General features: G+C 44.0%; 1 protein-coding gene and 1 non-coding gene across 3 annotated transcripts; both read left to right on the top strand.

The window, feature by feature from the left end:
* Nucleotides 1–86,977: 86,977 nt before the first annotated feature.
* SPRED2 (sprouty related EVH1 domain containing 2) lies at nucleotides 86,978–209,940 on the top strand. 2 transcript variants are annotated; one of them, XM_033400390.2, is made up of 6 exons: nucleotides 86,978–87,657; nucleotides 175,082–175,259; nucleotides 182,910–183,078; nucleotides 185,480–185,544; nucleotides 204,071–204,220; nucleotides 206,660–209,940. In XM_033400390.2, the coding sequence occupies exons 1-6, from the start codon at nucleotides 87,632–87,634 to the stop codon at nucleotides 207,323–207,325; spliced, it is 1,254 nt and encodes a 417-aa protein (XP_033256281.1). In that variant the 5' UTR covers nucleotides 86,978–87,631; the 3' UTR covers nucleotides 207,326–209,940. The 2 variants fall into 2 exon arrangements, with proteins under 2 accessions (XP_033256281.1, XP_004277048.1); XM_004277000.3 differs by lacking the exon at nucleotides 86,978–87,657 and adding an exon at nucleotides 153,584–153,768.
* On the top strand, nucleotides 194,607–194,679 carry TRNAG-GCC (transfer RNA glycine (anticodon GCC)). Its single transcript has one exon. It is a non-coding gene; the product is annotated as a tRNA-Gly (tRNA).
* Nucleotides 209,941–264,175: the final 54,235 nt, after the last annotated feature.

Here is a 264,175-nt window from a genome sequence, read left to right on the forward strand (position 1 = left end):
TTCACTGAGCAGCTACCGTGTGCAGGGCACTGTGCTGCTATTGCAACCTCATAGTACCTGTCTTGTTCACCTTTATATTTGTAGTGCCTGGCTCATACTGATCACTAAATTAGAGTTGAATAAATGAATGATGTATAAGCAAAGTTAAGTGTTCAACCCTCAAGTACTGTGGCTTGGAAGTGAAAAACCTACTGGCACACAGTAGGTACTCAATAGATATCCATCTCCTTAGCATCTGCGCTTAACAAATTCTATAACAACAACCGCTAGTGCCACAGTCACAAGTGCTTTAGACACGTGTTCTTCAAAGTCCTATGTGAATCTGAATCAGTTGGGCTTTGTATTAAAATGCAGACTTTGATTCCAGGGGTCTGGGATGAGGCCCCAGACTCAGCCTCTCTAGCAAGCTCCCAGGGATTCCGATTCTACTGGTCCAAGTAGCAAGGTTACTTAAATAGGGGTTCATAAATAGGGGTTATTGGTCCAGGGAGTGAGACCATATGTAAAAAAGTATAGATAATACAGATACAATAGGGGAATAACGGGGTTTTGTCCAAAGCCTGGAGTTCAGAGCAGTGCAAATGATGCCACTCAGAGAATTGAGTCAGGGATTGAGTCACGGGAAACGCGGCAACTTTGGGGTTGAAACTGGAAAGATAAATATCGCATTCACCAATTCTAAAACCGCATTTTTTCACATCGTAACATCGCTAAATCAGTATGTGTCATACTTCCGCTGGTGGCCAGGTAGGTGGGTAATCATATCACAGTTTCACTTCCTGACACCATCAGGCACAATTAGGAAAGCGTCGGCATCAAAACTTGCAGATGAGGTGTCAGTAGCTTGGGAGAAAATTCCAGAGACAGGAGTGGGGCCCTCTTAAGACATGTGACATCTCGAAGGCACCTGATGGCAGAGAGGATGTTGCTGTGTGGAAAACCAGAATTAAAAAGTGATCAGAGGGGCTTCCCTGGTGGCGCAGTGGTTGAGAGTCCGCCTGCCGATGCAGGGGACACGGGTTCGTGCCCCGGTCCGGGAAGATCCCACGTGCCGCGGAGCGGCTGGGCCCGTGAGGCATGGCCGCTGGGCCTGCGCGTCCGGAGCCTGTGCTCCGCAACGGGAGAGGCCACAACAGTGAGAGGCCCGCGTATCGCAAAAAAAAAAAAAAAAAGTGATCAGAGATTAAAAGATTCCGCAATTAGATAGTGGCGATGGTGGCACAGGCTTGTGAGTAAATTAAAAACCACTGAAGCGTTCACTTGAAAAGGGGTGAATTTTACAGTGTGTTAATTATAGCTCGATTTTTTTTTAAGTGGGGAAAAAGTTTGCAAAGACTGGAAATATTCTGGAGATGGATAGCGCTGATGGTTACACACCAATACGAATGTACTTAATGTCACTGAATTGCACACTTATAAATGGTTTAAATGGTAAATTTTATGTTATATATATTACCACAATAAATTAAAAAGTGGAGGAAAAAAATCCCATTGTATGGGCTTCCCTGGTGGCGCAGTGGTTGAGAGTCCGCCTGCCGATGCAGGGGGACACGGGTTCGTGCCCCGGTCCAGAAGGATCCCACATGCCGCGGAGCGGCTGGGCCCGTGAGCCATGGCCGCTGAGGCTGCGCGTCTGGAGCCTGTGCTCCGCAGTGGGAGAGGCCAAAGTGGTGAGAGGCCCATGTACCGCAAAAAAAAAAAAAAAAATCCCACTGTAAGCCTCTTCCCCATCTACACACAAAACCATGTAATGACTCAACCTTCAATCAAAAGTTCTGTGCACACAGTCTGTGTGTGAAGATCCTTTTCATTACAGGTGATTTAAGATTGAAAGGGGAAAGTTGTAAAATTAATAAAATATAAGATAATCATTACTAACCTCCCAAGATAGCAACTGGAGGGGTAGAGGTGGATGCCAATTTTCTGTTGTGGTGAAACTCTAAAATTCTGGGTTGACCACAGTTGCATGGACCAATAGAACCCCTACCTGATACAGCGCCCCGAACTGGTGCTGGAGGCAGAGCATCCGGCCCTCAGAAGACTCCTCTTACCTCATCCCGAATGACCACAGCAGGGCTGCACACCAGAGCCTAAAGGCCGGGAGGACAGGGCAGTAAGTGTGACAGGGACAAAAAGCAGCCTTGCTGGGGCTTCCCTGGTGGCTCAGTGGTTAAGAATCCACCAGCCAATGCAGGAGACATGGGTTTGAGCCCTGGTCTGGGAAGATCCCACATGCCGCGGAGCAACTAAGCCCGTGCACCACAACTACTGAGCCTGCACTCTAGAGCCTGTGAGCCACAAGTACTGAGCCCACGTGCTACAACTACTGAAGCCCTCGCGCCTACAGCCCGTGCTGTGTAACAAGAGAAGGAACTGCAATGAGAATCCCGCGCACCACAATGAAGAGTAGCCCCCGCTCTCTGCCTGTGCAGAGAGAGCCTGTGCGCAACAAAGACCCAACGCAGCCAAAAGTAAGTAAGTAAGTAAATAAATAAATAAATAAAAATATATATATATATATATATATATATATATATATATATATATATAAATCAGGCTTGCAAAGGACTTGTCCCAGGTCTTCCTTCCAGAAGCAGAGGACCGACTCCCCATCTTTCCCTCTTCAAAGGGTCCTCACAGCCTGCCTCTGGAATGTCCTTACAGCCAAGTGGAGACGGGCTTCCCCTTCCCAGCATTAAAACAGCAGAGTTCCCTGGTTCCAGCTTGTACATCTACCCACGGTGAGCTCCCTACCAAACTAAGAGCTAAGGTGAGAATGCACGATGCTTGCCAAGGAGACCGAATCACTCAGCTCCCCAAAACACCTGAAGATAAAAGCTTTTTTAATAAGTAACTTAACTTAGATGAGAGCTATCTGTTTGAAGTTATCTGTGGGTGATAAATCTTCTCTGGGGACTTTATATAGCTTGATGCTTTAAAACATGCTAAATAGTAGGAAGGAGTGTTGCCAGGCCCTAGGGTCCACAAACAGCAGGTTAGCCCCTGCTTCGTAAGCTGCAAAAAGTTAATCTCCCAGGCATCAACCATGGGCTGAACGGCTAGCACCTCTCCAAGGAAAATCTTTCCAGGGAAGCTGCCGCAGAAATTCCTCTCAGTTGCGTAGATGACCAAGCTCAGGGCCTCCTGACTAGGTGGCATTTATAATTTTCATTTCTTATGTCCACTTATCTGGCTATACTTTGTTTGTTGATGCTGGACTGAGGTAGCCAGGCCTGTCAATTTGCCTGTTCTAACCATCATCCCCTTCTCAGAGGGTCGGTGTGATGCTCACTCCCCAAAATATGAGATTTTGACACAAAACCCCCAGAGAGTCACTGTTTCAAGTTTTATGGTTTTTCTTGTTGAATTTTTATCTCAGTTTAGGCTCATCATTCTCGTTTAGTAATTTTCAATATCTACTATATCAGCCCTCCCTCCCAGCTTTGTGTCATCCACATAATTGATCAACATACCTCTCCATCCACGTCACCAATAAAAATGTTGACTGTCGTGGTTAACAAAGAAAAAGAAAGTTATAAAGAAGAGGCAGACTGAATGCAAACAAGTTTTAGGAATACTTCAATCAATTTATTACACCTATACGATTCTTATGAATGTATGAGTTATATATGATTTTTAAAAGGATGTCTAAGACAGTTCTTCTAATAAGCATTAAAAAATCCTAAGTGGGGCTTCCCTGGTGGTGCAGTGGTTGGGAATCCGCCTGCCGATGCAGGGGACATGGGTTCGTGCCCCGGTCCGGGAAGATCCCACATGCCGCGGAGTGGCTGGGCCCGTGAGCCATGGCCGCTGAGCCTGCGCATCCGGAGCCTGTGCTCCGCAACGGGAGAGGCCACAACAGTGAGAGGCCCGCGTACCGCAAAAAAAAAAAAGCCTAAGTGATTTAAAAAAATGAGATCACTTAATTAGCATCTTTTTTTTCTTTTTATTGGTACAAAATAGTGGAGTGTCTTGTATTCAATTATGTCTTAGATTCAGTGAAATTCAGTAGGAGTTTGCCAGGCAGGATCACTGGGGAGAAGCACTAGAAGTAGAGAAGGAAGAAGTGCAAAGGCGTGGACCTAAAAGAATGACCTATCCAGGGAGCTGCAAGCTGATGCAGAGGCAACATGGTGGGAAGAGGTAGATGAGAGTGGAAATATAGGAGAGAATTTTAAAAGGCAGTAGATCCCATACCATGACATGCGGACTTTATTCAGTAATGAAAAGGGAATTGGAAATTTTTGTGTAGGAGAGTAATGAGTTAAAATAGATATTTTCAAAAGATCACTAGGCTTCTGTGTGGGCAATGCTCAAATCTGCATGTAGACTATTACAGTGGTCCAGGACCTGGACTCCAGATGGAATGTGACTGGGATCCAAGTCCAGGCAGTGACAATGGAGACAGCAGCTCATTAGAATTGCCAGGAATAGGTGGTCAGTTAAAAGTAGGAAGTGAGAGCCAGACAGTCCTAGATGACCGAAGGTTTCCACTTAAAGGTTAGAAACTGGATGCAGCCTTTAGCCAAGAGGGCATCCTGATCGGAAGTCAGTGAAGTCTCCCTCTTGAAACTAGACTTGGTCCTCTCTTGTCCTAAGACTTGAGAACCCACATTTACTTGGGGCCTGGGGGCATCTGTGCGCTGATCACACCAGGTTGGGGTCACGATTAAAGACCTCAGTCAACTCTCTGAAGCTTCATTAACACTCTAGAAATTGTCCCAGTGGAAGGAGGGGTGTGAGCACCTTGTTTTTGCCCCTTAAACACAGCGTGCTGGGCTTCTTAGAAATCTGTATTAAGGGTTGACTGACAGGTTGGGATTTGAGTCAAATATTTTAATGATCACTTGTTGCCTTTTTGCCATTCAGCCCTAAAGATTCTTTTCAGGTCAAATTTCCACCACTTCAAGATGAGCACCATCTTTCTTCAGGTCCAAAAGCAGCGCTCAGACTCACTGTGCTGACTCCGGAAGATGGACTGCAAGAGAGCAAAGGGTGTGGCCGCTTGCTGACACCCCCATTCCATCTTCCAGAAGAAGGCTCCTCTCACTCCCAAACCAAGCAATGGTGAGTTTAGAAGGTTCGAGAGGGTTAGAGACAGAATGGCAGAGTCTGGATTTTGGAGTCTAAGAGACGAAGTCTCTGTTCTGCCATTTAACACCTGTGTGCCCTTGGGCCATCAATTTAATCTCTGAGCTTCAGTTTGTTCGTAAAATGAGGATAGGAATAATACGCATCCTACAAGGGTTCTTGTGAAGACTAAATAAGATCACGCACAGAAACTGCTTAGCACAGTGCCTGACAAGTTATAAACACAAAACAATGCGTAGTAAGATTACCGTATCATTGAAAGTGGGCAGAGTTTGACAAGTTTCCCCATCTCTCCAACATCAAGTGCACCAGAAAGATATGAATTAAGCAGTGTTTTTTCAAACATTGGAGACAATCCCCCTACTTTTCTTTTGCAACCCTGATCACACAAACAGATATAGGACTGAAATAAAACAAGTTTTACCAAACAATAATTACCTTTACTCCGTGCAACATGGCATGTACTCTGAGACTTTCACTTCTTCATTAGTCTATTTTGTTTCATTTATTTACTTGTGAAAGTTTTCAAACCTACAGAAAGTTGAAAACACTCTTCACGTTAAGCAGGGTTTCTTAACCTCAGCAAAAATGACAGCTGGGGTCAGATAATTCTTTGGGGTAGGGGGCTGTTCTGTGCATTGTAGGATGTTTAGCAACATCCCTGGCCTCTAAACACTAGATACCATTAGCATCCCCTACACACACTCCCAGTTGTAACAACCAGAATTGTCTCCAGACATTGCCAAATGTCCCTTGGGGGGCAAAATCACTCCCATTGAGAACCAATGGCCCAGACCTACCAACAGTTACCATTTTGCCATATTACATTATCTTCCTCTCAATACACGTTCATGCACACAAACACATATTTTTTGGTTGAACTCTTTGAAAGTAAATTACAGACATCATGACACTTAACACCTAAATAGTCAAGCATGCATCTCCTAAGAGTTAAGGCATGCCCTCACACATCCACAATCCCATACGGCACCTAAAAAAGTAACGTTAACTCAATAATATCTTTTCTTTTCTCCTTCTTCTTCTATGTTGTTTGTAATCCACTAGATTGATTCCACGCTCCACTGATGGGTCATGACCTACAGTCTGAAGATTAAAGAAGAAGGATTAGAGAAGTAAATATATCTCCTCCCAAAGATCTTTAAAAACAAAAGCCCATCCTTGCCAGCAGGAGAGGCACCCCTTTAGTCACAGAGCCAAGCACGTATTTACAGGGGTTTTACCAACACACTGCTGCTTTTCCTTCCCTGGCTGCTTCCACCTCACAGAGCACACCCCCCATGGTGGCACTGGGAGCAGAGACCCAGCCAGCCCCACCCTGCAGGGGACCCAGGAGCTCTCCCAGGCGCCGGCGGTGTGTGCCTTGGGCTGTCGGCCCAGTGTTCGTAGGGCCTGCCAAGCTGGGCACACAGCAGCCTGACCACATCACAGGCCCCGGGCTCCGGCTTAGCCTCAGGCAGGCTGCCTCCCGCCCCCTCCCTGTTTGCTAAGCTCCTTTCCTTTACCTGCACTGGCTCCAGGAAAGTGGTTACAAGTTGGTCCAGAAACGGCCAACTGGCAAGGGCTGAGACACATGAAAGTGTAAGTCACTGGTCCTCTTTGATTCCCCTGACCTTATAAATCTGGGCTTTGAATCTAGCATCAGGATCCAAAGAGCTGCAAAACTTAAAAACTAACACTACCAAATGCAGACGGAGAACTCGCCACAAGAGGCCTCTGCATAATTCCCCAGGAGGTCTGGAAAGATCAGTGAGGGTCAGGAGTGAAGGAAGGCTTCTCACACAGGCCCCGGGTAGCACCTTCCACTATCCTGGCCAGGAGCCCCTTTGTGTTTGCTCTTGCTTGTATTTTTTAATAAAGACTTGAAACCTGTGGGGGCCAGACTTCCTTGAAAGTCAGGAGTTTCTCCTTCTTGAAGATTAGAAGTGGGGATATTAGATCAGCTCTGGCATTGGAGGAGAAAGAAGAATTGACTGCAGCCTGAAAAGTCAGGGAGGTGCCTTTACAGGAACTGACTGTTAAGTCTTAAAGGCAGTTGCTATGACAATAACCCATCACCCTTAATAAGACTCCAGAATATGGGTTATACATCCCCAAGCCAGGAGGGAAGTACTACTGGATGGGGAAAAAGATACACATGGGGAAGTTCAATGATGGGACCACAAAGAAATGAATTAACCCAGAAACGAAGGCATGCCACCTCTGTGGCATCCCCTATGCTGCTCCAGTGAATCAGTACAAAAGTAAAGAAGACATTTCCAAAGCTGGGAACACAGCAAAGACAGTGATCAGAAGCAGCTATGGGTGGGAGCGCCACAAATACTTACTAATTGCAAACTGCTTTCACTGACTCTGATGCCCACAGTGTCTTCTGGGAGGCTATCACAATCCAAAATTCTCTTTTTTTTCTTTTCTTTTTTTTTTTTTTGCGATACCCGGGCCTCTCACTGTTGTGGCCTCTCCCGTTGCAGAGCACAGGCTCCGGACGCGCAGGCTCAGCGGCCATGGCTCACGGGCCCAGCCGCTCCGCGGCATGTGGGATCCTCCCGGACTGGGGCATGAACCCATGTCCCCTGCATCGGCAGGCGGAATCTTAACCACTGCGCCACCAGGGAAGCCCCAAAATTATCTCATTTTTTAGTTAGCTTTCTGTCTGTCTTCCCCACTAGATTATAGGGATGTGAGAGCCTTGTCTATTTCAGTCACCATCCTATCCTCATTTCTGAGAATGATGCCCAGACATAATAACCAGTGCTCAAAAGATATTTGGTGAGTGAGTGAGTGAACACGGGCTCTCCTCAACTATAGCAAGTCAAGTACAATTTGCCCCATTTAACAGAGGAAGAAAGTAAAGCACAGAAATGTCGAGTTCACCCAGCTAATCAGTCTGGGCCATAAAACCAGAACTTCTGATTCCAATTCCCACACTGCCTAAAACCAATAGGGACATAAAAATCATGTTTATCACTTGCTCCTCTCATCCCCTCGGGTCCTACAGTTTGGCAGCACGCTGAGGACAGTCCCAGGGACGATGCTTTCATCAGCTTGAGTCTAAAATCCACAGGACACTTTCTCGAACTGTGGGGAAATTTCCTGAAGATGCCCATCCAGAAGCCAACGTCCAGGTTGGCAACAAACTTTTACATTCAGAATAGTGGGGCTGCCTGGTGCTGGAGGAGATTAATTAGATAGGTACATAATTTTAAGAGGCCCAGAGGGATAAAGTGACTCAAACAAGGTTACAAGCAAGTTGGCCAGGGTGAACCACCTGGATGTGGCAGAAGGAATATGTGCTTCTTTACTTTTGTACCAAAAAAAAACCAGGAAGGAAGGAAGGAGGGAAAGAAGGTAGGGAGGGAGAGAGGGAGGGAGGAAGGAGAGAAAGGATGGACCCCAAACAGAAGAAAAAACTATCCTGTGGTGTTTCAGGTATTTCAGATTAGTATAAGAGAAGAAGCACTTAGGGACATTTAGGGACATGGGGACCTTCCCAGAGCTTCTCTCACTGTTGGCCCAAGTGATCATTCCCCTACCTTCCCCCATCAGCTATGACTTCTTGTCAATGAATCCCACTCCATCACTCTTAAAAGCACTAAGGACTGTGCCGATTTATCATCACAGAACCCAAGTCTCAAATAGCACGAGGATGTTGTATGAGAGCAAGTGAAAACCAGAACTTAAGTCTGTTCCTTCCCTCAAAATCCCTAAATTTTGGCCAACACACACACGTGCACAAACGCACACTCTGCTCCCCCAGCTCTATTCCTACCACCACCACCAGCAACTCCCACAGCCCAGCCTAGAGCGTCACCTGCAGATGGGGCTCCCTGGGGATTAAACACAACCCAAGCTGAGTGGTTGAACCTTGCGTGGCTCTGGACACCCCCATCAGACAGAGAGGTGAAGAGGGCATCCTCTGTTGATGCCTTCTGTCCCAAACAATATTCTAATATTGTAATATTCTGTTACAAACAATATTTAATCTTCCCAACAATTCTGTAAAAATATCCTTTTAACAGATGATGAAATTAAGTCTCAGAAAGACAAAGTACTTTATTGAGAACGCAGCTAAAAATCTGATTGCTCTTTTCATTAAACCAAACTCCCAACTCATCATTCTCATTTATTTCAAACTGGAAATACATAGCTTTCCAGTTTGTATTTCTCCAAAATAAAACTATTTACTTTAGACTAGAAAGTGAAAACTTTTTACAGAACTAATCACAGGTAATATTAAAATTGCAAATTAGGGTAAAAAGCTAAGGGCAAATGCTAAAATTTTTATCTCAATGTAAAGGAGACTCAGACAAAAGACTGAGTACTTCAGCATACCCTCAGAAGAGCCAGAATGTTATTCTTCATCAAATCTGGCACTGTCCCTGGCCCTCAGCAGAGAAAGAGCAGGCCAGTGTAGAATTAGGTCCTTCAAAGTTTACAACTACAGCCTCCCCACACTGGGCTGTGAGTCCACTGGGGCAAAGAATGGCAGAAGGAATATGTGCTTTGCAAAGACTGACCCTTTTCATTACAAACTAGAGAGGATTAGGATTGTCCTCTGTATGAAAAGCATTCTTACCTTCTAATATGCTATTCTGAGTGGAAAAAGAACGAAGGCACAGGGTAAGGACCAGCGTGCTAGAGTTGGATACAACTCAGGGAACATGCATGGGGTGGACTTGACCATCAAATGTTTCACTCATTAGGAGTAAAAAGTTACTAACCCATCCCTTTGCTATACACCTGAAACTAACACAATATTGTAAATCAACTATAGCTCAATTAAAAAAAAAGTTACTGGCCATTGGTCCAAGCGCTCCCTAGTACATAAGAAGAAGATTTTTCATCTATTAAAGAGACTTACTGAGGGGTCAGCTGGGCTGAAAGATGGTCTCATCCTACTGAAATGCACCCAAACCTAAGGCAGACACCAGAATGCAAATATATAGTTATTACACATGGGCCCAGATCACCCACGTCAGCATGATCTTCATTATTCACTCTCTGTGCTATTTGGGAAGCCAAATCCTAACCTGCAGCTACTTTTTTAATTTGCCGTGAGCCATCCACGTCACAAAGACCAGAAACACTGCAAATCTCTATGATCAGCACCTTCTTTGTAGGAGATCCAGGTGTGAAACCAAATTGCAGGAGAAGATGACTTGGTGAACAAGCATCAGAGCAAAGGTGATGTGATGAATCAAAAGTTTAATGGCTCAGCCCGAGAAAAGCCTGATGTGGTTTGCTCGCTCACTCAGCACCGTCTTGCCATGGAGACTGGCAGTCCCCTTCCCTTCCATTACTGCAGTGTTGTGAGGCCAGAAATACTCTAAGAGAGCTTAGCCAGATTCCTCTCCCCTGTGCAAAGCAAGGATGACACCACTGGCATTTCTCTTCCATAGCTGACCAGCCCTGCTTTGAGGACTACCCTTTCTTGAGATGCATCAGTTCATTTGATCAGGCTATAGGCAAGTCCTATAGTTCTAGTAGCTTGTTTATCTTGCTCTCATCCAACATCCGTGGCTCCCACAGGGAGAGTTTAACTTCCTAAATTCAGGGTTCAGTTTAGCCCCCCCAAGTACTGATAAGAGTATTCTCACAAAGGATAAGAATCTGAAGCAACTTTTGAAAAATGTCTCTGTGGCTTGATCTGTCCAAATAATCAAAGCAAAAGTTCTGTAATTTACCCCCTTGACTAGGAAGTTTCAGTGCTGTATTAATTAAGATACAAGTTTGGCGGCTTCAAAAGAGACTGAAAACAATCATAGTTTAAACAAAACAGAATGTAATTTCCCTTTTACGTAACAGTCTGAATGTAAACAGTCTAGGGCTAGCAACACAGCACCAAGGTTTGGGACCCAGGCTCCTTTTAGTGGGTTGCTCTCCATCCAGAGACATACTCTTTATCTCCAAGTCTAGGATGTCTCATGGTAATGTCCATGCTTCTATCACTAGTGGCAGGATAGAGGCTGGGGAAGTTCAAGGTAAGCTCCCTCCCTTTAAAGGCATGACCAGGAAGGTGGACACATCACTTCTGCTCACCCCGTGCAGAGAACCTAGTCTGCCTCCCAGCCGCAGGACAAATGGTCCTGTAGTAGTCTTTAGCGGGGCAGCATTACACTCTGCTGAGAATTCTATTTCTATGTAAAAATGAGAGGATAGATGTTATCTCTGCCCAGCTACCATCATTCCTCTTTCCTTTTGAAGTCAGATTATTCCACAGCTCTTTAATGAGAACAGTTGTAGACTTGTGTATAAAATTAGATTAGAAATATGCTGACTTATTGAGAGTATATATGTCACATGGATTCAAACATATTAACAAATCAAAACGTAACATTTGCATGATATCATTCTAAAGTTCAAGATTAGCAGTATTCCTCAGTTAATACATAGATGTGGGGAGCAAGTCTGCTTGAGAAATAACTTTATGTGGGAAAAAAGCTGTAAATAGGGTTGAAAAAGGAGTTTGAGTTTCCACTGGGGAGGGCCAAATGGAGAGACTAAGAAGAGAATGCTTTTTCTCTCTTTTTGCTGGGTTTTAATTTTTATTTACATGTTCAGGTTGATAGAACTTAATTGTGTTTCTCTATAAATAACTAAGGGGTACATAGCATTGGGTTTTCTTAGACAAAATCTTCAGATAGTTTTGAGGGCTGGTTTTATGCTCAACTGTCATGGACCAAAGCCTATATCCTGATTGCCCACTAACAAGGCAACTTTATTATACTTCCCTCCAATTTCCCCTATTATCAATGAAATACGCTGTCCTGTTTTTAGCTGAAAGGAAAATCTCTGAGCTCTTGAAAAGTAAAAGAAATGAAAATGAGATATATTTATGTATGGTTGCACCCATAACCATAGGGTTGGTGGGTATAAATGTTACAATATTTTATTGTTCATTTTCTGATCCACCATATGAAACATTTTTTAAAAACTTTTAAGCACTTCTCCCCATCTCCATGGACTACATAATCATGCTAACCATTGTTTCCAATGGACAAGAGGATTTTTTTAAACAGCATCCAGATAGAAGAGAGGGGTTTAATTAACACATTGTTGACTTTTCTTGGAGAAGAGGGGGCATTTATAGTGCCTACTTTAATATAAGCTCCAGCTCCTTATTCTTGCCTAGAACACCTCACTTAATAATTAGCTCAACTCTCTCTGTGGCTTCATACATGAATGCGCCACCTTTCGAAGTACATGAAACAGGGGTAGTAAAGTGTCTATGCAGTTTGAGGAAATTCAACTCCCCAATTTTATTCCCTGGGTCCAACTGGATTCCAGTAGCCTGAGATGTTCTTTCAACAAGAAATACTTGTCCCTCCCCCATGTAAAATCCATCCAATAAAAATGTTTAACCAAAGAACAGAGAAAACTGCTGCAGAAGGAAGGAAGGAAGGAAGGGAGGGAGGGAGGGAAGGAGGGAGGGAGGAGGGGGGAGGGAGGGAGGGGGGAAGGGGGAGAGAGAAAATAAATGAGGTTTCCCATAAAAATCCAGATTGAAGGCACTCCATGGGAGTACAAATGTTACCCTCCCTCTCATAGTAGCTTCTGAAAATATGCTCCTCTCTTACAAATGGAAACTGTGTAGCCTTTCTTTCAAAAATTACCCCTCCATGAAATAGCACATGTGCCTGAAGTTGATCAACAAAAAAGATCATTTCTGGTTGGTCAGCCCATGTTTGAAGAAGCTGCAGACTGGAAAGACCCTGGAGGCTAAGGGGGGAACTTCTGTCTCCAAGGAAAAATGGAATTCAAGCCAACGATTCTTGGCCCCATTTTAATAGCACATAGAAGCCTCAGAGTGTTGGGAGGGAAAAGAAAACAAACAGCTGAAAAATCAACTCTTTCTCCCTCCTTAGACTTTTTTAAGTTAAAAAAGAGAAACAAATTCTCCAATGTTTTACAAAGTCTTTAGGTCTCCAAATACACCAATTAATAATTTTATAAGCAAATCAACTTGCTCGTCATAGAGTAATATATTCTTAAACTAATAATGACATTTTGGGAGCTGTAAAGATATATTTTTTTATGTTGTACACATTCAGATTTTCCCAAATTTTGCACATCTAGCAATACTGCACATTGTTTCTAGTTATGCAATATTCATTCAGTAAAAATGTATTATTACATCTGAATCATAAATCAACTATACTTCAATTTAAAAATGTATTATTGAGCTTCTCCTATGTGCCAGGCACCATGCTAGAGTCTGAGGATAAAACAGTAATTAAATAAAGACACAGCCTCTACCCTCATAATGCTTGCAGTCAAACAGAAGAGATGGGCTTTAAGTAATAATTATACAAAGAATTCACTTTTTCTCCCATTGATCTTAAACCCCAAATCAATTTCAATCTACCTTCATGCAAACATGTCAGTGCCATGTAATGCTTTTATTATGGAAGCGGTGCCTCACATAGGCATGCAGACAGGGGAAGGTGTCATGAGTGTGCTCTAGCAGAAGCGGTCAATGTTGCTCTTATTTCCCCTCTCCCTTCATTCCGAGGCAACTGGCCAACTCCCAGCTGCAACCTGCATCTCTTTGCCTCAGGGCTTCTTCTGTCTGCTGGAGACTGCTCTACCAGTTCCTTAACACCCACCACCAGCAGCAGCCCTCAACTAACTACTGACAGGAGTTGGTGTATAAATACCCCAGCTCCCTCACCTCTTGAATAGCATATGTAGGAGGTGTGTTTTCTACACTGGCCTCTAAAGTCCCTGAATGCAATTTAGCTCCATTACACATTCTGCTAACTTGCTTGATAAAGTGCCCTCTCTTGGCTGCCTTCCCTTCCCATTTTACTTCCTCACCTTCCTATAGTTGTTTCCTAGAATCATCTCCTAAATAATTTACTTGCACTCAGATCCTTCCTTCAGGGTCTGACTCAAAGCCATTTCATAGAGTCTGCCCGATGTGTGCTCCATTATTAAACCAATCATCATTTAACAGCACCTACTGAGCCCCAATTATTTTTTTTCTTATTTAATTTATTAATTTTCTATCTCTTTAAAGGAAGAAATATAGGAGAGTCTCCCATGTAGAGTGAGTTTTTTAAGTTCTCAAGGGCACTAAAGTACATAGCCTTCTTCCTCTGAGCCACCATATTATAAAATTTGCTGTCACAGCCAAACAAAATCTCTTCTCTTTCCACTTACACCTATTTTCTGTTGTTTTGTACCCTGTTGACAGAGGCAGGGTCCCCCATATAAGGGAGAGAAGGATGGGAAAGGGGTGAAATAGGCCTTTGGGGTATCCCTTCCACAATAGAAAGAGGAAACTAAGTTCAAAAATACCATTTTAGGGCTTCCCTGGCAGCGCAGTGGTTGAGAGTCTGCCTGCCGATGCAGGGGATGCGGGTTCGTGCCCTGGTCCGGGAAGATCCCACATGCCGCGGAGCGGCTGGGCCCGTGAGCCATGGCCGCTGAGCCTGAGCATCCGGAGCCTGTGCTCTGCAACAGGAGAGGCCACACAGTTAGAGGCCTGCGTACCACAAAAAAAAAAAAAAACATTTTAGAAGGATACAGGAGCATACTACTTTTCATGAAGACCATGTGGAATCAGTGTTATTCATTCCTCTTTGGAACTCACAAGATCTAAGCACACTTCTGTTGTTTGCCTCTACAAAGGGGCATCTATCAAGAAGTCATCAAAGCTCTCAGTTGTTTAATTTAGGACGTTTAATTTAGCAAGGGTCAGAAACAATTCAATCAATTTAAGTCAAAGAGGGGGACGTGGGAAGGATGCAGGGGAATCTCACAGGACAACAAACCTGTGGAAGAACAGGGATACGGTTGGGACTTGGGGATGATAGAAACCAGCACCTTGGCTCCCTTGCGATGGATTCTGCTCCCTTTCCCTGCTCTCTGTAAACTGACTTTATGCTTCTCTCTCATTAAAGACTGGTTTTCTCCACATCAGGGCTCTCGGTTTTAGGCAACAAATGTCGTAAGGAGAAAGGGACTTTTGAAAGGGCATTGGTTGTTCTCAGGTTGATATTCATCCGTGTGCACCTGCAGTCCTACTGGCCGCTCACAGCGACTTGCATTCTGACTGGTCACATCATCCGTTCAGGTGAGTCAGTGCCCCGCTGTACCACTTGTTAGGTATGTTGCAAACCACTCCAGCTAAACTCACAAAATCACTGTGAGGGTGGAGAAACGGGCTTTACGCTGAGCTTCCTAGAGCAACGCCCCTAACCCAGCTAAAGAACTGACCTGATAAGGAAGCCACCTCCAACTCCAGAGCCTCACTGCCTCTCTTACCCTCCCAGCCCCGCCCATGCTAGTAAGATGGCAGCCACCCAGCCAAGCTGATTCCTCAATACATTTATCAAAACTCATCAAATTCTGCCCTTCAGAAATAGAGACACAGATGTAGAGAACAGACGCACAGACGCCAAGGGTGGAAAGCGTGGGGGGTGTGTGTGTGATGAATTGGGAGATTGGGATTGACATGTATACACTGATATGTGTAAAATGGATGACTAATAACCTGCTATATAAAAAAATAAACAAAATTTTAAAAAATTTTTTAAAAATTGTGCCCTTGACACTGGTGAATTTTGTGTTATGTAAACTCTACCTCAATAAAACTGACAAAAATAAAGAAAAACAAGGAAACAAAAGAATCCTGCTCACTTTTTCCTGCCCTTTCTGAAACCCTCCTGTTCCTGCCTGTGCCTTGTATGAAGTGTGGGGTATCCTTTTTTGAGTTGTGGTTTTTTTCTTCCAACTGTTGTTCCGATTGTTAATTTTTCCAGCTAAAACTGCAAATTCTCTGAAGGGAGGGAGTTATTGAAAACTGACCTACGGCCGTTTGGTTCTTCTTGGTGAAAACAGTAGCCACTGAAGAAGTTGGAGGTGGGTGAGGATTAGCTACTTCCCCACACCCTCCCAGCCCTGTTACATTGATGGGAAACCTCAAGCCAAATGCTGCCACATATGCAAACGTTTACTAAAAAACAGCTTATTAACAAGCAAACACAAAGCTGTTTATAAAGGCTGTTCTATAAGCCCCATGCAGTGTAAGCTCTCTACCCTTTGAAGTGCTTTGACCACCACCTCACATGAAAGATTTATCTGAGACTCAGGACAACATTCCAGAAACAAGATTCTGTCCACACAGGTAGCATTCTCCTAAACCAGTGCCTGGATATGGGATCATTTAGGGATCCAGTGTCTGTTGCCTGCCCTAAGAGTGCAGGCTACAGGTCTTGCTAGATTCTTCTACCCTGTTTATCCAAGTGGCTTTGAAACATTTCAGCCCATCCGCACATCTCGAATATATTCAGTTTCATCAAACTGGGAGACCACTTTCATTATGCAAGCACTAACTACTATTTTCACCAATAAAACCCCTTTCTGACGTTCACTATGCTTACTAGCGAAGCATAAGGTATTGATCAAGATTGAATAGCGTTAGTGCTTGTAGCAGCTGCCTGAACTTCCTGAACAGAATGAAGCTGGTCCTGGACCGTGTGTTCTTGCTTAGAGCTGCTACCCGTGGAGATGGAGCTTAAACCAAATAGCACAAACTCAAGTTCCTCTGTCTATGCTGAACTTTTTGAAAGTAAATTATAGACATCTTTCCGAAAACATCCTGTCTTCTTTTAAACTCTTCATAAAATTTTTGACTTCTAATATATGTTTAGTAACTCGTAATAAGTATAAGCCAAACAAATTAAGAATGGAGGGTTTTTAAGATGGAAGGAAGGAAGGAAGGAAGAGAGGGAGGGAGGGAGGGAGGGAGGGAGGAAGGAAGGGTAGAGGGAGAGAGGAAGGAAAAAAGAATGGAGGAAGGCTTCTAGCCTCCAGACCCTCCTTGTCGTTGAAGGTGTAGACACTCAGCCCTGGGCTATGCCTCAGCTCCCAGTGCTGCTGAGGCTTTGGTGACTGGCGGGGTTTTTTTAAAACACATCTAAAAATAAGGAAATGATGTGGTCTGTGAAAAGGCTAAGTCACCCTGTATAAATAAAACTGGGAAATTTCTGGGGTGAAAAATAATTCCCAAAGGTTAATCAGCAGCCTAAAATTAGTCAGATTAGCCCACAGAAGCAAGGCTTCTCTAGGTCGCTGAGTTTGCCGGATCAAGGAAGCTCCAATGCCCCGCCCACTGCCCCGCAGTCACCCTTTAAGGCCTTTCTTCGACAAGACCATTCCTAGTGGTCATGGCGTTGGAGCCACTCAGGGCCAAGCTCAAAGGCAGGAAGGAGAAGTGATTGGACAGGGAGCCAGGCAAATACCACCCTCCACCTGCCATTCTAAACATATCCAGAGTGTCTTTATGGCAGCATGGCACAGCTTTGGAATCCAAATCCTTGTCTGCCACTCCCTACGTCTACTGTTTTGGGCAAATTACTCAGTCTCTATGAACCTCAGATTCCTGTGTGAAAACAAAAGCAACAATAAAGAATAAGCAAACAGGGCTTCCCTGGTGACGCAGTGGTTAAGAGTCTGCCTGCCGATGCAGGGGACACGGGTTCGTGCCCCGGTCCGGGAAGATCCCACATGCCGCGGAGCGACTGGGCCCGTGAGCCATGGCCGCTGAGCCTGCGCGTCCGGAGCCTGTGCTTTGCAACGGGAGAGGCCACAACAGTGAGAGGCCCGTGTACCGCAAAAAAAAAAAAAGAAAAAAAAAAGAAAAGAAAAATACCGTGGACTCTGAATCATAATGCCTGATTTAAATTGTGACTCTGTGACTTATTAGTTGTGGGAACTTGGGTAGTTATTAAATATTTCTGTTTCAGTTTTCTTACTAATACATGGGATAATAATATCAACTTCATAAGGCTATTGTGAGGATTGTATATAAGTGAATATACATAAAACACTTATAACAGTGCCTGGCACCCTGGCACATTAAAAATACTATATTGGTGTTAGCTATCATAATCATAATCATAATAATGGCAACTGTTACTATTAATGTTGTTACTTTCATGTCACAGATTTATAGGATTTGGTGGCATATAGGCAATGAATTTGAGTAAAATTAAGAATTGTTCTGGTTAGTCTTCACAAAGGAAGGAGACTTAAATTTCATTCAGCCCAACCTAAGGCCCAGATAGCCTTATTGTCTTTTTTGCTAGACTGATTAGACTGGTAGAGCAGGGTCATGCTATAGAAGTATTTAGGATATGTCTTAATACAACACAGAATTTCGTCAAGACCCTGATGATGTCTATATAGGTAAGATTAAGAATTCTGGGTCAAGTTAGGCAAGCATATTGACTAACAAAGCCCCCACAAGAAGGTGAGATTTGAGCATGATTTGGAGGAGTAGTAAGCATTAGTCTTGAAAGTGTCAATAGGAAGAGTATCCTGGGGACAGGGAACAGCCCGTGAAAAGGTCCTGCCAGGCATTTTGGAGGAACGGCTGGATTAGAGTGAGGGAGGGTGATTACCGTGGGAGATGCAGACAGCGAGGCAAATGGGACCAGCTCATGTGGGAGCCCATATGCGCCAGGGTGAAGACTTCAATTTTTACCCTGTGTGAGATGGGGACCCAAAGCAGAGTTTGGGGCAAAGGAGCGACATCTGACTTTGGGTTTGAAAGATCAGCCCAGTTCCTCTATTCCAAGTAGACTGTCGGTGCACACAAGGGTAGAGCAGGGAGACAAGTCAGGAAGCTGGTTCATATCCAGGTGAGAGATGATGCTCCTCTGAGCATGTTGGCTTCACGTACTCAGACCAGTTTTCCCCCGATGACAGCTTCAAGTCATATCCTCACAGTTTACCGCCAGAGAGCAAAGGCCTCCTTCCCTTTAATTCTCCTTAATTCCCTTAAAAACACATAAGCAAAGCCCAGAGAAAGGCATACACCACTCTACACTCCACTTGCCATTCTTCCCCAGGCCCAGCACACACTTGGCACTCACTGAATGCATTCTGGAAAATAAATGAGTGGCACATAAACGTGCAAATCTGCTACTTGACTGATTTTGTGAGATGGGTCGTAAGGCACCGTTTGCACCCTCTTGCCTTGGCTACTTTATGACCAATGGTCGTATGTGCAAAGTGACCAGATGACTTTCATAAGGATGGCCAATGGCTATGAGAAGCATGTGGTCATACCCAAAGGACTGAATTCCAGCTTCGTTAACATCTCCTCTCACTGAGTTATTCTTTCCTAGACAAGTTTGAATCTTAGGCAATGTTATGACACCAACGAAAGTAGGAAGCCACGGTCAAATATCTTATCAACATCATTACTCAAAATAATAAGTGCAAAACCATCAAGTAAAGCATAGCAGAGAACAAGAGGGACATGGAGAAACGTGGAGCATTTAAATCAGACCTTGAAAACCAGCAGCCTAAGAATCTGACCTGACAACATGTATGGTTTGGCCTGCACAATAGTGACCCATGACTTGATTTTAATTTTTTAAATTAGTGGCTGATATGTAAAAGTTGAGATATTTCATATGAACTCAGATCTCCAATTTTTCATTAAAATGTTATACTGTGTGGCAATGTCGAGTCACATTTCCTTCGAGGCCCTGGCTTCCCTTTAGCAGGAGTTCCATCGCTCTCAGCACATGTTCTGCTTCTGAAATGTACAGTATCTCTCTAGTCCCTATTTTAAAAAATTGAACTTGCAATTTCCAATTTTAAGTGTATCTTCTGAGACACCATACAAAGCAAAATCCAGAATAGTGTTCTAGAACTAACATGGTAAAAAATCTCAAACCACGGAAATGCAAAACTTATGAGTAAGAACAGAGAAGTTTTCAATTTTAGAGCAAGGATGAAATAGCTAATGTGTTAATTTTGGCACATCTTTCACAAGTGGAACCTTCAGCCATGCTAAATCACAGAGATAAATTTAGAATCATTCAAAGCCAATAGGATTATTAGTTCCTACATAAGAAAAGCAGGACTAATAACCTCCTGCCTATGTAGAAATCGGTTCTCTGGCCTATGTCTGCTATTCTAAACTGTAGTTGCAAAATTCCTACTGTGGATACATCATAACTAGGAACTGGAGGTGGCCCAATCTATGAACCAAAAATTGGAAGAGATCACGCTAATTTGTGAAACCCCATACTGAACCGAAACCAAACATTATTTTTTCTAAATTGTGGACTCACCCAAAAAGATTTCTATGAAAACCAATAAAATCTTATTAAACTCATATGAACTATAATTGAACAAATGTTTTCTAAAACGACTGAACCAGAACTTTAGAATATTATCTAAACCAAACCAGCATTTTTTCTGTTTGCGTCTCTTCTGATAACTATCTTTAAAGGCCTTCATATTTTTTTCTGGTTATTGTGCATATCAAAAGCACAGGAAACATATTTCAATCAACTATTAACTCTTTTCAATTCTGACAGGCACTGCTAGTTGCCAACCAAATATCCATTCCATCCTACTTCTGTAACAAAACCTTGATTTAGTCAAGAAGACAATATTCCAACTTCCTTTTCCTAGCTTCCCTTGGAACTAAGTGTGGCCACCTGTCTAAGTTTCAAACTATGAGATTTAAGCAGAAGTTGAGTGGAACTTCCAGGAAACTTTTTTGCCATGGACCAATTCTATATTCTTCCATCTTGAAATTCAAGTGTATGGCAAGAGCTCTAGTACCTTAAGACAAATTTTAGGATGGGAGCTATGCACTAAGGATGACAAAACAGAAATCAGGAGATAGAGTTATCGTTGACATCCTAAAGGTGCATCCCAGCTCCAGATTTCTTTCACATGAGAGGTCCATAAACTTTTATTGAGTATGAGTCATTGTTTTGAGGATTTTCTGTTATACGTAGCTAGCTAAACCTTATCCTAACTTATAAAGAAATTATGCTAACATTACAGAAAACAGCTCAGAACATCATTTTATTCAACAAACATTCACTGAATATCTACTCTGCATCAAGCATTTCATTAAGGATACTGATTTATTTCCTGCTGTCATGGAACACAGAAGAAAGAAAACTTGGCTAGGCAACTACATCCCAGACCTAGCCCTACCATTGACTAATGAAGTCTTTGAACTTGGAGAAGCCACTTCACTTCTCTGAGCACCAGGCCCTTCGTATGTAATATGATGAGGCTGACTGTCTTTTCTAAGGTCATTTCCAACTCTTCCATCACATGATTCAGTGGATGTCCATAGAAAACTGATTTTTTTCCTCACCATCCATAGAGCCCTACCCCACCCTTAGTCCCCAGAGGCCAGTAATATGGTCCTAACTGACCCTCTCCAACCCCAGTTGATAAGACCAAATATAGACAATCAGATTATCCCTTCTTGGACTCTGAAAACCAGCAGCCTGTGTGAGCCAATGTTTGGGGAGTAGAGACACATGAGAAGTAGGGAAAGTTGCCTGCATAATGGAGCAAGAATACACAAAGGAGGAAAATCTAACGGTACCAAACTGGCAGCCCAATGGGGCGGAGATAGTCCGTAGTTGGATTTTCATTTGAACCACAACATTTAAAAATTTTGGATCATTTGTCAAGATTTTTAAAAGAAGAAATTTTGCATAAAGTTTTAAATTTCCAGCATCTCTGAATTGGTGAAAGATCTGACGACACTAGACTTTCTTTTTTGCATAGCCATGGGAGACTGGAGCAGGGTTGTCTAAACAAGATGAGTTATGTCAGTGCCCACCCCTCCCCATTATCTAGCACCAGTGCTCTGTATTCATTTCCCCTCCCTATAGGGCTCTTGTTGGTATTTGAGTTTGAGGCCCTACCCCAGGCAGTGTAGACACATGAGAAAATGACAGGCTCAGCCATGATCGTCTAATTTCAGTGTCCCCTGTATAGTCCCAGCTCTGCTTTAGTAACTATCCTAGAATAGTTGTTAGATTCCAGAGTCAGTGGTGAGGAAAGCCAAGAAACAGCACGACTGACATCTTAGAACACCCAAAGGCTCAAGAATTGTCAGAATCAGGTACCTCTAGAAGTGGAAGGTTAAGGTAAGACTAATAAGAATACAGATTAAAAGCAGTTGAAGGAGACTTCCACTTAGGCCAAGATGGAGCAGCAGGGACCAGTTTTACTCCCTAACCAGACACAATTTATAAAATAGACAAAATATATGAAACAATTGTTCTCAAGACATTGGCTATTAGGCAACAAAGTACAGCCATCCCTGAGAGACAGAAAATAAACATGAGCTCCATGATTGCCCCAGCTTACTATCTTGAGATAGTTTTTATTTCCACCCACAAATTTGCCAGAACACACATTATTCTTTCATGCACACAGATCATTTACCAAAATAGTCCCTATTCCGGGCCATAAAACAAGTCTCAATAAATTTAAAAGGACTCAAGTCATACAAAGTATGTTCTGAGACCAAAAGGAAATTGCAACAGAAATCAATAAGGAAAATATATCTCAAAACTCCCAAATGTTTGAAAACAAAATAACACACTTCTTAACTCATGAGTCAAGGAAGAAATCAAAAGAGTAATTAGAAAGTATTTGAACTGAAAGAAAATGAAAACACAATATATCAAAATTTGTGGGTACAGCTAAAGCAGAACTTAGGGGGAAATCTATAGCACTAAACACTTAAGTTAGGAAAAATAAAAAAGAAGAAAGTCTCAAATCAATGACCTCAGCTTCCTTCCAACTTAAGAAACCAGAAAAAGAAGAGCAAATGAAACCGAAAGTAAAGATAAAAGGAAATAAAACTAATAATATCAAAAACTTAAGGAAATAATACTAATTCTATACAGACTCTTCCAGAAAATTAAAGAGGAGGTAAGGAGTCCTATGAGGGCAGTATTCAATGATACCAAACCAGACAAAGGCATTGCATGAAAAGAAAACTACACATCAATACTCCTCATGAACATAAATGCAAATTTCTGTTTTTTAAATTGAGGTATAACTGACATACAATATTATATTAGTTTCAGGTGTAAACATAGTGATTAGACATCTGTAGATGTAAATTTCTTAAAACAAATAACCAAGTAGGTATTATCCCAGGATTATAAGGCTGATTTAACATTTGAAAATCAATAAATTTAATTCACTATGTCAACAAATTAAAAAAGAAAAACTATGTGACATCTCAATAGATACAAAAAAGCATTTAAAAAATCTAACTTTCCTGATAAAAACCTTCAACAAAGTAAGAACATTTGGGAACTTCTGTAACCTGATAAAGAATATCTAGGAAAACCTACAGCCAACATCATACTTAGTGGTGACAGATTGATTGCTTTCCCCCTAACATCAGAATGAGGAAAGGATGTCTGCTCTCATCACATATATCCAATATTGAACTGAAGGCTCTAGCCACTGCAATAGGCAAGACAAAGAAACAAAGGCATCCAGGTTGGAAAAGAAGAAGTAAAAGTGTCTTTATTCAGAGATGATGTGATTATCTATGTAGAAAATCCTATGCAACCTACAAAAGAAACTAGTAGAATTAATAAATGAGTTTTGTAAAGTTTCAGTATATAAGAGTAATAATATAAAACAATCAAAGTACGTTACTATATACCAGCAACAAATTATAGGAAATAGAATTTAAAATATTCAATATCACTTAAAAATATGAAATACTTAAGGATAAATCTGACAAAAGATATGTAAATCTTGTATAATGAAAACTAAAAAACATTGCAGAGAGAAATAAACAATATTTAAATATATATATAATAAAAGTACTGTTTCTTGGGTTGGAATGCTCAATGTTGCTAAAATGTAAACTTTCCACAATTCTATCTATAGATACAATACAACTTCAGCCAAAATCCCAGTGAGCTTTTTACATTATACATTATATTGTTAATTTTCACATTGACAAGCTGATTCTAGAATCCATTTGGAAATGAAAAGGACCTAAAATAGTCAATTCAACTTTGAAAAAGAAGAATAAAAGTAGAGGACTTACACTACCCAACTTCAAGACTTATTATAAAGCTACAATAATCAAGACAATGTGGTACTGAATTCAAGATAAACAAATAGAATAACGGGTTAGAATGGAGAATACAGAAATAAATCCTTGCAAAAGTGCAAAGGCAATTTGATGGGAAAGCATAGTCTTTTTGACAAATGGTGCTGCAATGATTAGATATCCATATACAAAAACAGAAGTTTGATCCATACCTCACACCATATTTGAAAAATTAACTCAAAATGGATCACAGACCTAAATTTAAAACCTAAAAGTATAAAACTTCTAGAAGAAAACAGGAGAAGGTCTTTGTGACCTCAGTTTAAGCAAAGATTTCTTAGGTACAACATCAAAAGATCAATGAATAAAAGAAAAAAATAGATAAATTGGATTTCATCAAAATTAAGAACATTTGTGGACTTCCCTGGTGGCGCAGTGGTTGAGAGTCTGCCTGCCGATGCAGGGGACACGGGTTCGTGCCCCGGTCCAGGAAGATCCCATATGCCGCGGAGCGGCTGGGCCCGTGAGCCATGGCCGCTGAGCCTGAGCATCCGGAGCCTGTGCTCCGCAACGGGAGAGGCCACAACAGTGAGAGGCCCACGTACCGCAAAAAAAAAAAGAAAAACATTGTTAAGAGAATGAAAAGACAAGTTACAGACTGGGAATATATATATATATATATGCAAGTCACATATTTGATAAAGGATTTGCATCCAAACTACATAAAGAAATCTTAAATGGGCAAGAGATTTGAACAGACAGTTCACCCAAGAGGACATACACATGGCAAATAAGCATATGCAAAGGTGCTCAGCATCATTAGCCATTCAGAAATGCAAATTAAAACCAGAGTGAGGAAGCACTCGGACAGAGGTGTGATCACTGGTAGTATTGTTATTAAAGCATTTGAAAGACCTCGTTGTCCTTCTGTGAAATGCAGGTTTACTCCAAGGCGGGAGGCTGTCTCTGAACGGTGGTTCAAGGACAACCCCCCGAGACTTCCGGGAAGATGGCGGAAGAGTAAGACACGGAGATCACCTTCCTCCCGACAGATACACCAGAAATACATCTACGCGTGGAACAACTCCTACAGAACACCTACTGAACGCTGGCAGAAAACCTCAGACCTCCCAAAAGGCAAGAAACCCCCCACGTACCTGGTTAGGGCAAAAGAAAAAAAATAAACAGAGACAAAAGGATAGGGACGGGTCCTGCACCAGCGGGAGAGAGCTGTGAAGGAGAAAAGTGTCCACACACTAGGAAGCCCCTTCGCGGGCGGAGACTGCGGGTGGCGGAGGGGGGGAGCCTCGGAGGCAGAAACTGCGGGTGGCGGAGTGGGGGAGCTTGGGAGCCGCGGAGGAGAGCACAGCAACAGGGGTGCGGAAGACAAAGCGGAGAGATTCCAGCGCAGAGAATCAGGGCCGACCGGCACTCACCAGCCGAGAGGCTTGTCTGCTCACCTGCCGGGGCGGGCGCGGCTTGGAGCTGAGGCTCCGGCTTCTGTCGGAGCGCCGGGAGAGGACTGGGGTTGGCGGCGTGAACACAGACTGCAGGGCGTTGGTGTACCGCGGCTGGCCGGGGGGGAGTCCGGGGAGAGGTCGGGACCTGCCGGAGAAGCAGGAGACTTTTTCTTCCCTCTTTGTTTCCTGGTGCGCGAGGACAGGGGATTAGGAACGCTGCTTGGGAGAGCTCCGGAGGCGGGCGCGAGCCGCGGCTGAGGGTGCGGAGCCCAGAGACGGACGTGGGCCGCTAGGGCCGCTGCTGCCGCCATCGGGAGGCCTGTGTGCGAGCACAGGTCACTGTCCACACCCCCTTCCGGGGAGCCTGTGCAGCCCGCCACTGCCGGGGTCCGGGATCCAGGGACAACTCCCCCGGGAGAACGCACGGCGCGCTTCAGGCTAGCAACGTCACGCGGGCCTCTGCCGCCGCAGGCCCGCCCCACACTCAGTGACCCTCCCTACCCGCCGGCCTGAGTGAGCCAGAGCCTCCAAATCAGCGGCTCCTTTAACCCCGTCCTGTCTGAGCAAAGAACAGACGCCCTCCGGCGACCTACACGCACAGGCGGGGCCAAATCCAAAGCTGAGCCCCTGGGAGCTGTGAGAACAAAGAAGAGAAAGGGAAATCTCTCCCAGTAGCCTCAGAAGCAGCGGATTAAAGCTCCACAATCAACTTGATGTACCCTGCATCTGTGGAATACATGAATAGACAACGAATCATCCCAAATTAAGGAGCCCTGTGGATGAAAGGCTCTTGGTGCTGCAGCCAGGAGTCAGTGCTGTGCCTCTGAGGTGGGAGAGCCAACTTCAGGACACTGGTCCACAAGAGGCCTCCCAGCTGCACATAATAGCAAACAGCGAAAATCTCCCAGAGATCTCCATCTCAACGCCAGCACCCAGCTTCACTCAACGACCAGCAAGCTACAGTGCTGGACATCCTATGCCAAACAACTAGCAAGACAGGAACACAGCCCCACCCATTAGCAGATAGGCTGCCCAAAATCATAATAAGTCTACAGACACCCCAAAACACACCACCAGACGTGGACCTGCCCACCAGAAAGACAAGATCCAGCCTCATCCACCAGAACACAGGCACTAGTACCCTCCACCAGGAAGCCTACACAACCCACTGAACCAACCTTAGCCACTGGCGACAGACACCAAAAACAACAGGAACTACGAACCTTCTGCCTGCAAAAAGGAGACCCCAAACACAGTAAGATAAGCAAAATGAAAAGACAGAAAAACACACAGCAGATGAAGGAGCAAGATAAAAACCCACCAGACCTAACAAATAAAGAGGAAATAGGCAGTCTACCTGAAAAAGAATTCAGAATAATGATAGTAAAGATGATCCAAAATCTTGGAAATAGAATAGACAAAATGCAAGAATCAGTTAACAAAGCCCTAGAAGAACTAAAGATGAAACAAACAATGATGAACAACACAATAAATGAAATGAAAAATACTCTAGATGGGATCAATAGCAGAATAACTGAGGCAGAAGAACGGATAAGTGACCTGGAAGATAAAATAGTGGAAATAACTACTGCAGAGCAGAATAAAGAAAAAAGAATGAAAAGAACTGAGGACAGTCTCAGAGACCTCTGGGACAACATTAAACGCACCAACATTCGAATTATAGGGGTTCCAGAAGAAGAAGAGAAAAAGGGACTGAGAAAATATTTGAAGAGATTATAGTTGAAAACTTCCCTAATATGGGAAAAGAAATAGTTAATCAAGTCCAGGAAGCACAGAGAGTCCCATACAGGATAAATCCAAGGAGAAATACGCCAAGACACATATTAATCAAACTGTCAAAAATTAAATACAAAGAAAACATATTAAAAGCAGCAAGGGAAAAACAACAAATAACACACAAGGGAATCCCCATAAGGTTAACAGCTGATCTTTCAGCAGAAACTCTGCAAGGCAGAAGGGAGTGGCAGGACATATTGAAAGTGTTGAAGGAGAAAAACCTGCAACCAAGCTTACTCTACCCAGCAAGGATCTCATTCAGATTTGATGGAGAAATTAAAACCTTTACAGACAAGCAAAAGCTGAGAGAGTTCAGCACCACCAAACCAGCTCTACAACAACTGCTAAAGGAACTTCTCTAGGCAAGAAACACAAAAGAAGGAAAAGACCTACAATAACAAACCCAAAACAATTAAGAAAATGGGAATGGGAACACACATATCGATAATTACCTTAAATGTAAATGGACTAAATGCTCCCACCAAAAGACACAGATTGACTGAATGGATACAAAAACAAGACCCATATATTTGCTGTCTACAAGAGACCCACTTCAGACCTAGAGACACATACAGACTGAAAGTAAGGGGATGGAAAAAGGTATTTCATGCAAATGGAAACCAAAAGAAAGCTGGAGTAGCAATTCTTATATCAGACAAAATAGACTTTAAAACAAAGACTATTAGAAGAGACAAAGAAGGACACTACATAATGATCAAGGGATCGATCCAAGAAGAAGATATAACAATTGTAAATATTTATGCACCCAACATAGGAGCACCTCAATATATAAGGCAAATACTGACAGCCATAAAAGGGGAAATCGACAGTAACACATTCATAGTAGGGGACTTTAACACCCCACTTTCACCAATGGACAGATCATCCAAAATGAAAATAAATAAGGAAACACAAGCTTTAAATGATACATTAAACGAGATGGAGTTAATTGATATTTATAGGACATTCCATCCAAAAAAAACAGAATACACATTTTTCTCAAGTGCTCATGGAACATTCTCCAGGATAGATCATATCTTGGGTCACAAATCAAGCCTTGATAAATTTAAGAAAATTGAAATTGTATCAAGTATCTTTTCCGACCACAATGCTATGAGACTCGATATCAATTACAGGAAAAGATCTGTAAAAAATACAAACACATGGAGGCTAAACAATACACTACGTAATAACGAAGTGATCACTGAAGAAATCAAAGAGGAAATCAAAAAATACCTAGAAACAAATGACAATGGAGACACGACGACTCAAAATCTATGGGATGCAGCAAAAGCACTTCTAAGAGGGAAGTTTATAGCAATACAATCCTACCTTAAGAAACAGGAAACATCTCGAATAAACAACCTAACCTTGCACCTAAAGCAATTAGAGAAAGAAGAACAAAAAAACCCCAAAGTTAGCAGAAGGAAAGAAATCATAAAGATCAGATCAGAAATAAATGAAATAGAAATGAAGGAAACGATAGCAAAGATCAATAAAACTAAAAGCTGGTTCTTTGAAAGGATAAACAAAATTGATAAACTATTAGCCAGACTCATCAAGAAAAAAAGGGAGAAGACTCAAATCAATAGAATTAGAAATGAAAAAGGAGAAGTAACAACTGACACTGCAGAAATACAAAAGATCATGAGAGATTACTACAAGCAACTCTATGCCAATAAAATGGACAACCTGGAAGAAATGGACAAATTCTGAGAAAGGCACAACCTGCCAAGACTGAATCAGGAAGAAGTAGAAAATATGAACAGACCAATCACAAGCACTGAAATTGAAACTGTGATTAAAAATCTTCCAACAAGCAAAAGCCCAGGACCAGATGGCTTCACAGGCGAATTCTATCAAACATTTAGAGAAGAGCTATCACCTATCCTTCTCAAACTCTTCCAAAATATAGCAGAGGCAGGAACACTCCCAAACTCATTCTACGAGGCCACCATCACCCTGATACCAAAACAAGACAAGGATGTCACAAATAAAGAAAACTACAGGCCAATATCACTGATGAACATAGATGCAAAAATCCTCAACAAAATACTAGCAAACAGAATCCAACAGCACATTAAATGGATCATACACCATGATCAAGTGGGGTTTATTCCAGGAATGCAAGGATTCTTCAATATACGCAAATCAATCAACGTGATACACCATATTAACAAATTGAAGGAGAAAAACCATATGATCATCTCAATAAATGCAGAGAAAGCTTTTTACAAAATTCAACACCCATTTATGATAAAAACCCTGCAGAAAGTAGGCAGAGAGGGAACTTTCCTCAACATAATAAAGGCCACATATGACAAACCCACAGCCAACATCGTCCTCAATGGTGAAAAACTGAAAGCATTTCCACTGAGATCAGCAACAAGACAAGGTTGCCCACTCTCACCACTCTTATTCAACATAGTTTTGGAAGTTTTAGCCACAGCAATCAGAGAAGAAAAGGAAATAAAAGGAATCCAAATCTGAAAAGAAGAAGTAAAGCTGTCACTGTTTGCAGATGACATGATACTATACATAGAGAATCCTAAAGATGCTACCAGAAAACTACTAGAGGTAATCAATGAATTTGGTAAAGTGGCAGGATACAAAATTAATGCAGAGAAATCTCTTGCATTCCTATACACTAAGGATGAAAAATCTGAAAGTGAAATCAAGAAAACACTCCCATTTACCATTGCAACAAAAAGAATAAAATATCTAGGAATAAACCTACCTAAGGAGAAAAAAGACCTGTATGCAGAAAATTATAAGACACTGATGAAAGAAATTAAAGATGATACAAATAGATGAAGAGATATACCATGTTCTTGGATTGGAAGAATCAACATTGTGAAAATGACTCTACTACCCAAAGCAATCTACAGATTCAATGCAATCCCTATCAAACTACCACTGGCATTTTTCACAGAACTAGAACAAAAAATTTCACAATTTGTATGGAAACACAAAAGACCCCGAATAGCCAAAGCACTCTTGAGAACGAAAAACAGAGCTGGAGGAATCAGGCTTCCTGACTTCAGACTATACTACAAAGCTACAGTAATCAAGACAGTATGGTACTGGCACAAAAACAGAAATATAGATCAATGGAACAGGATAGAAAGCCCAGAGATAAACCCACGCACATATGGTCACCTTATCTTTGATAAAGGAGGCAGGAATGTACAGTGGAGAAAGGACAGCCTCTTCAATAAGTGGTGCTGGGAAAACTGGACAGGTACATGTAAAAGTATGAGATTAGATCACTCCCTAACACCATACACAAAAATAAGCTCAAAATGGATTAAAGACCTAAATGTAAGGCCAGAAACTATCAAACTCTTAGAGGAAAACATAGGCAGGACACTCTATGACATAAATCACAGCAAGGTCCTTTTTGACCCACCTCCTAGAGAAATGGCAATAAAAACAAAAGTAAACAAATGGGACCTAATGAAACTTAAAAGCTTTTGCGTAGCAAAGGAAACCATAAGACCAAAAGACAACCCTCAGAATGGGAGAAAATATTTGCAAATGAAGCAACTGACAAAGGATTAATCTCCAAAATTTATAAGCAGCTCATGCAGCTTAATAACAAAAAAACAAACAACCCAATCCAAAAATAGGCAGAAGACCTAAATAGACATTTCTCCAAAGAAGATATACAGACTGCCAACAAACACATGAAAGAATGCTCAACATCACTAATCATTAGAGAAATGCAAATCAAAACTGCAATGAGATATCATCTCACACCAGTCAGAATGGCCATCATCAAAAAATCTAGAAACAATAAATGCTGGAGAGGGTGTGGAGAAAAGGGAACCCTCTTACACTGTCGGTGGGAATGTAAATTGATACAGCCACTGTGGAGAACAGTATGGAGGTTCCTTAAAAAACTACAAATAGAACTACCATATGACCAGCAATCCCACTACTGGGCATATACCCTGAGAAAACCATAATTCTAAAAGAGTCATGTACCAAAATGTTCATTGCAGCTCTATTTACAATAGCCCAGAGATGGAAACAACCTAAGCGCCCATCATCGGATGAATGGATAAAGAAGATGTGGCACATATATACAATGGAATATTACTCAGCCATAAAAAGAAACGAAATTGAGCTATTTGTAATGAGGTGGATAGACCTAGAGTCTGTCATACAGAGTGAAGTAAGTCAGAAAGAGAGAGACAAATACCGTATGCTAACACATATATATGGAATTTAAGAAAAAAAAATGTCATGAAAAACCTAGGGGTGAAACAGGAATAAAGACACAGACTTACTAGAGAATGGACTTGAGGCTATGGGGAGGGGGAAGGGTAAACGGTGACAAAGCGAGAGAGAGGCATGGACATATATACACTACCAAACGTAAGGTAGATAGCTAGTGGGAAGCAGCCGCATAGCACAGGGAGATCAGCTCGGTGCTTTGTGACCGCCTGGAGGGGTGGGATAGGGAGGGTGGGAGGGAGGGAGATGCAAGCGGGAAGAGATATGGGAACATATGTATATATATAACTGATTCATTTTGTTGTGAAGCTGAAACTAACATACCATTGTAAAGCAATTATACTCCAATAAAGATGTTAAAATGAAAAAAAAAAAAAAAAGGACAACCCCCCCACCCCATTCACAGTATGAGGTGGCTAAAAAAAAATAAAAATAAAAAATAAAAATAAATAAATAAAACCAGAGTGAGATACCAGTACAAACTTACTACAATGTCTAAAATTTAAATGACCAAATCATGTATTGACAAGGATGTTGAGCGACTGGAATTTTCTCATCCATTGCTGGTGGGAATGTAACAGATACAGCCACTTTGGGAAACACTCCTAGGTGTCAACCCAAGAAAAATGAAAAACTATGTATACACAGCAACTTGCCTATGAATGTTCATAACAACTTTATTTGTAATAACCAAAACCTAGAAACAATCCAAATGTCCATCAACAAGTGAATGAATTGTGACCTATTGATACAATGAGATACCAGTTAGGAATAAAAGAAATGAACTATAGATACCCTCAACGACATGGATGAATCTCAGAATAATTATACTGAGTGGAAAAAAAAAGCCAGAACCCTTCCCCAGAAAGAGCACATAATGTATGATTACATTGATATAAAATTTTAGAAAATGCAAACTGATCTATAGTGACAGACAGCAAATCAGTAGTTGCCTAGGGATAGAGAGGAAACTGTGGTGGTAGTTAACATGCTCATTATCTTGACTGTGGTGATGATTTCACAGGTGTGTACATTCCTAGGTATATACATATTTATTAAATTGTACATTGTAGGGAATCCCTGACGGTCCAGTGGTTAGGACTCCTTTCTTTCACCGCAGAGGGTGCAGGTTCAATTCCTGGTCAGGAAACTATGATCCCACTGAGCCACGCAGTGAGGCCAGAATCAAAAACAAAAGCAAAAACAAACAAACGAAAACCCAAATTGTACATTATAAATAAGTGCTATTTATGTTACATCTATTATACCTCAATAAAGCTGTTTAAAAATATATATAATAGTTTGATCCTTAGGTTCCTTCCCCAACTCTGTACAGCTGGGCAACTGCTCTTCCATAATCCTGCCATTAGACTCGGGTTATTTTCTGGAGGAAGATAACAGAGGGTTTGTGGACTGGAGGACAGCAGGCACAGTTGATTGCAAGGGAATTAGGACAAAAACATGAAATTCTACATACTGAATACTGAGACTCACAGCCCTCTAGCCCCACTTGGCTCCTGGAACCCTGGCAGTCGGGCCTATCTCCTCCAGGCAGAAGACTGGAAAACTCTTCTCTGGGCAATCTTATTGGCCCAAGAAGAAAGATTTAAACATTCTGACACTGGGGATTCCCTAAAGAAACAGCATAGCCAGATAACCCTACTGTGAAGTCCGCAATCAACAAGTCCCACTCACGAGATAAGAGCTGCTAACTGGCTTTATAATATCCCACTCTTTAACATTAGCAGACAACTCAGATTAGAATTTAACTAGTATGAGAACATAAAGGGATAGAAAAGGTGCTTGAAAAGGGAGCTGGGGAGTATTATTGGGAAAATAGCGAAACGATCATGTTCTTTAGGGAGAACTCGTTAGAAAATGTCCCAAATTTAAATTGCTCAAGAAGTAGCAATATAAGCCTATTATTAGGCTATGCAAAGATAAATATTAAAAGAACCAGCTGAAAAAATTGGAAGTGGTTGCCTCTTGGGAAGAGAAAATGGAGAGGGATGAGAAAATTGCAGTAGCAACAAGTCTAGGAGAATCTGGTGAGTCTTTAAATTATGTGCCCCTGTAACTTTTATAAAAATTGGGTGATGTGGGGGGGAGTGAAAGAAATTCAGTTAAAGCTGAGTAAAGCTCTTGGAAAGTCAATGGATAGGATGGCCACATGTCCCTGTTTGCCAAAGACATGCAAGGTTTTCAGCTATTAAGAGGATAATCTCTTACCCTCCAAATATCTCAGTGTCTCTAATTTGATAATGGACGTGTTGGGCTGACACCTCCTGAACCCACTGATAGACATTAGCATCACCTTAACACGAGACAGGGTGGCTTCCTCCTGTGATGCCACAGGAAGTGCACAGCACCACCTGTGAAATATCCTTGCCTCCCCCCCTAGAAAAGAAAAAGAACTCGAATCTAATCAAGTCTCAGATTTCTCAAAATTCACATTTGGGGACACATAATTCTTTCCTGTGTGTATAGGATGCTTAGCAGTTTCCCTAGCCTCTACCCACTCGATGCAAATAGCACTACCACAGAGTTGTGACAATCAGTATGTCTCTACACACTACCAAATGGGGGTGGGAGGGTGCAGCGATCTCCCCCAGGTGAGAACCACTGACCTACATCTAAGCACCAACTTCCAGGAAATGGGATGGAGAAATATGTTAAAGGGCACCAGCAGGATACAATCCAGATGCAGAATGTGGAAAATTCGAAAGGAGAGATGACCCAGTTTTTTCAACAAACATAAGGCCTGGGGAAAGTATGGAAGGGGAGACTGTTACAGTTCAAAAGCCCTTTTTAAAAAAATCAACAAATGCAATGTGTCGACCCTGTTTGGATCCTGATTTAAACAAGCTGCAAATAGACCTTTATGACACAATTGGAGAATACTGAATTCGGGCTACACATTATGACGCTGAGATGTTCATTTTGCGGGTGTGATAATGGTACTGTGGTTATGTTATTTTTTAAAAGCTTTCTGTTACAGATACACACGGCTGTATTAATGGATCAAATGACATGATGTCTGGTTGCAAAGGGGGATGTAATGGATCAGATCAAACAAGAACATCAGACCATGAATGGTTACTGCAACTCACTGATGGGTACCTGGGCATTCATTATACTTGCCTTTCTACTTTTGTGTGTGTTTGAAACTTTCCATAATAAAAACATAAATGGGGCTTCCCTGGTGGCGCAGTGGTTGGGAGTCCGCCTGCCGATGCAGAGGACTCGGGTTCGTGCCCCGGTCCGGGAGGATCCCACGTGCCGCGGAGTGGCTGAGCCCGTGAGCCATGGCCGCTGAGCCTGTGCGTCCAGAGGCTGTGCTCCACAATGGGAGGGGCCACAGCGGTGAGAGGCCCGTGTACCGCAAAAAAAAAAAAAAAATAAAATAAATGAAAGAAAGAAAGTCCAAGAAATTAATAAAGCATGGCTTACTATAAGCACATGGACTGGGAGTCCAGAGCTTGGGGGTTTTTTTTGTTTTTTTTTTTCTGCGGTACACGGGCCTCTCACTGTTGTGGCCTCTCCCGTTGCGGAGCACAGGCTCCGGACGCGCAGGCTCAGCGGCCATGGCTCACGGGCCCAGCCGCTCCACGGCATGTGGGATCTTCCCGGACCGGGCCACGAACCCGTGTCCCCTGCATCGGCAGGCGGACTCTCAACCACTGCGCCACCAGGGAAGCCCCCAGAGCTTGGGGTTTTATTTCTGCTCCTCCACTAACCAATCTGGTCATTTTAGCAGGGGAGTCACTTCTCTGGCCTGTAGAATCAGGGTCTTGAGTTATAATACATTTGTGAGGTTTTCAATGATTCCACAACACGCCTTGAAAAGTGAGTTGAACAGTGTCCCCGAGGACCAGCAATTTCAAAAGTCTGAATTTGCGGTGGAGACGCTGGTGGTGTTCCGGCCCAGGGCTCCCAGATTCCCTCCATGGCCCCTCAGGTAGTTTAGAAGTAGCAAGATCAGCTGTGCTAGAACATTCTGAATTAGAAAGTGCCTGCTGAAAAAAGCTTGCGTCAAATCCCTCTTTTTTTTTTTTTTTTTTTTTTTTTTCAAATCCCTCTTTGAGCGGGCTGTGGCTGCCGTTTGAGTAACTTGTCAGGAAAGTGTGAATTACAAGTCAGTATTACAAAAGTGTTTATTTTCAGCCTTTCCAAAAAACAGTGAGAAAGAGAGAAGCATGCATAATAAAGCAGCCGGGCATCTGAGGCGAAAGTTTGCTTTTTCTTATCCTCTCCCTCCCAACCTCACCTCTCACCAGAGTCTACAGGTATCCCTTTCCTGTGATCCTGAATGCAGCGAACAGGAAGAGGGCAAGTGGAGAGAGGCAGGGAGGAAGGAGGTACCACCACTCACCGCCCGGGGCGGCGGGGGGCGGGGGTTGCAAAGCAACAACTCATGTCCTGTTTTCCCATCCCCCTGCCGAGCCCTCCTGCCACGAACGCAATGATTAATGTAGGACTGACTGCCAAACGCCACAAAGGAAACCCTTAGAGAGAGCTCCCTGAATTCAACACTCCTGAATACAGCATCCAAAACATCTCTACCCTTGCTTTGAAGAAGGCAGAAAACATGCCTTGCCACCATAGGTAGAGCATCGCCCACGATGAAAGAAAGGGGGGAACTCACACCGGTTTCCTCCCCTGCACCCCTTCCCTGGGCCCCAACTGAAACCTCAGCTCCTTTCCCTCAGAAGGGCCCGCCAACAGTTTTCGGCCTCCAGAGTGACCTTCCACCAACGCAAACCTGCCCAAGCCACTCATGCTCCTCTTTAAGATGTTTTCACGTAGCTCATCTCTGTGGGCTTAAAATCCAGACCTCCAGTAGAGGCAGTGAGTGCTAGTGATTTAAAAGCTCCCTCAGGGGCTTCCCTGGTGGCGCAGTGGTTGAGAGTCCCCCTGCCGATGCAGGGGACACGGGTTCGTGGCCCGGTCCGGGAAGATCCCACATGCCGCGGAGCGACTGGGCCCGTGAGTCATGGCCGCTGAGCCTGCGCGTCCGGAGCCTGTGCTCCGCAACGGGAGAGGCCACAGCAGTGAGAGGCGCACGTACCGCAAAAATAATAATAATAATAAATAAAATAAAATAAAAGCTCCCTCAAATCGAAGGAGCCACAGGACTTCCCTGGATAAATCAGAATGAGCTTCTTTATAATATTCATATGCCAGGCCCAGGTGCAGAGCAAAGGAATCTCGCCCAGATAATGCGGCTCTTGGCTTTAAGTCTGGACTTAATGGCCTCTCCCACTCTGTACGTTTCCAGTCTCCCCAGATGTCTTTGGTTACCACATGGCAGCCTCCCTGCCCGGCAGAGAGTGCTGTGGGAAGGGCAGCCCCAGAGAGTGGGGGATGCAGGGGATGGAGCGGCTTCAGGAGGGATAGAGGGTTTATTCCAAAAGCCTTGTCCACCTGTATCATCAATCAAAGAAGCCCAGAGGCAGAGGCAAACGAGGACCCTGAAGGGTAGAGAGAGCCCCAGGGAGCCAGCAGAAGATGAACCAGATCCATTCTGGAGATGAAGCATGAGCACCTGAGGGAGCTTCACAAACACATGTTTAATTACACCAGTAGTACAGGAATAAATTCTCCTGAGAAAATACTTAAGCTATTTCAGATTAAGCTACTGCATTGGTTAGGATGTATTTAATTGTATCAGAATGCCTGCCTAACAGTGATTTAAGCAATAAAGACATTTAAATATCTCAGGTCACAAGAAGTTTGAAGAAGAATATCTGCTTTGGAACAGTGAGATGTCAGCATGCTGGACTGAACTCTACCATTCTCCTGGCCTCTCCCTCATGGTCATAAGATGGTTGCCATAGCTCCGTGCATCACAATTTCAAACAACATCACCCTAAGACAGAAAGGAGGTGCAGAGGCAGAGCTCTTCATCCACTATACTCTCCTTGTTATTAGAGCAAGAAAAATACTTCTAGAAGAAAACAGTGGACTAGGTCGCATGGTTACTCCTAAAAAGCATCACAGGCAAAGACAACCAGTCTAAGCGTACTTGGCTTAGATCAGCCATGCCTGGACCTACCTTCCCTGAGTACAGTGCTGCCCTTTGATACTTGAACAAAATTTGAATTGTTAGTATGAAAGAATGGAAGAGGGTGGGAAATGGCTGCTGTTAGGCAACCGCCGGTGTCTACCACAGCTAAAGTCCCCTTTGACTCTCACCCCCTTTGACTGCCTCCTCCCACCTCCCCAAAGCAAACCACTATTATCATTCCAGACCTTACACACATGTACATATACACATACACCACACACCATAATAGACAGTAGACTTGGAGCATTTAACAGACTTACAGCAGCATGTGTGTGTGCGTGCGCGTGTGTGTACAAACATGCCATCCTACTCTAGGCATCTTTCTGCCATCTGCTTCATCATTCAACAATACGTCTCAGTGATCCATCCACGCCAATACTTATTAATCTCTTCCGTCCTTGCAACCGCTACATTGTGTTCCCTAGAGTGGACGTGTCACCGTTCACTTAGATACTTCCCTGTTGAGAGTCTCCTGGTTATTTTTAGAGCAGCTTCTACTTGCTTCTGTGCATACAGGCACTGGGTGTTCTCTATGTGGCCCTCCAGCTCCTTTCTCTGCTCTGTGTTCAAATTGCTGACTGCTATAAATACATGAGCTGGCTCTCTGGCATCTGGTTGGGGGAAACCTATGTGAGTGGCCCGAAATCAGAGGGTGCAAAAGAGAGGAGTGGGGTGTTTATTCCCCTCGGTCACTTCCTGCCAAGCTGCAGGTTGGCGGGGGCTATGTTCCTCTACCCAAGGCCACAGCTCCTGTCAAGGGACATGTCCTACAGCTAAAGTTCTCAGGGGTCCCGGTGTCCGCTCTTGTCCCCTTGCTGCTTCCGGCCCCAGGTGGTAGCATTTCTCCCTTCTGTGAACCATCCCTCTCTGGGGGCTGTCTGTTTCCTGGATTCTGACTGACAGAGATCATTACATTCACTAAAAAGAGCAAAAACAATGAAGACCAGAACCTTTCAATACAAGGTCCATTTGTCCCCCAGTCTGCCTCACTGTTTCTCCCAGCATCTCCCCTTTCCAGCTCCTGCTTTCATCTCCTCTCCGTCACTGGGTCCTTGTGTAAGCAGCAGCCCAGATGACCCCCAGCCCTAGATCCGCCTGGCCCCTGGATGCCACTCTCTTAGCACACTGGCTCCGCATCCTGACTGACCTGTCCTTCCTTGTGTGGGAACCCACGGAGATCTTTAATTGGTTGTTGCCAAATGAGAGAAAATACTCTCGGTTCTCACAGTGCAGGACCAGGAAAATGCATGCGATGCCCAAGGGTGGGAACATCCCCTCCCCCTGCTGCCCCTTCCCCCACGCACGCCCCAGCCAGCCCCAGGGCCATGACAAGAAACCAAAGGCTCCCTCTCAGGGCTCTGGGCTCTCCAGTACTTCACCTCTTGCCTCCTCTTTTTTTTTTTTTTTTTTTTTTTGCAGTGCGCGGGTCTCTCACTGTTGTGGCCTCTCCCGTTGCAGAGCACAGGCTCCGGACGCGCAGGCTCAGCGGCTATGGCTCACGGGCCCAGTTGCTCTGCGGCATGTGGGATCTTCCTGGACTGGGGCACGAACCCGCGTCCCCTGCATCGGCAGGCGGACTCTCACCCACTGCGCCACCAGGGAAGCCCGCCTCTTTCTTTCTTTTTTTTTTTTTTCCCCCACATCTTTATTGGAGTATAATTGCTTTACAATGGTGTGTTAGTTTCTGCTTTATAACAAAGTGAATCAGTTATACATATACATATGTTCCCATATCTCTTCCCTCTTGCGTCTCCCTCCCTCCCACCCTCCCTTAAACGCAACACCAAGTTCTCTACTTCAAACCCTAAGATGAATTTAACAACCAGTTAACAAGTTTCAACACAGCAGTTAAGAATATGGGCTGTGAAGGTAGATAAATCAATGTTCAAATTCCAACTCCACCACTCAACAGCTGAGAGGCCGCATGACAGTTCTTTAACTGCTCTGTGCCTCTGTTTTCTCACTGTAAAATTGAAATAACCATATTACTTACTTCATAGGGTTGTTTTAAAGATCACATACGATCTATCTAAAAATATATCTGAAAGACCTCAACACAGAGCCTAGTCCAGAGAGAGCCCTCCATGCATGGTAATAGATATGACAACACTATATATGTTTGCTGTAGGAGGAAAAATAAGCCATGGCCCTACCTTCAAGGAGCCTGCGATCTACTTGGGAAGACACAAAGAACATTCTCGTAATCATGAACAACACAGATGACCCTCTGTTCAAATGGCAAATTATCCGGTATAAGTTCCAGTGCAACAGTAGTCGGGTGATCCTTTCACATATCTGACTTTTCATATTGCCTGACAGATTCCTGAGGTTAAATGCCAAGCATTATTGTCCTTGGTATGCCCAGTGGTCGCACACAGTAGGCATTCAAACACAATTTGTCTAAATACCCAAGGAATACTTGGATGGCAGGTCAGAACAAGCACTTCTTTCTTTCTAAAGCGCTTTGAAAGTGAAGCATCATTTAATTCTCATAAACAACTTTGTGAGATTGTTACTATTATGATCACCTGCATTTTCCAAAATAAGGAAAGGAGGGCTGAAAAAAAGCTTAGCATATTGTTCAAGTCACAAAGTGAGTTTATGCTGGAGCTGGTCTGGGACCCAAGGCCTTTGACCATAAACGTAGATCCTCTTCCTATAAGGACCACAGAAGTCCGTCATCTGAAGAGCTCTATCTTCTGTCAAGTGTCTTTTTCTGGCCTCTAGTGTGCTCTCTTTTTTAAACTTTCTCTTTGTTCTCTCTAGCTGAGACAGCTGTCTCCAGTTTTTTCTTTTAGCTAAAGGGAATCCAATTCATTAGGATTTATTTTCAGGGAGGCAGAGTCTCCTACTTATCCAAGCTTCTATCAGACATATAAATGTATAATATGTCATTAAACTCTGAAATATATGACACAGTCATAACCACACACAAGCTATTAAAAAGTTCGTTACCTCCAGTGGGAGATATTCACCACGCTTACTGCTCTCTCTCCTTTGCAAGGCCAGAGAGAGTAAGCTCTCTGGTTAGGGGAAATCTTTTAGTTTGCCTAGGAATCCTCCTCAAAGCAGTTGTATTACTGATAAATTCTAGTTTATTTGCAATGCATTGAAAGGCAATGTTTAAAAAAAAAAAAAGAAACTTTTTCATCACAAAGAGCACTGCCTGCTCTTTGAGAAAAAAAATCAAACAACACTGAAACGTGTAAAGTAAGAAGTGAAAATTCTCAAGAGAACGGGAACATAAGCCACGGACTGAGAGAAAATATTTGCAAAAGCCCTCTAACAGAGGGCTGAAATCCAAAATATACGAAGAACTCTTACAACTCAACAATAAAAAATGAGCAACCTGATTAAACACTAGGCCAAAGACCTGAACAGACACCTCACGAAAGATTTATAGATGGAAAATAAGCATATGAAAGGATGCTCAATATCATATGTCATTAGAGAATTGCAGATCAAAACAGCAATGAGATATCACTACGTACCTATTAGAATGGCCAAGTCCAAAATGCTAACAGCATCCAGGGATCTGAAGTAACTGTCATTCATTGCTGGTGGGAATGCAAGATGGTACAGCCACTTCAGAAGACAGTTTAGCAGTTTCTCACAAAGTTATAGTCTTACCGTACAATCCTGCAGTTTCGCGTTCCTTGGTATTTATCCAGATGAGTTGAAAACTTATGTCCACACAAAACCCTGTACACAGATGTTTATAGCAGTTTTATTCATAACTGCCACAATTGAAAGAACCAAGATGCGCTTCAGCAGGTGAATGGATAAACTGTGGTACATCCAGACGATGGAATATTACTCAGTAATAAAAGGAAATGAGCCATCAAGCCATGAAAAGACATGGAGGAATTTAAATGCAAATTGCTAAGTGAAAGAAGCCAATCGAAAAGGCTACATACTATGATTCCAACGATATGATATTCTGGAAAAGGCAAAACTATGGAGGGAGTAAAAAGATCAGTGGTTGCCAGGGGTTGTGGAGAGGGAAGGATGAGTAGAGAGAGCACAGAGGATTTTCAGGGCCGTGAAGATACTCTGTGTGATACTGTAATGCTGGATATATGTCATTATACACTTGTCAAAACCCATAGAATGTGCAACATTAAGAGTGAACCCTAATGTCAGCTATGGACTCTGGGTGATAATCACGTGTCAGTGTAGGTTCATTGGCTGTAATGAACATACCCCTCTGGTGGGAGATGTTGATGGTGAGAGTGGCTGGAGGTATGGGGGAGGGGACGTACAGGCAATATCTGCATCTTCCCCTCAGTTTTGCTATTAATTTAAAACTGCTCTAAAAAAGTATTTTTTAAAGTGGAAGTTATTTTCCCTGTGCCTCCCATGACCAATCGAATTGTTATTAAGTGTTTAGTGTATTTACTTTCAGTCTTTTTTCTCACACACACATAATGTGTGTGGATATGTAAATTTTTTTAAAGGTCAGCAAAAGCTGTGTACATGTACAAGATGATAGCAGTGTCTCCTTATAATAGTGGAAATACTTAAAAGTATACAGTTGTTCAAATAAGGAATACAGTCGTCCCTCTAGTATCCACAGGAGAGTGGTTACAGGACCCCCCCACCCCAAGACACCAAACTCCATGGATACTCAAGAGACCTATATAAAACGGCACAGTATTTGCATATAACCTACTCATATCCTCCTGTATACTTTAAATCATCCCTAAATTACTTATACTACTTAATACAATGCAAATGCTATATACATAGTCGTAAATGCAGGGTAAATCTATGTAAATAGGGGCAACGTGTGTGGCAAATTCAAGTTTTGCTTTTTGGAACTTTCTGGAATTTTTTAAAAAATATTTTTGGCCCATAGTTGGTTGAATCCATGGATGCAAAACCTGCAGATATGAAGGGCCGACTGTAGCTGAGTAAACTATGATATATGGCTAACTAAGCACTGTATAGTGGACACTTCGGAGACTCCAAGTTAGTTATAGTCAGATAGAACTGGATTTAAACCCCCATCTTGCTATTTAAACACATACTGAGCAATCTCCAAACCCTTAATTTTTCATCTGTACCATAAAAACCCAGAGGGTTGTTGTATAGATTAAATTAAAAGTGAGACTGCGTATGAGGTCCTCAGTAAAGTGCCTGGCACCTCGGTGATCCGTCAGTCATGGTCCCTCCTCCAGGGTAAGACCCTTGTCTCAGTGATCATTGCTCTCCCCAGCAGCTTAACTCCACGCCTGGCACAAAGTAAGCAGTAAACTAAACGCTGGCTGGGACTTCACTGGTGGTCCAGTGGTTAAGACTTCGAGCTTCCACTGAAGGGAGCATGGGTTCCATCCCTGGTCGGGGAACCAAGATCCTGCATACCGCACGGCGTGGCCAAAAGAAAGAAAAAGAAAAAAATAAAGAAAAAAATAATAAATGCTGGCTGAGATGGACTGGAGTGGACTATTGTAACTTTTTAAAATCAGTATTTAGAGACAAGGTGTGGGGCTTGGGATTTCAAGGAAGACAATATTTAATAGAATGAGAGGCCGACACGAAGTTAGACGGTCCGGGGAAGTCGAGGTCAGGGAAGCGCTGCCCTGCACTATGTGGAGGGACCACCGCAGGTGACCTCAGGTCCTGCAGCACCTAAAGGGTGACTCCCAAGGGGCTGCCAGGAGCTCCCGGCCAGACCTCCCACCTGCCCCAGCAATGAGGTTTTCTCTGTGCAGCTCTGACACGGCTCTCAGTTGACTCATTGAGAGAGAGCCCAAGCCTGGGCAAAGAAATGCAGAAACGTAAGTTCTCACAGGGGAAAAGGGGGACTCTCATGGCTCAATCCGTGGAATACTGCAGGAGCATTTTTCAAAACTAAAACAACTTTAGTTTTATATCACGAAGATGTGCTCATTGCAGAGGAGAAATCATCCATAATCTCACCTGCCAGAGAAAACCCCTGTTATAACCATGGTCTTAGTTTCTCATGGATCTTTTCCTATACCTGCATGCGTGTATCATACATGTATGATATGTAAAATATTACATGTGTGTATGCGTTTTTCGTATATGATGTCCTTTTATCATATCAATAAACAATCATCCATGACATCATTTTTAATGGCAGAATAGAATTCCAATGTCTGGCTAAACCATACTTTAACCAATCATCGATTGTCAGACGTTCGGGTCATTTCCAAAATCTTGCTATTCTAAACAGTGCTGCCAGGAACTTAGAGCCATGCTGTGAACTTCTGATCCTCTTTCACAGAGTGTGAGAGAGAACAACGGGCTACTTGCTAAACTGACCTCAACCCCAGAGCATCACCCCTCTCCCTACCCCCGGTGATACCCAGTCCTCTGGAGTCTGGCTGACCAAGGTCCACAGTCAGGACCTTGGATTCTAGAGGATTTGTCCTCCTCCCAGAAGGAGTGTCTGAGCCTTTTTGAACCCACGTAATTTGATGCAAGGGCCCTGAAATCAGGCCAGCTCTCGGCAAAATTGGGAAGGAGGTGAAGGTAGTCTTGGCTTCCTCTCAACTCCCTTCCCTAGTGCTGTCCAGTCCTCCCAGGAGGCAGCTGCCCAGTGCCCCACACCCCGGGCCCCGTCTCAGCATCTGACACCCTAACTTCTGCAGCTGCGACAGTAGTCAGGCTATAAAGAGCCATACCTTCCAGTAATGTATAACCCTCAAAAGGTTCCCTTTAACATCTTGAGTCAACCAACACGGTCTGAACTAAACACTGCCCGGGGGCACAGGTGGGTAAGACATTATCACTGCCCTGAGCTGGCTTATACCCTGTAGTAGTTTCCTAAGGCTGCCATAGCAAAGTGCCACAAACCGGGCACTGTGGTGAGTACAAATTTAGGGAGTGTGTGATCTATGGGGGTTGGGGGGGGACGACAAAGATAAGGCACGAGTACCTGAAAAGATAAATTACAAGACCAGAGTTGTCATCGGGCAGAAGTGATGCATCACAAAGTGAGTTGATCAGAAAAGTGCTGTTTTGGGAGGAGAAGGTGACCTTTGGGAACTGGAGTGGACAGACCTCAGACAACTGGAGGAAGTGGGGCTAAAAGGATGGGGACAACTTGGTGGCCAGAAGCAGGGACAGGGAGGGAGAATGAAAGGGGACAGACGGGTGAGTAAAACCACAGAGCAAAGGAATCTAGACGATTCTTTCCATTATTCTGCCCTGACCCTTCCTCAAGTCAAAGCTACTTGGGAAGGAAAAGGAGATGTTTGCCAAGAGCCAAACCAAGGTTGAAGAGACAATCCCAGAGGATATTAGACACGTGGTAATTCGAAACTGCTTTTCAAGCCAAGACATGCATAAAGGAATACAGATCACATATTAAAGAGGTCACCTTTCCTTCAGGTCTGAGGGATGATTGAGGAAGATGACGCATGTGCCCACCACAGCTGCCAGCTCCGAACACTTGGCACCGGAGGATGCTGCATGACCACCAGTTCTCACTGCTGTGCTTGGATCACACAGCCTGGAACCCAGGAGTCACCAACTTTGGGCGTTGAAGATATTTCCCTGAAGCCTTGGCAACAGAGACCTCATTTACGGTTCCTGTGCTGGGGGAGGATTTCTCCTTTGCCTGCCCTCACCTTCTCCCCAGTGAGGGAGTGGGCAGGCCAGATTGACACACTGGACGGAAAGGGAGGTTCTGTGAAGAGGCTGGGCACGAAAAGCACTGAAGGCTCTCGAACATGGTCAGAACTCATTCAAAAGACCTCACCTTGGCGGCTGTGCGCAGAGCTAAGAGCTCCCACTATCCTTCAGTCATCTCCGGATAAACATACAGTCTAAGTAAAAACAATGTCTGCTATGTAAACACAGCTTCAAGACCTACCCCCAGGTCCCAGCCAGATGGCTGTCTTCAGGCCTCTCCCAAACAGAAATTCCACAGCCACCTTTCTTGCCAGCTCTCTGGGTAAACTAGAGCTTTACAGCCAGGGTGATAGGAAGGCAAAGGCTGGATCCCAGTCCCAGGAAGTTCCAAACAGCTTTGCCATTTACTCAGCAAGAGCCGGAGGTTCAACCAACCCCCTTAGGCAGCCTACGGGTCTATGCGGGGATCGTGTCCTGGATTTCCCCACACTCTGCCAAAGGCCAGGCGAGGGTGGGAGGTATTGATGTCCATGGGGCAACCGTTGCCCACTAGGGCGTGGGAGCAGAAGGACACATGCTTCTCCCACCCCCTCTTCCCCCACCCCCGGATGTTCCTGTGCTGCATTTCACAAAGCTTCTCAGGAAGCAGCCAATTCAATAACTCATCCCTTTGTTGGCTCTCCCGCCTTCTCTGTTTCACTCTCCAATAGACAGCTCACATATAAACATTCCTATCAAGCTCTGCTTTTGGAAGAACCCAGGCTAAGACACTCAGCAACCTCAAAAGATATCACCTGACTCCTGAAAACAGCTCCACAGGGCACAGCTGTGAGGGTTTCCTCCATCCTTGCTTACGTTTGTCTCGAATGTGAACGTTTCTGTTGTAACCAGTCAGGCAATAACTCTGAGACAGGTTCTCAGCACATTCGGCCCAAAGAAGGAGGAGAAAATGATTCCCCTACCTACATGGGGAGGCATGGCAAGTGAATTCTTTTCACCAAGTCCTGTTTCATTTTGTCAATTCACTAGAACCCATCTTGTGGGAGGGCCACTACTGACTCACCATGTAAAAATGGGAAGAACAGTTTCATTAGAAGTGGGAAGTTTCACACACTTCTTAAATACACACATCAGGACGCAAAGTGGGGGGACATGGTTTGCCTGATGTCTAAGTGTCCTCAACTCAATAGAGAGATTTTAACCAAATATAACAAGGAGGCTTCCATTTGAGAATCTAGCTCCCTCTTCCAAAGCAGATGATGGGAGAGAATAAGGAAGGGGGCTGGAGAAGTGGGGTAGAATAGAAGTGAGTTAAAATAAACCTGAGAGGAAAGAGCAGAATTCTCAAGAGGAGAAAACCTCATCCACACTTTCTGTTTAATGCCTGGGTCTGACCATAATGGCTTTCAAAGCAATAAAGGAAACAACTAGAAATGTATTATGTCGTGGGGAGAAAAGGTTGAGTTTTGTCTGGGGTGTGAGAACTAAGATTACAAATAGTGAAGAAAACAAAAAAGAGTGGTGTTTAGTTTTTCACACTTGTCACAGATCAAAAATCACATTTTAATCTTAAAACTTTGTTGTGATTATAACATTATCATTTTTTTCTATATTAAAAAGAGTAGGGCTTCCCTGGTGGTGCAGTGGTTGAGAGTCTGCCTGCCGATGCAGGGGACACGGGTTCGTGCCCTGGGAAGATCCCACATGCCACGGAGCGGCTGGGCCCGTGAGCCATGGACGCTGAGCCTGCACGTCCGGAGCCTGTGCTCCGCAACAGGAGAGGCCACAGCAGTGAGAGGCCTGCGTACCGCAAAAAAAAAAAAGGGTAAAGACTAGAACAAAACAATTGTTTCTGAGGTTTTTGGAAGTGTGTGGATCAAAAGAAAATCTTTTTTCCCTGCCTTCACCCCTGCAACAGGGGCTGTAACATCTCCAGGGTCCTGGATATTCAGTCTCATAGCATCTTGGAGTCTGGCTAAAACCGTGGGCTATGCAAATCTCACTCCTAGGTATTTAGCCAAATGAAATGTGTAAATACCTAGGAGTTTTTCCATTCACACGAAAACCTGTACACAAATGTTGATGCATCTTTATTTATAACCCCCCAAACTGGGCACCATCCAAGTATCCTTCAACTAATGAATGGAAACCAACTGTGGTACATCCATACACTGTAACAGTACTCAACAAAAAAAAAAAGAAAAAAGGAACAAACAACAGATGTATGTAGCAGCAGCAGAAGGAGTCTCACGTGCACTTTGCTAAGTGAAAGGAGCCAGTCTCAAAGGGCTGTATGGTTCCATTTATTCTGGAAAAGGCAAAATAGACAGAAAACAGATTCCTGGATGCCCAGGGCTGCTGGTGAATGGATTGACTACAAAGGGGTACCAGGGGATTTTTGAGGGTGATGGAACTGCTCTATACATTGATTGTGGTAGTGGTTTTACAACTGTATGCATTTGTCAAAGCTCATAGAATTGTATACCACTAAAAAGGGTCAATTTTACTGAATGTAAATTATACCCCAACTTAAACAAAGGCATGAACTGTGGAGTCCCCAGCCTGGGAAAAACCTCAGCTCCACCACTTCCTTTTGTGTGACCTTGGACAAGTTACTTAGGCTTTCTGGTTCTCGGTTTCCTCATCTGTACACAAGGGTTCAATAGCTCCTGCTTCATGGGTTTGTTACAAGGATTCAGTGAATAAACACAGTGCCTGACACCCACTCAGCATCAGATCTCCGAATGACCATACAGCCAAGAGTCACAGCGTGAAGTCCCTCCCCACTGGGTCCTGATAGCTCTCAGACCTGTACTCTTCCACCCCAGGCCTCCCGCCACCTGCCCTCTGCCCAGCCTGGATTCCTGGGGAGATATTGACGCCATCCTTTGAGAACTCTGGGAAGCAATCTGGGTTGCATTAGAACTTGGTATTACTGAAACCTGGCTTTGAGTTCCAACCAACTGCCCAGGTGGGGCATCCATTACAGTAGGTAACAAGATGAATCCCCTCTAAAGAGGTTTTCATTGATTAGGATTGATTAGGATGAATCATTCATTAGGATGAAGTTCAGGGCTTGGACTGCACTGTGGGCAGGATTTGAGTGCTCATTCGTTCACTAACAGAGGCAATCACGCAACAAGTTTGCATCCAGCAGCTCTTCTGTGCTAGGGTCTGTGCCGGGGGTGCTGGGTTGCAAGGGAGGGTCACACCACTCCTTCCCAGCGTCCGCCCCTGTGTGTGCACAGGGTCAGCTACAAACACCTCACTCCCTGGGGTCCTGGCTTTCTCAACTGCCATTGTTGAGGCCAAACCCATTCCGGAACCTAATGGTGCTGGTGAAGAGGATGGGGTTGCTGACCTAAAGAAGAGAAGGAAGTTAAAGGAATGTTTTTAATGGTAGTGGCTAATTTACAAGTTTCCTTTTCTTTTACTACTTTGAAAATACTTGTGATGGACTAGAGAGATACACAGCCCCTCAGATGGGGTAGAGAATTGAGGGGCGAGCACAAGAGGGCTTCAATTGATATTTATAATGCTTATTCCTTAAAATTTTTTTAAATGTCAATAGCCCTAAATGGTAAGTCAGGATGTTAGGAGTTCATACTTATGAATTACAATATACTCTGCACTTCTTCATATGTTTGAAATATTTCTTGTTAATATTTTTAAAGACATACTTCCCTCTTTTTTAGGTAACTGAAACTGTGGTGTGGGGCATTTTTTTTTTTTTATCATAGAAAGGGTATTTCTGTGTTTACCTGAGTAATCAATCCTTCCTTGGAAATAATACCCTGATGCTGATTCTTTGTCTCTCTGTCTCTCTCTGTCTTTCTCCTCTCTGCCTCTCCATCTCTTTCTGTCTCTCTCCCCTCAGAATGTTCTACGGGATGCTGCCTATACAGGTTGGATGAACAAATTGATGACTTAAATCCTGACAGCCGGAAGTATTGGTACTTCAATGCCTTTAAATGCTTCCTACCGGCAGGTCAGCTGTACCTTCACACTCCCGGGGCCCGTGGCCACAGCATACTGCAGATGGGGCAGCTTTGAGCTCTCTTTGCTCAAGGACAGGCTCAGGAGAGAAAAGGACTGCATTTCAAAGGAAGGGGCAAGGGAAAGCGTGGATCAGCCTCGCCTCAAAGGCTAAAAATAAGCTGGCTTTGTAGACCTCCAACTAGTTGGCAGGAAAGGGGGAGGGGGGAAGACAGGGTAGGATCTTTGCATCCTGTTAAGCTTGTGCTGGTCAGAAAGAGTTAAACTGGGAGTCTCCATCCTAGGCTTTCTCCCAAATCAACTTCTTATAACTAGAGCTCATCACTCATCTCTTGGATAATAAATGTGATTAGTAGAAACCAGGTGGTGTTCTGTCCATCTGTCCCACTGTTAAGAGGAAAGCCCAGTGGGCTGGAGATGCAAGGCAGCCTCCCTGTATCCTCAGTGCACCTGAGCCTGGGCACCTGCCATCTCCGGGCACAGTCTCATCCTTGTAAGGGGTTTGGGGGCTGATGAAAAAACAACCCCTTCTTTCCCTAGAGGGTTTCATAACAAAGGAGATAATGGGCAGGAACTGCTTCCAGGCTCCTTGAGGAAATCCAGGTCACGTTCCCGGCTTCTTGCGGTCAGATGCAAGCTGCCCCTTTAGCCAAGTATGGATTTTTCTCTTCACTGGGTTTCCTTTACTCCTGGACTGTAAACTCTCTCAGTGAGACAAGGACTCCTTACTGTACGGGATGCTTCTCCTCCCCCACCCATATCTGGGTGTTTGTAAACCTGTCCAATATTCTTTCCAAAGCGATGACTTCCTTTGCAAACAACGGTTAGAGGCATCCAGGAAGCCCAGTAGCTGGCCGGCACTGGGGAATGTCAAAGATACAGGCTTGACAGAGATTCTGTGCTTGACAAAACTTTAGTCAGGGGCTTCCCTGGTGGCTCAGTGGTTAAGAATCCGCCTGCTAATGCAGGGGACATGGGTTCCAACCCTGGTCTGGGAAGATCCCACATGCCGTGGAGCAGCTAAGCCCATGTGCCACAACTACTGAGCCTGTGCTCTAGAGCCCGCGAGCCACAACTACTGAGCCCATGTGCCACAACTACTGAAGCCCACGCGCCTAGAGCCCGTGCTCCGCAACAAGAGAAGCCACCGCAATGAGAAGTCTGCGCACTGCAAGGAAGAGTAGCCCCTGCTCACTGCAACAGGAGAAACCCCGCATACAGCAACAAAGACCCAACACAGCCAAAAAAAAAAAAAAAAAAAACTTTAGTCAGGATCCTGATCTGTGCACTTCCTTGTAAAGTCCAGTTTGGGCAAGAACCCTGCTAAGTCAGTTTAACCAGAACCCCCCCACCCTCGATATCTGATCAGTTTCATCATCTTCCACCATCCCCAAGTGATGTCTGGTCACCCTGGTCTGTCTTCAGCAAGAATCCTGTGAGGTCAATTTAGCCAGAATCCCCCTTACCCTTGATGTTTCCTCTTGGTAATATTTCATCCCTGACCTCCATCCTCCTTGGCTATAAATTCCCATTTGCCCATGCTGTGTTCTGAGTTGAGCCCAATCTCTCTCCGCCACTATAAAGCCCAGTTGCAGTGGTCCCTATAGCTATTGTGATGGTCCTGAATAAAGCCTGCCTCACCGTCTTAACAAGCATCACTGAGTATTTTTTTTCTTTAACAATCTCCTCCTAGATCCCTGAGCATCTTTCCCAGGAATGGTAAGCAAGGAATGAGGTTCTGCTCCTTTGGAGACACCAAGTAAACAAACTACCTCCCTACAAACTAGTTCTTCTTCAGTGAGATGACCTGTGTGTCGAACCCCACACCATGACTCACTCTAGCAATTCATTCTTCAACATAGGAATCTCGCTCAGCAAGGCTCAAAGCTGCCATATAGCCAATTTCCCTTTTCTCTGGTGAAAACGCCCCCCACACTGGTTTTAAAGGTACATCAAGAACCCCAGCCCCTTCAACCCAAGTGTTAATGCTAAATGTTTACCAGGACCTCATATGTTACAGAAACATGTCAACCTTTACATGGGGATAGCACTGAATATAGACGATTCTGTGCAGCGTCTGAATGAGGTAAAAAGGCCCTGGTTGCCTGGATGTGAACCCGAAAAACTGGCAGGTTCCTCCCCCTAAATTTCTAAATGTACTTCTTTGAATTACTTCTAAGAAAGAATATGAACAGCTAACATCTTTTGAGGCTTTACTCTCTGCCAGGCCCTGTGCTCAGCCTTTAAAGAGATCATTTCATTTAATCCCTCCATGTACAGGCGTGGCTGGGGACTAAAGCTGTAATAGGGTCATGAAACGTTCCACAGCCCCTCAAGCTTCACCAGTAGGAGGTGGAGCTGGGATTCAAGCACCCATCTCTCTAGCTTTGAGTCCAGGTCTCTCAACCACAATTTCCAGAAAGGCACTTGTTGAGATGCAGGCGGTCCAGTGTGTCAAGTGCACAAGAATAGACATTGGAAGACGTGTGCTTGAACCTCTAGGTCGCCTCCGAACTTTTTGTAGGATTGTGAGGAATAGTACAACCTCTCTGGGCCTCAGAGATGAAAAAAAGGAAATAATGGTATTAGGCCAGCCTCCTTCACAAGAGTGGTGGATGGGATGGGTTTTACTGCTAATCTCTAAAGGAAGACAGAAAGGAGATAGGGAAACACAGGAGGAAGTTATCAAGGTTCCTCAGGCTTGCGATGGAAGCTTCGTAGAAAGTATCCCAGAAAGCATCCCGCGTCCCCACTGGGCTCCCTTTCTGGATGGTATCTGGAAGACAGACCCTCCCCGCAGCCTTCCTCGGGTTCAGTAGACACAAAGGGAGTTTGGGGGAAAACAACAAACTTGAAATGGGCAACTTTAGGTGTCCGGGTCTCAGAGGTTTCATTTACATATCAAGGGAAGTCACAATGGGCCCCCTTTCTGGGTTCTGGAAGCATTAAAGAGGAAAGGACTTTTTAAGGCCTGGCAACATAGTCATTTTCATTGAAATAGTACAAACAGATAAACGTCTGAGGCAGATCCTGAAGAGGCCCGATAACTGGCATCACGTTTCTTTGATATTTGATCTATATCTTTTATTTATTTATTGGCTGTGTTGGGTCTTCGTTGCTGAGTACCAGCTTTCTCTAGTTGTGGCGAGCGGGGGCTACTCTTTGTTGCGGTGCGTGGGCTTCTCAATGCGGTGGCTTCTCTTGTTGCGGAGCACGGGCTCTAGGCGCGCGGGCTTCATTAGTTGTGGCCCACGGGCTCAGTGGTTGCGGCTCGTGGGCTTTAGCACACAGGCTCAGTAGTTGTGGCATACAGGCTTAGTTGCTCCGCGGCATGTGGGATCTACCTGGACCAGGGCTCGAACCCGTTTTCCCTACATAGGCAGGCGGATTCTTAACCACTGCGCCACCAGGGAAGTCTATATTTGATCTATATCTTTTTAAATATATGCAATGTTTTCGTTCTAGTCCCCTGCATGCCCATTTATTTTAATAAAAATATACTTTTAATTACTTAGTCAAATTACTTATCTTTCCCCCCTAAAACCTTGAGTAATAAATTAGAGTTAATTATTGAGCACAGTGCTAGAAAATTTTCAGACATCATCTCATTTAAGCCTGACAGTAACCCTAATGGGGAGGTGCTATTACCCCTCCCGCTGCACAGATGGGGAAACGGTTCTCCATTTCACTGCTGCCAGCACCATGCAGAGATGTTTAGCCTGTGGTTTCTCTCTCCTTGGTGTTAGGGATGAGTGCCCTCCCCTCTTTAAGGTCATATGAAAGAGTCTTTATAATTGTCATCTTCGAAGTATAAAAGGATATATAGGAAATATTATGGTAATCATAATTTCCTCAAACTATCCACTTCTCTAAGACTAAGAAGCCCCTCCCACTCCTTCAAAAGACCTGAAACAGAAAATTCCCTCTTGTATTGCATTATTTCAGATAAAGATTCAGTTTAATGTGGTGATTAAGCTGCTTGGACTTAAAGCATGGGCTTAGGAGTTACAAATCCCCACCAAGCCACTTCCCCCTTGTGTGCTCTTGGGCTAATCATTTACTCTCAGCTTCAGTTACTCACCCATAAATTGGGGATAATAATAGGACCCACCCATGGGTTGTTGGGAGGATTCAATGAGCTAATGCACATACAGCGTGTCACAAAGTAAGTGATCGATAAATGTGAAATGTGTTTCTTATTACAGAGATTTTGGATGGAGATTGCTTTCAGCAATGCCTATTAGTCAACAATGCCTGAAACCACACTTCCAAGATTGGGAAATATACTGCCATTGATTTCAAATTCATCCTCAGATATCAGACTGGATCTGCTGACATTCGGCTGTGAAAATGAGATTCCTGAAGCGGCGTCTCGAATTATGAGCGTGGGAGTGGCTGTGAGGGTAAAGTCTACTGACTCCTGCCACCCAACTGAATTGCTTTAGAAATCTGAAAGCCATTTACAGGGAAGGACGAATCCATAAGGGGATCAGTTAGCTAGCATGGGGTGATCCCTCTGAGACCATGTCAGCACTTGCAGATATAATGAGATCACAGCTGCCTTGCCTCAGGGGGCGGCCCTAATCGCCCTCAGCTCAGGCTGAGCTGATGGTGTCTGCCCCCAGCTGCCCTCCAGCCCGTATTCTCATCTCTCTGGTGCACTGAGAACTCACAGAGACAGGGCCAGGCAGGCTTCAGATCTGCATACCCACCCTTGGCACACGGTACCTGTCATGTAAATCCTTTCAGAATGAATTCATGGGAGGCTGTCAAATTCTCTCCACTCTTCTCTAGGGTATATCTGTGTAACCAGGGCCAGTGCTATGGCCTGTACCTATGGGTCAAAACAAGAGCCTTACAGCCCTTGCAATCTTCTTTTCCCAGACCTGGTACATATGGCTGCCCTTCAGCTAAGTGTAACCTCAGAAAGAGTCAGGTCATTCAGGCACAATCTTTATATTCTTTATATTTTAATTGCATAAGTATCTTAGTCTCCTGGGTATCATCTTTCCCAAAGATTTCTGAAGCTGGACTACTTAGGCCAATGAAAGAGCTAATCTGTTTTACGTTAATTCCATTAGCTTTCTTGACCTAGTTTCTGAATTAGGAGAAAGATGGGGAAGGGGGCACCCTTCCACAGTCTTCTAAACCCCACCTAAGGAGAGGACTTGGGAGCTTTGGCTACTCTCCCACTCTGTCATTTGAGTGTGTGCTTGTCTCCCAACCCTGATCCTATATACGAAGATAGGAGAGAAGTAACATACTGGACAAACTTAATAAGAGCTTCCCTCCATGGACTTCATGGAGCCTGAATCCCCCACCCATAAAGAGATTAGTCTAGTGTCCTAACAAGGACCCTGGATTTATCATCATTGGCTCTGCCTCTTGCTGGCTGTGACATTTTGGATAATCATTTAACTTCCCTAGACTTCAATTCTTCATTTATAAAAGCAGGAGCAGCCTACGATATTTTTTTTTTTTTTTTTTTGCGGTACGCGGGCCTCTCACTGCTGTGGCCTCTCCCGTTGCAGAGCACAGGCTCCGGACGCACAGGCTCAGCGGCCATGGCTCACGGGCCCAGCCGCTCCGCGGCATGTGGGATCCTCCCAGACCGGGGCACGAACCCGTGTCCCCTGCATCGGCAAGCGGACTCCCAACCACTGCGCCACCAGGGAAGCCCCAGCCTACGATATTTTTAATGTTCTCTGTAGTACTAAAGACTAGATAGCCCTCTACAAATTCGAGGAATGATTAGTCTCCCTGGAAAATGCCTTCTTTCCCCGCAACATGAGCTGGTGGAAGGTTCTGAGAACAAAGGCCCCTAGGGAAAGAGAGAAGTTGCCAGCAAGTCACACTCAGAACAAAAAAAAAGAGAGGCTGCAGAACTCCCCAGGTTATCTCCCCAAACGTTTGTGGAGACATGAGAATCTCTCTCTGGAAGTTGCCTTTCCCATGGGAATGAATAGAAGCAGCGATTGTCCTGAAGACACATCAGTGGAAATCTTTGCCTTGAACCAGAAGCTCCTAATATATTAACTGAGGTAGGGACTGGCCCTTTTAGAGGGCAGAATACATCAAGACTTGCCTAAAGAACTAACCTGTGCTCTATAGTCCAAGGCTATTTTGGGTCTTAGAAACTATAAGTGCAATTAAAAAAAAAATCAGTGCTCTCATCAACGGAAAGTCATTCCAGTTACTCAAAACTTCTCTCCACATATGTAGCCATGGACGCTCCTGGAGTCTGGCTACAGCGTTCGAGCCTTGTGCAGACACCAAACTACTCAGCCAGCAGACAAAACATAGGGAGCTCCAATCATCCAATCAAGAGACCATGAAAATATGGGCCATAACTCTCTGGCTCTGCCACTGCTCACCAAAGACAAAGTCTGGCCACCTTCCGACCTTGCTGACGGTAGCTTCAGGGAGTTGGGATGGCCCAGGGTCCTCTTCCCCTCCTCTTTCTCTTAGTTGTACCCTAAGATTGTGGTGCACAAATAGAGAACTTTTGTTTTCTTACAAGAAAGGTATCTGTTTTCCCCAAAGTTACCTGAGAAGTTTTTACCAGTTTAGCACCTCAGCCTCAGCTTTAATCCTGAAAACTTTCCATCTCCGGACTCTCTATGCCTTTGGCCACAAGCAGGCTCTCGAGGTCGCCCCTGTAAGCCCTGCCCCAGCCCTCTGGAGCTGTGAGAGTCAGAGGACAGAAGAGCAGGGTCTGCCCCGAACCCAAGCTCACCATGGGCCTGTCCTGTGGCCGGGGCATCTTGCAGTGACCTGGCGGGGCATGAGGAGGAGGTTGTGTTCTCCTCAGGAGTTGACGGTAGGATGCTCCAGGTCCCTCAGGCTCCATCCTGGCACCACTGGGTCTGAGAGGATCGATAGCTCAGCACCAATTTCAGTAGACCAATAGGGAAGCTCTGCTGTAGACCCTCTGCCCTCTAACCCATGGTTTCCTCATCTGCAAAATGGGAGAGTAACAGCAACCACACTGAGTGGTTGACCCCATGAGATTATTATGGAGGCAAAGTGCCCAGTACAGTGCCTGACACACAGCAGGCATTCACCACTCCTGGTGCTTTTTCCTTGCCTCCACCTCCATGCTGAAGTCCCCTGCTGAGGCTGGTAAAACCATCTGATTTTCCAACTCTTGAGTGGTATGATCTATCAGTAGCCTTGCAGAAAACTAGGATGAAGAGTACCTTTCAGCGTTGCTTCCTTTGTTTTTTTTTTTTTTTTGCCAGTGTTGGGTCTTCGTTGCTGTGCGTGGGCTTTCCCTAGTTGCAGCGAGTGGAGGCTACTCTTTGTTTCACCGCATGGGCCTCTCATTGTGGTGGCTTCTCTTGTTGCGGAGCACGGGCTCTAGGCACGTGGGCTTCAGTAGTTGCAGCACACGGGCTCAGTAGTTGCGGCGCTTGGGCTCTAGGGCGCTTGGGCTCTAGGGCGCCCGGGCTTCAGTAGTTGTGGTGCATGGGCTTAGTTGCTCTGCAGAACGTGGGATCTTCCCAGACCAGGGATCGAGCCCATGTCCCCTGCATTGGCAGGTGGATTCTTAACCACTGCACCACCAGGGAAGTCCCTCAGCATTTCTTCTATTAAGAAAAAAAATTATCCACTAACACAATACAGTAAGTCCCCTACATATGAACCTTCAAGTTGCAAACTTTCAAAGATGCAAACGTGCATTCACATGTCCAATCACGTAAGTTAGTTTGCGTGTTTGGTGTACATTGTCACGTGCGTGCATCCTCTACAAGTAGTTGCGCTTTTGTGTATTTTACTGTACAGTAGTGTATAGAGTACAGTAGTACGGTATCTTTATTTCATGCCCAGGATGTCCAGAAACAAGTGTAAAAGCAGCAGTGATGTAGCTGGTACTGCTAAGAAGTGTCAGGCTGCCTGGGACAACTTCAGTCTTCTAGCTAAGAAGACTCTGGTCTCGGGTGGGAAGGGTGCAAAATAGGTGAAGGGGATTAGGAGGTATAAACCTCCAGTTATAAAATAAAAAGTCACGGGAGTGTAATATACAGCATAAGAAATATGGTCGATAATATTGTAATAACTTTGTATGGTGACAGTTACTAGACTTATCATTGTGGTCATTCCATAATGTATGCACACATAATATCACTATGCAGTACACCTGAAACTACAATAATATTTTATGTCAACTATATCTCAATAAAATAAAAAATAGGGAATTCCCTAGTGGTCCAGTGGTTAGGACTCCACACTTCCACTGCAGGGGGCACAGGTTGGATCCCTGGTCGAACTAAGATCCCACATGCTGTGCAGCCAAATAAATAAATAAATATAGAGAAAAAAATAACTTAAAAAACCGAACTCATAGAAACAAATAAACAAAAACCTCAAAGAAAACAAAAACAAAAAAAGAAGACTGGTCTCCACCGGCTGACACTTTTTTAAAAATACGTTTATTTGTTTATTTTTGGCTGCACTGGGTCTTTGCTGCTGCGCGTGGGCTTTCTCTAGTCGTGGTCTCCGTTGCGGTGTGTGGGCTTCTCATTGCGGTGGCTTCTCTTGTTTCCGAGCACGGCCTCTAGGGCGCTGGCTTCAGTAGTTGTGGTGCACGGGCTTAGTTGCTCCGTGGCACATGGAATCTTCCTGGACCAGGGCTCGAACCCACGTTCCCTGCATTGGCAGGCGGATTCTTAAGCACTGCGCCACCAAGGAAGCCCCCAGCTGACACTTTTTTTAAGTGTCTTAAAGATCCCAGGCCCACCTGTCTGTCCTGCTCTGTCTCCCCCAGGTTACTGGTTATGGCTCATTTCCCACAACTCTCAAAGTGCCTCATGACGGTGGCCTTGTATCTCCGGAGGCAAGGGGCGGTAAGCCAAGGTAGATGAGGCCTGATCCAGGAGACACCCGCCATCCTTCTCAGACCTACCTTCCTGGCTCCCACACCTTCATAACACTGAGGTCAATGCCTTCCAAGTTCTGGGGCCTAAGAACTGAGTTCCTCGTCAGGGCACTGGTACTGATGTGAGAGATGACTGATTAAGTGATTAACCGGGATGGTAGAAATACAAACCTGAGGCTAGTTATACATCTGCTAGTTTTTCATGTGGTTATATGCCAAACGCTTTCAAAAAGTCTGGCCCATTCATGATCCATTTAGAAACTGCTACACAGACAATAAAAGCTGGATTTGAGTCTTAACAATAAAGTTAATTTTTTCAATACTTACACTCCGTTTGAAACATATGTTTGAAGAGGAATCATGTCAATAAAATAATCACTCCCTTAATGCTATGAAAGTTTTGTGTTCATTGTACTTCAGATCATTGCCACCTAACGCAATAGCACCATTGGTGTTCCTTTTAGCTGACTTTATTGTTTTGGAACCATTGAAAAGCATTTTAAAGCTTTTGATTATTTTTTTTAAGCACTGACTAGGCCAAGCTGGTCATGTGGAAATGTGCTCTATTTGGTGAGAAAGGGGAGGGGGAGAGGGCTGGAGGGAGAGAGCTCCTGAGCAAGCTGGGAATTGCCAGGCACTACAGCCTGGTACATCCTCCTTGGGCTGCCATAAGGAGGGACTGAGAAATAACTGGCAAAGCTCTGTAGGTTGAGGAATGTCTGTACGAAGCATGCATGATATATATATATAAAGAGAGAGAAAGGAGGAAACAGTAGAGATACCGATGTAGGTAGTCCAGATTGGTATAGAGATACGGGTACATATGAGTATTTGTAGAAAAATATTAGAGTGCTTCATAGTTTTCCAAATGCTTTTACACAGCATTCCAGGAATAACACTTAGTGAGCTTCTACTATGAGCGAGGTGTTAGGTCTACAAGGGGGACTCAGAGAAAGGCCCTCAAGCAGCTCACATTCTAGTTATTAACATGTAACATCACCTATATCTGTCCTATGAAATCCAAATGAAATGTTCACTGCTGTCAATATGATAACATAGATATCATCTGTTTATTTAAATTTGGAGATCCACTTGAGAGGATATTTTATTCATCCCTAGTTAATGGAGTGACAACAGGGTGAGCAAATGGAGACGGGAAGGAGGTAGATTTGCAAGGTCATTTGGTCAAGACATTGCCCTAGAAAAATGCCCTGGCATCTTAAGGGATCCCAGCACATCCTTTCTTGGTGAGTCAGAAATTGGTTTTGACTGGCACTGTCCACAAGTTTGTGTTCCGGCATGGTGGTGCCCACACCTTTACCCCTGCATAGTCTAACACCCCAGAGAGAAGTAGATGAATGCCATTCTCCTGACCAACCGAACCAGTTAGGAGCCATGTTAGGAAAAAAGTTTAAACACAACAACAACAAAAAACACTTCATGATGAGACCTGAAAATAGAGCTTTTATCCTTGACAGCTATCCAGAGTAAGTGAGTTCCATGGCTGGAAGCCATCACGCCATCTGTCTGATAAGTCATTCAGAAAAGTTCCCCGTCTTCAGGTCTTTAAAGATGAATGCCTCTAAGCCCGAATGACCTCAGCTGTGTGCAGAAGCCTGAAGCGCCTCACTTCTCTTCCCAGCCCTGATGCCTCTTCTGAAGTCATCCAAGGAATCATCCAATCATCCACTCAATTTCCTTATCTGGAAAAAGGATAAGCCATTCCAGTGCCTTTTGTTCCCACTTATCTCCCCAGGGAATTTGTGGTATCTGTGTACCTAGGAATCCTATCTAAAGTGTCCAATGTTACGGAGACCAGCAAAATGCCTGGGTGACTGACTTTGGATTGATTGATGTTTCAAGAATTTGAATAACTGGAGGATGTGGAAGTGGACGTCAGGTCTGGCCCTGTCTTTTGTGTTTCTGAAAACCTGGTGATATAAACAAGAGAGAAAATCGTGACTCTATTCTTTCTAAAAGACACTCTTCTGACGCATCACTACTATCTTCTGGGTCCTGGACCCATACACGGCATATTCTTGCTCACTTTTATATGGAAAAACATTTCTTTCCTTTGCTCTACCCACCGTGCCCAAGAAGAGAGACATGAGGTCGCCACTGAAACCAGTGCTGCTTGGAAGCCACCATATTGTAAACCAAGGCTTCCAAGTTCTGAAGTCACAGGGTGTGTCAAGAGGCACCCGCCCACGCCTTCTTTACCACTTCAATGGAAAGAGAGCTTAGCCAGGATTAGAGGATTTAAAGCAGCCAAAGAGAGTTAAAGCCAAAGAAGGACAGACTGGCATTGTCTTAGTGGTCTGCTTTCAGGCTCTATCTATTTATACTTCCTGTTTGATCAAACAATACTCAGGTTGACAGTGATTCGGACTTTATCTGGCATCCAAGTTACCTGGAGAGCTTATTAAAATTCGGATTACTGGGCCCACTCCAGTAATTTTGGATTCAGAAGGACAGAGGGGCCTCAAAATTTGCCTATTTCCTACAGATTTGAAGGAGATGCTAGTACTGCTGGTCCAGGGAATCACACTTGGAGAACCACTGGGTCGAAAGGTACTTTCTTTTCTTTTTTTTTTAAATAAATTTATATGTTATTTTTGGCTGTGTTGGGTCTTTGTTGCTGCACACGGGCTTTCTCTAGTTGCGGCAAGTGGGGGCTACTCTTCGTTGCGGCGTGCGGGCTTCAGTAGTTGTGACGCTCGGGCTTCAGTAGTTGTGGCTCGCGGGCTCTAGAGCACAGGCTCAGTAGTTGTGGCGCACGGGCCTAGCTGCTCTGCGGCCTGTGGGATCTTCCTGGACCAGGGCTCGAACCCCTGTCCCCTGCATTGGCAGGCGGATTCTTAACCACTGCGCCACCAGGGAAGCCCAAAAGGTACTTTCTTCCAGGTGAAAAATCTTATGTTCTGTGTCTAATTAGTGTGACCAGGTGTCCTGGTCTTGTTGGGATTGAAAGGTTTCCGTGAATGCAGGACTTTTCAGTGCTAAAAGTGGGATGGTCCTGAGCAAATGAGGATGGTTGATCACCCTAAAAATAGAAGAGATGGTGACAACCTAATCTTTTCAAAGTTTCGGTTAATTCAGCAGGCTAACTAGTTAGTTAAGAATTTACTCAGTCCCAGAGGCCACATCTGGGAGTATGAGACAAATTAAAGAGAATAATTGTAGTTCTTTCCTCAAAGAATTTCCAAGTAACACATTTTTATTGACTGCTTACTTATATGCTAGGTATTTGGCAGGGAGGGTACGTTGGTGAATAAGACAGACATGGGACCTGCCCTCATGGACCTGACTATCTAATGGGGAAGACAGAGAACCTGGGTGAACAAAGGTGAAATGGAAATAATTCTCCTCTTGAAGTGGAGTTATGAGGCTTAATTGAGTTAATGTCTGGAGCTACAAGAGGGAGCAGTATGTGACAATTCTTATAATCACATGACCGGAATCTTCTGAAAAGTCCTGATTTATGAGATCACGTTTCCCAGTTTTTGCACGAGGGAAAAAAAAGGCCATGAAGATAGAAGTCAGAAACTCAGGCGTAGTTCTGGCTGGGCTATTCACTTCTGTCTGACCTTGAAAGAGACTTTGATGTCTTTGTTCCTCAATTTCCACACAACGTAAGAATCAGATGAAATATTATTATGGAAACACTTTCAATATCAACAAACTGATTTACTTGGAAGGCAAGTTATTTGGAAAGGTATCACACAAATTCCCTACTGTAGCCAAAGTATTCAAATCAGAATAATTTCTGTGACCTGTGGTTCTTTTATGGAAACATTTTTTAAAAATATAGAGAGCCTAGGTGAGTATAAGGTTTTCACTTTAAAGGAAGGAGCTTCCATGATTTAGGATGAGAGTTTTCTGAGGACATATGGAAAATTTTTCAAAGACTTGGAAATTTGCATTACTCTATTTGAATTCAAATTTCTAAAGCCAGAGATTCTAACATATACCTAAGTAGCTTTAGGAAAAAAAATACACATCTATTGTTGTCTCTATTTTTTCATCTCAAAAAAAGTCTTTTTTGTAAAGTTGAAAGCTATTTAAATCTATATTTCTAAGGCTTCCTTTTTTCTTCACTGGGTGTATGTATGTACAGGTATCCTAGGGGCTTAAGATGTATATCTGAGTCATGTCATCCCCTGCTGTCAACAATTTAGTAGTTTCCCAGGCCCTTAGATTAAGGCTTAAATAACCCTAGGCTAATGATTGTCAACCCTGGCTGCTTTACCTGAAGGAACCTAAAAAGAAAAAAAGAAAGAAAGAAAAACCTGTATCTAATCCCTCCCCCAGCTGAATCAGAATCTTTGTGGGTAGAGCCTAGGTACTACATTTTGTAAAAGCCATGTGATCTGGCACTCATTACCTCTCCAGTGGCCTCTGCCACTGCCCTCACCTCCCTGGCTCTGCTCAGCCTCCCTGGCCGAGTCCTTGATACTAGACATAGTCCAGGGCATTTGCACATGCTGCTTCCCCCCTCTTGGCTTAAGCATTCCTTCCCTGACCTCCCAGAACTATACCAAATTGCTCCAATGCACATTCTCCTAGCACCAGGCCCTGGCCTCCTTAGCCCACCTCACGGCTGCATTGTACACTTACTTATGAGATCCTTGGTTTCACGTCCACCTCCGCACTAGGCTATGAGTTCCTTGAGATCAGAGGCTGGTTGGTTACTGCTCAGTGTGTCTTTCCCAGTTCCAGTGAAGGGCTTGACAATAAGAGGTGCTCAGTACTTATATCAAATGTAGAAAATGAATGACAGCATGGAAGATAATCCAGTATTTTGTCACAGGTTTTAAGAGATGAAAACATACACATTTTTTTTTTTTTTTCTGCTATACGCGCGCCTCTCACCGTTGTGGCCTCTCCCGTTGCGGAGCACAGGCTCCAGATGCGCAGGCTCAGCGGCCATGGCTCACGGGCCCAGCCGCTCAGTGGCATGAGGGATCCTCCCGGACCGGGGCACGAACCCGTGTCCCCTGCATCGGCAGGCGGACTCTCAACCACTGCGCCACCAGGGAAGCCCCATACACATTTTTTAAAGTCATGTGTAAATCTAAGGAAGTATTGTCATAAAACATTGAACCTCATTTAACCTTAGCTATAACTTCCCCAGCCTAGATTCAAAGATAAGCATCATTTGGAAAATAAAATTACAGAACTAATATAACGAGCCATATCCTGTTGAGAGTTATTTGGGGAGGTGCCTAGAAAAGGAGGGTTGTCTGTTGCCTTTTCAACGCCACGATGGGGATCCACAGTTTGAGGCCTCCCTTCCAGAGAGATATTTTCTGAAAGAAGAGTTAGGCCCCGTGGTAACTGCATGCAAAGCCTGGCTCTGCTTTCATCCTGCTTCCACTGGGGCCTCCCTGTTAGTCGGTCAGTTAGTTCATAAATAATATCTGCTCCTAAATCCAGAAATGCAAATCGACCGGACTTCGGTTCACATATTTGTAGCTCGAAACATCAGAGAGCTTGAGTCTGCCATAGCCACTCCTGTAAGCGTCTGAAAAAAGCCACAGCTGGTCATCTTGAACAACTAAACTGAAATGCGCAGTAGGTAAAGTTAAGCCACAAAACAGAGAACTGGGTTCAGATCCTGCTTCTACCCCTAATTACCAGTGAGAGACCTTATGCAAGTTACTTAGCCTTTCTGCACCTATCTGTCCTTGTCCCTAAAAGGGCTTAATATTAATAGAACCACATCTCATCGGATGGTTTGTAGTTAAATGAATTAATACGCATGACATTCTTAGAATAGTACCTGGCACATAGCTCCTAGGAGCTCAAACTACCTCTGAGAATTCATGCTTGCCTTGAAAATGGGAATGTGAAGCGTGTATATATGTCTGCATCTAGTAGATCCAAAAATCACCTGCCGATATTGTCAGAATGATGGGAAAACCTAAAAGTCAACTCAGCTTAGAGAGACCATGCCCACACGAACACCCATACCCTACGTCTTGGGTCCCAGAAGGAGATACAGGGAACAGATCACATGCCCCAGGTAGCCACTGGTCCAAGGAGGATGAGAGACACATGAAACACAGTTGAATCCAACCTGGTGCTTGGATCCCAGAGCCAACAGCCAGCCTAGCTTAGTCAAGCCAACCTGTAGACCTATGAGCATGAGAATAAAGGATTGTTGTTTTAAGCAACTGAGCTTCAGGATAATTAGTTAGACAGCATAACTGTGGCAGTAGCAAGCTGACAACACCACTTTATGTCATAGGAATCCAACTCTAGAAAAGGGGGAGGAAGGTAGAGGCTGCCCCTTATGAGTTACATAAGAAGTGGGTGTCTGTTTTATCTGGTAAACTATATTGATTCAGTCATTCATTTATTCCCTCATTCAAAAGATATCTAATGAGCCACCTACTACGTTTTAGATACTGGGGACAAAACCGTGAATAAAACAGATGGAAATCCCTGCTCCATGGAGCGTATATTCCAGTATGTGAGATGCATTTGCTACAGGCTTCCGTGAGCAGAGGAAATGGTTTTAGAGCATCTCCACTTCGGCGCAGCCAACTCATTTACATTTGTTCAGCTATTACAACACAGGCTTTTAGCCATTCATGCAACCCAACTTAGTTCCCTTCTCTACTTCTCTTTTTAAAGGAATGACTTGCCCTGAGTTCCTACTACTTGACAAGCACTAAAGCTACATTATTTTTAATCGTGACAAAATATCTAGCGCACGGTTAACAGTACAGGTTTCCCCCACTATCCGAAAAGAGAGTGTTCCTATGAAACTTTTCATATGCCGACACGGCGGAAAGCAAAGAAGCAATTACCTTACGACACATCTTGCTAATGGATGCTCACAGACACAGTTAAAAACTATGGCAGCTGGATGTTGAGATGCTGAGTGTAGTTCCCAGGGAAGGAGCTCGGTTGTTTCCCTGTTGCTGCTTGGGGTGCACCGCCTCCAGGATGGCTCATGCAAAACCAATGCTGAAGGCCTTTTTTCACTTTCCGACTTCTTTTTGAAAAGTGAAAATCCTCTTCGGATGTCTTGCAGTTATAGAAAACAGGTACTAATGCAGGTCTTTCGTAAAAGCGAAGGGGCACAAAGCAAACTTTCAAAAAGTACGGGATACATGTATTCTCATTACCTACCTTAGGAAACAGGTGAGAAAGGTGAAGTAATTTGTCCATAGTCACACAGCTGGGAAAGACCTTGGATTTGAACCAGTTATGTATAGCTACAAAGCCCTGTTTTGATGACGCCTATTGCCTCTCATAAACCTGGCATTGCCCTGGAAGGTTTTAGATTAAAAGAAAATATTCTCTAATGTCTGATAACTTCAAGGTGTAATGAAAATGGTGGTTTCTGGAGATGCCTCTGTAACTTCATCTTCTCCTTCTAAATAAATTAGTTTCTTTTTTTCTGATTCATATTTCATGAGCACATGTGCTTTAAGCCAACTAGAAATTCTTCAAATTGCTACATATCTCAGAACATATAATCCTAGTTAGACCTTCAAATTTCTGGTCCAAAATCTAATCCCAAAACTTACTCCAAAAAAAAAAAAAAAGCAACAGAAAACAACTGTTTGCCCTGGAATAATAATCTTAGAAGTCAATATAAATAATCAAATATTAAAGGTGATGGCTCTACTGACCAAACTTGAACATTAAAAAACAGTGATAATAGAGGACTATAACATTGAACAAAACAAAAAAAGGAATCTAGAATTCAGAGTTAAACATTTTAAAAGGTGGGATGGGATGCTATTTTTCAACAAATAAATGATAGATAATAAATGTAGAAGGAAGGATGTAATCAGAAAATTACCATTTTGCAACCACTGATGTAATAATAAATGCTTTGAGCAAAATCACCAATAGTTGCTAAATCATTGGGTAAAAGATTTTGGGGGAACAGGATATTTCCTGCTCTCAAAGTATTACCTCTCTTTTATTCCTCATTAATGACAAAGGGTAAAAAGTACCTTTACAATAGAGAAATCTGATGGACACCACCTGAACCAAGCAGTCAAAATTAGCATCACAAATAATGGGTAAATTGATGCATACCTCCTGATGACTTGCAGAGGGAAATCCCCAAAATGTCTCATGTTATATCCTTGCCAAAAAATGTTTATCCAGAGTGCCTGATCACAAGGAAACAATCTGGCAAGTCCAGGTTGGAGCCATTCAACAGGACAACTGGTCTGGACTCTTTCAAAATGTCAATGTTGTGAAAGACAAACAAGAACAACAGGTGAGGAGACTGTACTAAATGAAAGAAAACCAAAGAGACATGACAACCAAATGCAAAACAATGCAACACTTGATCCTTGACTGGATTGGGGGGTGGAGTGGGGAGGACTTTAAAAGACATTCCTGGAACAATTGGAAAACTTTGGACTGTATTTCAGATAATACTCTTTCACTAATGTTAGATTTTGTGGATGTGATATTGGGATTGAGTTGTATAGGAAAATGTCTTTTCCCTTAGGAAATGCATGATGAAGTATTTGGGGTGAAGTATCAAGTTGTCTGCAATTTAATTTCCAAAGGTTCACCATGTATGTGTGTGTGTAGATAGTGAAGGGGTTCAGAGCAAGTCTCCCCAAAATGTACCACTTCGGCATGTGAATTATTTTGAGTTAACTTGAAGCTCAATTAACTTGAGCTTCAAGTTAATGTGCCCAAAGGAAGCCCAAAAGACTCAGGAAGAACTTTTTACCTACCCCTTAACTACTTAAAAGAATTTAGTTAGGGGCCTGGCTCTGAGAGAGAGCTATTACCAGAGATAACTTTCATCTGAATGACCTATCTGTTTGGCAGGGCAGCCACCTAATTACCAAACATCTGCTCTTCTTATTGTCTTGTGACTTACCCTCACCTTTGAAGCCCCATTCCTTAGCTCAGGATGGCATATAAGCCTCACTGTCTCCCTTGCCCTTGGGTCTCAGATTCTTATGGGGGCCTCGTATGTATGTCATTCAATTTGTTTTCCTCCAGTTAATCTTTCTTATGTTAATTTGATTATTAGACCAGCCAAAGCACCAAGAAGAGTAGAGGAAAAATTTTTCCTCCCCAACATTGGATGATAGATAGATAGATAGATAGAGAGATAGATAAGGAATAGATAATCTCAAGCATGAAAGGAAAAAAGAGAAGGATAGAAAAAGAAAGCAAATGTTAACAACTGTTAATCTAGGTGAAGAATCTAGCAATTTCATTGCTCTTTCTTTCAACTTTAAGTTTTTAAAAATTCAGAATAGAAATTGGGGGAAGAAAAATAAAGGTGTTGGAATAAAAGGTGTCTTCATTCCTCACCTTGCTGGCATTTGAAAAAACGCCAAGATCTGAAGCAGATCATCCTGGAAGATGTGGTCCTGCCTGAATCCCTGGGTCAGGTCAACTGTCCTCACTGCAAACCCACACTGAGTGTCTGACACTTTTATTCGGCACCCTCAGGAGCTGACCATAGGGTGATGGCTCCCCTGCTCCTTCCTTGAGTCTGGGACATTGTGATGACTGTTTGGAGCTGGCTTTGATAGACAAGAGGATATTCAGGCATTGCTGGGAAAGACCGTGAAGGGTGAGTCAGGAAAAGAAGATGAGGGGGCAGAGAGACGGGATGTTCGCAGCCAGGAAGCAACTCAGGGAATGTGTGGGAAATGTGGAGGAGGGGAGTCTGGGAAAGGGTAAAGGAGCAGGGGCTTATCTAAAAACGCTTTAATACAAACGCAACATCAGAAGGCTTATTTGGTCTCGTTTATTTACCTACCACAGGTTCCCACTGAGGAGTAGGCAGGCACCAGTTACCTGCATCTCCTCATCCTGCCAGCGCGCATAATTCCTTCCACATTCTTTCACCCAAGCCCTCCTTGCCTTGCAAACAGCTGGTCTTCTTCAAGTTAATGTGCCCAAAGGAAGGAACAAAAAACTTTAGAGCTGGAATATGTGTGGAGGCAGATTGTAGGAGGGCAAGGGTGAAAACAGGAAGACCATGTTGGAATTTTTTACAGTCACCCCAGTGACGGATGATGGTGGCCTGGACCAGACGGTTACAGAGGAGGTGGTCTGAGGCAGTCGAATTCTGGATGCGTTTGCAGGCAGAAGTCAAGAGTGCTACCTTGCTGCCTGGCCTACAAACATCACTGGCCCCTCTAATGTTCCTATAGCATTCCCCATCTCTGTGGTTTATATTCTTCTTTAACAGGAGGGCTTGGTTCTCAGAGCCACAAGGCAAGTTGGAGTGTGGACCGAGGAAGGCAAATCCATCCTTGATCCTGGAAATAGGATTCAAAGGGCATGACCTTCTGATACAGATTGGTCAGCAACATCAGAGGAAGTCGGGTCCAGCTCAGTGCTCCACATTTTCCAGGAAGCCTTACTTTGCAATGTGATGCCTGCCTCCTATGAACCCAAAGGCAATCTCATCTATAGCAATAATATCCTACCTGACATGAGTATAGCACTTTACCCATGTTTTACACCATTTGGAGAGGTCTTTCCTAATGCCTAGACTAGATTATAATCCCTGTTCTGTTTTCCCCTGGTATCTTGTTCTTTCCCTATTATAATTCTCACTATATTTTATTGTAGATTTTTGTTTAATTATCTGCCTTTCTCACTAGATTGCAAACCTTTATGAGGAAAAGACAATGTTATACCTCTGGTGCCTAACACAGCACCTCGTTCATGAAAGGAATTTAGTACATCCCTACAACTGAATGAATAATCAGTCACCCTTTTAATTTTCAAAACAACTCTTCCAGGATGGGTGTTATTGTCTCCACTTCATTGATGAGGGGAAGGATCCGTTGGGAGATCGTTGTAACAAATCTAGTTAGTGGAAGAACTAACTGGTAGTGGTACCCAGGTCCCAGCTCTCTCCTTTATGCCCTACTTGGAACCTAGAAGAAACATCCATTCATTTAATCAGTCAACACACAATTTTTGATTATTCCCCACACATCAGGCTTTACTTAGGGAACATACACTCATTGGGGGACATACTAAAAGGAGTAAGATTTGTGTTCAGATGCTGGAAACCAGAAGCAGGGAAACGAACATGCAAATACGTAATCGCATTATAGGGTGGTGACTACCATGGGAGCTCCTAAGAGGAATGTCTAAATCTGCCTGGGTGAGGGAAGGCTTAAATGGGTCCATTTGATCTGGGTTTTGAAAAAAAAAAAGTACTTTTCTAGGAACAGAGCAGGAAAGGTTATTAAAGGACAAGGCTCATGGCTGGCACCTCCAAAGCTGAGTAACCTCGTTTCCGGCTCTGTTACTGACTCTCACGTCCCACCCAAATCCCAGAAGCTGGCTTCAGGAAATGGAGGAATCGGTCCCAGGACCAGAGGCTTGCTTACCTCAAAAACAGTCAACGCAACAGGAGACCCACAGTGCGGAGCCAGGTTGCGTTGTACACATCCCTAGAGCTCACCTACCTGAGCCACCATATACAGATTAAAATATCTATATGAATGGCATTCATTGGATTCAGGCAATGCTCAACTCTCACCATCGCACATGTGGCTCCCACATCTCATTTCAATCAATATATAAAATCTATTTTTGCTAGAGATAAGATAACGATGTAGGTCATCTGACATGGAATAAAGTGAGGTACAACTTGCTGCGAGTAATCGAGCATTGGAACAAGGGAAGACCACTGGTTTATTGGAACCGAGGAAAAGTTGCCTCCTAAGAATATAACAAACCAGCCAGGGCAGTCAACAGTCCTTCTGAGATGTGGTGCTGGAGGGCAGCCAAGAGAGGAAAGCTAATCTGTGAGCATTGTCATACTGTACTAGGAATTGGGGAGGGGGGGACGCTATTACCATAAGCAGTTAACTGACAGGAATTTTTTAAATAGGAAAGCACAGTGATCATATTTACATTTTAGAAAGATAACAGACAGCAGTATGTTAGGGGAGCAAAGGACAGAGGCAGTGAGATTGTTTAGATTAATGAAGAAATACCAGTGAGAGATGATGAGGTGTCTATCCAGGTAATGAGAATTAAGAGGAGGAAATGGATTCAGAAGCTATTTAGGAAATAGAGTCATCAAGACCTGATGACTAATTGCATGTCAGGGGTGAGAAAATAGGAGGAGAGGATGACTCCTAAGTTTCTGACTTGGGAAAGTATTTGGATGGTGGTTGGAAGAAGAGAAAGAGAGAGAGGCATAGAGAAAGAGAATCCTTAGTGTGTGTGTGTGTGTGTGTGTGTGTGTCTGAAAATAGAATTCAGATTTCTAACTGTTGAAGTGACTGTGGGCCATAGGCATAGGTTTCCAGTAGGTAGCTGGATATGTGGTCTGCAATTTAGGAGAAAATACCTAGCAATTAGAAAATAGTAACTTGAGAGTGATCAGAGTTTAAATGGTAAGTAGGAGTGGATGAGGTAACCCAAGGAGACCACAGAGAGAGAGAAGGCTGAGGACCCAAACTTAGCGAACATCAACATTTATGGGGCAGTTAGAAGCAATTGCCCATGAAAAAGGCTGCTTTAAACTTTAAACACCACTGGGAGCCTTAGATGTTCTAGTTGGAATTGCATTTGGCTGCACGTAATAGAAACCTGACTTTCTCATCTAGAAGGCAGTCCAGGCAGGGCTTAATGAAGACTCAGGCTCCTTCCAGATCCTTTTGTCCTCATGGTCCTAAAATGGCTGCTCCACCTCAAGCATTAAGCCTGTGTTCCAAGCAGAAAGAAGGGGAAGGGCAAAGGGCAAGAGTCATTTGCCAAGCCTCCCCCTTTTTCTCAGAAAGATAATTCTTTTCTGAAAAGCCTCACCCATTAGGCTAAAAACTACAACCCATTGGCCAGGATTGGGGATACGAATATCTCACCCCATGGGTGCCTGGGGGAGATGAGGTGTTTTTGTTTTTTTAACTTTTTGTTTGGAAATAATGTCAAACTGATAGAAAATTTGCAAAAATAGTACAAAGGACTCCTGTATACCCTTCACCCCAAATTTCCAAATATTAACATTCACCACATTTACTTTATCATTTTCTCTGCCTCATGCATATTTACTCCTACATACTTCAGGATATGCTTCCTTAAAGTAAGGGTCTTCTCTCACATAACCATAATACAATGATCAAAATCGGAATATTAACATTGATACAATGCTATTATTTAATCTACAGCTTTTGCCAATTGTCCCCCTCATGTGCTTTATCACAAAGAAAAATATATTTTCTAGTCCAGGAACCAACCCAGAATCACACATTGCATTTTGTTGTCATGTTGCTTTAGTTTACTTTCAACTAGAAAGTTCCTAAAGCTCTCTTTATCTTTCATGTCATTGACATTTTTGAAGACCACAGGCCAGTTACTTGTACAACATCCCTAATTTGGGACTGTCTGATGTTTTTTCATGATTCCGGTTACATATTTGTGACCAGAATCCTACAGAAGTGATGTGGTGTCCTTCTCGGGGCATCATATCAGGGGGCACATAATCTTTATTAACTGTGATCACTTGGTTAAGGTGGTAGGGTGGTATTGGTCCGATTTCCCTACTACAAAGTTACTATTTTCCCCTTTGAAATTAAATTAGTAAGAATGTGGGGGAGATGCTTGGTGACTATATCACCGTCATGTTTCTCATCAAATTTTCACCTGTTAATTTTAGCATTCACTGATGCTCTTACCTGAAAGAATAATAAGGTGATTGCAAAATAGTGATTTTCTAATTCTGTCATTCATTCTATAGTTTATTGTTTTTCTTTTTACCCTATAGAAGAACTTTTCTTCTTCCTCCATCTATTTTTCAGTCTGAACTCATGGATTCCCAGTCTATTCAATGAGTTAAAATCAACAACCCTCTTTACTTTTTTTTTTTTTTTTTTTTTTTTTTGCGGTACGCGGGCCTCTCACTGCTGTGGCCTCTCCCGTTGCGGAGCACAGGCTCCGGACGCGCACGCTCAGCGGCCATGGCTCACGGGCCCAGCCGCTCCGCGGCATGTGGGATCCTCCCGGACCGGGGCACGAACCTGCATCGCCTGCATCAGCAGGCGGACTCTCAACCACTGCGCCACCAGGGAAGCCCCGAGAGGATTGTTTTTAAAAGGGCAATTAACACCTTGATAAAATCAGGCTTCTGTTCGTAAAGAGCAAGAGGAGAGATGGAGATTGTGTGGGCAACCAGTTGTGTCTACCACACCTAGCCCCTCACCATCCAAGAGCTGGTGGATTGAATCCAGGCGGCCAACCTGGATTCTAACAAAACAACTTTGTTCTTGCTTTGTTCTAACAAAACAACTTTGTGCCCACATTCCAAAAAAGAGCCTCGAGGCCATGTAATTCCATCCATGCATTTCCTCACTGTCATCCTTTACCACCATCCAAAATGAGTACTCCTAGGGCCAGGGCCCTGTGTTGCACAACTCCAGGGTTGCCATACATATTGTAGACCATGAATGACCTACCAGAGCAGGGGCCGGCAAAGTTTTTCTGTAAAGGGCCAGATAGTAAATACTTTCAGCTTGTGTGTGCCGTTCAGTCTTTGCTGCAACTACCCAACTCTGCCACTGAAGTGTGAAGGCAGCCACAGAAAAAATAGGTAAATGAATCGGCATGGCTGTGATCCAATAAAACTTTGTTTATAAATACTGACATTGGATTTCATATCAGTTTCATGCATTATTGGTAAGTGCAATTTTTAAAATGTAGAAGCCAGTTTTAGCTCGTGGGCTTTACAAAAATAGGCAGCTGGTTAGGTATGACCATAGTTGTCCTCTCCCTGCCCTGCTCAGCCCAGAGTTGTCATATGCAGTGGCCCTGCCTCCAGCTGGGTCTCTTCTCCCTTACCCTAATCTCCAATCTGCCATCCCGCTCTGGGCTTTCTTTCCACCTTCTGCCCTCTCCTTTCTCAGGCCTTTTCCTCTATGCCCCAGAACCTCCATTCAATTGTAAATAAACTTCTTTTCACCTTTAACCTTTTAGCTCCTTCCTTGACTCAACAGCAAAGTGAATGTATTCCCTAAGGAACTTTCTTCCTTTGTTGAATTCTGGAAAAGATACTACTCATTTTCCCACGCCCATGGGCATGGGAAGTGGTGTTGGCACTCTCCGTATTCCTCAGTCCGACTTCTAAACCTTTATTCTTCCACCCTCTGGCAAAACTCCCTCCTCCTTTGAAGCTCTTATCATCCGACTCTTTGAACAATAGCTAACACACAGAGAGTGAGATCCTCACAACCTCTAGGAGATAGGTACCATTATTATCCCCTGAAGTCACACAGCAGGGCCAGGATTCTAATCCCAGCAGGCAGTGCTTACTACCAAGATGTTACATTGCCTTTTTTCTATGGTCATGTACCATGTGGGTAACCATCCTGCATCCTCGCCTCACTATCCATTATCAGTTTGGCACATGGGCAGAAATAGATGCACACAACTTGAGTCATTTGAAGAGGATTTAATAGAGGAACTATTTATAAAAGTGCAGGCCAGGGCTTCCCTGGTGGTGCAGTGGTTGAGAGTCCGCCTACCGATGCAGGGGACACGGGTTCGTGCCCCGGTCCGGGAAGATCCCACATGCTGCAGAGCGGCTAGGCCCGTGAGCCATGGCCGCTGAGCGTGCGCGTCCGGAGCCTGTGCTCCGCAACGGGAGAGGCCACAGCAGTGAGAGGCCCGCGTACTGCAAAAAAAAAAAAAGAGTGTAGGTCAGTCTTCCTCAACCTTTTTTCATTATCATCCACCCTAAAGAGAAAAATTAAATCAATTTACTAATAACTTTACTAATTAAATTAACTTAATTAATAAAACATCCAGTTCACCCCAACCCAATCCATTCTTCCGACTACAGAGGAAGTCTTCTTTCTAACTGGACTCTGTGGGTGCCTCTGGGACAGGGAACTGAAAGGCTGGAGTTGGGCAAGAGGAAGACCTTTTCAGCTTTTGTTTGCTGTACAATATTCATGTATCATCTAATTTTAAAATAAAATGTAATTTAAAAAATGGATCTAAAATGCAAATACGGTCATTCCTTCCCAGGCTCAAAACACTTCTGTAGCCCATCTGCCTCCAAGTTAAAATCCAAATTCGTTCACACAAGGGCCCTCAGCATACTTCTTTAGCCACATCTGCACCACTTTCCACCTTAAACCCTGTGTCCAGACATGTGAGTTACTGAAAAGTAAATGCGTTCCCTAAGCAAATTTCTTCCTTGGCTGTCAGTTTGCTCATAATGCCATTCGGTATCAGGCATTTTTGTGTACTTGCAGTTTCTACGTCCTAGCATGCCAAGCCTCTCCATTCCCTCTTCACTTCTTCCTGGTGAATTCTTCTTCACTCTTCAAGGTCCAGCTAAAATAACTGCTCTGCTCTCCCGTGGGAACAGCCGCCGACCTTCTCCTCCATGCCACGGCTCTGCAGCCGGTGATTAAGAGCACAGGCTCTGACGTCAGACTTGTGTGGGTTCAGATCCTGGATTTGTCACATACCAGTTGGTGACTTTGGGCAAGTTAGTTAACCTCAGTGCTTCAGTGTCCTTATTTGTAAAATGGAGATTAAAATATGTAGTTCCTCTCTTAGAAGGAGAGTGTTCATTCACCAAATATTTCCTATCTATGATACATCAAAACAGAAAGAAGTTCCTGCCACAGCAGAACTTACATTAGATTTTAGAGCAGGGGTTGGCAAACTATAGCCCTTGTGCCACATTGAGCCACCTGTTTTGTAAACAAAATTTTATGGGAGCATAGCCACACCCATTCATTTCTGTATTGTCTGTGGTCACTTCCATGCCATAGTGGTTGAGATCTGTGGTTGTGACATAGATCACAGGGCCTGCAGAGCCAAAACTATTTACCTTTAAGAAAATATTTATCGTTTAGAAAAAGGTTTTAGCCCCCGCTCTGGTGAGATTGAGTTCATATATGTAAAGTGTTTAAAATTTAAAAACATTGCCTGGCCCTTGGAAAGCTCTCAGTAGATGCCAGCATTATTAACATTATTGCATACTCTTATAATAACACTTAACACAGGTACTCAGTAAAAATTTTTTGCAGAATAAATGAATAAACAGAGAGGTAAAGAGGAACAAGAAGCTGGGGTTGTGGAAGCTGCTGGAGGAGGATTTTCAAGAAGGTGGAAGTGGTCAGCAGGGTTAGGTGACAAATCAATATTGAAGGAAGATTGTCAGATTTAGCAATCAGATAAAATGACCTAAACTCGGAGCAGCTTATGTGAAGTGGTGAGGACAAAAGCTAGGCTATGGTAGGTTTAGGAGGCAGCGGAAATGAGGAAGAACAAATAGGAAAGTAGAGATTATACAGCTATGGGACAGCAAGTACTGAGATAAAAATGAACACATTTAGTCAGAAATGACTAAACCTGAATTTTTAAAAATCTGCTAACCAAAAATATCAGGTTTGATATACTGGGGTATCTGATGGCTTTTCTGCTCAACTCTAAGCTGTCTGGTGTTGGGTAAAACATCAATGGTTAAAATTCGAGTCCAGAACTAGAAGACAGACTTCAGGCAGAATCTTCAAGTCTGGACCATTAAAAGATTTATGATGATGTTGGTGATAATAAAGTAATGTTGTTTCTTTTTTCTCTTTTAAACACAACTCATTATTATTATTATTATTGTTTTATTTATTATTTTTTTGGCTGCATTGCGTCTTTGTTGCTGTGTGCATGCTTTCTCTAGCTGCGGCGAGCAGGCGGGGGCTACTCTTTGTTGCAGGACGCGGGCTTCTCATTGCTGTGGCTTCTCTTGTTGCAAAGCACGGGCTCTTTGCACGCGGGCTTCAGTGGTTGTAGCACGCAAGCTCAGTAGTTGCAGCACACAGGCCCTAGAGCGTGTGGGTTTCAGTAGTTGCGGTGTGTGGGCTCAGTAGTTGTGGTGCCCAGGCTGTTTCTCTGCATCATGTGAGATATTCCCAGACCAGGGATCAAACCCGTGTCCCCTGCATTGGCAGGCAGATTCTTAACCACTGTGTCACCAGGGAAGTCCAATGTTTGTTTCTTTTGTGATGTTAATCATTGTGTCATCTTAACCGGTGTAAAATGAGAATTTCAATGCAAACAGCGATATAAATTTGCCTACAGAATATTTATTGTAATCGCAAAACAAAAACAGTACAGGCATTTTTGTTCATTCTATAAACATGTACTGAGTACTTTGCATGCACTATGCATTCTGATAGATATAGATATGTGTTTAGAACTTAGTTAATTTGGTCATTGCTTTCCCTATCCCCTCCAGGAGTTTATGATTTAGTTGGTGAAAAAGGCTAGTCCAAATAGGTTCAATATTTGTTATAAATGCTAATGTACTAGTTTAGATGGGTTACAGCAGGGGCTCGAAAGAATAAAATAATTTATATGAAGCTATTTTGCCAGCTGTCAACTATTTGCCAACTATTTTTACATCTATACATATGTACATTAAGACTAAAGAGAATGATATCAACTCATAGCTGCTTTCTGGAAAACGTGTATGAGACATTTAGGATTCTGAACACATGAATATTATTACTGAGGTCTTTTTAAAGAGTCTACAAAAGAGTATGTTTAGTATGATCTTATTTTTATTAAAATATACACTATATTTTAATAAAATATACACTATACATAGAGGAAAAGTCTATAAAGATACACATTCAGAATATTATCAGGGGTTATACCTGGGAGGTGGGATTACTGGGATATTATTTTCCTTGCTATACTTTTTTGCATTTTAAATTTGTTTTTTTTTTGTTTTTTTTCTGGCCACGCTGCCCAGCATGTGGGATCCTAGTTCCCTGACCAGGGATCAAACCCATGCCACGCCCCCCACCCTCCCACCCCCCCACACACAGTGGAAGCGCGGAGTCTCAACCACTGGACCAACAGGGCAGTCCCAGGGCTTACTCTTATAATCACAAATAACAATGGAACAAAACCATTGAATTTTAACCACATGTTACGAGCATACAACCTGTGTGCTTATAAGCTAGAGGTTTTTATGTTTTTTAGATTGTCAATGTTTGGTTGTTACATGAATAGCAACAAAAATTTCTTAGCCTACAAATGTTAGCAGATGATGCTAAAAGAGATGTGTCTGGAAGTTAACTCTGTTGGTTAGTCCTCTTCTGCAAGTGGCAAACCAACCAGACACCTGCTGTTGAAACACTGGGATTTGCTTAAAACAGGGACTTCTGTGCATACAACGAATGAATACAGTGTGAATCACTTAGTTTGACCGCAAGTAACAAGACACTGGTAAAAAGTGGCTTAAACAATAAAGACGTACTATTTCGCATCACCTAAAGTCCAGAGGTAGGTGGGTTCCAAGTCTGGTCAACTCAGTAGCTCAGAAATTCCAGGATTCTCAGTCAGCTCTCCTTTGATTTTCTTGGCATTCTCCCCCTGGAAGTGCTGAACACCACTGTCTCAAACAAGAACTTCTGAGGGCAGGCCCATATCTCTCTTTTGTTCAGGGATTCAAATTTTTTCCAGTATTTCCCTAGCAGACATCTCCTTGCATTTTATTGGTCACCCTGTGACAGTTCAGTGTAAGGAAAAACAAGGAAAAAAACAATGCTCAGTCAAAAGAAAAAACCGTGACCACCCGTAACCCAAGAACTAGAGAAAGGGATTACCGTTATTGCCCTAGACCAGCAGTGTGCAGTAGAATTTAACGGGAGCCATAATGCAAGAAAAAACGTATAGCTCCCTGGGAGTTCCCTGATGGCCTAGTGGCTAGCATTCCAGGCTTTCACCTTTCACTGCCACGGCCTGGGTTCAATACCTGGTCAGGGAACTAAGATCCCACAAGGCCCACGGCGTGGCCTACGTGTGTGTGTGTGTGTGTGTGTGTGTGTGTGTGTGTGTGTGTATATATATTTATATTTATATTTTTATATATATATAGCCGCCTGAGTAGTCTTTGGAAAGCCAAAAGCAAGTCTTCATTTTCTCCTTCATGAACGAGCTTCAACATCGATAAGCAACAGTGCGTCCTATCACCGTAACTAGAAATAAGCCCCAAGGGTGCATCTGGTATTATTCCAACAAAGGCTCGTTAGTTATGGAATTTGGACTTCGAGTTCCTGAGATACGGTTCTGGATGTGACCCTGACTATCTGTGTCATCTTAACAGAGTCACTTGGCTCATCTGGTCCCCAGTTTCCTCATCTTAAAACAGGTGGTCCTTTAATGTCCTTTGAACTCTAGTACTCCATGATTTTATATTACTGTTCAACTGGGGACCTTCCCAGCCCATATCTGAAATTAGAAGGCTGGGCCAGCAACACACAAGAAGTCATCAGAAGGGCACTTTCTCTGATGCCATGGAGCAAAAGGCACTTTTAGAGGGAAAGAAAGAAGGCAAACCATGGTGACTTGTCATTCATTTACTCAGTAAGTATTACAGGGCACCCACTATGTGTCAGAGTGACTCTCTATTCAGTAAGAGAGACAAAGACGTGGTCTCTGCTCTCAGTGAGCTTGGGAGGAAATATAGATAGGCAGATATCAAATTACAAAAGGTGTCAAGAGCGTTAGGATAGAAGAAGAGGGTACACATGGGAGGCGCACCTAGCCCAACTAAGGGGAGGGGAGAGAAGCCTCCCTGGAGCAAAGCAAGTGATACCCAACTGAGGCCTGGAAGAAGAGTACTTGGTTGACTCTCCTGGCATCATGGGAAATTGCCTGGCCTACTGGGCATCTCATCCTACATTTTATCTTCTTCTCTTCTCTGACTTACTGTTTTTCTGGTCCTTTCTTCAATGCCTTTGCCCAGCTGTCTGTATATCTGGGATCTGGTGAGAGAACCACAGGGAAACTCTTGCAGCAAACCGAAAGTTTCTATTTCAGATCTTTCCACCACCATCATTTCCATAATCACCATAATCACCTCCACCACTATCACCACACCATCACTTCCACCCCATCATCGCTATTACCTTCACCACTACCACTCAACATCTCCACCATCATTTCCCCCATCAAAAGTACCACCTCTGCTACCATCAAAAAAGTACACAAGTGAGCCTTGCTTTAATTCCAAAATGATATATAAAATCTGAGTTAATACAGTGAACAAATTAAGGGACGATTATTTGCTTTTCCAAATTATTCAGTCTATAGCAATCTTAAATAGTTAAGTTTTCCTAGTGTTTTTTATATGTGCTTTGTTTTTTTCAGGCTCAGCGGCCATGGCTCACGGGCCCAGCCGCTCTGCGGCATGTGGGATCTTCCTGGATCGGGGCACGAACCCGCGTCCCCTGCATCGGCAGGCGGACTCTCAACCACTGCGCCACCGGGGAAGCCCTGTGCTTTGTTTTTTTTTAACAAATATTTCAATTGCCTAGATCTCTTTAGGAATATACCTATTTTAAGAAGTAAGGCACACCAGAGACAGCATTTTCATGCTAAGAAAGAAGGGAAAGCATAATAAGTTTGAAATGTCTCTTTCTTCATTCACTAAATTATTGAGAAGAGTTTTATAGCACGAACAAATCTATTCAACATTAAGCAGTTTTAGTTACTTTGGCCGTAAGTCAGTGACTGTAAAGGCAGAAGTTAATTCTATCAATAGTACTCCTATACATAAATAGTATACCTATATATAAATATAGAATACTTATATTAAAATATATGACATACGTATATGCTTAGAGTATATTTTCTAATATATTTATCATATATTTGTATAAATAAATACATAGCACTTATATATGTGATCAATGTATATTATTACAAATATCCTTCTCTAATTGTGAAATTTGAAGTAGACTATAAAAATGCCTACAAATTCCTCCCATCCTTGTATGCACATCCCCTGCCATGTGACTCTGCTCCTCTTTCGGTCAAGAAGGAAAGTCTAATTCCCTGCTTCTTGACTTTTGACTCTGGGTTGGCTATGTGACTTCTCTGGCTAATGAGATAGTATAAACAAATGTGATGCAAGCAGAGGCTTGAAAAATGCATGTACTTTGGGGTTTGCCCTCTTGCTGATCTGGGAACCCTGCCACCACTGCCATGTGATCTAATCTGGGCAGGTCTACTGGAAGATAACAGATCACATGGAGCAGAGATGAGCTAGTCCAGCTCAGGCCAGACCAGTCAGCCTGCCAATCACCAGATACATAAGAGACCATCCTAGATCATCTAGCCCCAGCTGAGCTGGCCGAGGCCAGAACAGTCACCTGGTCTAAAGGCCACACACTCATGAGAGATAATAAAATGTTTATTGTTTTAAGCCACAAAATTTTGTGTTTTCTTTTGTTTGTTTGTTTTTTGGCCACATAGCATGTGGGATCTTAGTTCCTCAACCAAGGATCAGACCTGAGCCCCCTGCAGTTGAAGCACAGAGTCTTTACCACTAGACCACCAGGGAAGTCCCTTGTGGTGTTTGTTATACAGCAAAAGCTAACTGATACAGGGACCATATCTTATTGAGTTTTGTTTTCCTCTTTTCCTTTTATGCATTCCAAAAAGCTTGGGTAAAACGTTTGGTTGCCACAAACATATGATGTTTAATTTTCTTCCAATTCTAAAAGTTCATATTCTTATATTATTAAGCATCCTTTCTCAGTTATGAGCTTTACAGAAGAAAGAGGCTGGGGAATAAAGGTAGTAAAAATGAGGCATGATATTAAGAGTGAGAAGGGAGCTGGAGATGTGAAATAAGGTGGTGACAATGGAATGCTAAGGCCAAAAAGAGAGGTTGGTACAACTCATAAAATGTTGACTAACTTCCTGGGAGAAATTTGTTCTATTAAATCAGAATCTCTATGAAATTCCCTGGCACTGACCCCAGATGTCCCTATGTTAAATTGCAAACATCAAACATACATTCTAAAATTCCCTTATGTTCCATTCCTTAGTTCCTCTCAATCTTTTTCACTATCCTAAATATGGCTTTCTATTTTGGTAGTTAGAATTTTTTTGGCTATAAGTGACAGAAGCCCAACTTGATCTAAAAAGGCCAGATCATGCTCAAGCTTCAGGCAAGGTTGAATCCAGTTGCTCAACTGATGTCCTCAGGGAACTGTCCCTCCATCTCCATCTCTAGGTTCTGCTTTCCTATGTTCTGGCCTCCCTGTATCCCTCAATCCCTGACCTATTTTGTGGGTCTCAGAGTTGAGTGGTAGCAACTGTCTATTTGTGATCAAGCCCTCCTCCTGTTACCCTGATCATGTCAGAGGCACTGAGATCCATCCAATTTCCCAAGTCAAAAACTTGGAAGTTATCCCAGACCTCTCCATTAGTCTCCATATCTAATAGATCATAAAGCCAAGTCATTTCCACCCCATCTGTGTCTTTGGAATTAGTTTTCCCTCTCCATGGCCAATGCCACTGTGCTTCGTCATGCATTGTTATTTCTGTTGTGGAAGAAGAAAATTTCTCCCTAACCAGTCTTTGCTTTGCTTCCTGCAAACCATCCTCCATGCCTGGAGTAATCTATTAATAATGTAAATCTGAGTCTAGCATTCCCTGCTTAAAATGGGTATGTAACTCATATAAGCTGCTCCATAAATTTAGGGTACAAACATGATCCCATCTGGGGAGTTTTCCAGTGGATCACTTGAACCTCACCTGCCCTGTTGGCAGAGATCTTAGGTTGAGTTCCCCAGAAAGAGAGCCTGAGCTGGGGATAAGCGTTGTTATTTTAGAGGCCTCATTGCTTCCCTGCCACTGGGCTATGACTAAGCCCATTCTAAACCACCCTGTTTGGCCTAATTTATAATAGAGTCTTGGGGTAGGAGATCGAAGATTGGTGTCTTTCCTCCCAGGAGACCAGAGGCTCCTCATTTAAAATGCTGTGTACCTAGTGCCAAGCTCTGCCTACCTGGGGTCTCAGAGTGGGACCATGATCCAGTCATAAAGGATTCTTTTATGTCTGAGGTCAAAAACTCAAATGCCTACAGGAGCCAGAAGCCGGACAGACTCGGCAGCAACCACTCTGCTGCAATCAACTGTTACCAAGCAAGAATCTGGCACTCAGCATCCCCACGTCTTTGGAGTTTTTTCAGGAGGAGCTAAAAATCTTGATTTTTATGTGAAATATTCTGATTTCCAACTGTTAGCTTGATTTCTTTAAAAAAGCAGGCAAAACAAAATTTATCTGGGGCCTTATCTGACCCAGGGGCTATCAGTTTGCAAACCCCCAAACAATGGATGCCCACTTACCTTAAATTTGCATAACTATAGGGGCCCCTGCAAAGAGCTGGGACTGGACATAGCTCAGCTGTGAACCTGCTGCAAAAGGTTCCAAGACTTCAAGAGAGTCTAACCTCCTTTAGCATGGTCTCTGCTGCCTCCCTGACCTGCCCTTCTCCTCGCCTCTCTGTTACCCTGGCTCTCCACACTGTCACACCTTAGGGCCTTTGGGTCAGTTATATACGCCCTCTCACCTTCCTTCAAGATCTGGCTCAAACACCCCTTCCTCTGGGCAGCCTTCCTTTCCCTGACCTCTGCTTTTTCTCCTGCTTACCGCATGTTTTAGAGCAGTTATGCCATTGTCCTAATGCTTTCTTCACGGGACTGTTTGCCCCACCTGACTGAAACCCTAGAGGGCAGGAGGTTCATTGACCACTGTATCCCCATAGCCTCACAAAGCACCTGGCACTTTAAATGCAGGTTGGAGGAAAGGGCCTCCAGTTTGAAAAATAATGACCAGACCACTGCCTTTCACATGCCAGAAATACATCTATGAAGAACCAGTCATTTTATTTTGAGAAAATAAGTTGAAACTTGGTGTTTAAGAGAAGGGGTAAAAAACACCTCTGCATCCTGTCATCTTTAAAATGACTCCATATTTGTGAAATACAGTTGGAAAGAATAAGTGTTTATACTTCCTCATCTTTGGACATAGCTGAAGCTTCTAAGAAGAGTTCTAGAACAAGACAATGGCTAAACACCCGTTGCACTGCTTTTCTCCCAGACCTCAAATGTTCCCAGGGCTTTTACAGCCGGGGATGTTTGCTGCCTCGGAGGAGAAAGGGAACCAGCTCCTCCGAATGAAACAGCACTTCTACAGAGGCGAGGCCTTCTGAGGGAGAGCGAGCAGCCACAGCCGAAAGGACCCTTTGCATAATCTACTCATAAATTGAGGCTGCAGGGGCAAACCCTAAGCGGTTACGTTTTCTCAACGAGAAGGTTGCCCAATCCTGTCAATCATCTCTTGCTCTCTCTCTCTCCCGGATGCGAGCGCGCGCGCGCGCACACACACACACACACACACACACACGAGGTTCGGTGGACCGCTGCCTTGACCCTTGACTTTGAGCCTCTCTCCTACTTGAAGTAGGGATTTCAGGAAGCAGCGAGGTTTCATTCATAATACATGAACTCAAGGGAGGAGGGAGGCAGGGACAAGAGCCTTTCATCTCTGCTATTTAAAATCCCAGCCTTACAGCTGAAAGGGAAAATGACCCGGGAGCCAACGCCATCGGCGATGAAGTATTCACGATAACAGGACGCAGAAGCGCGTCAGCGGCGTGCCCGCCGGCTATATATACCGCGCCGATTATGCAATCGGGCTCCAGCCATTCATGCCGGGACTGGGGCGCCGCGCGCCAAGGGTGGGGGTGGGGCATCATTCCCGGGTGCCGGGTCAGTTTCTAAGTTTGCATCATCCCCTTCATTACGAGAGAGCTTGGGTTTCCATTCCGGCCGGCGGGTCTGGGGGGAGGCAGCCAGGCTGCAAAGTCGCTTGGCACACCCTGGCACACACGACTGCTTATTTAAACAGAATAATAAAAGCACCCGGGCGCGGCCAAACTGAGCGCAGGGCTGGGCTCCCGGCAGGCCGGAAGGAACTGATAAAGCGGGAGCTAATGCTACCCGCTCCCTCCCGGGTCGGAAGTGTCTTCCGAGCGCCGGTCATTGAGAAATACCTAAGGGGCAGAATGGGGGTGAGGTGAGGACAGGCGGAACGCAGCTGCGCCCGCCTCGCGGGGCGGGGAGCGGGGGGCGCCGCGGCGGTAGGGGGGCTCCTGCGGGCCGCGGCCGGGCAGCACAAACCTTAGGGCACAGTGGAGTCCTCCCCCAATCACCCCCTATCCCACGCCCCCACACACCCGGGAGGAGAAGGGAACTGATTATCACCAGCCCACCCCGGGGAGATCTACACTCCTCGCCCTACCGGACCCCGACGGGCGAGAAGTGGGAGGACGCAGAGCGGGGGCGAAGGACAAGAAAGAGCAGATTGCTGAAAAGGAGAAAATGTCCGCTTCTCCCCGCGCCCTTGCGGGGCGGGAGGGGGCGGGGGCCGCGGCCGGCTTCCGACTTAAAGGAGACCTGCGGGTCTACTGAGCATGCCCGTCCGGCGGTCGCCGAGGGTCGCTCCGGTTCCGGGCTCCAGGCTTTCCAGGCGGCTGGCGAGGAGGATTCGGGAGGGGGTGCTCCCGGGCCCCGGACTCCGGTTGAGAGGCGGGTAGGTGGGGGTCCTGCTGGGGGCTCCGCTAGGTTAGCGTGAAGTTGTGAGCAGATCAATATTACTTTTGACGCTGTACGAGACACCTTTGGTTTGCTTTCCCTGCCCCTTGTTTCGCTGGTTGTGTGGGAGAGACCGGGATGCGGGTATTTAGCTCTTTCAGCAATGTCATTAAAGCCCTGAATCCGTGATACCCCCTATTCTGGAAACAATCCAGTAGACTTTGATAACACCCTGATAGATCAAAAAACATTTAAGTTATTCGCCCACTACCGCCATTTATTTTTGGAGTTGCCGGAGTCACAGTTAGCAATTGATGGGGGGGAACAAGAGGTGACCTGCTAGGAACATTTTCATCAAAAGGCCCCTTTTGGGTAATGAAGAAGGCAGAAGAGAATTGCAAGGTTTTCTTTAGAGGAACACAGAGGACCAGGAGCGGTGGGGGGAGCATTTGGTAATCCACAGGCTAGAAGGAAGAAATGGTTGCCATTAATCTCCTATTTGCAGAGTGCGTAACACAGCAGTGCCTTCACTTTATAGCCATTTAATCCTCCCAACGACTCTATGTTGTGGGAGTTATCCTGACACTACAGACACCGAACCCGAGGCTCAGAGAACTTAAGGACCTGCTGGAGTCTGGCAGCAGGACAACCAATTTGGGACCTGGTTACTCCTGGACCTTGGAATGTTTTGTTCCTCCGGCTGCCTGCTCCCTGGGTTGGGCCAGTCATTCACTGCTATTAGCAGGGAGCTGGATGAATGAGTTGTGATAACACAGAATCAGCTTGCCTACCTGCAGAAATTAATAATCACCTCGCCTGCCACCTTGCCATTTGAGTACTCTGAAACTGGAGGGTGGCGCCGAAGAGATGCCCATTGGGTGGATAATTTTGACATGGACAAATGTCCATGTTCCTGGAAGTTCAGGAATGAATGAGTGGGAACTCTTTCAAACATTGTTGAGAAAAGCAACAATGGGCAAAGGTGAGAACTGGGTAGATGCCTTAGCCTTATGGGGATTTGGACAACAACGAGGTCTTGCTTTGTTCAGTGCTTTCTCATAGACCCTCAACGGCCTCAAAAACAGAAGGACAAGCGTGGCCTTGTTATCTTTGTTTTATAAAGAAACTGAAGAATTGCTAAAAGCCTCACTCAGGGTCTCAGGACTGCTAGGAGAAAACCAGAACCCAGGTGTTCCTCCCCTGTCTAGTGCCCTTTTCACCACCACACAGCAGCACTCAGCATCAAGGGTGGGTGGAACCCAATCCACGTCCACCAAGATCATGGTTATCGTAAACACGAAGGCTAGGGTAAACCACTAGCTTTTCCTTGACTCAAGGTGAAATTCTGTCTTCGGAGTACTTGTGGCTGTCCAAATGCATACATGTACACTTTAGGTATACTACATTTGAGGCATATAATCTTCTCTTAATTTGTTCAGTGGTTGCTATTAAGTTAAAAATCTCTGTGTAGTGTCTTGGCAGATTCAGGAGGATAGAAAAGTACTGCACTGGGAGATCAGGAAGGGGCAGAGACTGCATCTCTTGCTCCCTAGCAAGACCCCAGAAGGAAATATCCAATAGCTATGGAATTTGTGGGACCCACTGCAGAGTAAAAACGTGAAGCCCCTTGTTCAAACACCATAAAGAATTTCAAGACTGCAACAGCAGAGCATCAAGCCAAGCAAAGATCCTGTTACAGTTGTTTAGGTTGCCTGCCCATTGCCTAGACAGTGCTGTTTTAGAAAGTGCAGGCCCATCCAGGCCCAGGGTCCCAGGCCAAGGCAGGAAAAATAATTTAAAAACAAAGGGGAGGTGGAGGGGGAACAGGGCTCGAGGAGCTCTCCATCTCCCCATCTCACTGTGCCAAAGCCCAGGCAGCTGGCAACCTCTGGGCCAGGAATTGTGGCGTTCAAGGGCCTGGGACAAGGGCCATCCTCCACCAACTTGAGAGAGATTTACTGAATAATTTAAAAAACATATTTGGGTTTACCTTTTAACCTGGGAAAGTCTTTCATTTCTACTGGAATGCAAACGTTTCTGGGTTGTGTTGGATTTCTTTTTTTCAATGTACAAATTCCTTAAAATTGCCCATTCCCCTACTAAGAAAAAAAAAGATCATAAGATTCACGTGAAACTGAAAAGCCTCTGACGTTCAGAATCTTGGCAAAGGCACCTGTGCCGCCCCCCACTCTCCCGCTCCAAGGTCGGGGATAGTTGATCTTCTGATCGCGAGCACCCCTCCGGCCCTCCTCTGAGCTCCTCGTCTCCGCCCCCCCCGCCCCCCTAGTCCTCCGATTTTTAATCCAGGGGTTTCGAAGGAGGGAGGGAACCAACCGGGAGCCAGATGTGTGCGAGTCTGCGGCTGCCGCCTCCTCCCTCCTCTCGGGCATCTTAAAACCCGGAGCGCTAACGAAGGAGGATCCGGAGTTAGACGCGGCGCAAGTAACTCCGCTCCGGGGCTCCTCCGGGAGTGGAAGCCAGGAGGGAGGGTGGGGGGTGGGGGGGAAAGGAAGCCGGGCATGCTCAGTAGACGGAACAAAGTTTTTTTTTTTTCTCCTTTTTTTTTTTTTTTTTTTCGGTCGCAAGTAGGAAGCTTTTTGCACTCCACCACCTCTGGCCGCTGGGAAGACGTCATCGCTTCCGCCCTACTTCCTCCTCCTGTTGGCGGCGGTGAGAATCCAATATGGAGTAAATCGGCGGAGTCAAGAGATGGGGCTCGTACCGGGCGCCCTGCACCGCCTTCCAGGCGCACCTCCCCCGACCGCCGAGCGCTCCCCGGAACCGTGATTGGCCCGGTTCTCCGGGGGCAACCCCGGACCAAGCCCCCACCCGCGGCCCGCCCTCTCCTCCTGCTCTCAGCGGTCCCCGCCGCTCCACGGCGCTCTTGTTTTTCTCCTCCTCTCCCATCGCTGTCCCCTGCCCAAATCTCTCCTCTCCGCCCGCCCCCGAGCCCCCGGAGCCCCCCGCCCGCCTCGCCCCTCGGCGCTGCGGCGCTCACTCCCCCCCGAAGCTTGCCTGTGCACCCCTTCCCCCAGACCTCACCCCGCGCTCCGGTCGCCCTGCTTCCCCTTCTGCCTTCTGCGGCGTCCCCTTCATCTCTAGCAGCTCCCCCCAAACAAATCAGGCGATCTCCGGAGATGTGAAGAAGGGGGGTGAGCAGACAGGAAGATGAAGGGAGCAAAGCTGCCCGCCGCGGGACAGGCGTCTAGGTGAACAGGAAAATGACCGAAGAAACACACCCGGACGAGTAAGTTTGGCCGCGGGGTGGGACGAGGGTGCCCCGCAGGGGCAGCGTGGGGGCCGGGGCTGAGAACGCGGGCGGGGACTCTGGTTGGGTGAACTTGGCGTGGGGTGCAGCGACTCGCTGGCCTGTGGGCTTTGGGACGCGAAATTTCCTGCTTGTTGAAGTGAGGAGGGGGCGAAAACTGCTGCGGGCCAGCGGGGGCGCGCCTTGGGTCGGCGGGCTGGTGGCCGCTGCGGGGACCAAGGGCGCGCGGGTGACCTCGGGGCGGTCCCCATTCCCTGTCCGGGGACTCACAAACACTCCTCCCGCCGAGATCCTCGGCGGCGGGAGCGGAAGACCTGACACCCCCGCTCCGGCTTCCCGGGGTCGGTGGGTTTTTACACGGTGACTTTGTGGCTCTCCCAACCGCCGCTAGCGCCGCGGTCCCTTCGGGAGCCCACTGGGGCCGAGGCTCCGCCATGTCGTTTTCCTGAATCGCTCTCATTTGCATACCACATTTTCATTCATAAAAAACACGGCGGAGCACAGGGAGGACTGGGCGCGGGCTGCGCGGGGGTCTGCGTGCGCCCGGGTCCCCGCGCGGGCCGGCGTGCTGGAGCCGCCCAGGGGTCCCGCGGCGCGTGTGAGTGTGTGTGCACGCGCCGGCGGGCCCAGCACAGGCGTCCCGCGGGGTCTGGGCTGCTCGCTGGGCGGATCAGAGGTCGTGCGGCGGGGGCGGGCGGAAGCGTGCGGGGCAGCGCGCTGCGGACACGTGTGTGTATGTATCTGTGTGTGTGTTTATCTGTGCGTGTGCGCGTGCACACGTGTACGTGCCCAGCCCGCGGGCCCGAGGGGAACAATGCTCGGGGCGCTTCTCTGGAGGGTCTCTGTGTAAAGCCTCCCGCGGGACCCGTGTCTTTCTCCAGCCCCGGGCCAAGGGTGCAGCTCCCTCCGGCTCCACGGTCGCCGAGTCCCGGTTTGGCTTTCTCCCACCCGCGCCCGAGGCGTTTCCGATCGCGGATGCAATAGAATCAGGGCCGCCCGGCCCCGTGCCTGAGGTCGTCGGCTTCGGGTCCGAGCGGTCACCGCACCGCGGCGGCCGTCTCTGCTCAGTGGCTGTGCCCGCCGCCAGCCACTTTTTTTTTTTTTTGTGAATAAGACGGTCTCCTTTATTGTCACATGATATCCCTCCCCTCCTCCCCTGCACATTCATAAATCCGGAGCCTGCCTCGGCTCCTTTCATTCAGAGCTGCCATTAGCCAAGGTAGCGGCGGCGCCGGCTGGGGCTCTTTGGCCGGGGCGCAGAGAGCGGGTCTGTAGCCGCCGGGACTTGCCTGGAGGGAGGCCCCGTGCGTGTGTGCAGGGGCGTGGGGGCTGTGGGTAGCCCCCGCCCGAGGCCCCGGGTCTTTTGCCCCCGCGAGCATTGAGACCCGGGGCAGAGAGGGGAAGTGACTCAGGGCTGGCCGGCGTTGAGGGCTATGCAGCAGGTGACAGAATGCTGTGCTCTAAGAATCTACTCATTTTTTTTTTTTTAAAATGCCCCTTTATCCTTTGGCGTCTGCTGTCACCAGGCTGGGCGGGAGGGGGTGTTGGGAGGGTTGGTGTTTGGGAAAGGGAATTTCCTTTCTGTGGGTCCCTAGGGAGCTTTGACTGCAGTAACTCCTGGTCTGCCGGACACGCGTCCGTAGCTGGAGAGGATCCCGCCTGGTGTGCGTGTCCGCTGCCCCACCACATCTACTGGTCTTTCTATTTTAGACCTTTTGCTTTGCCTTCATAGACTGTATCTTGAAATCGTAAAATGTTGCCCTTCTAGGGCTGAAATATGGGGCAGGGGGAGGAATATGCTGCTGCGCCTTGCCCCTTTTTGGACCTAATAAACAGGTATTTTTATGGGTCCTTGTTTGGCCCTGCACACACAGTTAGCGGTAGCAGCAGGGAGGGACGGTTGCCATGCTCTGGGCTTGTTGGAGATTGGTTCATCGCCCTAGATTGGGTTCCTTGGCTCCATCCCTCGGGGATACTGGCCTGGCCGCTCCCTTTTCAGGGCAGCAGGTCGGCTGTACATCCTACCCCATCTGGTATCCAAAGCAAAGGGATTTCATGTGGAATCACCAGCAAGAAATAAATCTCTCTCTTCCAGGCTTTCTGAGCAGTTCAGCATGGAACCGGCTGCCCCCACTGCTGTCAGAAGCCCAGTTGAGACCATGGATATTTGAGGACAGGTTCTGGTTTCAGTTAGAGAATCAGAAAGCTGTGGCACCTTAGCGCACTGCAGAAGTGGCCTTCTCGGGATTTCTTTTAATGTAATGACCTTGTCATGAGACAAGAAATGCCTGGTAAGAAAACGGGCTGTTCGGGCTGTAAACTGCCATTTGTGGACTCTGTCCATTATATTGGTTAATGTTCTTATGTAATGATCCCTCTGAAAAAAATTCCTTTTAAATGCTGGTGCCAGGAAGAAGGTTTCTCTCTGAGTTACAGAGCTAGCTGTGATTGCTTTTTTTTTGTTTTTGTTACCACTTTCTGGAAGCTCAGCTAAAATTTTTGCTTGATTATGGTAGCCATATTAGCTTAGGTTTTCGCTAGATTTGTTTACTGCTCCTCTATATTCATTACAGTCTCCTATTTTCTAATGGTTTTATGTTTGAGGTCCCTCAGATAATCTTTCAGAAGTAGACAAGGTGTGTTACTTATAAGGAAGTGACATCAAACTGGAGACTTGAGAGATATATTTGTGCATTAGGTGAAATAGATTTTCCTGATAGTCCACATATATTTAAGGGTTTTATTACACAATACAGGTGTTTAAATACGTTACATTTAGCATCAGAATACAATAACTCAGTCTTGCAACTGGTAAAATCATGCTTAATTTTTTTAAAATAATAAGTTTTGTCTTCTAATGTTCTTTTCCGTGTCAGTTTAAAACTCCTCCCTAGGGAATTCCCTGGCAGTCCAGTTTTTAGAACTCTGTACTTTCACTGCTGTGGGCCGGGTTCAGTCTCTGGTCGGGGAACTAAGATCCTGCTAGCCGTGCAGTGTGGCCAAAAAAGAAAAGAAAAGAGAAAAATAAAAGTGTTCTCTAATAAATACATGCTCATAAATTCAGGAATGCTCTTTTCGCTGATGGTCCTAAACAACAGCTTCCATATAGATCCTTTTTTGATCCCACTCCAGATAGAAATGCATGTTAAGATTTACAACTCCACAGATCTGCTTTTTAATAATTGAAAAATTAACGAGCATCAATAAATTATTGAAAGTGGTCTTTTGTATACAGGGAGTGGAAAATGTTTTTTAAATCATATGTATTCCGTCTGTATTCTTAAATCATTTGATCACGGTTATAAATGATTTGGAAATTTGCAGACAAAATGAAGAAACCCTTCTCAAGCAGGAGACACCTGGCTACCATTCAGCTATTTTGTTCATGAACTCTTCTCTGCAACACACATCTTGCTGAGAATGGATTTGTAGCTCTGCCCTCGCACATATTTTCCCTAATGTTGGAAGATTTCCCATTTTTTTTAAAAAAAGGCTCTAATATTTTTGCTGAACTATTTCAAAGAAATTAGACATTAGAACTCTCATATCCAATTACTTGAGCTTACTTTTCAAAAGACGAGCATACTATCCCGTGAAACCACAATACCATGATCACACTTTACAAAATTAGGAATGATTCCCTGTTGTCTTTAACTCTCAGTCTCAACTGACTGAAAAATGTCTTTCTAACTGGTTATTTCAGCCAAGGGCTGAAGATCCCGCTTTAAATGCATTTGTAACATATTCTTATGGCTCAAGGCTTAGCCATTTGGTCACTTTCTGATCTAAGGCAAGTTACTTATGTATCTCACTTTGCTTTTATCTGAGTGAGTAAAATGGGAATAAATATTACTGATGTCGTGGAGTTGCCGTGGGAATTAAATGAGCCAGCCTGTGTAAAGCTTGCAGCCCACACTAGGAATAACAGGTGTCTGGTGTCGGCTCTGTGCTGGGCACTGAGATAGGTTTCTTACAGGCTCACTTTCAAATAACCGTGTGAAGGAGGTGTTACCCCATTTAACTGATGAGGAAGCTGAAGAGAGCAAATAACTTTTATAGCGCTTTACTCATTTAGTCTTCTCAACAATTCTATGCAGTAGATGGTTTTATTACCTCCATTTATAGGTGCGGAAATCAAGGCCCAGAGAGGTTAAATAACCCCAGCAGCCTGGCTCAGGAAGGACTGTGTTTTTAAAGCACCATGAGGTACTGTCTCAGAAGGGGAGAGGGTGGTCAGCCTTAGTCATTCTGACTTCAGAGCTCACACTGTTTCTGACAGTCACGCTGTCCCTAATTCTTCTGAATTGATGACAGTCTGTCATTGCCATAATTTCTTTCATTTCCCTTATCTTCCCTGAAAATGCTATGAAGCACATACTGAATTAAAGTGAATTTAAATAAACTTGGGCTTGAGCATTCTGTGATACACCTTAAAATAATGGGAGGAGTGTGAATTCAGAGTTGATTATTACTGGAATGTTCGCTCTACAGTCATTGAAATAAGAGTTGTGGTAATTAGACCCATTACAAGTATTGATCTGTTCTCTATGCATTAGCCTTAAAAAAAAGGGGTGTGTTTCTACTCTACCTGAATAGAATCCTTAAATGTTGAAAACAGAGTTGACTATGCAGAATTGGAATCTTGGTCTCTTCCTTAGAAAATCTTGAAAGCAAAACAAAACAAAAACCTTGGAAAGACCTTAACAAGCTTATAAGCCAGGACATTGTCACTGTATAAAGACTTTGTCATTGTATAAAGTGCCTACTGTAAGGCTGTATGTCTTGTTAGGTGGTGGGCCTGGACTAACCTCCATCTGCTGGATTTATTTCCACAGGGATCTTAACAAATGCTACCTTTTTTCCAGTCCCTTTAACCAAAAACATGTATAAAAAGTGGATCAGTATCAGTACCGATACTATTCTGCTCAACAGTCTCCTTGCTTGTGCTGTTTATTCCGGAGGCATCTTGCTTCCTTTCCTTCTCCAACAAGTGAAATTCTGCTCATTCCCCCCCGCCAGCCAGCTCTGAGTCATTCCTCTTATGAGGTCCTCCTAGACTTTCCCCACCCCAACTCCCTAAGTCAAAACCGTGGGCTCTTTATAGCATTTTCCTCCCACACTGTATGACAGTTATCACCATTTAGAGTTGGACTTAACACCCAGCTAAATTCTGTCCCAGAACATGAGCTTTTGGGATTTAGGGTTACCTCTTAACTGCCTAGTTTTCTAACTGTTGTCCCAATACCATTGGGCACATTGTGGTTGCTTTTAATAAAGATCTATTAAATTAAAAAATGGATTTGATTATTTTAAAATGCTGTTTTGCCCCTGCTGACTAACGCAATAATTATAGTTGTCCTATTTGGTTAACTTAGGTTGTGTGTAAACCTCCTTCTCAGAAACTCCGTGTTCACCTGAAACATGTCTTGTGGCAATTGGGTGCAGAACTATCTGGTGGTGGTGATCTGTGATTGACAACTCAAAACCATTTTGATTCCAATCAGTGTTGTGAGAACTGGGAAGTAGAACGTCTTAAACACAATAAGCCAGGGCCTGTGTTTCTGCCTCTGCAGGAGAATCTCGGCAGAGATCACAGTATTAAGTTTGCAGTAGCTATAGGGTTCTGATGGAGTCTTAACACTTGAAGTTGGAGACAGCTGTGCTGATGAACTCCACTATTGGCAGAGTTCCTATATTATGGGGATGAACACAAATACACAATCTAACAGCAAAATCCTCAGAAACGGAACAAGATGATAACAGAGGCAGAGCAGGAAGTTTTTGTGTTCGGTTTTGGCTTGTTTTCTCTTAAGTAAATTGGGCTGATTTTTTTTTTTTTTTTTCAAAGACCCAGTCACATTGATAAACTCATTAACTATTCTTGTAAATGTTTCTTTTTGATCAATATTTAAGGCTAGAACACTGATGATTTTTTAAGGCATTGTCTAGGGCTTTTAGTCACTGGAGTCGAAGGAATGTTTTGCACTGGTGCACACCGTGCTCTGTGAAATGCGTTTTCTGTGTGCTTGCCCTAGTAGGCATAGAAGATTGTTACCACAGCTTGGTGTCCCCTGTCAGGGAAAGGAAGTCAGGCCTGGATCTTAGTAAAATATTTGATACTAACTGGCATAGGAGTTGACTAAATTAAGAACCAACAGTTTTGTAACTACTCATTTCTCAGGTAATCTTTGTCAACAATATGTTCACAGGGGGCACATGATAGCAAATCCTGTTTATGTTATTTATGCTACTTTCAAAGGGTAGTTGAAAATTTACTTGAAAACAAAATTTCTATGTTGACTTGCACTAAGGAGAAATGGATTTTGACTTCACCCTGGCATTTAGCAGTTGTGAGTGAAGAGATTGAAACAACACGGGCAGCTTCAAAATGTAGGGCTTTGGCCCCTCCTCTTTGTACTGAAATAACGACTTTTCAGATCTCGTTTCCATTCTTAGATTTATCCCCTGTGGTCATTCATAAACGCTTAAAACTTAATTAGGCTAAGTTTTTTAACTTTTTAAAAATTATTTTTGGCTGCGTTGGGTCTTCGTTGCTGCACGCGGGCTTTCTCTAGCTGCGGCGAGCGGGGGCCACTCTTCATTGTGGTGCGTGGGCTTCTCATTGTGGTGGCTTCTCTTGTTGCGGAGAACGGGCTCTAGTCGCGTGGGCTTCAGTAGTTGTGGCTCGCGGGCTTCAGTAGTTGTGGCTCGTGGGCTCTAGAGTGCGGGCTTCAGTACTTGTGGCTCACGAGCTTAGTTGCTCCGTGGCATGTGGGATCTTCCCGGACCAGGGCTCGAACCCGTGTCCCCTGCATTGGCAGGCAGATTCTTAACCAGTACGCCACCAGGGAAGCCGCTCAGGCTAAGTTTTTTAAATTGTCTTTCCTAGTTCATCTTTGTGTTTCATTTTCATTGTTTATTCCTCTTATTTCTTTTTCTCATTGCTTTGGCTCTGCCTTCCTTATTGATTTTTCAGATAAGCACTGTTTGTTTTGTAATATTTGCATCCCACCCTAACTGAGAATGCACCCAGAAGCTTGGCCCGCCTGCCCTTCCCGGTGTGGGAATAATAGCTTATTGACCTGTATACCACATAGCCTGGCAGAGTGCTGAGCCCATAGTAGGCTTTCTGCAAACATTCATTGATTGGTTAACATAAATGTTCATTAATTGAAAAATAGTTTTACCTTATCTAAAAAATTAAATGACAGTTCACATTGTACCCACATCCAAAAAGACTTTGAGTTTTATTGTTTGTTTGTTTTTGTTTTTTTCAGAACTACTGCGAGGGGCAGATTGTCATGATGGTAGTGGAAGAAACATGGGCTTTGGGGTCACACTCTGCCTCTTCCCGCTACAGACTCTTTAACAGTCAGTGTACTTATCTATAGTAGCATATAGTTGACTCTCTTGCCATCCCTGTCTGTGGTCTAGAAATCATATTACCAATAGCGTTCAAATTGTCTCTAAAACAAGAGTCAATAGGCTTGGCGGAAATGAGTGAGGCTGAGAGTTCTCTTAGGAGTAAGCTGGCTTATGGCTTGTTTTGTCTACTTGCGTGCCATGTTGGTGTTCGCATTTTATATTTCCAGCCAAGGAATAAAGTGGATGCTGGACCAGAGGTTTAATTTAATCGTCAGCATCCCAATAATTTTACTCATTTTTACAGACCTTTGGAAGCTGGATAAGTGTGACTATAGTCTTAACATAGTCATTACATTTCTCTCCTTTGCTTAATAGTTTAAATCATATCTGGGATTTTTCTCACGCTCCAAATTCCAAAACAAGCCTGCTGTGCCAGGATGGTGTGCCCTGGCTCAGTGTTACTTTTCTGGCCCTGAAGGCTTAATGGTGGCCTTCTCACTAATCTGTGGGTGAACAGGTTTCAGATGAGGAGTTTGCTGTCTGCAAACCAGCTTTGAGGCCCCTACCATCCGTTCTTAGATGTCTTTTATGCTAAGGAAAATGAGTAGATTTGCCAGATTCCAGGTGTCCATTTGGAGTCTAGTATTCTCTGAATCTAAAGAACTTGACTTTAGAGCATACTTGGATCCTAATTGCAAAACCATGTATAAATTATTTATTGGCTAAAATAAATAGCAGTGGGGGTGAGGCTGGAGGAAAGGGAGAGACTAGCTGTGGAGTGCCATTCACTTACTGCACCCAGTGTTCCAGACACCTTACCTGTCAGGCAGGAGCTGAGCTGTGACTCGGAAGCACCCTCTGCCCTTGGGGAGCTTACATTCTAGCGTGCTAGACACTTCCATGTGCCTTAGGGGTGTGAGGCCAGTGTGGTCTGGATCATGGACTGACCGGCTGCCAGAGGTGTTTCCTCTCTTCTTCCTCTTCCTCTGCAGGGTTCCCCCCCTCGAGCTGCGAGCATTGGGATTCCCAGATTTGGGGTGGAGGGAAGTCTTCCTCCAGAGCATTAGAGGAGCTACATGCCCTTCCTAGAATCCCCTGACAAGTTCTTCGAGTCATTTTTAGGGGGAGTGTGTGTGCGCTTGTGTGTTGCGTGTACATAAACTCACGCACTCATACGTGGATGGACTGTGCCCAAGAGCCAGAAGGGTCCACAGCTGCAGGCAAAGAAAAGATTCAGCCAGGTTAAGCATCTTGTCTGAGGTCACAGAGCAGGATTTGTTATTTTTACCCACAGTCTTTGACTTCAGATCCCGTGTCTGTAGAACAACATGACGTGTCATGACTTCACAGAGCCTCAGTTTTTGCAAAGAAACTATCGCGTGTACAGCTTGATTGACATTACCGTTGAGCGAATGAAGTTAGAACTCGTTTAGAATCCTGGAAATGCCTCGGAACTATGAGATGACATTTCTTCCTTGCATTCCTGTTCAGCTCTGTGGAGTAGGGGACCAGTGCCCACTGAGGTGGCCTTTTCTGTACTGATACAAAGAGCAGTTCCACAGAGACCTCTTTTGGAAAGAGAACCGGCCACCTTGCCCTTGATGGAGTGTGTGTGAGCAGGACGGCAAACCAAGCACGCTATACTCCTGGACCTGCTTTTTAGCCTAGCTGTTTTGAGAGGAGGATTAAACTTAAATGTGCATAGGAATCACCTGGGAATCTTCTAAAATGAGGATTCTGATTCAGTAAGGCCAGAGACTCTGCATTTTAAACAAACTTCCTGATGCTGCTGGTACTACAGATCCAGGGACCTTTGAGTAGCAAGAGCCTGTCTGTGGCTGTGATGATGGTGAGCTCCCGGCTGCCAGGTTTGTGTCTTCAAAGGTGACCTCACATACTTGGCATTTGGAAGCTATTGAAGAGGCTCATTGGACAAGAAGGTGGTGCTTCCAGGCGGAGAGATATCATCAAGGGCCTGCCCTTCCCCATTCTTGGCAGGACCTCCGGCTTTGAGGTATAGCTTGATTTTAGATGTGAAGGGGCTGGAAGAAGTTTTTCTTCTTCTTATGGCTTAAAAAACGTTCTTGGTGCATGCCAGGCGGCCCAAGAGATCCATCACTAAAAGAGAAATAGGAAGTCCCAGCTCTTTGTGTGTAATGTCTGTCAGCTGGCATTCTGCACCTTCCAGACAAATCAGTCTCCTATGGAAAGCCAGCTGCCCTGGGAAGCAGGCACACTCAGCCCTAGAAGAAATCACAGGAAGTAATTAAACTGAGAAGGTCAGAGAAAGAGGAAGTGGTTGTGTTGTTTCTGAAGCGAATAGCATTGTTGTTCCTGGGGATCAAGATGATGATGTTTAAGTCTTCTGGAATGTGACTGCTTGGGGACTTGATTGTATTTAAATTGTAGCCCTTTTAGTTTATTCTTTTAGACAGCAATCTAGTTAGGAAATGAATTGCTTTTAGGTCTTATCAGGAATCCCCACGTGCTTAAGCAGAAGTCTTAGGCAGGGAGTTGCTTATAGCTTGGCAAATTGCACTTAAATGAAATGAATGTCAAGACTATTAAAGGTTAATTTTAGGTGTCTGGAGTTCTCCCTAATTCTCCTGATTAAATACTTTAACATAATAGTTTCCTTAATTGGAATAATGATAGAATATTAGCATGCATATTAAACCATTTACCCAAATTTGAATAGGGTTAAAATGCAAATGATCAATCACTTGTCAGCACTTACTCTTTAGAGATAATTCCTGGGGAGAGATGGGAAAGAGACCGGAATATGAATCGGAAAGTGGCTTTCTACCTGAGGCAGCATTGCTGGGAAAGCCAAGAATAGACCAGAGGACTGAAGTAAGACCCTTTGTTTCCCCCCAAAAGAGGTACTAAAGATACCAACGCCTGTGATAAGTAATAACTCCAACAAGAAGGTAGATGGAGTGAGAAATCTGAAATGAGCTGATTGTGGACCCTCGTTGGTCTATCATATTTTTCTTTCAGAGGAAGAGGTCCCTCCCCAGCATTTAGGTACCCCCCCCCCGAAGTTTTGAACTGATGCCACCACCCAGGAGTTGCCCAACAAGTGACTGGGGACCCATAAGCACTTCAAGTGTTGTTTGTGAAGCGAATATGTACATAACATCCGCCATGTACATGTATTACTTTCAATGTATGTAGCTACATTTATAGAATAATCAAATACAACGTCAATAAAATACTACTGTACTGAGTTCACGGTGAATGTTTGTGATATTTTTCTCAATTCACAGTTATTTAAAAATACAGCTCTAATCCCTGGGGAGGAGGGCCGAGCCCTGAATTTTCAACCTTTGAATACTTACTCTTAGAAAGTTGGGAATCGCTGCTGTGACCCTCATTCTGGATGTAAGAACACGAGTGTGTTCATTCTGTAGGGGATGCGTATGCAAAGGGTGTGTTTACGCTCTGGGCCGTTTGGGGATTGGTTGGAAGGTCTGAAGGAAAGCAGAGGGCATTGGTTAGAGGTGGATGGGAGGAGTTGAAAATGAGTCAGGACATCCCCCCACAGAGACTTGGCACAAAGTTGGGTCTCCTCCTAAGAAGGGGTTCCTGGGGGAGTGTATCATCTGTCGTCCAGCTCTTCTCCCTTTCCCCTCCTGCATTTGCTGAACACCTGTGCTGGGCAGCACACAACTCTGTTGTGGAAAAGAGGATATACTCAACACTAGAAGCTCTTGAATGGATACCAAGTAGCAGAGAACATGGTACCAGGTTGCCATGTACAGTAAGTTCTGGGAGTCAGGAAACTTAAGTTCCCATCACTTCTTTGCCACTAAGCTGCCCTGTGACCTTCGGCAAGATGCCGAGCTGCTTCTCTGGACTTGGCTTTCTCATCTCTAAAATAAAGGGATTGGATAGTAACAGAATGTTGAAGAACTCTTGTAGCTCCAAGTATTGTAAGTAGAGTTCTTGTTTTAAGAAAACTTTTGTTCTTATTTATAAGTATAATATTCTTTTTAAAAATAGAGAGAAATACAAAGAAGAAATTCAAGTACTTCTTGCTGCAGTAGCCAGGGGAGAGTTCACTTTCGACCAGGTGGGACTTGAGTTTTAGAGAACTCAGATAAGGATGGTGGTGGTGATGGTGTGGGAGAGTGGTGGGTCAGGCAGGTTGGAGAGGAGGCATCTTATGTCCAAAGGTTTCTTCCGCAGACGAGGAAACTCCACCTCTGGGTTTGTGCTTGGGGAGCTCAGAGAAAGAGCTGGTCCAGTCGGGCGAGGCTAAATTTGAGTGGTTATCGCATGCCAGGCTAACAAAATACGTATTTGAGCTTTTGTTTCTTAGGTGGAATGGAGCTGTATAAAGTTTTGAAGCAAAGAAATGATAAAATGATATGTTGGTAAATTCCAACTAGTTGCAGGCTAGGCTGGAGTTAGGGAGGCCACTAAGAACCTGTATCTGGGCAGGGCTTTCCTTCTGGCTCTAATGAAATGCAGTCGGCCCTGCTGTGGGAACCTTTGTTCCAAAGAGGTTGTCCTTACGATTATTGGAAGATGGGGGGGGGGGTTCTGAAATTCAAAACAAAATTAACCAGCTTACTTTGTAGATCAAACTTACAGGCTAGTAATAAACCAGGTGAGGGGTTTTGTTTTTTGTTTGCTTTTAGCATTGTTACTTCTGCAGGAACACAGCACCACTCAATTGAAATTGCCCTTGTGAAGTGGAGAATACATTGCCCTTTCTCGATGAAGTAAAATGGTTGCAACTTGACCATAAAATTATACAACTGGAGAGTATCTTAGGACAATGCCAGCTCCCTTCTTTTACGGAAAAATTGCAATCCAGAGAGGTCGAGGGACGAACCCAGGGTCACACAGCTAGTTGGTGGCTTGCTATATATAAGCAAGCAGATGTCATCTGGCCTTGGTTCCAGTCCTATTTTGGGTGCTGTGTTAAACATTCATGACAATTGTTACCCTGAGCTGTTGAACCCTCCAGAGACAGGAAAAAGATGGTGGAAACCTGTTCAATTTAGATAAACGTAGCCCGTGTTGATGAGGAACCATCAACATTGAACAGAGTGTCAGCCTCGGTCAGCCCCTGCACAAGTTGAGAATAGGTGAGCTGCCACACGCTGTTCCTGCGTGGCTCACCTTCGGGTGGCAGGTAGGGGTCCCCAGGGGTGGCTTCCTCATGTGTGTTTCAGGAACAGGAGGGTAGGGAGTGGAAGCAGAGAAGGGCTACCCTCAGCTCCCCATTCTGGGGGAGAAAAGATGAGCCCTTAGATGAGAAGTTGAAATACATGTGACCAAGGTTTTTGCACCTGGGCGCTAGCAAAAAAGTCTATGAAACGTTACCTACGCTTGTCTTTCTTCCCCAGCTCCAGTGCCTTCTCTTCTCTTCATGTGTTTGCTTTTGATGTTAACTGCCAAGGCGGTGTGGTCATAGACAGCAGGAAGTAATATTTGATATGCAGGTTTTGGGGGGTGGGGGAGGTGGGAGGTCGGTGGGAGGTCGGTGGATGCCAGCATGGGAAGGGTGGCGGTTTTGGCGCACTAGTGTGAGAACTCCGAACATTTCTAAGCCAACAGGTGCTGTTACAGCAAAGAGAGGGAGGGAAGAGTTGACCAGCTGGTCATATAATGAATATTTTTTATGGTATCATTTTACTTTCATTTTTGAAAGGCCGCTGCCCCACAGGTTAACTCCAGATAAAGTTGGGATTATCCCGTGTACCAGACCACATAGCTACTAAGTGTGGTGGCTGTGTAGAAACCTAGGCTTGAGGAAGAATAAAAACAATCCCTAAACCAAGACACATTATCCCCAAGAGCCCACAGTCCAGCAGACAGGCTGGGAAGGCACACCTCACCTTCCTTCTCTTGGGGTTCTATACCCCCCCCTTTTAATCTCCATCAGCTGGGCATCCTTCTTACTCATAGAGCAAAGGATCCCTTATGAGCCTAAAGACTGCACTGTGGGGTTTCAGGTTCCACGTCCCAGTGCTTCTGGATCATCCAGATGGTCAAGGTGGTTTGGTTCTAAATGGTTTACCTGCAGATCCCTCCTTTCACATTCCTCGTGTTCCGCATCTAGCAGTACAACAGTGACAAGGAGAATAGACAGCTGTGGTCCAGTGCCCACCCGTGGCATGCAGCCTGAACTAGAACTCCTCCCCTGACTGTCCTAATAAGGGCAGTTTATCAGTATATCAAGAGGCCCCAGGTGGAGCATATCCGGGTTGGTTTGCCATGCTTTCCTAGGACACAACACCTGTCCATCATTCCACTCTAACCTTTCTCCTCTCTAGACCAATTGAATTAGAATTTCACCCTCACACCCTGTGTCAGTATTTCGAAAAATCTAGGAGATTCTACCTATCTTGGACTAATCAGGGTTTCGAAGAGGGGAAAACCATCAAACCTAGAGGGTTGTGACCAACCAAGATAGCACCACCCAAGGAGCATTACTCACTGTTTTTAAAGACCCCCCTGGGTTATGGGTGTTAACTAGACTTTATTGTGGTGGTCATTGTGCAGTATATACAAATAGCGAATCATGTTGTACACCTGAAACTAATGTTATATGTCAGTTGTAGCCCAAACAACAAAAAAATTCCCCTATCACTGCCCCTTAATTTATCCTGAGTCATCTGTCATACAGGAGGGGATTCAAAAGGTCACACACATCCATATTAGGGAAGGGGACTTGCTCTTTCCCTTCCTGCTTTTTCTTTGTTGTTCCATCTCATTAAAGTTAGTAACAAATAATTTCTTAGGAAGATACCAAATTGATGTTACATGTAAAGTGAGATCATAAGACACAATACAAAATAAACTCTAATTGTTGATCCAAGAGGCCTTCTATTTAATAAAGAAACATTCTAAAGCACACCAAAAAATCACCTACAGCTGTCCAAAATACGACTTTTTTCTCCTCTGCATTGGTTCGTTTTTTTTAAATTTAATTTAATTTTTTTATACAGCAGGTTCTTATTCGTTATCCATTTTATACACATCAGTGTATACATGTCAATCCCAATCTCCCAAATCATCACACCACCACCTCCAACCCCCGCTGCTTTCCCCCCTTGGTATCCATACATCTGTTCTCTACATCTGTGTCTCAATTTCTGTCCTTCAAACCAGTTCATCTGTACCATTTTTCTAGGTTTCACATATATGTGTTAATATATGATATTTGTTTTTCTCTTTCTGACTTCACTCTGTATGACAGTCTCTAGATTCATCCACGTCTCTACAAAAGACCCAGTTTCATTCCTTGTTATGGCTGAGTAATATTCCATTGTATATATGTACCACATCTTCTTTATCCATTCATCTGTCAATGGGCATTTAGGTTGCTTCCATGACCTGGCTATTGTAAATAGTGCTGCAATGAACATTGGGGTGCATGTGTCTTTTTGAAGGATGGTTTTCTCTGGGTATATGCCCAGTAGAGGGATTGCTGGGTCATATGGTAATTCTATTTTTCATTTTTTAAGGAACCTCCATACTGTTCTCCATAGTGGCTGTATCAATGTACATTCCCACCAACAGTGCAAGAGGGTTCCCTTTTCTCCACACCCTCTCCAGCATTTGTTGTCTGTAGATTTTCTGATGATGCCCATTCTAACTGGTGTGAGGAGATACCTCATTGTAGTTTTGATTTGCATTTCTCTACTAATTAGTGATGTTGAGCAGCTTTTCATGTGCTTCTTGGCCATCTGTATGTCTTCTTTGGAGAAATGTGTATTTAGCTCTACTGCCCATTTTTGGATTGGGTTGTTTGTTTTTTTAATATTGAGCTGCATGAGCTGTTTATATATTTTGGAGATTAATCCTTTGTCTGTTGATTCATTTGCAAATATTTTCTCCCATTCTTAGGGTTATCTTTCCGTCTTGTTTGTAGTTTCCTTTGCTTTGCAAAAGTTTTTACGTTTCAGTAGGTCCCATTTGTTTATTTTTGTTTTTATTTCCATTACTCTAAGAGGTGAATCAAAAAAGATCTTGCTGTGATTTATGTCAGAGTGTTCTTCCTATGTTTTCCTCTAAGAGTTTTATAGTGTCTGGTCTTACATTTAGGTTTTAATCCATTTTGAGTTTATTTTTGTGTATGGTGCTAGGGAGTGTTCTAATTTCATTCTTTTACATGTAGTTGTCCAGTTTTCCCAACACCACTTATTGAAGACACTGTCTTTTCTCCATTGTATATCCTTGCCTCTTTTGTCATAGATTAGTTGACCATAGGTGTGTGGGTTTATCTCTGGGCTTTCTATCCTGTTCCATTGATCTATATCTCTTTTTTTGCCAGTACCATATTGTCTTGATTACTGTAGCTTTGTAGTATAGTCTGAAGTCAGGGAGTCTGATTCCTCCAGCTCTGTTTTTTTCCCTCAAGACTGCTTTGGCTATTTGGGGTCTTTTGTGTCTCCATACAAATTTTAAGACTTTTTGTTCTAAGTTCTGTAAAAAATGCCATTGGTGATTTGATAGGGATTGCATTGAATCTGTAGATTGCTTTGGGTAGTATAGTCATTTTCACAATATTGATTTTTCCAATCCAAGAACATGGTGTGTCTCTCCAACTGTTAGTATCATCTTTAATTTCTTTCATCAGTGTCTTATAGTTTTCTGCATACGGGTCTTTTGTCTCCCTAGGTAGGTTTATTCCTAGGTATTTTATTCTTCTTGTTGCAATGGTAAACGGGAGTGTTTCCTTAATTTCTCTTTCAGATTTTTCATCATTAGTGTATAGGAATGCCAGAGATTTCTGTGCATTAATTTTGTATCCTGCAACTTTACCAAATTCATTGATTAACTCTAGTAGTTTTCTACTAGTAGCATCTCTAGTAGTTTTTCTACTAGTAGCATCTTTAGGATTCTCTATGTATAGTATCATGTCCTCTGCAAACAGGGACAGTTTTTCTTCTTTTCCAATTTGGATTCCTTTTATTTCTTTTTCTTCTCTGATTGCTGTCACTAGGACTTCCAAAACTATGTTGAATAATAGTGGTGAGAGTGGACATCCTTGTCTTGTTCCTGATCTTAGAGGAAATGCTTTCAGTTTTTCACCATTGAGAATGATGTTTGCTGTGGGTTTGTCATATATGGCCTTTATTATGTTGAGGTAGGTTCCCTCTATGCCCCCTTTCTGGAGACTTTTTATCATAAATGGGTGTTGAATTTTGTCAAAAGCTGTTTCTGCATCTATTCAGATGATCATATGATTTTTATTCTTCAATTTGTTAATATGGTGTATCACATTGATTGATTTGTGTATATTGAAGAAACCTTGCATCCCTGGGGTAAATCCCACTTGATCATGGTGTATGATCCTTTTAATGTGTTGTTGGATTCTGTTTGCTACTATTTTGTTGAGGATTTTTGCATCTATATTCATCAGTGATATTGGCCTGTCATTTTCTTTTTTTGTAGTATCTCTATTTGGTTTTGGTATCAGGGTGATGGTGGCCTCGTAGAATGAGTTTGGGAGTGTTCCTTCCTCTGCAATTTTTTGGAAGAGTTTAAGAAGGATGGGTGTTAGCTCTTCTCTAAATGTTTGGGAGAATTCACCTGTGAAGCGATCTGGTCCTGGACTTTTGTTTGTTGGAAGATTTTTAATCGCAGTTTCAATTTCATTACTTGTGATTGGTCTGTGCATATTTTCTCTTTCTTCCTGGTTCAGTCTTGGAAGGTTATACCTTTCTAAGAATTTGTCCATTTTTTCCAGGTTGTCCATTTTATTGGCATAGAGTTTCTTGTAGTAGTCTCTTAGGATGCTTTGTATTTCTGTGGTGTCCGTTGTAACTTCTCCTTTTTCATTTCTAATTTTATTGATTTTCGTCCTCTCCCTCTTTTTCTTGAGGAGTCTGGCTAATGGTTTATCAATTTTGTTTATCTCTTTAAAGAACCAGCTTTTAGTTTTATTGATCTTTGCTATTGTTTTCTTTGTTTCTATTTCATTTATTTCTGCTCTGATCTTTATGATTTCTTTCTTTCTACTAACTTTGGGTTTTGTTTGTTCTTCTTTCTCTAGTTGCTTTAGGTGTAAGGCTAGATTGTTTGAGATTTTTCTTGTTTCTTGAGGTAGGCTTGTATAGCTATAAACTTCCCTCTTAGAACTGCTTTTGCCGCATCCCATAGGTTTTGGATTGTCGTGTTTTCATTGTCATTTGTCTCTAGGTATTTTTTGATTTCCTCTTTGATTTCTTCAGTGAGCTCTTGGTTATTTAGTAACGTATTGCTTAGCCTCCATGTGTTTGTGTTTTTTACGTTTTTTTCCCTATAATTTATTTCTAATATCATAGCGTTGTGGTAGAAAACATCCTTGATATGATTTCAATTTTCTTAAATTTACTGAGGCTTGATTTGTGACCCAAGATGTGATCTATGCTGGAGAATGTTCTGTGTGCACTTGAGAAGAAAGTGTAACCTGCTGTTTTTGGATGGAATGTCCTATAAATATCAATTAAATCTATCTGGTCTGTTGTGTCATTTAAAGCTTGTGTTTCCTTAGTAATTTTCTGTTTGGATGATCTCTCTATTGGTGTAAGTGAGGAGTTAAAGTCCCCTACTATATTGTGTTACTGTCGAATTCCTCTTTTATAGCTGTTAGCAATTGCCTAATGTATAGAGGTGCTCCTATGTTGGGAGCATATATATTTATAATTGTTATATCTTATTCTTGGATTGATCCCTTGATCATTATGTAGTGTCCTTCCTTGTCTCTTGTAACATTCTTTTTGTTTGTTTTGTTTTTGTTTTGCGGTACGCGGGCCTCTCACTGCTGTGGTCTCTCCCACCACGGAGCACAGGCTCCAGGCGCACAGGCCCAGCGGCCACGGCTCACGGGCCCAGCCGCTCCATGGCATGTGGGATCCTCCCGGACCGGGGCACGAACCCGTGTCCCCCACATCGGCAGGCAGACTCAACCACTGCGCCACCAGGGAAGCCCTCTTGTAACATTCTTTATCTTACAGTCTATTTTATCTGATATGAGTATTGCTACTCCAGGTTTCTTTTGATTTCCATTTGCATGGAATGTCAGTTTCCATCCCCTCACTTTCAGTCTGTATGTGTCCCTAGGTCTGAAGTGGGTCTCTTGTAGACAGCATATATATGGGTCTTGTTTTTGTATCCATTCAGGGAGCCTATGTCTTTTGGTTGGAGCATTTCATCCATTCACGTTTAAGGTAATTATTGATATGTATGTTCCTCTTACCATTTTAATTGTTTCGGGTTTTTTTTTTTTTTTTTTTTTTTTTTGCGGTACGCTCGTCTCTCACTGTTGTGGCCTCTCCTGTTGTGGAGCACAGGCTCCGGACACTCAGGCTCAGTGGCCATGGCTCACGGGCCCAGTCGCTCCGCAGCATGTGGGATCCTCCCGGACCAGGGCACAAACCTGTGTCCCCTGCATCGGCAGGTGGACTCTCAACCACTGTGCCACCAGGGAAGCCCTCAGGTTTGTTTTTGTAGGTCCTTTTCTTCTCTTGTGTTTCCCACTTGGAGAGGTTCCTTTAGCATTTGTTGTAGAGCTGGTTTGGTGGTGCTGAATTCTCTTAGCTTTTGCTTGTCTTTAAAGCTTTTGATTTCTCCATTGAATCTGAATGAGATCCTTGCTGAGTAGAGTAACCTTGGTTGTAGGTTCTTCCCTTTCATCACTTTAAGTATATCATGCCGCTCCCTTCTGGCTTGTAGAGTTTCTGCTGAGAAATCAGCTGTTAACTTTATGGGAGTTCCCTTGTATGTTATTTGTCATTTTTCCCTTGCTGCTTTCAAAAATTTTTCTTTGTCTTTAATTTTTATCAATTTGATTACTATGAGTCTTGGCGTGTTTCTCCTTGGGTTTATCCTGTATGGAACTCTTTGCGCCTCCTGGACTTGGGTGGCTATTTCCTTTCCCACGTTAGGAAAGTTTTCGACTATAATCTCTTCAGATATTTTCTCGGGTCCTTTCTCTCTCTCTTCTCCTTCTGGGACCTCTATAATGTGAATGTTGTTATGTTTAATGTTGTCCCAGAGGTCTCTAAGGCTGTCTTCATTTCTTTTCACTCTTTTTTCTTTATTCTGTTCTGCAGTAGTGAATTCCACTATTGTGTCTTCTAGGTCACTTATCCGTTCTTCTGCCTCAGTTATTCTGAGACAGAAGATTCCTTGTAGTGTATTTTTCATTTCATTTATTGTTTGTTCGTCTCTGTTTGTTCTTTAATTCTTCTAGGTCTTTGTTAAACATTTCTTGCATCTTCTCGATCTTTGCCTCTGTTGTTTTTCCGAGGTCCTGGATCATCTTCACTATCATTATTCTGAATTCTTTTTCTGGAAGGTTGCCTATCTCCACTTCATTTAGTTTTTTTGGTGGGTTTTATCTTGATCCTTCATCTGGTACATAGCCCTCTGCCTTTTCATCTTGTCTATCTTTCTGTGAATGTCCCAACACTCTGTCCAACTTCGCACAGCCAACTGGTAGAACTGGGCTTCAAATCCATGCATTGGGACTAAGAACAGAAGGGTTGACTGCTAAGCTGCTAGTGTTGGAGGGTCTCCTGCAGAGGCGGGGGGTGGCTATGGCTCACCGTGGGTACAAGGATAGTGGCAGCAGAAGTTCTGGGTAGTATTCCTTGGCATGAGCCCTCCTAGTGTCCACCATTAGCACCACCAAGGAGCTTCACAACTGTTTTTTATTAATTTTTTGAAAGGTTTGACTTAATCTTTAAAATCTCTAATAATTTTTTTTGGAAGTTTTCCTTAGTGATGTAACACAGATGCTTTTGGGATATGAATTTAGCTATTTTAATAAAGTAGTAAGTATAAGAGTTTTTAAAATTTTGTCTCTTTTTGGGGGCGATTCGGGCCAGTTAGTTTACAGGAATCAAGAATAGTTCTTGAATTTGATCTTTTTTTTTTTGGCTGCATTGGGTCTTCGTTACTGCACACGGGCTTTCTCTAGTTATGGTGAGGGGGAGCTACTCTTCGTTGTGGTGCACGGTCTTCTCACTGTGGTGGCTTGTCTTGTTATGGAGCACGGGCTCTAGGTGCGTGGGCTTCAGTAGTTGTGGCTCACAGGCTCTAGAGCTCAGGCTCAGTAGTTGTGGTGCACGGGCTTAGTTGCTCCACGACATGTGGAATCTTCCCGGACCAGGGATGGAACCTGTGTCCCCTGCATTGGCAGGTGGATTCCTAACCACTGCACCACCAGGGAAGTCCCTTGAATTTGATTTCTGACAAACCTTTGTTAATGTGGGACCAGCATCTGTTTGAATTTAAAGGAAAACAGCTATAGAATCATATGCTTTACCTAGAAATGAAAATACATTGACTTAAAACTGATGTCTCTAACGAAAACTGATGCCAGATTTTAAGACTGTAGCTTGTCACCCAGAAGTGTGACACCACATGCAAATGAGGGAAAGGCTGAAAAAGCGTTTTAATATCTTAGGAGAAAATGTGAAGGGTGCACTTGAAAATGGGAGTCTTGCACAATAATATGAATGTACTTAATGCCACTGAACCATACACTTAAAAATGGTTAAAATGGTAAATCTTATGTTGTGTATATTTTGCTACAACTGTAACAAATTTTTTTTTAAATGGGACCAAGTCAACTAAGGACTTCGTAAGATCTCAAAGACTTCTTTGCAGAAAAACGGCAGCCTGAACACAACTGCCTGGGTCCTCAGACACCAAATCTCCTATTTCACATCCTCATTTGTAGATTTCCAGCTTCCTGTCAATCTACGCCTAGTCCCCTTTGCTCCCCTCTTCTGCCCCTCCCTCCAAAAAAGCTCCCTCAGGAAGCTGGAGGCAAGATGGACCTTGAGATGAGGCCAGTGGTGCCCAAAGTTGTGTATCTCCTAAAGGTTCCTCCAGTTGACTGTGTGTGTTTCTTTCTAGACTAGTGTGTCGTGACAAGGGGTTGGAACCTCTGAGAAAGCTTTAAAGGTCTAAACAGCTTTGTAGGAGAGCTAACAGCAGAGCTGGTCTTGGTTGTAGGTGGTGTGGGTGACGGGCCCTTCCCAGGCAGGGAGACCAGGGTTGAGGGCAGGCTGGCACAATAGTGACCAACAAAGCAGCCTTGGGCAAGCATTTTTACATCCAGAGCCTCGATGGTGAAACCATATGGGATGATAATGCGAAAAAGTGTAAAAACCAAAGAAGTGTGTCGGCCCTTCCGCCTTTCCTCTGTTTGGAAATGGGAGGACTCATAACCTGGAAGGTGAAATTACGAATCACTTAATTTAAACAAACGCATGAGAATGAACGTGTGCTGAGGCCATGCCTGTGAGAACAACAACTCGTCTTTTGAAAAGGTTAGGCCTTTTTTTTGTTTCTTTTCGTAAGACTTGCTGTTTCCCTCTTTAAGTCGTTTTACTAGTAGCCTGTTGGTGGAAATTGGATCGTTAGAGGTTCTGAGGTGGCACACACCTCGAGTGGGAAGATTAGCAGCTTCTTCTATAGCTTTTGTGAATTTTTCAAAAAAACTACACACTCACTGTTGTCCGCAAGTACTCATTTTGGCTGTTGAAAATCTATACTCCTTCATAAACTGTTTATAGATCTGACACTTTCTGGCGTTGGGAATACTCAAGTCAGCACGTTTGATACTTAATTTGGCAGTCTCCGTGTCCAGTAGAAAAAGCAAATGCTGTCATGAACCCCTGTGATAAGCTTTGGGGAAAGGGTTACTCGTGGCCGGGGGCACATTTGTTCATGTGAAAGCACCCCCCGAATCCCCACCCCACCTCAGGGATGGAAACACGGGATCTGTAGATCCTACCAATTCAGGGAGCTGGGAAGTATGCGCTGTTCTGCCACCCCGGATGGCCCTCCAGCTTCTTCTCTGACACTTCTGAGATAAGGAGCCCTCATGCCCGGGGTGACTCGGGTATGTGGCCCTGACTGTCAGCAAGTCCCTCTATGGAACTACTGTCCTCTGCAGCGGCGACAGCCGGTTCCCTGCCGTTCTGAGCGCCCCGCCGATACAGGACGGCAGCTTCCGCTGTCCAGACACCATCCCGGTCTCCTTATCAGTGTTCACGTTCAGCCGAGTCTCCTGTAAAATAGGGGTCCAGAGCTGGAGGTGCTTTTCATAGATGCTGTGGATGGTGGCCTCTCCATGTAGTCTGGGGTAGCGGGGCGCTGGGGTCAGTGCAGGGGCACTAGGCTGTTTGCGTGGAAAATGCGTGCTGCCCATGCTGAGCCTGTACCCTTGATTTTCTGTGCTGCTTTCAGCTGCTCTGGGCTCTGTAGGAGTAGCTCTGTCTCCCTTTCAGAGGCATAAAGAAGGCTTTCCCGGTGCCAGCCTGAGTACTTGCTGGGCATCGGTTATTGGCTCTTGCTGTGCTGGGCAGGCCGAGGAAGGGAGTTCCCTGCTGCTCCAAAAGCTCTCTCCACTTCTGAATGAAGGACTCTAGTCTTTTGTATTCCCGGGGTGCTATTCTTTGGAAGCAGTGCGGAAGACCTGGTGAGAAAAGGTGAGTGAGTGAGCTGCTTAGAGCACTGAAATCATAGTTTCTTGAAGCTGGTCCTGGGCCACCTACTCAGCGTGGTTAGTCTAGAGGGCTTGTTAAAATACGGATGTCAGCGGCCACCCAGACCTCCTGGATCAGCCTCTCTGGGCGTGTGGCCCAGAGAATCTGTATTTTTGAAAAGCTCCCCGAGTGATTCCTCTGCCTGAAAGCCAGAGTTTGAGATCTATTTTCTAAATTGTAATTACATCCTCGATGTTCGTTTTCTGAACCATCCAACTACTGAGTACTCAGGAATCTTAAAGGCCGCCTTTGTGCCTTTACTCCAGCCACCCAGTGCTTTTAATACTTCCTGAGTGTGTATTTACACAATCTGCATTTTATGAAGTCCATAAAGACGTATTTACCCAACAAGTCACCGGTGCTCCAAAGGTCAGCTGCCCTCGATTTGTATGAAAGGCTCTTAACTCAAAGTCAATTAACACCAAGATAGAAGCCGCTTAAAGCAAGGAAGTGACCTGTTCAGGCCGCCACTCCATCCCGAACTTTTCTCCCCTGTTGTAGTTTAGTTTTACAAGTCCCTTCATGCTAGTTAACTTTGCTTAGCCTATGCATGTGTGGCCCGGTGTAGCACACAGGTAAAGTACCATTTGACAGGTCATCATGTGAGAGTGCTGTTTAAAAGCAAGTAATTGAAGTTACTATTAAACGGTGCCGTGTTAGCAGTTTTGCAACTGACTAAATCACCCTCCCCACTGCAAGCAGCGGGGATAATCCTAGGAATGCTGGGGAAGAAGGGCAGAGAGACCCAGTCTCCCTCAGTGTTGCTTTCAGAGCCTGCTGTTGGATAAGTCTTGCCTAGGTCTAGAGCTGTGATTTCCTTGTTTTCAAAGAGTAATTCCTCAAAGGCTTGCTAGAGGATTAAATGAGATAACCTGGGTTGTGTGCTCAGCTCAGTGCCTGGTATGTGGAAGGCAATCAGTTGTAAAAGAGTATCTGCTACAGCTGATGGTGATGATTACAGTATAAAAGTGGAAAGCCCTCAGAGAGGACGAACAGTTACGGTTAGTAGTTGCAGAAGGCCGAGAGGTTCAGCTGGTAGGCCTTCCATCGTGAACGCCGGGGGAGCAAGCAGCCTCAGGTCCTGCTGCACCGGCCAGGACCCCAACCACACACCAGCCAGCCAGCCGGCCGGGCGCACTGCACTGAGACACACTCCTCCAGGGAAAGGTATGGGCCATAACTCCTTCTGGTTTTGACTGTAGACCCTGTGCCTGACATCTTTCGCCTGACTTCTCATATGTGAAAGCCTCTTCCTCAAAGGCAAAAAGCTAGGTCCTCTTTTGGTTTGATTTGGGAACCATGTTGTGGCCTCTCCCGTTGCGGAGCACAGGCTCCGGACGCGCAGGCTCAGCAGCCATGGCTCACGGGCCCAGCCGCTCCGCGGCATGTGGGATCTTCCCGGACCGGGGCACAAACCCGTGTCCCCTGCATCGGCAGGCGGACTCTCAACCACCGCGCCACCAGGGAAGCCCCTGGGAACCATTTTTGTCTGTCAGGGTTAAGAACCAGGATGGTGAGTACAACTACCGATAAAAAGGAGGCTGCCTGAGAAGAAGGTATTATCAAACGCCAAGAGTGTGCTGAGGGGCTTCCTTGGTGGCGTGAGCCATGGCCGCTGAGCCTGCGCGTCCGGAGCCTGTGCTCCGCAACGGGAGAGGCCACAACAGTGAGAGGCCCGCGTACCGCAAAAAAAACAAAACAAAACAAAAAAAATTATTCTTAAAGTCTTCATCAGGAAACAAAATTCTTGTTACCGTAAGTGAGGCTGTCAAGGTGGCTTTATTCTTTTTTAAATAGTGTGCAACGTAAATTGCTAAGCGCCGCGTTCTTGTAGGGCGGTAGTAGGGCTTTTTAGTAAAGACCGTAGAATTTAGACCAGTGCTGTCCAATGCAAATACTACAGGAGGCACATAAGTAATTGAAAATGTTCTGGTAGCAGTGTTTTTGTTTTGTTTCTTTTTTAAGTAAATAGAAACAGTGAGATTAATTTTAATATATTTTAATTCAACATATCTAAATCATCATTTCAATATGTAATTGATATTAAAAATTGTTAATGAGCTATTTTGCATTTTTGGTGCTACGCCTTTGAAAGGCAGTGTGTACGTTACACTTGTAGGGCATCTCATTTGGACCAGCTGTGTTTCAGTAGCCCCAGGTGCCTCCTGTATTACACAGTACCCCTCTAGACTAAGGCAGGCCTGGTGTCAACTCCTCTCTGCTGCTTATTAGCCATGTGACCAGGGATAAATCACCTGAACCATTCAAAACCTCACATGTAAAAGAGGGACCATAATACTATTTTTCTGGGCTCTTGTAAGTATTAAGTCAGATAATGTATGTACATAAAACTTTGGGTCCACAAAGAGGTGCTCTGTAATTGGCATCTTGAGATATCCACTGTTAACTGCATAGGGTTTGGATTAAAGGATGAGGGTTATGATGAAAGCCAGTATCAGGGCAATGCTTACGGGCTGAAGAAAAACTCCAGAGGGACTTCCCTGGTGGCGCAGTGGTTAGGAATCTGCCTGCCAATGCAGGGGACATGGGTTCAATCCCTGGTCTGGGAAGATCCCACATCCTGCGGAGCAACTAAGCCCATGTGCCACAACTACTGAGCCTGCGTACCACAACTACTGAAATCCATGCCCAGAGAGCCTGTGCTCCGCAACAAGAGAAGCCACCGCAATGAGAAGCCCGCGCAGCACAATGAAGAGTAGCCCCCGCTCGCCGCAACTAGAGAAAGCCCGCGTGCAGCAACAAAGACCCAATGCAGCCAGAAATTTAAAAAAAAAAAGGGGGGGGGAAGCCTATAATGTGAGCAAACAAGATAAAATGTTTAAAAGAAGAAGAAGAAAAACTCCAGAAAACCTGACAGATTCCTGGAACTGGAGACTGGGATTTTGTACACAAGCCTTGGAAGGGGGCTTTGGGTCTGGCTGAGCAGTTTGCCTGGAGCTCTACCACCAGTTCAGAGAAGGTGATGTACAGGGAATTCCTATAGGAATCACTGTGGCATCATAAATACAGTCTCTGCCTCAGAGGCAGGGGAGCTGATTTCAGATTTGGACCCTGTCTCTTGTATTGTATATTTATCTTCCTAGACTTTGGCTTCCTCATCTGGGACTAATTTTATGAGGCGTGTGAGGATTCATTTAGACCCAGCAGTGAAGGTGCTTGCTGCAGTGCCCGTCATGTTTGAGCCAGGTGAATGTTTCTGGCATCTGGAAAGCAGTTTCAACTTAGAGCCTTGTTGAGGGGGCGTGAGGTGTAGACAGAAGGGACAGATCATGCCCCTCTGATAAGCAGCCTGAAAGATGGAACCAGCAAGGGAGGAGAGGGGCCCAAGAGACTGGATTTGCAAAGAACTCTCTCGAGCTGAAAACAGACCGATAAATCCTGTCTATGTCAAATGAATGGATGTGGGGCGTCTAGAGCCCCTCACCCATTTGGTTCGTTGAATACCAAGATTCCAGACTCTGCCAAGGATCTGTGACTGTGCAGGGTGCCAGAGGGGACTCTGGGAAAGAAATAGGAAAGAGGAGGAACAGAGGCCTGGCCTGGTGGCATATTTTGGAGTTACCCTCCACAGGCAGGCTGTGTCATGAACATTCTGATAACATTCTTTTTTTTCTGCCCTTTTAGTCCTCTGACTTCCTTTCCCAGCTTTTGATATTTTTATTGTTTCTTCTGGAGAGCAAAATTATCACTAGGGCGTCACACCCTTTTGTGTTAGTAGCAGTATTTTAAGACACTCCCAAGAGCCCAAAAGGAGAACTGTCCTCCAAATGGAGTTCTGGGAAGTTACCTGTGCTCCCGTGGTGAAGCTTGAGCAGATACAGTGTCCTCACAGGTAAAAGGACAACGTGATCCAAATACAAGTTGATCTTTTGATTTAAGCAAACCAGACACCAAAATCTAGGTTTGCAGAGCACGTGAACTCGGGTGTATGTGACAGTCGGTGTACACAAAGACTCGGCACAAAATTGCTTGAAATGAGCAGCATCCCCCCAGCCTGGAGCAGAGAGAAACTCTGCAGGCCATGCACCCACACCTTTGATTTACCAACTTTTCTCCTGCATCTGTGGCCAACACAGCAACAGATTCGAGGCCACTCTCACTGAATCTTTACTTGATGAGGACAATTTAAATGTCTCTAAAGATTGTCATTTGATGGGTTTTCACTGCATAAGGTGTTTCCCTTGAACTCAGGCATAGGCATTAATCACCCTCCCCCCCCCACACCCACCTCAAGTTCTTGTTAAGTCATTGTGATTTGGGAGTTTTTCATTATTCACATTAGCTGTGAGGTCCGAGACTTTCTCTCCTGGGACGTTTAGCCATGAATAAAGTTGCTGAATGCCCCCATTTGAGGAAGAGACTAAACTTTCTACTGCCCAAGTAGTGTCCAGTGACTTAGGGCAGAAGCCCGTGTGAGTGGAGGGCGCTGCCTCGCCTGCGGGTCTGAGCTCTCGGGAAAGGTGGATCTTATCTCTAGGGAAGTGGCGGCTCGCTTTATCTGGCCACTCTGGCGGAACAGTTTGCTCCCAGCGAAGGAGAACTTGATGTTAACTCTTTCTGGCCTGTCTCGAACCTGCAGCCAGGAGGGCTGGTTTGTCGAGCAGCCTGAAGTCTGTGTTGCCACCTGCCCCTGACCTCCTCCTTGAATGGAAAAGATCCTCCCCAGAGATAAACAGTCAGGACATCTCAGGCATGGTGCCCAGAGAGTGTAGTGACCGACTTCATTTCTGCCACCACCTGAGCCCCCTGTCACATTCTCTCTAAAAGCTCCTTGACACCTTTGAGACAAATGTGGGTCCCACCTCTCACCACTAGGCTCTTCGACTGGGGGGCAGGAGAGGGGGTGGGCACTGGTGTCGCTTTCTGTGTTTTTAACATTTTGATTCATATTCCTGAGGGCTCTGGAGAGTGAATTCTAAGGAGGGTTGGAGGGCTGGAACGTGTGTGGGTGGAGGTTTGGGTGAAGAGGGTTAGGAAACGTGCTTTCTTGCTTTTTCTCTGGGGGGCACAGGCCGAGGGATTTACTGCCTCTGGGATGGTGTTTGCGGCCCTGGGCATTTTGCCCCGGCTCTTAGAGGGCCCTGCCACCTCCGGGTGGTTGCTCCTCTAACCTGAGGGCTGCGTCATCAGCTCCAAAGAGTGCCCACCAACAACATCTAGGCCAGAAGCACCATTTAACAGATGAGGACACCGAGGCCTGGGGAGTGGAGCCCCAGGTGACACAGTTGGCTAGCAGGGAGGTCTGGTTGGCTTGGTGGTCATCTTTCCCCACTGGGATCATTCAGATGAGTGCCAGAAAGAAAGGGGGGTGTGTATGGTGGTGGGGTGCTGCCCATCGCAGGCGGTCAGCTTTTTCCGCAGGATTAGTTTTGAATTTAAAAGAGTGCCTGCAGGGAAGTGGGGGCAGTCCCTGGGCAAAAAGGCGCTGGGTCTTCTCAGACAGGAGTGCTCTGGGGAGAAGGGCGGATGAGTCTGAGGACTTGTGGAGGGGCTCAGATGTAGCTGCTTAAATTAGTTAAAAGTGAGAAATGTAAATTACTATACTTGCTCAAACCAAATGTCTGAACATTGTTATAAAATGAGGTGAAGTCACAGAAAAGAAGATTGCCAGGCAGCATTCCTCCCACAAAATGGCTTTTGTGTTCTCGAGAGCCCTGCGGCGCTGATCAGTTGCTTGGGGGTTTTGAAGGCCTATTAAGTTCAGGTGTGTGTAATGGACTTTATTGGGGGGTTTCCTCCTGCTTATTTGGACAGTCATTCACAGTTACTTTGCACTTGTAACAAAGCTGTGATGAAGTGGGAAAAAACCCCTGTTAAACATTTTAACTCGGGAGTATTTGGAGTCAGAATAAAAGAAGTAAGCAAGAGGAAAAACAGGATTTATGGCACTGGCCCTTGTTAACTGCTGTTGGAGTGACAAAAGGAAAGATGAAAAGGATATTTCAGTAACTACCTGAAAAACAGCTTTCTCTATCTACATTTTTATGTCGATTCTGTACTTTTCTCCACCAAGCTGAAAAGTGCTCTAAGAAGGCAGTTTGAGTCCTGATTCTGCCATTTGTTAGTCAGGTGACCTAGAGCAGTTACATAAACTCTAAGGCCCTTAGTTTTCTCTTCTGGAAAATGGGCTGATGTAGGGACACACCTGGCTCAGAAGAAAGCATGCAGTAAATGTTAGCAAGCTGCTGTTGTCATCACCATTATTGTTTCTAATCATGTTTATAACACTGTGTCCATACTGCCCCGAAGATGGGAGAGAAGTGGGGAATGAAAGTGAGGTCTGCCCACGGATGGTGTCCTGGGCCAATTGTTGGGCAGGGAGGGATTTATTTGGCAGAAGGGAAAGGATGATGTCCAAGCTGGGGACCTGTGCGTGGGATGACTGAGCCATGCCTGCATCTGTAAGAAGCAGACACGCGGTTTTGTAGACCCCCACCTGTACCCTTTGCCTGCTCAGTGGCTTCCCCCAGACCTCGTGTCCCAGACTTGTTGGGGGCGGGGTGTTGACTCTCCAGCTCCCAGAGACCCCAGGTCCACTCTGTACAATACGGTTTAGTTCCAGGAGAGCAGGACGTTTGCCTGTTTTGTTCATTGCTGTGTTCAGTGCCTGATATGACAGGAGCGCAAGCAGTATCTGCCCAATGAGTGAATGGGGCCCAGTAGGAATAAGTACCTATGTTAAATTTATATGTGTTCCTCAAGAAAACGCCCCAAGAAAACTGTCACTATTGAGACTGTTTAGTTGTCTAATAAAGAGAAGAGAGAAACTTTTAAAACAACTTGGTTTGGTTAAAGACACGTTGTATATACTTGTGCTTACCTAGTTACCATGTAGTTCATTAATATATTTAATATATGTGATTAACTTTGTGAGTATATGTGATTACAGATTTTAACTTTACATGGTTGCCTGCCTACGCACAATCCTTAGGACAATTACGGGGAATATAATTAGCATGAACATTCCTTTTTTGAAAACTGACTATGCTGCTGCTTCTGGAGTGAAGTGTTTAAATGTCCTATTCACCTGATTATTGCTGTCACCAGCACAGCACCAGCAAATGCCCTGAGGTCCAGGCCTCCTAGACCAGGACTTACATGTGGGTGTGAGTCACCTGGGGCGTCTTGCTAACTTGCAAGTTCCCATTCAGCAGGGCTGGGCCCAGGGGCTGAGAGCCTGCATTTCTGTTAAGTTTTCCTGATGCTGCTGGCTGCTCTGTGGACCACACTTTGAGTAGCAAGGCTTTAATTTGTCTTTAGTTTTTTGAGGTTTCTCTGTGTGTTCTAAAGATGACTAGTGGGTTTCCCTGGTGGCGCAGTGGTTGGGAGTCCGCCTGCCGATGCAGGGGACACGGGTTCGTGCCCCAGTCCGGGAAGATCCCACATGCCGCGGAGTGGCTGGGCCCGTGAGCCATGGCCGCTGAGCCTGCGCATCCGGAGCCTATGCTCCGCAACGGTAGAGGCCACAACGGTGAGAGGCCTGCGTACAGCAAATGAAAAACAAAAAGATTAAAGATGACTAGTATATCATATTCTAAATGTTGACTTTTCTATACTTAATCCCTTCTGGAAATAGTTGTTTCCTTAGGAGGGCCATTGTTTGGTTTGCACATGGCCAACACAGTACTGCCAAGTATAGCTGCTCCTCGAAAAAGCTTGGACATTTCAGGATTCACTGTGGACCTTGGGTGAAGTCTGATGCTTTATATTTGGCTTTTGGGAATGTATTTGGGATTTTGGATGTAAATCAAATGTTACTGGGTTCAGTGTTGGCTAAAAGAATTGTGCCAATGAATTCTTTGGCAGAAGTGTAAAATGTCCCAACGTGTAGATTTGTTTCTCAGTTTGACTAAATGTGCTCATCACGGTCTAACCCTTTTTTTTTTTTTTTGCGGTACACGGGCCTCTCACCGCTGTGGACTCTTCCATTGCGGAGCACAGGCTCCGGACGCTCAGGCTCAGCGGCCATGGCTCACGGGCCCAGCCGTTCCGCGGCATGTGGGATCCTCCCAGACCGGGGCATGAACCCGTGTCCCCTGCATCGGCAGGCGGACTCTCAACCACTGCACCACCAGGGAAGCCCCTGTCTAACCCTTTTTTGCTTAATACTGAAGCAAACCTTCTGCCGTCCTGCAAAGTAAAGACCTTGATTATGAGTCTTTGTGTATCTGTACCATGCCTATTGATTTAATAATTTCTGAATTGTCAGAATGTCTTCAGATGCAGCTGCTTTGCAGAATTACATTGCTGTAATTCAGGCAGTAATATAGGTGTGCGTTTAACATCTACTTTGTCTTAAGATGCTGTGATTGCATAGTGAACTCTGATGGGAATTACTATGTGTTTACTAAGGCTTCACCTCCTTAGGTGCTGGAGCACCCCCTTCTCCCCTTTCTCTCCAGGCCTGCCTGGGTACCATCTAGTCCCACGGCTTTATGTACCATTCTGCACCTGTGTGCAGATGACTCACAGGTTGATTTCTCCAGGCTGGCCATTCCCAGAACTCCAGATTGGTGTCAGTATCACCACACGGACATCTAAAGTGCATCTAAATGTTAAGACGTTTTGGACATTAAATGTCCAAAACAGAACTTCCGATCTCCTAAAGGGGGGCAGCGCACTCACCTACCCTTCCCTGTCTTGACAAATGACACCACCATTCACTCAGTGGTCCGACTTTAAATCTGTGTAGGATGTACCGTGGTCTGTTGATTTATATGTTCATGGTCGGTCTCCCTGTATGTAAGCAGGAACTACGTTTCTCTTTTCTCTAGTATACACTAGTGCCACCTAGAAAGTACCAGGTCACAGTATAATCTTAAGTATTTGTTGAATAAATGAATGACTTTATCTGGAATGCAAAGAACTTTAGAGTTCTGCCAGCAGTTGGTATTTATTCACGACTGTTTGGACAAAAACTAAAATAACAAACATTATTCCTAAAGATTTTCTGCTTTGTTTTGTATTGTAAAGAGGCCATTTCTACTGTATGTCGGAAAGTGAGGTACTCTAGTTGTGTTCGAGTTTCTATAAAACCCAAGTGCCTTTATAATTACCTAAGAAAAATGCACAGATATTTGTATGTTTTAATATTCTGATTGCTTTACCATTTATAATCTGAGTGGTCTAATTGTTAGCATTTATTTAATTAAATTATTGACCCACCGCTATTGGCAAATATTTCTTGAGCTCTCACTGCTTATAAAGTCTTTGTACTTGATGCTAGAAGGGAAAAAAATGGTGCAAGACATGGTGACTGACCTTGTAATTCTGTTTGTAAACATTCAGTCCTTGATTTCTGGTTAGACGCAGTAAATTGAACAAGTGTATATATCTCTGCTTCCTCCCAAAACTCTAATAAAATGACAGTAAGGAATGAAAACAGAATGAACCCAGAAACCTCCCAGAGGGATAGCAACCATATTTTGCAAGATGGAGTGCCAGTGTGTGAATGTTGGCTTAGCTGAGAAAGCTGAAACCAAGCTGCCTGCTGCGTGGGTGGTGCAAAGTTGGGGGTGGGATAGAAGGCAGTTTCTGCTACAGAATCCTAAAGACTAGGGTTCCAGATGCAGTACTGAACCAAAAACAGGGAGTGAGAGAACATTCCATCAGAGCATGGGAGAAAGAAAGGGAACACCATGAAATCCAGGAATCCAGCGCAGAACAGAAATGAAGGGAAGAAGCCACAGCCATGCAGCCACACATGTAGGCCCTGAGAACAGTCAGTCCACATGGGGGTGGTGTAGGTTGGATGATCTCAGAAGGGATGGCCTTCGGAGCAAAAATGCTTTTGATCATATTGAAAAAATGCTTTTCAGCTCTGGCCCAGGTTGTAGATGAAATAATAATTGGTACACTGAAAAGTAAGCAAACATTTTAAAAGAAGGCTGTTTTTAATGCAGGAATAAAACAAGCTTATAAGAAAGATAGCCATCACATTTTATAAGATCCACTTTAAATATTTATCTAATCATACCAGTGTACCACCAATTTTTTTTAAAATTAATTTTATTTATTTTTGGCCGTGTTGGGTCTTTGTTGCTGCATGCGGGCTTCCTCTAGTTGTGGTGAGCAGGGGCTACTCTTCGTTGCGTTGCACAGGCTTCTCATTGCAGTGGCTTCTCTTGCAGAGCACGGGCTCTACGGCGCGCGGGCTCTAGAGCGCAGGCTCAGTAGTTGTGGCACACGGGCTTAGTTGCTCCGCGGCATGTGGGATCTTCCTGGACCAGGGCTCGAACCCGTGTCCCTTGCATTGGCAGGCGGATTCTTAACGACTGCGCCACCAGGGAAACCCCACCAAATGTTGATTTAATTAAAATGTCATATAACTACTTCAGGAGGAGTGAGGAGTGGAATTGTGGAAGGTGATATAAGAGAGCTAAGCCTGAGGAAGCCAGTGGATAATCACTAAAATTGATGGCCGAAGGGTTGTGCATCAGTGGTTTCACTGGAGAAGTATTCACACCTGCATATTCTCTACGAGGCTGCACATAGCCCTGTCGAGTGCTTTGGAGGAAATGACATGTCTAAAGCAGTCTAGCTAAGACTGCTGTCTTTAAGAAGTTTGCAATCTAATTAGAAAGGCCAGAGTCTGTGAATTAAATATAACTACATGTTACCTTGTATTATGAGCAAAGGGCCAAAAACATTGTAGGAATTTGATGGGGGGAAAGGGGAGATTTATGCTGGTTTTTAGGCAGTTAAGAGAAGCTTTGCAGAAGAGAAAGGGATTCAGTTTTGCCTTGAGAAGATTGGTACAGTTTGGGTAAAAAGGAAAAGAAAGATGTCCTAAGCCACAACCCAACCCAGTTACCAAAGAGAAGAGTTAATAATGGCTTATTTGTTCCAGATGGTGGCACTGAGGGCTGGGTTTATCACTTGGCACTGCTGTTGGCTGATTTCCGGCAGGCCTGGGTCATCTTCAGGATTTTCATCGGTGTTGGGATAAGGATCTCAGAGGCCGGGCCATGTAAATCATATAAGCCTGGTGAATGGGGTGTCAGGATATAGTGTGCATCTGTTTCACTATCAGAATTTTTCTACTTCGGTATTTCATTCAAAACAAAGAAAAGCCAAGTGTTTTTCCTTTTTCCTTTTCTTACGGCCATGACTGAATTTTTCTTGCATGAACGGTTCTTGTGTTCTTATTTAAAAGAAGAATTTGGCATATGGCAGACCTCCTCAAGCTATCTTTAGTTGGTTGTGGGGTGTAAGTGATTAAGAAGGCAGCTGTACTTGCTACCAACACAGGCTTTTAAGGAGTGAACTGCTAAGCAGACAGGCCTGGTTAGAAGTTTAGAATAGCCTCTTGGGATCAAAGATCTAATTTTTCAAGCACGGGATCTGCAAGAGTCCCTCCCCTCAGGATTGAAGCCTGGAGGGCTGTTTATGCCCAGAAGCAGCGGGACTTATTTGTTTAAATGGCGGCCACTCTTGGCTCTGGAGAGGCAGCCAGGCTTCCCTTGGAGTAGACAGGAGGAGGCTGACTTCACTTTACTTTGTGTAGTTTGGCTTCAGTGCTCCTTTGGAATAAAACATTCTTTACTTCTCCGGTGTGTCCCAGGACAGATCCATCTCTGTCCTGTTGCTCAGTTACACTGTGGTGCTGGGTCCTTAAGTCTTCAAAGCTTGGAACTCCCTCTTGCCTTTCCTCCAAAAATTTGTTCTTTAACTCAGCAAATATTTACCAATGTTCTGCCCTATCCAGGACTGTGTGGCTAACAGAGAGATGAATCAGACACGGGGCCTGTCCATAAATGTCGTCAGTCCAGTCCAGGACATCTTGCAGTGGGGCAGGTGCCCAAGAGTAGGGCCACGTGCTGCAGGGATTTAGAAGGGGAAGGTGATGAGTTTAGATGGCTGAGTTTCAGGTAAACCCGTCATGGAGGAGGTGCCATTTGGGTTGAGCCTTGCAGGACAGGCTTAGCTATGCAGAGAGGGAGGTGTTTTAGGCCGAAGTATTTAACAAGGATTCAGACTACAAAGTGAGAGGAGGGATAGGGACCCTGAAGAAGAGTAATCGGTGCTTATTGAGGGCTCACCATACCCCAGGCGCTTGGCCGAGGTATCAGCCTCGTTATCCCATGTAATCCTCATAGCAGCTTCTTTCCTGCTAACAAAACTAAGGCCTGGACCCCTTCAATAACTTGCCCAAGGGAGCTCAATAAGAGGTTTGAGTGGAAATTTGAACCCAAGACAGTCTGATTCCACATCTCAAACTGTTGACCTCTTAAGACAGAGCAGGTATTGGCCACAACAAAAGACATCTGAGGGGAAAAGGAGTAGTTTGAAAGGTAAGGTTTAGAAAAAGTGGTTTGGGGCAGATGGAAAAAAGAACCTTGAATGAGGAGCTAATTACTCTGTAAATCGCAGGGAGCAATGGAAGGTTTTTCACGGGGCGTGAGGGGACCCCAGCAGGGCTTCCAACTGTAAGGCAAAAAATTCGAGTTCATCACTAGGTGCCTGACACCCCTAATGTCTTTCAATCCTCATAACAGCCCTATGCGATGGTGCTATCCATGCCCCCTTGTACCAACAGGGAAACTGAGTGAAAGTTTAGAGAGGCTAAGTGACTTGAGCCAAGTGGAACTGGGATTTGAGGTCAGAGGCAGAGAGATCAGGCCACTGCGGGAGCCCATGAGAGACGGTTGGTGATGCATGGACTGGAAGACAGGAAGCCCGGATGTGGGAGAATTGGGGGGCAGCTAAAGGGCGTGTGAGTCCAGTGGCAGAGGTTTCCGACTTCCGTCTTGCGGGGTGCAGGTGTTGGAGGGAGCCCTGGGGAGTGCGTGGGAGAGGGCTCTGGTCGGCTTCCTTTCACCCCCCAGACTTGAAGGAAGGGTCGGGACGCGAGGTTCTGCCGCAAGTGGGGCGAGGGCTGCGCTAGGTGACGGACGAAATCCTCCGCAGAGGGTTAAAGTTGGTGAGAGTAGAGCATGGGGAGGAGGGGGAGGGGCCGCAGACTGAGCAACGCTGGACACTTAGAGCCCAGGCCGGAGAAGAACCTGGCATGGAATGAGGGAAGTCGAGCAACGGTACTTGGATGGGCGGCCAGTGGGCCGGACCCCTCTGGGGGAGCTGGTGATGGCGGGAAATTGCCAGATGTGGCAAGTCCTGCTGACCGGACAGCTCTGTACTCATTACATTTGTGGCTAGAGTCAAGCCCAACGAGAGCAGTCACGTTTTCCTCGTTTAGAAAATGAGTAAACATCGCTCGGATTGGCATAAACTTACCTAAAATGAGACATGGAGGTAGCATCATGTGAACATATAGTGGTTTAAAAAAAATTTTCTTTTTTTTTTTTTTTTTTACTTCATATAAAAGGAAAAAAGACTGCTGGCCAGTCTTGAATATCTGCCTTCCACCTTCTTTGAGCCTCACTGTGCTCAGAACTGGGCTTGATATACCGGGATATTGAGATAATAAGCAAGACAGCTCAGGGCTCCTAGCAAGCCTGCTATCAGAAATGGACAGAAGTGACAGAGGAAGGAGCCCTGCCCCCATGCGGGTTCAGTAAACACTAGGGCAGTGTGCTTCTTTCTTCAAGTTCAAGTGGGTCTGGTGAATGTTTGTTGAATGTCCGTGAAACATATTGATAAGAAATCAGTCTTCAGATAGTGTGTGGTCTTCAGTCAGATTGGCTCAGAGGTGATCCTCAGTTTGGGGGTTTATTGAAGCTGCTTTGCAACAGGAGGTCCATTAAGCCTTGTTCGTGTCCATTCACAGCGGCTTCCTGACAGACAGAAGCCTGTGCAGGGTGCCAGCAGCCACCTCCCATCCATGACCAGCCTCTAAAAGCAGCACACTTTGCCAGAACGCCTGTGAATTTTAAAAGCAGGGGTTCATCTGCGGAATCATCTTTCCGAGCCTAATGATGTGTAATTGCTTAGTTGTTGAACTGTGGTTGATCTATTTCTAGCAGATTAGCTACCTGAGGGGAAATGAGAATTTAAATTGTTCGCTGGACTTTAAAAAATTTACATCGGAGGAGACATCTGATCCACACGTGCATGTGACACGGGGAAAGCTTTTTATTTTTTTCCCCAGGTAGCAGCCACTATTGACTCTGCCATTTTACAATTTTCTTGCCTTCTTGTACTTCTCACACACTCTGCTGTCCTCACGGTAGCCTTTACTTGTGTGGTTTAAAACCCATTTTAGAGATGAGGAGCCCAGGTTCAGAGGTAAGTAGCTTATCAAGATCATCCCCGAGGTGGCAGTTGCGGGAGCTGGGATCTGGAACCCAGATGTCTCTGACTGCACCATGGCTTTCTGCTCCCATTATCACGAGTAGCCTGTCAGTGAGCAATAACAATTATTGAATGAATGAATAAATGAATGAATGACTTCTTCAAAAGGAATAGTCCATATGCTCCCCAGTACAAGAGGATATTTGAGATGATTGTTTGGGGAAGGGGGCCACAGATCAGGAGACACCAAAAGATCTCTTTTCATATCTGGTAAATCCCTTTATTATGATTATTAAGAAGGAAAAAACTATGATTATTCAACAAATAGGTATTGAGTAAAACTGCACTCTTCAGCTCTGGATTTGGGGTTGGAGAGCCAGGTGGAAGGGCAGGCTGGGGAGAGGTGCACATTCCCCACATAGTGTGCTTCCCACAATAGGACTGCATTTCTGTGCAGGCGGCTAAGAGGTGGCTGGATGCTATATTCGGCATTTTTTTTTTTTTCTTTGTCGTACGCGGACCTCTCACTGTTGTGGCCTCTCCCGTTGCGGAGCACAGGCTCAGCGGCCATGGCTCACAGGCGCAGCCGCTCCGCGGCATGTGGGATCCTCCTGGACCAGGGCACGAACCCGTGTCCCCTGCATCGGCAGGCGGACTCTCAACCACTGCGCCACCAGGGAAGCCCTCGGCATATTTTGAATAACATGATGCTGCCTTGTTTTGATCTCTGTAGCAATAAATTTGTATAAGAACAATAGCTAGTTCTGTGATCTTTTGCAAAGGAGAGATCTGTTTTAAACTCCTAACAAGCTCCTCCTTATTTCCTTATTTCCTGTTATTTAGTAGCAGGTAGAATCTCTCATTCTTTGGGTTCTGGAGCCGGAAGGGCCTGAGGGACCCCCAGCCTGCCCTTGTTATTGTACTGCCCTCTGCTTTCATCCCTCATCTTTTCCCCTCAACTCCTGACAATCCACTAAAACAACAGTTACTTAGGAAGACTAGGACTGGCGAAGGAGGAGGTTGGAGTGTCCCTGGCATGTTCTGCTTGATCCTGTTCATTGTCGAGTACTGCTTTTTTTTTCTTTTTAATTAATTTTTATTGGAGTATAGTTGCTTTACAATGTTGTGTTAGTTTCTACTGCACAGCAAAATGAATCAGCCTTACATATACATATATCCCCTCCCTTTTGGACTTCCTTCCCATTCAGGTCACCACAGTGCATTAAGTATACTTCCCTGTGCTGTACAGTAGGTTCTCATTAGTTATCTATTTTATATATAGTATCAATAGTATACATGTGTCAATCCCAATCTCCCAATTCCTTCCAGCCTCCCCTTCCCCCCTTGGTATCCATACATTTGTTCTCTGCATCTGTGTCTTTATTTCTGCTTTGCACATAGGATCATCTATACCATTTTTCTAGATTCCACATATATGCGTTAATATGATATTTTTTTTCTCTTTCTGACTTACTTCACTCTGTATGAAAGTCTCTAGTTTCATCCATGTCTCTACAAATGACCCAATTTCATTCCTTTTTGTGGCTGAGTAATAGTCCATTATATATATGTACCACATCTTCTTTATCCATTACTCTGTTGATGGACATTTAGGTTGCTACCATGTCCTGGTTATTGTAAATAGTGCTGCTGTGAACATTGAGGTGCATGTATCTTTTTGAATTATGGTTTTCCCTGGGTATATGCCTGAGTACTGCTTTTTTTTTTTTAACATCTTTATTGGAGTATAATTGCTTTACAACAAAATGAATCAGTTATATATATATACATATGTTCCCATATCTCTTCCCTCTTGCATCTCCCTCCCTCCCACCCTCCCTATCCCACCCCTCCAGGCGGTCACAAAGCACCGAGCTGATCTCCCTGTGCTATGCGGCTGCTTCCCACTAGCTATCTGTTTTACGTGTGGTAGTGTATATATGTCCATGCCTCTCTTTCGCTTTGTCACAGCTTACCCTTCCCCCTCCCCATATCCTCAAGTCCATTCCCTAGTAGGTCTGTGTCTTTATTCCTGTCTTACCCCTAGGTTCTTCATGACATTTTTTTCCCCTTAAATTCCATATATATGTGTTAGCATACGGTATTTGTCTCTTTCTGACTTACTTCACTCAGTATGACAGACTCTAGGTCTATCCACCTCATTACAAATAGCTCAATTTCGTTTCTTTTTATGGCTGAGTAATATTCCATTGTATATATGTGCCACATCTTCTTTATTCATTACTCTGCTGATGGACATTTAGGTTGCTACCATGTCCTGGCTATTGTAAATAGTGCTGCTGTGAATATTGGGGTGCATGTATCTTTTTGAATTATGGTTTTCTCTGGGTATATGCCTGAGTACTGCTTTTTAATGAGCTGATTCATTACTGAGAGTAGATCTCATGCAAATCTCCAGTTTGTATCCTGCAGATTTAATTTCTTAACAATTTCCTCATTTCAGCATAACTCCATTGTACTATGGGTTTTATGATTTCCTTTGAATGTAGAGCCTCACCTCACATTTTATTTCAAAACTGAAATAAATATTTAAAAAATGAAAACCTTAAAAAATAAACTAGAAGAACCCATAGGTAGATGTTTAACTCATCTCTACGAAAAGGATTGCCCACACATAGACGTACTGGAAGAAATTACAGAGGAAATCACTGATATCACTAATGTTTGTATGATAGCACAGATAATTTAACAGACAAAATTGCAAAAAAAAAAAAGTTTGCCTCACTTGTGATATATAGAGTTAATATAAAACTCTGAAGAGTTCAGGAAATTACAAAAAGAGACACTAAGGAAAACAGTAGAAAAATAGACAACTTAATACTTTAAAAAATACCAAGCTTACTGGTTAAAAGAGAACAATGTAGTTGGCTAAACATGGAACAAAATAGTCAACCCCACGAACTATTAAAGAAATGCAGCAGAAACATAATAGCAGTTTCACAGCAGTTATTCCCCCAATTAGTAAACTAATGCAAATGAAACAATAGCATTTTTTCAACTGTTATTAATTATCAAATAGAAAAGTATTTTTTAATGCTGGTATGGCTTTAGTGGGGGGTCATTTTTCATATACTGCTGTTGGGAGTAGAATTTAGTGTACCCTTTCTGGAAAGCAATTCGGTGATATATATACATATATCAGTACATTTTTTTTTTAAGTTCATCTTTATCCAAAAGCCCTCTTCTAGAAAGTTAAAGATGATAATCAGGTGAAAACCCACTTATGGGCAGTGGTGTTTAAAGTTATGTGAGTTGAAAATGTCGATAAGAGAGCCTAGGAGAGTGGGTAAGCCACGTGGAACATCCGTATGAGCAGATAGCATGCAGCCTCAGAAAGCAGTACTTTCAGGGAATTACTAATAATATGGAGAATACAGCATTGGGTGAAAACAGGATACGGAACTCTGTATCTACATATCAGGATCCAAATTTTGCCTGAAACATGCATAGCAAAAGGACCGGAAGGAACTACACCAGCCTGTTAAGTCCTGGTGTGGTCATCTCTGAGCGGTGGTGTTACAGGCATGACTCTTGTTTTCTTACTTATACTTTTATGTGTATGTTAAGGTGACTAACCATTCTGGTTTGCCCAGCACTGCCCTAGTTGTAGCACTGAAAGTCCTACCCTGGACAGTTTGTCACTCTAGTATATACGAGTACGTATTGAGATGAGTTTGTGCCATTTGGCAGGAAGAGCCAAAGATAAAGGACAAGTGACAAGCTGATGGGGCCTGGGGAGGAATCAAGCGATAGAGTTTCTAGTGGTACAATTAATATGACTTATTTTAGAAAGTGTAGGAAAAAATAAATACCCAATAACTTAAATGGTGCTCACATGTGGCCTGTATTGGTCTACATGCATTTCATGGCTAACACTCTTTAATCAACCAACCCTATGAAAGAAGTACTGCTATCACATCCCCCTTTACAGAGGCATAGAGAGATTAATTTACCCAGGTGCCCCTAGCTCTTGACAAAGTCTGGATTTGAACTCGGGCAGTCTGGATCCAGAGTCTGGGCTGTAAACCACCACCTGCATCTCTGCAGTTCCTCCACTCCAGCCACTCCCGTTGCTGCCCCTCTTGACAGTTACATTATTACTGCCTATAGCAGGCTGCTGAGTTGGCCATGTTTGACTTAGTGCTGCTTCACTCCAGCCCCTGCCGTGGCCGGGACTGCCTTTGACATCCAACAGAGGAAACACCTTCCCCCCATCCGGAGCCCGAGGTGGGGATTTCCACAGTAGAGTCGCTGGCCTCTGGTGATAGAGTTTTTTCAGTTTTGCCGCATGATCTTGTGGCAAGGGCTGGGTCCAGGTGCAGCTTTGGTTATTTCTGGAAACACTTCTCCTTTTCTTTTATTTTGTTAAGATTGCCTTACCAGTCGTCCTCTCTGAAGGTGATTTTGGCTCTTCTCCCCAGACCATCAGACATTTCTTTAGGTGTTGGAATCTTTCATGATGGTTCTGGACTCTGCAAATTTCCGGATGAGTCCGAGCATGGGGAGGGGATGATGTGTATATCAAGGTATCCATCCTCAGCTTTGTCCAGCTAAGACCCCTGGGATTGCAGGTTGCTTTATCGGCAGTGGTGATCTCTAGGTGGTGGATCACAGGTAGTATTTATTATTATTATTATTTTGGCTGCATTGGGTCTTTGTTGCTACATGCTGGCTATCTCTAGTTGCAGCGAGTGGGGGCTACTCTTCGCTGCAGTGCGCGGGCTTCTCATTGCGGTGGCTTCTCTTGTTGCGGAGCACGGGCTCTAGGTGCGCGGGCTTCAGTAGTTGTAGCACGTGGGCTCGGCAGTTGAAGCACGCGGGCCCTAGAGTGCACGGGCTTCAGTAGTTGTGGCGTGTGGGCTCTAGGGTGCAGAGGCTTCAGTAGTTGTGGTGCACGGGCTCAGTAGTTGTGGGTTGCGGGCTCTAGAGCGCAGGCTCAGTAGTTGTGGCCCACAGGCTCAGTTTCTCCTCGGCATGTGGGATCCTCCCGGACCAGGGATCGAACCCGCGTGCCCTGCATTGGCAGGCAGATTCTCAACCACTGCACCACCTGGGAAGTCCCATTCTTTTTGCTTACTTGCTTTAAACATTTCTTCAACAAACTTTCTTTACTTTCCAGATATTAAAAATGTACTTCAGGGTTTTTTTTTAACTTAAAATGAAGTTTTACTCCTGCAGAATTTCCAGCTCCTTCAAAATCTGTGCATGGCAAAGAGCTTCTTAACCCTCATTCAAGTTAGAGCAACTCCATTTCTGCACCAAAAAGACATGCCTTCAGCCGTTGTCTGAACTTGTACCTTGCTGAGAACTCTGCCAGAATTTCTTGTTAATTGTTTGTTTTGCCACATTAATGCAACAATGAGAGGGCACTGGCATTCCTCACCCCTGAGGTTGAAGCACAAAATTGACATTTCTTTTTAGGTGTTTGTTGGGGGGAGGGATTTTTGTTTTTGCTTTCAAATCTTAGAAATCTGTTATTTGACAAATAACAAAAAGTTTTAGGTTCTTAACTTCTTTATGGGGACTGTGATGTTTAGGCGAAAACAAAGTTTAAATGTGGACCTCGTGTGTTATCTTTTCAAAGAATCTGTGTGTTTCCTTATCCTCTTCCTTCCAAAAAGTTCAAAAGTATATATGTCACCCTCCTTCCCCCAACACACTTTTTTAGGCGGTAAGAGGGAAGTAATGTAGCAAAATTATTCTTAATTGTAAAAGTAGAGTGTCTTCAGGATTTTTAACGTTCAGGGGAAAGACTATGCTTCCCAAGGCAAGATGTTCCCTTTTGCGGGGGTGGGGGGGAAGACTAATATATCTTTGTATTGCTGCCTGTCTGGAAGGGGGATGAAGCATCTGCTGGGGTGAGAACAGGGGAGGGTTGCCAGGTGGATTCCTGACGCTGGGGCAGAACTGGGAATCAAAGGGCCTTTTCACCCTTCAGAGGGAAGAGGGGTGGGGGCCTGAGAAGTGAGAGCGAGGGGACAGGCTGGGCCAGTCGGGATTTCCAGGTGCCTCGTGCCTACAGCTCCCTGCACAGGGCCAGCGTCCCTGCGGAGCTGTTAGAAATGCAGGATCCCGTGCGCCCCTCCCCAACCAGCGGCAGCTCCCCAGATGGTTCGCCTTCACTGCCTATGGAGACTGGTTGAATTGGTGGCTTGTGTGGCTGCCCTGCCCAGGACAGCAATTTCCCTCTCAGCCTCCCAGCCAAGGAGACTGGGAGGAAGATGGGTTGTGAGCTAGACTGAGGAAGATCATATAATTAAATTTATACTATAATAATGTATTCTGAATACATAATATTAAAAAAATATAAATTTATAATATTGAACCACACGCTCAGAGTTTGGGTTTTGCTTTGGGTACCTAGGAAACGACCAAGAACACAACTGCAGAGGGAGAGAGAGAGAGAGAGAGAAGGGAGAGAGAGGAGGGGGAGAGAGAGAGAGTGAGAGTGTGTGTGTGTGTGTTTGGGGAAGAATTGCTTTCTTACCACCCCCTCACCTCCCACTGGTTTTGATCCCTCGTCTGCGCTGGTAGAGCCTGTGGAGGGGACCGAGGGACTTCCTATGCCATTGATAACAGCCCCTAAGAGCACACAGTAAACCCCACAGTGAGCGGACCAGGCCCTCCCAGCCATCCTCACCAAGAAAGACAGTGAAAGGCCTCATTATACTCTTTGGGCTCAAGAAATCTCCAGCAGTGGAGTCACAAGCCCATGGCACGGACCTTGGCTAATCTGAGCACCGCCCAGGATGGATGGGAGTGGAGACCTTAGCTGGGAGGCAGGCTGCGCGGGCAGGCAGGTGGGGCAGGCTACCCAGACGGCGCCCTGGGCTGGCATTACCTCACCCTTCTCCTTTGTCAGGCACTGATAATGTCTCTGGCCCTGCCCCTAATGGGAGACACACGATCCTTGCCTCGAGGGCTCAGATTCAGAGTTTCATAAGCTCTGGATTGACTCAGGTTAAACCTCTCCCCTCCAAACGTTGTACTGAAGTACGGGCCTAAACACAGCTCCTGGGTAAGGCTGGCTAATGCACTAAACATAGCTTTGACACGAGCCTCATTGCTAACTCAGGGTGGCTTTTAGATATTTGCTCTCCCTAGTTGTTCAGTGTTTATAAGTTCCCTTTTTTGCATAAACTTACATGTTTAGGTTAACTTTTGCATTTTTAGTTAATAGTCTAGACAGATCTGAATTGGAAACAGCTCTGCCTTCTGTGTTGCCTAGGGCTAATTACTTTAATATTTCTGATTTTGTTGAACCAAATGCTACCGTATCTTCACTCTGGAGTTTACATGTGCACAATTACTGAACCTTTCCTGCTTAAGTCCTGTTTACTTGAAATATAATTTGGAAGCATTTACCCGGTATGGTTGAAAGTTTTGTATTATTTTTCGCTTACTAGTATCAGAATTGAGTATGTTTAGCTGTTGCTGTCTGTTCAGTAAACTGAGACCTGAGTGTGCTTGCCATTATTTTGTGCAAAAACTAATTGATCAGGGTTATAAATTATTAGATAAGAAACTCAGAAGCCTCTGTTGGAGTTCCCACTCCCTTTTCCATGGTCACAGCTGGAGAATGGTATATGTATTCCTTATGCAGAAAGTACAACCAAGAGCCTCAGGTGCAGACTAAGGAGGAGATTGTTCTGGTAGCCATTTGGAGCTTGTGTTGCCTGTGTTCTGTGATGACAACTGGGGGAACCAGCACCGACTGAGTCCCGAACACATAACCCACCCCACAGAAGCCTTTTAGGGTACTCCCCGCAAAATCACCCTGTCACAGTGCGAGAGCCCCCAGCCCCTACCTTGGGGTTTTAGATACTCAGACTGTTTGCTGAATTTGTATTCATAATCAAAGTATTCTTCTATAACAGTAAAACCAGCTTCAACTTAAAAAAAAAACAACAAAAAAAGTACCTGTTAAGGAGCCATACGTGGAGACTTCCCTGGTGGCGCAATGGTTAAGAATCCGCCTGCCAATGCAGAGGACACAGGTTCGAACCCTGGTCCAGGAAGATCCCACATGCCACGGAGCAGCTAAGCCCATGCGCCACAACTACTGAGCCTGTGCTCTAGAGCCCGCGAGCCACAACTACTGAGCCCATGTGCCACAACTACTAAGCCTGCTCTCTAGAGCCCGTGCTCCACAACAAGAGAAGCCCCTGCAACAAAGAGTAGCCCCCACTCGTCACAATTAGAGAAAGCCAGTGTGCAGCAACGAAGAACCAGTGCAGCCAAAAATAAATAAATTCGTTAATTTAAGAAAATATTTTTTAAAAAAAGAGCCATACGTGGGAGATGTTTGCTGGGTGAGACGTGGCAGCGAAAGCGGGTCTCTCCAAAGGGACATTGTAAAGGATGCAAGGCCTGGGACTTCTGAAACAACAAAGTGCTCTAAACCCACAGAGTGACAGCTGAAGAGCCCAAACCTGAAACGTCCTTCCTCAGACACCCTGAGCCTTGATTTCTCTTCCTCTCTAAAATGGGAACCAGACTGTAAGGGTGGAGATATCTTCTTGACAAATCCATGATGACGTTGACCTTACTAGGCTGGCAGTGCTGTTCTGGGTCTTGGGTGATCAGAGGGGACCTTACATTCTTAAGCGGGAGCTACACAGTAAGCAGGGCAACCAGTAAACAAGGAAGGTACAGATGGTCCCAATGCCAGGAGAGATGTGACTGAGAACAACTGGTCCAGCCCTCACCCCGTGATTAACCTGCTCAATGATAGCTGCTATTGTTACTATGGTTACCGTTACTGAACGGCCTACTGCGGGGGAGGAGGTTCCTCGAAGATCTTCTAATACCAGAGGGTACACAAAGTTAATACCTGTGCTTTCTGGTACAGTATCCCCGCCTTTCTTGGCCTCACCATCTCCCATGAGAACAATCAGTTGACAAATGCTGGAAAAATCAACTTTGCCTGAATGTCTAGAAAGGTATTTGGGATTTCCAATATTTTTCTTCATGAAGAATAAGAAAGTGGGTCTACATTGAAGGGGTGGTGGTGAACAGTGTTCCATTCTTCTGCTCCCTAGTCCCTACCCCATTCTGCTTCTTTGCTCAGAAGGAACTTAAGGGCTCATAAGCATTTTCCCTGAGGAGGTCTTCATGTCAAGGGAAATGAGAAATCATTTAAAGTTTCTAGGTGAGAACCCAAGGTTCTTGTCTTGAACCTACTTCCCAATGGCAGTTATAGGGCATTAAATTACACATGGCTCCCCCTCTCTCCCCTCGGGCTCTACCCACCCCTGTGCCGGGCAGGGTAATGTGAAAGGTAGTGCTGGCACTCCTCTACCACACTCCCCATGGTCCTGGCAGCAGCCAGCAAGGTGGTGAGATTTCTGCCGCTGGGCCACCTGTGAAGCAACTGCCGAAGTCAACATGTGCAGCTTTGGTGTCTGGCCAGTAGGTTTCATAATGGTGGTTAATGGAAGTTCCTGTTCGGACGCCCTCAAACTCGTGTGATTCTGTCTCCGGAGGACTTGGGCATCTCTTGCGCAAAAGCAAGATCTTTGGGGAATTTTTAAAAATTTTCCTTTTACCAGTTACTTGGCAAGGTCATAGGAGGCTTTGTAAGTGGCCGTTAGAGGTAGAGAGCAATATTCCTAGCGGCCGTTTAGTAGAAATTTATAGAGATCTAATGTGTACCAAGTTTTGTTCTGGAAAGGTGGAAGGGAAGGGCACAGTAATGACTAAGCAATGAACCCAGAGCCCTGGGACTCTTGGTCTAATTAAGGTGTGTGGAGGTGAGACAGATAAATTAAACCATACTATCAACCAGGACCAGAGAACTCAGTGGAAGGGGCACCTGAACGGGTTACCTGAGAGGGTGGAGGCCCATTTCCTTGTCTTGAAGTCTTTGAGGGGAGGGGTGAGTTTCAGTGAGGGTGAGGCGAGGTGAGAAGGGTTCTTAGTGGTGGCAGCGCCCACTGCCCTCTGGGGTCGGTCTGAGGGAGGCGCATGGTAGGGGCCTGCCTCGTGGGTGTGAGCCAATGCCTTCACATGCGGCCTCGGCTTAGAAGGTCCCCACCACACGTGGTTTAACGCTCTGCTCTTGCCATTCTGAAATTCTTAATAATTTTTGAACAAAGCGCCCCACAAATTATTTTCCTTTTGCACGGGGCCCCGCAAATCACAGAGCCAGTCCTGCATATATTGAGATAGAGCTGTAAAGATGGGTTGGACCAGGTTGTGTAAAGCTCTGTCTATCAAACAGGAGAAGATTTGGCTTTTCTTCTCGAAGCAGTGGGGAGCCATGGAAGGTGTGGTGATGGTGGTTGTAGGAGGAGAAGTGGAAAGGCTGGTGAGGCCAGGGAGGCTGGCAGTCTGTGGAGGAGGGCTGATCAGATCATGCAGGAACGGACGTAGCAGGAGCCGAGAGCTACCGGTCATGCACCTGGGGGAGATGGGCCGGCTTCGGGCCCTGGGGACAACGGCAGAGAGGGCTGGTGGCGATGCCTGAGCTTTCTAGCCGGGCTGAAGAGTCCACTGACCGGCAGGAATGTGGGAGGAAGGAGGCCCTGAGCAGTGGCAGCAAGGCAGATGTTTTGCAGGAGTGGGGCGAGGCCCTTTCCAGAAAGACCCGGAAATCTCTGGTGGGACAGCTTGTGGAAACACGCACTGCAGCTGCTCCGCTGCAGCAAATGACCTGCAGATCAAGGTTTTTGTCAGGATCGAGAGCTTCACTAGAACAAATATTCATCCAAAAATAAACTTCCCGTTCTTCCTGTTTTTATAACTTGCCTACTTCCTCCAAGTTTGAGGCTGGTCTCCAGTTCCGTGGGTTATTAATCTTCAGAGGATCAAGACCTCTATAGAAGTATTTCCTGTACATGTTTATCTACCAAGCCCTAAATTATATTTTCCAAATGATAAGAGAACTTTTCCATACTGATGTGTCAGGCTTTTCCTTTGAAGGGTTTCTATTTAGGCACCCCAGCCAGTAAGGCTGAAGCAGAATAGCTTATGTGATTGGGAGCTGCAGAATAGCTTATCCCAGCACACGGGAAGCCCTGTGATTGGGAGCTGCAGTGGGCTTTGACGGGTGTGCTCAGCCCACCTCCACCAGGCTAAAGGTGGTCTCTTTCTGACCAGAGCCCTAGACAAAGTGACAGCTGCAGAGGGCTCTATGTGAGGACATTTTAAACGCCCTACTGAACATCCCCAGGGGAATAATAGCTCCAGAAATGTCTCCACCCGCCTTAAGAGTTCGAAATACCCTTCATAGGACCATACTTTGTTCTTACATCTTACAACTTCCCACGTCCTTTCGCACACGAGGTGTACATGGTGCTCGTGACTGTGCACAAAGAAAAAGAGCCATGTTGAAGCTTGGGGCCAAGTTCAGCCCCAATAGACAGATACACCAGCATGGCTCAGTAGGAGTGGGCACCTTACTTCTCGGCCCAGTGAGTCCACCTGCCTCTGGAAGACTTTTTCTGGTCTCCTACTTTTTGTGCTTCACCAATCCCAGGCTAGCATGCTGGTGGGTATATTTTATTTTATTTTTCTTCTTTTCAAAATAAGTTTATTGTATTATTTTATTTATTTATCGTTTCTGGCTGTTGGGTCTTCATTGCTGCGCACGGGCTTTTCTCTGGTTGCGGCGAGTGGGGGCTACTCTTTGTTGCGGTGCGCGGGCTTCTCATTGCGGTGGCTTCTCTTGTTGCGGAGCACGGGCTCTAGGCGCGTGGGCTTCAGTAGTTGTGGTACGCGGGCTCAGTAGTTGTGGCTCATGGGCTCTTGAGCACAGGCTTCAGTAGTTGTGGCACATGGGCTCAGTAGTTGTGGTTCGCAGGTTCTAGAGCACAGGCTTCAGTAGTTGTGGCACACGGGCTCAGTAGTTGTGGCTCGCGGGTTCTAGAGAGCAGGCTCAGTAGTGTGGCACACGGGCTCAGTAGTTGTGGCTTGCGAGCTCTAGAGCGCAGGCTTCAGTAGTTGTGGCACATGGGCGTACTTGCTCCACGGCATGTGGGATCTTCCCGGACCAGGGATTGAATCCGTGTCCCCTGCATTGGCAGGCAGATTCTTAACCACTGTGCCACCAGGGAAGCGCTAGTGGGTGTATTTTAAATGTAAGTCTTCTTGTATGACTCTTACAGAGAGACGGCGGGGACTGGGCTGTGAGGGTGGCGGCTTGTGCCTCTGCAGAACCTGGAAGGCTGCCAGCTGCCTCTCCTGAGCCCTTCCGAGGTGGGGTTGGCATGTCATGTTCTGCACAGGGCACCACCCCTCGCCCTTGGCGATTCAGGTAACCAGATTGGGAATGGCCCACTGCTCTAGACCCGCACTGTCCAATACTTTAGCCACCTGGGCTGTTGTGCACTTGAAATGAGGCTAGTATGAACTGAGATGGGCTGTAAGTGTAAAATACACTTTGGACTTTGAAGCCTTAGTACCAAGAAAAAGAATGTAAAATATCTCCTTAGTAATTCCTTCATCTTGATTAAAAATATTATCCAAGATATTTTAGATATACTGGATTATGTCCACTATATTATTCAATATTCTAATTAGTTTTGCCTGGGTTTTATTACTTTTTAATGTGACTACTAGAAAAACTTAAATTGCATGTGGGGCTCACGTTACATTTCTATAGGACAGTGCTGTGAGCTCAGCTGCCTGTTGTGGCTTGGAGGCGAATACAGGTCACAGAGGTCCCTCTGCCTGGTGGCCTGGCAGAGCGGTGACCCAGCCCTAAGCATAGACTGCTCAGGGCAGTGGGTGGGACAGCCTACTTCCAGGCAGAGGGTTAATAACTGAATAAGCAGCAGCAGGAATTTTTAAAAATCCTTTCAAAAGTACCCCTCCTGGCTGAATTTTTTTTTTCCCTTAGCCTCTTCCCCCCCTCCCCCCGCCCCCCACCGATTCAGAACTCTTCCCCTCAGTCAGCTTGGGACATGCAGGGGTCGTGGTGTTCAGGGGGCTTATTGTTTTGCTTTATTCTCTTGTTTAGATTGTTTTTCTGCCCCAGGTCAGGCTCCGGTAGCTGCCAACTCAGGAACTCTCCGGATGGGCCCGGGAAGCCACTATTTGAGACCAGTCCCCAGGTCCGTCACCCCCCACCCCTCCACCGCCTTTGGAGTGGTTATGCAAGTGTAAACATATCTTGGGAAAACGCAAAGTGGATGTGAAGCTTCAGAAAGCCCTGCTTTGAGAAGTACAGAACCACAGCCGACCTCCTAATGTCAGGTTGGCCTTTCAGGAAAAAAGGGGGGAAATTCCAACTGGTGTTTGAAAACCCCAAGTAATTCCCTGTTAGAAGGAGTTTCATGTTGACTTCAGAGGTCCAGGAAGAACCTGATGGATTGTATAGTTATCATTTGCCAAAGGATATGATACAGGCAGATTTCTCTGCTTGGGCACCTATGCTGACCGGTGGGGTGGCGGCGGGGGAGATCTGTCATCAGGCAGCAGAACAGCACTGCATCAGGGCACTCCGTAATTTTGACATCTTTTGTCCACATAGCTGTCTGTCGTATACTTAAGCTCTGCTGGAATAATTGACCTAAGAAATCGCATTTTTTTTTAAAGTTCTTGCTCTGTGCGATGTGCTTTATTACATGTACACTTAATTGGCATCACAAACTTTGAGATACCCCAGAGTAGGCGGCATTGTTTCTCCATTCTACAGATGGAGAAAACGCACTTTAGAAAGACGAAGTAAGTTGTCCGAGGACTCATAGCTGGAAGTCGATGGGGCGGGGAGGGCAGCTCGGACTGTGCGACTCCAGATCCTAGTGTTTAACCGTAGGGTATCACTCGGCACTGCCAGACCAGCCCATGGGTGTATTGCTCCATTCTGCACAAGCATTAGTTTGTTATCGAAACGTTGACGGCACAGGCTGGGACAGGACACCAGGGGAGGGTTCAGTCCTGGGTTGCTGAACCATCCGAGCTAAGAACTGAATACTGTGGGTGCTTCTGAGTTTTGCTGGGAGGACACCCTCTCACCTGGCTTTTTTTTTTTTTTTTTTTTTGGCTGGGTTGGGTCTTCGTTGCTGCGCGCAGGCTTTCTCTAGTTGTGGAGAGCAGGGACTACTCTTCGTTGCGGTGCGCGGGCTTCTCATTGCTGTGGCTTCTCTTGTTGCGGAGCACAGGACCTAGGCACGCAGGCTTCAGTAGTTGCAGCACGCGGTCTCAGTAGTTGTGGCGCACAGGCTTAGTTGCTCCGTGGCATGTGGGATCTTCCCAGACCAGGGCTCGAACCCGAGTCCCCTGCATTGGCAGGCGGATTCTTAACCACTGCGCCACCAGGGAAGCCCTCACCTGGCTTTTGAAATACTATGTGCTTCACAACCTTCTCCCCATGTGTTTTTGTGGTGGAAGGTCCAGGGCCGACTTGCAAGATGTTCCATTTGCATCACCAGGGTGCTCTGCTGCTGTTGTATTGGTGCAGAAAGGGCAGCTCCACCAGTGGCTGGCTTACCTGGTGAGGTTTGGAAATGAGCCCAGGGGTTGAGAGCTGTATGCCCCGGAGTCCGACTGCTCTTTTGGTTCTGCCACCCAGTGGGTTCATAGGGCAGGTTCTCCATTCTCTGGGTGGCAGTTTCCCCACCTGTAAAATGGGGATACTCATAGGCCCTGCCTCAGGTAACTGCTGTGAGATTTCAAGAGGACACAGAAGGCATAGTGTCCTTGGCACATGTTAGGTCAATGTCAACTAACATTTCATTATGATTATTATTAATGCCATTTAATGATGCGTGATGGATTATAGGCACATATAAAATGTACCATAAGATATCATGTGGCTTGAGTTTTTTGTTGTTTTAAGGCAAACAGTATCAGAGCATGTACCTTTGTATCTGAGTCCGTACACCTTGGTACTTGAGTGTATCTTTGAAAGCTGTGATGTCAGGCACCTCCATGCCCATCTCCATCTCCTAGCCATTTGCTTGAAACATTTTCAGGAGCCTTTTTGGAACTCTTCAGAAGAAGAAAAGATGGTGATATTAAGTATTTCTATTGTAAAGCTAGATTTTAAGTTTGGAAATGGCCTTAAGTTCATTAGAGCTAAGTCTAATGAATAAGTCGAGAATAAGCTTTGATGATGGTTCCACTATAAGTTAAGAAATGGTGCTTAACTAAAAAGTAAGGATTGATTTTTTTTTTTTTTAATTTTTAATGGCAGACTCATTTATTATAAGACTAGCCTTGGGCTTCCCTGGTGGCGCAGTGGTTAAGAATCCACCTGCCAATGCAGGGGACATGGGTTCGAGCCCTGGTCAGGGCAGATCCCACATGCCACGGAGCAACTAAGCCCGTGCGCCACAACCACGAAGCCTGCGCTCTAGAGCCCGCAAGCTACAACTACTGAGCCCGTGAGCCACAACTACTGAAGCCCGCGTGCCTAGAGCCCATGCTCTGCAACAAGAGAAGCCACCGCAATGAGAAGCCCACACACCGCAACGAAGAGTAGCCCCCGCTCGCCACAACTAGAGAAAGTCCACACGCAGCAACTAAGACCCAATGCAGGGCTTCCCTGGTGGCGCAGTGGTTGAGAGTCCGCCTGCTGATGCAGGGGACATGGGTTCGTGCCCCGGTCCGGGAAGATCCCACATGCCTCGGAGCGGCTAGGCCCGTGGGCCATGGCCATGGCCACTGAGCCTGCGCGTCTGGAGCCTGTGCTCCGCAACGGGAGAGGCCACAACAGTGAGAGGCCCACATACCGCTTAAAAAAAAAAAAAAAAAAAAAAAAGACCCAATGCAGCAAATAAATAAATAAAATAAAATAAAAAGACTAACCTTGAAGGCAGTTCCAGAAGAAGGGTTCCAGGCAGCTTTGACCTGGGACAGCATCTTTGGAACATTAACAGAGTCTCCTAGGACCAGAACTTTAAAGGCAGGTGTTTGATGGTAAGTGGGCAGTACTAAGACCTGTAAGGTGGTGTTTTGGGAGAAAAAATTAGCCTTATGTACACCTACTGGATTAAGTACCAGCTGAGTTGGCCTTTCATTTGCCACTTGTGTAGCTGCTGATGAAGCTCATAGCAGGAGGTTTCCTGCATCCAAGGAGTAGAGGCCAAAATCTGGCTTTGGCCCTGGGTTGACTTGTGTTCCTGGTGGGTTTACCCCTTGTGATGTACAGAATTCACATCTGAAGGTGGGAGTGTGTGTATGTCTAGCAAAGGGCCCTCAGCTTGCTGGCCTCCGCCAGGACTTTAAAGCTGGACGTTTGAGAAGGACTCCTCCCTCCTTCCGGATTCCACGGACTTCTGAGTGGCTGGAGAGCGGCACTCAGCTGGGGCTCACCAGGGGTGGAGGACAAACGCATGTCCCCATGGAATGATGGAAGAAAGTTCAAGGGTTTGGTGTCTATAGATGCTCATGATGACTAATAGGTTCATCCAGGAAGGCTGGGCCACCAGCAACCTTTGGATTATTTTCTATGGGTGGATGTGAGAGGTACCACGTTCAGTTTATCTTGGAGGACGTGGCTGTGGAATTTGTTTGGTCGAACTCCAGCTCTGCTGTCTATTGCCAGGTTGACTATGGCGTCATAGCATCGCCTGGGCCTCGTTTCTGTCCTGTGTAAAGTGAGAACACAATAACACTTCAGGGTGGTGGTGAGAGAGGGTCAGAGGGGTTCCGTCTATGAGGAGCTTTGACAGATGCAAGCTCTCCACCTCTCCCAGGGCCCTGAGAATGACACCAGAATTAACCCCATTGCCACAGAAATGTGGGCAGAGACCCACAGTTGTACATCAGAATATGCCACCTGTCACAGGAAAATTTCCCCAGTCCCTCTGTGAGGTGAGGCTCATACTCCCAAGAGGACAATTGCCACTTCCTCTCTGCTTTGAATAAGGTCAGCTGTTAGGGGTCCATTGCCCAGCAGCTCTAACCCATTAAGCTGCCTAAGACCCACCGTCTCCTCTTAGAACAGGCGCTTTTCTGTGGTAAACACAGTGTGGCCTCAGCAGGGTGCACATTGGCACTTAATTAATGCCCAGGTGAGTGAAGGTGGACAGTCATGTGAACTTCAAGCCTGATGTTGACAACAGGTCGTCTCTTGTTTGGATTTAAAGTAGGCCCAGCTTCTGGCTTTCATCTATTTGCCAAGTCCCTGGTTGTACTGTACAGCTCTAGTGTCCTCCTTAATTGCACCAGTAATCCAAGGAAGCTTGGCCTGGACCCCAGACTTGGGGGCCCTGGACCGACAGCTGAGTAGACTAAAGAGGTTGCAGGTAGACTTGAGCAGAAGGTGTCTAGCTTCCACTGTCCTCTAACACTTACCCCTGACTTTTTCCTGAACCACGCTTTTAGGTTTCTGGAGCGCTGATTCTCAAACGTTGCTGTCCGTTAGAATTACCTGGAACTTTGAAAAATCTAGAAATCCAGACCATGCCCTCGAACAATTAGGTTAGGCACCAATTTGAAAACACACACACACACAGAACTCCCAGGTGATTCCAATGTGCAAGTTTGAGAACCAGTGTCTTGACAGGAAGAAAAATCTTCTGGTGCAGTTACTTACTGAGTTGACTTGCTTTCGTGGGGTCACTAACTCTATCATCTGGGGCCAAGGTGTCCGTCCTGGGGGTTGAACTGCCTGTCCTCCTCAGTAGTGAGGTCTCAGTGGCATATAGCTATTAAAACAACGTGTTTTCTTATGAAACATTTTACATATTCTCAAAGGTGAAGAGGGCAGTATAGGACTTCCCTGGTGGCGCAGTGGTTAAGAATCCGCCTGCCAATGCAGGCGACACAGGTTCAAGCCCTGGTCCGGGAAGATCCCACATGCCTCAGAGCAACTAAGCCCGTGTGCCACAACTACTGAGCCTGCGCTCTAGAGCCCGCGAGCCACAGCTACTGAAGCCCGTACGCCTAGAGCCCGTGCTCCACAACAAGAGAAGCCACCGCAATGAGAAGCCACGCACTGCAAGTAAGAGTAGCTCCCGCTTGCCACAACTAGAGAAAGCCTATGTGCTCCAACAAAGACCCAGTGCAGCCAAAAATAAAAATAAATAAATTTATAAAAAAAAAGAAAAAAGAGGGCAGTGTAATGGAACCCATGTCCTCACCATTCAGCAGTCATTCACCACACACTTTTTTGAAGAGATGGGGTGGGTTGTATTTTAAAGCAAATCCCATGCATCATTTCATCCATAAATACTTCAATATGTATCTCTAAGAAATGACTTAAAAAATATAACCACAATACCATCATCACACTTAAGAAAATTAACAGTAATTATGTAATCTCATCTAATAACAAATCCATGTTCAGTTTTTTCCTATTTGTTTTAAGAAATGCTTTTATACATTTGGTTTGTTCCAATTCGTGTCCAAACAAGTATAATTCATTTTTAATGTTTGGCTTTAACCCTGGGGTAATTAAGCCATCGCTGTGTACAAACACAGGTAATGATGCATGTGGACCTCTGCAAGGAGGTGTAAATGGCATTTGGTCTCCTCCATACTTTTCTTAGCCCTTCTGGTGGGACCTTGACCTGTCACAGAGGAAATGCTCATTGAGGCCCCAGCCGCAGCCACTTCTGTGCTGTTCTGCTTCTGCCTGAAGGCATGTTCCCTTTGGTAAACTTAGAATAGAACCTTCAGGATGCTTGTGAAAAGAGAATTATGAGTCAGTTCCGTGGACAGCTTAGAATTTCCTGCTCCTGTGCTGGAGGCGGTGGCTGGGAAGGGCTAGGACTGCCTCTTGGGCCCTCTCTGGGCTCTGCTGAGGGGTCCTATTAGCTGTTTACTTCTGGGGGTTCACCTGGGACTGAGGCTCTGTTGCGGGGAGCAGCCTACAGCTCAGCCCTGCCTCCCCAGGGGTGCAGCTGGCTCTGGGTGCCTTCACCTCCAGCTGGACCTCTGAGTTTAGGTTCAGATGATCAGCGACAGAGATGGTTACCTTATGCCCTCTGAGGCAGCACTAGACACCTCATAGTCATCGCTTCGGCACAATGTCTATGAGATAGAATGCTGTTAGAATTTCTTAAAGGGGCAGATGCCTGGGTGTCTCCTAGGATGGATGGGTGCTGAGGCTTTTGGGGGGTGAGAAGGAGAAGAATGATAATTGAGTTATCATTAAATAATAATTGAATAATAATAATTCTGAGGGGTCAGAAGTTAAAGAATAATTGAATAATAATTATTATTAAATAATGATAATAACTGAATGCTGTCTCACTCCTTCTACAAATGTCGACGGAGTGCCTACTCCATATGTATCAAACCACATCAAAATCTCCTTTTATATACTTCCAAAATATGATTTTTTTCTGAAGTCAAGATTTCAGATGGATTTGTAGTTGTAAGATTTTCTTCTTTCTATCTCTGTACCATGATCAGGTAGTTACAGAGCAGTAAGTAAACATCTTAATATATAAAAGCAACTCTAATATATAAAGTTGTTCATCCCAGGATTGTTTTCAATAGCAAAAGGTTTAGAAGAGCCTAAATGTTCATTAATGAGGGACTGGTTAAATAAACCATGGTGTATCCTTATAGTCGGATATTGTACAGATGTAAGGAGGGAATGAATTAGTTGTCTATGTTTCCATATGGAAAGATCTCCAAGGGATAAAAAGCAAGGTCCAGAACATGTGACTGACATGCTACCTTTTTTGTGAGAAGGGGGGAGAATAAATGTATTTGCATAAACCCCGGAAGGATACGCAACTTTTAAAAGGTGGTTACTGCTGGCTTGTCAGGTGGGAGAAGAAACAGGACAGATGGGATGTGTTGGGAGTATAGCTTTTTATATTTTGGTTTATAAATCATGAATGTGTTACCTAAGCAGAACAATTAACTGAATTAAAAGGGAAAAATACATCTATACTTACATTGTACAGATAAATTGATTACTTGTTATGCCCCATCTAATCTGTTTTGCAAGCTTCTGACCACTGATTACCTGTACTTAAACATGCCAGGTCTGTTGTGAAATGGACCAGTGAGGCTCTGGCCAGCCCAGGAAATGTGTGGCATGTTCTTCCCGTGATGCCTTGCTCAGTAGTAGATTATAAATATTTGGTGCTATTCTGCAGCCCATAGGCTTTTTAAACCCTTCCTCATCCTGAGATCCAAAGTTGAACTGTAGGGGACAGGGAAGGTGGGCTGCCTGTGTCCTCCTGCACATTTAGCTGCCGTCTTCTGAGGAGGGGGCGTGGTGGGTGGAGCTGGGGAGGGTGGGCATGGCTTCCTTTCCCATTCTAGTCCCTCTGTGCAATCTTTTGCTTATGCATTGGCATCCTGTGTGCCATATTGTCTATGTTTATATTTATTTCAGCTTCTCTTGAGTGGTAGCAAAATCCCTCTGAGCTGAACTGGTCCCACCCTAGTAGCATGGGATGTTGTGATGTTAAGACTTGCTCTTCACATCCGGCATATTCTCAGTATCAGGCAATTCCTCAGGGCTCACAGGAAACAAACAAATGAAGTCCATGGAACAGTTTTCTCCCCCTTGAGTGGAGAAAGAGGTGCAGAGAGAATCTTTGGGGAGACTTCAAACACAGAACATGAAGGAACAAGCCTTGTTTAAAAGCACTCTGAAAGATGAAATTCAAGGACACTGAGGACCTATTCTTCTTCTGCTCTGCCACAAATGTACCTTTTATATTTTATTCCAGTTTGTGCATTTGGGGCTTACTCTTTGGTTTTTCATCTATAAAATAGGTGGGACCCGCGTTCGTTGTCCGTTCCCCCTCATTGTTCCCTCTTAGCCATCTGATACTTATTTTAATAAAACTTGAAGACTGTCGTTTTAAATGGCAACTAAGTGAAGAGAGTGAGTAAGCCCTCCTCTGTCCCTGTAGTAGATTATAAATATTTGGTTCCTTTGAAAGGGGGATGCTTGAAGCAAGTTGTATGTTCACCACCTATGCCTTCCCTACATAGAACTCAAGAAGCTTGTGCCTATGGCAGTGATCTGTAATCTTTATCTGATAGTTTGCAATGTATTGACTGGCAAGCCCTAACTCGACTTCACTGGCCCATTTTAAAAATTTCTGATAGAACTTAAATGTTGATGGCAAAGTCAGAAACACTTTTCAGAATAATGAGTAACTTTGGCTACCCTTCTGATGATTTATTTAACCTGGTACCTGAGAATTCTAGTGCAGGTACATATTCTGGACACTGTCATCTACTTTTCTTGTTTTGGAATCATCTCTGATTGCTTTTCCGAAACCAGAAGTTAACAATGTGACAGAATTTAGGGATGATTTTGGTTTTAGCTAGGTAGGTAATTCTCAGTAAAGAACAATGGACTTAGTGTCAGAAGTTTTAGGCCCAGTTCTTTCTGGCTGCTACAACTGAATTTGAACAAGAAACTTGGCCGATGATCTTAGTTTTCTCATCTGTCAAATGTGGTTGGTGTAGAAGTAGATATTTCTAAGGTTCATTTTAGAATTCTAGGCTGCTCTTCTGGTTTTTAGTTAACAGTCAAGGCCCATAAGGTGCTAAACCTGTAAATCACTTATTTGTCGCTAGGGGGTGCTGAACTAAAAGACGGAACAAAAAAATCTGGCTAAGCCCTACATGCAATATCTTTTGTTTTTTTTTAAATCAGAAATGAATAAATAGAAAAATGGGGAAATATTATTTCCCAATTATTTTTTAATAGGATTCAGATAGTGGCAAATAATACATTAAATTTAATCTAACCCACACATTTAAAAGGATGCGGATCTCATGCCAAAGCTTGAATTGACTTTTCCTTACAAACATTAGTCAACAATAGCAGTTAATCTCCACCCCCTATTTAAGCCAATAAAGGTTAACCTGCATCTGTTGAATGAATGGAAGAAACTCAATCTACCAAGGGTTTACCATTTGCCAGACGCTGAGCTACAAAAGTGAAAAAAAACTTTTCTTAAGAGTCTCAAGTCCAATGGCAAAGGTAACGTGCAAATCATAGCAAAATGCTGTCGTTGTGGTTCAGATAGCCATGAAGACAGAGAAGAGGGTGTGCTAAACTGTTCCCCTATCTCTAGTTTCTGTCTGTGATTAAAAATCCTGTGAGATTGTAAGGCTCAGCACCTGCCTATAATACAACCATGGCTAATGTTGACATTAGCTGCTATTGTTGACTAATGTTGTTTGTAAGGAAAAGTCAGTTCCAGCTTTGGCATGAGATCCTCATCCTTTGTGTGTGTGTGTGTGTGTGTGTGAGAGAGAGAGAGGTTTATTGAAATATAAACATTTGAGAACATGTAAGACAGAAAATAACCACAACATATATAGACACTTGCTGCAAGAGGACTTCTGAGGTATTTATCCACTGCCTAGGCTATCCATGTGCTATCACATTTTTTCCTGGTTAAATACAAGTAAGATGGGGAGGGGGAGGGGACAGAGCGACCCTGGCCAGTGGCTGCCATGTGACCTCAGGGCTGCACTGTCAGGAGAGCTCCTCTTGGCCCAGGGCCCCATTCTGGGGGCACCTGCTGGCGCTCCCACCCTCAGACTTGCTATTGCCGTTGAGGGCAGCAAGGGCTTGTCGAGAGGGCAAGCTGGGCAAGCTGCGAGATCTGCATCCTTTTAAGCGTGTGGGTTAGTTTAAGCTGGCCTCTTAGATCCAGGGTTGGGAACATAGCTCTGCCCCAACAAGCCCTGAGTCTTGAACCAGCACTGCCCAGCTTTCCTTCCACTCCACTCTCTCCTCTGTCTGCTTTCATTACTGGGCAGTTTTCTCGTTTAGCTGTTATCCATCCATTCTTTGTACAATTTTGGAGCTTCAAGGACTGAACTAGTTTAAGCCCTGCGTTTTCTAGACAAGGAAATTGAGGCACAAAGAAGGGACTCTGCAGCCCGAGGTCACATAGCTAGTGGTGAAGCCAGGCCCAAGCTACTGCCTCCCAACAGAATAAATTTGCAGGATTTCTAACCCCAGTCATGTGTGCTGTATACGTAGGCAGATGATTAAAGAGTACTCTTGGGAGTTCTCAGAAGAGATTTCTATTTCCACAGCTGAATACCTGCAGAGCCATCTGACAAATAGAGGTGACTACCATTGTCTTGCATATGTTTTTAGTGACCAACAGCAGTCAAGATGAGTGGTAGACTCCTCTTCTGAAGACTGTCCCTGCAATTATGCAGCATTTGAGTGGCTTCGGGTCTGATTCTGGCCTGAAGTTAGGAAGACAACAGATTGGACTGAGCTAGGCTGATGGCAGATTCGGGTCTAGTATGCTCAGTCTGTGCCGCGATCCTCATGATAACGAGTGTACCTTGAGGAATAAGCTGTCCAACCTTAAGCAGATTTCAAGCAAAGACCTCACTGTTCAGCCTGGCAGATGCTCATAAGTACACAGAGTCACCCCTTAGGCACTCCCTATGTGTGTGTATGGGGACAGAGACAGAGAGAAAGAGTGTCTTTCCAGGTCTTGAGGCAACCTCATCCCTTGAACTTAAAGTTCCACCCCTAGATGTAGGTTTGGTTTCTGTCTGCAGCCCAGGTCTCTGAGGCCAGGCCGTGTTGCCCTGTTTGCTCTCCAGGCTGGAAGCGAAAAGTGATCTGCTGGACGCCTGGCCTGCAGCTCGGCCATAGACCCAGAACCCTGAACGCTCTTACCTATTCCTTGCTAATCAAGTCCATGGTTCCTTCTGTAATTTCCCAGGGTGACATTCCCATATTTCTGATGTATTTCAGACTCCTTCTTCCTCTTTTATCAGTCTTGTTTGTGTAACATCCTGTGCTGAAAAATTCAGACTATCTAGCCTAAATCGACCTAGTAGCTCATTCCTGTTTTCCTCCACACAGGCCAGGAACAAAATTTGCGGGTGCATTAATATAGCCCTACAGAGTACCCCACACAAAATGGGCACCGGGTGAATGTGAGTTCCCGTTGCCTTTCCCTAAAGAAACCTGGCTGAATCCACAAGCCCAGCTCTGAAAGGTCCTCGTATCATAGGGACTATTATTAAAAAAAAAAAAAAAAAGATCTGCTTAGCTTAACAGCTCATGTGCATTTAATCATCGCAGGTCTTCTGGCTCTGGCCGAGCTGAACATCCCCAGATTAACCGTGAGCTTTGGAGAAAGCCTTCCTTTACCCCTGTGCTAGACAGTTACACCTTAAGGAACACAGCTGAAAACTGAGCTGGCTGCAAGTGCGATTTGCCACTCTGCGTGCCATCTCTGAAACCCTCTGCTTCCCTCCTCTTTCTTGACCAGCTGTAGTCCAGCGCTCATCCTTCACTTTAGTATTTAACACAGGCGGTTTTCTATTGGATTGACGTCGCAAAGATGTTGATGTATGCCGGGAAGGCAAGTGACCACCAGAAAAACTGGGTGTCTAAGTACCCCCCAGATTTCATCTCTGTCAGATCAGCTGGCTAAGACTTTTTTTTTTTTTTGATAAGAGAACTAACTGAAGGCAGTTCGAATGGTTTCTTTTGTTCAAGTTTCCTCTCACAGAGACCAGTCCCAGGAGTCCCTTCACCTGCATTATCCATTAATACTGTGGGTTTATTTTCCCCAAATAAACAAGCGTTCCTGCCAAAGAAAATAGGCAGCACGACTGGATGCGGGGATGAGTCTTGGGACCTGCCTTTGAGGCGTGTTCTTCATTTTTCTGGGTTGGCCCCCAGTCTCCTCACAGGACTCCTGCTGGCTGGGGCAGTGTTGCAGCAGCCGTTGTTTCTGAAGGCCACTTGTGCTGTATGAATCCTGCCCATGGCTGTCCAGCCCTCTTGAAAGCACCCTTCATTTCTTTTTGCTCAGTTTCCTAAATGCCTCTTCCAGATCATCTTTCACCTCTTGCTTGAGGCTCTGGGGACGCATGTGGTTTCGACATAATGCACAGATGTGACTTGGGGGAGGGAAATTACAGCTGTGGAATCACATCAGCTGCGGTCACTGGACTCTGAAATAGGAGAGGTCAGGAAGGAGGGGAGGCGGAAAGACCAACAGGCAACCTCAGGCTCTGTGGATTTCTCCACCCACCATGAGACAGCACTGTGGTGTGTGTTTTGCATTGTAAGGAAAGCATGAGCTACACAGCTCATGTGGACCAAATCACCAGAAATAATGCTTGTGTATCTGATTCTAAATTGAGATATTAAAATAAGGGAGCAACGACCAAAACTTCTATAGGGAAAAGACCTGGTTCTTTATCCACCCAGACGTTAATCACCAGGGGTCGAAAAACTTTTTCTGTAAAGGTCTGGATAGTAAATATTTTCACCTGTGGGGACCATATGGTTTCTGTCACAACTGCTCAATTCTGCGTTCGTAGCTCTAAAGTGGCCACCAAGACGATAGGCCACAGACCAGTGTGGTGGCTGGCCGTGATTTGCCCACCTCTCACAGTCTAAATTCATAAAACTTGCAAACGTCCTCATGGTTGTTGTTTGCATGAATTAATGAGTGCTCTGTAGGTGGCCAGGCCCTATACTAAGTACTTACTGTGAATGATCGCATTTATCCCATTCAGAACAATTCTCTGAGGTTATTAATAGTATTATACCCATTTTACAGACAAAGAAGCAAAGGCTTAGAGAACTTACATAACATAGCTAAGGGCCAGGCTGGATTTTGAACCAAGATAGCTTAACTCCAGGCTCAAGCTCTTTACCACTACACGGCACAGCCTACGGTACCTACATCGTCGGCGTTCACATTTGCTTTTATGCTTTTAGATCTTGACATTAACCAGTATTTGGACTTTAGCCACCCTCCCCCTCCCCCCCAAAATACATGCAAAGAGATAGTTGCTGAAAATTCTTGTATAAATTAATACATGGCAAGAATGAAAAAAATAAGAGTCCTTTAGCGAGTTATAAGAAATTGGAAGCCATGTTCTGCTGTGCTTCCCAGGGAGTTCTGCTTCTTAACACCCAAGGATCAGTGCTGGGAGATGAATATTTAAAGGCCTAGGGAATTCAGAAGCCAGAGACCTCCAGGCTGATTTTCACGTTCCAAGACCCAGTGCTCTGAGGCTGGCCAGGTGGAGCTGGGCCCGGGCAGCTCTTCTGGATGGCCTCAGCCAGGGCCTACCCGCTCTTAACAGAAGCACCAACACCAGCATGAGGTGTTAACCTGCTGTGCCCAGGTGCAAGGGTCCTCGACTGGCACTGATGGTGGCGAGGCCATTGTAGCGTGGTCAGGGCAGACTGCTGGTGGCCATCAGTGTGCAAGTCAGCCAAATAGAAATCTCCATTACAAATGGCAGAAACCGAGTCTGCGTGTCTTTTGTTCTTACAGTAAGTGAGGCGTGTTCTGAAGAAAACTTAGAGTAAAAGATCAGGGAAAAAAAGCATTCCGTAACCCATTACCTACAGCAGTAGTTCCCAAAGTGCTTTCTTCAGCTCATAGGCATGGTAATGGGTGAGGGGTTGCTGTGGCCAGATGAGCTTGTGAAATGCAACGCTAAACAAACGGCATTCTCAAGGATGGAGTATGTTGTTTTCCCAAAATGTTTGTTCAGGGGGTTTTGGTTTTGCTTTGTTTTTGGAGCCTCTTATAAAATTGTTTGCAAGGAACACCCTTTGAGAAACCCTAACCCAGAGAGGCTTTCCTAACGTTTACATTTTGGTAAATTTCCTTATGGTCTAAGTTTTTTTTTTTTTTTTTTAATGAGTGAGGGGAGCAGCAGCAAAACTGTGGTGGCTATTAAATCCATAAAAATCTTTTTTTCTTTGTTTTTGTAACAGGGGTTGTGTATTTTCTTGTTTCTGTGTTTATTTTGAAACTTGCAATTTTTCTGTAAGTGAGAAATGAATAGTGTGAAGGATTCCTCTATATCCAGTTCCCCATTTGTTAACATTTTACCGTATTTGCCATATTCTCATTCCTTTTCTCTGTGTGTATGTACATTATTATTGCTGTTACTCTTGTATTTTTAAAAAAATATTTATTTGGTTGCGCCAGGTCTTCGTTGCAGCTCGCAGCCTCCTTAGTTGTGGCTCACTGGCTTCTTAGTTGTGGCATGCGAACTCCTGGTTGTGGCATGTGGGATCTAGTTCCCTGACTAGGGATTGAACCCGGGGCCCCCCTGCATTGGGAGTACAGAGTCTTAAGCACTGCACCACCAGGGAAGTGCCTACTCTTGTATTTTTAATTAGTGAAATATGAGTTATACAGTTCTTTAAAGAAGTATGGATTTATTTCTTAAATACAGAAACTCAAATTAGGCTAGAAGTTCATTAATTCCTCCCATTTCTACCTGTTGCATTAAGGTCAGTTATACTTCGCAAGTGTGTGGAAGGTTATTTTTAAATTTCAAGGGGACATTTTGATAAGCCTGTAGCTTACAGTCCGATTGAGGAAAGAATCTGTCAAAACCAAGGAAGGCTTCAGTTCCGGCCCACACAGTCCTGAACAGTCTGGATTCGTTAAGGGTCACTTGATATGGTGTGAGGACATCACAACCGTTTGCAGCCAGTTTGCAGCCCTCTTTGCCCAGTCCTTTGAGGCTGGTTGGCTGGTGGCTGAGGTGGGAGTCTCGACCTGACACTTCCTCCTCTCCTTCGGTGTCAGCCCTAAAGGAAGCAGTCCTGAGGCCCTAGGCTTTCATAGGGCCTCTGTATTTCCAGTGCCCTGTGATGACTTGTCACACTTGGAGAACATACCTACCAACACAGATGGCTTTTTAAACATCTAGTTTCAACAATGATTTCCTTTAACACACATTGGAGCTTCCATATATGGGGTTTCTCTTGGCCATAAAATCAAAGCTGTCTTCCTCCTTCAGGTGGTTTAACCCAATTTGAGCATAAAGCGACTCGTGCGAACGCCCTGCCACCTCCCGGTGAGGTTTGTTGGTGTGAGAGGACTTGGATGGGACTTCTATAATCTCTCATGGAACCTTTCCAAAACCATATAAGGAAGCTGGAAAGAGTCACCCATCCCTCGTAATGTCAACATTGAGCTCACGAGTGAAGTCCTCAAAGAAGGCCTGTGGAGCAACCACCAGACAGTCTTGGGAGGAGAGGGCACCAGGCATTGATGGGTCCAGGGGCCGGGTGCACCCTCACGGTGGCCTCAGGACACGTGTATCGTACCTTCCAGCTGGCACTCCCCCACACCCCCAGGGCCGCTTGGTTGCCCTGCGTGAATGATGCCCCCATTCACACATATGGTGAGTTCTCACCTAACTAGAAAATTGCCTTGTGTCGGTACGATTAGCCCATAGGACTGAATTTTTTTTTTTTAATTTTTAAAAATATTTTGTTGTGAAAACTGTCGAAGCTACTCAAACGAAGAGGGAATAATATAGCCAGTTCCCATACACTCACTACACAGATGCAACAGTTACCAAGATTTTGTCACATTTCTTTAAACTTCCCCTTTTTGGGGCAAAAATATTTCATAACAAATCCCAGATATTATAGCATTTCATCCCTAGCATACTTTTTCTTAAAAGTAGACATTTTATAAACACAGTGCCACTATCCCACCTAACAGTTATTCCAGGGACAAAATTTTGATGTGTATTTTTTTTTTTTTAAACAAAGCTCTTGCAACTAGGTAACCTTACAACATAAGAACCAACATACTGATTTCACTGATAGTTTAAAAGAGGAGGGCGGGTCCTTGCTTTCAACTCTGAACAAAATTATTTGGGGATGGGGGTGGGTAAACAACGTGCCCTTGTGGCTGTATAGACTGTGATCTGGGGTATTGAGCCGTGCCATTTGCTCCCTGTGCATTTCACAGTATCATCAATGACTGATCATCAGAACTTACAAGAATTTTTTTTTAAACAACATTTTAATTGGAAAAAGCATCTGTCAGCTGTCAGACTTCCAGCTTCCACTTTTGAGAAGCAGGATGTTGAATGTGAGTAATGACACAACAGGCCTATAAAATGTGGACTAACCCTCAGATGACTCATCCAGTGCGATGCAGTATATTTGTCAAGGAGACTGAATCATATATGGGGGAAACCACTTCTCAAGCAGCCAGCTGGTTCTCAGGTCCGCAAGAGCCGATCCATTTTTCTCGGAAGCTCTATAGTAGTAATAATGCTAATACCCAGCACTTGGGCTCTACAATGTAGAGGAAATGGCATCGCCCGCCAGGTATGTGCTTACTGTTTATATGAACTTCATTTTCTTGTGGTTCTCCTCTGCCTAACCTTTCTGGTGTTTGCTTTTAACATTTTTTAAGGGAGGGGAAAAAATTATTCTAATTGTGCAGAACTGAAGTGTGTGTGTGTGTCTGTGTGCATCCACGTGCGAGGACAGATAGGTAACCACTGGTCTTTTGATTGACACAGAGCTCTTGTCCACTCATGTTCCTTTCTGGAAACAGATTTCTCCTTAGATGTTCAGATAGAAGTGGTGTTAACCCATCCCTTTTATTAAGCCCTGAGTTTAAAAGATGCTGCCTAGGAAACAGCAGAGGTGGTATACCTTTTTGGGGGGAGTGGGGTAGCTTAAAACTTTTTAAAAAATGAATAAGCAGAGATGAACTAAGGAGGTGGTCTAATGGTAACTATTTTATTTATTATGTTGGATTTTTTTTTCAATATTGTGCTTTTTCCTACCCCTCCAAGATGGATGACTTAATGCCAGAAAGCTTTATTCCCCGACTAAGTGAATATTTTTTTGCAAATCATAATTTGCTCATACTGAATTCATGCATTAACTTTTTCTAGGTGGGAGAAAGGGTGGTGGAGATTTGGTAACAACATTTAATTATAGCTTTCACATGATCTGAAGGATTGTTCTGCATAATTGGGAGGTTGTGTCGCCTGTCTGACCCTCTCTTCACTCACTAAATTTAAACAATGCCTGGCTAGTTAAGGCACATATCTTGTTTATTTGAGTGTATTAAACATTCCTCCAAGTGTTGACAGTCCATTCAGCGTCTCCTCATGTTTTTTAAAAATACTTTTTGTATCCTACTTGTTAGGGACAGATGCTATAGTTAGTTTATAGCAGTGCTATTTATGCTTTTCTGGTCTGTCTGTCCAAAATGGCTGGGTCAGGGCCTGTAACACAATTGCCCACAAATTTGCCTAAGATTTAGCATTTGTGGAGCAGCCCTGTCTGTGGTGGTAAATTTTGTTATCACTCAGAGAGCATTAAACAGATCTGAGGTTACCAAGCTGGAAAAACAGGCAGTCTTTTTTTCTCTTCCCCTTTCTTGTAAAGCCCATAATAATGACTTGTTTTCCTTGAGGTATGTGTATTCTAAACTGTCAGTAAATGTATTAAATTTATTTATTAAAATGCATTCAGCAATTCCAATGATATGGTGAGCCAGCATGAAATGAGTTTGTTTGGTGTGTTTCTGTTTGTTTTGTAGATTAAGGGGTACACTATTTTTAGAATGGCCAATTTGTTTTTGGAGACAGGACCATCTCCAAATTTCATTAATTTTGCATTCTATAAATGAAAGCCACCTGTTAGGCTGTAACATGCTAATTATGGTAGAGGACAATAATGTGGAAGAACAGTATTTGAAATATGTGGGAGTTTTGCTAAGAATTTTCCTGCCCACATCTGTACTGCTTATTTTTATATGTGTGTGTGTACACACGCATATATAGTGAATATTTAATAATAGCACTTGGCGATATTAAAAAAATACTTCAGATTCAAAGTGAGAGTCCTCTTCATTCCTTCTCATTAACATTTTTTTTTAAAGTCATGGAAGAAAAGCTACTTTAGAAATGTAGCTTGAACTAAAGCCAGAATTTTGCCATCTTACAGTGAACGGGGGTCTCTTGGAGCTTTGGTGGATGCCACACTCAGCCCAGGGCTCATTTTGTCAAAAGTCGTCAGAAAAATAATGTGATTAAATAATGTGAATTAAGGGGAGATGAGCTAATTCGCCCTGATTTTGCTAAAATCTTAGGTTTTTTTTTTTTTAACATCTTTTTAAAATTTTTTTTACATCTTTATTGGAGTATAATTGCTTTACAATGGTGTGTTAGTTTCTGCTTTATAACAAAGTGAATCAGTTATACATATACATATGTCCCCATCTCTCTTCCCTCTGGGTCTCCCTCCCTCCCACCCTCCCTATCCCACCCCTCCAGGTGGTCACAAAGCACCGAGCTGATCTCCCTGTGCCATGCGGCTGCTTCCCACTAGCTGTTTTACGTTTGGTAGTGTATATATGTCCATGCCTCTCTCTCGCTTTGTCACAGCTTACCCTTCCCCCTCCCCATATCGTCAAGTCCGTTCTCTAGTAGGTCTGTGTCTTTATTCCTGTCTTACCCCTAAAATCTTAGGTTTTGATATCTCTTTTTTCCGTGAGGCCTACAGAAAGTATTACAGGCAGGTATATAAAAACATTTCATTTAAAGTTCTCAATTTATTGGCGTTTTTCTATGTCCGTGAAAAGGCCTTGGTCTCCTGTGATTGGTGCAGTTGAGACTAACTCAGGTCCTGTCCGCATTATTTCAGGGCAGCGTGATTTCTTTCATCTTTGGTTACTTTTCACCCTCAGGGCATATTGATCTCTGTAGTCACCCCTGGGGTTGTGGCAGCCTTTGGGAGCCCCTTGGATGTAAGCCCCAAGAGCCTCAGTCCAGAGTGACCACGTGGTTTTCAGATTCCTTCTTTTCCTTTTGAGGGAGAGGGGATACAGAGCGCAGTTGGTACCGTGGGTTTCCCATCATTCAAGTTGGAAGCGATTGATAGATATTGAGTGAGACGCTGCCCTTGTTCAGAGCTCTGCGCTGGGTAGTGTCAAATTTGAAAATGCTGTGATCCGGGCCCAGCCCTGTCCTTGCTTTCATTCCCTCTTCAGTGGGGATCCATCATTATAGGCAACAGTTTCCTCCTGGGTTTTTCATTCATGGATTAGCCGGAGCCACTGATGGTTATTTGTAGAAGCAACTTTTAGCTCTTCCCTTCTGGTTCTTCAGAATCTATCATTTCTTGGACGGCTCTCATATCAAAGAAGGAACTGCCCTACTCAAAAATTCATTTGATAGTTTCGGTGGCCGTGTCTTCTGAGCCAAGTAGACTGACAACCTGGGACAAAGGATTTTTTTCCCCTTCTTCCTTGCGGGGAGTGGCAGTCAGGGAGGGTGAATTCTGAAAGCTTAGAGCGTCCTGGATATTTTAGTGGCACAGATTAGTAAACACCAAGGACAGTCTTTGTCAATCTTTGAGTTTTGAAGACCCCTCCCCTTTTTAGCATCGGCTAAAATTATATTCTAATGACTCAAAGCTATAATGAATTCAGTAATCCTTTCAAAATACTATACATTATCTATCAACATTTAAAAATACTTATTTGTATTTAGAGAGACCTGTTCAGTGAGTTTGCAGTCTGTCCTTCTGTACTTGGTGGATGGTTTATGGATGCGTGGTTGTAACCGTAGCCCCCGGGGGAGAGCTGGACCTGTCCGTTGCCTGTTGTCCTTTGCCCACTGTTCTGCTGTCACACTGTCCTCCCCACATCCGGGGTTTATGGCCACTCTGCCTACACAGTGGGTGGGATTAATAGCACTTATAGATAAATCTTGTATCGTTATCTGGGAGTATCAACTTTCTCATGTGGCTCAGAAAAGCCAGAGACAGGTACAGAACAGCCTTAGGGCATCAACCCCTGCTCTTAAGGACATGTGAACGGGGTGAATGACCACTCTCTTATCAAACCAGTATGGACTCTTATTAGTCCTGAGCATTCTTCCAGGTATAAGTTTGCTGACAACCTGTTTGCATTGTCATCTATGCCCAGATTGCCTTAGGACAGATGAGGGACAGTTAATGGAAGCCATGCCCATTCATAGTTGGATTCTTAATCACCAGCATTTCTTCATGACTGATAATCACCAAAGAGCAAGCAAATGCCTTGGTGCCAGGATGGCAGTTCAGCCCTCTTAGAAAGCTGCTGGCTTGCAGGACAGGCTGCCTTCCTTGAGCACCCTCTTGAGTGCAGCTCGGGGAGTTTGCTGCACTGTCTTCACAGAGCTCTGTGCAAGGAACCACAGCCAGATACTATCTCTTTCCAGATTTCAACCCAAGAGATGACTTTTCATTTTCAGTGTTAATTCATAGAGTTGTAAAGATTTTCAGATTGGGGACGTACAAGTTGGGTTTGGCTTTTTTGTGGTTTTCTTTTAAACACTCATTCCTTGTGCCCATCCCATGGAAGAGATGGGTTGCCTGCCATTGCTCCGGCCCCGCGGGGCCTGCTGTTTGACTGGGCCTCTTGAATTCCATCAAATGGAGTATAGACAGCATGTGTCATAGAGGCTGCTTGGGAAGAGTGAGGAGCAGAATTAGTGTCTGTGGGTGGGCATGTGTTCTCATCACATTGCCAAAGAACTGCAGTGTGCAAAATCTGGCAGGAGCTCATTCCAAAGAAAAAGAAAACAGCCCCTTTTTCTGCTTTGAAAAATACTAAAAAAAAAAAAAAAAAAATCACTGGCCCCCGTGTTGAAGAAATGGAACCATTAGAAAATCCTTGTGAGTGAGCGTGTGTGTGTGTGTGTGTGAGTGTGTGTGTGTGTGTGTGTGTGTGTTTTAAATAATTTTAAAAACTGAGGCTGGTATAGAAGAAATAAAAAGGTACTAATCATAAAAAATATTTTTAAGAGGGAAGAGGTATAGGGACATATGTATATGTATAACTGATTCACATTGTTATAAAGCAGAAACTAACACACCATTGTAAAGCAATTATACCCCAATAAAGATGTTAATAAATAAATAAATATTTTTAGAAATTCTGTCACTTATAACTATATTAGTGATAAGTGACAGAATCTTTTATAGTTACCGTGAGAAGGTCTTGTAGTTTGTTAATCATTCCTCACAGTATAGAAGAATATTTCTTAAATCAAAGCGTGGTTATAATGTATGTAGTTTGCACAATGGACATATGCTACATTCATCATTAGAGGAGAGTTTTGTGGTTTTTTTAAAATAGAGGTAATGTTTACCTAAGGACAATAGAAATGTTCTTTAGCCAAAGTCCCAAATTTATGAATTTGGGGTCCTTCTTGAGTATACCTATTTTTTATTTTTTTTATTTCTTTTTATTTTTTTTATTTTATTTTTTTTATTTTTTATTTCTTTTTATTTCTCAAATTAATTGACTTTGTGTGTGTGTGGCAAAAAGCATAGCATAAAATTTACCATCTTAACCATTTTTAAGTGTCCAGTGTATTAGTGTTAACTACATGTACGTTATTGTACAGCACATCTCTGAAACCTTTTCATCTTGAAAAACTGAAACTATACCCATTAAACAACTCCCATATCCCCCTACCCCAGCTCTTCACAACCACCATTCTACTTTCTGTTTCTACGGGTTTGACTACTTTAGATAATGGAATTTAAAAGTGGAATCATGCAGTGTTTGTCTTTTTGAACTGGCTTATTTCACTTAGCATAATGTCCTTAAAGTGCATCCCTGTTGTAACATACGACAGGATTTCTTCCTTTTCTTAAAGCTGAAAAAGGTTCTGTTGTATGTATTTTCTTTTTTCATCGTCCCCTGATGGACATTTAGGTAATTTCCACCTCTTGGCTATTGTGAGTAATACTTCAGTGAACCGTGGATGTGAAATTAATTGCCTTTTGAGATAGGAGTTGACCTTCAATAAATGTGAGGGTTAATTCCCTATATGCAAACACACGAGAAAAAGTGTCATCGTGTCACATCACTCTGTGTTTAGCCTTTTCAGTTCACCCAAGAGCTTCCGTATACCGAGTTTCTCACTGTGGGAATTTGCTGGCTGTGGAGCAATTTTCAGTCCAGGTGGCTCCCTTCAGGGATTGTGACTTCCCTAGGGGTGGGCTTAGTCCTTGAGAGGCTGCTGAAGCACACTGGTGAATGAGCTGGGCTGTGAGTAGTTCCTCTCGATCAGGCATTCAGACAGAAGCCCTTTCATCCTTTCTTCCTGATACTAGATGGCAGCCTGCAGCCACAGCACGGCTTCGTGGTAGTGTAGTTGCATCTGTTGGGCCCCACAGACCGCCACCTTGCCTGTAAAGCTCGCTGCTAGAAGTGGGCCCTGGCTGCTGGATTGACTTCCCTCAGGCAGTGGTCTTTAGCTGCCGCTGAATGCATGACCAAAAGCTTGGTCGGGCTCCCTGGAGCAAGCATGTTGGTGGTAGCCAGGAAAGTCCATATTCAGCAGCTTATTAGCCTCCGAGGCTCTCGATTATCCGTGAAGATCATGAGTCTTAAAATCAAAGGGCTATTAGTCTTCCTAATTATCTCTCATGTTCCTTGGAAGTTCTTTCTGAGATCAGACTAGAATACTCTCCTACAAATGAAACAACATTTTAAGAAGATGGTGTGAAACTGTGAGCCAGCTTCGTAGCTAACTGGCCTACACATTCTCCTTACCCCCCAGTTCTTTTATGGCAGGAAGGAAACTGAATGGAAGCACGTGTACCAAGAGGATGGCTCTGTTTTGTAATATCCCAGAAGGAAATTGCCCTCGTAGGTCAAATCCTGTCCCTCTATGTATAAATCAAGAACTAGTCGAGTCACTGCTGCGTGTTGATCCTGTGAGCCTTGCCTTGTGGCTGCCTTTTTTTTTTTTTTTAACATCTTTATTGGGGTATAATTGCTTTACAATGGTGTGTTAGTTTCTGCTTTATAACAAATGGGCTGCCTTTCTAACTGCTCACCGGCAGTCATCGCCATCATAAAAGAAAAGAACAGGGTTTCCCTGGTGGCGCAGTGGTTAAGAATCCGCCTGCCAATTCAGGGGACACGGGTTCGATCCCTGGTCCGGGAAGATCCCACATGCTGCGGAACAACTAAGCCTGTGCGCCACAACTACTGAGCCTGTGCTCTGGGGCCCGCGAGCCACAACTAGTGAGCCCGTGTACTGCAACTACTGAAGCCCACGCGCCTACAGCCCGTGTTCCGCAACAGGAGAAGCCACCGTAGTGAGAAGCCCGTGCACTGCAACGAAGAGTAGTTCCCGCTCGCCGCAACTAGAGAGAAAGCCCGTGTGCAGCAACAAAGACCCAACGCAGCCAAAAATAAAATAAATAAATTTATTTAAAAAAAAAAAAAAGACCAGTTTCCCCAGGGACGCTTGTTTGGCATTCCTAAAGCGCTGGTACTGGTACCATTGTCACACTGCATTTAAACCAGTCATTGTGAGTTTGGGTACCCTACGTGCTTTCTGTTTGGTTTGTCTGCTGCTTGCATAGATGTAAAGATTTCTCAGCCTTATTAGCAGGCGATCATCAGGCTGGCTCTTTTCTGCCCTCTTCAAGATCCAGTAGTGCCAAATTCCAGGGACCCAAAATGCAGCCAAAATGAGGAGTTTAAGAGCTTCTCCTTGCTTGCCCTTTCTCCTGCACCCCACACCCAGGGAGGAAAACTCATGGCAAAACCCAGCCGAAAACTGGCTGTTCCACCAGAGGAGGGAAACAGGCTTCTGTTGAGATCGTCAGCGGGCAGTCAAAACCATTTGGGAATAGGCCTGTGATTCAGGTATTTTAGGAATTGATTAGGCTTCCATGGACTGAATTGGGAGTCCTACTGCTCACCCTTTTAGGTTGTTCTGTGGGGAAATCACGTTCTCGTTTCAAACAACGGATTTACAAGTAAACTTTTTTTTTTAAGATGTTGGGGGTAGGAGTTTATTAATTAATTAATTTATTTTTGCTGTGTTGGGTCTTCGTTTCTGCACACGGGCTTTCTCTAGTTGCAGCAAGCAGGGGCCACTCTTCATCGCGGTGCGCAGGCCTCTCACTATCGCGGCCTCTCTTGTTGCGGAGCACAGGCTCCAGACGCGCAGGCTCAGTAGTTGTGGCTCACAGGCCTAGTTGCTCCGCGGCATGTGGGATCCTCCCAGACCAGGGCGCGAACCCGTGTCCCCTGCATTAGCAGGCAGATTCTCAACCACTGCGCCACCAGGGAAGCCCCGACAAGAAAACTTTGACCAGAGCTCATTTGTGACATTGAAGCAGCCTGGACCCAATGGGAAACCTGAAGTACACAGAGTTTCTTTATCAAAGGCCTATGAGTAAATGTCTCTCCCCACTTGTAAGTTAAGCAATTGCTTCATTGCTTTTTCTTAACATTTTCCCTCTTTCTCTCTGAAAGTAGTGAAGATTGGTACAGGAGTGGCTGTCTTGAGTCAAATGATAAAGCTTATAGGATGAACTGTTTGGGAGAAAAGAGACAATTTCTCTTCTCTTTTTTGCCTGAATTTGCTCTATAAGTATGTCTTGGCGATTTTCTTCCATTGTGGCTAAGGAGAATCTCGCATTTGTGGGTGTGTAATCCCAGCCGGATGGCTAGGTTGTACCTATTTTGTTCAAAGGAACTTATTAAAACGCAACTTTCATCATTTTCTTGCTTTTCTCATAGTACTTTGATAGCTCAGCTTTGCTTCTGGGAGCTTTATAATTGCATAATACCACTTGCACTGAGGGAGCCTATCTGTTAGTTTGTCATGGTTTCAGGTCTTTGTGGTTTCAGAGTTTTTCTTCAATTCGAAAGATGTTTTCGGTTGCATTTCACTGCTGAAAGTTTTCTGATATGCTTTTGTAGAATATTTGCTAAGTCCTCTGGCATGACTTTACGGCCATGTGGTTTTTTTTAACACAAAGTTATAAAGAGGCCAAAGTTGAAAAGGGACCTCAAAGGTCATTGGGCCCCCTCCCTCATTTTATACATGAACAAACTGGGGCTTAGTGGGTCTGGGGTGTCTCAGCCAGGAGTGAGAAGGAGTTGTGCCACAGAGGTCAAGTCTGCTGACGTAGGGCACTAGCTACACCCTGTGGATCCAAAAATGAGGATTTGCCTCCGTTGGTGTGAAACTTTGCCAAACTGGGGAGGACTTCCCAGCCCCACCCCCAGCTCTGCCATTTTTGCGCGCGGCTATGTTAGTGATACTTGCTCTTTGATTCCTTTGACAATCAGTTGTCCATCCAGTACATTTTAAGAGACCCATGAGAATAACCTCTCTTATATCCTCTGGATGACCTAGCTGAGATATGAGACCTTGGCCACAATTCTGGACCCCTTTAAAACAAAGCGTGGGGAGTCTGGGAGAGTTGTTTGGAGATTGGATCTTAGTTCTTTATCTGTCCCTAATGCCAGTGACCTTGGACAAGTCCCTTCTCCGGTCTGGATTTTTTTTTTTTAAGAAGATGTTGGAGGTAGGAGTTTATTAATTAATTTATTTATTTTTGCTGTTTTGAGTCTTCGTTTCTGTGCGAGGGCTTTCTTAGTTGTGGCAAGCGGGGGCCACTCTTCATCGTGGTGCGTGGGCCTCTCACTATCGCGGCCTCCCTTGTTGCAGAGCGCAGGCTCAGTAGTTGTGGCTCACGGGCCTAGTTGCTCTGCGGCATGTGGGATCTTCCCAGACCAGGGCTCGAACCTGTGTCCCCTGCATTGGCAGGCAGATTCTCAACCACTGCACCACCAGGGAAACCCTCCAGTCTGGATTTTAATTCTTCCATCTGAGTGAGGGGTCTGGAGTAGATAATTTCTACGATTCTTTCTAGCTTAAAAAGAGAGTAACTAACTTGTGTGGCTCTTCACCAGTGATAATTGAAGACCTAAGCTCTCCGTGCAGGCCTTCTAGTCTCTGCCTGGGAAAGGAAGAGGTCCAGAATTCTTCAGGGAGAACAGATGCTTCACATGTGCTTTATTTGTTTGTTAAGCTTTTCATCTCTGATGAGGGAGGTGGCAGAATCCTAGAAGAAAAGGAATTAAATGAATTGGTAATTCTTGCCTCCTGAAAGGGTGTCCGTGTCCAGTGGATCACGATCCAGTCAGACTGTCGCTAACAGGACATGCTGACCTTCCTCCCTGTGGGCGAAATTATCACCTCCTTTTGAGAACAGGTCTTATTAAAGACTGGCTTGTAAAGGATTTTATAGCTTTAAAATTTGGTATCAACACAGGTTGATAAAGTAGTTTCCTAACCTTTTGACCATGGTTTGCTTTGGAGTCGAAGGTGGTAGGTGACAGGTAAAAAAATGGAAAATGTGTCCTGGATCACGTGAGGAGAAGTAAGCAGACTTTTCAGTACCTTTGTCAGCATCTTCTAGGTTTAGTGTTGATCTCCATTTAGAATCTAGCACTAAATTTTCTCTTTCTCCTTATATCTTCAAGTGTTCAGAAAAGTTGAAAGAAGTATACGGTCAACACCCACCAGCTCCAGCCTGCAAACTAGTATTTAACTTCGACTGCTTTATCACCCACATAATCTATCCATCCATCCCTCGGTCCATCTGAGACACCCTGTTATTTTTTTATGCATTTCAAAGTAAGTTGCAGATATGGTGTGCTTCTCCTGGATCAATTCAGCATGTGATCATTAATCACTCTCTTCCTTTTTGTTTTCTCTAATTTGTTAGAAAGCGAAGATTTCTGAGATAGTCAGGCGCAGAAGTTCAAGGGCTGCAATTTAAAGACCTGAATTGGAGATTATTAACTTTAAACAACTCCCTTTGCCGTTTGTGTTTTGAAGTACCAATTTTTCTATTACATGTGTACTTTAATGTGGTGAGAGTTAATTTTGTTTAGTAATCTCACATTTCCATTAGCTGGCCTTTGGGGGTTTAAATGTGGATCGTAAATACCATTTTTGGAAGGGTGTGTAAAACAGAGGGAAAGTCAAAGAAAATTAATTGCTTTTGGAGAAAAACAGGAGAAGAAAGGGTTCTTTAGCTATGGGTTATTTTGTTTGTTTCAAGTTGGTAATCCTTTGATCTTGATTAATTATGAACCCCACTGAACTCTGGGCTCAGCAAAGCAGCAAACAATAAAAGCAAAATCATAAACCTAGATGCAGACTTTGGCCTCTCGCCTACCAGGACTCCTGTCCCCACTTCGCACTGTGTGATCACCCTGAAACTCACCCTTTAGGACAGAACCATTTCAGTCTGTAAGAAGCAGATTCATTCTATCTTGGTTTGAATAAGATAAATTTCATTTTTTAAAGTGGCTTATTCATGTCAAAGTTGTTCGTGTTTTGATGATTTTTGAGAATAACTCAGAAATCTCCCATCGATTGCCTTTAATGTTAATGAACTGTTGTGATAAAATCTTACTATGATTTCCTAAAATGTTTTAGGTGATCTTAAAATATCCATGTTAACCATGTTAGAGAATCTGTGTATAAGGCTATGGTAGAATTCACATTAAAATAAAACGCAGATACATGGATATATTTATTTGTTATTTCAGTAACTGTCTACAGCAGATATGGTTCCTGGATGTACAGGTAAAAGGAACGAGGAGTGGAGGCAGGATGCAGACACGTCTAGGTGGGTCTGGCAGCCTTGCCTGGTGAAGGAGATTTGCCTTGAAAGGAAGAGTCTAAAATGGAATTATCCCCCTTGTGCTAACATAATCCTCATCTGAGGCAGTGCAGAGAATCATTTGATGCTGGGTTTTTAAAAAGAAATCTTTTCCAAAAATTTTTTTAACTTTGTTGAATTCAGTGGGATTGTAAATTAAAAATTTTTTTTAATTGTATTATATTTACTTCCAAATCGAAGGATTTTTGTTCGTGGTAGAGGGTTGTGTGAGTTAATTTTCTGGAGCCAGTGTTTTAAAACTCAAAAATAATTTTTTTTAATTAATTAATTTATTTATCATTTGTGGCTGCGTTGGGTCTTTTGTTGCTGAGCGGGGGCTACTCTTCTTTGTGGCGCACAGGCTTCTTATTGCGGTGACTTCTCTTGTTGCGGAGCATGGGCTCTAGGTGCGCAGGCTTCAGTCGTGGCTTGCGGGCTCAGTAGTTGTGGCTCGCGGGCTCTAGGGTGCAGGCTCAGTAGTTGTGGCACACGGGCTTAGTTGCTCCACAGCGTGTGAGATCTTCCCAGACTAGGGTTCTAACCTGTGTCCCCTGCATTGGCAGGTGGATTCTTAACCACTGCACCACCTGGGAAGCCCCTAAAACTCAAAAGTAATTTAAAATGCATTCCAGAGCCTCCTATTAAGGTAATTATCCACTGTAGAGATACTTGACAAATAAGGATACAGAGGTCCGGAGTGGTCTGTCAACCAGGAAACCCACCTAGGATTTAAGGGGCCCATATGCCCAGGAATCTCCAGTTCCCTGGATCCACAGGGTGGGGAAATTAGGATTTCTGCTATTAGTAGAGATTAGAGCAAGTAATCTTCAGATTTCAAGAAAAAATGATTCCTTTCTTCACCAATTGTACAATAAGCTACCATGCCTGTCCTGCCCTATCTCTCCAGGCTTGACCTCAGCCGGGTCTTGCTTCTCCCAGCTGGGTCCGTTACTCACCTCAAGAGATAGTTGCTCGGGAAAGTTATATTGACACAGGGAGAGTTGCCAAAGAGCCATTAAAAAAATCTGTCTTAGACACAACTTCTAAAATTGCTAAGATTTACTTCAGCCAACACTTTATTGCCCAGGTTTAACACTGCCCGGTGTTATGGTTTTAGGTTGTACATTAGTATAACAGCTCTAATGCCTTTATCTTTATTGTGCCCCAGTTATAAGTGATCCATCTTTGTGGATATTATATATTTATCAATAGTATTCTTGTGGTTTCTGAATTTAAATGTAGGTAGGAAAGGGTTTTTTGTTGAAGAAAAAAAAGAACTATAGCTCCATCCTTAAGACATTGGATATATTAAATAAGTAAAATCAAAAGGTTTTGGTTAAATGATTTTTCCAAAAGGGGAAAAAAAAATCGAGAGCAACAGAAGTATAATCTAGCTGAATCACTCTTTTCCTGTGGAGGATTTATGCTTGTTCAAACTACAGGTGAGGAAAGCTTAGAGGTTAAATTTTAAATTGTGGGTTTTTTATTATTTTTTTGGGGGGGGGCGCTGCATTGGGTCTTCGTTGCTGTGCGCAGGCTTTCTCTAGTTGCGGCGAGCGGGGGCTACTCTTCATTGCGGTGCATGGGTGGCTTCTCATTGCAGTGCATGGGCTTCTCATTGCAGTGGCTTCTCTTGTGGCGGAGCGTGGGCTCTACGCGTGCGGGCTTCAGTAGTGCACGTGAGCTCAGTAGTTGTGGCACACGGGCTTAGTTGCTCCACGACATGTGGGATCTTCCCAGACCAGGGCTCGAACCCGTGTCCCCTGCATTGGCAGGCAGATTCTTAACCACTGCCCCACCAGGGAAGCCCTAAATTGTGTTTTAAAGACAGTACAGTGGAGTGATTCTAATATAACTTTGTAAACCTTGCTGAGAAGGAAACCCCAAAACCAGTGTTTTGTAAGATAACCTCCAGCGTACCTGGGCGCTGCCGTGGGTATCACCACCTCCCGTTCAGCGTGGGAAGGTTTGCCCTTGGAATTGGGGCTGTCACTGAGGTGAGGGATCGGGGGCCACGAGAAGCTCTGACTTGCCTCGCCAGCTGTAGGTTTTTCTAGCTCACCAGAGTGCTCCCTGGTCAGTGTTTCCAGGCTGTGGGGATGTCAGAGGACCCCTAACTGCCTCTGGTATTTCCTCAACTATTTCCTCACAGGCCTCTTAAGCATCTGTCAAGCTTACATGTTTAACTCCCAGCCCTGATCTTTATTCCTTTGTGTCTTGGCTTCATTTCCTTTTCTTGGCCATTAAGGGTCACAGGACCCATGAACAGCAAGTACCCTCCACTTGGGACAGCTGGCAGGGTGTCCATTCCCATGGACGTCTGCAGGGTGTGTGTTTCAGCTCCACGTGCCAGAGAATGATTTTCGGTGTACATGCTACTCTGGCTCTTGTGGCCTGAAAGTGTGAGGAAGCACTTGGAGATTGGAAAATGCACATTGTAATGTAAAGGAAAGTATTGTACATAATATTATAAACAAGGTAGGGGCATTTATTTTGAATCATGGAAACAGTAGCTCATAGAAACGAGTTTGCAGTGGTTATTCTAGAGGAGAGTTTTTGTATTAAAGTTTAAGTAGGAAAATAAAAGTACTAGAGGCCCGTGTCTAATAAACTTCAACTTCCTAGGATTGGTTCTAAGGAATTATTTATAAGTTATTAAATTTAAGAATCATTCCTATTTCAAATATCAGTCATGCTGGCAATGTCCTTCGTAGTAATGGAGAAAACAACCCCTTTTAATACATGCACTATAAAATAGTGTGTGGGTGAGTAGGTCTATTTATATGCTTCAGGGTAGCTAGGTAGCCTGAACAACAAAGATGCTGGGCTTATATGGGGCATGTGAGGATGAGAATAAGCACGCCCCATGCCTCCCCCTCTGGCTCAGGGTGGAACTTGGATAGGGAGGGCTCTAGTGACCTTGCAGGACAGCAGAACTTACTAGCTGTGATGCAGGATTAAAGTGGGGATTCCTAGGGAATTCCCTGGTGGTCCAGTGGTTAGGACCCTGCACTTTCACTGCCAAGGGCCCGAGTTCAGTCCCTGGTCGGGGAACTAAGATCCCACAAGCCGTGTGGCATGGCCAAAAATAATAATAAAGTGGGGATTCCTAAAACATTTTCTAGTTATCTTCACTCCCAGATTCTGAGCCCAGCACATAGTAAAGGAGGAAAACCTATTCACACTCCACAGTATAAGCAGGAACCCCTGCTTTCCGCCCAGTTAGTTTCTGGATGAAGGTTACATCCCCAGTCATTGCAAGGCAAGCACCCACCACCTTCCAGGTACCATGTTACATATTGGGGTTCCATTCTGAAAACTCATTACATGCCATTTTAAAACTGCATAAATTGATCACAAAGATAAAACACATAAAAGCTCTGCTGTATCGTCTGGGGGAATGACTGCATGGGCAAGATGAGCTGCAGCATCTCAGAAATGCAGGGACACTATGAAGATTGGCTGAAGAGCCTGCTTTCTTCTCTGGGTGAATCTGGTCCCTGGCAGAGGGCCTTGGTGCCATGCATGCAAAGTTATGGTGTCAGTACCTGTTCGAGGTACCTGGATTCTCTTACTAGCAGATATGGGGGTAGGGCTGTTTCCAAGACGACTCTCATCAAGTGTATTTCATGGCTGATTTCATGGGTGTTAAGTTAACTGTGGGGAAGCCTTTTTCTTGAGTGGTCTTAGCCACTTTTTAGCTCCCCCAACTCTGATATCGTTGCAAGCCAGTTCTCTTTAAGAAGCAAACACTTAATGTTCAGAAAAGTCCTTCTCTGCTTCGTAGTGGCTGCTCATTTGCATTTGAGAGGAGAGCCAGGTGCCTTCCCCAGAACTGGCTCCTGTGGGGTCTCGCACGTCTAGATGCTTTTCTTACCACTGTTGCCTGTAATGGCCTAACCATACAAACAACACACATTTTGTTTGACAGTAAGCGGGCAGAGCTAGTGTTCTACCTGTAGGGGCTTGTACAGAGCTGAAAACCACGTTTCCACCATGCATAAAACTCCATTATGTACAGCTTTCCTTTCCAAACTTTATAAAGTTTGGATTGTAGAAATTTCTAAAACCAGCGCAGCCTACTTTAAAAAAAATTCTTAAGTCGTTGATACCTACTAAAACTCAAGAAACCACCACCCTTTTAAATAGAATATGACCAGTCTCTTTGGCTCCTCAACTCATTTGATTCTGCCGAAATATTTTGTTGATCCTTTTTAAAAAGATGACAAGACACATATATTTCACACACATACGTTTTACACATACACGTAATACTTTATATACACATAACAATTCGATTAGATCAAAGAGCTTTTTGAAATCTATAGGCTCAAGGAAGACTGGGGGTGGGCCGGGCGTGTGATTACAGTGAAGAGTGGTCCTCGTCCCCCTGGAGGACGTGGTGTTATATTTGGCTCAGCTGGCGGCTCGCGGTTGTGCTGGGACCAAAAGGGAGCCTGACAGGCGGCGATCTGGACTAATCCCTCTCAAGGTCTGGTGAAGTGGAGAAGGATGGAAAAGAGGCCTGGGAGGAAGTGAATGTAATGTTTAGCATAATGGAGCGAACCCTGTGATCAGATAAGGGCTGGCTGTGTGGGGGCGGGGGCGGGGGCGGGGGGAGTATTTATGGCGGATGTCAAAGTTCCAGGCTCTATCTCTGAAGCCAGTGGGAGAGCCAGAGGAGCAGAGCGCCAGTTCCCACGTGGCAGACGGACTGCTTCCCTACAGGTGTGCCTGAAATGTAGGCTCAGACCTGTTCTTTATAAATCTCCCTTGCATTAATCATTGCTGGAGGTCCGTTTTGGATGCTCTCTTGCTGTCCAAGGCCCGACAAGCCTCCCTGCCACCCCGTTCTCCGACAGCTAAAAAAGGCAGGCAGTCAGGAAACCCAGTCCTCATGGGCCAGAAAGGCTTGTCTTTAAAGGACCTGCTTTTGTAATTAAAGTCAGCCTTTCAGCAAAAATAATTATGATGGCTGCAGTTGACCAAGCTTCTTTGTATCAGGCACTGGACCTCAGTTACTGCCTTTAACCCTCAGGACATCCCAGCACGGTGTAAGCTTCTTCTTCGTGTTTTGCAAATGAGGAAACTGAAGCTCAAAAAGAGGCTTCTTCAGCTGCTGAGAAGGTCAAGGCAGTGCTGACCTGTCTGGCTTTGAACATTCTTTACAGACACAATGCTGCCTCATCACTGTTTCCTACAATCCCTTTGTTTACTCCTGTAACGTGGCCCAGACAGGGCCTGCTTTGAATCTGGGGAGAACAGCTTAGAACAGAAATGCCTGAGATGCAAAACTACTTGTGCCACCTTGGAATCAGCACCCCAAAACAAAAATCTAGCTTTAAAATTGTTCTTTCTCTCCCTCCCCATGCTGCCATGGGCTGTCACCGACCTCTGTTGCATGTTGAGTGATTGCAGGACAGCAAGTCCTCTGTTTTTACAAATAAGGCTGCATGTGGGGAGTGCAAAGCTTTGTCCTTCAAGGAGCCACGTTTGGCCAGATCTCCAGCCCAATTTGAAAAAGCCAGTTTTACTCAAAATGCATATAAAGAATATAGTGGTGTTCAGGTGGTGGTCAAACACCCTTTGTAATGACATTGACTCTTAGGGTCAGTTTAACTCAAGTTCAGACACTAGGGAGGCCTCCATTCAGTTTGTGTTTGGACCCACGCCTGGAACTTCACCAGGTCCTAATCAGTTACACCAGTTGAACAGTTGAAACTTTCAGAAGCATGAGGTGATTGTTGTTGTTGACAGTAGCGTTTGGGGGAATTTTCTAAAGCGTACCTGCAGCATTTTTCTTGTGCACATGAAGAAATGCATCTGCTTTAGCCTCTCCTGCTTCATCCCGCACCCCACAGACAAACCCCCGCATCTGGCTTAAGCATGTTGTTTAATTCTTTCCAGAAAGAGGGAGGGAGGGAGGGTGGGAAGGGAGTTTCTTCCGTCTTTATACCTTTTTGGTAGTAGAGTTCATTGTCCTTTCTGTTCTGGGCGGGGTGAGTGCCTGAATAATGTAAATACACCGCGGATAGGAAGCAGTTGGCATGCGGCCATGCAGCTGGATTATGCAGACACCCGTCGCAGCTTTTAGTGCAACACTTTATCCCCCTGCCTTGTTTTCAATAGTCACTTGCCTCAGTTAATGCTGGCTATTGGGGTTGCTGCCAGAGGAGATGGGGGGCTTCTTTTCCCCACCCTCAACACCAGGTCCTAATCAGTTACACCAGTATTAACAGTTGACCTGGTGTTCAGCTGTTAGACTGGTGTTGACCATAGAGAAGCGCACCACAGAGAAATCTGTGCCCTCGGGAATGGGCATGGAAGGAATCAGGGCAGGAAAAGAGGATGCTGCAGACCACCGTCAAAGGCAAAATGAACAGCCCCTGTCGTCTGGAAGCCAGGGGCTGGGGTATTTGTTTGAATCTCTAATAAATGATACTCTTTGGAAATGAGTTTATGGCACCAACATAAGTAATGCAAACTTCCCTTTTTCGTGTTTACTTAATCCCTTCAAAGGAAGGGAGAAGAGCACACAGCCGCAACAAAAAAAAAGTAAAAGCATGTTTTAGCAAGAGGCGTGTAGAGTTTCAGTTACTCACCTTGGCCATTTCCTGTTGGGATGAACCCACGGTACATTCGCAGACGATTTGAGAAAGCTGTGTTTCATACTAGAGAATTACACATCCTGGGAACCCTTAGTTTTTCTAGAATAAATGGGGAATGTGGGGGAAGTGTATTCTCAAATTGTGTGTATGTAACTAAACAGATATTATAAAATGTTCTTAATCTCTCTCATCTAAAGGAATATGCGTGTTGAATCCTGAGGTGAATGGAGTAATGATAGAAACCACGTGACTTTTTAAATTCAATTTTCCTGTTAATGAAAAGGAAATCTTTAGCCTATCCCAGTTAAGCCGTTGTGGCTCATAAGCAAATGAGTATTGAACAGTATATTTTCTCAGAGATTTTCTTAGCTACAAATAATTTTTTAAAACCTGTTTACAAATATTGTCTATTTAACCCATTCATTCCTCGACCTACTACATGAAAGACATCACTCTGGGTTCTAAGGATATAGCAGGAAACAAAAAGGGCAAAGTCCCTGCTCTCATGGAGTTTACATCCTGTTTGGGAAAAGTGGGCAAACAGGGCAGATGTTGATTTGTAGCATGTAGAGAGACAAAGCACGGTGAGAAGATGTAAGAGGGGTGGAGGGTGCTGCTTTATATAAAGTGGACGGAGAAATCTTCTCTAATGAAATAACCCTGGACAGAGACCCGAATGAATTAAGGAAATGAGCCTAGTTGGTGTGTGGAAAGAAGAGTGGGAAATGGGGTTTGAAGAGAAGGAAATAACGAGTGCAAAGGCCCTGAGGTAGAGTGCTTAATGCAGAGGACCACAAGGCCAATGGGACTGAAGTGGGATGGGCAAGGAGGAGAGTAAGATATGCACTAGATTTTGACTCTTACTCGGAGTGATATAAGAAGCTTTTGGAGAGTTTGAATAGAATGTCGTAATCTGACTTACCTTTCGACTTTCTTAGAAAGTTGGGCAGGTATGGGAAGTAAGGAGGCCAGTTAGGAGGCTGTTGCAGTCGTCAGAGAAGTGTTCTGGATATATTTCAAAGGAAGAGCCAGTTGGGAATCACGAGTTCAGTCTTAAACGTGTTAACTGAGGTGACCACTAGATGCCAAAGCAGAGAAATCACACAGGCAGTTGGCTTTACTGATCTGAAGCTTAGGGAAGAGGTCTGGGTATGGAAATGTGAATTGGGGCACTGTTAGCACATGGAAAATATTTAAGTGGAGTCGTTGGCCCTGGCTTAGGTCACGGATCGTTTAGGCACAGTTAAAGGAGGGGAGGCAGCAAATACTGGTACCAAGTAGTAGGCGTGCTAGTGGGCGCCGGTGCAAGGTCTCTTCTGAGTGTGTCTGTTTTCTCAGTGAAATTAAAGCATGCTCATCCGTCATCTGAGAGGGAGGGGGCAGGAGGACATATGAAACAGTCTTGGGGATGGGAAGCTGGGTAGACCCACTTGAGTTTAGTGCTTAGGACTTCAAAAGTAGACCTACGAGCATAGTAGAGTGGGGTCTTTCCCTCTGACCATGTGCAGCAGCCTGAGTGAGGGCATGGAGTTAAGTAGATGGTAGGATTTCACCAGGGTTTGGAGTTTCACTGGGCAACTTCAGTAAGGAAAGAGAAAGCAAACGTTTAGGTTTTCTGCAAGAGTATCATGATAGACCGTGGAACTTAAGTTGGGTTGAGAACATGAGGGTGCGGAGAACAGGGCACAATAGATTGTTGGCCCTGGGGAGCTGAAGAATTATTGGAATCTAGAGAGTGTGAGCTGCACCGTAGGGAGATGGTGGCTGGAGAGCGGGATGCTTAAGACTGACAAGGTCAAGAGAGTGACCTAGGCCTGGGTGGCTGAGACAAGGACATTGAAGGAGAAGAGTTCCAGAAACTGAGAGGTCAGAGAACTGGAAGGATCCTCTGGGTGAATGATGAAACGACGAAGAATCACACCAGGGGTCATGGTGAAGAAATGGAGGGACAGTAAGCGCACGTGCTAACCTCTTCAAGGAATGAGGAGAGGTGACCAGAGGTCTGAGGAAGGGGGCACGGTCAGACTTGTGAGCTTCAGAGGAACTGGAGAGAGTGCCGATAGCCTGCGGTAGAGGTGGCTACCCTACCCCCCATCTAGGCTGAGTGGGGGAAGGGTGCAGGAGAGAGAAGGCAGCCACACGAGTGGGCCACATGACTCAGCCAGAGAGCATTTTCATTTAGGTTAAGAAAGTGAAAGGAACTTACAAGACGTACCTGGAGTAGTCAAATTCATAGAGACCGGGAGTAAGATGGGGAGTTAGTGTTGAAGGGTACAGCGTTTCAGTTTGGGAAGATGAAAAAAGTTCTGGAAATGGTTGGTTGATGTTCTGAACAGTGTGAATGTACTTGATGCCATGGAATGGTACACTTAAAATGGCTAAAATAAATGTCCATTATGTGTATTTTACCACAATAAAAACAAGTGTGAAAGGAAGGGTTTAGGAAGTAAAGGGGGATGTTGGCCCTTGAGTCCCAGGGGCACAGTGGGAGGGGAGCTGGGTCACAGTAGTGGGTGAGCTGCAGGGGGTGGTAGGGAACCTGGGTAGCTTTGCCTTTGCAGGTGAGTGAGGTGAAGGATGTGGGGCAGAGGGACGGTCTGAGTGGTGTTTGGAAGATCGGAGGTTGCCCAGCTAGGCTCTGAGCACTGGGCCTGGGGTGCGTAGAAAGAGAGGGTTCTATGTTACTCTGCATCTTTGTTTCCCTAGAATCTGGTACAGTGCCTGGCATGTAGAAGATGGGGATGTATGTTTGAAGGATTAAAAAAAGCAATGTTGTTCCAAGAAAGAAAACAGCAAGTGAGAATTTAATGGCCTTGCCGAAAATCCAAATACGTTTCGGAAAAGTGATGAAGAATGAAAAGAAGCTAGAGTTGGTCTCTGGAGGAGAAAGAGGATTTTTGGCCAATGTGCAAAGGAACTTATTGCGAAATCAAAGTTTAGACAGGAAAAAATAAAATCATAAACAGAAGGCTACACATGTGTAAAGGGTATTTGAACTGAAATATAAATGATCGCACCGTGAATTTGTGATTTAGGAGTGGGCTATCGTCTACTTAACGCTAAATCAGAAGATTATTATCCTTATAAAATGTTAAGCCTTGGTCATTCATTATAAACCAAGTTTTAAGGGTTGAAACCATAATGTCCTCTTAAGTTAATAGATTCGTCTTTCCGAACTTATAGATACCAAACTGTAGATAGAAGTTCATTCGTTTTATTATTAATATGTCCACCTAGAAACTGGAGAATGTTATGCTTGCATACATTCTCAAAGATTCACAAATATTTTTTAATGACTGGGCGTCTTTTTTTTTTTTTTTTTTTTTTAACGTACTTTTATATTGAGTTTAAGAGTTTGGGTTTTTCCCTGAACATTGATACAGGCTATCTTTTAAGGTTGCTGCCAGGCGTAGATTTTCTTTTGATGAGTCCCAAAAATGCTGGCTATGGTCCCCTTGCACTGTGAAACGTGTCCTCCAGCTCCAGACCATTGTCATGCCCCATTCTTCTTGTTGTTGTCGTTTTAGTGACAGCTATATTGTGCGCGTCAAGGCTGTGGTTATGACCAGAGATGACTCCAGCGGGGGATGGTTCCCACAGGAAGGAGGCGGGATCAGTCGCGTGGGGGTCTGTAAGGTCATGCACCCCGAAGGCAATGGACGAAGCGGCTTTCTCATCCATGGTGAACGACAGAAAGACAAACTGGTAATGGCAGACGTGCAACGCGTGGGTTAAATTAGCAACGACTGATTTCTTGACATTAAATCATAGCCCTTTTCCTGTAGGTATATTTTTCCTTCTTTCTCTGACTTCAGACTCTTGCAAAAGCTTCCAAAGTTAGAACTCACGGGGCTGGCGCCAAATTGCAAAACCTAACCTTGGCTTTTCAGTGAAGTCACTTTTTACTACACACCGTATAACTCAGATGCTTAGAAGCCGTGCATTTGGCTGTCTTATTTGCGTCTTGATTAATTAAGCTGTCTTTCTGTCACGGTAACAAGATGTTCAAAATGAAAGTATGCTCTTTATTATGAATCACATCGTAGTGAGCTGTAAAGTCAGAGTTTTTTTAAACATTGGGTTTATTCATGGAGCGTGCCATCAAGGTTTGGATGGTGAGAGATAGAATGCAAAGAGGAAGTGTCATCTGACGTTACTTCTAAATAAATGTTTATCTCAAAAATACTGCAGCTTCTATTTCATAAGCTAATGAATAAAACACTTTTGGGAAAAGAAAGTAACAAAAAGCAGCGGCATTACCCTCCTGTGTAATAATTCTACATGCTTAAAAATAGGCACTTTGGAGAGTAATCATTATCTCACAAAGATGGGGGCGTTGATAATTTATAACATAGTTTCATGGAGGGACTGGATGTCCAGTTCTTTGTTATGAAGGAATCTATGATACGAAGGAAAATTGTCTATTTTTAATTGGTGGCCTTGAATCTGGGAGAACATGCTCCTGTCTGTATTTGATCCTGGAATGTATACTCCAAAGCCAACCATTGATTCAAAATGTGCAGGATCTCAACAGAGAAAATACAAAGACACCACAGGAATAAGTCAGTGGTACATTTGAGACCCTTGACAGCGGCATGTGTTGAGTTTTATGTGCTGAGTATACAAACTTAATCTTCTTCTGCAACCACTTCTTAATGTTTATAAAGGTTACAAAATAAGGCAGAACAATTTCTAAATGTTATATATGGATTAACAGAAATGGTATTTTCACACTTGATTCATTTCTGAAAATGAAATGAATGAAAATTTAAAGGGAGAATATAGCTCATTTTAAGAAACATGGCCATTCAAGAAATTCCTTACATAATAGTCAAATAATTAAAACATTCTTGTTTATAAGATATTCATAATAAAGGCAATGCAACCACACTAACAAGGAAAAGTAAAATAACTACCTTTTAGCCAGCATTTACCTAAGGGCTGAGTACAATGCTAGCCCTTTAGTTGAGATGTATCATTGTATCCTTACAGTAGCCTGTATAGCTATAACTGAAGAAACTAAGATTCAGAAAGACTCCTTGTTCTGGATGACCCATCTTGGGGGCCGGGAACCAGTATTTGATACCCTGTCACTCTCACCCCAAACTGAGCCAAAGTCGCATGTGCATAACCACCTGTAGCCCTTTGATATAGTTTTTTCCCCTTTGTGCGTATTTTTATTTTTACCTAGCTGTAATCAGAGCTCGTAAACAGTTTTATATCTGTGTGTGTGGTGTGGTTTTGTTTTGTTTTGTTTTTTTGGGCCACATGGCATGTGGGATCTTAGTTCCCCAACCAGGGATCGAACCCTTGACCCCTGCAATGGAAGCGCGCAGTCTTAACCACTGGACCACCAGGGAAGTCCCTAAAGTTTTATATCTCATAAGATATTCTCATAAGAAATTTTTCATGTTGCTGGTATCAGGTTGATTTTCCATTGTGTATTTGAGGATCTCCTTAGTGTCATATGTTAAGATTCCTTCCCTTCCCGCTACCCCCAGTATTATCTACCTGCATTTTCCACACTTATTATTTACTTGGAATAATTTGAGGGGTCAAATTTTTATGACTTTTGATACTTGTACAAAGAGCTGCTACCAGCATATGTGAGAATTTTCTTTAACACACTGAGGGTCACATATTTTAAATCTTTACCAATTTGATTAGAGCAACAGTGGTATCTTGTTGATTAATAATGAGATCAAATGTTTTTCTGTTTGTTAAACAGTCTTAACTGTGAATTATCTGTCAGTGTCCTTTGTGTATTTACCTTTTGGGGCCTGATTTTTCTCCTTGATACGTATGCCCTCTGAGTATAATAAAGATACTCATCTTCGTCTACATATTTGCAGATATTTTTATAATCTGTTGCTTGCCTTTTTTATTTTAGTTGGGGTTCTTTTCCTACAAAAATTTTGCTAGAAAATTTTTTTTCACTTTTTCCCTTTTTATTTTTATTGTTACTACTTTTGTGTTAGCAAATTATTGTACCTGGTTACATCTTTTTAGGTCTATTTTTTCCTGGCATTTCTGTGGTTTGTCATAGAATATGTCAGCCTATTAGATTGTCTAATTCAGCCCTTTCATTTTATAGATACATTTGTAAACTTGTATCGTACCACCGACTTGACCATAGTAATTGTGAGCTTCTACAATTTTGTTTGAGGCCCTTTATGTAAATAACCTCAGTTAAATTCCTGCAACATTCTGAAGGAGGAGGATACTATTGATATTATCTACACTTTGTAATGGGGAACCTCAATTCTCCAAGAAGTGATCCATTTCCTCAGTCTGGGGCACATAGTCATTAGCAGAGCCAGCACTGGGAACCATTTCATTGTGAAGCCAAAACCTGGTCCCTTCATACCAGCTCTGCATGGGAATAGGACGTCCTGGCTGTGGACCGGCTTCTGTTGTGTGTTGCTATTGCACAAGGATCGTGTGCCTCATCCCCTCCCCTGTCATGTTTCTCCATCACCTTCTCCCTCTTCTTGTCCCCCTTACATTCTGTGACTACACTTCTGGACTTTTATATATTATATCCACTAGTAGTTAAATCACACACCCATACACCCAGATGTGCTTCTGCATCTTTCCATCCCTCGCTGTGCCTGTTTCACACTCCAGTAAATCCTGGACTCCTAACACACAACCCCACACACACTTATGGCAATATGGTGACTCCTCCTTTGGCCTCCAAGCTTACGTAATGCAGCATTTCTGCCCACTGGAGGGTATGAATCCTCCTGGAAGCTGTGTAAATGGGGTGGGGTTGTTGAAGGACCCCTCCCCCTCAGTGGTGGAATGGCGAGGAGAGGGTGGAGATCATTTGGGGAATACAGAGAACGGATGGTATCAGAGTTCCCAGTATTCCAACCGGGACAACCAGCCTTTTCTGATAGAAACTGTTGTCAGTGGTTTTTCCAGTGTAGTGCAGTTCTGGAATTCAGCACATTGGTTTTTGTTGTTGTTACTTGACTTCTGTGTTGATGCCTGTGAACTTAACTTCCATTGTTTCTACGGGAAAAGTCTGTGTTCCAAGTATCCATTCACAAAGTCGTTATTTGGATAATTTTTTGTGAGTCGGAGACAATCAAGTTTTCCTGAGAAATTATATGTAAACTAAAAATTTCTGAGTTGAATCTTATTTTAGATGGATTAGAGGATTTTACTTCTGAAATGAATCCTGTGAGAAACTACCTTATGAAGGTGAATCACAAAATCTAAAAGGTTGCATTCCAGTGCAGGTCTGTGAGCGCTCCCACACACATTTGGTGGGAGTCACAGCCGGCAAAGCTCTTTGAAAGGCAATTTGGCAGGATATGAATTTAAAATGTGTATTCCTTTTTACCTGGCAGTTCCACATCTAAACCCTATCCTATGGAAAGAGACTGCAGAGCTTTATGGATAGCTACAGTTATCGGAGAGTTTTGGTCTCAGAATCCCTTTACCCTCTAAAAATGTATTGAGGACCCCAAAACGCTTTTATCTTGTAGCTTCTAGCTACTAATATTTCCCATACTAGAAATTAAAACTGAAATTGTTAAAAAATCTTAATTAAACAGTAGTGTTAGCATAAATGACATTCTTTACAGGCAAGAATAGGCAAATAACTATATAACTATTTTCCAGAAAAAAAATAATTAGAAGAATAGCGTTGCTTTGCATTTTTGCAGATCTCTTTATTATCCGACTTAATAGAAAATAGCTGGATTCTAATGTCTACTCTTGCTTTCAATCTGTGGCCATATGTTTTGGTTGAAGTACATGAAGAAAATCCAGCCTCACACAGATATGTAGTTGGAAAACATAGAAATATTTTAATAGCCTTTTCAGACCATCGTAGATAGACTTCTTTGATGCTACACCAAAACTCGGCTCGTAGTAGTTTCTTAAATGTGGACTCTGAAACCATATCAGTGACCTTTTTATACTCTATTACATTAAAATCCACTGGTTTATCTTTCTCTTTGCATGGATCTTTTACTCATTCCTGATTTTGTAACGTCATGCATTGGTCATTTGGAAAATAATGGTTTACTGAGTTAAACAGATCTTCCAAATGTTGACACATTTAATTCTACAATGTCAAAAAATCACATTTCTTAATATCACCACTGATCTCATTAGAAAAGTCTTAAGTATTGGGAAGCTGTCCAAAATTCTAATTTTCACTTGCAAGTTGAAATTTCATTATTGGCAACAAATATCTCCTCGTTCTCCTTGAGGTGACAGGCTCGCTGTGTTCATCTTCAAGAAAATGTCCTCCAAGCACCCAAGTCTGAATAACCGTAGTTCACCTGTAGGCTGTTCTTTCGAGTAAACCTGGTGATCCATGAGGAAAGTAGTTGGTTCAACTCACAACTGCAGCAATTACACACCTTTTTCCTTGAGACAATCGTCATTCTTCCCCATGCAGTAGAAGTAAGAAGGATGAGAGATACTCTTCCCTTTTCTAATTACACATTTGTGCAAAGCCAGAGTTTCTTCCCATACTTCAGCCAAAGCAACGTATTACAGCGGATCAAATGCAGAAGCAGATATGAGAATCCAATTATGTGTACTTCCCATTTCATCACACGAGATGAAAGATGTGTATTCACAGGTCAAGATGTAATAATTTTTAACTGCTTCGTCAAGTACAATCCTACGTAAGACTGGCCTTTTTTACTTCGACCATGTGACAGTGGTGAATCCGGTGACTTTGGTACTGTTTGGTGCCACTGCCTGGCCTTGATTCATGCCTCAGCACAGCAGTTTTACCCACCATTCCTTTTGCACCATTAGCAGAACTGGCAACACAATGAAAAAGCAAAAGTATCTTAATATATGAAAATAGTTTTGCCATCCCAGACCCCGTGAAAGGACCTGGGGGTGCAGAGGGAAGGCTCCCAAGAGACCAAACTTTGAGAACATGTTCAAGGATGTTCATTCCAGCATTAGACAGTGTAAAAGCAACCAATTAGAAATGACTTAAATGCCCATTAGTGTGGAGAATGGCTGAATAATTTTAATATATCCGTACTGAGGAATATTATTTATGCAGCCACTAAACAGAATCCTTTTTACCTTCCTGTATCTCCAAGACACATTTTGGGGGAAAAGGCAAGTTAAAGACCAATTTATAGGCTTGGCTACATTTAAACAGACTCACACACACACACTTACATGCATATGTAAAGAAGCTGCAGGAAGGGAACTGGAGTTGTGTCTACCATACCGACAGTGGGCAGTTCTGGAGAAGGGAGAGGCGTTGAGGGTAGGGACGGTGAGATGGGCAAGAATGGAACCTTCATGGACTCACCTAAATTACTTAAATCTTCTACAATATGGATTTCTTGTATCGATTTTTTTGAAACCTCCAACAAGAATATATAATCACTTTTTGTCTCCCCACGCATCTGATTTAAAAAGCTATTTTTAAAAGCCTTTCTCAACTTTTAAGTCAATGCCTAAACTTCACTTTAGAAGATTGATACCTATTATGCCAAAACTTTACTAGAGGGGTTATACCTGTTAGGAAGATGAAAGCATTTGAACGTTTTCATTTTTGTCATTAAACTTAGATAGGTAATGATGTAATTTTGTTTAAGAGAACAAAGAAGTGGTATCTGGCCTCCTCCCCCTCACATAATTTAGGTGGCTGAACTTTACTTTTCTAAGAACTTAGTGCACTTCTCTAGGAAGATGTACCTTTGGAATAATCTTAAACACAGAAAACGTCAACCAAAGACTAATTTTTTTCACCCCAAAAATAGGGAAAAATCCAGAAGTCTTTGTTTTTACAAAAAAGTTTTTTGAGACTTTGCATTGAGACTATTAAATTCTAAAATAGATAACATTTGTTAGTTAAAGCCTTGGTTATTTGGATATCCCCAATTTGGAATGGGGCTGGGCTGACATTTAATCATTGTGCTATTCTTAGGGGAAAATGGCCATAGTAAGCAATTTAATCATAAATAGAACTGTGCGAGGGGACTGTTGTCTTCGTTCGGTACAATGGAATAAAGGTAACTGGGACTGCTATTTGATATGCCGATTTGACTATTATTCTCATCTGTTAAGTTAGGGAACATTTATGAGGCAACGTTTAATGGCTGCTTGCCTAGACGTGTTCTTGAAAGTTGTGCTCATTTAAGGATATTCTCTCTAATTGGAATTTTTATCAATTTAGGCAGGCCTTGATTCTTTCAGTTAAAAATTAATAAGATCAAAAAAAAAATTAATAAGACCTCATTTTGTTAAATGTAGAAGTTTGCCAGAACAAGATCAAAGCCAGTAGAAGTTAGCAAAATCATTTTGATATATATATCATGGAACCATAGAAATAAATATTGTCAATATTTTGGAGCTTTCTATGAATAAAGACTGGAGTTTACGTTCGCATGATTGCAATGCCTCTTTTATTCTATAATCTTAAACTCTGGTGTCTCTACCCGCAATAGCACTCTACACACAGAGGGAGTTATTTTATAAAACACCTTGATCTTTTACAGTCTAGTTAGGGGAACAAAACTAATGCACACGAAACTGGTAGAGAATAATATGAAACCAAGGACTAAATTGTGAAGGTGACAAAAACGGAAGTAAATAAAAGAGTAAAACATAACGCGATATACTGGGAAGCGTGTGTGGCCCTGTTAGGTTTCTTACTGTTTGGTGTTTTCAAAGCATGTTCCTGTGTACGTTCATTGATAATGTTGGTGTTGCTTCCGCTTTAGAGATAAAAAGGTCAAAGGTCTGAGCCAATCTGCTCAAAGTCATAGCTTAGTAAAAAGGCCGTTCTGAGACGAGATTGCTAGAAATTTGGAGATTGTTCTAATAATCCAGATAAAAGGTTAGTAGAGACCTAGATCACGGTACTAGCAATTGAAACAGGGTTGATACAAAAGATGTTGAAGGAAAAATGAAATGACTTGGTGAATAATAATACGGGGGATAGAGAAAGCCGAAGAGGCAAAAGAAAACCACAGAGATTTGAGCCAGAGAGAATGAAAAGAGAGGGGTTGGCATTGCTAGATAAGGGGAAGTTACTAGGGGCAGAATTTTCAGAGCAAGTTAGTTATTTTCTCAGCTTGTTGAATTTGAGGTCACTGAGAGACACGCATTAGGACAGGAGAAGGAAGGTTGAGATCCACCAAGGGAGGACCACCAAGGGTACGGGGTAGCAAGGAGTGCATGGTCAACAGAGGCAGACAAAGCCTTCCTCCAAGAAGCCTTCAAAGATACGTGAAGGCAGAGGGGAGGGTTTTCGTTAGTTGCCACCAAGGACGATGGTTCCTAGTTAGATTTTTGTAACCAGACGCAATCATGACGATTTAACCAGTAACCCGCCTGTGTGTTTCAATCCTTCAGGTGGTATTGGAATGCTATGTGAGAAAGGACTTGGTCTACACCAAAGCCAACCCAACCTTTCATCACTGGAAGGTCGACAATAGGAAGTTTGGACTTACTTTCCAAAGCCCTGCGGATGCTCGAGCCTTTGACAGGGGAGTGAGGAAAGCAATCGAAGACCTTATAGAAGGTATTGAATTTATTGCTGCATTCTCAGTGGGACTATGGGAGGTTTCCAGGTTCTTTTTAATCTGAATTGTCTGCCATCATATATTTGTGGATTATTTGCAGGAAGGTTGGGGGCCAGGTCAGTAGAGGCCAAAACTTTAGGAACATCCAAGGAGAAAAAAACTTGAAGTGACAGTGCAGGGGAAAAGGAGATGGGTTTCAGAGTAACGAGTGATTCCAATTGGTTTTTAGACTCTGCTCTGAAAAGACAAGTTCTAGACTTCCATGTGAATGACTTTTTGATGTGTTTTACCTTTCCCTGACTATTGAGAAACAGCTTTGGTCAGATCTGGTCCAGAGGTGGAGAATAGATTCTAATGGGCCCAGAAATCTCCATGCCTTCCCACTGTTGTGTAAGGAGAGCCCAGGGGGTACGTCTGCTACTGAAAAGGCAGAGGGATCTGTGACTCCTTAGTCCATGGGTGAGCAGCTGGTAAACACTGTGTTGCATTTAATCGTGGCCTGGAAGGCTCTTGGGCAGTGAGTTCTCGTGGGCTTTTCTAGAATCCACAGAGTCCAAACACACAAATTCTCCACTTCGACACATTCAGTTATCAAATCAAAGGGTTCAAGCTTCCATAGCCAGGGCCCTGTGAAGAAAGGAATATTAAGCAAGGCACGGTAAAGCCAAATTCAGAATTTGGGGAGATTAATCGCAAAAGAATATATGTTTTATTTGTATATGAAAAAATATGTTCTGAAGTCATTTTCTTCATTGCGGATTTGGGGGAAGAGAGAAAAGCAAATCTCAAAAGAAACATCTCTTAACATCAGCAGGGAGACAGTTCTGGCTGGAACACGAATCAGGGAACTGCAATCCCAGGGTGGCCAAAATGAGTAACAGCCAGTGTTCACATCATAGATCTGACACAAGTGGCAAATGTTTAAAATCTTGTTATTAAACATAGCTTTTAAATGTTTAGAAGAGAAAGTATCCTGTATTATTGGTAGAAGCAGTATGTCCGTGTACTTAGTCACTGAGGCTACACACAAAATTTGATTCTTTTGTAATTTTTTTCTCTGTATACACTCTACCTAGCTCTGTTCTATCGAACTTGCCTTAAACGTTGATTGACTAGAGTAATTCAAATAGTAGAGAAAAATCCTCAGAGATCAATAGGAATTGCACACAGGGTATTGTGGGACTTGTTTTTCCTCCTGTGATCCCTCATTGGAAATGTAAATGTTTCTCATTTCTTTCTGAGCAAGTCTTTTGATTTCAGTTTCATGTAATAGCAAAATATTTTCCAAATGTACATTTTGTAAGACCTAACGAAGAAAAGGAGAAGATAGAGACTAAATTTCCCTTTTGGTAGATCTATCACTTGTGCAAATTTTTTTTTTGCGGTACACGGGCCTCTCACTGCTGTGGCCTCTCCCGTTGCGGAGCACAGGCTCCGGACGCGCAGGCTCAGCGGCCATGGCTCACGGGCCCAGCCGCTCCGCGGCATGTGGGATCTTCCCAGACTGGGGCACGAACCCGTGTCCCCTGCATTGGCAGGCGGACTCTCAACCACTGCGCCACCAGGGAAGCCCTACTTATGCAAATTTAAGTATGTTTTTCCTTTTGGCCATTAACAGTGTCAGTTGATTTGATCCACACATTACAGAGTGGTATTAGGAAAGAAAAGGGGAAGTTATAGTGACTTGCCTACCAGAATGAAGAAAGCGTTGAACAGATAAACCAGTTGAACCCTAAATGACCATTTTTTTCCCTGATGGAATAAACTGAGTTTTCTGACATGAGCCTAAATGAACCTAAACGTTGGCCCGCAAAAACGAAGAAAACTCATCGGTACCCTAGTATTGCAAGAGAAAACCTCTTTGCCCAGGTATCAGCTTAGAAGGTGGCTCCCACAATCTGGGGTTTAGAGTACAGTGTCTGAATTTCAGCACAGGAAGCAATCACACTAGCTATTTAGTCAAATCCCCTCGTGAGTAAATGAAAAGCCCTGACCTCTAAGTCCAGTTATGCAGTGAGATTGTGGCCCGTCCAACCTGGAGTTCTCCATCCATTGCTTTTCCCACTACACTGTGGGGGCATGGGGGTCACTGGTGGAGGCCGGTCATGATGCATGGCCTCTGTGGTGCCTCTCTGTGTACTTGGTCTCCAGTGGCCAGTGAGGGAGTTTGAGGGATTGATTTGGGAACAAGAGTAGGCAAAGTTCATTTAGGGAACATGCTGGCTAAAGTCGATTAAGAAGGGTAAATTAAAAGCATTTAATTCCCAGGTAACATATTTCTGCTGGTGATTCACATGTGAAAGGAATAGGATGTGGTTTATTTAAACATACTTTTTTAAATGATTGGCTTTGACTTATCCTCTTTAGAAACACCTTTTTGTGATTTTTGTGTCTTTTTAGGCTCAACAACATCATCTTCCACCATCCACAATGAGGCTGAGCTTGGTGATGATGACGTTTTTACAGTAAGTTCCCATGGTCCTTTGCTTTCCAGATGAGTTGGTGAATAATCAGAGAGAGGTTCTGTTTAGGGGCATGAGAGACACTTGGCAATTTGGTATTTGCTGTTGCTGTTGGGATGCTGTCAGGGAGATCTCTGCCTTGTCATAATTTTGCTGCCCTGGGTTTTCCCTGGTCCCTCATGTTGCCGTGATGCTACAAGACACATAGTATCGGCTCTCCTAGAGCTGTCCAGGGCGTGCTCCTGGTCTTCCTTCACACTTAAGGTGACTAACCATCCTGGTTTGCCTGGGACTGTCCTAATTTTAGCACTGGAAGTCCCTAGTCCAGCAAAATACATACTTCAGGCCCAGGCAAACTGGGACAACTGGTCACCCTACTCTCAGAGTTTTGCATTAACAACCAGCTCCCCCAACCTCCCTTGCACGGTGGGTGCGGGGCAGGGGAGTAGCCTTCCTGATGAGTAATTAAACATCTGATAAGAGTCCTGAAGGCGGAGTTGAGGTTAGAGCCAAGTGTGCTAAGGCAGGAAATGGCTTGGATATTTTGACACAGCTTGAGTTAATGGGATGTAACTGGAGACAAAATGATTTCTCAGCTCGCCCCTTCACTAAAATTCTGTGCTTTTAGAAGTTAATTAAATAAACAGTTCAGTGTGCACCAGCTGTGTGCTTGTGCCATCAGGAGCTGTAGGGCAGCATTTCAAAGTCTCGGCCTTGACCCACAGGAAGAAATACATTTAAATTGTAACCTAGGACACACATCCATAGACATCCCAAACCAGATCGTATTTCATGCCCTGCGTTGTGGCTTTTTTCTCTTTTTATTTTCTTCTGCTTTTTATTATGAAACTTTTCAAGCATACAGGAAAATTTAAAGAATAGTACAGTGAACACCTGTATACTCTACACCTAGAGTCAACAGTTGTAACATTTTGCCCCATTTGTTTTATCTGTGCATGCGTGTGAACTTACACACACACGCACACACACATAATTTTTCTGCTGATCCAGTAGGAAGTAAGTCGCCTCTAAATACGTGAGCATGCATTGTGTAAAAATAAGGCGTTCTCCTATACAACACCATTACTGGACCTAAGAAAATTAATAGGAATTTCATAATGTCATCTGATAGTTCCCTGATAATTCCTCAGTTGTCCCAAGAGTATCTTTTATAAGCTGTGTTTTTATTTAATATTTTAAATATTAGTTGCAACCCTTTAAACTTGATTCCCGACCCGCTCATCCTGCAACTAGTAATTTGAAAAACACTACTTTGGGAAGACAGAGGTGTGTGAACCCAGCTCAAGCCCTCATGGAGGTAACTGGGTGGTCTGGAAAGCAATGAGATGGGCCTGTGAGAAGCTTAGAAGCCAGCAAAGACTGTAAAGTGCTCTGGCCCAAGGTCCTTTACAAGGAGGGTTGTGGGGGTCAGAGAAGACCCCTGGGAGCTGAGGCTGGACCGGACCTCGGTGGCATTAGAAACAGGGTTTGGGAACGGGCTTCGAGGCGGGGAGTGAAGGTGGCAGCAGGGATGCATGTACTGAGTTGCCTGAGCATTGCAGACCCCGACCTGACATGAGTAGAGAGTGCTTGGGACGGGGGCAACGGTGTGTGTGTGTGGGGGGGATGTGTCAGGAAATGAACTCAGTTGTGCCTCCGCACAGCGGCTGGTGTAATGTGGCTCTGAGCAGGCTTCCTATAGCGCTCCAAGGAGATCCTCTCGACAGTTGGCATGTTGCTTACATCTGTTCCTTTGTCACGTTTTGAGAGACAAACAACAGCAGGCGGGTTAAAAGGTGGCTTCCTGTGCTCCAGAGCAAAACTGTCATTCGCAGCTGCTTCCCAGCTACCTGCCAGAAGTGATTTATGGAAGCAGGAGAGGGCAAGAGGGAACAGGCTGATGATGGAAGCCAGCATCCCTCCTGGTTTTGTCCTTTAATCCACAGGGAATCAATGTGCTGCTCTAGGGTAAGGCCGAATGCCTGGAAGGAAGTATAGAAACAGCTCCGCTGCTTCCAGACACTCGGAAACTCGCTGCAGGAGGAGTGCGACTTAATTGCATTCCCTGTGGGCCCTGATGTATATGATCCTTGCCTTCCTTCCACTTGTTTACAAACAGGGGCCTATTAATAATACTACCTCCCTTCCCCAAGACAAGCCCAGTCATTAAGCCATTGACTATCAGCAACATCCCATGTAAGGATGGGAGTGTCGTCAGGGACTAATGCGCCAGGTTTCCTGTTTGTTCACGAGCTCCCTGTCGTGAGACATTTTGTCCTAAGAAATCAGGGAGATTTCTGAAAGCTGGAGCCATGGAAGAGAGCAGCTGCGTTAACTCCTGTGTAGCCTATAGCTTCCCAAGGTTTGTTGCGTTCTAAAACTTATACTGGTAAGACAGATGTTTAGAACTTGGAACTCATTTATTATAGAAAGAGTATAAATGGTGATAGACCCTCTTACAACTTCTGACGAGCCAGAATGAGAATTTTCTAAGAGAACAGTGTATGCGGGAGAAAACCTTCAGAGGCATAACTTGAGGAACCAGGAGGAGGTCTTTTGTTTCTGCTGCTGGAACCAGGGGTTTCCCTCTGTTTCAGGGGATTCCTTGGGACCGGGAAGAAAATAGGACACTGGACAACATATGGATGCACGTTCCACGTTGGGGGATGAAGTGGAGGAAGGGGCACCCCCATATCCACCGTGGAGAAGTTGTTGGGCTTGGGTGCTCGCCAAGCATGGGCTGTCTCATACTTTCCTGACTCTCGGAGCCTAAACCAGCCTGTCCCCCTGACTTCTCAGGATGGTAATTAGCATCCAGCTTAGCATGTGTGCCCGCGTGTGCAGACAGATACCCACGTACTCTGCCCATGCGTCTTGCCAGTCGCCAACACATTGCCTCTGCAGTCATCCCACGCCTCTCCTGCCACCAGCCTGGTGTGTGTCCACATCTTTCCTGATGGAACCACCACCAGAGACTCCAGATTAGCCACTGCTCTGATTCTCTGAGTCTTGGGCTATTTTTCCATCTATGTGTCTTAGTATTTCTCCCTGAACCAATTAGGATTGTTCTCTCTCCTTTCAAATCCCATAGTACTCTTGTTTATTTCTCTCTTGCTACTTGAAAGCCTGCCGCTTTTTTTGGTTTTCGTATTTTATCTGCTGAATGAATGACTCTTCATCTAATTAGAAGCAGTCCTCATTATAGTCTCTACAACCTTATAAAGCTTTGCTGTATAGGTGCTCAATAAATGGGTGCTCTGAACCCCAACATAGTACGTAACAATCATAGGGTTTCATATTTTACTCATTGGGTTTATTGCTATCCTGGGGGACCATCTAAAGGTGGGTGAGTTTGAGGGATTCTCTGTAGCTTCATGTCATATTTTTCTTGCTGTGTTTTCCGACGCATCTACAACTAGGAGACGAGCTCCAAGCATCATCACCCACTCTAAGCCTTTGGCTGTTCATGTTCCTTGTTGCCGTCCACCCCGCATGGTCTCCTCTGCTCCCTGGGAGACCTCAGATTACGTGATCCATCCAGGTGCACGCAAATCCCTAGGTGGCCAGGGTGTGCCTGGCATTAAATATGGATGTGGGAGGGAATTCCAGTGCCTGAGCCATTTGGTACAGATTTGTAAGATGAGTAACGGAGAGCGTATAAAGCAACGACAACAGAGGCTAGTGTTCTGTGGCGGGCATTTGGGGGCCCGCTCTCATCCGTGCCTCTGGCAGACAGCTTTTCATTTCTCTCCCCGGAGCTGGAGAGCCTTGAGAGGGACAGAATGGAAGGACCCTCGAGAGTCTATCCCTCTGTTGTGCTTTTGTCTTGTGGGGGAGACACGTGCTCTGGCCTGTCTTGTGGAGGAGGCCCACGTGCCCTTGAGAGATGGACAGTGTAGCTCCGCGGAGAGGCCGAGCTGCTTTGCTCCCCAGCCTAAGACTGACGTTCTCCTGGAGCCCTACAGTTGAAGACTCTGGGCCCAGAGGGTTTGGGGCCCACAACGAAAGGGGGGTCATCGGGGATGGGGAGGCAGTGAGTAAAGGGACTATATAGAACTAGAGAGGCTCTGGGTTTTATAGTCATTTAATGAACAATTTTCCAAGTTCCTATCTTATAGGATTGGATCCATTGAAACCTGGTGGTTTATTTACTGCTGCAGAGCTCTAAAATCATTTACAAATGTTATTAGCATCTTCGTAGCTAGACAAGGAGAATTTTAATACGATCTTGGGAGAATGCAGCTGCAGGGTACACGTACTTCCAGAGCAGGCTCGTCGAGAATCTGTGGTCAAGTGCTGTCGGTGCTTCAGCTGTCATTGTGCTGAGTGGCTGGATTCTGTCTCTAAAGCTGGGGGATTAGGGAAATATTTGCTTTATAGAAAGATACTTGGGGTGTAGAAAATAGCTAAGTCTTCATCTTCCATAATAAGAAGGCCTTAAATAATATCCAAAGCTGCAAATCAGGAAAGAGTAGTATTAACAAGATGCTGTTAGAAAGATGGAGAGAGAAATACAAGGAGAAAGAGCCACAAGAATTGAAGGTTTATTTCTCTGGGGAGTGATAAGCTGAGATGGGGAGGGGCGAGATCGCTACTTGAGCTATTAAATGATATACACGTATTGATTTTTTTTTTAAGAAAGAAAAAAATAAGAGGGAGTTTGCTCAAAAAGACGGGGAGGGGGGTGGTCAAGGGAGGAGGAAAGTGTGTCCACCGTGGAAATAATGGCACATTAAAGGTAGGAGACCTGACAAAAGAGTTAGCTGGAAATGTTTGGCTTGCAAGGAGGTGAGAATACCTGTAGACGTGCCAACTCCTCAGCATTCTAGGTCTTGGAATTGGAAGGGATTTTTTCATGTCAGCTGAGCCAGCCTCCTTCCTTCTGGCAAACAAAGTAGGATTTGCCTCATTTTATAGACACAAGTCGTGCAGTCAGATGGGCGACTTGCCTAAGATGACACAGCCAGTTCATAGTGGAGGAGCAACGAACACCATCTCCTCGTTCATCCCGTTCACCACTGCCGTTTTGCTCTGCATTTGTTGAATAATTATATTTATGGTATTTCAGCTGCTCTATTTTTATATGTCAGTCTTATGCAAGAGTTATGTTTTAGGTTCTCCTGGACCCAAGTTGGAAAGGGGAGAAGAGATAAGAGGATAAATATGTAACCAGTGCCCCGTGTGGCCCATTCATGTGACGGACTTGGAGCCCGAGTGTGTGTTACAGCCTAGAAGTCCGCAGAATAGCAATAGGAAGTCCGGCCCTATATGAGGTTTTTTTTTCTTTTTTTCTTTTTTATTTATTTGGTTCTGCCGGGTCTTAGTTGCGGCACGCGGGATCTTTTAGTTGCGGCACGCGGGATCTTTTAGTTGCGGCACGCGGGATCTTTTAGTTGCGGCACGCGGGATCTTTTAGTTGCGGCACGTGGGATCTTTAGTTGTGGCATATGAACTCTCAGTTGCGACATGTGGGATCTAGTTCCCTGACCAGGGATTGAACCCGGGGCCCCCTGCATTGGGAGTGCAGAGTCTTAGCCACCGGACCACTAGGGAAGTCCCTATAAGGTTTTGATTTATTTTCCCACCTCCAAGGTTTATTCTCCCACCTCAGTATTGCTTCTGGATTTGGGCAGCACTTCTCAATAGAGATTCCTAATGAACCCCTCACACTTCACAGCATCCATCCTATGTAACAAGTTAACTTCTCTCTTGTGCACCTAGAATAGCACTAACTGTGTACCGTCATTTGCAGAATCGAGAAGAGTCATTCATAGCATTTTGTGTGGGTTGGAATTCTCTCCTAGAACCCAGTTAAGAAAGGCTGGCTGGGATATATGTATACATATAGCTGATTCACTTTGTTATAAAGCAGAAACTAACACACCATTGTAAAGCAATTATACTCCAGTAAAGATGTTAACCAGCCTTTCTTTTTTTTTTCTTTTTTTGTTTATGTTGTGGTGTTTCATCGTCCTTTAATTGTTTAGGTAGGCAGTCCTCCTTCACGTAGGAAAAATGTCTTTTACAGCATTGTCAGATTTTAGCCATGTTTTTGCCCAGACTGGAAAACGTGGTTCTTCCTCGTGCCCTATGCTTGAACCCTTGATATCCTGTTCCTCACAAGCTGCATTTGATTACTTTCTGGTTATTCAGAGCAGTTGCTCCTAATGACATCTCCAACACCTCCTGTCCACTTCAGGTATTTTCTAAAGCGTGGCTAGAACATGTGGTTGAAACCAAAGTATGAAGCAGCAGTTTGTCTTAGGTGAGCTTTTGAGTCTTTGCAAGTTGTGGTTATTTTCATTCTTGATTAAGTAGAAAAAAATGAATTTGTGGAACTCTGTAAATATCAAGCTTTCACTTATAGAAGCAGAAGACTGCAGCATACCACAAAATTTTCCTTTTCTTGAAGAGTTTTTTCCACCTAATCCATCCCCAACACACATTAAAACTGAAGGCAAATCTACCAGTTTTGTAATAAATGGGGTTCGTTTACTGATTTTCTAAGAAAGGGGATGTTTTTAAAAGGTAAAGTGGCATATGACTCCTGTTTGTGCAGAGTTTGGAAGTTGGGGGGAGGCCAGGAGTCTAAACTTGGTTCTGCCATTAATTAGCTGTGATCATTGATCCTTTTGGACTCAATACCTTCCCAGGGTGAAATATTTCCTTTGAGTTTCTGTTTGCTGGCCCAAGGGGAGGAGAAGGAAAGGCACTGTGGCGTGGAGCTATCCCTGGCACTGTGCCCTGCACTTTCATGTACGTTACTGTATTTGGTCCTCACAGCTGACCATGAGGTACTTATTGACACTTCCATTTCTGCAGATAAAGTCCCCAAGGCTCAGAGAGGTGAAGCAACTTGTGCTCAGTTCCATACACTGTTCACCTAGAATGCAAACCCCAAATCTGCTTGCTGACTTTCAGAGAACTTTAAGAAAAGGAAATATTTATTCAATAAGTTTCAATAGATTTCGCATATGAAATATACCAGATTCTCATCATTGCCAAAGAGCCGCCTAAATAATGGACTTTTCAACTAGCACATTGGCTTAAAACCTCAACTGACTTCTTCAGTGGCACTATGGGGTTCTCTTGTGCCCGCCTGAGAGCCCCAGTCACATTTTAGAAGATCAGTTGATCAAAAATGTTTCTGTTGGGCTTCCCTGGTGGCGCAGTGGTTGAGAGTCCGCCTGCCGATGCAGGGGACACGGGTTTGTGCCCCGGTCCGGGAAGATCCCACATGCCGCGGAGCGGCTGGGACCGTGAGCCATGGCCGCTGAGCCTGCGCGTCCGGAGCCTGTGCTCCGTAACAGGAGAGGCCACAACAGTGAGAGGCCCGAGTACTGCAAAAAAAAAAAAAAAAAAAAAAAGTTTCTGTTGTCTTTACCCTTGGAATTAAGGGATTGGGATAGAGTGGTGCAGGAACAGAATAAGTAAAAGAGAAAATAGGTTGAAAATGTAAATTACCTCTACAGAGTTTGACTAGTGGAACTAATCTATGGCGGTTTGTTAAGAAAAGCAAAAATGTTTTGGAGGAAGGACAGCTATGCTTTGTGGATGACACCAGGGAGCGGCGTCCCATTAATGCTGCTGGCTGAGACCCAGCACTGCATGGGGTGGCATGGAAGTTCTCAGAAGATGGGTGGGAGCTGCTTTATCTTCTGAATGCCAGTAATTATCAAGCTCACATTGCACAGTAAGAGGAGGATCTTTTTATTCAACACGTAATACCTACAGTGGCTAAATTAAAGCAATTAAATGTCTAAGGTTCAAACAAAAGCTTTGAGATGCTCTCAATTTCAGGAAGCCCAAAGGCATTTTGGTAGTCCACCAACTTGTGTCTTTCTTCACTTACACATGTATCATCTCATCTTTTTAAGCTGTGGATAGTAATATACTACTATTTCCATTTTATTAATTCATGCAGAGTACATGTTCAAGGTTACCTGAAACCCACTTCCTGATCACAGCCCTGCCAGTGAAGCTAAGCTGTGGGTTTATCAGAGTCCTTTCCTTTCATGTCAAAATTTCACCTAATTTCAAAATTTAGAAACATAAAACTTTTTCCTATAAATTTATTTATTTTTATTTTTGGCTGCATTGGATCTTCGTTGCTACGTGCGGGCTTTCTCTAGTTGTGGCGAGCGGGAGCTACTCTTCGTTGCAGTGTGCTGGCTTCTCTTGTTGCGGAGCATGGGCTCTAGAGTACGCAGGCTTCAGTAGTTGTGGCGCGCAGGCTTAGTTGCTGCACGGCGTGTAGGACCTTCCCGGACCAGGGCTCGAACCCGTGTCCCCTGCATTGGCAGACGGATTCTTAACCACTGCGCCACCAGGGAAGCCCCAAAACTTGTGTTTTTTTTGTGTGTGGGAATTTTGGTTTTGTTGTTGTTTTTCACCGTAGAAGAATGCCCACTTTATCTATCCTCCGGGTCCTGGACAGAATAATGTCTTAGAGTCTAGGACAGAGTCATCTCCTTTCCCCCCACCAGCAGCCTCTTAGACCCACACTGCCTGCTAGCTGGAGCTGTAAAAGATTTCCTGCTCTGCTTGCCTCTTTGAAAGAGGACACCTGGAACCAATGTAGGCCCTGAGGACAGGTGAGCCAGTGCGACCTGTTGACAGAATGGGGGACAAGTTCCTGTTTACCAAAGGGAAAAGGATTAGCCATAGGCCTGCCAGTCTAACAGCTACTGGGGGGAAAGGCTTGCTTTGCTGAAGAGTTAGAAACGACAACTCAGTGCCAAACCACCGGAGCCGGCAGTCTCCTGATGCCCAGAACAGTTTACTGTCTTCTGAGAGGCAGAAGGTGCCCAGACTTCCATGAGATCAGTCTCATCTCCCAGCCCAAGGCTGAGGAGAATGCTATATACTTATATATAATTGCACATGTGCATACATGCTTTTTAAAAAAATAAACTGGAAGCCCCTGCAATAAGAAGAATATTGAATATTGCTTTGGTTGTATCAGTGGCTGAAATCTATTTTGGTGGTAGATTGCAGTAAAAATAATACAAATTGGGGTCATAACTACTAGCTAGCTGTCTTTAAAAATTCAAAACATCGGGAATTCCCCGGCAGTCCAGTGGTTAGGACTCTGCACTGCCACTGCAGGGGGCCCAGGTTCGATCCCTGGTCAGGGAACTAAGATCCTGCACAGGGCGCGGGGTACAGCCAAGAAAAAGAACTTCCGCAGCATCTACAAGACAGGGCAGAATTCTGCTTTTGTCAGCCTGAATTAATCCTGCAGCTTTTTTTCCTATGTGGTGATGACTTCTTATTTTATTTACTTTTTATTGAGGTATAGTTGGCATACATCCTGTGGCTCTCGACTCAACTAAGCAATAGTCTTAGACTCCTCTGTAACGCTCTGAGGAGGAAGCCAGAACGATTACACAGAAAAGTTTTAGAACTCAAACAGCCCTTGGAGATCATCCAGGGCGACTCCCTCTTTTACACATGAGGACACTGTGGCCCGCAGAGGTTAACACCTGGCCCAAGACACGTGGCCTAGCCTGGCCTAGAGTCGAGGTTTCCCAGTTCCCTCCGAGGAGTGCTATTTTTGCTTAACGTTTCTGTATGATTCCTGGATGGCGCAGATTCGCTCCTTAAAGAGTTTCTTCACTTCGTTTTCTATGCCTTATTCAAAACACATAGGCCTGTCACTCCCCAGAAATGGCTGCTCGGATCAGGCTTGGCTCTACAAGCTGCGTGTTCACATCAGCTCATGTGCTCCTGGGGATACAGAGAGGATCAAGCAGCTGTACTTGTTTGCTTGCCTCTCTGGAGGTGGCATCCGTCCCATGTGTCTCCATCCCCAAGAGAGAGAAGAAAATTAATGGTTGGTTGCCAGCCTCCCGGTGTTTTCCCTACCAGTGTGGACTTGATCAGGCTGGTCGTGTCTCTATTTTATTAAGGTTGGAGGGGCCCACTCTATCATGTTAGTGCCCTCTGACTCTTGCTTCCACCTCCTTTCCCTTTCTTTTCTCAGCCTCCTGTGCTTCCTTATTAAACTCTTGTCTCAGATTACTGCCTTTAGGACCAGGCCATGCAAAGCTTATTACTCAAAATACGTGTTTTAATATAACCACAGAAAAATTTGAAAATGTAGTCAAAGGTATACCCCTTAAAAGGGGGACCAAATTTAGGTGGTTAAGAAACGTAACTCCCATACATAAAATAGATAAGCAGCAAGGATGTACTGTATAGCACAAGGAACCATATTACATATCTTGTAATAACCTATAATGGAAAATAATCTGAAAAAATGTATGTGTCTGAATCACTTTGCTGTACACCTGAAACTAACACAATATTGTAAATCAACTGTACTTCAATTTTTTTTTTTTAAAGAACTTCCATGTTATAGATATTGTTCCAAAGTATAGAAAAAGGTAGAACACTGCCTAGCTCAGCTGACAGGACTAGCGTAACCCTGCTGCAAAAATTAGCAAGATGAGCTCAAGTAGAGGAAAAACAGGGGCCAAACTCACTTATGAATCTAGACATAACGTTTTAAAGTAAAATATTACCAAATCACGTCAAATATTTATAAAACAAATGTAATGAAAGACCAGTAGAGTAGATCGTATCCCAGGCATGCAAAGATGGTTTATATTCGCAAAGTTTAACTGTTTGATCCATGCATTAATGAAACAGGTGAGAGACTGTAGTCATCTCAATAGACACAGAAAAACCATCTGGTTACATCCAACATCTTTTGGTGAAAACTCTTAGCAATCTAGAATCCAAGGAAACTTTTGGAACTTTATAAATTTATTTATTTATTTTTGGCTGCTTTGGGTCTTAGCTGCTGCACACAGGCTTTCTCTAGTTGCGGCGAGCGGGGGCTACTCTTCGTTGCAGTGCGCGTGCTTCTCACTGCGGTGGCTTCTCTTGTTGCGGAGCATGGGCTCTAGGAGCATGGGCTTCAGTCGTTGTGGCATGAGGGTTCAGTAGTTGCGGCTCGCAGGCTCTAGAGTGCAGGCTTAGTAGTTGTGGCGCACGGGCTTAGTTGCTCCGCGGCATGTGGGATCTTCCTGGCCCAGGGCTTGAACCCGTGTCCCCTGCATTGGCAGGGGGATTCTTAACCACTGTGCCATCAGGAAAGTCCAAAACTTTGGGAACTTTATAATCACTCCAGTTATCTGGAAACATTATATATAACAGAGAATCATTAGAAGTCCCACCAAAGTTAGGTTCAAGACAAACAGAGACATTCTGGTTTTCCATATCATGCTGGAAACCCTGGCAAAATGTAGTAAGGCAAGAAAAAGGTGGTACAAATATTGGAAAGGAGACCAGACTATCTTTTGTGGGTGACAGGATTTGCTTAGAAAAGTCCAGAGAATCACTGGATAAAGCATTTGAATTTTTATGAGTTAAGCAAGGGGACCCGATCACAGGATCAGTAACTTTTCTATATAATCAGTAGTGACTGTTTAGAAAATGGAAATGCTTAATCTCATTTCGTTTTTGCAGTAACCCTGAGGACAATTTTTGCTCCATTTTGCAGATGTGAAAACTGGAGTTAGAGGTCACCTTGACCAAAATCAGACAACTTATAATTAGCAGAGAATTGATTCAAATCCAGTCTGCCTGGGCTGAGACCCTGTTTTTTAGCATTATAACATTCCATCGCATTTCTGTTGTTCAGTGCCTCATGTTAGGTTACAGCCTTCTTAATTGGACATCTTTTTGACAGAGCATTGACACTGAGCTGGAGTCGAACGCAAACCCGGAGGCAAGTTTTTTTGGCGGGTACATTTGCAGGTGACAGTGGTTGTGCGCACTGCTTCCGGTCACACGGGACCTCCTACAAGTGGGCGGCGCCGCAGTGGCAGTGTCTGGCCTTGTTCACAGTGGGTGGCATCAAAGGCTGGCACTGCCTGCTCTGACTCAGGAAGCCTGCCGCTGAAGCCACCCCACTAAGGAGCCTGAGGTCCCCAAGCACAGAGGACCTCTGCTTTTGTTCTTCTTGAGCTCAAACCTGCAGCACTTCCGAGATTCCCTCGCCCCACCACCAAGGCGAGCTGAAAACGCAGCCAGTCTTTCCAGGTGGAAGGTGAAGCTCTCCGATTGGTAGGTTGGTGGGTGTCATTAGCTTGTGCACACAAGTAACAGAGACATGTTCTAGAATCTTGCTTGTTGATGTGCGGATGTGCACAGCCTAGTGGCTGCTTTTCTCCACGAGCAGGGAAGGGGGCACCAGTCCAGAGGTACGTGTGATGAAAGGTTTTTCCTCTCGCCTCTCTTGGAGATACCCTGATAGTACATTCCTTCTGTTGGTAGGTCACTTGAGCCTCTTGACAAGATTTATCTGATAGCAGAGACGGGAAGCCTCAGCTTCCGATGGAACCTCTCCTGCGTGCTCTAAGCCCAGAGCAGGCTGGCGGCAGGAGGCTGTGGGCCGGGCTGGGACCTCCCCGCAGGAGGCGGTAAACTGGGGGCACACCTCAGCCTTCTGGCTTCACGGCTCCTCTGTACAGTTTTGTTGTCAGAGTAGGAGAATTCGAAAGGCCTTTCTCATTCTCACGTTCTCTGAATTGTCAGAAAATTGTCCAGGAACTTTGCACTTTACAGTGGGAAGAGGCTGGCCGGGGCTGGGGAGGAAAGATGGGAGCATTGGAAGGGAGAGTCTGATTGGCTGAGGAGTACTAGGAAATACCGGCTGTGCCCCATTTCTCAGTATGACTTTCCCTACATTGTTAACCTGGACACAGGTCACAGAAAACAGGATGGATTCAGGTGACTAACACCAGGTGAGGGATGTGTTAAGAGAACTAAATGGCAAGTGTGTATTACAGTGTTTAGTACGAGGGTAGCTTCTAACCTAAGACGTGCCTGGCACACGGGTGTTGGATAAGAGTTTAACCCTTGAGATTTGAATCATACTGAAGGGCCCTTATCTACTGATTCAGAAAGTATTTATTGAGATCTGTAGAAACCTTTGTATTCTTAACATCTTTATTGGAGTATAATTGCTTTACGATGGTGTGTTACTTTGTGCTTTATAACAAAGTGAATCAGTTATACATATACATATGTTCCCATATCTCTTCCCTCTTGTGTCCCCCTCCCTCCCACGCTCCCTATCCCACCCCTCCAGGCGGTCACAAAGCACCGAGCTGATATCCCTGTGCCATGCGGCTGCTTCCCACTAGCTATCTACCCTACGCTTGGTAGTGTATATATGTCCATGCCTCTCTCTCGCTTTGTCACACCTTCCCCTTCCCCCTCCCCATATCCTCAAGTCCATTCTCTAGTAGGTCTAGTAGGACACAGTCTTTATTCCTGTTATACCCCTAGGTTCTTCATGACAGTATTTTTTTTTCTTAAACTCCATATATATGTGTTAGCATACGGTATTTGTCTCTCTCCTTCTGACTTACTTCACTCTGTATGACAGACTCTAGGTCTATCCACTTCATTACAAATAGCTCAATTTCGTTTCTTTTTATGGCTGAGTAATATTCCATTGTATATATGTACCAGTAATATTCCATTGTATATATGTACCACATCTTCTTTATCCATTCCTCCGATGATGGACACTTAGGTTGTTTCCATCTCCGGGCTATTGTAAACAGAGCTGCAGTGAACATTTTGGTACATGACTCTTTTTGAATTATGGTTTTCTCAGGGTATATGCCCAGTAGTGGGATTGCTGGGTCATATGGTCGTTCTATTTGTAATTATTTAAGGAACCTCCATACTGTTCTCCACAGTGGCTGTATCAATTTACATTCCCACCAACAGTGCAAGAGAGTTCCCGTTTCTCCACACCCTCTCCAGCATTTCCTGTTTCTAGATTTTTTGATGATGGCCATTCTGACTGGTGTGAGATGATATCTCATTGTAGCTTTGATTTGCATTTCTCTAATGATTAGTGATGTTGAGCATTCTTTCCTGTGTTTGTTGGCAGTGTGTATATCTTCTTTGGAGAAATGTCTATTTAGGTCTTCTGCCCATTTTTGGATTGGGTTTCTTGTTTTTTTGTTATTGAGCTGCATGAGCTGCTTATAAATTTTGGAGATTAATCCTTTGTCAGTTGCTTCATTTGCAAATATTTTCTCCCATTCTGAGGGTTGTCTTTTTGTCTTGTTTATGGTTTCCTTTGCTGTGCAAAAACTTTGAAGTTTCATTAGGTCCCATTTGTTTATTTTTGTTTTTATTTCCATTTCTCTAGGAGGTGGGTCAAAAAGGATCTTGCTGTGATTTATGTCATAGAGTGTTCTCCCTATGTTTTCCTCTAAGGGTTTGATAGTTTCTGGCCTTACATTTAGGTCTTTCATGCATTTTGAGCTTATTTTTGTGTATGGTGTTAGGGAGTGATCTAATCTCATACTTGTACATGTACCTGTCCAGTTTTCCCAGCACCACTTACCGAAGAGGCTGTCCTTTCTCCACTGTATATTCCTGCCTCCTTTATCAAAGATAAGGTGACCATATGTGCGTGGGTTTATCTCTGGGCTTTCTATCCTGTTCCATTGATCAATCTTTCTGTTTTTGTGCCAGTGCCATACTGTCTTGATTACGTTAGCTTTGTAGTATAGTCTGAAGTCAGGGAGCCTGATTCCTTCAGCTCCGTTTTTCTTTCTCAAGATTGCTTTGGCTATTTGGGGTCTTTTGTGTTTCCATACAAATTGTGAAATTTTTTGTTCTAGTTCTGTGAAAAATGCCAGTGGTAGTTTGATAGGGATTGCATTGAATCTGTAGATTGCTTTGGGTAGTAGAGTCATTTTCACAATGTTGATTCTTCCAATCCAAGAACATGGTATATCTCCATCTATTTGTATCATCTTTAATTTCTTTCATCAGTGTCTTATAATTTTCTGCATACAGGTCTTTTGTCTCCTTAGGTAGGTTTATTCCTAGATATTTTATTCTTTTTGTTACAGTGGTAAATGGGAGTGTTTTCTGGATTTCACTTTCAGATTTTTCATCATGAGTGTATAGGAATGCCAGAGATTTCTGTGCATTAATTTTGTATCCTGCTACTTTACCAAATTCATTGCTTAGCTCTAGTAGTTTTCTGCTAGCATCTTTAGGATTCTCTATGTATAGTATCATTGCCATCTGCAAACAGTGACAGCTTTACTTCTTCTTTTCCGTTTTGGATTCCTTTTATTTCCTTTTCTTCTCTGATTGCTGTGGCTAAAACTTCCAAAACTATGTTGAATAAGAGTGGTGAGAGTGGGCAACCTTGTCTTGTTCCTGATCTTAGTGGAAATGCTTTCAGTTTTTCACCATTGAGGATGATGTTGGCTGTGGCTTTGTCATATATGGCCTTTATTATGTTGAGGAAAGTTCCCTCTATGCCTACTTTCTGCAGTTTTTATCATAAATCGGTGTGGAACTTTGTGGAAAGCTTTCTCTGCATCTATTGAGATGATCATATGGTTTTTCTCCTTCAGTTTGTTAATATGGTGTATCACGTTGATTGATTTGCATATATTGAAGAATCCTTGCGTTCCTGGAATAAACCCCACTTGATCATGGTGTATGATCCGTTTAATGTGCTGTTGGATTCTGTTTGCTAGTATTCTGTTGAGGATTTTTGCATCTATGTTCATCAGTGATATTGGCCTGTAGTTTTCTTTCTTTGTGACATCCTTGTCTGGTTTTGGTATCAGGGTGATGGTGGCCTCATAGAATGAGTTTGGGAGTGTTCCTCCCTCTGCTATATTTTGGAAGAGTTTGAGATGGATAGGTGTCAGCTCTTCTCTAAATGTTTGATAGAATCCGCCTGTGAAGCAGTCAGGTCCTGGGCTTTTGCTTGTTGGAAGATTTTTAATCACAGTTTCAATTTCAGTGCTTGTGATTGGTCTGTTCATATTTTCTATTTCTTCCTGATTCAGTCTTGGCAGGTTGTGCATTTCTAAGAATTTGTCCATTTCTTCCAGGTTGTCCATTTTATTTTGAAACCTTTGTATTCTGAGACACCATCCCCTTTTCTCCTGAGTTTGTATGAGTCAGGGCACACTGTCTTACTTGGAATAGTTGTACTCGTATTAATCTCACCCAGATTAACACACAGCAGGCACTGGCGTGGGCTCTCCAGGGTTTGCAAAGCAGCAATGTGGTGCGTTGAGATCCCAACCGCGCTTGGAGGGCAGGGTCTGCATTTCTGTCCAGCTCTGCCAGTGGTTGCCTGCCACCGGTCGGCAGGATCCCGAATTTCTCCAAGTCTCTGTTTTCCTGTGTGTGATGTGGAGACAATATTTTGCCTGCAGTGGTGTTCACATGTAGCCAGGGCCTGGCACATCATAAGTCTTCACATAATGTGAGACTGTTAAGGGTTGTTTGCTTTGTCGTGCTGTCAACTTGCAACCACCGGTGTGTTAAAAGAGGGAGGCAGGATCTCCAAAGACATAAGGAAAGGGTGGGTGAGACTTGGAGGACAGACCAGAGTTTGGAAGAAAGTAAAAATTCTTGTGTATCAGTCTGGTCTCTCTCAGTTGCTGGGATTTGAGGGGTAAATAGCAACTCTTTCCTATCTGAGTTCTGAACCGATTGAGAAAAACGATAGGAGCCCTTTCTTTACTGATGAGGTTAGTGCTGGCTTACACCTGTGGGAAGTGGACATTCCAGGAATGGACCCCAGGATTAGACAGACCTGCCCCACCAGGCACACGTGCGCTGGGGTCTCCACACCCTCCCCGCAGTGGGGTGGGCCCTCGACCTCCAAGTAGACCGCACTGTCCCAAGAATGGTTGCCAGCACATGCAATTTGCCAGTTGGGTGGCTCCCAAGAGGTAGAGGAGGGAAGTAGCAGGCTCTGGACACCCTGTTCCATTCCACCTGATGCAGAGGAGTGAGGCAAGAGAGAGGCCAGGAATGTGATGCAGGTGGAAGGCTGCCACAGAGGAGGAATCGGGAATGGGGGAAAGGTGCACCCAAGGGCCGAACCCAACGCATTCTGGGTTAAATTATCAAAGGGAGTTGGCGCTTATCTTTGGGACATCTTAGGGTGGATCAGGATTCAGGCTTGGAGGGATCTAGAAGCTCAAGCGGTGTCTGCAGGGGCCTTCTTCCCTTGGTTTTGCCTCACTTCATCCTCACACAGTTTCTTTCCCTGCCGCCTCACCAGGATTCCAGGCTTACAGGACCCTTAGCTCTTACCTTCGGAGATAGAGACAGACAGCATCTTTTCTGACCTCTCCATCAGAAATCTCTCCATATTGCCTCAGGGAGGACTGTGTGGGTGTCCGTATCTGAATTAGTCACTGGATTGTGGGACTGGAAACAGCATCAGCCCTGCAGCACATGAACCAAACAGAATCAAAGAAAAATCCAGGAGGCTTGGGTTTCCCAAGGCATGCTGCACGTGTCCACCAGGATTTAAAAATTAACATCAGTTGTGCTGCATAATGGAAATACGGGTGTCTTTTCTTTTTCCTGGATACTTATACTCCCATTTTTCTAAGCATTTATTACTTTATAAATGGGGGGGGAATAACTTTTATAAGTCTATTTGTTTCAACCTGACCTTGCTTTTTGGAGGATCTATGACACGAACAAAAAACAGGAAAATAAAAGGAGATAAATAAGCAAATACGGTAAGGGGAATATAAGAGTGAGAAGCAACAGCAAAGGAGGAGTTCCTAGATATTTACCAGAAACAGGACACCTAGATATCAAGGAAAACCTTTGCATTTATTTGTGAAAAAAAAGGGGCGGGTGGGGTCCATCACTCTAAGGAAGTAGAGGTGTAGTGAGAATTCTGAGGGGCCCTGGTTTCAAAGGCAGTTGTCAGCTGTACTTGACAAAAGTCTTTATGAGCATGTGGCTCCTGGGCCCCAGGGATGTGGAGAGTGACCGTCACCTGGGGTCACCGGGGAGCATGAAGCACTTAGGTGGTGGGCATACAGGGAGGCGAGAGGGCCTGTGCTCTGTCCACAGCCACAGTCCACTCTGATAGCTGATCACCTTCCTAAGACACCATCATGCAGGCTCCAATCTGAACTCGTCGCCTCTACTGGAAAAACAGCTCTGCTCTCCCTCTCCAGAGATGGTGACCCCCAGGCTTGCCTCCGAGCCGAAGATTACAAAATTTCTTCCTGGAAAGCCAGTACCTATGATACCCCCGAGGTATCCTTCATCTCTGAGACGTCCCCAGGCTGGGATTAGCCCCACAAAGGAACATATGGGTTTGATTCTTGCCTGTTTGCATCTCCTCTGCTTACCCGAGGACCTCGCAGCCAGGGCCACAAACAGGTGACCATTCTTGATCCAGCTGGAGCGCACCAGCAGCAGGCCTGGTGCGGTGAGCCCTTCCCCAAAGCCGGTCACTGCTCCCACAGTTTGAGAAAACAAACCCAGCTTTCCAGGGTCTGTGGCTGGGTTTCTCTGCCCGCCGTGTTTAAACAACCTGGCCCTTCAGGGGTCCTCCGGCCTCCCGTAGCCAGGATAAACTCAAGATTCTGGGGAATCCAGCGAGACGCCACCAGTGTGCGTAGACGGTGTGTTAGGTTTTTGTGCGGGTTTGGTTTTTGTTTTTTTAATTAACTCACGGCTATCTCCTTCTACACAGACAGCTACAGACAGTTCTTCTAATTCGTCTCAGAAGAGGGAACAACCTCCTCGCACAGTCTCCTCCCCCACGTCCTGTGAGCACCGGAGGATTTATACCCTGGGCCACCTCCACGACCCATACCCCACGGACCACTATCACCTCGAACAGGTGAGCGGCGGTCTCGTTCCTGGGGGGTCATGGGGTGGGCGGCTCCTGATCCCGGAACAGCCTCCTTCCCCTGGCGTTCAGCCACACGCCAGAGCCTAGGCCTATTCTCCTACTTAGTACCTCCGCCCCCATATTGGAGGTGGTGCAGGCGACTCACCCTCAACGCAGAGTCTTCTGTGCGCCGGGCACCTCGCCAAGCCCTTCATGTGCTTTATCTCCTTTAATCCTCACAAATCACCCACAAGCAGGTCTCCGCATCCCCAGTTGAGAGATGGGGACGCTCGAGGCTTAGGGAGACAGAGTCCCTGCTGGAACAAGATGCAAATGCAGGTCTCCGCTCACGCAGGACACTATGCTACCTCCTGGTAGCATACTGTGCATTAGCATACGCTAACACTATGCGTTCCTGTGTCCAAAGGGCCTCCCGGCTTTGTGTGAAAGCACAGGACTGCGATTGGGACCACAGAATACTGTACACTTGGCTTGAGCACCCTGGCATCGCGGGCTGCAGGCCCAGGCTTGCTTGGGGAGCTGTAGCTGGAATTCAGTAATTCAACAAATATTTACCAAGCGGCCGTTTTTCAGAGCAGGTTCTCGAACTGTGGGGTGTGGGCGGGTGCCCACGTGGGTGATGTGGCCACCAGTCTGCTTTGAAAAGAGAAAAAGCATGAGGCACTGAGGTTTTATAACATAGATTTATAGAACTTTTTTCAAAATCCATTTTACTGTGTGTGCTTCCTAATATTTTTGGCATTAAAAGTTCTTTTTTAAAATCACATTATGGGAGCAATAGATGGGAATTGACTTTTTGATTCTCCTTACTTTGCAAAATAAATTATTAGCAAAGTCTGTGTCAGCTCCCAAGATTTGTTTTGAAATAATGAAGGATTGTGATTTTCCAAAGTTGGGGAAACTCTGACATGAAGAATCTGGCAGGAATTAGGGCAAATCAGAGCCTGTGAGACGTGGCCCTTGCTCTGGTGGGAAGTGATGAGTAAAGCTAATCACCATGTGATAAATTCTAGGACAATATTATAATGACAATATTGGCAACAGGTACCAAGCACATCCTGTGTGACCAGCCCTATGCTGACACCGCACAGATTCTTTCTCTTCATTCTTTCAGTAGCCCTATGCAGTTTGCTCGTCAGGGAAACCAAGTCTGAGGCTTAGTGACTTGCTGGTAAATTTCATGGTCCGAATTCCACTCCAGTGGGTTTGCTCAGAGCCATGCTCCTCATCCCTTAAAAAGCCTTCATGCTCGGGGCTTCCCTGGTGGCTGATGCAGGGGACACGGGATCGTGACCTGGTCCGGGAAGATCCCACATGCCGCGGAGCGGCTGGGCCCGTGAGTCATGGCCACTGGGCCTGCATGTCCGGAGCCTGTGTTCTGCGGCGGGAGAGGCCGCAGCAGTGAGAGGCCCCCGTACAAAAAAGCCTTCACGCTCAAAGGGCGTCGAAGGTGGAAAATCTCATTGTTTGCCACAACTGGGATGCCCTGTGCAAGGCAGGCTTACCTGCATCCACTCAATAACTGTGTATTCAGCACCTGCTCCTCTGGACAAGGCACTGATGCAAACTGTAATGGGACAACCTGCAGAGATGACTATTCCTCCCTAAGGGATGCAGGTTGGGTTTGAAGGCTAGAGGGTGTGGCCCTGGGTTGGGCCATCCCGGGCTCAGATTCCAGCTCTGCTGCTCACCACCTGTGAGATCCTGGCAGGATTCAAACACAGTTGGCCTCTGGAGCCTGTACTCTGACCCTTTGCATATCTCAACGTCTTATCTTCCCAACCAGATTACAAGGTACTTCTGAGCCTCATACTTTGCTGTTTTGCACATGACCCACAGTGACACATGCATTTTATATCATGGCCCAGTAGGCACATGTTATGTACACAAAGATAACAAGGGTACTTACCTTGTAACATGCAGTGCACTCCAGTGTTCTGCTGTTTCTCTGAACAAAAAAGAAACCAGTCTTAAAAAAGAGAGCATGCTGTACAAAAACAGGTGAAACTAATCTAAGCTGTTAGAAATCAATGTTCCTTAGGGGTCACTGTTCCTTACCTTAGGGGTGGGGGTCACAGAAGGGAGGTTGAGGATAGTCTAGGGAGGCCTCAAGTTCTGCTTTCTGATCTGGGCATGTCCAGCTTCTGAAAATTCACTTTACTCTGACGCTGTGTATACTTCCCCCCCATATATGGTAATACTGCAACAGAAAGGGGGGAAATGCTGGTCTCCACCCATTAAATTGACTTCCTGACCCAGGAAGGGATTGGGACTCACAATTTGAAATACATCTTTGACCCACAAGCTGTTCAGTAATTACAGGATGCGTCAGTTCCTTAAAGCAATGCCTTTGCCAAGGTGAAAGATGCATATCGGAGGTTTGTTTTGCCACTGCTATGAAGTAACGCCTCCTTTTTCCTGGGGCAGCCGATGCCAAGGCCCTACCGCCAGGTGAGCTTCCCGGACGACGACGAGGAGATCGTGCGCATCAACCCCCGGGAGAAGATCTGGATGACGGGCTACGAGGATTACCGGCACGCGCCGGTGAGGGGCAAATACCTGGACCCCTCGGAGGACGCGGACTCCTACGTGCGCTTCGCCAAGGGCGAGGTCCCCAAGCACGACTACAACTACCCCTACGTGGACTCCTCAGACTTTGGCCTCGGCGAGGACCCTAAAGGGCGCGGAGGCAGCGTGATCAAGACCCAGCCCTCCCGGGGCAAGTCCCGGCGGCGGAAAGAGGACGGGGAGCGCTCTCGGTGCGAGTACTGCCGCGACATGTTCAACCACGAGGAGAACCGGAGGGGCCACTGTCAGGACGCGCCCGACTCCGTGAGAACTTGCATCCGCCGGGTGAGCTGTATGTGGTGTGCGGACAGCATGCTCTATCACTGTATGTCAGACCCCGAGGGGGACTATACAGACCCGTGCTCGTGCGATACTAGCGACGAGAAGTTTTGCCTCCGGTGGATGGCCCTTATCGCCTTGTCTTTCTTGGCCCCCTGTATGTGCTGTTACCTGCCCCTGCGGGCCTGCTACCACTGCGGAGTGATGTGCAGGTGCTGTGGCGGGAAGCACAAAGCAGCTGTGTGACTCGGTTTCCCTCCCCACCGCCCTCCATCCACAGCCCCAAGGGGACTTGTCTCCTCCATCCTCTCATCTCTGCCCGCTCCTGGGTACCCAAGGCGCCGTTCCAGCCTGGGGAACCTGCCTGGTGGACTCTGCACCCCTGCATCAGTCTCACCCACGTGTGCGCACACAGTGTTCTAAGGCGAGGAACCGCCGCCTAGACCCTCGTGTATTATTAACAATCTGTAATCAAGCTAACCGTCTCATCATCCAGGTGTTGATTTCATGTCCTTCCTGCCCACCTCTTCCAGTTCCAAGGCACCTTCAGTGGGAACTGCTGATTTTTGGGGTGGGTTTTGTCGTTGGTTTTTCCAGGAGCTCCGAAGACCATCTTTCTCTTGGTTGAGCTTGCCTGTGGCTGACGAGTTTGCTTCCTCAGGTTCCTGTGGAAATGGAATGTCAGAATGATGAAACCCTGCCAGATGTATTTTAACCTGCAGTCAGTGATTATGTATAGGAGGTGAGCTAGTTAACAAACTTCTACCACAAAACGAGATCGCTTTAACTTTTCTAAAGCCAAACTTCCCATGTAAGCTGCAGTTTCTACCTTGAGCCCATCATCATCTTCTGTCTCCACACCCCTCCCCCCAAAAAAGTCGGTCAGTTACTCACTGATGCAAAACATTCTCTCGTAAAATGACTGAGAACTGAGCCTTAACTTCAGATTAACTTGCGAGAATCAGGAAAATTCTTTAAACTGCATCGCATCCTCTCAGACCAGGGCTAGAAAGGGGATTCCAGGTTTCTCCGAGCCTCCCTGGTTACCCCTAAAGGAGAACTTTTTAAAATTATGTCACCGCCACTTGTAAAAATTTAGCAATATCAGAAGAAACCGCTAATGAAGTAAGGAATTTTGCTTATTGTTTTGCAAACCAAATAGTCTCTTCAAACCAAACCAGTGTTCTCCCGAACACGGTCCAGTTGAGAAACGCTAAAGGTTGTAAATAAAACTTATGGGAGCTTTTTTCCCCCCAGTGGCTATTTTCTATTATTAACTGGGGGAAATTTTAAATGTCATCAATTTGAAGAGTGGTGGGTTGCATTTTGTTCATGGGTTTGTGTTTTTGTTTTCATTTTGGACTCAATTTCACGTCACCAAATTCTTCGTTTACACTTGGGAAAAAACAAGGCCATATGTAAAAACCCTTCCGATGCCTAAGTGTCTTTCTCCTGCAAACCCAAACTTGCCACTTTGGGTGCACGGATGGTTAGGTCAGCAGGCTGGGTCCACCTGTCGCCTTGCCACATAGGAGGCTTCTAATTAGCTGGAAAAGAGTATTTTTCTAATATATTGCAAGGAATAGCCAAATGTTATTGCAGAAAGAGGAAAAGTGAAGAGTGGTTACCTGTACCTAGCATAGTACAATCAGAACGCCGTGGAGACCATAGGGGACAGGCTTGTCAGCGCTGGCTCTTCCCACCATGATCTTCCTGTGATTATCGCCAGCTGAGTGCATGGCCTCATTCCTCTCTCCCCACTCCCCCCATCCCTTCTCAATTGCACACAGGACATCAGTCTCCAAGGAAAGGGACTTTTTTTTCTAGTCTGCCAATCATATTGGGAAAGTGCTAGCCACACTTACCTTCCTGGGAATGTTTTCAGCTCACCTGAGAGCCCTTTGCAGTTCTTTATCAGATCACCGATGTAAATACCCAGTGTGCTTATGAGTTTGTTGGTAGACGTTTTCATTTGTCGAAGTGACTGGTTTGGGTCTTCCAGTTTGGGAAAGGAGCAGAGAGCTGTTAATCTGGTGATGCAAGAAAAGAGCCACTTCCCAGCCTGGAGAACATCTAGAAACCTTCAGCCAGCCTCCAAATGCTGTCGAAAGACCATCTTCTCCCCCGTCCTGAGGCATTTTCTCAGGGTCTTTCTCAAGGTCTCCTCTCTACAAAGCACAACACTAATGTATGTTTTGTTAGACCTCAGTTCAAGCGTCCCTATTTATTTCAGTAAGAATATACCTATCCCAGACGCTTTTGTTTGCCCTCTCTGTTTATTCATTATCTGTTTCTATCTTCCTTTACCCCTTGTCCTTTTCCACCCCTTCGAAGAGTTAACGCTAGTGACTCTTACTCCGCGTATCCTTTTTGGTTTGTGTAGAAGGTACAAGGACAGCCATGGGGACATTTATGTAAATACGTCTCTCTCTAATTGCCACACTGCAGCCGAACAGTGTGTAGTATTTTCCCAGTCAGCTTTGCCATACTGATGTCAACCACCTAAGAGAAATTATTCAGATTTTATTTTTGTATCTGTGGTAACAAAACATTAACCAAAAGAGTATGTTTGGAAGCTTTCCCCGAACCTCCCCCCAACCCCCCCCCCAAAAAAACCACCAAGCTATTTGCTCACATTAACAAATTAAAGTGCCTGAAGCATAATTCATTCTTTACCTGTATACTAAAAACCCCGTTGTATTGATTTTTTTATAATAAGCCTTTTTACCTCTGTGTAAAAAATATGTATACAAGTGTATGATGTACATTTTAGTTCTTAACTTTTTTTTATGGTTTCTAATATGTATGACCAATGTAGCCATTGCTTTAAAATGTACCATGTAAATATAAACACATCCTATCAGATCGCTGGCTTTGGGATGTTTGTCTGGAGACAGGGTGGCGTTCGAGCCTCTGCGGACGTGGGAGCTCTCGCACACAGGATGGGAAGGGGTTTCCTTTTGAGGAGGATGTGTGGACACCGGTCTGTTTTTGAGGCCCTTCCCGCCTCTGGTTATGTCATATTCCCCGGGGGAGACTGCAGCTCCTTGGGCTCAGATGCCTCAAGTGAAAAGAATGCTGTATCACCGCCCAGGGAACACCCCCTCTTCCTCGGCCTGTCTTCCCCCAAGCGTGCTCCACAGAGGGAGCCGCTGTACTTCCTCCGGGTTGTTTCCCACTGATTCCTGCTGAACCTTAAGAGTGTGTTTGTGTGGAGTGTGGAAGATAGTTTCTCACAGAACACAGTTGTTAAAACTCCAAGATCCTTGGTCTCCTCAGAGCGGTTGGATTTTAGTGATATTTGGCCCACTTTCAGTTCCAAATGAGATCTTTGGATACGCAAATGTTACAGTGACAAAGTGTGGAGTCCTTTAAGGGTAACAGAAGAAAATTTCAGCTTCTTCTCTAGAGAACCAAGTAGGGGCCTTAAAAAGAGATGTGCAGAGGGGTCCCTTTACATTAGTCTTGACTCTTGCCAAAAAGGGTGACTTTTCCAAACCACTGGCAAAGGTGAAAAGCAACAGGAGATGCTGGGAATTAGAAAGCGAATGGAGAGAAACAAGCCGTGAAGATTGGTAATTAAGAGATGATTAGAGAACTTCATAAGAGCTCTTTCATTAGACTGGGAGGGGCACAAACCAGGTTAATAGGGGGTGAAGAGTCAACACGGAGTCAATAAAAACATCAAACGTAAAACATGTTTTCAAGAAGTTTGATGCTAAAGGAATAGGGGGATTGCTCTGAAGGAGAATTGGTGAAGTAGAAAAATAATATTTGCTGAGACAGTATATATTCATTTACTGATTATGACAATCCTGAATAAATGGCTCTGATTTTTAAAAAAAGAGAACTTGGAAGGCACGTCCAGGGCTTCAGGGGGCCCGAGATCTGACCTCACGCCACCCTCCAAGGCACGTCCCTCCTGTCATCCCTATTGGAAGTTGAGGAACTGAGGCTTAGAAAGGGTAAGTAACTAAGGTCACCTGTGGTCTCATGAGGCAAGGACCAAACCAGATGACTGACTGCAGAGCCCAGGTCCTTGCCAGCCCTCACTGATAGCTCTGTCCACCCGCTCCCTGTTTGTGGGTTTGAAAAGTGGGCACCAGGAAGAGCCTTGCCCAGTCCGGGCTGCTACAGGGTTCATTTGTCATCTGGTGCCCTGTGAGCTCAGCCAGGAGCTGGGCTCTACATCCGTCATCTCCTTCAACCCTCTTCGGAGTAGAGGGGTCATTTCCACTTCACAGGTGAGGAAGCAGGGGTAGAGAAACACGTTACTAGTCATTAGATAGTTACTAGCCGTTAGCCCTTGGGCAAGTGATGTCACCCTTCTGAGCCTCAGTTTCCCTGGGTGTAACAAGTGGGATAATAGCCACCCTCAGCATGTCATGAGGCTCAATGATTACAATTCACACTATCGTTACAGTGCAATACTCAGGAGGTGCTTCAAAATGCTCCTTCCTTCCTCAATTCCTCCTCTATTCTGGGACCCTAGGAAACACCAAGAACTGGAAAGGACAGCATCTTTGGAAGTACAGGAGGCCGAAGCCATTGTGGATATTTTGTGAGTATGTAGACCTACAAAATGTGTGTGTTGGGATTTCTTTTTCTGAACCTCTCTGCAATTCTAAATTAGGTTTTTCTTCGCTGCTGGCCCTCCCAGATCCCTTCACAGCCCTCGAAGGCTGCGGAAGGGCACAGGGCTGGCTCATTCCTTAGGAGCCAGTGCACACAACCTGCCGTACAGAGCCGCCTTCCTCAACCTCCAGCTCCGCTTCTGTGGCCTTTGGGGTGTGAGTCGGTGGCCTCAGCTCCTGGGCCTCTGTTTCTCCCTGCTGCACTCGCGTTGCTAGTTACCACTCACCCTTAACGGTGGGCGCCCCCCAGAAAATCAGGAGATCTTCCCAGGGGACAAAGTGTTGTCACAAGAGTTCTGTTTCCCAGGGATTCAGGGTGGTTTGTTATTTGAGCGTGGCTTTCAAACAGGCTGCCACAGTGCCATCCATGTGAACGAGGGGCCAGAGCTTGTAAAAGTGTGCCGGCTGCTTGCAGGCACTCTGATTGCAGGCCTGTTGGGCTTTCTGATTTGTGGGGTTAGCTGGTTAGAAATAGCACACTTCGTCTGTTTGTTTAGGCCCGAACCAGATGGGTGGAATGAAGGGAGAGGACCCTGGTGACATCTTGCACCACCAGATACCAGTTGTAACCTCGCAAATCAGGGCCCTACCATCTCCTCAGCTAGAGCAGCTACCTGTGTTAGTGGTTCCTTCCAGGCAAGCTGACCCCCTAAAGGGCAGTGTTGGGGCCAGGGCGGAGGTGGGGTAGAGGGTGGAGAGTAGGAGGAGACAGGCTCTGTAAATCTATAAAGGAGGAATAAAGCCAGTTACATGATAGTCATGCCTTGTACCCTTTTCCTCTCATTGTGTCTTGCCCTCTTATTTTTTTTCCCCAGTTTTGGGGGAGGGCTCTGATTATTATAAAAGTAATATACATAGTCATAAAAATGTCATACACCACAGAAGTTTAAAAAGGTGTGTCTCCTCATACTAGTTTGCTAGGACTGTTCACATCATCTTCTCTCTCTGTGTATCTCGGTGTCCAAATTTCCCGTTTATAAGGATATCAGTCATACTGGATTAAGGTCCACTCTAATGGCTAATTTTAACTTGATTATCTCTGTAAAGACCTATCCCCAAATAAGTTCACATTCTGAGGAAAGAGATTAGGACTCCCTATGAATTTGGGAGAGACACAATTCAACCCATAACACTCCTCTGTCCCACCCAAAGTAAGCACTGTGTGTCCTTCCAGATTTTTCTATACATTTATACACAGATGTGTGTATGTGTATACATTTGTGTGTGTATGTGTGCATGTGTTTCTTTTCTCTTTGGAGAGGAACAAAAATACAGCTATGCATCTGCCTATACTGCTCTGAAACCTGTTTTTTTTGTTTTTACTTAAAAATACATCTTCAGCCATTCTATGCATTTTGATTGGAGCATTTAGTCCATTTCCATTTAAAGTAATTATACACACACACACACACACACACACACATTGCCATTTTGTTAATTATTTTCTGACCGTGCTGTAGTTTCTCTGTTCCTTTCTTCTTCTCTTGCTCTCTTCCTTTGTGATTTGATAATTTTCTTTAGTGGTATGCTTACTTTCTCTTTTGTATATCTACCATGGGTTTTGCTTTGTGATTACCATGAGGCTTACATATAACAACTTATAACAGTCTATTTTAAGTTGATTACATTATGTTCTAAAGGTCTACATTTTTAATCTCCCCCCACTTCATTTTCTGTTTTTCCTGTCATACTTTACTCCTTATCTTTACATACTTTACTGTATCCCTTAACTAATTATTGTAGTTATAGTCATTTTTACTGCTTTTGTCTTTTAACCTTCATACTAGCTTTGTAAGTGATTAATCCACCACCTTTACAACATTCGATTATTCTAAATTTTACCATATATATATATATATATATATACCTTTACCATTGAGATTTATAGTTTCATATGTTTTTCTGTTACTAATTAGTGCCCTTTCTTTTCAACTTAAAGAAGTCCCTTTAACATTTCTTGTAGTGCTGGTTTAGTGATGATGAACTCCTTTAGCTTTTGCTTGTCTGAAAAACTTTCTCTGTCCTTCAACTCTGAAGGACAACTTTTCTGGGCATAGAGTATTCTTGGTTGGTAGTTTTTTTCTTTTAGCACTTTGAATATATCTTGCCATTGCCTCTGGCCTGCAAAGTTTCTGCTGCAAATCAGCCGATAGTCTTATAGTAGTTCCCTTGTATGTAACAAGTTGTTTTCCTCTTACAGCTTTTAAGATTCTCTTCTTGTCTTTAACTTTTGACATTTTAATTATAATGTGTCTCTATAGAGCCATCTTATGTACTGCCTATAAGAAGCTCACTTCTGATGTAAGGACACACAGAGACTGAAAGTGAAATAATGGAAAAAGAGCAGTTCTAAGAGGGAAGTTTATAGTGATAAATGCTTACATCAAGAAACAAGAAATATCTCAGATAGACAACCTAACTTTATACTTCAAGAAACTACAAAGAGAAGAACAAATGAAGCCCAAAGTTAGTAGAAGGAAGGACACAACAAAGATCAGAGTGGAAATAAATGAAACAAAGACTTAAAAGGCAATAGACAAGATCAAGAAAACTAAAATCTGGTTCTTTAAAATGATAAACAAAATTGCCAAACCTTTAGCTAGACTCACCAAGAAACAGAGGACTCAAATAAATAAAATCAGAAATGAAAGAAGAGACATTACAACCGATACCACAGAAATACGAAGGATCTTAAGAGACTACCGTGAACAATTATACACCAAAAAATTGGATAACCTAGAAAAAAATGGATAAATTTCTAGAAACATACAACCTATCAAGATGGAATCAGGAATTCCCTGGTGGTCCAGTGGTTAGGACTCGGCACTTTCGGTGCCATGGCCTGGCTTCAATCCCTAGTCAGTGAACTAAGATCCCACAAGCCATGCTGTGTGGCCAAAAAAAAAAAAGAAAGAAAGAAAGAAAAATTAATACTAATCCTTCTCCAGTTCTTCCAAAAAATAAATAAAGAGGAGGAAACACAAATTCATTTTACAAGACCAGCAGTACTCTAATACAAAACCAGACAAGGACACCACAAGAAAAGAAAATTCCAGGCCAATAAGCCTGATAACCATAGGTGCAAAAATTTTCTACAAAATATTAGCAAACCAAATTCAATAATAATTACAAGAATCATACACCATGATCAAGTGGGATTTATTCCAGAGATGGAAGAACACTTCTGAATCTTCAAATCAATCAATGTGATACACCACATTAACAAAATGAAGAACAAAAATCATTATAATCTCTATGGATGATACAGAAAAAGCTTTTGACACAATTCAACATCCGTTTCGATTTTTTTTTTAATCTCATTACAGTGGGTTTAAAAGGATAGTACCTCACATAATAAAGGCCACATATGACAAGCCCACAGCTAATATCATACTCAAGGATGAAAAGCTGAAAGGTTTTCCTCTAAAATCAGGAACAAGACAAGGATGCCCACTCTCACCGTATGTTTTAATCAACATAGTACTGGAAGCCCTAGGGAGAGTAATTAGGTGAGAAAAAAGAAATAAAGGCATCCAAATCAGAAAGGAAGAAGTAAGACAGTCTCTATTTGCAGATGACATGATATTATATATGTAGAAAACCCTTTATAAAGACTCCCCCCCAAAAAAAAAAACCTGTTAAACTAATAAATTCAGTAAAGTTGCAGGATACAAAATCAATATACAAATGGCTGATGCATTTCTAGACATTAATAATGAATTATTAGGAAGACAAGAAAATCATCCCATTTACAATCACACCAAAAAGAATAAAATGCCTAGGAATAAAATTTATCCAAGTAGGTGAAAGACCTATACACTAAAAACTATAAGACACTGATGAAATAAATCGAAGAAGATGCAAATAAATGGAAAGATATTCTGTGTTCATGGACTGGAAGAATTAATATTGCTAAAATGTCCATACTACCCAGAGCAATCTACAGATCCAATAAATCTCTGTCAAAATTCCAATGGCATTTTTCACAGAAATGGAACAAGCAATCCTGAAATTTGTATAGAACCAAAAAAGACTCTGATTAGGTAAAGCAATTTTGAGAAAGAAGAACAAAACTGGAGACTCCCTGATTTCAAACTGTATTACAATGTTATAGTAACAAAAACAGCATGGCTTCAGCATAACGTCAGACACATAGATGAATGCAACAGAATAGAGAACCCAAGAATAGTTCCGCACATACACGGTCAATGTATTTACAGAAAAGGAGCCAAGAAATGTACAATGGGGAAAGAATAGTCTCTTTAACAAATAGTGGGGGGAAAACTGGATAGCCACATGCAAAAGCTGGACCACTATCACACCATACACAAACGTCAAAATGTACTAAAAACTTGCATGTGAGACATGAAACCATAAAAGTCCTAGAAGAAAACATCAGTGAAAAGTTCTTTGACATTGGTCTTGGTGGTGATTTTTTGGATTTGACACCGAAAGCAAAGGCAACAAAAGCAAAATTAAATAAGTGGGACTACATCAAACTAAAAATCTTCTGCACTGCAAAGGAAACCATCAACAAAATGAACAGGAAACCTATGGAATGGGAGAAAATACTTACAAAGCATATATCTGATAAGGGGTTAATATCCAAAATATATAAAGAACTCATACAACTCAATAGCAAAACCACAACAATCTGATTAAAAAATGGGGAGAGGAAATGAATAGACATTTTTCCAAAGAAGACATACAGATGGCCAACAGGTACATGAAAAAGTGCCCAACGTCACTAGTCATCAGGGATTGCAAATCAAAACCACAATGAGATATCACCTCACCCCCGTTAGAATGACTATCAATCAGACAAGAAATAACAAGTCTTGGCAAGGATGTGGAGAAAAGGGAACCCTCGTGCACTGTTGGGGGAAATGTAAATTGATGCAGCCACTATGGAAAACAGTATGGTGGAGGTTCCTCATAAAATTAAAAATAGAACATACGATCCAGCAATTCCACTTCTGGGTGTTTATCCAAAGGAAATGAAAACACTAACTCAAAAAGACAAATGCACCCCAACGTTCATTCTAGCATTATTTACAGTAGCCAAGACACACACACTGGAATATTACTCGATATTATAAAAAAGAAAGCTTGCCATCTGTGACAACATGGATGAACCTTGAGGGCATCATGCTAAGCGAAATAAGTTGGAGAAAGATGAATACTGTATAATTTCACTTCTATGTGGATTCTGAAAGGAAGAAAAATGAACTCATAAATACAGAGAACATATTGGTGGTTGCTAGAGGGAGGGAGCGTGGGGTGGGTGAAATGGGTGAAGGGGGTCAAAAGGTACAAACTTCCAATTATAAAATAAAGTAAGTCCTGGGAATAATGTACAGCATGGTGACTATAGTTAATAATCTATATTGTATATTTGAAAGTTGCTAAGAAAGTAAATCTTAGAAGTTCTCATCACAAGAAAAAAAAAATTTTAACTGTGTAGTGATGGACTTGCTGTAGTGATCCTTTCACAGTATATACAAATACTGAATCAGCATGTTGTACACCTGAAACTAGTATAATGTTATGTCAATTATGTCTCAATTTTTTAAAAGCTATGAAAATACAGTTTTCTTTCATTTAGTCAGACATTAAAGAGACTTGCAAAATATAAGCCAGTGACTCTCTTCTCACTATTTTTTTTTATTTGGAAAGCAGTTTTTCATTAAAAATGTTATTTATGTTAACATGCAAAGGGCTTATTTAAAATAAAATTTTAATAAATAGTTTTAAATTTCTCAGTTTTAGTTTCTAATGCAGTCATATCAATAACTGTACCCTACTCAGACTGAAGCTCTTTGGGGTCCTCAATTTTTGAGTATAAAGGGATTCTGAGAACAAAATGTTTGTGACCTCTTCCTCTCTTTGGTCAACAGGCTGTTTCTTACTCAATTCTGCCCTTTTTCTCTTCAAATGCAGTTTTAACTCTGCCTTTTCTCTTCTGGGTACTTTATATTATCTTCTTATTTTCACCAGCTCTCTTTGTATCTCTTCTTATATCTCAGACTGTTTTGTTCCTTCTAAGTTCCTTCTTCGGCCAGTTCCATTGAGACCATATCTTCTTGCATCTCTCAGAGGACACAGCGCAGCTGTTATCTAAGATCAGCCTCTGTTTCTTGTAGAAAAATCAACAACAGTCATGTTCAGAGAGATCTGCTATTTCCAAGTCTTGAAGACAGCTTTTCTCTCCTTCAGGCTCTACTGTCTTTTCATTGGCCCCTTGTTGGTACTTTTCTTTTTTTTTTTTTTTAAAGAAGATGTTGGGGGTAGGAGTTCATTAATTTATTTATTTTTGCTGTGTTGGGTCTTCGTTTCTGTGCGTGGGCTTTCTCTAGTTGTGGCAAAAGGGGGCCACTCTTTATCGCGGTGTGCAGGCCTCTCACTATCGCGGCCTCTCTTGTTGCGGAGCAAGGTTCCAGACGCGCAGGCTCAGTGGTTGTGGCTCACGGGCCTAGGTGCTCCACGGCATATGGGATCCTCCCAGACCAGGGCTCGAACCCGTGTCCCCTGCATTGGCAGGCAGATTCTCAACCACTGCGCCACCAGGGAAGCCTGGTACTTTTCCATCACGTGGAGAAGTACCCCTCTATCCAGGCTCAGTCTTGCCCATCAGATGAGGTAAACGCAGCGTCCTTAGCCTCCCACTTGGGTGCTGGCAGCTTCCTCTCGGGGATAGGAGCCTGCCTGGCTCAGACGCTCATGCTGGTGGGCATTGTCTGGGGTGTCTCTGAGCCAGCCTGGGGTGGTTGTCCTGCTCAGCTTTGGGGATCTCTGATTAGGCTGGAAAACCAAATGTAGTTTGCAGACCTCTGAGCAGCCACTCCCAGCACCTTCCCCTTTTTTACCACTGTTGATGGCAATTTCTCTAGCAATTAAACCTCTGAAGATGGTGCACACCTTCAGCCATGCTTCTCTCTCACACGCTGTGTTGCATGCTGGGATCTGTACTCTGTCATTTAGAGAGAGGCAGAAAAGGAGGATGAAACTACTCTCTGTCTGACCTCGAAGATAATTCCTGCCTGCCCAGGTGGAAGATCATCACCAACGAAGGAACTGAGTAAAACGAAACTATTTCCTTTCTTCTTGGGGACTGTCTGTCCCATTCTGGCTCAGAGGGGGCAACACAAATGGTGCGAAATCCAAGAATGTTCTTCTGAGTGCATCCCAGTGGACAACGTGGTTAGTGAAAAATCTGCCTGGAGTTTGGCTCCCAGCCTCCCCTTTGGTCATAGGGTTGTTGCCAGGTTTCACATTTGTGTGGGACTTTCTGGGAATCTTAGGGAGATGCTGCAAGGGGTATCATGTGTGTCTGGTCTGCTTCTGCACTCACCTGGGGGGGGGCGGGTCTTTGGGAGTCATATTCGTGGCTTGATGCAAAAACCATCTCGCGTTTTTGTCTTCTTTTGTCAAGCCTGGGTAATAACTACCTCTGTCTCATGCTCGCCATGCTCCATTAGTAACTATGGTTGCCTTCTGAGCGTCTTCCAAAAAAGCCTTTCCTTGCCAAAAGAGACAAAACTGATCATGTCTGCCCAGCCTGAAAGCTGACATTGTAGGCCATCACAAAACCAGCCTGTGCAGCGTGCAGTGGAGGAGAAACACGGGACCCGCAGCTGTGGTCCTTTTCTGAGTCTCCCCTCTGAGGCCAGGAAGTTGTGGTGTGGTTCCTGCATGCTGCTTTTGAATGAACGTCTTTGCTTCCTTGCTGCCTTGATGCGACAAGCAGAAGCCACTTTGAAGATGCCTCGCCCCAGTGGGGCCCAGATATTTACATAGTGGCCTTTCAGCCCATGAGCAGTGTGCACCTCTGCAAATATTTTAGGCCTCCCTGCATGCTTGTGGGCCCCTAAGTGCCATTCACCAGCTTTTAAGTTTGTTCTGCAGGCAGTGAGTCACCGAGAGGGAGGCCTGACTCAGAGCACAGCGGGCCCCGGCTGTCTGCCTCCGCCACCTCCTACCGCTGCAGACTTGGCGGGGAAGGAAGCAGTGGGCTTTACAGCTGGTGTTTTTGGTTTGGAAAAAAGAGAAAGAGAGAGAAAAGAATTTCTTTTAAAAAATACCTTGCAGGGGCTTCCCTGGTGGCACAGTGGTTGAGAGTCCACCTGCAGATGCAGGGGACATGGGTTTGTGCCCTGGTCCGGGAAGATCCCACATGCTGCAGAGCGGCTGGGCCCGTGGGCCATGGCCGCTGAGCTTGCGCGTCCGAAGCTTCTCCACAACGGGAGAGGCCACAACAGTGAGAGGCCTGCATACCGCAAAAAAAAAAAAAAAAAATACCTTGCACATGTAAAGTGACACTAAATGTAAGTATATATGCAGTATTTTGAGACGAGAGAAACGGCGTGGTTTGCATGATTCATCACTCCTCTTGATGACAGCAAAGGAGGTTTGCACTCAGCCTCTGGTATTTTGGAAGTTTGTTCCAAATGCTCTGAAAAGAGAGACAGGAGGACCAGCTTCCTCGACCCTTCCTCAGAAACAGGGTCGGGTCTGAGCTAGCTTAGGGCAGCACAGGTTTGCTTCTGTTCCTCTCATCTGACTGAAGATTCTCATTTTTTCTATCAAAACCTGGGTCAGCTGCTTCTTCATGGGTGCAGGGGGGCCAGGGTGTGGGGACGGGAGAAAGCCATACTTTCCCGAGTCTGACTTGAGCCTAGAAATATATGTTGACAGGGCCAGATGGGAGCGTCCTGCCCTTGCTGCCTCTCAGCAGGTGCACTGGGCTCCCCAGAGGCGGGCCGAGCATTGCCAAGGTTGGGCGGCCAGTGGCCGGGAACACGCAGTCTTTCTAGGATTCGGCCTTTGCGAGTTACCAAAACATGGTGTTCTGCTCTGAGGCTGACACATACCTTGGCAGGGGCGTTGGGACTCCCGCCCAGAGCTGGGAGTCCCTGAGGTCAGGCTGGCCTCCAGGCTGCAGTTGGGAGGAGGGGCCTCACGGTGGGTGGGGTGACCTCTGTGGATGGACGCACCGCCTGGGAGCACCGTGGCCACAAGAAACAGGCTGACCCCGGGAGCAAGGGCACAGTTAGGGCACCCGGGGAGAGTCTGGCAGCAACACGCCCAGGCACCCCACATCCCCGCCCTCACATGCACCACGAGAAGGGAGGACCTCCTCGCTCCCTCCAAGTTCATTGTCGGGATTAAGCAGCCCTCAGCATAAAAGCGGACCATCATACCTCTGAAATTCAGAACTTCACTTTTCCAAATCTGCGTTACACTCAAGTTTGGCGAAATAGAGTGCTTAGTCCAAAAAATTTTTAAATTAGCTCTATTGTTCTGTTTCTTGCATTGGGAGGCAGTTTCAAGAGTATTTGCCTTATCAAGAGACCTTAATAGACATTTCTCCAAAGAAGACATACAGATGGCCAGTAGGCACATGAAAAGACGCTCAACATCACTAATTATTAGACAAATGCAAATCAAAACTACAATGAGGCATCACCTCACACCAGTCAGAATGGCCATCATTAAAAAGTCTACAAATAACAAATGCTAGAGCAGGTGTAGAGAAAAGGGAACCCTCCTACACTGTTGGTGGGAATGTAAGTTGGTAAAGCCATTATGGAGAACAGTATGGAGTTTCCTCAGAAAACTGAAAATAGAACCTGCCATATGATACAGCAATCCCACTCCTGGGCATATACCTGGACAAAACTATAATTTGAAAAGATACCTACACCCCTATGTTCATAGCAGCACTATTCACAGTAGCCAAAACATGGAACCTAAACGTCCATTAACAGATAGATGAATGGATAAAGAAGATGTGGTACATGCATACAGTGGAATACTACTCAGCCATAAAAAAGAATGGAGTAATGCCATTTGCAGCAACATGGATGCAACTAGAGATTATCACACTTAGTGAACTGAGTCAGAAAGGGAAAGACAAATACCATATGATATCACTAATACGTGGAATCTAAAATATGGCACAAATGAACCTATCTACAAAACAGAAACAGACTCACAGACATAGAGATCAGATCAGACTTGTGGTTGCCAAGGGGTTGGGGGAAGGGAGAGAGATGGACTGGGAAATTGAGGTTAGTAGATGCAAACTATTACATTTAGAATAGATAAACAACAAGGTCCTACTCTATAGCACAGGGAACTATATCCAATCTCCTGGGATAAACCATAATGGAAAAGAGTATTAAAAACAAAGAATATATATATGTGTGAGTCACTACAGCAGAAATTAGCACAACATAATAAATCAATTATACTTCAATTAAAAAATTATTAAGACAAAGTATTTCTGTCATAAAATATGACATTATCTTCATTACACTTATTTTCATGTAAAAAGCAACCTGAAATTGTATTAAGCCTTGAAAATGTGCCAGTGCACCACAATCAGAAATAAACACAATCCATACTGAAGGCATAAAATTGACCGATACTAATAAATTTCAATTAATATAGAAAAAAAAGAATATTTGCCTAATAATTTTCTAAGGTTCAGCTCTGCGTTTGTTGTGTGGGGTTTTCTGTACGTGTGTTTTATTTGGCAATAAGACGGTTAAGACTACCTGGGCTCTTTGGTGGGGCTAACGGCAGACTCTGGGAGGGCTCACGCCAAGGAATACTTCCCAGAACTTTTGCTGCCACCGTCCTTGTCCCTTGGTGAGCCACAGTTGCCCCCGCCTCTGCAGGAGACCCTCCAAAACTAGCAGTGATATCAACTTGTGAAAAGGCCTGGCCAGTTGTCATGCAGAAAGTCTCTATTCTGTACTGATCTCTCTATTTTCCCATGGCGTGAAATTGTCTATGCGCTGGCTTTCTTATAAACTGGAAGATACACCAGAAATACATCTACACGTGGAACAACTCCTACAGAACACCTACTGAACGCTGGCAGAAGACCTCAGACCTCCCAAAAGGCAAGAAACCCCCCCCCGCCACGTACCTGGGTAGGGCAAAAGAAAAAAGAATAAACAGAGACAAAAAGATAGGGACGGGACCTGCACCAGTGGTGGGGGGAGCTGTGGAGGAGGAAAGGTTTCCACACACTAGGAAGCCCCTTCGCGGGCGGAGACTGCGGGTGGCGGACAGGGGAAGCTTCGGGGCCGCAGAGGAGAGCGCAGCAACAGGGGTGCGGAGGGCAAAGTGGAAAGATTCCCGCACAGAGGATCGGTGCCGACCGGCACTCACCAGCCCGAGAGGCTTGTCTGCTCACGGGCCGGGGCGGGCGGGGCTGGGAGCTGAGGCTCGGGCTTCGGTCAGAGCGCAGGGAGAGGACTGGGGTTGGCGGCATGAACACAGCCTGCAGGGTGTTACTGCGCCACGGCTAGCCGGGAGGGAGTCCGGGGAAAAGTCTGGACCTGCCGAAGAGGCAAGAGACTTTTTCTTCCCTCTTTGTTTTCTGGTGCGCGAGGAGAGGGGATTAGGGGCGCTGCTTAAAGGAGTTCCAGAGACGGGCGCGAGCCGCGGCTAAAAGCGCGGACCCCAGAGACGGGCATGAGACTGCTAAGGCTGCTACTGCTGCCAGCAAGAAGCCTGTGTGCGAGCACAGGTCACTATCCACACCCCGCTTCCAGGAAGGTCTGTGCAGCCCGCCACTTCCAGGGTCCCGGGATCCAGGGACAACTTCCCTGGGAGAATGCACGGCGCGCCTCAGGCTGGTGCAACGTCACCTCAGGCTGGTGCAACGTCACACTGGCCTCTGCCGCTGCAGGCCTGCCCCGCACTCCGTGCCCCTCCCTCCCCCCACCCACCCCCCGCCCCGGCCTGAGTGAGCCAGAGCCCCCGAAGCAGCTGCACCTTTAACCCCATCCTGTCTGAGCAAAGAAGAGACGCCCTCCGGCGACCTACACGCAGAGGCAGGGCCAAATCCAAAGCTGAGCCCCTGGGAGCTGTGAGAACAAAGAAGAGAAAGGGAAATCTCTCCCAGCAGCCTCAGGAGCAGCGGATTAAATCTCCACAATCAACCTGATGTACCCTGCATCTGTGGAATACATGAATAGACAACGAATCATCCCAAATTGAAGAGGTGGACTTTGAGAGCAAGACTTATGATTTTTTCCCCTTTTCCTCTTTTTGTGAGTGTGTATGTGTATGCTCCTGTGTGAGATTTTATATGTATAGCTTTGCTTCCACCATTTGTCCTAGGGTTCTATCCATCCGTTTTTTTTCTTAATAATTATTTTTTATTTTAATAACTTTATTATATTTTATCTTATTTTATTTTACTTTATCTTCTTTCCTTCCTTCCTTCCCTCCTTCCTTCCTCCCTCCCTTCTTTCCTTCTTTCTTTCTTTCTTTCTTTCTTTCTTTCTTTCTTCTTCTACTAATTCTTTCTTTCTACTTTTTCTCCCTTTTATTCTGAGCCGTGTAGATGAAAGGCCCTTGGTGCTGCAGCCAGGAGTCAGTGCTGTGCCTCTGAGGTGGGAGAGCCAACTTCAGGACACTGGTCCACAAGAGACCTCTAAGCTCCACATAATATCAAATGGCGAAAATCTCCCAGAGATCTCCATCTCAACATCAGCACCCAGCTTCACTCAACGACCAGCAAGCTACAGTGCTGGACACCCTATGCCAAACAACTAGCAAGACAGGAATACAACCATACCCATTATTACGAGAGAGGCTGCCTAAAATCATAATACGTCCACAGACACCCCAAAACACACCACCAGACGTGGACCTGCCCACCAGAAAGACAAGATCCAGCCTCATCCACCAGAACACAGGCACTAGTGCCCTCCACGAGGAAGCCTACACAACTCACTGAACCAACCTTAGCCAATGGGACAGACCCCAAAAACAACGGGAACTACGAACCTGCAGCCTGCAAAAAGGAGGCCCCAAACACAGAAAGATAAGCAAAATGAGAAGACAGAAACAAACAGCAGAAGGAGCAAGATAAAAACCCACCAGACATAACAAATGAAGAGGAAATAGGCAGTCTACCTGAAAAAGAATTCAAAATAATGATAGTAAAGATGATCCAAAATCTTGGAAATAAAATAGACAAAATGCAAGAAACATTTAACAAGGACCTAGAAGAACTAAAGATGAAACAAACAACGATGAACAACACAATAAATGAAATTAAAAATACTCTAGCAGGGACCAATAGCAGAATAACTGAGGCAGAAGAACGGATAAGTGACCTGGAAGATAAAATAGTGGATATAACTACTGCAGAGCAGAATAAAGAAAAAAGAATGAAAAGAACTGAGGATAGTCTCAGAGACCTCTGGGACAACATTAAACACACCAACATTCAAATTATGGGGGTTGCAGAAGAAGAAGAGAAAAAGAATGGGACTGAGAAAATATTTGAAGAGATTATAGTTGAAAACTTCCCTAATATGGGAAAGGAAATAGTTAATCAAGTCCAGGAAGCACAGAGAGTTCCATACAGGATAAATCCAAGGAGAAATATGCCAAGACACATATTAATCAAACTGTCAAAAATTAAATACAAAGAAAACATATTAAAAGCAGCAAGGGAAAAACAACAAATAGCACACAAGGGAATCCCCATAACGTTAACAGCTGATCTTTCAGCAGAAACTCTGCAAGCCAGAAGGAACTGGCAGGACATATTTAAAGTAATGAAGGAGAAAAACTTGCAAACAAGATTACTCTACCCAGCAAGGATCTCATTCAGATTTGATGGAGAAATTAAAACCTTTACAGACAAGCAAAATCTGAGAGAGTTCAGCACCACTAAACCAGCTTTACAACAAATGCTAAAGGAACTTCTTTAGGCAAGAAAACAAAAGAAGGAAAAGACCTACAATAACGAACCCAAAACAATTAAGAAAATGGGAATAGTAACATACATATCGATAATTACCTTAAATAAAAATGGACTAAATGCTCCCACCAAAAGACACAGATTGGCTAAATGGATACAAGAACAAGACACATACATACGCTGTCTACAAGAGAACCACTTCAGACCTAGAGACACATACAGACTGAAAGTAAGGGGATGGAAAAAGATACTTCGTGCAAATGGAAACCAAAAGAAAGCTGGAGTAGCAATTCTCATATCAGACAAAATAGATTTTAAAATAAAGACTATTAGAAGAGACAAAGAAGGACGCTACATAATGATCAAGGGATCGATCCAAGAAGAAAATATAACAATTGTAAATATTTATGCACCCAACATAGGAGCGCCTCAATACATAAGGCAAACACTAACAGCCATAAAAGGGGAAATTGACAGTAACACATTCATAGTAGGGGACTTTAACACCACACTTTCCCCAAAGGACAGGTCATCCAAAATAAAAATAAATAAGTAAACACAAGCGTTAAATAATACATTAAACAAGATGGATTTAATTGATATTTGTAGAACATTCCATCCAAAAACAACAGAATACACATTCTTCTGAAGTGCTCATGGAACATTCTCCAAGATAGATCATATCTTGGGTCACAATTCAAGCCTTGGTAAATTTCAGAAAATTGAAATTGTATCAAGTATCTTTTCCAACCGCAATGCTATGAGACTACATATCAATTACAGGAAAAGATCTGTAAAAAATAAAAACAGTACTAAGAGGGAACCTTATAGCAATAAAACCCTACTTTAAGAAAATGGAAACATCTCAAATAAACAACCTAACCTAGCACCTAAAGCAAATAGAGAAAGAAGAACAAAAAAAACCCAAAGGTAGAAGAAGGAAAGAAATCATAAAAATCAGATCTGAAATAAATGAAAAAGAAATGAAGGAAATGATACCAAAGGTCAATAAAACTAAAAGCTGGTTCTTTGAGAAGATAAACTAAATTGATAAACCATTAGCCAGACTCATCAACAAAAAAAGGGAGAAGACTGTAATCAACAGAATTAGAAATGAAAAAGGAAAAGTAACAACTGGCACTGCAGAAATACAAAAGATCATGAGAGATTACTACAAGGAACTCTAGGCCAATAAAATGGACAACATGGAAGATATGGACAAATTCTTAGAAATGCACAACCTGCCAAGATTGAATCAGGAAGAAGTAGAAAATATGAACAGACCAATCACAAGCAATGAAATTGAAACTGTGATTAAAGATCTTCCAACAGACAAAAGCCCAGGACCAGATGCCTTCACAGGCGAATTCTAGCAAACATTTAGAGAAGAGCTAACACCTATCCTTCTCAAACTCTTCCAAAATATAGCAGAGGGAGGAACACTCCCAAACTCATTCTACGAGGCGATCATCACCCTGATACGAAAACCAGACAAGGATGTCACAAAGAAAGAAAACTACAGGCCAATATCACTGATGAACATAGATGCAAAAATCCTCAACAAATACTAGCAAACAGAATCCAACAGCACATTAAACGGATCATACACCATGATCAAGTGGGGCTTATTCCAGGAATGCATGGATTCTTCAATATACTCAAATAAATCAACATAATACACCATATTAACAAATTGAAGGAGAAAAACCATATGATCATCTCAATAGATGCAGAGAAAGCTTTCGACAAAATTCAACACCAATTTATGATAAAAACCCTGCAGAAAGTAGGCATAGAGGGAACTTTCTTCAACATAATAAAGGCCATATATGACAAACCCACAGCCAACATCACTCTCAATGGTGAAAAACTGAAAGCATTTCCACTAAGATCAGGAACAAGACAAGGTTGCCCGCTCTCACCACTCTTATTCAACATAGTTTTGGAAGTTTTAGCCACAGCAATCAGAGAAGAAAAGGAAATAAAAGGAATCCACATTGGAAAAGAAGAAGTAAAGCTGTCACTGTTTACAGATGACATGATACTATACATACAGAATCCTAAAGATGCTACCAGAAAACTACTGGAGCTAATCAATGAATTTGGTAAAGTAGCAGGATACAAAATTAATGCACAGAAATCTCTGGCATTCCTATACACTCATGATGAAAAATCTGAAAGTGAAATCCAGAAAACACTCCCATTTACCATTGCAACAAAAGAATAAAATATCTAGGTATAAACCTACCTAAGGAGACAAAAGACCTGTATGCAGAAAATTATAAGACACTGATGAAACAAATCAAAGATGATACAAATAGATGAAGAGATATACCATGTTCTTGGACTGGAAGAGTCAACATTGTGAAAATGACTCTACTACCCAAATCAATCTACAGAAACAATGCAATCCATATCAAACTACCACTGGCATTTTTCACAGAACTAGAAAAAAATATTTCACAATTTGTACGGAAACACAAAAGACCCTGAATACCCAGAGCAATCTGGAGAACGAAAAACAGAGCTGGTGGAATCAGGTTCCCTGATTTCAGACTATGCTACAAAGCTACAGTAATCAAGACAGTATGGTCCCAGCACAAAAACAGAAAGATAGACCGATGGAACAGGATAGAAAGCCCAGAGATAAACTCACGCACATATGGTCACCTTATATTTGATAAAGGAGGCAGGAATGTACAGTGGAGAAAGGACAGTCTCTTGAATAAGTGGTGCCGGGAAAACTGGACAGGTACATGTAAAAGTATGGGATTAGATCACTCCCTAACACCATACACAAAAATAAGCTCAAAATGGATTAAGAACCTAAATGTAAGGCCAGAAACTATCAAACTCTTAGAGGAAAACATAGGCGGAACACTCTATGACATAAAACACAGCAAGATCCTTTTTGACCCACCTCCTAGAGAAATGGAAATTAAAAAAAAATAAACAAATGGGACCTAATGAAACTTTAACGCTTTTGCACAGCAAAGGAAACATAAAAAAACCAAAAGAAACCCCTCAGAATGGGAGAAAATATTTGCAAATGAAGCAACTGACAAAGGATTAATCTCCAAATTTTAAAAGCAGCTCATGCATCTCAATAAGAAAAAAATAAGCAACACAATCGAAAAATGGACAGAAGACCTAAATAGACATATCTCCAAAGAAGATATACACACTGCCAACAAACCCATGAAAGACTCCTCAACATCATTAATCATTAGGGAAATGCAAATCAAAACTACAGTGAGATATCACCTCACACCAGTCAGAATGGACATCATCAAAAATCTAGAAATAATAAATGCTGGAGTGGGTGTGGAGAAAAGGGAGCACTCCTGCACTGCTGGTTTGAATGTGAGTTGCTACAGCCACTATGGAGAACAGTATGGAGGTTCCTTAAAAAACTACAAATAGAAAGACCATATGACCCAGCAATTCCACTACTGGGTATATACCCTGAGAAAACCATAATTCAAAGAGTCATGTACCAAAATGTTCACTGCAGCTCTAATTACAGTAACGCAGAGATGGAAACAACCTAAGCACCCATAATCAGATGAATGGATAAAGAAGATATGGCACATATATACAATGGAATATTACACAGCCATAAAAAGAAACGAAATTGAGCTATTTGTAATGAGGTTGATAGATTTAGAGTCTGTCATACAGAGTGAAGTAAGTCAGAAAAGGAAAGTCAAATACCGTATGCTAAGACATATATATGGAATCTAAGAAAAAGAAATGTCAAGAAAAACCTAGGGGTAAGCCACAAATAAAGACAGAGACCTACTGGAGAACGGACTTGAGGATAAGGACGGGGGAAGGGTGAGCTGTGACAAAGTGAGAGAGAGGTATGGACATATATACACTTCCAAACGAAAGGTAGATAGCTAGTGGGAAGCAGCCGCATAGCACAGGCATATTAGCTCCATGCTTTGTGACCTCCTGGAGGGGTGGGATAGAGAGGGTGGGCGGGAGGGAGACACAAGAGGAAAGAGATACGGGAACATATGTATATCTGATTCACATTGTTATAAAGCAGAAAGTAACACACCACTGTAAAGCAATTATATGCCAATAAAGATGTTTAAAAAAATAAGAAAAAAAAACACTTGCTTAAAAAAAATCTAGAAATAATAAATGCTGGAGAGGCTGTGGAGAAAAGGGAACCCTCTTGCACTGTTGGTATGAATGTAAAATGATACAGCCACTGGGGAGAACAGTATGGTAGTTCCTTAAAAAACTACAACTAGAACTACCATATGACCCAGCAATCACACTACTGGGCATATACCCTGAGATACGATAATTCAAAAAGAGTCATGTACCAAAATGTTCATTGCAGCTCTATTTACGATAGCCCGGAGATGGAAACAACCTAAGTGTCCATCATCGGATGAATGGATAAAGAAGATGTGGCACATATATACAATGGAACATTACACAGCCATATAAAGAAACGAAATTGAGCTATTTACAATGAGGTGGATAGACCTAGAGTCTGTCATACAGAGTGAAGTAAGTCAGAAACAGAGAGACAAATACCCTATCCTAACACATATATGAGGAATTTCAGAAAAAAAAAGTCATGAAGAACCTAAGGGTAAGACAGGTATAAAGATACAGACCTACTGGAGAACAGACTTGAGGATAAGGGGAGGGGGAAGGGTGAGCTGTGACAAAGCGAGAGAGAGGCATGGATATTTATACACTACCAAACGTAAGGTAGGTAGCTAGTGGGAAGCAGCCGCATAGCACAGGGATATCAGCTCGGTGCTTTGTGACTGCCTGGAGGGGTGGGATAGTGAGGGTTGGAGGGCGGTAGACGCAAGAGGGAAGAGATATGCGAACATATGTATACGTAAAACTGATTCACTTTGTTATAAAGCAGAAATTAACACACCATTGTAAAGCAATTATACTCCAATAACGATGTTTAAAAAAAAGAAAGAAAAAAAGGGAGAAGACTCAAATTAATAGAAGTAGAAATGAAAAAGGAGAAGTAAAAACTAACACTGCAGAAATACAAAAGATCATGAGAGATTACTACAAGCAACTCTAGGCCAATAAAATGGACAACCTGGAAGAAATGGACAAATTCTTAGAAATGCACAACCTGCCAAGACTGAATCAGGAAGAAGTAGAAAATATGAACAGACCAATCACAAGCAATGAAATTGAAACTGTGATTAAAGATCTTCCAACAGACAAAAGCCCAGGACCAGATGCCTTCACAGGCGAATTCTAGCAAACATTTAGAGAAGAGCTAACACCTATCCTTCTCAAACTCTTCCAAAGTATAGCAGAGGGAGGAACACTCCCAAACTCATTCTACGAGGCCACCATCACCTTGATACCAAAACCAGACAAGGATGTCACAAAGAAAGAAAACTACAGGCCAATATCACTGATGAACATAGATGCAAAAATCCTCAACAAAATACTAGCAAACAGAATCCAACAGCACGTTAAAAGGATCATACACCATGATCAAGTGGGGTTTATTCAAGGAATGCAAGGATCCTTCAATATATGCAAATCAATCAACGTGATAAACCATATTAACAAACTGAAGGAGAAAAACCATATGATCATCTCAATAGATGCAGAGAAACCTTTCCACAAAGTTCCACACCGATTTATGATAAAAACCCTGCAGAAAGTAGGCAGAGAGGGAACTTTCTTCAACATAATAAAGGCCATATATGACAAAGCCACAGCCAACATCACCCTCAATGGTGAAAAACTGAAAGCATTTCCACTAAGATCAGGAACAAGACAAGGTTGCCCACTCTCACCACTCTTATTCAACATAATTTTGGACGTTTTAGCCACAGCAATCAGAGAAGAAAAGGAAATAAAAGGAATCCAAATCGGAAAAGAAGAAGTAAAGCTGTCACTGTTTGCAGATGGCATGATACTATACATAGAGAATCCTAAAGATGCTACCAGAAAACTACTAGAGCTAATCAATGAATTTGGTAAAATAGCAGGATACAAAATTAATGCACAGAAATCTCTGGCATTCCTATACACTCATGATGAAAAATCTGAAAGTGAAATCCAGAAAACACTCCCATTTACCATTGCAACAAAAAGAATAAAATATCTAGGAATAAAACTACCTAAGGAGAAAAAAGACCTGTATGCAGAAAATTATAAGACACTGATGAAACAAATTAAAGATGATACAAACAGATGAAGCGATATACCATGTTCTTGGATTGGATGATCAACACTGTGAAAATGACTCTACTACCCAAAGCAATCTACAGATTCAATGCAATCCCTATCAAACTACCACTGGCATTTTTCACAGAACTAGAAAAAAACATTTCACAATTTGTACGGAAACACAAAAGACCCCGAATAGCCAAAGCAATCTGGAGAACGTAAAACGGAGCTGAAGGAATCAGGCTCCCTGACTTCAGGCTATAGTTAAAAGGTACAGTAATCAAGACAGTATGGTGCTGGCACAAAAACTGAAAGATAGATCAATGGAACAGGATAGAAAGCCCAGAGATAAAGGCACGCACACATGGTCACGTTATCTTTGATAAAGGAGGCAGGAATGTACAGTGGAGAAAGGACAGCCTCTTCAATAAGTGGTGCTGGGAAAACTGGACATGTACATGTAAAAGTATGAGATTAGATCACTCCCTAACACCATACACAAAAATTAGCTCAAAATGGATTAAAGACCTAAATATAAGGCCAGAAAATATCAAACTCTTAGAGGAAAACATAGGCGGAACACTCTATGACATAAATCACACCAAGATCCTTTTTGACCCACCTCCTAGAGAAATGGAAATAAAACAAAAATAAACAAATGGGACCTAATGAAACTTTAACGCTTTTGCACAGCAAAGGAAACCATAAACAAGACCAAAAGACAACCCTCAGAATGGTAGAAAATATTTGCAAATGAAGCAACTGACAAAGGATTAATTTCCAAAATTTACAAGCAGCTCATGCAGCTCAATGACAAAAAAACAAACAACCCAATCCAAAAATGAGCAGAAGACCTAAATAGACATTTCTCCAGAGAAGATATACACACTGCCAACAAACACAGGAAAGAATGCTCAACATCATTAATCATTAGCTAAATGCAAATCAAAACTACAATGAGATATCATCTCACACCAGTCAGAATGGCCATCATCAAAAAATCTAGAAACAATAAATGCTGGAGAGGGTGTGGAGAAAAGGGAACACTCCTGCACTGCTGGTGGGAATGTGAATTGCTACAGCCACTATGGAGAGCAGTATGGAGGTTCCTTAGAAAACTACAAATAGAACGACCATATGACCCAGCAATCCCACTACTGGGCACATACCCTGAGAAAACCATAAGTCAAAAAGAGTCATGTACCAAAATGTTCATTGCAGCTCTATTTAAAATAGCCCAGAGGTGGAAAAAACCTAAGCGCCCATCATGGGATGAATGGATAAAGAAGATCTGGCACATATATACAATCGAATATTACTCAGCCATAAAAAGAAACGAAATTGAGCTCTTTATAATGAGGTGGATAGACCTAGAGTCTGTCATACAGAGTGAAGTATGTCAGAAAGAGAAAGACAAATAACGTATGCTAACACATATATATGGAATTTAAGGAGAAAAAAGTCATGAAAAACTTAGGGGTAAGACAGGAATAAAGACAGAGACCTACTGGAACACGGACTTGAGGATAAGGAGAGGGGGAAGGGTGAGCTGGGACAAAGCGAGAGAGAGCTATGGACATATATACACTACCAAACGTAAGGTAGATTGCTAGTGGGAAGCAGATGCGTAGCACAGGGATATCAGCTCGGTGCTTTGTGACCGCCTGGAAAGGTGGGATAGAGAGGGTGGGAGGGAGGGAGACGCAAGAGGGAAGAGATATGGGAACCTATGTATATGTATAACTGATTCACATTGTTATAAAGCAGAAACTAAGACACTACTGTAAAGCAATTATATCCCAATAAAGATGTTAAAAAAATAACAAAGAAAATACTTGCTTAAAAAAAAATCTAGATACAATAAATGCTGGAGAGGGTGTGGAGAAAAGGGAACCCTCTTGCACTGCTGGTGGGAATGTAAATTGATACACCCATGGTGGAGAACAATATGGAGGTTCCTTAAAATCTACAAATAGAACTACCATATGACCCAGCAATCACACTACTGGGCATATACCCTGAGAAAACCATAATTCAAAAAGAGTCATGTAACAAAATATTCATTGCAGCTCTATTTACAATAGCCCACAGATGGAAACAACCTAAGAGTCCATCATCTGATGAATGGATAAAGAAGATGTGGCACATATATACAATGGAATATTACTCAACCATGAAAAGAAATGAAATTGAGCTATTTGTAATGAGGTGCATCGACCTAGAGTTTGTCATACAGAGTGAAGTAAGTCAGAAAGAGAGAGACAAATACCGTATGCTAACACACATATATGGAATTTAAGGGAAAAAAATGTCATGAAGAACCGAACGGTAGGACAGGAATAAAGACACAGACCTACTAGAGAATGGACTTGAGGATATGGGAGGGGGGAATTGTAAGCTGTGACAAAGCGAGAGAGAGGCATGGACATATATACACTACCAAACGTAAGGTACATAGCTAGTGGGAAGCAGCCACATAGCACAGGGAGATCAGCTCGGTGCTGTGTGACCACCTGGAGGGGTGGGATAGGGAGGGTGGGAGACACAAGAGGGAAGAGAGATGGGAACATATGTATACATATAACTGATACACTCTGCTGTAAAGCAGAAACTACCACACCATTGTAAAGCAATGATACACCAATAAAGATGTTAAAAAAAAATAGAAGGAAAAAAAGGGAGAAGACTCAAATCAATAGAAGTAGAAATGAAAAAGGAGAAGTAAAAACTAACACTGCAGAAATACAAGAGATCATGAGAGATTACTACAAGCAACTCTAGGCCAATAAAATGGACAACCTGGAAGAAATGGACAAATTCTTAGAAATGCACAACCTGCCAAGACTGAATCAGGAAGAAGTAGAAAATATGAACAGACCAATCACAAGCAATGAAATTGAAACTGTGATTAAAGATCTTCCAACAGACAAAAGCCCAGGACCAGATGCCTTCACAGGCGAATTCTATCAAACATTTAGAGAAGAGCTAACACCTATCCTTCTCAAACTCTTCCAAAATATAGCAGAGGGAGGAACACTCCCAAACTCATTCTACGAGGCCACCATCACCTTGATACCAAAACCAGACAAGAATGTCACAAAGAAAGAAAACTACAGGCCAATATCACTGATGAACATAGATGCAAAAATCCTCAACAAAATACTAGCAAACAGAATCCAACAGCACGTTAAAAGGATCATACACCATGATCAAGTGGGGTTTATTCAAGGAATGCAAGGATCCTTCAATATACGCAAATCAATCAACGTGATAAACCATATTAACAAACTGAAGGAGAAAAACCATATGATCATCTCAATAGATGCAGAGAAACCTTTCCACAAAGTTCCACACCGATTTATGATAAAAACCCTGCAGAAAGTAGGCAGAGAGGGAACTTTCTTCAACATAATAAAGGCCATATATGACAAAGCCACAGCCAACATCACCCTCAATGGTGAAAAACTGAAAGCATTTCCACTAAGATCAGGAACAAGACAAGGTTGCCCACTCTCACCACTCTTATTCAACATAATTTTGGACGTTTTAGCCACAGCAATCAGAGAAGAAAAGGAAATAAAAGGAATCCACATAGGAAAAGAAGAAGTAAAGCTGTCACTGTTTGCAGATGACATGATACTATACATAGGGTATCCTAAAGATGCTACCAGAAAACCACTATAGTTAATCAATGAATTTGGTAAAGCAGCAGGATACAAAATTAATGCACAGAAATCTCTGGCATTCCTGTACATTAATGATGAAAAATCTGAAAGTGAAATCCAGAAAACACTCCCATTTACCATTGCAACAAAAGAATAAAATATCTAGGAATAAACCTACCTAAGGAGAAAAAAGACCTGTATGCAGAAAATTATAAGACACTGATGAAAGAAATTAAAGATAATACAAATAAATGGAGAGAGATACCATGTTCTTGGATTGGAAGAGTCAACATTGTGAAAATGACTCTACTACCCAAAGCAATCTACAGATTCAATGCAATCTCTATCAAACTACCACTGGCATTTTTCACAGAACTAAAACAAAACATTTCACAATTTGTATGGAAACACAAAAGACCCCGAAGAGCCAAAGCAATCTTGAGAATGAAAAACAGAGCTGGAGGAATCAGGCTCCCTGATTTCAGCCTATACTACAAAGCTACAATAAACAAGACCGTATGGTACCGGCACAAAAACAGAAAGATAGATCAATGGAACAGGATAGAAAGCCCAGGGATAAATGCACGCACATATGGTCACTTTATATTTGGTAAAGGAGGCAGGAATGTACAGTGGAGAAAGGACAGCCTCTTCAATAAGTGGTGCTGGGAAAACAGGACAGATACATGTAAAAGTATGAGATTAGATCACTCCCTAACACCATACACAAAAATTAGGTCAAAATGGATTAAAGACCTAAATGTAAGGCCAGAAACTATCAAACTCCTAGAGGAAAACATAGGCGGAACACTCTATGACATAAATATCACAGCAAGATCCTTTTTGACCCACATCCTACAGAAATGGAAATAAAAACAAAAATAAACAAATGGGACCTAATAAAACTTTAAAGCTTTTACACAGCAAAAGAAACCATAAACAAGACCAAAAGGCAACCCTCAGAATGGGAGAAAATATTTGCAAATGAAGCAACTGACTAATGTCCAAAATTTACAAGCAGCTCACGTAGCTCAATAACAAAAAAACAGGCAATCCAAAAATGGGCAAAAAACCTAAGTAGACAATTCTCCAAAGAAGATATACAGACTGCCAACAAACTTAATCATTAGGGAAATGCAAATCAAAACTACAATGAGATATCATCTCACACCAGTCAGAATGGACATCATTAAAAAATCTAGAAATAATAAATGCTGGAGTGGGTGTAGAGAAAAGAGAACACTCCTGCACTGCTGGTTTGAATGTGAGTTGGTACAGCCACTATGGAGAGCAGCGTGGAGGTTCCTTAAAAAACTACAAATAGAACGACCATATGACCCAGCAATCCCACTACTGAGAATATACCCTGAGAAAACCGTAATTCAAAAAGAGTCATGTACCAAAATGTTCATTGCAGCTCTATTTACGATAGCCCGGAGATGGAAACAACCTAAGTGTCCATCATCGGATGAATGGATAAAGAAGATGTGGCACATATATACAATGGAACATTACACAGCCATATAAAGAAACGAAATTGAGCTATTTACAATGAGGTGGATAGACCTAGAGTCTGTCATACAGAGTGAAGTAAGTCAGAAACAGAGAGACAAATACCCTATCCTAACACATATATGAGGAATTTCAGAAAAAAAAAGTCATGAAGAACCTAAGGGTAAGACAGGTATAAAGATACAGACCTACTGGAGAACAGACTTGAGGATAAGGGGAGGGGGAAGGGTGAGCTGTGACAAAGCGAGAGAGAGGCATGGATATTTATACACTACCAAACGTAAGGTAGATAGCTAGTGGGAAGCAGCCGCATAGCACAGGGATATCAGCTCGGTGCTTTGTGACTGCCTGGAGGGGTGGGATAGTGAGGGTGGGAGGGCGGTAGACGCAAGAGGGAAGAGATATGCGAACATATGTATACGTAAAACTGATTCACTTTGTTATAAAGCAGAAATTAACACACCATTGTAAAGCAATTATACTCCAATAACGATGTTTAAAAAAAAGAAAGAAAAAAAGGGAGAAGACTCAAATTAATAGAAGTAGAAATGAAAAAGGAGAAGTAAAAACTAACACTGCAGAAATACAAAAGATCATGAGAGATTACTACAAGCAACTCTAGGCCAATAAAATGGACAACCTGGAAGAAGTGGACAAATTCTTAGAAATGCACAACCTGCCAAGACTGAATCAGGAAGAAGTAGAAAATATGAACAGACCAATCACAAGCAATGAAATTGAAACTGTGATTAAAGATCTTCCAACAGACAAAAGCCCAGGACCAGATGCCTTCACAGGCGAATTCTATCAAACATTTAGAGAAGAGCTAACAACTATCCTTCTCAAACTCTTCCAAAGTATAGCAGAGGGAGGAACACTCCCAAACTCATTCTACGAGGCCACCATCACCTTGATACCAAAACCAGACAAGGATGTCACAAAGAAAGAAAACTACAGGCCAGTATCACTGATGAACATAGATGCAAAAATCCTCAACAAAATACTAGCAAACAGAATCCAACAGCACGTTAAAAGGATCATACACCATGATCAAGTGGGGTTTATTCAAGGAATGCAAGGATCCTTCAATATATGCAAATCAATCAACGTGATAAACCATATTAACAAACTGAAGGAGAAAAACCATATGATCATCTCAATAGATGCAGAGAAACCTTTCCACAAAGTTCCACACCGATTTATGATAAAAACCCTGCAGAAAGTAGGCAGAGAGGGAACTTTCTTCAACATAATAAAGGCCATATATGACAAAGCCACAGCCAACATCACCCTCAATGGTGAAAAACTGAAAGCATTTCCACTAAGATCAGGAACAAGACAAGGTTCCCCACTCTCACCACTCTTATTCAACATAGTTTTGGACGTTTTAGCCACAGCAATCAGAGAAGAAAAGGAAATAAAAGGAATCCAAATCGGAAAAGAAGAAGTAAAGCTGTCACTGTTTGCAGATGACATGATACTTATACATAGAGAATCCTAAAGATGCTACCAGAAAACTACTAGAGTTAATCAATGAATTTGGTAAAGTAGCAGGATACAAAATTAATGCACAGAAATCTCTGGCATTCCTATACACTCATGATGAAAAATCTGAAAGTGAAATCCAGAAAACACTCCCATTTACCATTGCAACAAAAAGAATAAAATATCTAGGAATAAAACTACCTAAGGAGAAAAAAGACCTGTATGCAGAAAATTATGAGACACTGATGAAACAAATTAAAGATGATACAAACAGATGAAGCGATATACCATGTTCTTGGATTGGATGAATCAACACTGTGAAAATGACTCTACTACCCAAAGCAATCTACAGATTCAATGCAATCCCTATCAAACTACCACTGGCATTTTTCACAGAACTAGAAAAAAACATTTCATAATTTGTACGGAAACACAAAAGACCCCGAATAGCCAAAGCAATCTGGAGAACGTAAAACGGAGCTGAAGGAATCAGGCTCCCTGACTTCAGGCTATACTTAAAAGGTACAGTAATCAAGACAGTATGGTACTGGCACAAAAACTGAAAGATAGATCAATGGAACAGGATAGAAAGCCCAGAGATAAAGGCACGCACACATGGTCACGTTATCTTTGATAAAGGAGGCAGGAATGTACAGTGGAGAAAGGACAGCCTCTTCAATAAGTGGTGCTGGGAAAACTGGACAAGTACATGTAAAAGTATGAGATTAGATCACTCCCTAACACCATACACAAAAATTAGCTCAAAATGGATTAAAGACCTAAATATAAGGCCAGAAACTATCAAACTCCTAGAGGAAAACATAGGCGGAACACTCTATGACATAAATCACAGCAAGATCCTTTTTGACCCACCTCCTAGAGAAATGGAAATAAAACAAAAATAAACAAATGGGACCTAATGAAACGTTAACGCTTTTGCACAGCAAAGGAAACCATAAATAAGACCAAAAGGCAACCCTCAGAATGGTAGAAAATATTTGCAAATGAAGCAACTGACAAAGGATTAATTTCCAAAATTTACAAGCAGCTCATGCGGCTCAATGACAAAAAAACAAACAACCCAATCCAAAAATGAGCAGAAGACCTAAATAGACATTTCTCCAAAGAAGATATACACACTGCCAACAAACACAGGAAAGAATGCTCAACATCATTAATCATTAGCTAAATGCAAATCAAAACTACAATGAGATATCATCTCACACCAGTCAGAATGGCCATCATCAAAAAATCTAGAAACAATAAATGCTGGAGAGGGTGTGGAGAAAAGGGAACACTCCTGCACTGCTGGTGGGAATGTGAATTGCTACAGCCACTATGGAGAGCAGTATGGAGGTTCCTTAAAAAACTACAAATAGAACGACCATATGACCCAGCAATCCCACTACTGGGCACATACCCTGAGAAAACCATAAGTCAAAAAGAGTCATGTAACAAAATGTTCATTGCAGCTCTATTTAAAATAGCCCAGAGGTGGAAAAAACCTAAGCGCCCATCATCGGATGAATGGATAAAGAAGATCTGGCACATATATACAATGGAATATTACTCAGCCTTAAAAAGAAACGAAATTGAGCTCTTTATAATGAGGTGGATAGACCTAGAGTCTGTCATACAGAGTGAAGTATGTCAGAAAGAGAAAGAGAAATACCATATGCTAACACATATATATGGAATTTAAGGGAAAAAAAGTCATGAAAAACTTAGGGGTAAGACAGGAATAAAGACAGAGACCTACTGGAACACGGACTTGAGGATAAGGAGAGGGGGAAGGGTGAGCTGGGACAAAGCGAGAGAGAGCTATGGACATATATACACTACCAAACGTAAGGTAGATTGCTAGTGGGAAGCAGATGCATAGCACAGGGATATCAGCTCGGTGCTTTGTGACCGCCTGGAAAGGTGGGATAGAGAGGGTGGGAGGGAGGGAGACGCAAGAGGGAAGAGATATGGGAACCTATGTATATGTATAACTGATTCACATTGTTATAAAGCAGAAACTAAGACACTACTGTAAAGCAATTATATCCCAATAAAGATGTTAAAAAAATAACAAAGAAAATACTTGCTTAAAAAAAAATCTAGATACAATAAATGCTGGAGAGGGTGTGGAGAAAAGGGAACCCTCTTGCACTGCTGGTGAGAATGTAAATTGATACACCCATGGTGGAGAACAATATGGAGGTTCCTTAAAAAACTACAAATAGAACTACCATATGACCCAGCAATCACACTACTGGGCATATACCCTGAGAAAACCATAATTCAAAAAGAGTCATGTAACAAAATATTCATTGCAGCTCTATTTACAATAGCCCACAGATGGAAACAACCTAAGTGTCCATCATCCGATGAATGGATAAAGAAGATGTGGCACATATATACAATAGAATATTACTCAACCATGAAAAGAAATGAAATTGAGCTATTTGTAATGAGGTGCATCGACCTAGAGTTTGTCATACAGAGTGAAGTAAGTCAGAAAGAGAGAGACAAATACCGTATGCTAACACACATATATGGAATATAAGGGAAAAAAATGTCATGAAGAACCGAACGGTAGGACAGGAATAAAGACACAGACCTACTAGAGAATGGACTTGAGGATATGGGAGGGGGGAATTGTAAGCTGTGACAAAGCGAGAGAGAGGCATGGACATATATACACTACCAAACGTAAGGTAGATAGCTAGTGGAAAGCAGCCACATAGCACAGGGAGATCAGCTCGGTGCTGTGTGACCACCTGGAGGGGTGGGATAGGGAGGGTGGGAGACACAAGAGGGAAGAGAGATGGGAACATATGTATACATATAACTGATACACTCTGTTGTAAAGCAGAAACTACCACACCATTGTAAAGCAATGATACTCCAATAAAGATGTTAAAAAAAAATAGAAGGAAAAAAAGGGAGAAGACTCAAATCAATAGAAGTAGAAATGAAAAAGGAGAAGTAACAACTGACAATGCAGAAATACAAAAGATCATGAGAGATTACTACAAGCAACTCTAGGCCAATAAAATGGACAACCTGGAAGAAATGGACAAATTCTTAGAAATGCACAACCTGCCAAGACTGAATCAGGAAGAAGTAGAAAATATGAACAGACCAATCACAAGCAATGAAATTGAAACTGTGATAAAATATCTTCCAATAAACAAAAGCCCAGGAACAGATGGCTTCACAGGCGAATTCTATCAAACATTTAGAGAAGAGCTAACAACTATCCTTCTCAAACTCTTTCAAAATTAGCAGAGGGAGGAACACTCCCAAACTCATTCTACGAGGCCACCATCACCTTGATACCAAAACCAGACAAGAATGTCACAAAGAAAGAAAACTACAGGCCAATATCACTGATGAACATGATGCAAAAATCCTCAACACAATACTAGCAAACAGAATCCAACAGCACATTAAAAGGATCATACACCATGATCAAGTGGGGTTTATTCAAGGAATGCAAGGATCCTTCAATATACGCAAATCAATCAACGTGATAAACCATATTAACAAACTGAAGGAGAAAAACCATATGATCATCTCAATAGATGCAGAGAAACCTTTCCACAAAGTTCAACACCGATTTATGATAAAAACCCTGCAGAAAGTAGGCAGAGAGGGAACTTTCTTCAACATAATAAAGGCCATATATGACAAAGCCACAGCCAACATCACCCTCAATGGTGAAAAACTGAAAGCATTTCCACTAAGATCAGGAACAAGACAAGGTTGCCCACTCTCACCACTCTTATTCAACATAATTTTGGACGTTTTAGCCACAGCAATCAGAGAAGAAAAGGAAATAAAAGGAATCCACATAGGAAAAGAAGAAGTAAAGCTGTCACTGTTTGCAGATGACATGATACTATACATAGGGAATCCTAAAGATACTAGCAGAAAACCACTATAGTTAATCAATGAATTTGGTAAAGTAGCAGGATACAAAATTAATGCACAGAAATCTCTGGCATTCCTGTACATTAATGATGAAAATCTGAAAGTGAAATCAAGAAAACACTCCTATTTACCATTGCAACAAAAAGAATAAAATATCTAGAAATAAATCTACCTAAGGAGAAAAAAGACCTGTATATAGAAAATTATAAGAGTCCGATGAAAGAAATTAAAGATGATACAAATAGTGGAGAGATATATCATGTTATTGGATTGGAAGAATCAACATTGTGAAAATGCTTCTACTACCCAAAGCAGTCTAAGGATTCAATGCAATCCCTATCAAACTAACGCTGGCATTTTTCACAGAACTAGAAAAAAACATTTCACAATTTGTATGGAAACATAAAAGACACTGAAGAGCCAAAGCAATCTTGAGAATGAAAAACAGAGCTGGAGAATCAGGCTCCCTGCCTTCAGGCTATACTACAAAGCTACAGTAATCAAAACAGTATTGAACTGGCAGAAAAACAGAAAGATAGATCAATGGAAAAGGATAGAAAGCCCAGAGATAAACCCACGCACACATGGTCACCTTATCTTTGATAAAGGAGGCAAGAATGTACAGTGGAGAAAGGACAGCCTCTTCAATAAGTGGTGCTGGGAAAACTGGACAGCTACATGTAAAAGTATGAGATTAGATCACTCCCTAACACCATACACAAAAATAAGCTCAAAATGGATTAAAGACCTAAATATAAGGCCAGAAACTATCAAACTCTTAGAGGAAAACATAGGCGGAACACTCTATGACATAAATCACAGCAAGATCCTTTTTGACCCACCTCCTAGAGAAATGGAAATAAAAACAACAATAAACAAATGGGACCTAATGAAACCTTAAAGCTTTTGCACAGCAAAGGAAACCATAAACAAGACCAAAAGACAACCCTCAGAATGGTAGAAAATATTTGCAAATGAAGCAACTGACAAAGGATTAATTTCCAAAATTTACAAGCAGCTCATGCAGCTCAATAACAAAAAAACAAACAACCCAATCCAAAAATGAGCAGAAGACCTAAATAGACATTTCTCCAAAGAAGATATACACACTGCCAACAAACACAGGAAAGAATGCTCAACATCATTAATCATTAGCTAAATGCAAATCAAAACTACAATGAGATATCATCTCACACCAGTCAGAATGGCCATCATCAAAAAATCTAGAAACAATAAATGCTGGAGAGGGTGTGGAGAAAAGGGAACACTCCTGCACTGCTGGTGGGAATGTGAATTGCTACAGCCACTATGGAGAGCAGTATGGAGGTTCCTTAAAAAACTACAAATAGAACGACCATATGACCCAGCAATCCCACTACTGGGCACATACCCTGAGAAAACCATAAGTCAAAAAGAGTCATGTACCAAAATGTTCATTGCAGCTCTATTTACAATAGCCCAGAGGTGTAAAAAACCTAAGCGCCCATTATCGGATGAATGGATAAAGATGTGGCACATATATACAATGGAATATTACTCAGCCATAAGAAGAGATGAAATTGAGCTCTTTATAATGAGGTGGATAGACCTAGAGTCTGTCATACAGAGTGAAGTATGTCAGAAAGAGAAAGAGAAATACCGTATGCTAACACATATATATGGAATTTAAGAAAAAAAAAGTCATGAAAAACTTAGGGGTGAGACAGGAATAAAGACAGAGACCTACTGGAGCACGGACTCGAGGATAAGGAGAGGTGGAAGGGTGAGCTGGGACAAAGCGAGAGAGAGCTATGGACATATATACACTACCAAACGTAAGGTAGATTGCTAGTGGGAAGCAGATGCATAGCACAGGGATATCAGCTCAGTGCTTTGTGACCGCCTGGAAAGGTGGGATAGAGAGGGTGGGAGGGAGGGAGACGCAAGAGGGAAGGCATATGGGAACATATGTATATGTATAACTGATTCACTTTGTTATAGAGCAGAAACTAACACACCATTGTAAAGCAGTTATACTCTAATAAAGATGTAAAAAAAGAAAAAAGATGGTTAAAAAAATAAAAGTCCTCTACAGAAGAACCATCAATTGAGTAGCACCTAAAAGCTACTATTGGTCCCCTAGTCTACAATTATTAACAATAATGACTGCAGGCCCATTCATGTAGCCCACATTCACCTGGCCCCACTAGCCTGTGGCCTTGGCAGAAATGCGTACTACTCAGGGTTACCCATGTGGCACTCTGCCACTGCCTGGTCTCTTGCAATTAGGTGTGGCCATGTGCCTATTTCTGGCCAGTGGGCTGAGTGGAAGTTACCTAGAGAGGCATTTAAGAGTCATCTCTTAGTGTGACCCTGCTGCATTCTCCCCACACAACCCCCAAGCACTGTACACATCGCGCCCAGGGCAATCATAGAGGCCACCCACTGAGGTGGAAAGCCACAGGTGAAAGCAGATGGGGTCACTGAGTCACTACAAGATGAACCGCTGACATGGGGGAGTGGCCTGGATCAGGAAGTGAATGAATAAGGAAAAAAATAAATCTTGGTATTCAGCCAATATAATTTTGGATTTGTTTGTTATCACCAAAGACTGTCCTGACTGATACAAATATAGCAGCAGTTAACATAAGAAACTTCAGCACGAGACAAAAAGCCAGCTTCATTCAGTGAAGGAAAGGCAAAAAAGTGAGACGACGACACCCTCCCCCTTGCTAATCAGTCCTGCACACTCTCCCCTGAGCCCGGGAGGGGCTTCAGGACCTTCTCAAGTCTTAATAAGAACTAGAGAAGAGGCAAACCTCTGTTGAGCAGACCTTCTTGAGACATGAGGAGGCAGGGGAGAGGGCAGTGCACGAGGAGATGGAAGACATGGCCCCATCCCACGGTCCTCCCCAACATGTATGCTGTGTGACCTTGGGTAAGCTGCTTCACCTCTCTGTACTTCAGCCCATGCCTCCTTAGGTGTGACAGGTCTCCACCTGCCTGGGGTGGCCGGCAGAACTTGACCTTTACTGCCCCAAGTGGGATGGGATGAGATGGTGGCTGGAGAGAGGAACCTTTGCTCTCCACATTCTTGTTCTCATTGAGAAATGTCACTGGGGCACCCGGCAGTGCTGAAGTCTGTTACTATCGAAACTGGAGGGCAGTATGGATGGGATGTCCCAAAGCCAAGAGCCTGCATGGCCCCCTGGGTGCCATCCCCAGCGCCCTGGAGATGAGAGAGGTGCAATCTCTGCTTCAGCAACCTGGGAGGGACCCCAACTGTCCCTGGATGTCATCTTGCTCTTATGATCAAAAGCACACACAACGTTGCTCTCACATATGTGCAGGGGCATTTGCCTGACGATGCTTACTGAGACATTGTTACTGATGGCAAAAATCTAGAAAGGCCAAGAAAAATCTAGAAAGTCCTAAATGTTCCTCAAGAGTGGACTGGTTAAGTTTCGATATATCCATACTATGAATTATGCAGCCATTTAAAAGCCAGGCAGGTGTCTCTGTACTGACGTTAAAGACTTCCAAGACATATCAAGCCAGGTGCACGTAGTGTGGAGAGCACACAACCATTTGTATACACACACATTTAAACACACAAGCATGTACACGTCTGTGTGTGTGTTCTATACAGCTGGAAGGCAACACAAGAAACAAGTAATGGTGGCTGCAGTGGACTGGGGTCTGGTGAGACAGAATTAATTTTCATTGTAAATTCTTTTGTACTATCTTTTACCATATATGGATATATTTGGTTTTCCCTAGAGTTTTTTGTCAAAGAAGTAAAGAAAGGAAACACTGGCTTTGGATTCCAATCCTAGATTTCAAGCCAATCTTCACGTCCTCATAACTGTGTGATCTTGGGCAAAGCTCAGTTCCCTCATCTGTAAAATGTGGATAATAGTAGTGCCTCCCTCACTGGACTGTTGTGAGGATTAAATGAGATTATATGTAAGAGTTTAGCCCAGGGCCTGGCACCCATTAAGCATTCTTGGCAACCATTCATGGTGCCCATTAAACTATTTTTGATCAAGCACGAAGCTCACTGTCCATTTGACCACGGGGCCCAGGTATCTGACAGTATCATTAAGACCATTCCTTGAAGAGCGAGTGTTGATATTAGTTTTAATATTTTATCACCTGGCAGCATCTTGTAGAAAACACTCATTTGCCTCTTCCTGTGCCCTGCCCAGCCTGCTATTAACAGTCTCCAAAGCCTTCTTTTCTTTTTTTTTTTTTTTTGCGGTCGCGGGCCTCTCACTGCTGTGGCCTCTCCCGTTGTGGAGCACAGGCTCCGGACGCGCAGGCCCAGCGGCCATGGCTCACGGGCCCAGCCGCTCCGCGGCATGTGGGATCTTCCCGGACCGGGGCACGAACCCGTGTCCCCTGCATCGGCAGGCGGACTCTCAACCACTGCGCCACCAGGGAAGCCCCCAAAGCCTTCTTTAAAACTGTGCTCCTCCATATGGTTTCCCCAAACTCCTGCTCAATATACAGGGTTGATACATAGCTGGGTGAACATCCTTTTCTCCTTGAGCTTTTACGGAGGATGTGAGGGAAAGGGCTCTTGTTACCAAATAAGGGAGAAAAGTCTCTCGAAGCCATTAGGTGTCTGACACCGATTCAATTACCCCATCCGTGCCCTTTTCAGCTCAGCACTTCCTAAACTTCATTAGTGCTGTAGCACTGCTGCCATCGACCCTTCTCTGAGAGCATCCTACAGAGCAGAGGACAAACTCCATCGCGGCAGATCACTGCGGCACTTCTGCTTCCTGAACAAAGGGCTCTGGGGGCCTCCCGGGCTGAGAGGAGGGCCCAGATGAGGTTGTAGGGCCCAGTACAACCTACCCCAGCCTGGTTCACATCACCCAGAGTTTCAAGTGATCTTAAAAACAACCTTGGTGGGGCTTCCCTGGTGGCGCAGTGGTTGAGAATCCACCTGCTAATGCAGGGGACACGGGTTCGAGCCCTGGTCCGGGAAGATCCCATATGCCGCGGAGCAACTAAGCCCGTGCGCCACAACTACAGAGCCTGCGCATCTGGAGCCTGTGCTCTGCAACAAGAGAGGCCACAATAGTGAGAGGCCCACGCACCGCGATGAAGAGTGGCCCCCGCGCGCTGCAACTGGAGAAAGCCCTCGCACAGAAACGAAGACCCAACACAGCAAAAATAAATATTAAATAAATTAATTAAAAAAAAAAAAAACCTTGGTGCTCCCAGGTTGGTGAACACATCCGCATGAGGGGAGGGTGGGGCACCCTGGTTCCCTGGGGACAGAAGCTCCTGCATTCGGCACCCTTCCGGACCTTGCCCTGGCTGTTCATCTGTATCCGTTATAATAAACTGGTAAACAAATTTAAAGGGGGTAAAGAAAGAAAAAAGGAGAGTCAAAGAGTGAAAAATGAAGAGAGTTGAAGGAGAGAGAAATTTTCCCTAAGTAACTAGGGAATGAAGCAAAAACAGAACATACATGAATACGCAAAGGAAATTCTACTCAACTGGTTATTGTTTCTAGTAAAAGACTGACTGTGATATATGGTAAATATCCTCTGGAGTAAAACCAAGACAGGAGGAAATTGAGGCTTGGGGAGGTCAAGTAACTTGACGAGGTTAAGGGACTAACCCAGTTTTCTCATCTGGTCTACATGATCCCTGAAACTCCTACCTCCAAGAAAAAGTAAAAACATAAACCTCTTTTTTTTTTCTACAGTCTTAAGAAATACAGCATCTTTCCCAAGAACAGAAGCAGACTGTTGTACGCCTTCCCTTGTTGCACAAAACTGAAAATGAATAATTTTTGTATTAATCACATTAAAAACTGAACATTACACTAAAAACAAACAAACAGAAAAACAACTTGGGCTACCCTGGTGGCACAGTGGTTAAGAATCTGCCTGCCAATGCAGGGGACACAGGTTCAAGCCCTGGTCCGGGAAGATCCCACATGCCACGGAGCAACTAAGCCCGTGCGCCACAACTACTGAAGCCTGCGTGCCTAGAGCCTGTGCTCCACAAGAGAAGCAACCGCAATGAGAAGCCCACGCACTGCAACGAAGAGTAGCCCCTGCTCGTCACAACTAGAGAAAGCCCACGTGCAGCAACGAAGACCCAATGCGGCCAAAAATAAATAAATTTATTAAAAATAAAGAAAACAACTTAAGAACTTGGGTTCTATAGCCTACTTTGGCTTACTCTTTGTAAGCAAAATAGCTGTAGTCTATCCTATGGCTCAACAGAGCCCAGCCACAACTGCCTTACTTGTCTGTTGGACCAAAGGTTATAAGAGGCTTGAGGAAGGGGACTGCTTACGTACCCACGAAGCGTCCATTGATGACCTGATCGCTGAGAGTGGGAAGCAGATCCCAGGGAGACTGTGTCCTTACGAGCTGTAATCACGGAACCAAGGAAAGCATCTTGGAAGCTCTAGTTGGCACAGCGGGATGGAGCTGCCTGCCTTTGAAAATATCACTGGGCTTGGACCATGAGCATCTTGGCGTCATCCATGAGAGACTGGAGACCAGAGGCCCTTCCCCTCCCAGGTACCTGTAAGCTACTGGATTCATACGGAACCACAGAGGAAAGGGAGAACATCTGCCTCCTGAAATATGACTGAGATGGAACTCCTTGCCACCATGGCCAGTGGAAGCTTGGAGTCCTACTTAATTAGGGGTACAAAGTAATTGTTATGGTTTTGCATCAATAGTCGGGAACTAAAAGTCATATCAACTATATCTGTATCTCTGGTGCCTAGCAGAAATCTTGGCACACAGTAGGTGTATAATGAATGAATGACCAGTCCTGAGGCCTTGTGAGATCTTCAGTCATCAGATGAGAATTCAATTACTTTTCATAAGTTCTGCTATTCTCAAAGGCAGAGAGTGGGCTCTCACCATTTAGAAAATTCTTCACCCCATGAGAGTGCAGAAATCCTCCCTTGTATCACATGCCACTCTCCTGCTCCATCCCTCCAATGGCTTCCCATCTCACTCTGAAGAAAATCAGAGTTCTTACCATGACCTTCACAGTCCCACAAGATCTGGCCCCCCCATCTCTCCGACCTCATCTCCTAATACCCTCCCAGTCTTTTACTCCCTTAAGCCACATTGGCCTCCTCGTTGTTCCTCAAGCATGCTCCTGCCTCAGGACATTTGCACTTGCTATTCTAGCTGCCTGAAGTGCTCTGCCTTGAGATCTAGGCATGGCTTCATCCTTTACTTCCTCAGGTCTCTGCTCAACGTCACCTGTTTAGAAGAGCCTTCCCTGGGAATTCTCTAGTGGTCCAGTGGTTAGGGCTCAGTGCTTTCACTGCCCAGGTTCAATCCCTGGTTGGGGAACTATGATCCCGCAAGCCGTGCAGCACAGCCAGAAAAGAAAAGCCTTCCCAGATCACTTTACCCCTCTCCATCCCCCCATCCCACACTCAGTGCTTATACTACTTTATCTTCATAATGTTTAGATGACAAATATATGATACAGTTATTTATCTGTAGTCTGTTTCTCATGAGAGCAATAAGAGAAGAGATCTTATCTGAGTCTCTCCTGAATCTCCCATGCTTAGAACAGTTCCTGACACATAATAGGAACTCAAGAAATCTTTGTTGAATAAATGAGTGAAGTTAACCAACAAATTTGACCAACAAATGGCCTAGGCTATCCCACCCCCTAGGTATTCTCTCCAAGTGAGATTTAATTGGCATGAATTTCAGAAGGAGAATGTTAGAGCTGGAAGAGCCCTTGAGATGGCTGACTTCTGCCCTTGTGGGACCCTGCAAGGGCCGGGGTGTGGGCGCCTGAGGCCTGGGGCTTTCCGCCGATGGTAAGGAAGTCACCTTGATGAGGGGAGACTCCCAACCCGGTACTCCGTGGTGTCTTCTCCAATATCACTGGGCTCAGGGCAAGAGGGAAATCCCAGGGATGGTAAGCATCATCTGAGAAAATACATTTGGGAAACCCTGGGTGAAACCAATCTCCTTACTTCCCAGGGCCTAGGTAAGCTTCTGTGTCTTGTGATTCTCCAAGGTGGGGTGACAATAGATTGCATTTCTCAAACTTTTTAAACTCTTTTTCTGGAGAACCGTTTTTGTGGGATTTGTGTTCTCTGGGACACAGCTCGGAAAACACTGGTTTCATGCTTTCTTCCTCCTGAAGAGCCATCTGAAGGTGTGTGGGAAGCTGCGGGAAAGCCGGATGCTTTGCTTACCTAAAGAAGCCAGAGATGGGAGTTTCCCTCAGCACAAAGCCAGGCTCACCAGCATCTTGCGTCTCTCGGAGGAGCCCTGAAGCACGTCGCTTTCTACACTCTGCCTCCTCTGCGACCCCCTAGACCTGAATGGGCTCCCTTCAGCATCTCTGTGCTCAAGCCCTCCACACGTTTCACCAGGCTCATCTTTTCCCCTCCAGGTGTCATCTTCACCTGCCTGCCTTCCACCTACCTCCTGAGGCTCTGCTGGGAGAACTTCCTGGAAGTGCCCCTCTTCCCTGCCCTTTGGCAGCCCCCTTGCAGGGAGCCACTTAAATAGCTGGCCAGCATCGTAAAGGAGACAAGCAGTTTCCTGAACAGTATGTGTGTGATCCAACTTTGTAAAATAAGGACACACGTTGCAGGCATGTTCATGTCCATCTGCACAGAGAAAGAGGAAGCTGGGAGGTGTCCTCCACCAGGGTGACAGTAGTTATCTCTGGGCAGCTTTTCTGTTTAGCTGTATCCTTAAATTTGATTTTCCCACGTGTGTTTAAAAAGAAAAAGAAAGCTCATGGAAGTGTCACAGAATCTGCAGCTGTCATTCCACTCCTCACTAACCATGTGACCTCAGAGCACACAACCTCTCGGGTTCCTCAACTCAGAGATGCCCCACCTTTTTCCCTCTCGGAGGTTCTCCGGGAACCGTCTCTGTTCTGTCACTAGACTGCAAGCAGCTGGAGAGCAAGCGAGCGTCCCCTGTATCACACCTCCTCGGCATCCTTCCGCAGGACCGTGCGGTGCCTTGCACGCTGCAGTGTTGTTATTTTTTATTACTGCAGGTGCTAAATAAATCCTCAGTGCCTGAGCCCAGAGCCACACACATTTATCCTTGTCATCGCTCCAATTCTATGTGGCTGGGAGAGCCGAAGGCGCTGGAGACGCAATAAATCTGCTCTTTGGGCCCCACCCACTTCTCCACCAAGCGGATCTGGTTGCTAGGAGCCAAGGCTGGAGTGATGGGCTGAGGCCCTGTGAGTTGGGAGTCCTGGAGAAGGGCTGGCTGGCTTCACAAACTCCCCTCCCAGGAGGTGTGAGAGGGCTTTGGGCAATGATTTCCCCAGAAGGAAGGAATGAGGCCCTGACCAGGCGCAAAGGCAGCAGGTAAGAGCCATGCCTGGGTTTAGTCCTGCCTCAGCCCTCTGGTCCCCACCACCTTGAGCCTGGGCAACTCACATCACTGCTCGGGCCTCACTTTCCATGCCCATTAAATGGGACAATAGCTCCTATATTTTGGATTATCATGAGAATAAAATGAGAGTCGGCACATAGCAAGAGCTTATAATGATCAAGCGGTACCTCTTAAGATGGTTTCAGGGTCCAAAGACAGTCCGAAGTGAGTAAGTAGCCTTTAGGTGGCTTAGAGTTCAGGGCTGGCTTCATGCCTGGACCCTTCCCCAGTGCTACCCAAGCTGCCGTGGATATAACTCACTTAAAGCAAGCTCCAGTTTTGACAGGGAGAGGGCCCATCTTTCCCCTATGCTGTACAGCCTTGAGTGGATTTATGAAGCAAAAGCAGCCCATGGTGTATCTTTTGTGTGTGCCAGGCATCTGCTAGGTATTCCATATCCCCTTCCTAGAGAGGACATCCGTCAGGGTGCAGAAGAATAAGGCTGTGTCCAAAGCCACACAGTATAATAAATGGTGGCACGGGGGCCAAATGCTGCCAAGTTACTCCACCGGAAGAGAATCAGAACCTCCTACAAAGTCTGCTCACCCCTATTTTGTCTTGCAGACTCTGGAATTTTCCATTCCATTCGTTGAACCCCATTTGTAGCAAAGACGTCTCAATGCATCTTGGGAAGGAATGTGCTAATGGTACTATATACAAACTCACTTCTCCCACATCTTAGCCACACTGAGTGCCACGCCTTTAAACAATGCTGAGACATTCTTCTTAGGATATTTGTGGCACAGGGCGGAAGCCATTATTGCCTCCTTGCAGCTGTCTTCCTCTAGGTTAGGGACTGTGATAGAGACCCAGAACTAGGTGCTGACTGAAGGGGAAGTGCTTCTACCAAATCCTGTGGGTGACCTGGGGCCTCTTGAGTATTCCCTAAAAACTCATCGTCAAAATGGGAGGGGAGAAGACTAGAGCTACCAGGTGCTGAAGAAATGTTTCCTGGCACGAGGATGCTTGGTGACAGTCACTTGAGGAACACAGCTGGGGGGTGGGTGCTCAGCCATTTAGACACACTGGAGTTCCACATTTAACCTTTGGCTTCCACACGAGATTAAGGGACAGAAAACTTTTCAAAGTCACTTTCTATTTACATAACTAGTTCAAGGGTGATGGTGGAGGTGGGGAATCCAAAGTCTACCTAGACAACTTCTGCTCTTTTTTATTTATGCCAGTGGTTTATATGTTTAAGTTTCGGTTTTGTTATAAGGTCTGTTTGTATGACAAATGAAGTTCATGGATTATATAAGTCATCTATACACATTTTTAAAAGATTAATGTAATACCCTAACTCTAATACAGAGTTTTTAACGTGAGAACTACTGATATGGGGCCATGTAACTCTTGAAGTGCTGTCCTGCGCACTTGCAGATACTAGCAGCGTCCCAGGCTTCTACCCACAGACCTGACAACCAAAAAGTTCTCCAGATATTGCCAAGTGTTCCCTGCGGGGAACAAAATCATCCTCCATTGAGAACCACTCCTCTAACATAAAGGATAAATAAAAAGGTGATAATGTGTAATAAAGTAACATGTATTTCAAAATATAAATGCTCATGCATGGCTGTACTGGGAGTCGCAATGAAGCAGCCACCTGCCTGCACCTGCTGATAGTGAAGGGGTTTGGATTTAAGAGAAGTAAGAAGATCAAGAGCTCTTTCTATAAGAAGATCAGGAAAGTGTAAGGGTAGAAGTATGGATGGACACTAGAAGAAAAATGAGTGTTAGGCTAATAATAGAGAACACTTAACTGTACACATGTGAAAGAATAAAATTACTATAATTAAAATAAAGATAGTATACTGAGATCAATAAGACTCAATCATAAATGAGCTGGGACTTATTTATAAGTACAGCATCAGGGTAGTTCCCTACTTTATGACCAGGGGTGTCACTATAGGGACAGAATCCCTGGTATTTAACAAGAACTTGGGGCTGTATCCTGTGAGAGGACGGACTGAAAGAGGCCAAGTGGTAGGAAGACCTCTGAGGAAGGAATCAGAATAATGTTGAAAAAGAACAGACCAACTGAAAAACAATTTGAAAGTGAAATTCTTATAACCTAGATTTCTTATCATTGTGCCTATGTGTGTGTGCGTGTGTTTGTATGAATATAGATGGCAATATTATAACAATATTTTTTAAAATAACAATGAAATTCAATGAGATCCTTGTATTACATGAGCCTACAAATTTCTATCTGGTTCAAGATCTATTCAAAGGAATCTCAAATCTCTGTTACGTATTTTCAGTTGGTTTCATTGCACAGTACTGCCCTACTGCATTGAAACACTTTTCAGGAAAATTTGTAGTTAGAAACGCTTAATGTGTAGAACCAGCAAGTTGCACAGCATGAGTAAGTTATACAGTCATTGCCAGACAAGATCTTTCTTCCGTTTAAGTTTCTTTCCATGGAATGATCTTCTAAATTACTGGACTTTTCCAGTAACGTTTTAGAACTTATGTTCAGAATTATCATGTTCTAAGTATTGCTGATGTACATCTGTAGTGAGTTTAATCTGGGAGAACATTCAAAAGTCACGTGGGACTCTCCCAAACACTGCAGGACATCTAACTTCCTCCTCATCCCCAGATGCCAATGGGCATGTCACCCAAAAACTACACCCACCAATTTCCAAAACGCCCCCTCTGGGACACCACAGCTCCTATAGATTACCCCAGACTTATATGACCACATCCCAGATGTGGGTCACTGCCACCCAAGACCTCATTGACAAGCATCCACTATATGGACACAGATTCAAATGTCTCTCCCATCAGCTGGTGTTTGGGGCACAACATAGGTACTTCTATTATCTCCACTGCTAGTATCTTTACTACCTGTAACACTTCTATGCAATTTTTATTAATCATAACTCAATGACACCTTTGATGAATGGTATTAACAAGGTAAATGGGTAACATCTGTTGAGAGTTCACTCTGTGTCAGGCCCTGGGTGTGTTAGCTTTGTTACTTCATTCAAACTTCACAGTAACCCTATGAAGTAGATACTATTATTAGACATATTTTACAGGGAGAGTTTCAGAAACTGGTCCAAAGTGACCTAATGAGTGACAAAATCAGAATTTGAATCCTGGCTCTTACTCTATTTGCTATACTATTTCCCCACAACTGTCTTCTCTGTATTCAATTTAAGCCAAAGAAGTAAATGGCAAACCCACACACCTACGGTCAATTAATCTTCGACAAAGGAGGCAAGAATATACAATGGGAAAAAGACAGTCTCTTCAGCAAGCGGTGCTTGGAAAGCTGGACAGCCATATATAAATCAATGAAGTTAGAATACACCCTCACACCATACACAAAATAAACTCAAAATGGCTTAAACACTTAACCATAAGATGTGACACCATAAAATTCCTAGGAGAGAACATAGACAAAACATTCCCTGACATAAATCATACCAATGTTTTCTTAGGTCAGTGTCCCAAAGCAATAAAAATAAAAGCAAAAATAAATAAACGAGACCTAATCAAACTTATAAGCTTTTGCACAGCAGAGGAAACCATAAACAAAATGAAAAGACAACATACAGACTGGGAGAAAATATTTGCAAATGATGCAACCGACAGGGTTTAATTTCCAAAATATACAAACAGCTCACATAACTCAATAACAAAATAAACCAAACAATCCAATCAAAAAAATGGGCAGAAGACCTCAATAGACATTTCTCCAAAGAAGACATACCAGATGGCCAACATGCCCATGAAAAGATGCTCAACATCGCTAATTATCAGAGAAATGCAAATCAAAACTACAATGCAGTATCACTTCACACACATCAGAATGGCCATCATTAAAAAGTCCTCAAACAATATACAACATTGTAAAACAACTATAACCCCCCCAAAAAATCTACAAACAGTAAAAGCTGGAGGGGCGTGGAGAAAAGGGAACCTTCTACACTGTTCGTGGGAATGTAAATTGGTGCAGCCACTGTGGAAAACAGCATGAAGGTTCCTTAAAAAACTAAAAATAGAATTACCATATGACCCAGAAATCCAACTCCTGGGCACATATCTGGAAAAGACAAAAACTCTAATTCAGAAAGAAACGCCCCAATGTTCATGACAGCAATATTTACAACAGCCAAGACATGGAAGCAACCTAAATTGACAGATGAATGGGTAAAGAAGATGTGGGGTGTGTGTGTGTGTACACACACACACACACACAAAATGGAATATTACTCAGCCATAAAGAAGAGAAATAATGTCATTTGCAGCAACATGGATGGACCTAGAGATTATCATTCTAAATAGAGTAAGTCAGACTGAGAAAGACAAATAGCATATGATATCCCTTATATATGGAATCTAAAATATGATACAGATCAACTTAGTTACAAAACAGAAACAGACACAGAAATAGAAAACAAACTTATAGTTACCAAAGGGGAAAGGGAGAGGTGGAGTGACAAATTAGGAGTTTGAGATTAGAAGATACAAGCTACTATATATAAAATAAACAACAAGGTCCTACTATATAGCACAGGGAACTATATTCAATATCTTGTAATAAACCACAATGGAAAAGAATCTGAAAAAGAATATATCTTAATCACTTTGCTGTATGCCAGAAACTAACACAACATTATAACTCAACTGTACTTCAATGTTTAAAAAAGGAAAAAAAAGAAAAAAGGGACTTCCCTGGTGGTGCAGGGGTTAAGAATCCACCTGCCAATGCAGGGGACACTGATTCGATCCCTGGTCCGGGAAGATCCCACATGCCATGGAGCAACTAAGCCCGTTCGCCACAACTACTGAGCCTGAGCTCTAGAGCCCGCGAGTCACAACGACTGAGCCCATGAGCCACAACTACTGAAGCCGGTGCGCCTAAATCCTGTGCTCTGCAACAAGAGAAGCCACCACAATGAGAAGCCTGCGCACCACAACGAAGAGTAGCCCCCACTCACTGCAACTAGAGAAAGCCCGCATGCAGCAATGAAGACCCAACGCAGCCAAAAATTAATTAATTAATTAATTTTTTAAAAAGTAGCTAGCCACAAAGCATACTTTTTTTTTTTTTTCCTGCAGTTTGCGGGCCTGTCACTGTTGTGGCCTCTCCCATTGCGGAGCACAGGCTCCGGACGCGCAGGCTCAGCGGCCATGGCTCAGGGGCCTAGCCGCTCCGTGGCATGTGGGATCTTCCCGGACCGGAGCACGAACCCGTATCCCCTGCATCGGCAGGTGGACTCTTAACCACTGCGCCACCAGGGAAGCCCACAAAGCATAGTTTTATAAAAATTTGTATGTTTTTATACCCAAAGTTTATTGAGACTCAGTATACATGTGGCACAGCCCCCTACACCACCTGTTCAATAGTCCTGTGCACTTGGAAGAACTGGAGTCGAGGAAGGGCTGATGGAATGTTGCCCTTGAAGCCCTGAAAGGTACCTGGTTATGAAAGAAATATCGAGCTAAATTCACCTTACCCAGAATGGCAGATAGGATTCATCTCAAGTGTCAGCTGATTGATTGGTTGTGGCTGCTAAGGTTGAGAAGGACTTTTAAGGCAAGTTGCAGGTGTCATCATCAATTAGTAATGTCTGCCCTGGCTCGGGAAAGGGCATGCAGTAGCCCCCATGTTAGGAAGTTACTGTCCCTGTTTCCCTAGGCAGGAAACTGTACACTTTAGAAAAGTTTTCAAAAATAGGAATAAAAATGAAAATAGAAAAGTTTTCAAAAATAGGAATAAAAATGAAAAGGAATCTTTGGTGCAGTTCTAAATTAACCAGAAGACTCCAGTTCCTCAGAATATCCTTCTCACATAGCCATAGAAACATCAAGGTAAGAAGGACCTTCACAATTAATTAGACTTATTCACTTTAGAAATGTTTTCAAAAGTAGGAATAGAAACGAGGAGGAATTTTCGGTGGTGAATTCTAAGTTCGCCAGTTCCTCAAAATATTCCATTCAAGTATTCATAGATACTGGAGGCTAGGAAGGACATTTGAGATTAGTCCTGTGGTTCTCAAATTTGGCTTACGATGTAATCACCTGGGGAACTTTTGAAAAATTCTGATGTCTGGGTTCTGATTTCATTGGTTTGGGGATGGGCCCAGGAACTGGCATTTTCTTAAAATTCCCCTATTGGTTCTCATGCCCAGTCTGGATTGAGAACAACAGATTTCGTCAAAACCCCTCATTCTACAGATACGGAAATGGAGGCTGAGAGCAGAGGGATGGTTTTCCCAGGGACTCCAGGGACACAGCTGGTGGTGGGGCGCAGAGCAGATTCTGGTCTGGGCGTGGGGTGAAACCCCTGGGTCCTTGAGGTTGCAGAGCTGGAGTCCTAGAGCCCAAGTCAAGTCTCATAACCTGAGTCCCACTGGCCACTTTCCTTATAGCTGACTCTCCAGCTGAGTGTGACCACGCACCTCAAGACCGCCGTTTTTTTGCTCCCTCAACCCCTGCTCCTGGCACTCCCGAAGAGAACTCCAGACATTTCCCCCTAGGCCTCTAGTGCATATCTGGTGTTTCCTGCCTCTTGCCATATGTGTCGCATTGTATGCCTTGCTTGTCCTTGATGTCCCTGGATAGCAAGTGAAACAATAGTGAGATCGACAAACGACCGCCTAAAGGAACCTTTAAAAGGCTACTTTTAAAAAGTTTAAAAGGAGCAAGGGAAGGAGAAGTGCGCTAATGTTTGTGCAATGCTTCCCGTGGGCCAAGCACCTTACATATTTATCCTCTTGACAACGCTGGACGGGAAATATTATTACTCCATTCTACAGATGGGGAAAGGTGGATCTGAGAGGTTAGGTGACTTGCCCAAGGTCACACAGCTAGCAAATGGCAGTCAGGATTTAAGCCACTTCTCATCATTGCCCTCTGCAACCTCCTCCACTAATGTGGTAGTCCCTTAGAAGACAAGGTATATCACCCTACAGATTGCTTATTAGTTACAAGGCAAAGATGGTACCTATGCAGGAGAGAAGCCCGACCACGCATGGACCAGGTGAACTAAAGGAACCTTAGGTGGACATCACCCAACATCACTTACGTTGTCTTTTGGCCAAGGCTACGTAACCTGAACCTAGTCACTAGGAAACATCTGAGGAACCCAAATGGAGAACAGTCAATAAAATCACTGGCCTCTATTCTTCAAACATTTCAATGTCAACGTCAAAGCTGAGGAACTGTTCCAGAGTAAAGAAACAAAAGAGACAAGACATCTAAATGCCATAGGTGGTACGGGATTTGATTCTTCACTGGAATGGGGGGAAATGCTTTGCAAGCTTGTTGGGCCAACTGACAAACTTGAATATGGAGTGTAGAAGAGAAAACATTGTGACAGTATTAGATTTCTTGAATTTGATCACTGTACAATGGCTCTGTAAGAGAATATCCTGTTCTTAGGAAATACACACTGAGGTACCTTAATACCTTTAATACGAGATAAAGGGGCACGACGTCTCTCAAATGTTTCGGGAAAAATAAACATTGCCGCAGTATTCCTTAGAGTAGCCAGCAGAGCTAAGCCCATAGTAGACAGTGAATTTTGAATCTTCGTTTTTATTTGATTAAATAATTCTCCAGTTTCCTGACAACAAGGAAAACACTTTGCAGCGTGGCTTTCTTGGTTCCTAACATTTCTGCTTGATTTTAGAGGAGGGACAAATACAATTCTGATGCTTCACCAACCTCCTCCCCGCTCTACTCCCAGCTCCTCTAAGGAAGGGGGAAAACACTGTGAACTTGTCTTATTTTATGATCATTTATAAATTCCTCCACATTTCCTGGAAATTTACTTGGGATTTTATTACTCTTACCATATTCTTGGGGTGAAAAAAATAAACTCAGCAGGACATAACTGAGTACATTCTCTGCTCTTCTTCTGACCTTCCGCTCCTATGAAAATCGTTAAGTCAGATGCTCACTCTACCAGATGGAGGGGGACCGAGTGGGGCCTCTCGCTTGAAAACGAAAGTCATCTTTAGTTTGACAAATATTGAGCCAGCCTCTACTCTGCGTGGTATGCAGAGTTCTTATCTCAGACATTTAAAGGAATGAACACATTCTATTTTACTGAACTAAATGTGTCCGAAATACCTCCTGTGTCCTTCGTTGCAAAGCACCAGTTTCATTAAGACAGAATTGCGGGACTTCCCTGGTGGCACAGTGGTTGAGAATCCCCCTGCCAATGCAGGGGACACAGGTTCGTGCCCTGGTCTGGGAAGATCCCACATGCCGCGGAGCAACTAAGCCCGTGTGCCACAGCTACTGAGCCTGCATGCCACACCTACTGAAGCCCATGCGCCTAGAGCCCTTGCTCCGCAACAAGAGAAGCCACCGCAATGAGAAGCCTGTGCATTGCAACGAAGAGTAGCCCCTGCTCTCCGCAACTAGAGAATGCCCGCACACAGCAACAAAGACCAAATGCAGCCAAAATTTTAAAAATAAATAAAATTGAACCTTTAAAAAAAAAAAAAAGACAGAATTGCATCCTGGCCATTTGGGACAGGAAGTACGTATACTAGTCAGGGTCTTAGCTGCGATCAGCGTAACCTGCCCTGGATGGTTTTAGCAGAAAAGAAAAGAAATTACTAAGGGATACGTGGGAGCTCACTCAGTTACTAAGGAGAGCCACCACCTCCCCTTGTGGACACAGCCTCTGCTGCCCACACCTCTGACACTGGGCACTGGAGAGCAGGGGCCCTGCGCGGCCGCACTCAAGAGCCCCAGGCCTGTGCTGCTTCCCACCCCCTCGGCAGGAAACCATTCCTCTGGGGGTCTGCTTCCCAAGTGAAAGTGCCTGATGGGCACACCGAGCAGTGACTTCTGTCTCAAGGAGGCAGCACTTAACGATGTAGAAAAACCCCTAAATATGGGAAGAGAGTTCCACAGAAGCTTGGTGGCCACAGTCATCATGACCACATCCACGAATACAGCACCGACGAGGCAACCAGGGAAAACGCCCAGCTTCTAGGTTGTTTTCACGCTCACTAGGCTCCTGTACTTGCTTTTGCTGTCACCATCTTCCCTCTGTTGTTCTGGCATTTCAAGGCTTATTCTGAATACAAAAAATGAAATCTGGAAAATCCTCAAATCTTAGTTCTAAAATGAACCTTCTGAGAAGGAGACTGGAAGTAATAACTATTTCAAGCACCTGGAAACCTGCTGTTTCCAGATGAGAAGAAAGGGGTCCAGGAATGTGGGATGTGGCCACCGCTACTGTGTCTATGCTGCTGGCCAGGACCATGATTTTCCAGAACGTGCCTTGCATAGTGTTAATAGATGCGTGGCCAGAGAGAGGAAGGAGGCAGTGATTACGAGAGGGACTTTGCGCCGGGCAAATAAAAGTCCACTCCATTTCCTTTCTGTAGGACTTCCCTGAGACTACTATGCTGCAAGGGAGGTTCATGCAGCGATGCCCTAACTCACTGGACCACAGAGAGTAAGGTGTCTTGCTTGGGTTTCACCAAACACTGTTAGGGAAATTACCCCAGGCTGCCTCTCACCCAGGTTAGAGCCCCAGAGAACAGTTAACTTCTTCAAATTCAAAACTCAGAGACTTTCATGCAAATACAGTGATTTTAAATGTCACTGGCTTCAGACCAACTTTGAGGGCTACTTTGAAAAGGGCAGGAGGGATGATACCTGCAGACATTTAGCCCCTTTCAAGTTCTGTTGAATGACTAGGGAAGTTACTTTACCTCCCCACCCCGCCGTTTGATTTAGGAAATGCAGCTTGAAAGCTTTCAACCACGGGACCCCTAACCTTACATGCAAGCTTTAAGATTCAATGAGTGTAACTAAAACAGGCTAAATAATACAGGCTAAATAACACAGGCTAATAATGTTATCCAGTGAGGGGAAAAAAGGTGTTTCCTACAAAGTCAGTTCAATACACAGGAACTTTCAAATGTGCTTATCTTGCACAAACTAAAACGAACATCGTCATGAGTTGATTTTGTTATTTTTTTTTGTTTTGCTTTTTGGCTCACTGTCAAGTTCAACTTGACAGATCACCTTCAAATTAATTTAACACATATACGTGTACAAAACTTGCAAAAACTTTGGCTCCCACGTGAGCTGGCCCTCAAGCCCTTCACCAGAACAGCTGCGTTAGGCTGACCACTTCCAATTGCAACATACCGTTTGGTTTAGTAATCCCTGGCGCACCTCATAATGAGATAATTTAGCAGCCTATTAAAATGTCCACCACTCCTACTTTTTAAAGGTGTTTGTTTGGTTCTATCCAAAGGGCCATTAAGATAGTGGGAAAAAAACCATCTCTGAGGTGTGGCCCACAGCATCAATCCCGAGGAATCTCTCCTTTGATTATAAAAGCACTGAATTGTGAAGGTCACCAGGCAACAGCCCAGTTACTCTAAAATAGTTGCTGCTGGAGACTTCTTCATTTGGAATGGGTTTTGATGAACACCCAAGAGATCATTTCATACTTTTTATCCGTATATTCACTTCTTTTAAACCATAGTTTTTTTAAAAAGTGATCCATTATTTTCAACCAAATCTCATAAAATGTATTTCATCCTCTCATGGAAAACTGAAGGCAGACTGGCAATATAAATTGCTTTTTGGGATAACCTGCTACCTATATTTTTAAACAATTTATGTATAGGACTTGATGTGTCTAAATATCCAGAAACATAAGAGGAATCTGTTTCCAGGACCTCTTTAAACCAAGTCAGGCCCTCCAACGCTGGGTTGCTTTTTTCTTGGTATTTCCATTCCATGTGAAAACATTTAAACCAGGTCCTAACCCTCAGCTGTCCCACGAGTACGTGAATTACAGATCCTTGCACATCTGAAGTACTTTCTTGCCGCTTTTTTTGGTTTTCTTTTGTTTTGTTTATGCTACACAACTTCCCTCCTTCCTTCCTACCCTTGGCTTCCCAGGGCTTTTAGAGATGGGCTAACCACGAATCATGTCCTCCTGCAGCAGCGATGGAGACCCAGAGCCAGGACCCTCCCTCTGCTCCTGGCCAAAGGGGATGAAAGCAATAAAGGCCATCTTAAACAGCACTGCTGTTCACGGCGCAGAGATCTGGGAAACACCCTTGAATTCAGAGAGCGAGCAAATTTAGCTGCTGCTTAAGTGACACACAGCTGCTCTGCATGGGAGCAGAGTCACTGTCTCCCAGAAAGCAATGGCCCTCCACAGTTTAGCCTCTGCAGATGGCCTCCCATTAGGTTGTCCCCCATGCATGACAGTCACTCTGAGAGCGTTGCCCATGCACTCGCCACCCTCAGAGCATTCCATACAGGGCAAGTCCTTAGCAGATTTAAGTGATTCAAATGTTTCCCCTCCCCAAGTGTTCTTTTCAAGGGCCATTTGGATTCCAGGGGCCACTGCTAACCTTAATAACTGACATTCTTTCCATTTCTTGCCTTCCTGTGATGAGTGGCGATTTTGAAATCTCCACTGATGAATTTGTCAAGTTCTGATCTAAATTCAGGGCCAGAATGAACACTTGGTAGGCAAAAACTAAGCCTCCCCCGAAAAAAAGTTTGAGCTTGATAAATCCTCATAGTGTGACAAGCCCCTCTGGATTTAAATGCCTTTGCCCAGCAGACCACTGACTTGTTTACTCCCAGTCTCCACTTAATTTTTTTCATGGGAATGATTTGCTATAAACAGAAGAGCAAGCTCTTATGGGGCACTTCATATCAAAGCGCTTTTTTAATGGCACTTGGGATGTCAACCACTCCGGGCTGGGGCACTTTACTCATGGGCTTGAGTTAAATTAAGGCACACAAGAGACAAGTGCTTTTCCCAAGGCCTCTGAGTGGAGGGTGGAGTCCAGGCGAGGTCCTAAGCTGGTCGAGGCTTAGAGAGACAGAGAGACTCGGATGACCATCACGCAGAAACATGGCAGGGTGTTGAAGCAAAGGTTGTGAAGCCAGAGAGATGCTCGAGTCCAACTCCGCCTCTGAACTTCCTAGCTCTGCGTCCTTGTTCCAGTTACTTGACATTTTTTTTTTTTGGTCACACCGTGTGGCATTTGGGATCTTAGCTCCCCGACCAGGGATCGAACCCGCACCCCCTGCATTGGAAGTGCGGAAGTCTTAACCACTGGACCGCCAGGGAAGTCCCCGCGTTACTTTATCTTTGCAATCTATTTTCCTATCTACAAAGTGAAGGTAATAAATCCGATTTGAAATACAAGAGAATGCTGGTAAAGTGCCCTGAGGGACAGCGCCTGGTTCTGAGTGTGTGCTCAATAAATGGTGACCATTACAGCTTTCTGTCGTTTTGGCATCCTTGTCGCTAATGCTTCCTATGTGACTCCGTTAATGAATGTAGAGCCTGAAGACCTCTGTTGGCTCAGCTCACAGAAAGTCAAGGAGCTTTAAAAGTTCAAAAACCACTTGTTTAAGATGCATTCTTGTTCTCTGAAAGGCAGTAAACCAGGAAAATGTGCTCCATTTCCAAAAGGGATTTCAAACAAAGGCCCTTTGAAACAGATGAGACTGGCAACACTTTCCTTTGTAAGTAAAATTAAGGTACAGTAATAACGGAAGCCGGTCTTCTCTAGTCTTACAGTAGG

This window comes from Orcinus orca, chromosome 13, assembly GCF_937001465.1.
Source record: "Orcinus orca chromosome 13, mOrcOrc1.1, whole genome shotgun sequence".
NCBI lineage: Eukaryota > Metazoa > Chordata > Mammalia > Artiodactyla > Delphinidae > Orcinus > Orcinus orca.

Coding starts and splice junctions, on each gene's coding strand:
- SPRED2 (XM_033400390.2), top strand. CDS start 87,632: ATGACCGAAGAAACACACCCGGACGA. Junction 183,079..185,479: donor AATCGAAGACCTTATAGAAG/GTATTGAATTTA, acceptor GTGTCTTTTTAG/GCTCAACAACATCATCTTCC. Junction 204,221..206,659: donor ACCACTATCACCTCGAACAG/GTGAGCGGCGGT, acceptor TTCCTGGGGCAG/CCGATGCCAAGGCCCTACCG.